This window comes from Spermophilus citellus (genome assembly GCF_964194105.1).
Source record: "Spermophilus citellus genome assembly, chromosome: 2".
Classification (NCBI taxonomy): Eukaryota; Metazoa; Chordata; class Mammalia; order Rodentia; family Sciuridae; genus Spermophilus; species Spermophilus citellus.
In genome coordinates this window covers 174,708,074-174,993,849 of record NC_138183.1, presented here as the reverse complement: position 1 = coordinate 174,993,849, position 285,776 = coordinate 174,708,074, and the positions used below count along the sequence as shown (strand labels likewise).

The 285,776-nt window shown below is 39.3% G+C and overlaps 2 protein-coding genes and 2 pseudogenes across 5 annotated transcripts; all 4 read left to right on the top strand.

Moving 5' to 3' along the window:
• Positions 1-34,267: 34,267 nt before the first annotated feature.
• On the top strand, positions 34,268-35,059 carry LOC308642371 (large ribosomal subunit protein uL30-like; annotated as a pseudogene). The gene has a single exon. The product of its transcript is annotated as a large ribosomal subunit protein uL30-like (transcript).
• Positions 35,060-131,644: 96,585 nt separating this feature from the next.
• On the top strand, positions 131,645-201,260 carry HEPHL1 (hephaestin like 1; the record flags this gene model as incomplete). The annotated part of the gene is made up of 20 exons (XM_081281205.1): positions 131,645-131,814; positions 147,528-147,772; positions 161,677-161,889; positions 163,261-163,440; positions 166,382-166,636; positions 169,300-169,468; positions 171,830-171,969; positions 172,119-172,250; positions 173,793-174,004; positions 175,916-176,066; positions 178,805-179,017; positions 182,037-182,250; positions 186,661-186,800; positions 188,810-188,950; positions 193,804-193,910; positions 195,394-195,616; positions 197,077-197,216; positions 200,276-200,438; positions 200,899-200,967; positions 201,067-201,260. 20 exons carry the CDS (start codon positions 131,645-131,647, stop codon positions 201,258-201,260), a joined length of 3,471 nt encoding a protein of 1,156 aa, XP_081137331.1.
• A 3,714-nt stretch (positions 201,261-204,974) lies between these two features.
• PANX1 (pannexin 1) lies at positions 204,975-241,728 on the top strand. Of its 2 annotated transcripts, none has more exons than XM_081274022.1 (5): positions 204,975-205,644; positions 225,971-226,110; positions 238,575-238,798; positions 239,869-240,518; positions 241,094-241,728. In XM_081274022.1, the coding sequence occupies exons 1-5, from the start codon at positions 205,464-205,466 to the stop codon at positions 241,171-241,173; spliced, it is 1,275 nt and encodes a 424-aa protein (XP_081130148.1). In that variant the 5' UTR covers positions 204,975-205,463; the 3' UTR covers positions 241,174-241,728. The 2 variants fall into 2 exon arrangements, with proteins under 2 accessions (XP_081130148.1, XP_081130149.1); XM_081274023.1 differs by having other exon boundaries at positions 204,976-205,644; positions 239,869-240,370.
• Positions 241,729-253,047: 11,319 nt separating this feature from the next.
• LOC308642302 (cyclin-dependent kinases regulatory subunit 2-like) lies at positions 253,048-253,287 on the top strand (annotated as a pseudogene). The gene has a single exon. The product of its transcript is annotated as a cyclin-dependent kinases regulatory subunit 2-like (transcript).
• The last annotated feature ends 32,489 nt before the right edge of the window (positions 253,288-285,776 follow it).

Below are 285,776 nucleotides of genomic sequence, written 5' to 3'. Positions count from 1 at the left end.
AACAAATAATTGCAAGTGCTTCCTGAAGCCCTCCTACATGGAATAAGGAAAACAGAAGTGTCAAAACCACTTGTTTGACATTCTCAGTTAGTTAGATGGAGTCAGATTTTCTGGGAGTGGGGGCAAAACATCAGTGATTTTAGAAAGCTCCCTGAGTGATTTCATTAGCAGTTACACAGGAAAGTGACTGCTCTAGACTGGATGCTTGTCACAGTTATGTGCCATGACTCCTAGGCCCAAGATATTAGATGTTTTCTTTAGTGTAAAATTTCAAGGAAGGGAGGAGGGAGACAGCATGAGACTACTTAAAATGTAATTATCTTTATTATATTATTTATTACAAATATATATTATAGATATAATTATTAATATTAATTTATTATATTCATTCAACACATATGAACTGTCTACAAGGTTCCCAGGCATGCAGTAGGTGGTTTGAGGCATATGGGGATGAATGGGGAGGACAAGCTAGAAAAATATTGAGACTAAGGTCTGTATACTGGTACTGAGGATGCCTGTTTTTGCTAAAAGGACATAACTCAGAATTCCCACTGAGTATGAAATATTGGCTGCTTCTTTGCAATCTTTGGTATACTCCATTGTGAACATCTAGAGCGTTCGGGTCCGTGGGTAAGGGTCGCGAAATAACCGGGACACAGGGGATGCAGAGCAAAGGCAGCAGTTGCAACTGCATGCTGAGATTTATTTGCAAGTTCCTTTTATATTCTTCTTCTAACAAAGCAAGCAATTAACACTTTACCCACATTGCCCAAATATCATGCCTCAGCGGGTACACAGAGCTAAATTCAGATTGTTCCTGTTCATTTGATAAGTACGCTCCCAAAATTCTTTGTAGACATTATCTAATCCCCGAATGTACTGTTCCCAGGTCCAGTATGCAGGAAGCTTCTTCCTCTTGGCCAAACCTTGCAGAACTTGTGACTTGCGATAAGGGGAAGAGAACTTTTCCTCCTCCTAACTGAGGTTTGCCTCAGCTGACCTAAATCACAGCCACAGCTCTTGCAACCTGTCAGGCCTGAGGGAGCTAAACTCTGCACACTTGAACCCCAACACTCCATAGCCCTCAGGTGTTTGGTAACTCTTATCATCAGGCAACCACTTTGGAAAAACAACTAGTGTTTATTTTCTCAGAATCTTACAAGCCATCTTTCACTTCCAAGTAAATGGTGTGTACCTGTGGTGATATAGCTTCATGACAGCCACATATCCTCAGGCATTTCTCATTTTTGAAGAAAGTCTTGCTTTTAAATATGCTCTTCCATTGTTCCCATAAGTACATTGGAATTTGTAAGACCATATATCCTGCAAAACTGACCATAATATTCAGATACCTGCAAATTCTTACTTCTTTTGTCTTTCTTGAAAATATGCTTATTTATTATAGGATATATGTTATGGTAATAGTTGGGTGGCTGAACTGGGAAGGGATTGTATTGTATGTTACAATATGAAAAGCCTCTATGAATTTTATCAAGGTTGGTTTCTTTGAGCTGGGCTTCTGTGGTACCATATTGTACTCTAAGACTCTGTGAGATGGGCTGGTTTGGGTTCCCAATGTTACTCTGGGACCACATGGAGACCAAGCTCACTAAATGGAAGAACTATAAAGGGCTGTCTTTTTAGCCTTTGAACTCTTAGGTCGAAACTGCCCATACCATGTTGCCTGCTTTTAGCCTTTCAAGTCAGAAGCAGTGATTAATATGCACAAGGTTTAGTTCCCCTATTAGATTACTGGTACCTTAATGAGTTTCAACATTAGACTGTATTTGAAATATCCCTGAACTTTAAACCAGTTATGGACAGGACACAATAGCACATGCCTGTAATCCCAGTGACTAGGGAAGCTAAGGCAGGAGGATCCCAAGTTTGAGACCATTCTTGGCAGTTTAATGAGACCCTATCTCAAAATAAAATGAATAAATAAAAAGGGGCTGGGATGGAGTTCAGTGATAGAGCACCCTTGAGTTAAATCCCCATTAGCACAAACAACAAACAAACAAACCCCCTTGCTATGGTACTATTAGCTTTGTGATTGTGAGCAAATTTCTTTACCTCCAAACTACAGTTACATCATCTGTGAAATGACTGTAACCATACTATTTCGCAAGGTTGTAGTGAAGATGAAGGTAGAACATTGAAAATGGAGAGCTGGTACTGTCCTAAATACCTTATCTGTAATAATCGTTTAATCATCTACAGTTGATCCACTCTGGGGAGACTCGGGATCCAGACCCAGCCTTTATTACTCAGGAGGACCAGGGAAGCCATTTCACATGGCCATGCCTCATTTTCCTCATCTAACAATGGGAGCAGTGATTTGTGTTCAATGCTTCCTATCTGAGCCACTTGCCTGTTTATTTAATCACTGCAGGTTGGGCCAGAGTCAGTCAATACTGGGTGCTCATATCCCACTGTGACGGTTGAATTTATGCGTCAACTTGCCTAGGCTAAGGCACCGAGTTGTTGGCTCAAACACCAATCTAGATGTTGCTGTGAAGGTACGTGTAAATGTGATTAACATTTACTATCAGTTGGCTTTCAGTGAAGCAGATTACCTTCCATAACACGAGTGTGTCTCACCCCCACTGTTTGAAATTCTAGGAATAAAGACTGAATTTTCCCGAAGAAGCAATTCTTCTGCAAGAATATAGCAAAGAAACCTGCATGAGTATCCAGCGTGCAGACGCAGACTGCAGCATCCACCATCGGCTCTCACCTGACTGATTTCCAGCCAGCTTGTCTGCCCCACATATTTCAAAGTTGCCAGCCCCCACAACCACAGGGACCAACTCCTTAAAAATAAATCTCTCATTCTCACTCCCTCCCACCATTTCTCCTTCACTCTTCACACCTGCCCCTGTGCTGCCTCTGCCAGTGGCTTTTCTAGCTCCTCCATCATCTGTGTCTGGTGGAACCTGTGGTAGTGACTCTGCCATCTCAACCCCTGTTGGCCCCAGAAGAATTGGGGAGCCTTCTCTTCAACCACGGCTGCTTCTAACCAGGCTCCCCCTTCTGGTTTTCACAACCCCACCGCCTTTGAAGCCCACACTTTTGGACAATACCAGCCCCTCCTTGTTCTTAGGGGTACCATCCTGCATCCTCCAACCCCCATCCCATGCATTTTGAGCATTATGTCATCTGCCCCAGTTTTCTCTTAAACTCTTTGCGCATCCCCATCTTTGCTGGCTCCAGCTGATGGCCCCTCCAGACAACACAGGCAGAAAAGTGCAATAAACATGAGCCTACAATGTGAGAAGTAACAAATGTCAAAAAGCATGAAAACAAACAAATCATAAACACAGAAGTTACATAATTATAAAGCAAGCACCTATGTCCAGGTAAAAAAATCAGATTTTTTTAATATTGCTATCTCTACAGAGGTTGCCTGTTTCATACAAATGGAATAATGCTTTTGTGATTTTTAAAAATTTGATGTTTGCACATGTGATTTGTATAAATTTGTGTTTTTGTGTCTTACTTCTAAGATTCTTCCATGATGTTGTAAGCAGTTCTTTCATTTTTTTTCTTTTTTTAGTTCCTTCATTTTCAATTACAGTCTTTGTCTATATTAATGTTTGGTGAGCTATGGCTTATGGACTATTGGTAGTATGTTTAATATAGCCCGTGATCTAAGAACAATTTTTAAATTTATTAAGTTGTAATAAAAAAGAGTATGAGATTATGTGTGACCCAAAAGCCTAAAATGTTTACTATTTATTTCTTCATGGTAAAAGCTTTCCAACCCTCCTTCTATGTGAATACACCAACAATTTACTTATCTGTTACCTTCTTAATGGGAGTTTTAGTGGTCTGCCAGGTTTCTGTTCTCTCGACTAAAAGGCTCAGGGGTCACTCCAGATAAACTGGGCTAACAGGGCTGCACGAAATAACCACACAAGAGACACAAATACCTTTTTCTTTGGGGTCGCTGTGACTGCTCCTCTGACCCTAAGGGTCTATAGAAAGAGAGCAAGAGCACGCACTGACCCTTCTTATTGAGAAGAAGTTATTTAAATGAGGCAAGGGGTCAGGTTTCAGGGGGCTGAGTCCATCTTCATGATGTCCACTGTCAGCAGGTTGACTGACACCTGGGTAGGCCATACCCAAGGGCACAGTAAGAGGAGGGGACACACACAAGGCACGTTCATGGAAGATTCTATCCTAAACAGGGCAAGGGGTTATATTACAAAGGAACAGGTGAGCATAGTTTCACCCATGGGGCTGTAGCAAGACACACTCACGCAGGAGACACCCAAGAAGGGTGGGGAAAGCTCTGCCACACTTCTGCGACTGAGCGCCTCAGCACCCAGCCGGGGAATATAACTCAGTAACGTGTAAGGTTGGTCTCCCACATGGTCTGAAGTTTTTTGGCTGCTGAGGAATATTGCTATGAACATTCTTTTAAAAATTAAAAAAAAAATTGGTATTGAGGATAGAACCCAGGATGCTTAACCACTGAGCCACATCTCCAGTCATTTTTATTTTGAGACAGGATCTCACTTAGTTGCTTAGGGCCTTGCTGAGTTGCTGAGATTGGCTTTGAATTTGTGATCCTCCTGCCTCAGCCTCCCAAAATGCAGGGATTACAGGAGTGTACCACTATTGCTGGCTATGAACATTCTTGTATTTAATTTTTTTTTTAGTTGTAGTTGGACACAATATCTTTATTTTTATTTATTTATTTTTATGTGGTTCTGAGGATCAAACCTAGGGCCTCATGTGTGTAAGACAAGTGCTCTACCACTGAGCTACAACCCCAGCCCTCTTGTATTATTTTTTAATTTTTAAATTTGTTTTAATTAGTTATATATGACAGTAGAATGCATTTATGCATTTTGATATATCATACATAGTTGGGATATAATTTCTCATTTTTCTTTGTGTACATGTTGTGGAATCATATTGGTCATGCAGTAACAAATATACATAAAGTGATAATGTCTCTTTCATTCTACTACCCTTCCCATCTCCACATCTCCTCCCCTCCCCTCCCCTCACTTCACTCTACCTAATCTAAGGTAACACTATTCTTCTCTAGTGCCCCTGGCCCATTGTGAATTAGCATCCACATATTAGAGAAAATATTCAGCTTTTGGTTTTTTGGGATTGGCTTATTTTGCTTAGCATGATATTTTCCAACTCCATCCATTTACTGGCAAGTGCCATATTCATTAGTCTTTAAAGCTGAGTAATATTCATTGAAGTTATATATATACATATCACATTTTCTTTATCCATTCATCTATTGAAGAACACCTAGGTTGGTTCTACAGTTTAGCTATTGTGAATTGAGCTGCTATAAGCTTTGACATAGCTGCATTACTATAGTATGTTGATTTTAAGTCCTTTGGGTATAAATTGAGGAGTGGGATAGCTGGATTAAATTGTGGTTCCATTGCAAGTTTTTGGTGGAATCTCCATACTGTTTTTCATACTGGTTGTACCAATTTGCAGTTCCACCAGCAATGTATGAGTATACCTTTTTCCCCACATTCTCACCAACATTTATTTTTGCCTGTATTCTTGATGATTGCCATTCTGACAGGAGTGAGATGAAATGTTAGTGTAGTTTTGATTTGCATTTCTCTAATTGCTAGAGATGTTGAACACTTTTTCATATATTTGTTGATTGATTGTATTTCTTCTTCTGTGAAGTGTCTGTTCAGTTCCTTAGCCCATTTATTAATTGGGTTATTTGTTTTTTGGTGTTAAGGTTTTTGAGTGCTTTATATATTCTAGAGATTAGTGTTCTAGCTGATGTGCATGTGATAAAAATTTGCTCCCAATCTGTAGGCTGTCTCCTCACATTATTGATTGTTTCCTTTGCTGAGAAGAAGCTTTTTAATTTGAATTTATTTGAATTTATTGATTCTTGATTTTACTTTTTGTGCTTTAGGAGTCTTGTTAAGAAAGTCAGATCCTAGGATGACATAGTGAAGCTTTGGACCTACTTTTTTTTCTATTAGGCACAGGGTCTCTGTTCTAGTGCCTAAGTCTTTGATCCACTTTGAGTTGATTTTTGTGCAGGGTGATAGGTAGAGGTTTAATTTCATTTTGCTACATATAGATTTCCAGTTTTGCCAGCATCATTTGTTGAATAGGTTATCTTTTCTCTCGTGAATATTTTTGGCACCATTGTCTAGTATGACATAACCGTATTTATGTAGTTTTGTCTCTATGTCCTCTATTCTGTACCATTGGGCTACAAGACTTTTTTTTGGTGCCAATACCATGTTGTTTTTGTTACTATAGCTCTGTAGTATAGTTTAAGTTCTGGTATTGTGATGCCTCCTGCTTCACTTTTCTTGCTAAGGATTGCTTTAGTTATTCTGGGTCTCTTAATTTTCCAAGTAAATTTTATGATTACTTTTTCTATTTCAGTGAAGAATGTCATTGGGATTTTAATAGGAACTGCATTAAATTTGTATAATGCTTTTAGTAGTATGGTAATTTTGACAATATTAAATCTGCCTATCCAGGAGCATGGGAGATCTTTCCATCTTCTGAGGTTTTCATCAATTTCTGTTCTGTAGTTTTCATTGTAGAGGTCTTCTACATCTTTTGTTAGATTGATTCCCAAATATTTTTTTTGAATGGGGTAGTTTTCCTAATTTATCTTTCAGTAGATTCATTGCTGATATATAGGAATGAATTTGATTTATGGATATTGATTTTATATCCTAAAATATATATATATAATTTTTTTTCTTGTTAAGGAAGTCAGATCCTAGGATGACATAGTGAAGCTTTGGGCCTACTTTTTTTTCCTATTACTTATTAGGCACAGTATCTCTGTTCTAGTGTCTAAGTCTCTGATCCACTTTGAGTTGATTTTTGTGCAGGGTGATAGAGGTTTAATTTCATTTTGCTACATATGGATTTCCAGTTTTTCCAGTACCATTTGTTGAACAGGCTATCTTTTCTCTAGTGAATGTTTATGTATGTGTATATATATATATATATACATCCTGCTGAATTCATTTATTAGTTCTAGAAGTTTTCTTTTTTTTCAATTGCTTTTATTTTTTAAATACACGACAGCAGAATGCATCACAATTCTTATTACACATATAGAACACAATTTTTCATATCTCTGTTTGTATATAAAATATGCTCACACCAATTCATGATATGCTCACACCAATTCATGTAGAAGTTTTCTGATGGAAGAATTTTTTTGGATCTTCTAGATATAGAATCATGTCATCAGCAAATAGTGATAATTTGAATTCTTCTTTACCTATTTGTATCCCTTTAATTTATTTCTTCTGTCTAATTGCTCTGGCTAGAGTTTCAAGGATGTTGTTGAATAGAAGCGGTGAAAGAGGACATCCTTGTCTTGTTTCAGTTTTTAGAGAAAATTCTTTCAGTTTTTCTCCATTTAGAATGATGCTGGCCTTGGGTAACATATATAGCTTTTACAATGTTGAGGTATATTCCTACTCTCCCTAGTTTTTCTAATGTTTTGAACATGAAGGGTGTGCTTTATTTTGTCAAATGCTTTTTCTGCATCTATTGAGATCATCATATAATTCTTGTTTTTAAGTATATTCTATTAATATGATGATTTATGTTTATTAATTTTCATATGTTGAACCAACCCTGCATCTCTGGGATTAACCACACTTGATTGTGATGCACTGTCTTTTTAATATGTTTTTGTATTTGATTTGCCAGAATTTTATTGAGTATTTTTGCATCTGTGTTCATTAGGGATCTTGGTCTTAAGTTTTCTTTTCTTGATGTGTCTTTATCTGGTTTTGGTATCAGGGTGATACTAGCTTCATAGAACGAGTCTGGAAGGGTTCCCTCCTTTTCTATTTCATGGAATACTTTGAGAAGTATTGGTGTTAATTTCTTCTTTGAAAGTCTTGTAGAACTCAGCTGAGTATCCATCTGGTCCTGGGCTTTTCTTAGTTGCTAGGCTTTTAATGGTGTTTTCTATTTTATTACTTGAAATTGATCTGTTTAAATCATGTGTGACTTCCTCATTGCATAGGTCATATGTCTCTAGAAATTTGTTAATGTCTTTGATATTTTCTATTTTATTGGAGTATAAATTTTCAAAATAGTTTCTAATTATCTTCTGTATTTCAGACATCTGTTGTGATATTTCCTTCTTCATCTTGTATTTTAGTAATTTGAGTTTTCTCTTCATTAGTGTGGCCAGGGGTTTATTTATTTTATTTTTTCAAAGAACCAACTTTTGTCAATTTTTTTCTATTGTTTCTTTTGTTTTGATTTCATTGATTTCAGCTCTGGTTTTAATTATTTCCTGTCTTCCACTCCTTTTGGTGTTGATTTGTTCTTCTTTTTCTGGGGCTTTGAGATATAGTGCTAGATCATTTATTTGTTGACTGTTTATTTTTTTGATGAATGTGCTCAATGCAATAAACTTTCCTCTTAGAACTGCCTTCATAGTGCCCCAGAGATTTTGATATGTTGTATCAGTGTTCTCATTTACTTCTAAGAATTTTTAAAATTTCATCCTTGATTTCTTCTACTATCCATTCATCATTCAATAGTGTGTTATTTAGTCTCTATTTGTTACACTGCTTCTATTTTTTATTTTATCATTGATTTCTAATTTTATTCCATTGTGATCTGACAGAATGTAGGGTATTTTTTTTTGTATTTATTAAGAGTTGCTTTGTGGCATAAGATATGATCTATTTTAGAGAAGGAGGTATGTGCTGCTGAAAGAAAGTATATTTGCTCATTGATGGATAAAATATTCTAAATATGTCTGTTAAGTCTAAGTTATTGATTGTATTATTTAGTTCCATAGTTTCTTTATTTAGTTTTTGTTTGGATGATCATCTGTCCAGTAGTGAGAGAGGTGTGTTAAAGGAATCCAATATTATTGTGTTGTGGTCTATTTGACTCTTTTTTTTTTCTTCTCTATTTGATTCTTGAAATTGAGAAGGATTTGTTTGATGCACATAGATGCTCCATTGTTTGGGGAATAAATATTTGTAATTGTTATGTCTTGCTTATGTATACTTCCCTTAAGAAGTATGAAATGTCTTTTTTTTGTCTCTCCTGATTAACTTTGGTTTGAAGTCTACTTTATCTGAGATGATAATGGAAACCCCTGCTTGTTTTAGCAATCCATATGAGTGATAAGTTTTTCCCCATCTATTTACCTTCAGCCTTTTGCCCATGAGATGAGTCTTTTGAAGACCGAATATTGTTGGGTTTTTCTTTTTAATCCAATCTGCCAATCTGTGTCTTTTGATTGATGAGTTTAGGCTGTTAACATTCAAGTTTATTGTTGAAATAAGATTTATATTTCTTGTCATTTTGATTTATTTCTGGCTTTTAATTTTACTTAGTTTCTTCTTTGGTTGAATATTCTTTTAGTGTAGATCCTCCCTTCACTGGTTTTCACTTTTTTTTTTTCACTTCATCCTCATGGAATATTTTGTTGAGAATGTTCTGTAGTGTAGGCTTTCTAGTTGTGAATTATTTTAATTTTTGTTTATCATGGAAGGTTTTAATTTCATCTTCAAATCTGAAACTAAATTTTGCTGGATATAAAATTCTTGGTTGGCATCTGTTTTCTTTCAGAACTAGAAATATATTATTCCAGGAACTCCTACTTTTGAGGGTTTGGGTTGAGAAATCAGTTGAGATCCAAATTGCTTTCCCCCTATACGTAATTGGATTTTTTTTCTCTCATGGCCTTTAAGATTTTATCTTTATTCTCTGTTAGTCATTATCATTATAATATGTCTTGGTGTGGGTCTGCTGTAATTTTGTATATCTGGGGTCCTGTAAGCCTCTTGTATGTGAGTTTCCATTCCATTCTTTAGGTTTGGGAAATTTTCTGCTATTATATTATTGAAAAGATTGTGCATTCCTTTGGTTTGTATCTCTGTTCCTTCATGTATTCTGATAACTCTTAAATTTGGTCTTTTCATTTTATACCATAATTCTTGGATGTTCTGTTCATGGTTTCTTACCATATTCTCTGCATGGTCAACTCTACTTTCCGAGATTATATATTTTGTTCTTCATTGCCTGAAGTTCTGTCTTCCAAGTGGTCTAGTTTGTTGGTGATGCTTTCTATTGAATTTATAATTCGTTTTACTTATTCCTTCATTTTGAGGATTTCTGCTTGTTTTATTTTCCCATAATCTCTAACTCTTTATTGAAGTGATCTTTCAATTTCTGTATTTTTTTCTTTGATTTCACTTCTTATACTATCCTTTACTTCACAGATCAATTGAACTAAGTACATTCTGAACTCCTTCTTGGACATTTCTTCTACTGTGTTATCAGTGGCTTCTGTCATTGAAGCATCTTGGTTTGTTTGGGACATTTTACTCCCTTGTTTTTTCATGTTGTTTGTGTGTTTTTCCATGTAGAAGTATGGCTCTAAGGCTACCCTGTAGACTTATAGTGTCCCTGAAGGTTTCTAGAACTTCGCCTTTAATGGTGCGACCAATATCAACAGCACCCAGTATGAACAATATATAGCCTTAAACCTAATAGCTCCCACTAAGGCATCTACTGCTTTCTCACATTAAAACAAAATGATGAGTTCAATATCTAACTACAGTATAAACAGAAAATTTGCTAAAACAATTTACAATTTCAAGTGGTGAGTGAGAGAACAGAAGTAGTGTAGTATGTGATGTTCACGGAACAAGAGAAGCTAGAAGCAAAAATTCACAGGAAGAGTAGAAGAAGAATCAACAGAGATTGGCTGTTGGTTGGAGAAAATTGAAAAAAAAAAATCCAAGAAAACAGAGAAGTGAAAAGAATAGGAACAAAGAGAAAAAAATTAAAGACATAAGAATACAACAAAAATGCAAAACGCCATTCAAATATCATTGTCCTCCACACACTGATGCATAAAAACCACCCTGTTCCAAATATGGTAGATATGTTATTGAATAGAAAAACAAAATAAAATAAAATAAATCTTGATGGAAAGTCGAACTGTCTCCATCAGTGTTCAAAAGTTTCTCAGCCCTGTCTCTGACGTCTCTCGGGATCACCAGCCTCAGATCAGCCCTGGCAGGCCCAGTCCCTATACTATCCTATTCATCCAGACTTCAGATACCTCAGGCTCATCCATGCTGTAGTCCCATGATCTCAATGCTGCTCCTACTTGCAGAAAGACACCACCAGGGATACCCTCTTGCAAAGGAGCAGCCCTGAGATGCAGCAGCAAGACAAGGGCCACCAGCATTCCCAGCAGGAGGATCCCAGGTGCCTCCAAACCTGCAGGCACCCCCATACTGGATCTGCAGGTCCTGGCTGAAGTCCCCAGACAGAGGGTTTTGTGGTGATAAACATGCTAGCACCTGGGCCCCAGGCCGTGGCTGGTGTCCCAAAATGGCTGTGGTTATGTGCAACCAAACGTGGAGTCTCCCCCAAAGCAGACCTCTAGGCAGTGGTAGCAGTGGTAGTGGTGGTGGTTGGTGGCATCAGGCAGCGGGTCAGCAGCTGTTGTAGTGAAACAATGTCAGCGGTGGCTGCAGTGGTAGCTGGGGCAGTGTCACCAGGGGATCTACAGGGAGCAGCACAGCAACAGTTACATGGAGGGGGGAGGGTGCAGGGCAGCCGTGTCTTCAGTGGCAGCAGCAGGTGGCTGCAGCTGCATGGGCAGCAGCATCCAGAAAGAAGACCTCCAGGTGACCTGTGGATGGTAGCAGTGATATCAGAGGCAGCAGCAATGGTGACAGCGGTGTAGGCAGCCACATATTGGAGAAGAGACCTCCTGGCATCAGTGGCCAGGACCTCAGAGGTAGAGTTGGGAAGAGCAGTGGTTGTGCCCAGAGAAAAGACCTCCGGTGGCGTCTGTGATAATGTTGTCTTCACTTCATATATATATATATATATATATATATATATATATATATATATATATAGATGCACATTGATGTTTGTTTCTCTAATGTATGCACACAGGACTGAAAATTCTGGATTACTCAATATGCATATATTCAAATTTAGTAGATAATCCCAAATAGTTTTCCGAGGCATTGTACTGTACCAATTGCACTTCCAACTCAGTGTATGAGTTTCAGTTGCTCTACATCTCCACTCACAATAATAATATTAACTTGAAACGTTTTTGTTTATTGCTGTAGTGTTATATCATTGTAGCTATAATTTATCATGTCTTTGTAACTAAGGTTTACAGGACATGTATATTTCTTCCTTTCTATTTCTTTTTTGTACTGGTTCAGTTCCAGTATTTTCCCCATTTTCTATTGGAATGTCTACTTTTTCTTACTTAGTTGAAGAAGATATATATATTGGATATGAGTTCTTCATCAGTAATATGTGGCATTTTTGATGAACAGAATTTTTTAATTTTAATCTAGTCAAAATTTGTCAGTGCTCTTTTTAGTAGTTCATTTCTCACTGTTGAAGAAAACTCTGAGGTCATAGAGATATTCTCCCATTTTATCTTCTGAAAGCTGTACAGCTTTGTCTTTCACATTAAGGTCTTGAATACACCTAGAATCAATATCTGTTAACCTGTCTGTATAGTTCTTTCCCCATGGCTTTGCAGTGCTGCTTCTATCACATATCAAGTGTTTGTATAATGCAGTTTTCTTTCTGGACTCTATTGTATTGGTTTATTTGTTGATATATGTACAATCAATATAGTTTTAAATATTTGAAATTGTACATATATAACAAGTTTTTGTACATATATAACAAGTTTTTCCCATATTTTTATTGGTACACTATAATTATACATAATGGTGGGATCCATTGTTACATATTTGTACATGCACACAACATAATTTGGTCAATATCATTCCCTGCTATTTCTTTTTCCTTTCCCTCCCCCCTCTCCCTGGTCCTTTTCCTCCACTCTATTAATCTCCCTTTGATTTTCATGAGATTCCCCCCCACCACGTTTTTTTTTTTCCTTTTTCTTCTCTAGTTTCCACATAAGAGAAAACATATAACCCCTGACTTTCTGAGTTTGGCTTATTTTGCCCAATATAGCATTCTCAAGTTCCCTTCGTTGTCCTGCAAAAGGCTTACTTTCATTCTTCTTTATGACTGCATAAAACTCCATTGTGTATCTATACCACATTTTCTTTATCAATTCATCCATTGACAGATACCATGACTGGTTTCATAGTTTGGCTATTGTGAATTGTACTGCTATAAACATAGCTATGCATGTATCACTGCAGTGTGATGACTTTAATTCTTTTGGGTAAACACTGAGGAGTGTATAGCTGGGTGGTTTGGTGGTACCATTCCTAGTCTTTCAAGGAAACTCAATACTGATTTATATAGTAGTTATACTAATTTACAGTCCCACCAACAGTGTATACATGTTCCTTTTTCTCCACATTCTCTCCCACATTTATTATCATTTGTATTCTTGAAGGCTGCCATTCTGATTGGAGTGAGATGAAATCTCAATGGGGTTTTTAATTTATATTTCCCTAATTGCTAATGATGTTAAACATTTTTTTTTCATATATCTGTTGGCTATTTGTATTTCTCCTTTTCAGAAGTGTCTGTTTAATTTAACATTCTCCCATTTGTTACTTGAGTTTTTTTGAGTTCTTCACGTAGTCTATGACCTCTTTTTTTTTTTAAGAGAGAGAGAGAGAGAGAGAGAGAGAGAGAGAGAGAGAGAGAGAGAGAATTTTTAAATATTTATTTATTTTTTTCGGTGGACACAACATCTTTGTTTGTATGTGGTGCTGAGAATCGAACCCGGGCCGCACGCATGCCAGGCGAGCGCGCTACAGCTTGAGCCACATCCCCAGCCCCCTTCATGTAGTCTAGATACTAATCCTCTATCAGAAGAGTAGCTATCAAACATTTTCTCCCATTTTGTAGGTTCTTTATTCACATTCTGGTTTCCTTTGCTGTGCAGAAGTTTTTTAATTTCACGCCATCCCATTCATTAACTCTTGGCCATTATTTCCTGAGCTTCAAGAGTCTTATTGAGAAAGTTATTGCCTGTGCCTATATGCTGGAATGTCAACCCTGTGTTTCCTTCTAGGAGTTGCATAGCTTCTGGTCTAATTCCTAGGTCTTTGATCCATTTTGAGTTGATTTTTGTGAAGAGTAAGAGTTGAGTCTGGTCTCATTCTACATGTGGATAACCTGTTCTCCAAGCACCATTTGTTTCAAAGACTGTCTTTTCTTCAGAGTATGTTTTATGCACCTTTGTGAAAGATCAGATATGACTGTATCTGTGTGAGTGTATCTCTTTGTCTTCATCCTGTTATCTTTGATCTTTGTGTCTGTTTTATGCCAGTAAAAGGCAGTTTTTTGTTACTATAGCTCGGTACTCTAATTTGGAGTCAGGTATTGTGATGCCTCCAGCATTGCTTTTTTGGATTAACATTGCTTTGGCTATTCTGGGTCTTTTATTCTTCTGAATAAATTTTAGGACTTTTTTTTTTTGAAGAATGTCATTGGTATTTTGATGGGGCTTACATTGAATCTGTAAGTTTCTTTTGGTAACAAGACCATTAAAAAAAAAACCAAAACATTGTTTCTGCCTATCCAAGAACATGGGAGGTCTTTCCATCTTCTTGTGTCTTCTTCAATTTCTTTCCTCAGTGTTCTATAGTTTTCATTATTGAGGTCTTTCAGCTCTTCGGTAAGGTTTATTTCTAGGTATATATTTTTAGGGTATTGTGAATGGGATTGTTTTCCTGAATTCATTTTCAGCAGATTCATTATTGGCATATAGGAAAGCTATTTAATTTTTGTATGTCAATTTTGTAAACTGCTTTTTTGGTATTTGTTAATTAGCTCTAGTCATCCTCTGGTGGAGTTTTTGGATCTTCTACAATCAAGGACCATATTATCTGCAAATAGTGGTAATTTGACTTATTCCTTTTCTATTTTTATCCCTTTTGTTGTGCTCTTGCTTGATTGCTCTGACTAGAATTTCTAGTAATATGTTGAACAGGAATGGTGAGAGTAGACATTTTTGTCTTGTTCTGGGTTTTAAAAGAAATGCTTTCAGTTTTTCCCACTCACTATCATGTTGGGTTTGTCATATATAACCTTAATGATATTGTGGAAATTCCTTTCTATCCCTGGTTTCTTCAGTGTTTTTATCATGAATGGGTGCTGAATTTTGTTAAAGGTTTTCTCTGCATCTATTCAGATGACTATGTGATTTTTTCCCCTTAATTCTATTTGTGTGATCAATTACATTTATTGATTTGTGTATGTTAAACCATCCTTGCATCTCTGGAATAAAACCACATTGGTCACGATGTATAATCTTATTAATATGTTGTTGAATACGATTTGCTAATGTATTTTTGCATCTAAGTTCATCAGGGATATTTTCTGTAGTGTGTCCTTGTCTGGTTTTGATATCAAGGTGATACTGGCTTCACAGAATGAATTTGAAAGTGTTTCATCACTTTACATTTCATAGAATAATTTGAGAATCACTGGTGTTAGTTATTCTATGAAAGGCTGGTGGAATTCAGCTGAAAATCCATCTGGTCTTGGTCTTTCCTTGTTAAAGGGGTTTTATTACTGCTTTTATCATATTGCCAGTTGTTGGTCTGTTTAGGTTTTCTATGTCCTCTTGATTAAATTTTGGCAGGTCATGTCTCCAGAAATGCATCCATTTTTTCTAGGTTTTCCAACTTATTGGAGTATCAGTTTTTAAAATAGTTCTTTGGGCTGGGGATGTGGCTCAAGTGGTAGTGTGCTCGCCTGGCATGCATGGGGCACTGGGTTCAATCCTCAGCACCACATAAAAATAAAATAAAGATGTTGTGTCCACTGAAAACTAAAAAAAAAAAATTAAAAAATTCTCTCTCTCTATTTATATATAAAATAGTTCCTAATGTTTCTCTGGATTTCTGTGATGTCTGTAGTGATTTCTTTTTCAATTCTAATTTTATTAATTTGGGTCTTCATAATGTTTCTTTTGGTTAGTTTGGCTAAGGGTTCATTGATCTTGTTTATCTTTACAAAGAACAAACTCTGCATTTCATTGATCCATTGCATTTGTCTTTTTAAAAATTCTCTATTTCATTGATTTTTGGCTCTGATCTTAATTATTCCTTTCCTTCTACTGGATTTGTAATTGGTTTGTTCTTTTTTTTTAAGGGTCATGAGATGCATATTTAGGTTGCTTATTTGGGTTCTGTCCAGTTTTATTATGTAGGCACTCAGCTCTAAATTTTCCTCTTAGAACCATTTTTTTGGTGTCCCAGAGGTTCTGGTACATTGAATGGTTATTCTTATTTAAATCTAAGAGTTTCAAAATTTCTCCTCTATTTTTTTCTATTATCCATTTATCATTCAAAAATTTATTATTTAACCTCCATGTGTTTAATTTCTGTAGTTTTTTTTCATGTGTATTGACTTCTCATTCCATTCCATTATGACTGGACAAGCTGCAGTGAATCATCTTTTTTTTTTTTTTTTGTATTTGATAAGAGTTGCTTTGTAGCCTAAAATGTGTTCTATTTTGGAAAAAAGTTCATGAGCAGCTGAGAAGAAAGTGAATTTGGCTATTGTTGGATGAAATATTTTATAGATGTCTGTTAAGTCCATTTGATTTTTATTTTTTAGGTTTGAAGACTCTTTATGAGTTTATGTCTAGATGACCTATCTTTTGATAAGAGAGGTATGTTGAGATAACCCAGTATTATTGTGATGGGGTCTATCTAAGTCTTTAAGTGAAGTAGTGTCTGTTCATTTAACAGCAATTGGGGGGGGTATAAATATTTGCTATCATTATATCTTCTTGTTGAATTGTTCCTCTTACCAGTAAGAAGTGACTTCCCTTGTATATTATGATAAATTTTGATTTTAAGTCTGCTTTGTCAAATATGCTTGTTTGCAGGCTCCATTTGCACGATATACCAATTTCTATCCTTTCACTTTTTCCTGTAGCTATCTTTGCTTGTAAGGTGAGTATCTTACAAACAAACAAAACTACAACAGGTTTTGGGGTCTTATTTTTTAAGCCATTCTGCCATCCTATGTTTTCTTCAGTCAGAGAGTACTCAGCTTCAGTATACAGAGCTGTTTATGTTTATTCAATTTATTTCTAATGTTTAATTTGGTCCTATTTCTCATTAGTTTAGTTACTTTTTAAATTAAATTTGTCCTTTTGAAAGCTCTGTGGTTTGTTTTTGGTTTCTTCTGCGTGTAGCATTAAAATATTTTCTGTAGTGCCTGCTTAGTAGTCATGCATTCTTTAAGTTTCTTGAAAGTTTTTTATTTCGTCTTTGATTCTGAAAGGTATTTTTGCTGAATATAGCAATCTTGGTTGGCAGTTATTTTCTCTAAAAGCCTCCTGGCTTTTAGAGTGTTTGCTAAGAAATTGAACATGATTCTGATTGGCTTGCCTCTAAATGTGATCAGATGTTTTTCTCTTGAGGTTTTTAAAATTTCTATCCTTTTTCCTTTTTCTTTTTTGGTACCAAGGATTGAATCTAGGGGCACTTAACCATTGAGCCACATACTCAGCCCATTTTATGTTTTATTTTGAGACAGGATCTCACTAAGTTATTTAAGGGCCTCACTAAGATGCTGAGGCTGGCTTTAAACTTGCAATCCTCCTGCCTCAGCCTCCTGAGCTGCTGAGATTACAGGTGTGCAGTGCCATGTCTGGCTCTATCCTTTTTCTGTATGTTAGTCATTAAAAAATTTTTTTTTGTAGTTTTAGATGGACAGCGTGCCTTTATTTTATTTGTTTGTTTATTTATTTATTTTTTATGTGGTGCTAAGGATCAAACCCAGTGCCTCACACATGCTAGGCAAGCACTCTGCCACTGAGCTACAGCCCCAGCTCTGTATATTAGGCATTTTAATTATAATGCCATGGAGAGGTTCTCTTTTGAACTTGTCTATTTGAGATTTTGAATGTCTCTTATATTTGGATATCCATCTCATTTTCAAGGTTTGGAAAATTTTCTGTTATCATTCCCCTGAAGAGATTTTTCATGTCATTAGCCTGTATCTCACAACCCTCATTGATACCATTGATTCTTTATTATTAATTAATTAATTATTTTTAACGAGTTATATATGACAGCAGAATGCATTTTGATTAATTGTACACAATTGCAGCACAATTTATCATTTGTCTGGTTGTACACGATGTAGTGTCGCATCATATGTGCAGTCATACGTGTACCTAGGGTAATAATGTCCACTTCATTCCACCATCTTTCCTGTCCCCATGCCCCCTCCCTCTCCTTTGCCCAATCAAATTTCCTCCATTTCCCCCATCCTCCCATTATGGATCAGCATCCACTTATCAAAGAGAACATTCGGCTTTCCTTTTTTTGAGATTGGCTTACTTCACTCGGCATGATATTCTCCAACTCCATCATTTACCTGAAAATGTCATAATTTTATTCTTTTTTAATGCTGAGTAATATTCCATTGTGTATATATACCACAGTTTCTTTATCCATTCATCTATTGAAGGTCATCTAGGTTGCTTCCACAGTTGAGCTATTGTGAATTGAGCTGCTGTAAACATTGACGTGGCTGTGTCACTATAGTATGATGATTTTAAGTCCTTTGGGTATAGACTGAGGAGTGGGATAGCAGGGTAAAATGGTGGTTCCATTCCAAGTTTTCTAAGGAGTCTCCATACTGCTTTCCAGAGTGGTTGTACCAATTTGCAGTCTCACCAGCAATGTATGAGTGTGCCTTTCCCTCCACATCCTTGGCAACATTTATTGTTGTCTGTATTTTGATAATTGCCATTATGACTGGCATGAGATGAAATCTTAGAATAGTTTTGATTTGCATTTTTTTAATTACTAGAGATGTTGAACATATTTTCATATATTTGTTGATTGAATGTATATCTTTTTCTGAGAAATGTCTGTTAAGCTGCTTAGCCCATTTATTGATTGATAATGTTTTTTTTTTTGTTAAGTTTTTTGTGTTCTTTATATATCCTGGAGATTAATTCTCTATCTGATGTGGATGTGGCAAAAATTTGTTCCCAAAATGTAGGCTCTCTCTTCACCTCATTGGTTTTTTTCTTTTACTGAGAAGAGGCTTTTTAGTTTGAGTTCATCCCATTTATTAATTCTTGATTTTATGTCTTGAGCCTTAGGAGTATTGTTAAGGAAGTTGGGGCCTAATCTAACATGATTAAGATTTGTGCCTATATTTACCTTTATTAGGCACAAGGTCTCTGGTCTAATTCTTAGGTCTTTGATCCACTTCGAGTTGAGTTTTGAGCATGGTGAGAGATAGGGATTTATTTTCATTTTGCTGCATATGAATTTCTAGTTCTCCCAGCACCATTTGTTGAAGAGGCTGTCTTTTCTCCAATGTATGATTTCGGCACCTTTGTCTAGTATGAGATAACTGTATTTATGGTGCTAGGCTACTCCCCAGGGACCAAGTAAATTTAATACCTAGAACTTCCACCAGGTGGTGCTGCAAGACTGCCTAGTGGAGGTTAAGAACCACAGGGGAACAAGGAGTCTATACGGGTGAATTTTCGTTTAAAAGAAGTCAAAGGGAGAGGAAGAAGGAAAAAAAAATTGTGGCATTCATTTGCAATTGAGCAGTAGTGTGAAACAGCCTATGATGTTTCATTTAGACATTTAAATGTCTAAAACTGAAACGGTTCCATTAAATAGCAACTCATTCCTCCTTCCCCAGCTCTTGGCAACCACATTCTGTTTTCTCTTCTATGAATTTGTGGCCACCCAAACTGGAAACTCTTAAAGGGGCTAAGATACAACTGTGATTTCATGTTAGTTTTATTTTGCCACAATTAGAAAAAAGAATTTTAGACTGAAGTTACCTGAAAAAATAGTACAATGGGCACTTACATGTTCTGCACTTAGATTCACCAATTATTTTGCTTCATCTGCCCCAAATATTTATTTATGTTTAGAAAATGCTGGAAAGTAAGTTGTAGACACCATGACACTTCCACTTTACAGCTTCAAGCCAGTATCTCCTAAAAAAAACAAAGGATCTTCTACATGACATTATATTCAAGAAATATACTGGCATATGTATAATAAAATAGTAATATTACCACATCTATAATCTATATTCAGAATTTCCAAATTATTCCAATAATGACCCTTATACTTTGGGGCAGACCAATTTTATCTAGCTAAGATGGCCATCCCAAGATGGCCGAATGAGGGGAGGGGGCTAGAGTGGAGGGACCCTGTCAAGTATAGTTAGCTGCTGGCTCTGGCTTGCACTCAGAGTGTAGGGTTTGTAGGAAGGACCTCCGAGAGGGGCTGATGCATGCGTTAACAGGATCACTCTGGGAGCCCATTGAGCACAGGCCGAAGGGTACAAGGATGAAATCTGGGGAACATTAGGAAACTATGGCAAAAATCCAGGGGATAGATGGTGGTGGCTAGCACAGCAGAGGTGGGGAGGCAGTCAGATACCAGATGGGTTTTAAACTTAGAGCTAATATAGGAGTTGTTGGTTTGATTATGTGTGTCGGGGAGGGAAGGAAAGTGATATGGAATATGGAGCCCAGGGTGTCTCCAAGACTTTTGGGCTGAGCAAGTGGAAGCTTGGAGTTGACAGGTCATGAGATGGGCTAGACTGGAAAAAGCAGGTTTGTCTTAACTCATTTAATCCTCACAACAACCTCAGGAGGTAGGCATGATCATTACCCACACTTTACTGATGAGGGAAATGAAGCACAAAGAGATTAAGTAACTTGCTTGAAACCACATGGCTAGTAAGTGGCAGAGTTGGGATTAAACCCAGGTCATCTGGTTCTCTTAACCACTGTGTAGTTTGCCTCTTGGATATTTAGCTCTTTATAAGGAACTATGTAGAAACTATTCTTTTTCTTCTTTTCCCTTCCTCCCTCCCTCCTTTCCCTCTCTCCCTCCTTTCCCTCTTTCCCTTCCCCTCTCCTTTCCCTCCCTCCCTTTCCGTCCCCCCTCCTTTCCCTCCCTCCCGCCTTTCCCTCACCCCCACCTTTCCGTCCCCACTCCTTTCTTTCCCTCCCTCCTTTTCCTCCCTCCCTCCCTTCTTTCCCTCCCCCCTTCCTTGCTTCCTTCCTTCTATCCTTTTTCCTCTTTCCATTCTTAACCTTTGCACACAAGGTCCAGTATGAGCCTTATGCCAAGAACACAGTTTTCACAGCCCTCTAAGGAAACCTGCTTTCTCCTGTGGTGGTCATCCTCAGGCTTCATCTTCATTCCTGTCCATTTTTCACTTTGACATTCTCCCTTGGCAATCCCACCCTCACTGGGGGATCACCTATAGCTATCCACCCCTAAATTTCCATTTATATTCCAGAGTCTGACCTCTGGACACCCATCCCCAAAGCTTATTATGCATCTTTACTTGGGTGCTCTGTGAGCATGTCTAAGGTAACAGTTAGTCCAGCGGCTAAGTCTAGCAGCTCTTCGCCCTACACCTTCCTGTTCTGAAAATACAGACGTGATTATATTTTCCTACAGCCCACAGTTCTCTAATGGTGCTCTCCTATAAAATTCCTTATTTTGGCTCAGGCCTCTCACTCCTCTTTGCTGGGCATTATCCATACAGAACTCCTTGTAGTTTCGTACACTTAGGGTCTCCCACTTCTGGGTCCATTGCATGCTGTTAGCCGTAGCTAAAAGGAGAGATAAGGGCATTAAGGGCATGACTTACTTGTGCTTTTCTTCCCACATCCCATAACTAGGTTAGATATCCCCACCATGTGCTCTGTGGTATGGGTGATGGGCAACAGGACAAGAGGCAAGGGGGAGAGATTTGGGAAAGATAGGGCCCTGGTCACAAGGAGAAGCTACTGTGTAGAACCTTGGTGGGAACCTAGGGAATCTGGGTTCTAAGATAACCTAAGACGGGCCCCCAACATCTCATCCACCATTGGCCACCCTTAGCCTAAGAAACAACGTGCAAATTGGGAAGCTGTTTTACTTTTATGTCTTTCATAAATAGGTTAGTTTCTTTTTTAAACAGAGTCTGGGCCGAGAGGATCAATTCCATTGGCCCTTAAAAGTGGCCCACAAAAGCAACGTTAGCTTTCTCCTAGAACCTGCTCCTTTAGAGAAAACAAACTGGAATACAGAAGCCTCCATCCTGACTGGCAGGGATGTTGGGTGAGAGGACAGGAATTGCTTGCTCTACCATTGACTTACATGTAGCCCCAATAATTCACTCCTACTCCCCTAGGAGTCCTTCATTCACCTGTAAAATGGGTATAATGATTTTTACCTACCTCAGAGATGTGTTGGGACATATAATTAATGTTGGTTAAAGTACTTTGAGAGGCACAGATGAAAGGCCTTGTATAAATGCACATCGTTATTAAGATCACTAGTATTTTTCTTTAAACACACCAGGAGATTGCCCTTTTGACTTAGGTCCCCCATCAGACGAGATTTTACAGCCTCTAGGCTGACCACACGAGAAACCTTTAAAGACTTGGAAATCTGCTGCTGTCCTAAAAGTGATTTAATCTCTGTTATCCACCTCTTTTGTTCCTCCCTACACCTACCAAATTATCTGACTTGAAAAGTGTCTGTTTTATATACTATGGATAATCTGTTTAATCCAAATCATTTCAACTGGTGTGAAGGAAAGGGAGAATCTTGCTCTTCATCTTTAATCAACAAACCCTTGCTTTTTCCAGACATGGAGAAATCCAAGACATCAATGTACCACTGAGGAATCAATTTCCTAAGGTGGGACCAGAGGGACTCATTTTGGGGTAGTGCTAAGTCCCTGTTGGACCTGGGGCCTTGGTTTCTGAGAAGAGACCTGCTTTGGGTTCCCACCCAGACCTCTCTGCTTCATCTGCTGAGCATGGTGTTTAGTGCTGGCTGTGAATCGGCTGCCTGGCTTCCTGGTGGGGCCTTTCAGAAGGATAAGTTGGCCTGGGCAGCCCAGCCTGGATGCTTATTCTCACTCGCTTCTTTTTAGCTGCACAGCTTTGGGCAGGTTACACACCACTCTGTGCTCCCTGAGGACTATACATGTCCCTTATAAAATTGTGAGAGGAGTTAAAACAGAAAAGTTGCCCCACACACAGTAGGTACATTTTCTTTTCTCTTCCCCTCAGTGGACTGGAAGAAAGCTGAATCTACTTTTGTAAAGCAGCTGGATGAAGGTCCAGAATGTCTGGTCACAAGACAGAATTCCAGGAGGGGCTGCATCCTATTGCTGTTGCCTCTGTGCAGAAATGGGACTATGGACAGAGAAGCGGGGCAGGTCCTACATCCACAACCCAGTAACACAGTGGGGAGAACCTAAAGTGCTCCTGTAGTGGCCTGCAGACCTCCAGTTCCAGAACCTTCCAATTAACTGTGGCAATGTTCATAACAGTAATAGAAATTAAAGTTATAGAGAAGTCTGGGAGGGGTGAGGACCATTAATGTGTTTTGAAATTGTTTGAAGTTATCTTTTGAGCATTTATAAATGCTTTTTTTACTATTTAACAGACTCGTAGGTGCCTGGAGTTTATGGGCATGTATTATTAGTCTATGTATAAATAGACTCCATTCTCTGTCTATGAAGACACGTCACAGGGGTGTTAGCTAGATTTATATGCTAATACACTATTCAAAGGGACTCACTTTGTTCCTCTTTTCCTTGATCAGAGTGTGCCCTGGAGTACGGGGTTCAGTTCTGGTGATCATACTCTGAGGGGATATGGACAAAGTCAGAGTGGAGTTGATGCTTAACTGGTAAAAGGTACCTCAGAGCCAAGGCTTTGAGAAGGAAGACTTGAGGAGGATGCCATCATTGTCCTCATGAATCTGAAGGTAAAGTAAGAGATTAGGCTGATGGGGCTGGGGTTGTGGCTCAGTGGTAGAACGCTCGTCTAGCATGTGTGAGGCTCTGGGTTCAATCCTCAGCACCACACAAAAAAAAAATAAGTAAATAAAATAAAGGCATTGTGTCCACCTACACCTAAAATATATATATATATATATATATATATATATATATATATATATATATATATATATATATATATATATAAGATTAGGCTGAGGAACCAAATCATGAGGCTGTAGAGAGATGTAGAGAGAGAGGTCTTGGCTCATTAGAAGAAAGGGTTGCCTGACACCGAGTGGGGTGGATTTGGGGATGGATTTCTATCACCTAATGTCTGTCCAATCAAATGACAGGGACTGTGATCAGGGGATCTGAGCATTGGGAATGTCTGTTGATTAAATAGTAGGACTCTTTTAACTCTACAAAATTATAATTCATGATTCTGGAATTTGTTTAAATTAACAAGCCATATATAGGATGTATGGCATCTTCCTACTAATCAGAATATTTGCCTAATGGGACAGTCTTTGGCACTATTTATAATATAAAGCTTACTGTACTTGTTTAAGTTCTGAGAATGTAGGCTTCTGCTGTGTGATAAATACTGCTAAATGTGTAAGCACAGCTTTGGCACTAAGCAAATCTTCCAGGCCCCAAGACAGGGAAATGGGCCATTGGAGCAAACTCTTCTTGGCAATCCTGAAATCCCATTGATCATCTGGGTCAGTATAACTGGGAGTCGCTGAAATATATGGATCAAATTACTTGGTTCAATGATGCTGGCAACACATCTCTGAGGGGGGTTACAGGCCCTTGGGAAAATGCTCTGAAGCAAGTATACATAGGAAGCCACATTTTCAGTAGAGGCCCATGGGTAGATACAGATACTCACATCCACCTTGGTATAATGTGGGGTCTTATCAGCCGTCAGGGTCAAGATACAAGCAGCTCAGAACCTAAAAGAAAGGTTCCACTCCAGGCAACATGGTAGGGATGTGACTCTGCAGCCAAATTCCTTAGTATACAACTTGACTTCTTTACATCCCAGTTTCCTGATCTGTGAAATGAATAACATTAGGTACTTATTCTCTGGGATTGTTTTGAGGGTTAAAAGAATTACTAGAGGTTGTTCCATTGTCTTAGTACAACCTTAAGCTATTTTGACTTTGGGAGGGTAAATACTTAAAGTTAGAAACAATTGTGATTTAAAAGTGATATGTAATAACTGTGATTTACTCTTTGGAAAGCTGGTCTTCTGAGAAACCAGGCCTGAAATCTCAGAGGGAATGTGTTCAGAGATTTGAGGAAGGAGAAAAGAATGTTGGTGGCCCAGGAGTTTCTCTCCTGCAGCATCTGTTGGGCTTCTTCTCTCTTAAGCCAGTGGTCTTCAAGCCTGAGCCCACATTTGAGTCTCCTGGAGGATTTATTAAAACCAGACTGCGGGGCCCCACCAAGGTCATCTGATTCAGTAGGGTTGGGGAGGCCCTGAATTTACTCTTCCAACAAGATTCCAGGCAATGTGGATGTCACTGGTGTGGGGACTACACTTTGAGAAATGGTTTTGGGGGACTGTTGGAAAAGCTGGGCTTCAACTGACCCTGTCTTCCCTGGTAGGGAGAAGATCAGAAGGCCAGGCTGAGGCACGTGGGCAGGCTGTGGGTGAGTGACACCAAAGAGACTCCTCAGGGCGTGACACACACACATTGGAGGCTGAGGAGCAGCAAGCAAGCCCTGAGACCAGGAGGTGGACCAAGCAGGGAAAATAGTGACCATTTAGGGCAAGTTGTAGAAACATATTCATAGGGCATGTTTAATGATGGTTAATTTTATGAGTCAGCTTGGCTAGGCTATTAACCCAGATGTTTTTTCAAACATTGTTATAGATGCTTTTGTGAAGGTCTTTTTTTTTTTTTTTAAGATGAGGTTAATATTTAAATCAGCAGACTTTCTGTAAGGATGATCATTCTCCATAATGTGAATGAGCCACCTCTAATCAGCCAACTCCCCTGGAAGAAGAGGAAATTCTGCCAGCAGACTACCTCAGACTCCAACTGCAACTCTTCCCAGGACTCAGGCCTGCTGGCCTATCTCATCAAGTTGTGGACACAACACACTTCCACAGTGGCCCTAGTCAATTCCTTACTGTAAACCTGCTATATATAAACATCCTTTTGATTCTACTTCTCTAATACAACACTCGTCAGGATGTGGCCAATGGCATGTTAGCAATATACATTTATTTTGTTATTATTGTAAAAACTGATAATGGTTTTCTTCTAATACATAGTCTTTTTATTTTTTTTCTTTGGAATATTTAGTACTTTCAGCTTCAAGGAGACCTGTAAGAAGTCATAAGCATACTCACAACAGTGCTAGAAGGCAATGGGTGGGTGATATTCCCATCTTCAATCTGGTAGGACTGAGGTTATGACACGTTCCAAGATGTTGATAGAAACCTGACTCGAGACTCCCTGACACTCAAAACTGTGTCTTCTATCAGAATTTCTTCCTGAAGAAATCTACAGTTGGGGAATGAATATTATTTTATTAACATTAACAGCTCCCATATCTCTCCTACCTCCCTATAAAATTATTTTCATGAATAACGAAGTTCTTCCACCAACTCAGGTAGATATGAGATTATTCCCTCTGCATCATAGGTAAGACCCAGAGAAGCTGATTCTTACTCAAGGTAGCACAACTGGGAAATGAGAGCTGAGATTTGAACTCATTCGCTCCAAATCCCATGCCTGTACCACTGCACTCTAATGCCTTATATGGATCTACTGAGGATCTACTGGAGAATAAGAGTTTTTGAAGCCAGTGGTTCAGGGTATCAGAGATTTTGAGCACTATTGGATCCTAAGCAACTTATGGAAAAAGACCTGGATTGGTTTGTTTACTTCTCCAGCTTGTGGGTGCTCTGATACCCAAGGGGCACTCAGTAAATATGTGTTGAATAAATGAATGAAAAGTATGGGGCCGGGTTGTGGGTAAGTGGTAAGAGTGCTTGCCTAGCATGTGTGGGGCACTGGGTTCAATCCCTGGCATCACATAAAAAAAAAATAAAGTTATTGTGTCCATCTACAACTGAAACACACACACACACACACACACACACACACACACACACAAATGAATGGAATGTAGACTGCTTTTGGAATTTCTGGAGAAATACATAAAAAAAAGAGTTTCCTTTAGTTGTTTAAAAAGTTGTTAATATCACTTTAGTGCTCCAAGAATGAGGGGAACCCCAGAGGCATCTATTGAGGAAAGGTGCGGTCCACAAGGATGTATGTTAACTGGCTCTAGGAATTTTTATGCAGGCTATTTCGATCCTCCTCTGGCCCATCTACACGCTTTAACCCAAGTAGTCTCAAACTGAATACCAGTTTTTAAAAGGCTGAGGACATTTATTGGGGGTACGAACAAAGGAGAAATTGGCTACTCTATTTGCCCAACCTTTTAATCACCCCAAACTGAAACTCTGTACCCATTAAAAAATAACTCCTATAAGAGCATGCTACAGGGACACTGCTACATCGATGTTCATAGCAGCACAATTCACGATAGCAAGATTGTGGAACCAACCTAGATGCCCTTCAATAGATGAATGGATAAAAAAAAATGTGGCATTTATACACAATGGAGTATTACTCTGCTTTAAAAAATGACAAAATCATAGAATTTGGAGGGAAATGGATGGCATTAGAGCAGATTATGCTAAGTGAAGCTAGCCAATCCTTAAAAAACAAATGCCAAATGACTGCTTTGATATAAGGGGAGTAACCAAGGACAGGGTAGGGACGAAGAGCTTGAGAAGAAGATTAACATTAAACAGGGATGAGAGGTGGGAGGGAAAGGGAGTGAGAAGGGAAATCGCATGGAAATGGAAGGTGATCCTCAGGGTTATACAAAATTACATATAAGAGGAAAGGAGGGGTAAGAGAAAAATAATACAAGTGGAAGAAATGATTTACAGTAGAGGGGGTAGAGAGAGAAAAGGGGAGGGGAGGGGAGGGGAGGGGAAGGGGGATAATAGAGAATAGGATAGACAGCAGAATACATCAGTCACAGAATGGCAATATGTAAATCAATGGAAGTGTAACTGATGTGATACAGCAATCTGTATACGGGGTAAAAATGGGAGTTCATAACCCACTTGAATCAAACTGTGAAATATGATATATTAAGAACTATGTAATGTTTTGAACGACCAACAATAAAAAAAAAACTGAAAAAAAAGAAGCAACATCTTGCTGTTTGTTTAAAAGTTTTGTATTTTTGTAGTTGTTAATTTTCAGATATATCGAAACACCTTTTCTCATTAATGGTAGCTATTTGTAAAACAAATGACACAAACATAGAAAGTCCATTGCCTTGCTTTAAAAGAAAAAATAGTAATACCACACATTGTATAGGATCCATAAACTGGGTCCTATAGTCAAAAAGAATGCCTGCAAGATCCACAGAAACCTTGTAACACTTAATACAAAAATAAACACAGGCTTTGGAACTCCACTAAAGAAACCCTTTTCTACATGGTCTTGGTTCCAGTTCTTGAACTTCATGGACAATAAGACCACACAATCAACAGATCAGGTTCTTCTTTTCTGCTGGTTCATTTGGTGATTAAAAGTAACTTTGTCCGGGAAGCATCATCTTTTAGTCATAAAGTTTTCGGTATAATCATTATTATTTGATTATAGCATGCTTTATCACTGAAGAGTGAGCTGACTGTGAAAATGGCTCTCATTTATCAATCTATTTCCACCTTACTACTTATTCATTGACTAAGCATAACAATTAAACATTAGCTAAAACTCTTTCTATAGGGATGCATATATAAATTTCACATCTATATTCCCTTGAAGTTCTTCAAATGCTTTTTTTTATCACAAAGAAATGATAAATGTCAGAGGAGACAGATATGCTTTTTCTGATTACAACATTACACAAAGTAGACATGTATTAAAATATCACATGGTACCCTATATAAATATATAAGCATCCTTTATAATGTGTCTATGTATATGTTGAACTATATATAAAGAGATTCTTCATGATTAAAAAAAAATAACTCCTTATTCCTTCCTCCCCCTAGTCCTTGGTAACCACTATTATATTTTCTGTATATAGAAATGTCTATTCAAATCCTTTGCATATTTTATTTTATTTTTTTATTATTTTTTTATTGGTTGTTCAAAACATTACATAGTTCTTGATATATCATATTTCACACTTTGATTCAAGTGGGTTATGAACTCCCATTTTTACCCCGTATACAGATTGCAGAGTCACATCAGTTACACTTCCACTGATTTACATATTGACATACTCATGTCTGTTGTATTATGCTGCCTTTCCTATCCTTTACTATCCCCCTCCCCTCCCCTCCCCTCCCCTCTTCTCTCTCTACCCCCTCTACTGTAATTCATTTCTCCCCCTTGTATTCTTTTTCCCTTTCCCCTCACTTCCTCTTGTATGTAATTTTGTATAACCCTAAGGGTCTCCTTCCATTTCCAAGCAATTTCCCTTCTCTCTCCCTGTCCCTCCCACCTCTCATCCCTGTTTAATGTTAGTCATCTTCTCATGCTCTTCTTCCCTACTCTGTTCTTAGTTACTTTCCTTATATCAAAGAAGACATTTGGCATTTGTTTTTTAGGGATTGGCTAGCTTCACTTAGCATAATCTGCTCTAATGCCATCCATTTCCCTCCAAATTCTATAATTTTGTCATTTCTTAATGCAGAGTAATACTCCATTGTGTATAAATGCCACATTTTTTTTATCCATTCGTCTATTGAAGGGCATCTAGGTTGCTTCCACAGTCTTGCTATTGTGAATTGTACTGCTATGAACATCGATGTAGCAGTGTCCCTAAAGCTGTTTTTAGGCCTTTAGGGAATAGACCCAGAAGGGGAATAGCTGGATCAAATGGTGGTTCCATTCCCAGCTTTCCAAGAAATCTCCATACTGCTTTCCAAATTGGTTGCACCAATTTGCAGTCCCACCAACAATGTACAAGTGTACCCTTTTCCCCACATCCTCGCCAGCACTTGTTGTTGTTTGACTTCATAATGGCTGCCAATCTTACTGGAGTGAGATGATATCTTAGGGTGGTTTTGATTTGCATTTCTCTGACTGCTAGCGATGGTGAGCATTTTTTCATGTACTTGTTGATTGATTGTATGTCCTCCTCTGAGAAGTGTCTGTTTAGGTCCTTGGCCCATTTGTTGATTGGGTTATTTGTTATCTTATTGTCTAATTTTTTGAGTTCTTTATATACTCTGGATATTAGGGCTCTATCTGAAGTGTGAGGAGTAAAGATTTGTTCCCATGATGTAGGCTCCCTATTTACCTCTCTTATTGTTTCTTTTGCTGAGAAAAAACTTTTTAGTTTGAGCAAGTCCCATTTGTTGATTCTAGATATTAATTCTTGTGCTATGGGTGTCCTATTGAGGAATTTGGAGCCCGACCCCACAGTGTGTAGGTCGTAGCTAACTTTTTCTTCTATCAGATGCCTTGTCTCTGGTTTGATATCAAGCTCTTTGATCCATTTTGAGTTAACTTTTGTGCATGGCGAGAGAAAGGGATTCAGTTTCATTTTGTTGCATATGGATTTCCAGTTTTCCCAGCACCATTTGTTGAAGATGCTATCCTTCCTCCATTGCATGCTTTTAGCCCCTTTATCAAATATAAGAAACTTGTAGTTTTGTGGGTTGGTTTCTGTGTCCTCTATTCTGTACCATTGGTCCACCCGCCTGTTTTGGTACCTTTGCATATTTTAAAATTGAATTATTTTTCTTTTGATTGTTGTCTTGTAAGAGTTAAAGAATATTGCATTTGGTTTCTGGATACAAATTCCTTATCAGACATATGGTTTGCAAATATTTTTTTTTACATCCCATGAATTTCATCACAATGTCCTTTGAAGCACAAAAGTTTTACATTTTGATAAAGTCCAATTTACCTATTTTTTCTTTCTATTTTTTTTGTGTGTATTTGGTGTCTTATCTAAGAAAATTGTTGCCTAACCTTAGGTTATAAAAATTTGATTCCATTTTCTTCTAAAAGTTTCTAGCTTTAGCTTTAAATTTAAGTCTGTAATCCATTCTGACTTATTTATTTATTTATTTTTGGTACCAGGAATTGAACTCAAGGGCACTTAATCACTGAGCCACATCCCTAGCCCTATTTTATATTTTATTTAGAGACAGTGTCTCACTGAATTGCTTAGCACCTCACTTTTGCTGAAGCTATGAACTCATGATCCTCCTGTCTCAGCTTCAAGAGCCGCTGGGATTATAGTTGTGTGTCAGTGCCTGGGCAGGCTTATTTTTATATATGGTGTGAGGTAGGGTTCCAACTTTATTCTTTTGCATGTGGCTATCCAGTTTCCCCAGACCATTTATTGAAAAGAATATTCTTTCCTCATCAAATTATATGGGTATTGTTGAAAATCAATTGACTATAAATGTAAGAGGACTATATATGTAAAATGACTCTATTTGGATTCTCAATTTTATGCCATGTATCTATATTTCTATTCTAATGTCAGCAGCATAGTGTCTTGATTATTACAATTTCATAGTAAGTTTTGAAAGTGTGAATCTTCCATCTTATTTTTCCATTTTAAAATTCTTTTGGCAGTTCTGAGTTCCTTGCATTTCCACATGAATTTTAGGACCGGAGAGAGTTGCACTGGATCTGTAAATCAATTTGGGTAGTAGTGCCATATTAACAATATTAAGACTTTCAATCCATGAATATGGGATGTCATTTTATTTTTTTAGGCTTTTAATTTCTTTTTTTTTCAATTTCTTTTTTATTGTTTAGTATATTATAGGTATATATAATAGTGGGATTCTTTTTGACATTCATAAATGCATGTAACATAGTTTTCTCTATTTCAATCCCCAGTACTATCCCTTCTCTACCCTCCTCCCTCTCCCTGATCCCCTTCTTCTAATCTACTGTTTATTTATTTTTAAATTAGTGCCTTATAGTTATATACAAAATTGGATTCCATTATTATGTATTTATACATACACATAGGACAATTTGGTCAACTTCATTCCTCATGTTCTTCCCCCTTTCCTCCCTTTCTCCTTTCCTCTTGGTACTCCACTTCTACACTGCTGATTTCCCTTCTATTTATGTGAGATCCTCCCCTTTTATTCCCTTTTTTTTTCTTTCTAGATTCTGCATCTGAGAGAAAATATTTGACCCTGGACTTTCTGAATCTGGCTTATTTCACTTAGCATGATTTCTTCATTCCCATTCATTTACCAGCAAATTACATAATTTCATTCTAAGAAGAAATATTGGAGTAGAATTCCATTGTGTATATATACCACATTTTGTTTATCCATTTGTCTATTGTTAGGAACCTAGGTTGGTTCCATGACTTGGCTATTGTGGATTGTGCTGCTACAGATACTGGTATGCACATATACCTGTAGCATGCTGATTTTAGTTCTTTCGATAAATACCAAGGAGAGGGGTATGTTAATTCCATCCTTTGTCTCTTGAGGGGTTTCCATACTGTTTTCTTAAGTGGTTGTGTCAATTTGCAGTCCCATCAAAAATGTGTAAGTATACCTCATTCCCCACATTTATGCTACCAATTATCATTATGTGTATTCTTTATGATTGCCATTATAACTGGGGTTTAATGAAATCTCAGTGTAGTTTTGATTTACATTTCCCTGATTTCTAGGAATGTTGAGCATTTTTCATATATTTGTTGGCCAATATCTCTTTAGATCTTTTGTCCATTAATTAAATGGATTATTAGTTTGGAGAGTGTTAAGTTTTTTTGAGTTCTTTATGTATTCTGGTTCTTAATCCCATGTTAGAGGGTAGCTGGCAAATATTTTCTCCCATTCTGCAGGCTCTATCTTCATGATCTTAATTATTTCAATTGCTGTTTAGAGGCTTTTTAATCTGATGCCATCCCACTTATTGATTCTGGATTTTCATTCTTGAGCTTTAGGAATCTTTTAAAGGAACTCAGTGCCTAATTAGAACATATTGGAGTGTTGTTCCCATGTTTTCTTTTAGCAGTTTCACGATTTCTGGTCTAATTTCTAGGACTTTGATCCATTTTGAGTTGATTTTTGTGCAAGGTGAGAGGTAGAGATATAGTTTCATTCTTCTACATATGTACATCCAGTTTTTCTAGCACCATTTATTAAAAAGGATATACTTTTTTCCAACATATACTTTTGGCACCTTTGCCAAGGATCAGATGACTTTATTTGTGTGGATTTATCTCTGAGACTTCTTGTCTATTTCATTCATCTTCACATTTGTTTTTATGCCAGTACCATTCTGTTTTTTTTTTTACTATATCTCTGTAGTATAATTTGAAGTCAGTTATTATAAAGCCTCCAGCATCACTTTTTTTTTAAACTTAGAATCGCTTTGGCTCTTCTGGGTCTTTTATTCCTCCATATGAATTTTAGAACTGCTTTCCCCCCCTAGTACTGTAAAGAATATCATTGGCATTTTGATGGGAATTGCATTGAATCTGTAGATTGCTCTTAGTAATATGGCCATTTTGATGATATTAATTCTACTTATTCAGGAACATGGTAGGTCTTTCTATCTAAGGATTTCTTCAATTTCTTTCTTCAGTGTATTAAAATATTTTTGTAGAGGTCTTTCATCTCCTTAGTTGGACTTATTCCTAAGAATTTTTTTTTACTTTTGAGGTTATTGTGAATGGAATAGTTTTTTAAATTTATTTCTAGGCAGATTCACTATTGGAATGTAAGAAAGCTATTAATATTTTTTGTTCATTGTTGATCTTGAATCCTGATACTTTGCTAAATTTAAACAACTCTAGAAGTCTTCTGGTGAAATTTTTTTGGGTCTTCTAGGTATAGAATCATGTCCTGAGCAGACAGAGTGAGTTTGACTTATTCTTTTCCTATTTGTATCTCCTTAATTTATTTCTCTTGCCTGATTGCTCTGACTAGAGTTTCAAGAACTATATTGAATAAGAATGGTGAAAGTTAGGCTTTTAATTTCTTTTAACAATGTTTAGCAGTTCTCTTATACTTAGTCAAATTTATTCCTAAGTGTTTTATTCTTTTTAATGATATTGTGAATAAAATTGTTTTCTTATTTTTGATTGTTCATGCTAGTGTATAGAAATGTAGCTGACTTTTGCTTATTGATCTTGTATCCTGGGATATCACTGAATTCACTTTCTAGTTCTTATTGTTCATTAGTAGATTCCTTAGGATTCTCAATATACAAAACCATGCCATCTGGAAGTTATTTATTTGCTTTTTTTTTTTTGACTAATTGCCTTGGCTAGAACACCTAGTATAAAGTTGAATAAAAGAGGTGAACATGGCTATTCCTGTTCCTGACCTAAGGAGAAAGCATTCAATCCTTTACTGTTAAATATGATGTTATTCTTTTTTTTGTAAATGGTCTTTATCAGGTTGAAGAAATTTTTCCTTTTTATAAATTGGTGCATTATACCTCTTTTTCCGGCTGGAAACATGGAGGGTGCCAAAGAGAAGAAAAAGAAGGTTCCTGCTGTGCCATAAACTCTTAAGAAAAAGCGAAGGAATTATGCAGAGCTGAAGGTAAAGTGCCTGAGGAAGAAGTTTGCCCAAAAGATGCTTTGAAAGGCAAGGAAGAAGTTAATCTATGAAAAAGCCAAGCATTACCACAAGGAATATAGACAAATGTACAGAACAGAGATTCGATGGCTAGAATGGCAAGAAAACCTGGCAACTTCTATGTACCTGCAGAACCCAAATTGGCATTTGTTATCAGGATCAGAGGTAACAATGGTGTGAGCCCAAAGGTTCATAAGGTGTTACAACTTCTTCACCTTTGCCAGATCTTCAATGACACCTTTGTTAAGCTCAACAAGGCTTCAATTAACTTGCTGAGGATCGTGGAACCTTACATTGCATGGGGGTACCCAAACCTGAAATCAGGGAATGAACTGATCTACAAGCGTGGATATGGCAAAAGCAACAAGAAACTAATTGCCTTGACAGATAACGCTTTGATTGCTCGATCTCTTGGTAAATATGGCATCATCTGCATGGAAGATCTGATTCATGAGATCTACACTGTTGGAAAACGCTTCAAAGAAGCAAATAACTTCATGTGGCCTTTCAAATTATCTTCTACAAGAGGTGGAATGAAGAAAAAGACCACCTATTTTGTAGAAGGTGGAGATGCTGGCAACAGGGAAGACCAGATCAACAGGCTTATTAGAAGGATGAACTAAGGTATCTGCTGTGGTATTTTTGTAATCTGGTCAGTTAATAAAACAGTACCTGCTCTCAAAAAAAAATTGGTGCATTATAATCATACATAAGAAGTTTTTGCTACATATTCATACATGCACACCACTATAATAATATAATTTGGTCAATATCATTCCCCAGTACCTCCCCTTTCCTTCCCTGCCTCCTTCCTCTGGTGCCTTCCTCTACTCTACTAGTATCTCTTCTATTTTCATGAGATCTACTCCCTTCTACTCCCTACTACTCCCCTATTTTTTTCCTCTATAGATTCCACATATGAGATAAAAAATATGACCCGTGACTTTCTGAGTTTGACTTATTTTGCTTAACATAATATTCTCAATTTCCATCCATTTTCTTGCAAATGACATAATTTCATTGTTCTTTATAGCTGAATAAAACTATATTGTATATATACATTTTCTTTATTCTTTCATCTATTGATGGATGTCTAGGCTCTTTCCTGAGGAAGTTCCTTCTATTCTTAGTTCATGAAATATTTTATAACTGGAATGTGTTGTATTTTGTCAAATACTTTTTATCTATTTGAGATGATCATGATTTTTCCCATTTATTTTATTAATATGGTTTATCGCCATGATTGGTCTTTGGATGTTAAGCCAATCCTGTACTCCTGGGATAAGCCTTATGTGACTTTGGTGTGTAATCCTTTTCATGTGTCTCTAGATTTGATCTGCTATAGTTGCATCTCACAACTGCTGTGGCAGTCATATCTCTGATCTGTAACACTGATGAATGGCAAAGGTTAACCTATATGCTAAATACCACTTATCTGGATTACTCAGGAGATCCTGAGAGCTTGATAAGATCAGCCACTAAAAGAGGCACAGGGCCTGTTGTTGCTATTTCTATTCTAGTATGTGGAAGAAGCATGCTGATGAGTTGAATTTGAGTTTAGTGAGCTGATGTACAAGATCTCCTATGACGTCTTATTTTTAAATGTGTTATAGTTTGGCATTAGACTACCTATCCTGACTTTTTGCCTAGAATATATGGCCTTTATTTGCCATTGTAGCCATGCCATTCAGATCTCAAGCCCAAGCTATAGGAGCATTCTGTAATGTGGACAATTTGGAGAAGGGCCTAGATCAAGGTAGATGTTTACCCATTTCAGACTCTGTTTCCCTAGTTGGTTCTGGTGCTTGTTGTGTTTGCTTGTTAAATACTACAAATGATCGATACAAAAGACTCTGAAATCCAAAGGATGAAAGTTATTATAGTCAGATCCTGATGACATATTAATGACTCCAATTATAGTCCAGAAACCCAAATATGCTTGCAGTAAAGGAAAATTAGTCAGAAAGTTGTCTTGGAGCAAAATGCCAGATGTAATCACAGGAGAAAGGTAGCTTTAGGTTTGGAACCAAATCAAACTGAGTGAGTCCTCTGACTTTATGACTTTCTGCACTAAGCAATATCATTATATATTAATGTTATTTGCTAGACAAAGGCAGGATGATAAAAATCCCGAGTCTTACATGGAGTTTATGGGTCTAAAGCCTGTCACCCTACCCTAGACACCTCTTTACTTCTCATGGATTGTCTGCAAGGCTGGTTTTAGGCAGCAGGCTTAATCCATCATCCTTTATACACTTTAAAGATAGTTTCATATTCCAGTGTAAAGTGGTATTTTGAATATATTTCTCCTCTCAACTATCAGCTGATCCTGCTCTTGCGGTGCCCTTGGGAAATTTACTTTAATTGAATATTGAATCTCTGTTTCCTTCTCTGTAAAATTGAACTTCCCTTCCTGTGTTTTTATGATAATTAAATGAACATCTGCAAGGCATTTAGCAAGGAGTTGGGCATACAGGAGGTGCCTAGTAAAAGTTATTGCTTCCTTTTCTTCCTTCAGGTAAGGCAAGAATATGCTCTGCAGCTACGAACCCAGAAAAGAGTTAACAGTGTGTGATGGCTTAGAGATCACAGCCATGAAACCAGGTAAAGCTGTGCTGTAGAGTTAAGAGTATGAACTCTAGAACCGGAAAGCCTGGGAGTTAGTCCTGGCTGTGCCATTTTCTAGCCATATGGCTTAACGGATCAGGCCATCCAACCTCTCTGATCCTCATTTTAATGAAAGAAATGATAACAGTGTTTCAGGAAGAGGCACTTTACTTGCTGTTCCTTTAGTTCTTATATAAGAAGGTTCCTGATTCCTGCCTGGGCTGTCCTAATCTCCAATCTTTTGCCTTCCCCACCTCTATGTTGCTCTTATGCTCCTTGCACTCCTCTTTGGGGCTAACTGGGCCACAGCCAGGTTGGGATGGTAACTGCAAGCCCCCTCAGATGTGCACAGTTATCCATTCTGTACACAGGGTGTGTACCTGTGTATAATTTGGGTCAGTCACACCTCCAATGAGTCTGGGCTTGGCACACCTTGGTAAATGGCTTTATATTTGAGTCTTTATTTCCTTGTCTGCAAAAGGGCCTAATGATACCTCACACTTGCTTCATGGAGTTGTGGTGAACTTAAATATCTGTTATTATTTATTAAATACTTAACCTGTGCATTATGTTAAATACTTCACAGGAGTTTCCTCATTGAATTCTTACAACTCTGTATGATTGATGCTACTATTATTATTTTACAGATTAGGAAACTGAGGCTTCAAGGGTAATTAATCTTGTCCAAGGTCACATAGTTATTATACGACAAAGATAGATCTATGCCCACAATTTTTTTTTAAAAAATTGCAGTGCTGGGAATTGAATCCAGAGCCTCAAAACATACTAGACAAACATTCTACCACTAATCTACATTCCCAGCACACCAACCACATCTTTCTGACCCCAGCAGTAATTTAGGAAATGCAATGAGATGACATGGATAAGCACTGATGATGGCAGGCACTCATGATAAGATATCAACCTCAGAGGGTAGTGAGATTGATATTTCAATATTTCTTAAGTTTTGGGACATGACCAAATGTCTTGAGGATGGAAATCAGATACCCTGGCTTTAATCCCTTCCACTCTTTCTTGCTGAGCCAACTCTCCTAGTGATCATCTTTTATCCTTGGAAAATTACCAAGGGAGAAGTCCACTTTTTAGCCTTATAGATGTATACTCATAAAGAACATACCTGGCTATTTCCCTAAGGGTTGAATAAAAGAAGTGAATGAGTAAATAAAACGATTACTTAATCAGACCCTACTGGAAAGAAGTTATGGAGCAAGGTTGGATTGGAAGATAGAGGTAAAGGGTCTGGGGATGTGGCTCAAGCGGTAGCTAGCACGCTTGCCTGGCATGCACGCGGCGCTGGGTTTGATCCTCAGCACCACACACAAATAAAGATGTTGTGTCCGCCGAAAACTAAAAAATAAATATTAAAAAATTCTCTCTCTCTCTAATATATATATATATATATATATATATATATATATATATATATATATATATAAAATTAGCACCTATTCCAAAAAATATTTAAAAAAAGGAAGGTAGAAGTAAAGACCATTTTATGGCCAAAGTTGGGATTTCCACCCACTGACTATGGAATGGGGTTGGGTCTAATGAGTGTTTGTGAAAGATCTTTGAAATTTCTGAGATGAAAGGCTATACTCTGTTTCTCAAGGAGCTTTGCTTGTTCTCATTGATCTGTTTGACTGAAATTGGGGATGGAGGGCCATGAAATAATTCATGCACATTAAAGATAAATTATACCCCTTTGTATCCTCCCCACCTAACTCAGTTTAATGGAGCAATATAAATGTCTGTTTTCATTGACAGAAGTAGGGGTTTGACATGATTTCCCTTCTTGGGTCTGGTTTTCTTCATTCAAACAATCCTGTCTTGTGCCTCTTGTGTTTATTAGATATGCAGTTATGAGGTGCCATGCATATTTATGTGGGGAGTGGTAGAGAGATGGAGGAGTGAAAGAGAGATGAAAGGTACACTCTTTTTTTTTCTTCTTTTGCATGCCAATCAAAGTATATACTGGCCAATGCACAAGTGTTCATAGCATTGGGGATATGTGTGTATTTGGGGGGTTAGTATGTAAAATAGTGAGGGGGATACACCACACACATACATACACACACACACCACAGTCTAATCTGAAAACCAATTATAGCAAAAACAAAATTCCCAACTCCAAGGAAATTAGAATTTTACTGTTACAGTAAAAGTTTTTTTTACAGTGAAAGTTTTCCATGTAAAATGAATCAAAATGCATTCTGCTGTCATATATACCTAATTAAAATTAATAAATAAATTTAAAAAAAAAGCTTTCCTGATGGGTCTGTGAAGCTGAGATTGGTTTTGGGCTAGAGTTGTAGTCTTAGGAAACCAGTTATGGAAATTGTCACTGTATCTCTGAAGGCATTTGTAGAGTCTTCTGTGCACCTCTCAGAAAGTCATGGCACTTACTCATCCAAGATAAGTTTCCGATTAGACTGTGGTGTGTGTGTGTGTGTGTGTGTGTGTGTGTCCCCTCACTATTTGCATTGGCTGAGAATTATCCTTCTAATAGAAAGGATCTTGTGTGTGTTCCAGGTTATTATTTCTGTAAGTCCTCATATTTTATTATTAAGAGCCCTGATCATCAGTGAGTCTCTCTACTGTCCTTAGTTTGCCTTTTAGGTTTCAGGCAGCCCCAGCATTCTCTCCATCTTATGTCAGGTGAGATGCCATCTGTGTTCAGTCAAGTGAGGTAGCTGAGCTGGTTGAGTGTAATGATGTGGGCTACAGGTGATTTGTTTGCCTGTTGTGGGGAGAGTATAGAATAATTTTTGAGTTTTCCCCAGAAGGACTGCGCCACCAGCCAATCTGATAAGCTAATATATGCAGGGGACATTCTGTTGTGGATTTTGAATGGGAAGGTTTGGTGTACGGACTGACTCAGCTGCATATATGACTATGTGTAAACTCACAATCTCTCTGAGCTTTGCTCTTTTTACTTCATGATATGAGTATATTAATTTCTCCCTAGTTTTTCCACAAGTTATTCTGACGATTCATGAGAAAGTGCATGTGAATGGTAAGAGGCTATATAGAGTAAGGGATTTATGAATACTGTTGTGAGAGGGCTAGAAGTCAGGCCAACATGCCCAACTAATGTCTGCATTTTAGTTAGGTTTGTTTTGGAGAAGAAAGTCTTTCCTTCATTGTCTTATTCAGAGGAATAGGTTACTCTCAACCACATAACTAAGAATCCTAGAATAACAGGTGGCATACAGTAGGCACTCAAATATTAGTTGATTGGATGACAGAATTATTGGGTGTGTGATGGAATGTGATAAGTAGATACTTGCTGTGTATTATGGTGGGGCACAGTAGTTACTGGGTTTATAAGCACACCTATAGGTATAGGAATTCTGATGTGGAAAAGAATAAATAAAGGAGTGTTTATGATGCTCAAAGGAAAATTTTAGAAAATACTGATTATGTGTTACTGACCAAAAACTCAGTATCGTCTCTAGTAATTTCAAAGTAACCAACTATGTCAATCACTAAATTATTTTCTTCCAGCTTCAGATCAGTCTTTCTATACTAGGCTCTGGCCTTGGGACTCTACAATGCAATCACCTTACTCCTTTGCCAGCTGCTCCCTGGTAGTCTCTGCCAGAAGGTGGTGCTACAGGAAGGCTGGAAGCTGTTAGATTCCTGGGCCTTCCAGCATTCCCCCAGCAATGTGTCTCCACCTTGTCAGGGTAAGAGCATTCTTGTAGTAGCAGGTGATTCCAATGAGCAGTTTTTGCTTTATTTGCAGAATCAGTCAAATGGCAACACTTCTCTCTGCCTAACCTGGGCCATCAGCTGTAGTGCTCAGTATCTCTTAGAGGTGCTTCTCCTCAGAGGATCTTAGCTCCACTGAATTTGTCCTCCAGGCTGGTAGTTTTTAGCATTTCAACCTCTTTCTTTTATTTTCCAAGTTCTAGGGGTAGGAACTGAGTTTTTCACTTGTTATCTCTTTGATACCTTAGATTTTTCTCTCTTTTTTTTTCTTTTCAGCTCTTTCAAACCTAGTTAGCCATTCTTTGTATTAAGTTTTCTCTGTTAAAATAACTGGAGACTTCTGTGTTATAGTCTGGCATGTAAAGAGCTTAAAAATTGCCACTCCATCCTAACAAGGGAAAAAACAGAACAAACTGTAAGATCAATATCTAGTCTTAGTTTCGTAAGAGAAGTGAGGTCACTAGGAAAATTGTGCCCCACAAAATGGAGAGATGGAAAGGCAAATATAGAGAATCACAATGTACAGAGCCGAAACCTCCAGTGAATCTTCACCAAAGAAAAAAAACATGAATTGTAATTGACAAATTGCTGGACTTAAAGTGGACAAGACTGAGGAATTTAAAATTCCAGGAAACTCAGTTTTATTGGGTCCCACACCTTTGAGAATTCCATCTCTTGGCATTCTACTCACAGTGAAAATGAAAGAAAAACCTCCTTGTGCTTCCATCAGGAGGAGGGGGAAGGGACCCTTTTGAAATACACAAGAGCATTCTGTTCTTCTTAACAAGTTCTGCCTGAGGAGAAACTATTTAACTGGGGTTTTGTCAAAGCCTAATTGACTTGAGAGAAGGGAAACACACAACTCTAGTCCACTCTATAATCCTGTTCCACCTAAGTAGAGGGGGAACTGAGAAGCACAAGTAAGGGTCACAGTCCAGAGGCACAGGCTCATTTAAGGACTAAGACCTAATCATAGGACTACAGTACACTTCCTTTTCCCCTCTTCTCCACACCACATTACTATTAAAGGCCTAGTTACAACACTTCCTTTTACCCAGAACATCATGTCTGGCAATCAAGAGAAAATTACAAGGCAAACTAAAAGGCAAAACACATACTTTGAAGTGAAAGAAGCATCAAAACCAGACTTAGCAATGGCAGGGATGTTGGAATTAGTCAGCCCTCCTTATTTGTAGGTTGCGTATCTGTGGATTCAACCAACTGCAGATCAAAAATACTTTTAAAAATTTATATGTGCTGAACATGAACAGACTTTTTTCTTGGCATTATTCTCTAAACAATATATCATAACAACCAATTTTTTACATAGCATTTAAATTATATTATTATAAGTAAAAAATATTATTATAAGTAATTTAGAGATAATTTGAGGTATATGGGGGGAATATGTGCAGGTTATGTGCAAATACCAAATGCTAAAAATATCATTTTATGTAAGGAACTGAGAACGAATGGATTTTGGTATCTATAGAGTTCCTGGAACCAATACTCCGTAGATATTGAGAGATGATAGTACATATATACATATATATTCACACATACATAATATGTATATTATTATGTAGGCTTATGTATAAGTAAAATCAGACAGCAATGAAACAAAGGATGGGAGAGAGTAATTAGGATTATTTTGCTACCATAAGCTATTATACTTTTGAAATGAAACTAATGTAATAGTTATCTAATATACACATGCCACTATACATTTATCTAAATTCATAAAATGCACAATACTGAAAGTGAAGTATAAAACTCTGTGCTCTGAGTGATAGTGATGTGTCAATTATATGTGTCAGTTATAACAAATGGAGCACTCTGGTGGGGGTAGCTGTTAAAGGGGTAGAAGGATATATGGGAAACCTCTGTACCTTCCACTCAATTTTGCTGTGAACTTAAAATTGCTCTAAAAATACTGTCTAATAAAAAAAACTAGTGTGGTAGCTGGTGTGAGGTGGACTTCACTCTGGCTAATACTCTGAGTATTAGAAAATCCCAAGAGTTCTAATAAGTAGTTGGCAGCTTCTCTCTGGGTAATTGCCTAACTAGAAGAAAGGTAGAACAGTTTGATATTTGCATAGAACAGTTTGATATTTGAACGAGTGCTGCTAGTTCCAGAATATCTGAAAAAGTTTCCTCATGGGTAAGACACAGATCTTTCAGTAGAGGATGGAATTACAAATATCTACTTCCTAATCTTTAGAATTACTTATCTATGGCTTTAAAAAAGTTTAATTGATGCTGGGAATTGATCCTAGAGCCCAGCACATGCTAAGCAAGGTTCTACCACTAAGTTGTATCTCCAGCCCCTCTCCAGAATTTTTAATATCAAAGGACAGAAGAGAATTTTAAGTTTCTCTTAGTTCAATATTTTCATTTTGTGGGTGAAGAAACCAAAGACCAGAGAGATTATGTCTGCTTTGAGTTCATACAATTAATTAAAGCTATTTTCAAGACTAAAATTCATGTTTCTTGATACTTGTTCCTGAAAGTACTATAATTTAGTTATATCACTGTGCCTGTGCACAGGCTGATTTCAAAAGAGATAGGTCTCAAACACAATCTTATCTTCTGGTGGCATGGGCCAAGGGAAGGTGGTTGGACTTTCCTGGGTTGGCAGGCATAGAATAAGACTCTTCAGGATTGCATTGTGACATGTACTTTGTATTTTTCCTAGAAATTTCATATTCTAGATACTGCTGAGAAATGACATTATAACCACATTGAGGATATAAAAGTTGACATTGGCTATTTACTTTCTAAATGCTAAAGTTGCTTAAACCCCAGAACTTGAACATTTTCTTCCTTTAGAAACACTCTCCAGGTGAGTTCATCTAATTATGACTAAATTCATTCTATAGTCTAGATTTGTATCTTTAATCCTGACATTTATTTTATGTCAGACACATGTAACCAACTGCCTATGTTTCATCTTTCCATGGATACAATAGGAAGCTCAGACTTAATGCATCAAAATCTAACTTTTCATGATTCTCTCAATCTCTAAGCCTGCTTTTCCTTCAGTGTTCACCATCCCTATAAATGGTGCCATGATTTATATAGCTGCTCATGCAAAGATCCTTGGAACAATCTTTGCCATTTCCTCCATTTCTCACATCTAATTCATTTGCAAATCCATGAATGTACCTTCAAAGTATATCCAGGATCTAACTTCTTCTCACTTCCATGGCTTCACCTGACTCTTATGTGGACTATTTGGCCTTTTATTTCAACTCTTGCCATTCTTCATTCTATTCTCCATTTAAGAGCTACACTGGACTTTAAAAACTATAACTAGAAGCACATATGGCGAGCACTAATATTGCCCTCAGATTGCTGCCTGAAAGTGCTTTCTGGACTATAATGCTGGGAGAGAGCATCCAAACAGTCTTGGTAGCTAAGGAGAGATTGAAGTTTGGGGAGGCCAAGGCATCTGATATTTGCAAGGCAGAGTAATGCGAGGAAGAAACAAACCACACAGAGAAATAAATCACACAATGGTCCCCTGGACTCTGTTGCTAAATGCTGAATTATGCATGCACAGAGTAAAACTTGAAGAGGCTAGGTGAAGGATAACTGGAAAGTCCTAGAAATGGAAAAATTCTCAGAGCTTACACAGGAAGTTGGAAGATGTTTGTGTTCTCATCAGCCAATAATGGGCAAGTACTATTGAATTCCTGGGGAATTCAGTAAAGACTTCAAAAGGGTAATGCCTTAGTTCTAGGGCCATACTAGCACTATAGTAAAGGCTACTTTAAAATCTCACTACTAAAACTTAAAAACTAGACCCCAAAAAAGCAAGTTGAATTTCAAATAACTTTCCTTCCTAATAAGAAAAAATGGAACACTTTTTATAGAATGAAATTCATTATTTAATATGAAATTGGCAATGTCTAGCTTCCAAACAAAAATTCTAGACATTAAAAGAAATATAAAAATGTGACATATAGCTGTTTAAGAGTCTTTGAATTTGCTATGGTCTCAGACTAGAACTCTAAACAGATGTCTGCATAACACTTCTGTTGATTTTGTATCTGTTCAAAACTTACCTTCTTAATTAAAGACTTAGGAATTAGACCAGAAATCTTGCAACTGCTAGAGGAAGACATAGGGTCGATACTTCATTATACAGGTGTAGGCACCCACTTCAATAACAAGACCCCTAAAACTTAAGGAATAAAACCAAGAAACAATAAATGGTGCCATCAAATTAAAAAACTTGTGAATAACAAAGGAAATTATTAAAAGGGCGAAGAGAGAGATTAATATCAAGAATATATAAATAACTCAAACTCAATGCCCCTCCAAAAATCCAATCAATAAACAGGCAAAAAAATTAAATAGAAATTTCTCAAAAGAAGAAATACAATTGGCCAACAAATATATGAAACAATGTTCAACATCTCTAGTAATCAGGGAAATTCAAAAGAAAACTATACTAAGATTCCATCTCACTCTAGTCAGCATTGACAATTATAAACAACACAAATAATAATTAATGGTGGTGAGGATGTGGGAAAAAGGTAAACTCATGCATTATTGGTGTGACTGTAAATTAGTACAACCACTCTGGAAAGCAGTGTGTAGAGACCTCAAAAAACTAGCAATAGAACCACCAGATGAGCCAACCATCCCACTCTTCAGTTTTTATCCGAAAGATCTAAAATAAGCATACTATAATGATACAGCCACTTTAATGTTTAAGCAGCACAATTCACAATAGCCAAATCAAGGAAACATCCAAGACGCCCATTAATAGATGAATGGATCAAGAAAATGTGGTATATATACACACAATGAAGGTTTACTTGATCATAAAGAAGAATGAAATAATGGCATTTTCTGGTAAGTGAATAGAAATGGAGAAAATCATGGTAAGTGAAATAAGCCAAGCTCAGGAAATCAACAGTCAATTTTTTTTTTTCTCATGTGGAAGCTAGAGCAAAATAAGGGAATGGTTGGGGGAAGGGTTCAGATATAAAAAATATAGGGAAGATTAGTGGAGTAGAAAAAGGAGAATGAGAGGGAGGGAGGAGGGAAGGGAAAGGAGAGAAAATATAAAATGAATCCAGCATGTTGTATACATACATAAAGGTATCAAAGGGAATTTCACCTTTATGTATATGTAGAAAGTACTGATCAAAAATAAATAAATAAAAGAGTTAAGAGAAGAGCAGTAGAATAGAGGAGGAAAAACAGGGGGAGGGATGAGGGGAGGAAAAGGTGTGTCAATGGAGATTGAAATCAAAATTCCTTGCATGTATGATTTTGTCAAACCCAAATACTAAGTATAGTTATAGGTCTAATTAAAAAAACTTAACTCTTTAGAGAAGGCTTTTTTATATATAAAATTGTCACTATCTGTCAATCTCAATTCCTTCAGGCTGTTATTTTTTTATTCATAGCATTTAGTCAGTAGATTATATGGCTTTCTGATATATCATTGTCTTTAAGTATATATTATATGCATAATATATACTTAAAAATACTTATTAAATAATTGAATGAGTGAATATAGTAAAATATTTTAGTTCCCTTTGGGTAAAGCTAAACATAGTTAACTAAATATTCAGTAAATGCCACCAGCATGATACATAGAGTCAGGCATCAAGAATGCATGTATATTTGATTATGGTCCATAAGATTATAAAGGAGCTGAAAAATTCCTATCACCTGGTAATTTCAGAGCCATAATAACATCACAGCACTGCACATTACTTAAATGTTTGGAGTGATGCTAGTGTAAACACACCTACTATGCTGCCAGTTGTATAAAGTATAGCACATACAATTAAGTATGGTGCATAATACTTGATAATGATAATAAACAACTGTTATTGGTTCATGTATTTGCCATACTTTTATTGTTATTTTAGAGTATACTCCTTCTACTTATTAAAAAAAATTAATTGTACTACAGCCCCATGTCCTTCAGGAGGTGTTCCAGAAGAAGGCATTGTTGTGGTAGGTAACAGCCCCATGCATGTCATTGCCTAAACCTTCCAGTGGGACAGAAGTGAAAATGGAACACTGATATTCATGATCCTGACCCAGTGTAGGCCCAGGTTAGTGTCTGTGCTTGTGCCTTATTATTATTATTATTTTTAACAAAACAGTTTAAAAATTAATAAAAAGCTACCAGAAGGGTCATTGAAGAAGGATATAAAAATATTTTTGTATAGCTGTACAATGTGTTTGTATTTCAAGCTAAATATTATTTCAAAGAAATTAAAAAGTTAAAAAATTAGCTTATAAAATAAGAAAGTTGTAGTAAACTAAGAACAGTTTATTATTGAAGAAAGAATACTTTTAAAAATTAGGAGCAGCCTCAGTGTTCAGTGTTTGTAGTGTAGTAGTGCACCGTCTGTCCCTGGCCTTCACATTCACTCACTACTCACTCCGTGACTCACCTAAAGCAACTTTTAGTCCTGTAGGTTCCATTCATGGTAAGTGAATGGAATTTTTTAAAATGTTATACCTGTATAGGTACTTACTACATTTTTTATATTTAAACATGGATATAAATACAAATATTATCATTATATTATAATTTCTATCAGAAATCAGTGAAGTACTATACAGGTTTGTAGTCTAGGAACAATAGGCTATACTATATATGGATAGTCTCTATCAGAAAAATATGTCCGTGTGGCAAGCCTAAGTCAGGCCTCCTACAGATTGAGTATCTCCTTCTGAAAATTTGAAATCCCAAATGCTCTAAAATCAAAAACTTTTTGAGCACTGACAAACAGAAGATTCTATATCTGACCTCATGTGATGGTTTTCAGTCAAAATGCAGGCACAGTAAAAATATTATATAAAGTTATCTCTATAATATGTGTGCAAGGTGTATATGAAACACATGAATTTTGTGTTTAGATTTTTGGTTCCATTCTCAAGACATCTCTGTGTGCATATGGATGCAAATACTCCAAAATCCAAAACATATCTGAAATCTGAAATACTTCTAGTCCCAGGCATTCAGCTCAACCTGACACACCTCACATTTGTGTGAGTAAATGACTTGTGTAACTGTGGGCTGTAAGATAGTGTAACTCAACATCCAGATATTAGGATCTTATATAGCTCTTAGGCTTATCCTAAAATTGTGTGAAATGTAGCAAGCCCTCACTTCTGGGCTTTCTTTCTTTCTTTTTCTTTTTTCATTTTCTCTCTTTTCTTTTAACACAATGCATTTTTTATTTTTTGTTATGTGGTGCTGAGGATCGAACCCGGGTCCTGCCGGTGCTAGGCAAGCGCTCTACCACTGAACCACAATCCTAGCCCTCATTTTCTCTTTTTAGTATATTTGTTCCTTTTAGGTATACATGACAGTAGAATGTATTTTTAATCTAGCAAATCCCCTCCTCCCTGCAGTCTGCTGATATCCTGAACTTTGGTAATCTCTGTAGGAATCAGAGAGTGCACTGTCCACTTGCATCATTACATACTCTTGAATGCAGGGTGTGTGTGTGTGTGTGTGTGTGTGTGTGTGTGTGTGTATGTGTGTGTGCCAGTTCTTTGTTAACATCTCTAAAATCTTTCATTTCTCTCCAATTTGATGGAGAGAGACTGCCCTAGTCTAGATTATCTTCTCTAGCCTGAGCAGCCGCTTACTCCTCTAACTCAGCTCCTATCTTTACTCTTGCTCCTTACAATTAGTTCTTGGTCATCCAGCTAGTCTGAGCAAAACCAACCATTTCATTCCTGCCTTACAACCGTTCTGTCCTCAGAATGAAGTCTAAAGTCCTTCATGCCACATAGCATAGGATAGCATTGCATCGTGTGTATTGTCTGAATTACAAGTTTGCTGAAGTGTTGGAAAACTTGAGGAAAGTCATCCCCGCTGAGTCCAGGTTGTCACTGTCTGTAGTCCATGGACCTGGCCTCACTCCTGTGGCTAAACTCATCAGTCTAGAAAGAAGCAGCCAGGCAAACAATGACAGCACAAGGCACCAAGTGCCATCAGAGAGTCACCCCTGGGCGTGCTGTAGGAAATGAACAGAAGGATGCTTGACTCTGCTTGGAGTGGCAGGGTGAGGCAGGAGGAAGTGATGCTTATGTTGAATCTTAAGGGAGGAGCAGAAGTTTTGCAGGAGTCAGTATGAGAAAAGACACTCTGGATTGAGCAAATGGCATGGGGCTGGCATGGAGATGACACATGATAAATGGTTTTATGTGTCACACACGTGAATCTGGAAATGTTCTGAGTATAGCAAGGAACCCCTGGAGGATTTTAGAACCAGATTTGTGGGCTGAAATGTCACTTTGGCCACAGTGTGTGGGACAGCTTTAGAGGAGTACTGGAGGCAGGAACCTAGTTAAGGGGCTACGGCAATAGTCCAAGCATGAGGTGACGAGGGACAGAAATAAAACTACTATCTAACATTGAGTCTGAACTTAATATATTCTAGCCACAGAGTAGTTTCTCACATTTTATTTCGTTTTGTCCTAATAACATTGCTACAAAGTGGAAAAACTGAGACAGTCTGCTGAAGGCCACACAATAGGCAGTGAAGCTGAGACTGAAATCCATGTGGTTGCCCCAGAACTTGCACTTTAACAGTTGAGATCATATAGTCCTTTAGATTGTGAAGTAATTGTGAGATGAGACCCCATTACCTTCCCAGAACAGTCTGGCTCAGAGTCTGTAATTGGGCTTGTGGGAGGGTCACCAGAGGCCAGCTCTGCTTCCCCTGAGCACAGAGGATGTGAGTCAGGCCATCAGAGCTGGGGCTTGACTAGTTTGTGTTTCCTCTGACCTTTGCTTGCTTTGCTTCTTCCTCATCACACGATGCTGTTGGATATAAATTATGAGAGTTTTTGTGCAGGCTGGTGCCAGCATGATGCCTGACACACACACACTCTTCATATTGGAAGACATTTTCCCTGTGAGCTGAGTTCTGGGAACATGCTACTTCTCAGAAAGTCCTGAAAATCCCAGAATTCAGAGACATTACCAGTATTATTAAAGCAAAGTAGATTTCTCTGTTTTCTGTAGAGTTAAATGAAAAGGAAATGAATTCCCATTACTCACCTGCTTCCACCAAAAGGTGGGCTTTGAAGGACAAAATGACAAAGGGGCTAATTTTACGTTTTCCAGATGATTTCTACCTACTAAAAAAAGCTGTTAAACTTTAAAATCAGACATATTCATTGCCTATTAGGGGTGACTATTTTATTGTATTAGTCAGCTTTCTATTACTGTAACAAAATACCTGAAACAGACAACTTATAAAGGGAAAAATTATGTTAGCACACGGTTTTGAAGGTTCCAGTCCATGATCATCTGGCCTCATTGCTTTTAGAGGCCTGTGGAACAATAGATAGCACATCATGGTAGAAAGGGTGTAGTAGAGAAAGCTGAGAGAGAGAGAGAGAGAGAGAGAGAGAGAGAGAGAGAGAGAAAAGTAAAAGATCCCACAATTTTTTTTGAGGACACACCTCCAGTGACTTGAAACCTCCCACTAGATCCCACCTCCTAATGGTCCCACCATCTCCCACCTCTCAGGCTGCCAACCACACCTTTAACACATGGACACATGGGCAATGTGGTTTCAGGGGACATTCTGAAAGATCTAAACTATAGCATTTATTACACACACTAGTCCAAGGTAGACCCATTTCTGCTCATATGGTAGCTGGATGAGGCAGAAGGAAAGCAAACAGGTAGTCTTGCTCCTTGAGAATTCCCTAAAGTGACTGAAAAAGCTTCTGCAAATCTGGTGTCCACACGACCAGCTCACAGGTCTCTTTGAGGGGACAACATTCACAGGCCCTACCTACTGGAAACTGCTGGACTCTGTGTTTTAGAGCTTAAGTTCATTGCCCCCCCCCCTCTGCATTATATAAACAAAATGTTGTAACATTTTAAACAAAAACCAAATAGCTAAGACTTGTAAGAGCCTTCATTGTGTTTAAACCCATAGATGGGGCTCAGGATTGAACCCAGGACCTCATGCATGCAAGGCAAGCACTCTACCCACTGAGCCATTCCTCCAACCCCAAACCTATAGGTCTTAGAAGACTCTCTTCTGCATGTTTTTAGATCTTTGGTCAAAGCCATGTTATTTGAGAGGTTTTCCTGACTTCTGAACACAAACACCAACATTCCGTGACTCTGCTCTTGCCTGTTCTCTCTCACGTAGTCTCCCTGATTGGTTTTGTCTATGACACTTTCTAGTACCTAATAATACATTATTTATCATCCATGTCTCTGTACTAAAATAAAATGCCTAATTTTGTTCACTGCTTTGTGCTCAGTATCTAGATCTGTTGTTGTCATATAGCAGATGCTCAATAAATATTTATGGAATGATTGAATAAACTCTTAGCCCAATTCTAATCTCCAATAGTCTAATGCTTATTTGGAGTTTATGCTGATTATTTGAGATGCAAACTCAAAATACTTTAATTTCATTCATCCCTTTTGTTCATATCTGTGGATTGCTACACATTTACAAAGTAAATGGCAGAATTTTTTTGATTTTGAGAATCATTTCTATTGTCCAATGCTTCTGACATTAGAGTACAAAATATGTATCCTTTCCTTTCAACTTCCTTTTTAAAATTTCTATTATTGTTTCCACTGTAAAGATGTTTCCCTTTTTTTTTAAAAAATTTTTTGTTCTAATTAGTTATATATAACAGTAGTCTAATTTCTCATTCTTCTGGTTGTATATGATGTAGAATTGCACCAGTCATGTAGTCATTTATGTACACAGGGTAATAATGTCTGATTCATTCTACTATCCTTCCTATCTCCATACCCCGTTCCCTCTCTTCACTCCACTCTACCTAATTCATAGTAACTCTATTCTTCCCTAGCCCCCACCTTTATGTGAATTAGCATCCACATATCAGAGAAAACATTCAGCTTTTGTTTTTTGGGGATTACTTTATTTCACTTAGCATGATAGTCTCCAACTCCATCCATTTGCTGACAAATGCCATGATTTCATTCTTATTTAAGGCTGAGTAATATTACATTGTGTTTATATACTACATTTTATTTTTCCATTCATCTGTTGTAGGGTACCTAGGTTAGTTCCATAGTTTAGCTACAGTGAATTGAGCTGCTATAAACATTGATGTAGCTGTGTCACTGTAGTATGCTATCTTAAGTCCTTTGGGTATAAACCAAGGAGTAGGATAACTGGGTCAAATGGTGGTTCCATTTCAAGTTTTCTGAGGAATCTCCATACTGCTTTCCATAAAGGTTGTGCTAATTTGCAGTCTCACCAGCAACGTATGAATGTACCTTTTCTCCCATATCCTTTCCAACATTTATTGTTGCCTGTTTTCTTGATAATTGCCATTCTGACTGGAATGAGATGAAATCTTTGCATAGTTTTGATTTGCATTTCTCTAATTGCTAGAGATGTTGAATATTACATGCACCTCAGATAGAACACTAATCTTCAAGATACATAAATAACTCAAAAAACTTTAACATAAAAAAATAGCTCAAGAAATACAATTTACCAACAAATATATGAAAAAGTGTTCCCTTCTTAATAATCCAAGCAAGTCCTTAGAATTGTCTGATCATAGAAAATGTGCCCTAACAATACAGCAGAGGGAAAAGTGACTGCTAATATCATTGTTCAAGGGAACTTTGGCCTCAGAGTTCAGCTTTGCTGGTGTGATGGTTGATACATCCCAAGTTCATCAGTGGAAGAGAGGCTCTCCTTGCAGGCTTGCCTATCATTACACCACTACCGCAATCACCAGGTCCCTTTACCATGCCCTGACACCTCTTCCTCCCTTTGCTCCTGCTGTTCCCTCTGCCTGGGACAGCCTTTTTGTCCAGCTCAATGCCCCCTTCTCTGGAGACTTCCCTGACTGCGCTAGCTCACACGTGGTGTCCTCTTGTTCTTTTCTCTGCACTGATCTTATTGCTTCAATTCAGTTATAAGTAGTGAGATTCTGTGGAAGGAACCCTTTGATTTGGAGTCAAAAGGTTAGCTCTGACCCTCATATCTGCTTCACCTTGGACAGCTATCTCTGACCCTTAGTTTCCTCCTCAGTAAAATGGTAGCAAGCATTGGTATTTGGGTCATGTGACAAGACCAAAGGTCAGATGTGATCATGTAGGAAAAGAACTTTGGAAATGAGTCAAAGATGCAAACATCCCAGACGACGACGACATCATCATCATCATCATCATCATCATCATCATCATCATCATTGTGTGTGTTATGTTACATCTAGGACTTACTAGGAACTTCATATAAATCCCAGCTGATGGCTGGTGGCTAATGACAGTACATTTAATCAAAATAAAATCCTGCTTAGAATTAGCTTTGTTCCCTTTTGGGAACGCCCACATTGGGTCAGGGTGATCCAAAAAAAGGAAGAGAAAGAGGAGACTGACTTTTTTTTAAAAAAATTATTTATTTATTTTTTAGATTTAGGTGGACACAATATCTTTATTTTACATTTATGTAGTGCTGAGGATTGAACCCAATGCCTCATGCATGCTGGGTGAGTGCTCTACCACTGAGTCTCAGCCCCAGCCCCAGCCCGGAGGAGACTGACTTTAAAGAGCTATGCGTTCAGCTTGGATAATCACATTTCTTGGTCCTCTCTGCAGGCTTGAACGTTCACTGATTCATTCTTTCATTTACTCATCCAGTGAACAAACATTTATTGAGAACTTATTTTGCCCTGGGTACTGCAGGTACAGAGATGAATAAGGTAATAGAGCTAGGTTAAAACTGCTGGCGTGTGAACAATGAGACGGGTACAGTGATTAAGATCTATCTGGGGAATGGAGGGGCACATGGCTCAAACCTGGGAGTTACTAATTATTCCCAGAGCATCATTTGGTGGGGTATGAGGAAGAAGATACAGTGGCATGTGAATGTACATGGCAGGGCAAGGAAATGTCCACTAGACTATAGCGCTGTGTTCTGAACCCATGTCTTCAGGCACTTCAGGGCTGAACTGCTGGACTATCAGGGGTCAGATGCATGGTACATGTCTCCATGATGTCAGGTAATTTTTTTCTAGTGATACACTCTTGAAGGAAGAGGAGAGATCAATGTCCCTTGCATAAAGAGCCCTGTGTTTTTCCACTGTGTCTTACTACTTCAGCCATCTGTGAGTTAGGCAAGACACAGGAAAGCTGGTTGGGTCTCTCTCCAGAGCTAGTCTCTTTCTCCAATTCTGGATGATTTTAGGTTTCCTAGACTGCTGCTTGGGTAGGTTGGGAAGCTTAAAGTCTGCTAGGGAAACCTGTTCTTTCTTTTCTTTTTAAACCAACTTTAAATTTAGAATTGTGGAAAAGTTTCAAAGATGGGATAGAGAGTTTCCATACACTCCTCGCTCAGTTGCCCCAGTTGTGAACGTCTGACATTACCATGCCCATTTGTCACAGCTAAGAAATCAGTTTTAGTACATTTCTATTAATTAAATTTTATATTTTATTGGAATTTCACTGATTTTCCCATTAATGTCCTTTTCTAGTTCAGGATCCCATCAGGGATGGGATTAATTGTCAGTCTCCTTGGGTTCCTTTTGACTATGAGACACCTTCTTGGATTTTCCTTGATTTTAATGACTTTGACAGTTTTGAGGAGCACTGCTCAGATACTTTGTAGAATGTCCCTCAGTTTGGGATTGTCTGATGTTCTTCTCATAGTTACCTGGACCTATGGGTTTGGGGGTGCAAGTCCATTTTTGAAGTACCCCTTGTGTCCCTTCTTTTCAGGGCTGAATGCCATCAACATGATTTACTGCTGATGATGTTCATCTTCATCACCTGACCCTGGTGGTGTTTTCTAGTGACCCTCCCCACTTCCCATATTCTAGTCTTCCGAAGTAAGTCATTAAACACAGTCCATACTAAAGGTGGAGTGGGGAGATTAAGCTCCATTTCTTAGAGAGGGAGTTATATCTCTAAATTATTTGTACAACCTCCTACCCAATTTACTTATTTATTTAATTAGTCATTTCCTTGTATCAGTATGAACTCATGCATTTTTATCTTATACCTGGGTATAATAAAGTATCACATTATTTATCTTGTTGCTCCATTTGTTGCGACTGGTCATTGCGAGCTCTTCCGGATTGGCTCCTGCATTCTTTTAGCTTGTCGCTACTCTGTTGTGTTTTGAGTACTTTTATACTTTCTTGCACAATGAGATGTCCACTCTCATTTTTGCATTTTCCATCCCCATCTACAAAGATCTGTTATTTACTTTGACAATACTCCAAGCACCCAAGGTGTGGAGTTTTCTTTTTTTTCCTCCCCATTTTGACCAGTTCTCTGACAGCAGTTGAGCATTTGACCATTCAATTTAATTCTGGTGCTGTCTGCCTGGGGTTAGAGTCTGACCATGTATGTTAAGGGCTCAGCCTCGGAAGACAGCCCCTACTTCAGACATGGATCCCAAATGTAGGCCTCCCGTACTTCTAACTATAAATCAAGGGTTTCTACTACCCTGTCCTTAGTGATAACTTGCTAACGTGGCTCACAGAACTTAAGGAGAACTATTTACTTACTGTTATCAGTTTATTACAAGAGGTACAACTTAGAAACAGCCAGCCAGATGAGAGGCATAGGGTGAGACACAGAGGTGGGATGTGGAGCATCCATGTTATTTTTAGGATGCCACTCTCTTGCATCTGTCTGTGTTCACCAACTCAGAAACCCTCTGAACCTTGTCCTTTAGGGTTTTTATGGAGGCTCTATTATGTCAACATGATTGAACAGATCGTTTGTTACTGGTGATTAACTCAATCAAAAGCCCCTACCCCTACCCTAGATGTGGGGGGGGGGAGAACTGAAAATGTTAACCCTTTAATCCCATGGTTGTTCCCTCTGACAACCAGTCCCCATTGTAAAGCTGTCTGGGGGTCCACTGAGAGTCACTTCATTAGCATAAACTCAGAAAGGGGCTTATGATGAATAAGAAGAAATGTTTTTTTATCACCCTGTCCCTCAGGCGATCCCAAGGGGTTTAGAAGCTCTTGTGTCAGGAATCAGAATCAAACCAAACATTATAACAAAAGGTACTCTTCTTACTCCTATCACTCAGGTAACTAAAAAATGTTTAGGAGCTCTGTGCCAAGAACAAGCAGGAAGGCCAAATGTGTATTTCTTCTTGCATTACAATGTTGCACCATCTCTAGAATGAGCCATTTGTTCAAGGAACTCTGGTGACTTTTATTAGAGAATGGCATTGGAAACCATGACCTTGGCATGAGGTGTGTTCATTACTACTGGGTGTCACCACTTCCAGCTTTCTTAGCACATGAAACTAAAAAATATATGTATCTAGGTATAATCCATGCAATGTATATACTTCTGTATACATTTACATACTTCTATCCATCTATATATTAAGCTAAATGTGAATTTTAACTTATATTTCTGACTAATCTATTGCCACATGGACTCATTCTAACCCTCCCTCTTTTTGATCTGCAACTTCACACATGCCTGGCTCCCACCATCCACCATTTGGACCCCGTATATGTGCATAGCAACTCACAATTCTTAAATATGTACCCCTTGTAAGAAACAACTTTAGAATACAATGTTTATGTGTAATTATTTTTCTCAAGCCTATGATTGCCAACTTTTCTAAATTTTCAAAGTTAAACATCATTTTCCAAACTTTCTAAGCTACTTAGGTTAGCTTTGTTTGTTTTTCCCATTCCCTATAGAACATTCACCTCTTTTAAAATTATTTTCTGTCAACTTGACTTGGGAGAAGTACTGTATGTGGGTTTGTCAATGAACCTTTGAACCATGAAGCTTCTCTAAAATTCATCAGGACTGCAGGAGCATTTCCCCAGACATGGCACTCAGATGAGTCTTAGATGGTTTTGGCAAAATGACGAAATCATTTATTTCACATGTATTTATAATTATGAATGTTATCCTTACATATTCTGGAAAACATGGAAATTACTATACTATAGTACAGTGTCAAGAAGAAGATGGGAAGAATATATAAACTCACCATGGAGAAACATCAAAAACAATTAAAAATGTCTAGATTATGAGCGGAGAAAAAAAAATATCAGTCAACTCTGGCTTGGAAAATGTGTGGCTTCTCTTGAGAGGGCGTGGAATTTAGGAAGATGAGGTGTGCTTACAGACCTAGAGGTTAAAGTGAAAACCTGCCACCTCCCCATCGCTGCCCCCCCATCCAGATGGGTGCACATTGGGCTTTTCCCTCCTCTCAGCCCTTTCTTTCAGAACTGAGCACCCCCCCACACACCTTCTCCAGGTGCTTCGCTATGCACGTGGTAGGAACTCAGGAAGGACTTGTACAGTCGATGAAGCACTCCCCAGTCAGCCTTGAGAGTCAGCCGTTCCTGCTTGTCTTCAGAGACCTCTTTTCTATTTGGCAACACCACTTTTTAGTGGTTTTATCATGAATTGGTTTCACATTTAAAACGTTGGTGTGCTCTTGCCGCCCTCCAGAGCCCTTTGTGGAGTGCCATAACAGAACCCTGCCAGCGTTTATGAGCTGGGACCCTGCCCAAGGGCGTCTCCATGTCCCCTCCACACATTTTATTGGCTGCACAATGCTTGTGCTTTGCCCTCAACAATGAGTTCCTTTTACTCACCCAAAGAAAAACCACAAGAGAAAACTTGTCCAGAAAGCAGAAAACCTTTCTCCTCCCTTGTTTCAAACACATCACTTTATAAAGAGGGTTTTAAAAAAATCTTTACTGGTGAATTATAATTATACATAATAGTAGGCTTCATTATGATGTATTCATACCTGTAGATAGCAATAATTTTGTCTAATTCATTTCCTAGTATCACCCCTTCCTCCCCTCCTCTGTCCCCCTGATCCCTGATCCTATGTTATATTGGTATCCCTTCTATTTTCATGAAATCCCCTCCCTCTTTTTCCCCCCCAAAGATGGTATTTAAATGAGAAAAAGTTCACAGAAATTTATTCTCTGGATTTTTTTTAAATGGTAATGGGGATTGAACCCAGGGGTGCTTAATAACTGAGCCACATCCCAAGCCTTTTAAAACATTTTTTTTTTTTTATTTTGAGACAGGGTCTTGCCAAGTTGCTTAGGGCCTTATGAAGTTGCTGAGGCTGGCTTTGAACTTTCAATCCTCCTGCCTCAGCCTCCATGGCTGCTGGGATTACAGGCATGCACCACCGTGCCCTACTAGATGTTTTGTGTCTTCCCAGGGAACAGTGTTTGGTTCATACAGAGCCATTCTATTTGGTGGGCTTCCTCTCCTAAGCCAGGTTTTCTCCTTGGAGAGAAAAGCCCCACAATACTGTTAGTGCTTACTGGGACAATCTCAGGTAAGCATAGCAGGGCACATTACAGGATGCTGGGTTCATCTCTTGGCAGTTTTGTGTCTGGCTTCATGTAGGTAGAAGAAGCAGCCTGGTTGGCAGGGTTGTGGGGTACTTGTGGTTCAGAGGGTTACCCTGTTTGGATGAACAGGTTTTTTCTGTGCAAGGCAGAGGTTGCCCAGAGGCTAAGGGTGGAAGTTCTGTGTATTAACTTCCTGTGGGTACTGTAACAAACTACCACCAACTAGATGGCTTAAAACAAGAGGTGTCTATTCTCTCCTAGTTCTAGAAGCTGGAAGTCTGATATCAAGACGTTGGCCAGTTCCAGGGCTCAGAGGGGAAATGTGCTCCTGATCTCTGAAGGTTGCTAACAATCTGGCCTTCATTGGGTTGTGGCAGCATGATTTCAGTCTCTGTCACTGCTTTCTCATGACTCTCTTTTCTTTGTGCGTGTCTCTTCTCCTCCTCTTATAAGCACACTAGTCATATTTGATTTAGGCTTACCCCAATCCAGTATGACCTCATTTTATATGATAACATCTATTAAGATCCTAATCCAAATAAGATCACATATTGAGAGTCTGGTGGAACTTTAGAGGACAGTATTCAACTTTGTATATGTTGCATCAACTTGAAAGAGAAGGTGACTTTAAAAAATTTGTCAGTGGCTCTGTGCACTTGCAAAGTTGTGTCCTTTGCTTCTCTAATTTGAACGAATGTGCTAGCAGGGGCCCAGATAATTGCTACGGAGGCTGTCAGCTATGTGAGCTCCGTTAGTTTACAAGTTTCCCTGGCTAATGCCTCTTTGGGAATTGCTGTAACTTCTATCCATCGTTGGAGTTCTTAAAAATGTTTGTTTCAGTAACAGTAAATGATTACTGAATAGGCCCTTTTAATTCCAGCTAGAGAGGTGATTACTCCCTATTTCATCCCATGATTCTCTACTGGTGGTTTAGAAATGTCTGTTGGATTTTCACAGGTTAGATGTGATATAGTCTACTTCATCTCTGTGAGTCATGCAATATTTGTACTCCATGGATCATAAGCCCCATTAAAAAATAGTTCCAGGGGAGAACAGGGTTTTGTGATCAAGTAAGACTTGGGAATTATGTATTTGCTATGCTCTTCCTAAAGATTATCAATGTGCACTTGTCTTTATAAAAGTTTTGACAAGTTCTGTAGTAAAGAGACCTATTAAACTTTGTTTTAATTTGGGGTATGTCAAATTAATTTGACTACAGATCATTCTCAATTTTTTTTGTAAATGAAAAATATCTATTACAATCCATGAAAATAGTATCTAAGCAAAATCTTCAAGAATTATGCAAGAGTGGTCACGAATATAAATGTTGCAATGAGGTTCAAGTCCAAAACATTAATTTGTTTACTTAAATTTTTTTTAAGTTGTTGATTTATTTCTTTATATGCAGTGCTGAGAATCAAACCCAGTGCCTCACACATGTGAGGTGCTACACCATGGGTGCTACTCTCTCCAGGGTGTCATTCTTGAAAAGGTAGGTGTAGTTTTCACTGCCAGTGTCACAGAAAGGGCTGCTGAGCAACCGGATGAAGAGATGACCACACAGTACATGGCCCCTATAGTAATAGGATAATCCTATAGGATTATAAGGAATAGCATCTGCAATGGAACAGAACCAGAAATTCAGTGCACAATGGTGAGCGAAGTGATGGAAACTCTGCTTTTTAAGGATGCATCCTCTGAGAGTCCTGGTAAATCTGATGAAGATCCAAATCTTCCCTGTAGATGCCAGACCAGGTCAATGACCCCATTTTTCTCCTCAAGTGCACAAAAAGGGGGTGCTGGGACTGAGAAGCCTTCTGTTCATTCCTCTGCCCCAGTTTCAATTTTAAAGAATTAAATCATCTGCTGTGCAGCTGTGAGCAGGAATGAAGCTTGTCTACCTTCAGATGAGTGTCTATACTGCTTGGTAAGCAGCGTATTGCCAGTGCCCTTGTCTGCACTCATGGTGGATGACAGCCATTGATCTCAGCCACCTTCCCCACCAAGCCTGACAGGGCCTCTTGGTCCTCAGAAAACAGTGACTGATCAATTGATTTTGGCACTCTGAAGAAGCCTACTTGCCATCCTCGTGGTGGGCAGTTAGTAAATGATTATTGTATGATCAGGTGAGTAAATGAATAATTATTTTCCTAATGCCTGAGTCAGTGACCAGCACAGGGCCTTGGGCTGCATACAAGCATCATAAATGCTTGTTGAGTGGATTGGCAAGTGAGTATAAGGCAGAGTCATGGGAGGCTGGGACCCAGCCTATGGTACATCATGGAATTGGGCCAAGTGAGGGGCTTGTTTGCTTCAAAGCATGAGCTTTTATTCCTGACCCATCTACACTGTGTCTTTTTTTTATAACCCCAGGGAGGGATGGGGGAGCTGAATGGAACAACTTGGGGAGCTCTTTAGGGACAGTCAGGTGACAGCATGCCAGGTCGCTGGGGAGGCTCTGGCTGGTGACTGAAAGAGTTGGGACAGGGACTTTTGGAGCAGGACAGTCTTTGGTTATTTGAATTTTTTTCAGTGCTTAAGCAGAAGAAAGAGGTGTATGAACTAGAAGCATATGAACAGCGGACAGCTAACTGTGGTTAGGGACTCTGGTAAGCAGTTTAGTACATGGGAAAGACCATAGTCCTGGGTCTCCTAACCTAGGAGGAAATAGTCCCTCAGAAGAGAGAGCACACAGATGAGGAAATGGACCCTTTTGGGGGTGGGTCAGGTGGGGCCTATAGTCCTGGGGACCCCATGGACTCACCCTGCATCTGTGAGTGCAGGGTACCTCTCCTCTTCTCTGCAGCATGAGAGCTGGTACCAGGACCTGTACAAAGACAAGGCTCTTGTAATGAAGGCAATATTGGTTTTTGAAAACAAAGTTTTGATTGTGTCTCTTGTCTCTTCCTATTTAAAAGTTTTAAGCCATTCCTCATTGCCTATAGGACAAAACTCAGGTCCTGGACCTGCTACACATGCCCTTCCTGTCCTGGTCTTGCTTGTAGTCAGAGCCTCCTTTCCCCTCCTTAGTCAGGACTGCTCCACTCTCAAGCTTATCATCGCCCAGGACTTTCCTGCCTCTGGACCTTGAATCTGCCCTTCATCTTTTGTCACTAGGTTCAGTTCAGATGTTATCCACTGTGCTAGAATGAAAAACTATTCCCCTCCCAAGGTATACTTGCCTCTTGAGCCCCAAACCTGTGAATTTACGTTGTATGGCAAGAGGGGATTAAGTTAAAGATCTTGATAGAAGTTGCTTGGATTGGATTATCTGGTAGGGCCCTAAATGTAATCACTGTCCCACGCCCATACAAAGATGGAGGCAGGCAGTGAAGGAATGCCGATAGCTACCCAGTGCCAGGAGAGGTTAGGAAAAGATACTGGAGCTTGCATAGGAAGTGTGGCCCTGTGGCCACCTTGAATTTGGACTTCTGGTCACCAGAATTATGAGGCAATAAATTTCCAATGTTTTAAGCCACCAAATTTGTGGTAATGTATTACAGTAGTCCTAAGAAACTGATTGATCTCCTCTTTGTAGCTTTCAGTGATCCCCAATGAATTGTTCTCATCCTGCACTCATTTTTCCACCTTGAGCACACAACATTCTCCATTGCTCTTCTGGGCTCCAAGTTCTGGGGCCCAACACAGAAACTTCTAGCAGTGTGGGGCAGAAGAAACAGCATTAGCTTGATAAAGCCATAAGCCAAAATCAAGAAATTGCTACACAATGATTGAACTTAACTTTATGAAAAAAATCACTGCCCTTTTCTCCCTAAGGTGATCAAGATGCGTCCCAGGGAATGTAGGATTGGTGTGTGATGGATGCTAATGATGTCCATTATCTACTCAGATATGTTCTTCCCCTCAGTAGTCTGAGGCAGGGGTGTAAACTCAGATGACTTTATAGGATAGGTAGATAAAGGAGAACTATCTGCCCTGGTATAACCTTTAGGGAGTGGTGAAGACTGTGGGGACCTGGAGGTGCACAACCTACTAATGGCATTCTGTTCACTGTAAAGCAAAAACAGACATTGTGCCAAGCAAACTCAACCAACTCTCTGCTGGTTCTCAAACTCTATGGAGTCTTACTGCAGATTGGGTGGGAATTACATGGCATCTGGTGAAAGGAGAACCACAGTTCTAGGATTTGGCAATGTGAGTCTTCTGGGCTAGGGGAAGAGTATGCTGGGTTTTCCTTGGGATAGTATTGTCTTTGGTGCAAGTGGGTGCGCCTGATCATCTCAACTCTATGACTCTAGATATAAATATTGTTCAGCCTGATTCCCTTACAGCTGCCATTGCATGAACACTATCCACACACCAGTATGGTACAAGTCATTCTGTATGTGATTTCAGACAATGCTCATCATAACTCAAGGTGCTGACCATTGTCAATATCTCCATTTTACCGAAGGGAAAACTGAGACTTAGAGAGGGTAAGTGCTTGACCTAAGATCTCCCAGTTGGCATGCTGTGGAGTGTGGCTTCCAACCTAGCTCTGTCTGGCTCCCTTTAGCTTGCATGCCACTTCCTATAAATACAGAGAAGGGAGGGCTGGGTTTGTTTTACCCCTCTTTCTGGCATGAATATTTCTCTTTGAGATAAATAAATGGATATTTGGTTTGTCAAGTTTTTTCAGTCAAGTTTTGGTGGGCTTAGTGTTATACAGGGTCCCTGAGAAATTTTACATCGTGCCCAGACAAAATTCAGGTCCTCATCTGTGATGCAGCACATTAGATCATGGTTATAACTAACCCAACCACGGCATGGCCCATCTGAGCTGCCACCATCTGTCTTGGACTTCTATTAGGCTTCAACAGATGAAGAGTCCAAGACCTCCTCTGATCCCTTGCTATGTCATAAACTAGCTCTAGGCCATAACCTGACCCTATTGACTTATATCTAACTGAGCCTTTTTTAGGTCTCAGTTTTAAATCTCTAAATAAAGGATAAAATATATAACATTGCAGATTTTTTCTGGTTCAAGCAGTCTGTTCCAAGAGTCATATACAGCATAATTTTCTTTTTCACTCTGTGTGAGTTTGCTGTGTGGGAGGGCTGAGGAGGTGAGAGGAGGGGAAGAGAGTCTTTAGGGACTGAGAATCCACTTTTTCCTTTTCTCTTGCTTGTCTTCTTGTCACATGGCTGAGATTTTAATGCCAGAGAAGAAGACTGGGAAGATGATGGAAACTGTGTATGATAAGAGTGAAAGTTTGTGGAGGACAAATAAGAGCTGTTGGAACCATTTGGAAGAGATGAATGCTAATGATTTCTCCAAGCCCAGCTTGGGGCCTTGCTTGGTGCTAATAGCATGCCGGGATCCAAGGCGAGATGTCCAGAATGCAGCAATGATCTCAGGACAGGACTGACAAGGCTTCATGCCAACTGGTCATGCTGCTCTACTGCTTATGAAGTTCTGGTGACTATTATTTCTCTCTCTGACCTCATTTCCTGTCGATTCTCCCAAACATTTTCCACACAGCCTGGCTACACAGGTTTCTTTACTGTCTTGGAGTCATCAAATATGTTGCCAACTCAGGACCTTAAAAACACACCATTCTCTCTGTTGGAAGTATTCTTCCCTAAATATCAACATGGCTCATTCTTTCACATTATGTAAGTGGCTGTTCAAACACTGCCTTCTCAGATAGCATTTGACCACCTGCCTCTTCCCTTACTCTATTTTTGTTCCTCATAGTATTCACACCTGATGTGATAAGGTACAATGGCTCATCTATGGTCTTGCTCTTTCCCACTAGAATGTATGTCTGGTGAGAGAAGGAATTTTGTCTGTTTTGTTCACTGCTGAGTCCCCTTAGCCAGGAAGAGTACTCGCACATAGTACATGCTCAATACTCGAGGGTTGAACTCCTCAAGGATAAGAACCCGGCTCAGCGATGTGGCACACGGCTTTGCTGCAATCTGTGTTTCAATACTATTCCCTACCTCTTCTTCACATGAGCAGCTCATGCTCCAGCCATACCCAGCTACAGGTTTTCCCTGAGCACATCTTGCTCTGGATGCTCCTGTGCCTTTGCAGAACTGCTTCCTCTTCCTGAACACCCTCCTTTCTTCTCTGCTCGGTGAACTCCTACCAGTTCTATATATTCCAGCTCAAATACCTTCTTATCTGGGTTTGCCTCTCTTGGTTTCTGAAGGTAAATCCAGTTCTTTTCTCTTCTGCAGCCCCCAGGGCCTCTGCTGCATCAGAAACACTTCCAACTGGACTAGGATTATTTGTGTGTCTGTCCTTTGGTCTAAAGGAGCATAGATACCTCTGATAAGTTAGACATACCTCCACCTATTGCAGTCCTTCCATCCCAAATCAGACCCACATTTAAGTTGGGTCTTAAGTTGTCTTCCCTGATGGGTTTGCTGAATTTGCAGATAATATTGATGGAAAAGAACCATTGGTTATATATTAAAAAAAAGTTGTTGCTCTTGTTCTCAGTCTATAGGGTACCCATTTCAACTTATTGCAATTCTGGTTTGGCTTGTGGCTCCAGAAAAATAGCATTGGCATTGGCTAGGCTGAGATATCCACCTTGCTGATGTCACAGGCTGCCATCCAAAAATAATAGAGGGAGGCTACAGGGGACTTCCCTACTGAGATGATGTCCTACTAGACATGTCTCTACACACCATGGTTGTGACTGATGAAGGGCTCACCCCCAGTGACTGTCCACCCAGATGGGAGGAGTTGGGAGTGGTGGCTCAAGTCTCATCTGAAAGCAGAGCAGTGTCTGGAGCTGCCTTCTCATGCACCACTATGCCCTGTCTCTCTGAGTCATGGATATGCAACAGGGCTTCTGCTGACATGTGCTTCTCATGCATCAGATGGTGGAGAAATGGAGAGAGAACAGGGTTTGGAGTCAGAAAGGCAGTGGAGTCCCAGTTCTGCTCTGAAATGCCTATGTGACCATGGCCAAATGACTTAACTTGCCTGGACCTCACTGCTACACTCAAAAGATAGAGGTAATGACACCTACCACATAAATATGGGGAACAAATGAAATAATATGTGTGTGAAGATATAATACATTATAAATATTTGTGCAAATATTCATTATTATTAATACTACTCACAACAACTTTATATCTTACATCTTTTTTTTTAATCAAGGATTGAACACAGGGGTGCTTAACCACTGAGCAACATCCCCAATCCTTTTTTTTTTTTAAATTTTGAAACAGCATCTTACTAAATTGCTTAGGGCCTTGCTAAGTTGCTGAGGCTGGCTTTGAACTCACAATCCTCTGTGATCCTGAGCCACTGGAATGATAGGTGTGTGCCACTGCACCCAACTTTTATTTCTTATATCCTTAAATAGTGGTAAGCAGGGAACTGATACTAAATATTGGAGCTGATGTGTGTTATATTGTTTTTGGAGCATTACCCCTGGCTTTTGAAATCTTGCTCAGGCCTTCCTTAAGTCAACCCACTGCCCTTTCTTCCTTCATTTAGAGTTGGACTCTGTGGAGATGGATGTCACACCTTGCCCCCAGCACCATGCCTCCATTCACTCCTCAGTGCAGCCTGGGGCCATTCCCCCAGGGCACATCCAGTTGGGACGCTGGGCATCTTGCTATGCATTGGAAGTTTTTTTTATTTTATTTTATTTTTTATTTTTTTATTGGTTGTTCACAACATTACAAAGCTCTTGACATATCATATTTCATACATTAGATTGAAGTGGGTTATGAACCCCCAATTTTACCCCAAATGCAGATTGCAGAATTACGACGGTTACACATCCACATTTTACATAATGCCCTATTAGTAATTGTTGTATTCTGCTACCTTTCCTATCCCCTACTATCCCCCCTCCCCTCCCCTCCCATCTTCTCTCTCTACCCCATCTACTGTAATTCATTTCTCTCCTTGTTTATTTTCCCATTCCCCTCACAACCTCTTATATGTAATTTTGTATAGCAATGAGGGTCTCCCTTCATTTCCATGCAATTTCCCTTTTCTCTCCCTTTCCCTCCCATCTCATGTCTCTGTTTAATGTTACTCTTTTCTTTCTACTCTTCCTCCCTGCTCTGTTCATAGTTGCTCTCATTATATCAAAGAAGACATTTGGTATTTGTTTTTTAGGGATTGGCTAGCTTCACTAAGCATAATCTGCTCTAGTGCCATCCATTTCCCTGCAAATTCTATGATTTTGTCATTTTTTATTGCTGCATAGTAGTCCATTGTGTATAGATGCCACTTTTTTTATCCATTCATCTATTGAAGGGCATCTGGGTTGGTTCCACAGTCTAGCTATTGTGAATTGTGCTGCTATGAACATCGATGTGGCAGTATCCCTGTAGCATGCTCTTTTAAGGTCTTCAGGGAATAGTCCGAGAAGGGCAATAGCAGAGTCAAATGGTGGTTCCATTCCCAGCTTTCCCAGAAATCTCCAAACTGCTTTCCAAATTGGCCGCACCAATTTGCAGTTCCACCAGCAATGTACAAGTGTACCCTTTTCTCCACATCCTCGCCAGCACTTGTTGTTGTTTGACTTCATAGTGGCTGCCAATCTTATTGGGGTGAGATGGTATCTTAGGGTGGTTTTGATTTGCATTTCTCTGACTGCTAGCGATGGTGAGCATTTTTTCATGTACTTGTTGATTGATTGTATGTCCTCCTCTGAGAAGTGTCTGTTCAGGTCCTTGTCCCATTTGTTGATTGGGTTATTTGTTATCTTATTGTCTAATTTTTTGAGTTCTTTGTATACTCTGGATATTAGGGCTCTATCTGAAGTGTGAGGAGTAAAAATTTGTTCCCAGGATGTAGGCTCCCTATTTACCTCTCTTATTGTTTCTTTTGCTGAGAAAAACTTTTTAGTTTGAGTAAGTCCAATTTGTTGATTCTAATTATTAACTCTTGTGCTATGGGTGTCCTATTAAGGAATTTGGAGCCCGACCCCACAATATGTAGATCGGAGCCAACTTTTTCTTCTATCAGACGCTGTGTCTCTGATTTGATATCAAGCTCCTTGATCCATTTTGAGTTAACTTTTGTGCATGGCGAGAGAAAGGGATTCAGTTTCATTTTGTTGCATATGGATTTCCAGTTTTCCCAACACCATTTGTTGAAGATGCTATCCTTCCTCCATTGCATGCTTTTAGCCCCTTTATCAAATATAAGATAGTTGTAACTTTGTGGATTAGTCTCTGTGTCCTCTATTCTGTACCATTGGTCCACCCGCCTGTTTTGGTACCAGTACCATGCTGTTTTTGTCACTATTGCTCTGTAATATAGTTTGAAATCTGGTATCGCTATACCGCCTGATTCACACTGCATTGGAAGCTTTTAAAGCCCCAGTTTCTGTCCCTCTCCTCTTACAACCAACATTACAATTCCTCACTCTCTCTTGAAACCTGCTTTTTCAGGTTTTGTTTCATGGAGCTCTGGGCTCTTTCTTTCTGGCTCTGGCTTATCTCCTGCCTCCCTCAGCCCTTTTTTTTTTTGAAATAGGGCTCACTAAGTTTCTGAGACTGGCCTTGAACTTATGATCCTTCTATCTCAGCCTCCCGAGTGACTGGGATTACAGTGTGCTGCCATGCCCGGCAGAGACTCCCTTACTTTTTGGCCATCATCCCCCAACCTCCTCCCAGGGTTCCCTGCTCAGACAACAGTTTCATTTAGTGTGTTCATTGATGAGGCTTGGGACCAGTGGCAGCAAGAAGGAGTGGGCAGTAATGGTGACAAGGAGGAAGTGAACTTTCAGTCTTTGGGTCACTGTGGTTGTGATTGCTAATGTGGAGTACATCTGCATGTTGTATGTGGGCATGGTTTTGCCAACAGAATCTCTGAATTTTTTCTCAGTCTTAACTGGAGATCTTTCCTCTATCAGTGTCCTTTATCAAACTGTCACCATTTGTTCAGTAAATCATGGGCACCTGCTAATGCAAAACTGCTGTGCTAGGTGCTTTCACTGTGTTATTTTACTCCTCCTGATTGCAGTTTGTCTATGTAATAGAAACAACCACACTGCTTACCTACTAGTAACAATAATTTTTTAAGAGGTTATTAGTTATTTGGTCCCCTAAGCCCTTGACAGGTCTAAATAGTCTTTGATGGGGAGGCAAGGGCCCCTCAGCTAGTCTGTGCTCCTCTTCTGCTTGAGGATTCTGCCCTGTCTTCCTGCAGCTTCTCCTTCCCTGGAAGTAATTTTGAAGAAGCACAGAGCCAGCTGTCAATATGGGGACTTTTTTCATCCTGGTACATTAGAGTGTGAACACATCAGATTGCCTGCCCTTTGAATAAGGCTTATATTTGGTGGCTTTGAACCTGATGCCCACAACTAAGACCCTGTGATCTGTTCTTTGGTGACTGATGGGCCAAATATCTCTTTGTACTATTTGATGGCTCCCCTCAAGAGCTCACAGTTTATAAGGATCAAAAAGAATGGAAATTTCCTCCAAAGAGTAGCGTTAACACCCTTCCCCAAGAACCTACCAGGAGAGATGGAGAAATCTCACTCTCCATTTGTGAAACATGGACAGAGGTAACAAGACAAAATTTCAAACAGGTCATTTACATAGGTGTTTTATACATAGATACATATGCATAAGACGATTTACATTTTTAATCAAATTTTCTGATCTATAGGAAGAGATTTCAAATATGTTTAATATAGAATCCAGTGAGTATATTATTCTTTTACAGAAGAGAAACATGAGCTTACAATGAATAGATGGAATATATGGAGCTTTAACCCAACTGTGTATTTTTTTTTGCACTAAATTAGGAGTATTACACATGCACATGTTCATCTGCTATCATGTTTATATATGTTGGCATGTGAAACATAAGGCACATCCACAAATTTTCAACTTGTTAGAACATCATGGGGGACAATGTGCTCGTCAGGTTTGCCCCTGCCTGACTTCAGTGATCCAGGTCCTTTGTGTCCAGATGCTGATCTCAATATGTGGAGGGACCTTAGAGAGGTAACAGTTAGCTGATAGAATTATTAGCACAAACACCAACATATGTAGAGCTTTACCTGAGTTCTATAGAGGTCTCTCACATTTCCAGTTCCACCTCTCTCAAGAAGTGGAACAAATGCATAGTCAGGGAAATGGTTTCACTGGAGTCCAGTCTATTTTTCTTCTTTCAGGACTTCTTGATGCTCTTCTACATTTTCCATGCTGTGCATGTTTTATGCGCCAAATGATATATATTTAGATAGTACAGCTTTGCTCTGCCAATTACTAGCTGTATGATTTTGGATGTTACTACACTTCTCTGAGCCACAGTTTCCTTATCTCTAAAATGGGAATCATAATAATGTCAGGATTACCTCATAACTCATAGGATGGTGGTGAGGATTAAGGCTTCCCTTCCTGATACACATAAATTGTATTTATCAACAGAAAGGTGCTAGTCACAAAGCATGGGGTGCAGATAAATGCTCAATAAATGCTACTACCCACTTATATCATGCTTGGTAGTGCTGACGACTAAGTCCTTAATAGTGCTTTCTGAGGAATGGTTTACGATCATCCATAGCATTGACAAGGGTTGACAAGGGGGCTGGCTTTCCCCAGTGTGCCCTGAATACTGCTGGAGCCTGACCATGGCTCTAGGAAGGTAGCTCTTTAATCAGAGTGATTGGCATCATGATAGCATTCATTGCTATTGTGGAAGGAATGTTAAAGCTTTATGGACAGAGAAGAAACTTCCTGGTTAAGATTCAAACAGAAAATGCCTACTGCACCATCTAGAGCCATGAATACCAGCACAGCTCTCAAGAAACATACTAAATACCCTGCTTCCTCCTTACTTGAGACAACTTAGGAGGCATTTCTATGCCTCCTGTATAGGGTCAGTTTTGGGTGGTGGAATTTAGGTTGAGCATGAACTCTGAAACTGTGGATGGGTGATTTTGCATCTCAGGTTGGCCACTTAGTTGCTATGTGATCAGGATTAGTTAGCCTCTCTGGGCCTCAGTTTTCTCATCTGTAAAATGAGGATGATAATAATATCTACAGGGTTATTGTGAGAATTAAGTGAGATTACATATGTGAAGCAATTAAAACCATGCCTGACACAAACACTATAGGATATTAAGATTAAACATCCATAATAAGTTCTCCAAGGGGTGGTGTTTTATGCTTCTAGAGCACTCCCTGTTAGAGCATTGAGAAGGAATAGTGAATATGTGCAAGTGATGTATTCATTGCCTAGAATTTATGATTCCTTTTCTGTCTCCCTTGCAGGAAGGCACAGCCATGGGATTAAATTCTGGCCTGGAGGACGCAGGCTGATGTGATGTATGCTCCCTCCAGGCCAGACCCATAGCAGTTCCTTACATGTGATTCTTCACCCTCCTCTTTTTTTTTCCCCCTTGTCTGCCATCTAGGAGAACCACAGAAGTTCTCAGCTCTATCCTTGGTCCTACCTTTCAAACAGAATCACTCTAGTTCATAAGCCTTTCCAAGGTGTGTGGGTGGACTCATGACATTCACATTGGTTCCTCCTCTGCAGGCATTTAGAGTTAAGGTCTTGGAATGGGGATACAGCTCAGTTGATAGAATGCTTGTCTTGCATGCACAAGGCCCAAGGTTTGAATCCCCTGCACCAAAAGAAAAAAAAAAGGAGTTTAGTTCTTTCCCTGCTGATTGCCGCCCACATTTCCATTTGCTTTCCATCTTCCCTAAATGTATTTATATCATTATAATCTGTGATCTCATCTCCTCTTCTTTTATCTTTAAAAATTATTTTCTGCATTTTCAGAGGGAGTTCCCAGGAAGCAGCTGAGACAAAAATGTACAGTTCTTCATGTTTAAACAACAGTCCTGTTGGATCATTTTCAGAACCAGTGCTGGAGATGCAATACTTCAGAAATAGCAACTTTTCTTTTATTAGTTACTCTTGGATTTTTAAAACAATAAAGTGGCAGGTTATTTTATTTTGATAAAACTATTGCTCAGAAATATTACATTGTGAATGTGACATTATGATTTAATCTTATTTTTAAAAGAAAGGTTTTCTAAGGAAATGGTTTGGAGCCTACCACATTTATCAGATATTTTTCATTATTGCAATTCTGTATCCAAATTGCATAGCCCATTTTGGCAGAAGAGCAGAGATTATAAGACCAAGACCCACAGCTGCAAGATACAAAATTAGTTTTTCCATCAGTTCCATAGGTTAAACTCCAGTTTGCCTTTTCCCAAACTGGTAGGGAATTTAGAAAAGGAGACAACATTTTCAAACAGGAAAGTAAATCTTATTTCTTTTCCATGATTAGCAATAATTTCCAACACAACCAAGGTTTCTAGAAGAAATTCAACCCAATTCCATTGCTATTTCTTTATTGAATCCTTCAAGTCCAGGTGTCTGAAAGCAGATGTGATGATGAGAGTGACCTGAAAGTTGTTCATCTGCACCGATCCAGTGAGAATAACCTTTCTCACTGCTCTGATACGATTTCACTTCATCCTGGGTTACTAACCAACCACTTCCTCTAGAAGCAAACCAGACTGCAAGTGATTTATTTGAGTTCTTGAGAAATGTTAATTTCAGCAAAACTTCTAATTTGAGAAGGATTTACAGATTGCAGTTCCTTTAGTCCTGTTCTTCCTGTGACACTATCTGGTACATTATCTTTAGGATTATCAACAGTAGCAGCAGCAAGAATCTTAGAGAATTCTTCAGAAGGTATTCCACAGCGATTTTTCTGTTCATTTCTTTTTTTCTTTCTTTTATTTTTTTATTAAAGCTAGTTGGTAAGGCCTTATCTTTACTCATGAACACTACATTAAGACGGTTGATTGTTTCACCTAAAGGAATATGATGATCAGTAAGGATTGCAATCATCATGGAATTGATACCTCCGGAAAATAGGATTGCAACATTTGTTTTCCAAGTTTTCGAAACTTCACTTGGTGCCAGGTTTTTGTTTCCAGGTAAATACAAGACACATCTCATGACTGCAAGACATCAATGAACTACTGTACTACCTTTTTCATGTAACCATCTCTAAGGAAGACCTGGGGGCTGGGGTTGTGGCTCAGTGGTAGAGCACTCGCCTAGCATGTGCACACCCTAGGTTCGATCCTCAGCACCACATAAAAAGAAATAAAGGTTTTGTGTCCAACTACAACTAAAAAATAAATATTAAAAAAGAAAGACCTAGAATGTCTCTTTTGAAGGTGGTATGCTGGAAAAGCTTCTGCACGGTTTCCGATGGAGCTTGTGGCAACATCATATCTAAAGGAACAATAAGTTTCTCCAGATAGAGTTTGACTTCATTGTACTCCTTCTAACACAAATGTTGGTAAGTTGCTAACATTTGAGTCAGACTATTAACACATTATTCAGTAGCATTCTCCTTAGAAACACATTTCCAAAGATGCAGTTATCTTTTCCAAAGATCCAATTATCTCACTCTTCAGTATATATCTGAAGGACTTAAAAGCAGGATACTACAGTGACATAGCCACAGCAATATTTATAGCAGCTCAATTCACAGTAGCTAAGCTATGGAGCCAACCTAGGTACCCTTCAATAGATGAATGGATAAAGAAATGTGATATATATATATACACAATGGAATTATTACTTAGCCATTAAGAAGAAGATATTATGACATTTGCTGGTAAATGGATGGACACTGAGACTCTCATGCTAAGTGAAATAAGCCAATCCCTCCAAAAACAAAGGTTGAATGTTTTCTCTGATATTTGAAAGCTAACACACAATTAGGGGTGGGGGAGAATAGAAGTCCATTAGAGTAGACAAAGGGGAATAAAGGGAAGGGAGTGGAGAGGAAAAGGACAGACAGTGGAATGAATCTTACATAACTTTCCTATGTTCATGTACACCACAGTGAATCTCACCATCATGTACATCCACAAGAAACTAATAAAAAAATCAACTATGGGAAACTAGCAGAAAGATAATAGAGGAAAGGGAGCAGAGGGAGGGGGAAGAGAACAGGAAGGAGTGGTATTTGGGTCTGAATTAGAATAAGATTATATTTCATGTTTGTATAATTCTGCCCAAGTGGATTCTATTATTATGTATAACTAAAAGAACTGATAAAAAAAGAATGTATGGTAAAAAGAAGAAAGACACTAGAATCAGTAAAATGTGTGCAAATTTGTCATTTAGATGGGCAAACTAACCCACGTACCCTCTCTGACCTCAATTTTATCATCTGTAAAATGGGAGTAATCATGGTTATCTTGATGATTACTGTGACAATAAATGATACAAGGAAAGAAGGTAAAGCAATTATTATGGTGCCTGATGCACAGTCTTTACTCAATAAGCATCAGTTACTATTAAGTAATTATTTTTGCTAATCCCAATGACTCAGGAGGCTAAGGCAGGAAGATCACAAGTTCAGTGCCAGCCTCAGCAACTTGATGAGGCTCTGAGATACTTAGTGAGACCTTGACTCAAAATAAAAAATAAAGAAGGCTAGGAATGTGGCTCAGTGTTTGAGTGCCCCTGGGTTCAATCCTTGGTACCAAATAAATAAACAAACAACAATAACTACAATAATTTACTTTTGCTTCTTTTTAAAGATCAGTAAAGACAAATTTAGAGTGAATTTGACCTTTTTAAGTCTAGTACTCCCGAGTAAAAGAAGATACCATGACTGAGAGGCCACATCCCATTCAAGTCCTTGATTTCTGGGTGATTGAGACCGTAAGAGGGAGCCTAGGTCTTAGAGAACAAAGAACTCTGGAAAGGTGACGAGAATGTCTGACAAGCTCAGCAGAGCAAATATTTTAAATTTTACTAATACGGAAATATTATGCCCAAGAGACCACCACATTTCTATTTCCAGAGGGCTCATGGACAAATCCATTACCTCATAGGGTTCTTATGAAGCAATTAGTCAAGTTTATTATCATTTGCTTTCACTGTTATATAAGTATTTATGATGATTTGGTAGTATTAATTATAACTAATAAAATATTTACTATTAATGACTTATTAGTAATCATATCTATCAACCATCTGTTTTTAGGAGAGCAGAGAGACATGTGTAACAAGGCTATGTAGAGTTGATAAGAGGGGACCCTGAGCCATCCTGTTAGATCTGTGGGAGGGTGGTGGCTGGCTCCAGCACTCAGCAGGAACTCTGCATGGATGGGATCTGCTTAATTTGCTTAGTCAGTTTGGTCTTGAGTGAGGAGTTTGGATCTTTACACTTATATGAATGAGTAGAGCAGATTAGTAGAGGGAGGGCACAGAAAATCTGGGGAAGTCTAAAGCTTTCAGGATGGGTGCAGCACACAGAAAACACTGCACTGTGCTCTCACATGTGCCTCCTATTGTTCTTCCAGAAAAAAGAAACTAGGGGCCCATTTCTTTTGATGTGTGAAGAAGGTAGGTCGTAGTGATGACATGCATTAATCCCTGTGATTTCTTTTGATCTGGCCCAGACTTCTAGTTGGAGGCCAGTCAGGGAATGTTCCTCCTTGGTTCTCAAGCTGAGTCATAGCACTAGCCATCTGTCTCGTGCTTCCTCCATGGGCTCCAAGAGGGCTGAGACATAACACTCTCCCTGCCTGGGAAATCCAAGGCCTCATGGATTTTTGCTGTCTGGGATCACCTTGTTGCTCTACTCCTTCACAGTCAGGTTGGCTGCAATTCCATCTGGATCCATCTGTTGACTTACACATTCAAGATGTAACTTTATGGTGCTAGAAGCAGTTCATGTGCAAAAATGTAAATATTTTTAGCAAAAAAATTGTAAAAAAAATACTGAAAAAATATTGAAAGATGGGCAGGAGATTTGGGGAGCAATAGGCACACTCTGGGTGCCATTGTTAAAGGTAGGGAACGCAAGAGGAAGAAAGAGAAGTTGGAAAAAGACCCATTCAAGCCCTTGCTCACCGTGCTTTCTCCTAAAATCTCATTTTACTCTCTTCTCTGTGTCTACCTTCCACCACACATACTGACAAATGACAGTAATTATATTGTTCCTTGTATTCTCCCTGGCATTGAGTATAGAACTGAAAATTGACAGGGGCCTTTATAAAAACTGTCTGATCTATTAGTGAATGTGTAAGAATCCGCCCATGTTGACTATGCTTTTTTTTCTTCATGCCCACTATCCTTACCCATTGACTTACTCCCTTCTCCCATGGCTCTTCCCCTGGCCCTGGATCACTCAGCTAAGACGGGGGAAAAGATGATGCCATTAATTAAGTCCACTCAGAAAGAATCCTCTTTATGACTTACAAAACAAACCAGGTTAAATCTCCTAGAATTTGCTCTTCCTCTCCTGGTCTCAACTGCTCTGGGAGCAGCAGCTTATTGTGCATACGTGGCCAAGTTCAAAAACCACACCGTGCACAACCAGTCCTGAAAATGGTTCAGAGATGGCATCAAGAGACCCTGATCACAAAGAAATGAATCTTTTAATAGGGTAGACTGAAAGTTCCTGAGAAATATGCATTTTTCTAAGAAGCACAACAAGAAGGGCCTAAAACAGATGCAGGCAAACAACAAGGCCACGAGTGCACATGCTGAGGCTATCAAGGCCTTCGTAAAGCCTCAGGAGGTAAAGCCCAATGTGCCAAAGGGTGGCAGGCTCTGCCAGCCAAAGGCCAAAGCCCAAGCCCAATCTCAAGGCAAGACCCAGGCTGCAACTCTAGCTCCAGTATTGGCTCCAGCTCTGGCTCCTGCTCCTGCTCCCAAAGGTGCCCAGGACCTTGTAAAGGCTTCACAGCAAAAGCCTCTGTCTACAAATGTGAGGACAGAGGGACAGGTGTGGCCCCGGGCTCCTATCTGAAAGGCACTGGTGTCCTCCTGTGCTATTTGAACAAATAAATTTGAGGCAAGAAAAAAAAAATCTCCCAGACTCCCTTACAAGGGTCCTGAGGCCCCATAGTTATCCCCTTAATTCTGAGTGATAGAACCAACCGAGCAGGCTGGTTATGAGATCCCTTTTTCCTCAGTCTTCCCATATGCATAATGGGGTTAATGGCACCTGTCTCCTACCTTCCCCATAGGAACATGGTGAAATAATGTTGTAACGTGCTTTGCAGTCTTCAGATGAAAGCTACCATATAAATATCAACTGTTATTAAAGGCCCTTGACCTACAGAAGACCATGGAAACTTCATGCTTGTGGTGTTCACAGCAAGATGGATAAAAAAACTCAGGTTGTGCCCAAGGACTCCTTGTTGCTGGGGCCTAGCAGCAGCTCATGAGAATTAGGATCTGTACATGAAATAAGAGCCTAAAGAAAATTTGGCAGTGGGCCCAGATGAATCTTCAGAATCTTTAAAAACAAATTTATAAAATAACTTACCCTGCTAATAAGTCAATGGTACAGAGCTCTCTCAGTGAGGGACTGTGGTTTCTGACGTCATCCTATCCTCACTCCCATCCTTTTCCCCAGGGAAGCTGCTTTTCATATTTTTTATTGTTTCTTTTGATGTTAATTCTCATATCTCTAAATAAAATGTTTATGCTTCTGGTTTTTGATGGATCCATTTTAGATATTAGCTATTTGATTTCTGCATTGATAGATTTATTTACCACTCTACCTCCTTATTCTCTCTACTTTTCAATTTAATTACATTTCTCTTTCATTTATTAGCTTCCTTTGAAGTGTTGCACCATAAACTTACCACTTTCTTTTTTTCTTTCTTTCTTTTTATTTTGTACTGGGGATTGAGTTCAGGGGCACTCAAACATCCCCAGCCTTTTTTTTTTTTTTTGTATTTTATTTAGATACAGGGTCTCATTGAGTTGCTTAGTGCTTTGCTGTTGTTGAGGGCTGACTTTGAACTTGTGATCCTCCTGCCTCAGCCTCCTGAGCCCCTGGGATTACAGGTGTGTGCCACCATGCTTGGCTGCCACTTTATTTCTTCTTAAACAATAGACATTATTTTTTGACTACCCACCTTGCCAGATGGGAACGTGTATCTCTACACTCGCTCCCATCTCTCCTTCCCACCTTTCACCTCTTGACTGACATCATTTGAACTTCTATATTGCCAAGATTGATAATATTTACATTCTGCTCTGAAATCTTAATTCTATTCTTTACTTTGTCTGTGGGGTTAATCTAAGAGCCAGAGATCATTTTAACTTTTTAGGACAGAGCTCAGTTTTTCACTATGATTACATTTTCTCTCTTGCAGGGCTTTAGAGTTTTCCTACCACTTCACATTCCTTTTTATTCTGGCCTTTTAAAAATTATGTTCTTTTAAAATATGCATGGCAATAGAGTGTATTTTGATATATCACACATACATGGGGTATAACTTCCCATTCTTGTGGTTGTACATGATGAGGAGTTATGTTTGTTTTTATTACATTCTTAACTCACATTTGAAGACTTGGTCCACAAAGGCATTCTGTTAAATGTCCTTCCCTGACACAGCCATTGTTCTAGAACTTCCTCACTGCTTCAGGATTTTAGGGTTTTGTATCTTCCTTGTTTTGGGGGTTTCTCCTTCATTTTGCTGAACTTCCAAAAAAAATATGTGAGTTTTTAACACTTGGACATGTTTTTGTTCTGTGTTCAACTTACATGATAGTTTGGGTAGAGAATTCATAATTGAACATATTTTTCCCCTTAGACTGATGATTCCAGTGTCTTTTGCATTCAGTGTTGTTGGCAGGAAGACTTGTGAGAGTATGATCGGTTCCTTTGTGGGTGATCAATTTTTTCTTCTTCTCCTCTTTAAAATACTTTAGGTCATTTTCCTTATTATTTGAAACTTCACAACCATGTATCTAGGAAGACTGTTTTATTGTTCTGCAGGCTTAGTAGGCCCTTTCAGTTTAGAAATGCCTATCTTTGATCTCTAGCAAATTTTTTTCATTTAAGTTCTTTGATGATTTTCTTTCCTTTGTGTTTCTGAACTCTCCTTTTAACTCTTACTGGTTATTATGGGCTGAATTGTGTCCTTGAAAAATTCATTTGTTGGCTCCCCAACTCCTGATACCCCAGAATGGATGGTATTTGGAAGTAGGGCCTTTAATGTGGCGACTAGGTTAAAATCAGGCTGTTAGGGTGGGACTTAATCCAATCTGGGAGGAAATTTATACTCATAGAAATGCCAAGTATATACATATAGAAAAATGACCCTGAGGATGCAGCAGGAAGGTAGTCTTTGGTAAGCCAAGGAGGGTGGCCTCAGGAGAAACCAAACCGACTAACACCTTGACTTTGGAATTCCAGAACTCTAAGAAAATACATTTATACTGCTTAAGCCACCCAGTCTGTATTTTGTTATGGCAATCTTAAAAAAAAATTTACCACACTGGTCAAGTTCAAGTGTTAAATATACAAATAAATAAACTCAGATTGATTCCTTTTAATAATTAGAACTTATTGGCCCACAGAACTAATAACTCAAGGGTGGAAGGGCCAGCTTTGGCCATTGCTAATTTTAGGGAGCCAAGCAACATCACTGGGTTGATCTTTCTTTTGGTCTTCTGTTTTGTCATTATTCATAGGCTCTAGGATGGGGTCATGTGCTCTGATGTTTAAGTCCAGTGGTAATGAATCCCTACTTCTTTTTCTATAGCTGCATTTTTTAAAAAGTCTTCTTTTTTTTTCATTGTTCCCATTTGAGGCATATGTTCTTAGCCAATGACTGAGATAGAAATGTACTCTGATGATCTTGTTTGATATCATATACTCCCATTTTGAGCTGGGAGTGGAGACAACACCATGGGTGAGGGATGATTGTTTCACAAGAGAATAAATACCAGAGAGCTAAATAACATCAAAGGTTATCATGCTAGGTTAAAATGTGAGTTTTGATTTTAAATGCATACAGTAATAGGAGCATAGTTTCATTAAATTAAAACAATTCTAGGAGTTTAATAGTGAGAGAATGGTGCTGGATGGAATAAATTTAATTAAATTAGTATTTAGTGATCATCTACTGTTTAGTTTAAAGGTAAGTGAGGATGAGGACAGAGCATATTAAAAAAAAGACTTCAGTGAATATGTGTGTGGTCAGTGATTATTACAGTTTCCATGTGTGACCAACTGGATCATCATATATGGCACTAGCCCATGACCACCACTACCTTTGTAATGGGGTAGGGAGTTAAGGCCCAACTTATTATTATTATTATTATTTGGGTTTGAACCAAGGGCCTCATGCTTGTGCTTTACTAGTGAGGCCTCAACTTATTCAATCTATACTCCAGTGATCCATGAGAGCAATCTGGGAAGATAAATATTATTTTAATAAGCTTATTCTTGCAAGTTGTCATAATGTTAAATTTTTGTTTTATTCTAATCCTTCTGTAACCAGTGGGCATGCCCATGGACCTTTTTTTTTGGTCAATGACCTTCAAACTGATGTCAGGATAGAGAAAGTGGGACACTTTCTTGCTAGGAAGCCTCATAAGACTTAAGATTCTAATAACCTTTGTAACTATCCTCAAGAACTCCATTTCTTGGCTTGGTTCCAGGTTCTACTACTTACTCACTGGGTGACCTTTGGTCTGCAATCTCATAGCTTGTTGCCTCAGTTTCTCCACTTGAAAACAAGTTTCAACAAGACCTGTTTTTTTCCTCTGTGATGTTGTGATATATAATTAGAGTTTTACTATTCTTCCTCTCCTAAATTTGCTTCTTCCTACAAGCTATTCTCACTGTTGACTGATCTCAGGTGGAAGGGAGATGGTAATAACAATAATTAATAATAATAATAATAATAATAATCTATCAACAATAATAGTAGCTTATATTTATTGAGTACTTTTTGCATATTAAGAACCCTGCTAAGTGATAATTTTTAATACTCACAACATTCTGTGGCAAGTGGTTTCCTTTTTTTTTCTATTTTTTTATTGGTTGTTCAAAACATTACAAAGCTCTTGACATATCATATTTCATACATTAGATTCAAGTGGGTTATGAACTCCCATTTTTACCCCAAATACAGATTGCAGAATCACGTCGGTTACACATCCACAATTTTACATAATGCCCTATTAGTAACTGTTGTATTCTGCTACCTTTCCTATCCTCTACTATCCCCCCTCCCCTCCTCTACCATCTTCTCTCTCTACCCCATCTACTGTAATTCATTTCTCTCCTTGTTTATTTTCCCATTCCCCTCACAACCTCTTATATGTAATTTTGTATAACAACGAGGGTCTCCTTCCATTTCCATGCAATTTCCCTTTTCTCTCCCTTTCCCTCCCACCTCATGTCTCTGTTCAATGTTAATCTTTTCTTCCTGCTCTTCCTCCCTGCTCTGTTCTTAGTTGCTCTCATTATATCAAAGAAGACATTTGGTATTTATTTTTTAGGGATTGGCTAGCTTCACTAAGCATAATCTGTTCTAGTGCCATCAATTTCCCTGCAAATTCCATAATTTTGTCATTTTTTAGTGCTGCGTAATACTCCATGGTGTATAAATGCCACATTTTTTTTTATCCATTCATCTATTGAAGGGCATCTTGGTTGGTTCCACAGTCTAGCAATTGTGAATTGTGCTGCTATGAACATCAATGTGGCAGTATCCCTGTAGCATGCTCTTTTAAGGTCTTCAGGGAATAGTCCAAGAAGGGCAATAGCAGGGTCAAATGGTGGTTTCATTCCCAGCTTTCCCAGGAATCTCCATACTGCTTTCCAAATTGGCCGCACCAGTTTGCAGTCCCACCAGCAATGTACAAGAGTACCTTTTTCCCCACATCCTCACCAGCACTTGTTGTTTGACTTCATAATGGCTGCCAATCTTACTGAAGTGAGATGGTATCTTAGGGTGGTTTTGATTTGCATTTCTCTGACTGCTAGAGATGGTGAGCATTTTTTCATGTACTTGTTGATTGATTGTATGTCCTCCTCTGAGAAGTGTCTGTTCAGGTCCTTGGCCCATTTGTTGATTGGGTAATTTGTTATCTTATTGTCTAATTTTTTGAGTTCTTTGTATACTCTGGATATTAGGGCTCTATCTGAAGTGTGAGGAGTAAAAATTTGTTCCCATGACGTAGGCTCCCTATTTACCTCTCTTATTGTTTCTCTTGCTGAGAAAAAACTTTTCAGTTTAAGTGAGTCCCATTTGTTGATTCTTGTTATTAACTCTTGTGCTATGAGTGTCCTATTAAGGAATTTGGAGCCCGACCCCACAATCTGTAGATCGGAGCCAACTTTTTCTTCTATCAGACGCAGAGTCTCTGATTTGATATCTAGCTCCTTGATCCACTTTGAGTTAACTTTTGTGCATGGCGAAAGGAGGGGATTCAGTTTCATTTTGTTGCATATGGATTTCCAGTTTTCCCAACACCATTTGTTGAAGATGCTATCCTTCCTCCATTGCATGCTTTTAGCTCCTTTATCAAATATAAGATAGTTGTAGCTTTGTGGATTAGTCTCTGTGTCCTCTATTCTGTACCATTGGTCCACCCACCTGTTTTGGTACCAGTACCATGCTGTTTTTGTTACTATTGCTCTGTAATATAGTTTGAAATCTGGTATCGCTATACCGCCTGATTCACACTTCCTGCTTAGAATTGCTTTTGCTATTCTGGGTCTTTTATTTTTCCATATGAATTTCATGATTGCTTCATCTATTTCTACAAGAAATGCCATTGGGATTTTGATTGGCATTGCATTAAACCTATAGAGAGCTTTTGGTAATATCGCCATTTTGATGATGTTAGTTCTGCCTATCCATGAACAGGGTATATTTTTCCATCTTCTAAGATCTTCTTCTACTTCTCTTTTTAGGGTTCTGTAGTTTTCATTGTATAAATCTTTCACCTCTTTTGTTAGGTTGATTCCCAAGTATTTTATTTTCTTTGAGGATATTGTGAATGGAGTGTTTTTCCTCATTTCCGTTTCAGAAGTTTTGTCGCTGATATACAGAAATGCCTTTGATTTATGCGTGTTGATTTTATATCCTGCCACTTTGCTGAATTCATTTATTAGTTCTAGTAGTTTCTTTGTAGACCCTTTTGGGTCTTCTAGGTATAAAATCATGTCGTCTGCAAATAGTGATAATTTAAGTTCTTCTTTTCCAATTTTTATGCCTTTAATTTCTTTCGTCTGTCTAATTGCTCTGGCCAGTGTTTCGAGAACTATATTGAATAGAAGTGGTGATAGAGGGCATCCCTGTCTTGTTCCAGATTTTAGAGGGAATGCCTTCAATTTTTCTCCATTCAGAATGATGCTAGCCTGAGGCTTAGCATAGATAGCTTTTACAATGTCAAGGTAAGTTCCTGTTATCCCTAGTTTTTCTAATGTTTTGAACATAAAGGGATGCTGTACTTTGTTGAAAGCTTTTTCTGCATCTATCAAGATGATCATATGGTTCTTAATTTTAAGTCTATTGATGTGGTGAATAACATTTATTGATTTCCGTATATTGAAACATCCTTGCATCCCAGGGATGAATCCTACTTGATCATGGTGCACAATTTTTTGATGTGCCTTTGTATCCGATTTGCCAGAATTTAATTGAGGATTTTTGCATCTAGGTTCATCAGAGATATTGGTCTGTAGTTTTCTTTCTTTGAGGTGTCTTTGTCTGGTTTCAGAATCAGGGTGATGTTGGCCTCATAGAATGAATTTGGAAGAGCTCCCTCTTTTTCTATTTCCTGAAATAACTTGAAAAGTATTGGTATTAATTCTTCTTTAAAGGCTTTGTAAAACTCTGCTGTATACCCATCCAGTCCTGGGCTTTTCTTGGTTGGTAGTCTTTTGATGGCTTCTTCTATTTCATCCATTGATATTGGTCTGTTTAAATTGTGTGTATCCTCCTGACTCAGTCTGGGCAAATCATATGACTTAAGAAATTTATCGATGTCTTCACTATCTTCTATTTTATTGGAATATAGGTTTTCAAAATAATTTCTAATTGTCTTCTGTATTTCTGTAGCATCTGTTGTGATATTGCCTTTTTCATCCCGTATGTTAGTAATTTGAGTTCTCTCTCTTCTTCTCTTCGTTAGCATGGCTAAGGGTTTGTCAATCTTATTTATTTTTTCGAAGAACCAACTTTTAGTTTTGTTAATTTTTTCAATAGTTTCTTTTGTTTAAATTTCGTTGATTTCCGCTCTGATTTTAATTATTTCTTGCCTTCTGCTACATTTGCTGTTGTTTTGCTCTTCCTTTTCTAGGGCTTTGAGATGAAGTGTGAGCTCATTTATTTGTTGGTTTTTCCTTTTTTTGAGGAATGACCTCCAGGCGATGAATTTCCCTCTTAAAACTGCTTTCATTGTGTCCCATAGATTCCGATATGTTGTGTCTGTATTTTCATTTATCTCTAAGAATTTTTTGATTTCCTCCTTTATGTCTTCTGTAACCCATTGATCATTCAGTAACATATTGTTCATTTTCCATGTGATGTAGGATTTTTCCTTCCTTCTTTTATCATTGATTTCCAGTTTCATTCCATTATGATCAGATAAAATTCATGGTATTATCTCCACCCCTTTATATTTACTGAGGGTGTGGCAAGTGGTTTCACTGCATTATCTCCATTTAAAATATTGGGAAATTGAGGCATAGAGAGGCTTATTTGAGTCTGTGCTGCTCTGACCTTAACTATTGTACATTGCCATCTTACTAAATGGCATTAAGTCAAAGGACTCGTGGATTAACACCCTCCTGCTAATCAGCATGTTCAAATTTAGTGGACAGAAAACTAGAACTATTTGGGGAATTTGGAAAGAAACTTTATGGTCATGGGGCCCAACACTCAGTTCACGGTGAGGAAATTGAAGGAAAGAGATTGAGTAACTTACTCAAGCTTATATATATCAGGACTCCCTGTCAACAATTATTTCAAAATGCCTTTTATAGTCAATAGAGCTCATACATTAATTGTTAATTAGCAAAGGGTTTTGCTTCTCTAATATGGGTTTTCAGTCACAAATAGAAATATTGCAAGTACTTCTTTTTGATACGGGTACTTTCCATTTCAAGAGCTGAAGCCTGCTTTTCATATCAGTATCTGTCATCCATCTCTTAATCAAATTTGCTAGTGTGAACATGGGCTTCTCATTGTTCTTCCAGAGTATATGTGGATGATGTCATCTGATACCAACAATGTCATCCGATATAGGAACTTTGTCATGATCTCTTCTGCTTTTTCTTTAAACATCATGTTGTTTTTCTGAACTTTTGGACCAGTTTATAAACTGTTGGAAGTATTTGATTGATTATTTTTGCTATGAGGAATACAAATTTAAATCACACCTGTATAGATTTTTTAAATCTTCTTCAATGATTAATAAATTTCTTTAAAACCAAGGTCACTGCATTTTGAATATGGAACAAGAGCATGGAAAGCCTTTGTATTTGAAAAGTTTCATAATAGACAGTGCACCATGTACTGGAGTTGGGTGAATTGCCTTGCCAGGAGGTTGACTTCTCAGATAGCAATGATGGGATTTCATGTCCATTACTTCTTCTTTCACCTCTTGTGGAAAGTCATCACATTCAGAGACTCACCCATGAACCATAGCCTATATTTATACTAGCATCTTTTCCATCATTTATATTTATGACTTTATTTGAATAATAACTTTTGTTATTATTTTAATCATGACTTTTATAATTCTGTGAGCCACATTTGAGGCTTTTAAAAAAATATGAACTTTTTTATTGTGGAAACTATAACATAAAATTTACCATTTCCATCACATTTCAGTGTTACAGTTCAGACATGTCAAGTTCATTGACATTGTTCTGAAACTGATCTTAGACCTTTTTCATTTTGCAAATGTAAAATTTTATATCCATTAAATAATGACTTTCCTTTTGTCCTTAGCTCCGTACCTGGTAGCCACCATTCTACCTTCCATCTCTATGGATTTGATGACACTGGAGACCTCAGATAATCATACAGCATTTGTCTTTCATATTTGAGGTCTTGATCCAATTTTAAAATTATGAATATGATACCATAATTAAAGTAAGCTAATTTGGCAAATATTAAGTGTAGCATGCAAATTATGTACAATACTTTATCTGTGATAACCACTTTCTGTTGAACTAATTAAATCCTGGTTAGAACAGGTCAATAGTCCTTGTAGACGATGAACAATCTTGAAAAATCTAACTTTTATTGGAGATGTTATGAGGTTTCTATGACAATAATAGTCAATCCTTCATTCACCAAACTTCAAAATAAAAAAAAAACCAAATAAATAAAATCCATTGCTTTCCTCTTCAAATGACCAAATCATCTTCAGTCAACTTGACAGAATGCTGTCTGACACCTGTGTCTGGAGGGACCCACTTTAAGACACTGTGAGTGAGGGGTTTGTTCTGGAAAGTTCTAATTTTCTTCTGAGAATTCAATCATACATTTTTTGCATTTATAATTTTTTATTAGCTCTAATGAGTTCTAGATGACAATAAGATGTATTTCGACACAGCATACATAAATGGGATATAGCTTCTCATTCTTCTAGTTGTACATGATGTAGGATTACAGTAATGAAATTATGGCATTTTCCAGTAAATGGATGGAGCTGGAAAATATCTTGCCAAGCGAAATAAGCCAATCCCAAAGAACCAAAGGCTGAATGTTTTCTCTGATATGCAGATGCTAATTCACAATGGAGGGTGGAAGTCTAAGGAGGAATAGAGTTGCTTTGGATCAACCATGTGTTCATACACCTCAAACATCCTGGGGTTTTTCACAATGTCATTTTAATTTGTCTCAGAGAGAAGTTTTATTCCTGTGTTTTTATTCCTTTAAATCTGTGACTAATATATAGGTGCAGGTGGGAGATTCAAGTAAAAACTGTAATAATCCCGAAACTGCAAATAGTACTAAACTGTATACCATGCCTATATTCTTCCGGTGAAAAAACAAAAACCAAATCAAAACAAACATAATCCAAACTAGTTTCACTTAAAAAATCCTGAATATTGATTACTAATTTTGTTAAATCATAACCTTTCACTATTCATCATCTTCATTTTCTGTGTGATAGAATAGGACATATGCATACAGTATTTAGGCTGTATATCACATTACAATGGTTGACTCAAAGAAAAACACCTGTATTATTATTTGAGGTGCAATTTGAATTAGCTTCTTTATTTCATAGACTAACTTTTTCCCCCCACTGGGGGTTTAATCCAGGGGTGCTTTACTACTGTAGAGTTATATCCCCAGTCCTTTTTATTTTTATGTTTTATTTTGAAACAGAGTGTCACTAGGTTGCTGAGGGCCTTGCTAAATTACTGAGACTGACCTTGAACTTGCAATTCTCCTGTTTCAGCCTCCTGAATAGCCGGGATTACAGGCATGTGCCAGTATGCCTGGATAGGGAATACAATTTTTTAAAAAAATTTGGTACCAGGGGTTGAATCCAGGGTTGCTTAACCACTGAGCCAATCCCCATCCCTTTTTTTTGTATTTTATTTTGAAACGGGGGTCTTGCTAAGTTGCTTAGGGCCTGCTAACTTGCTGAGGCTGGCTTTGAACTTGAGATCCTCCTGCTTCAGCCTCCTGAGACACAGGGATTACAGGCATGGAAGGCCTGGCTTGAAATACCTTTCATACATGAAAGAATTACTGATAGTCAAAGTATAATTATGCTGACTTTGAGACATAGCAGGCATTTTCTTTAAAATGATCAAAGTAAGTTTGTTACTTCAAGAAAAACAAGAGTAATTTTTTTTTCACCAATGGTAAAATTCACTTTGTACTGAAAATTGAAATTTTGGAAAACTGATAGTGATCATCATGAGTTTCACAACTTTATAAAACTTAAAAGATTCTTAAAAAATGAGATTAGTTATATTAGTAAATGTGTATTTTTTAAAAATTTTTTAAGAGAGAGAGAGAGAGAGAGAGAGAGAATTTTTTAATATTTATTTTTCAGTTTTCGGCGGACACAACATCTTTGTTTGTATGTGGTGCTGAGGATCGAACCTGGGCGGCACGCATGCCAGGCGAGCGCGCTACCGCTTGAGCCACATCCCCAGCCCCTAAATGTGTATTTTTGATATCACATGGAGTATGTCAAAATTTAGAACATCATCATAACTTATTGAACCAATGATTTCCAAGTGATTAAACATGTATGGGTAAAAGATTCATTCAAAGTTAAGCTAGATTAGTGGATATGAAAAGTTCAATAATACAGTTTCAGATTCTACACTGAAATTAACCTTTAAGAAATTATCCCTTCCCCAGTTTTGATTGTCAAAGAATATCCAAAATTCTCCAGAGATTAGAATAGTGATTACCAATGACTGGGGGAGATAGCCACAGGGTTATGCTATTCAATAGGTTTAGTTTCAGTTATGCAAGATGAATAAGTTCTAGAGATCTACTCTCCAAATTATGCCTGTAGTTAACAATACTGAATTGTGCACCTATAAATTTAAGAGGGTACATCTCAAGTGTTCTTACTCTAATACAAAAGTAACTTAAAAAAAATAGAAAACACAGGAATTGGTGTGGATTTACTTTATATACAACCAGAGGTATGAAAAATTGTGCCCTATATGTGTAATAAGAATTGTAATACATTCTGCTATCATATATAAATAAAAATAAAAAGAGATAAACTATTATCCAAGTAAAAAAAAAGACAAGAAAAATTTTACAAGAGTGGAATTATTTGAGAGGCAATTGAAACACTTCATGACATATTTTCTTCTTTTTTTTCAAATAAAAACATATGGCTGGTGAGGTGGTACACATGTGTAATCCCAGATGCTTAGGTTGAGACAAGTGGATCACAAGCTTGAGGCCAGCCTTCGCAATTTAGTGAGACCCTATCTCAAAAAATATAAATTTAAAAGGGCCGGAGGTGTAGCTTGGTGATAGAGTGCCCCTGGGTTCACTCTCCAGTATAAGAGGGGTGGGGAAGGCATGTCACAATGAAGTGTTGTTATGTACAGTATTTCTAATATCAAATGTGTATGGTTTTTTTTTTTTGTCACACACTAAAAACCAGTTCTCCAACTTTTGTACACTAGCTGGGTGTCCTACAATTCAAGTCAGTTCTGACATTAACTGACCAGAGTTAGTGCCAGACTCCTCAAGTTTAATGACTTAATCCCACAAGACAACCCTCACTTTAGATTCTAGTTACAAGTATTGGGTGCCCAAGTTATCAAATTTCAAGTTGGTTATAATTTTGGGGTTCCCATAATCCCCTTCTCAAGTTTGACAAGTGTTTGGCATGACTCACAAAACTCAGGAAAGCATTTTGCTATGGTTATTGGCTTATTATAAAAGATACAACGCATAAATAGCCAGATGGAAGAGGCAAGGACTGGGTGAAGTCTGGACACACCACCTCCCAGCACCATGATGTGTTCACCAATTTGGAAGTTCTCCAGCCCTCTTTGAGGGTTTTTAAAGGAGGTTTCACTATGTCCATAATCATTGGCGATTGGTGATCAACTCAATCTCAGTCTCTTTCTGGTGTGGGATTGGAAGCTTCAACCCTCTAACCATGCCTTGGTCTTTCTATGACCAGCTTCCATCCTGAAGCTCCCCAGGGCCCCCGTTACCAGTCATGTCATTGACATATAAAAGACATTCATTACTCTGAAGATTCCAAGGATCTTAGGAGCTGTGTGTCAGGGACTAGGAACAAAGACCAAATATATATTTTCTATTGTCCTATACAAAACAAATGGAATTCATTCATTATCTATCACATCAGACTTTAAAGAGACTTATACAAATACAAAATACTACTCATTAATTTTGTTTAGAAATTATAGTCATTTTCATTAAACATATGCTATTATATTAGCATGTATGAGTTTATGATTTTTATTTTCAATGGATTTTAAATGTCTCAGTTTTAATTTTAATAGAATAATAGTAATAGATTTAAACTGCATAAACAAAAACTCTTTAGGGTCATCAGTACTTTTTAAGAGTGTAAAGGGGTTTTGAGACCAAATTGTTGGACATCCTTGCTTTCAGGGATGGTTCTTATGCCCAGGGAGTGGGCTTCCTACTGTTTCAGGTGGATCCTCAAGGTGTTAACTAGATACTATGGAGGTCACCACTGAGATCACTGGTAGGACACTGAATATTCTACTTACTTCAAATTGCTTGACTTCCGATCTACCTGTTCCTTTCTCAGACTGATCAAACCGCTCTCTGGTAAGCCTTGTGTAGCGTTGCTCTGCACACACCCTCTTCAAAGCATGATAACTCGTGAGTTGGATTCAGAACAGTCCTGTCTTCAGTCAACTTCTATGCACTAGAGTTTGTTTTGTAGTGGGGCTTCACAGTTAGTCCCAGGAGGTGTCCTGGATGTTCAGAAAACTTTCTGGTGCTGAGTTGCCTGATATCAGGAAATAACCCAGGAAAGCAGGCACTTGAGGCTTGGTGTCTTTGTTCATGAGGCCTCCTTACCCCCAAGAATTCTTTATTTTTCTTATTAATATGCTTATCAAACTGTATGTGATAAGGGATGGTTTTTATTCATTTTTAAAATTCTCCACTAGACTATGAGATCCAGGAGGGTGGGGTCATATCGAGTTCCCTGTTCCCTCTGTCATTAGCACAGAACCTGCCATATTGTTAGGACTTTTTAGTCTCTTTTTGACTAAATGAAAAAAAAAAAAAAAGAAAAAGTGTGTGTGTGTATGTGTGTGTATTAGAGGTTGAGAGAAATATTTTTTGGACTGAAATTTATAAGGAAACTTGTTCTAAAACCATATTAGCTCAGCACATCCATTAAAAAGAAGGTGAACACAGAAATTCCAGTGGTGAAGACTGATGTTCTGAGAGTGCTAATGGCATCTAGTGAAGGCTTGCTTGGACATGGAGAAATGCTAAGTCATCTTTTAGATAGAATGCTGACAGCCCTGCCTATATAAATAGCTGCTTTAAAAACAAGAGACCTTTATTGTAAAATGCTTTTAGGTAAATGAATCCTTTGATGAAGGTGTGTCCTTTCCACAAACGACATGGAAGATGACATGCCAGATGTGGTCTCACACCACATGAAAAACATCTGGAGGGAGAAGTATCAATATACGAACACCCTATTCTCATCTCTACGTCTCTTTCATGAGGGTTTATTATAGTATTGACTGCTCGTTCACAAGCATTTATGAAGCACAGCAGAGGTGTTGTTGGGAGACATAAAATACTGAGCAGGTTCAGCCCCTATTCCATGGGAGCTGGTTGGATAGTGGGCACTCAAGTCCTGGGCCCAGAGCAGCTTACACAGAATTATGGCTCTACAGTGAGCATCGATGAGGGCAGAATCCCATGGCAGGGACTGAAATCTCAAGTCATTTGGGGTCTGGGAGGCAGGGCTGATATTACTGTGGAAATATTTCTGGAAGAGCGAGATGTGGCTATGTAACTTGAAGAGGTAGATGCTGTGACTAGAGAAAAGAAATCATGGGACTCAAGGAAAGGAGTGTTGGGGACAGGAATAAAAATATAAAAGCACCCAAGTGGAACTGACCAAACATTTGTGTGATTAGAACATGGGCAGGATGGTAGAAGACAGATAAGAGAATGGCTGAGGTGTGGGTTGCTGACAGGTAGGGGCTGCATGGGCCAAGATAGGGTTGGGAGTCCTGACTACAGACTGGGAAGGTTAGACTGCATATGACAGGTGCCTGGAAGGTACTAAGTGGAAAACTGCTATATGAAAAATAGAGTTTAAGAAGGGTCTTGAGAAGGGATAGAGAAAAGCTTGGAGTCTCTGGAGTTAAATAACAACTTGGAAGTTATAGTCACTGTAGGGCAGTACTGCCTATTAATAGAAATAGAGTGCAAGCCCACATATTTAAAAAGTAATAAAAAATGTGAAATTAATTTAAATAATGTATCATTATATCCCAATTTTATCCCAATTTATACAAATATGATAAACATTCAACCCACATATAAATTATTAATAAAACACTTAACAGGTTTTTCATACTAAGTTTTTAATTCCAGTGTGTTATTACACTTATGGCACATCTTAATTTGAATGTTAAATTTTCATTAGAAATACTTGATCTGTATTTAGATTTTATAAAATTTTCATTTAAAAATATATTCACATACTCAATCCAAACATACTTAAATGTTTCACAATAACTGAATTGAATATTAGTTATTAATATCAGTTGTTAAGTTAAATTAATTAAAATTCAAAAATTAATTTTCTACACTATACTAGCCATATTTTAAGAGTTCCATAGCTTATGGAGCTAGCAGCTACCACATTGGACAACTCAGGTGTAGAAAGAAGCTTGTCCTGGTGCTGTAGCCGGAAATAAGAGCATGAGTGGAGGAAGTTTTAAATTAGAATTGTATTTATCTCGATACACTGAAGAGCAGAGTTTCTTCACATGGCCTGGATGGGGAGGGATTAGGTAACCATTGAAAGTATGGGCCGGTTGAAAATAAAAGCTAGAAAGGTAATATTAAGAAATAATCAGAAAAGACCAGGAATATATTAAAAGTGAGGGCATGACGGGTGGAAGAAACCTGATGGGTTTGATCCTAACAAAGGGAAAAGCTTGCAAATGCTTTATTTATGGTGGAAAACACCAGAGGGATTCAGTAAGGAGCTTCTTCAAGAAAACAGGATAAGAGTGGGGAAAATAAGTTGTTTGAGGCTTGGCAGGTTACGCCTATCTCCAGGCTGCTGCATTTCAACCCAAGCCTGTGAGCAAAGGCAGGGCACCAGCGTGATCTGGGAAATTTCACCCAGTAGTTCCCAGAAAAGCAGCTTCCCTGTCTAATGATGGCTCAAACAAAATCCCTAGCTCATACACGGCTCCCAACAGCAGAGGGAGTAAGTTTTTCCTTTGTACAGAGAGAAAGAGAAAGAATAAAGGAGAATAAAGATTTGTCTTTTTATATCTAAAAAGGTTACTTCATAAGTTCCCTGAGACAAGGGGAAGGTTCTGCTCCTTTTTATTTTTTTTTAAATCCTTACCCAGCACGGTGCCTGATATATGGTGTTTATAGTTAGGTACTAACTGAGCTGAGGAAATTATGTCGACTCAACTCTTGAATTATTTTTTTCCAATTTTTATTGGTGAATTGTAATTTTACATAGTAGTAGGATTTACTGTATTCAATATAACGATATAATTTGGTTGTTCCCTTTTCCCTCCTTCCTCCCTCTCCCTGGTCTATTTCTTCTATTCTAATGGTCTCTCTTCTATTTTATTATTATTATTTTTATTTGTTCTTATTAGTTATACATGATAGTAGAATGTATTTTGAATATATATATATATATATATATATATATAGAGAGAGAGAGAGAGAGAGAGAGAGAGAATTACATTGGTTGTGTAATCATATATGCATGTAGGATAGTAATGTCAGATTCATTCTTTGCTATTCCTACCCCTCCCTTCCCTTCATTCCCCTTTGCTAATCCACAGTACTTCTCTTCTCCCACCACCCTCCAACCCCTTTGTAAGTTAGCATTTCATATCAGAGAAAACATTTGGCCTTTGGTTTTGGGGGATGGTTTATTTCACTTAGCATGATAGACTCAAGTTCCATGCATTTACCAGCAAATGTCATAATTTCATTCTTCTTTAAAGCTGAGTAATATCACATTGTGTATGTATACCACAGTTTCTTTATTCATTCATCTGTTGAAGTCACCAAGTATTATTGTGTTGTGATCTACTTGATTCTTGAAATCGAGAAGGATTTGTTTGATGAACATAGATGCTCCATTGTTTGGGGCATGAATATTTATGATTATGCCTTGTTGACATATAATTCTCTTAAACAGTATGCAATGTCCCTTCTGATTAATTTTGGCTTGAAGTTCACTTATCTGATATGAGGATAGAAACCCCTGCTTGTTTACTTGATCCATGTGAGTGGAGATGTTTTTTCCCATCCTTTCACCTTCAGTTTGTGGGTGTCTTTGCCTATGAGGTGAATCTTTTGGAGACAGCAAAAGATTCCAAGTGGCTTGGTGTGGGTCTGTTGTAATTTTGTATATTTAGGGTCCAGTAAGTCTCCCCCATTTGATTTTCCATTTCATTCTTTAGGTTTGGGAATTTTTCTGATATTATTTCATTGAAAAGATTGTACATTCCTTTGGTTTGTATTTCCATGCCTTCATCTATCCCAATAAATTTTATTTTCAAAATTATATAATTGTCTTCATTGTCTGAAACTCTCTCTTTCAAGTGGTCTAGTCTGTTGGTGATGCTTTCCATTGAATTTTAAATTTGAAGATTTCTGATTGATTTCTTTTCAGAATCTCTATTTCTTTATTGAAGTTATCTTTCCCCTCCTGAATTTTATCTTGGTTTCACTCCTTGCATTTACCTCATGAATTAGTTTAACTGTGTACATTCTAACCTTTTTCTTTTACATTTTTTCCTCCGTGGTGTCAATGGATTCTACTATTGGTTTGTGTGGGGTGATTTGTTCCCTTGTTTTTTCATGTTGTTTGTGTGTCTAACCATCTAGTGGTGTGGATCTGAGGCAGTACAGTTTCTACCCTGTAGACTTATAGTGTCCCTGGAGGTTTCCATTACTTCACCATTAAGGAGGAGACAAATAATGACAGTGACCAATGCAGACAATACACCACCTTAAACCAAATAGCTCCTACTAAGATGTCAACTGTTTTGTCACAATAAACAAAAATAATGTATTCAGTTATTGCTTACAATAAAAGTAGTAAGTTTGCAAAAGGGCTTACAATTTCAAATGGTGGACAAAGTGAGAGGAGAAGTAGTATATGATGTGATGTTTTTGAGGAAGGAGGAGAGAGAATCGATGTAAAAAAATTAAAGGAAGAGTGAAAGATGGAATAATAGAGCTTGGCTGTTATCAGGAGATAAGAGAAAGAACCAAGGGAAACAGATAAGTTAGAGAAAATGTATACATAAAGTAAAATTTTAAAAAACATTAAAAATAGAAAGAAAAAAGTAAAAATAAAAGAATATAAAACAAAACTGAAATATCCTATTCAGACTTCTCAGTCCTCAATAAACTGATGCATGAAAAATAATTGGTTTCAAAAAAATGATAGAAATGTGAGTTAAGAAAGAAAAAGAAAAGAAAAGAAAAAATCTCAGTGAAAAATTGAACAATTGTTACCATTAGAGTTCAAAAATTTCTCAGCTTCCCTTCTCAGCAGTTAGTTGGGAATTGTCTGGTGTATGATCCTGGCTCCAACCTCAGGGTGCATTGCTAGGTTGAGAGGGTTAATCCTGGAGGTAGAACTCCTGGAGGTGGGTGGGGCTCAGTCTTAGGTAAGCTCCAGTCTCTTTGCTGAATGCCAATTGGTCTGGAGATTTTAAGTCAGCATATCTCCAGGACCCAGCAATTGTCTGTCCACACTGGAAGACTGCACCCCAGGACTCTCCTTTGGATTCCACTTATGTGGTGTAGGAGACAATTCTTAGCCCACTACATCGCCTGTGGACCCCACCCCTATCTTTGATTCAGTCTCCAAACTCAGTCTGACTTGTCACTGCCCTTTTGTATTCCCAGTCAGGTGCTTCTTTCTCAGCTGGTCCTGAAAGCAGCTGGATTAGAAGGGGAGGAGAAAGCCAGAGGGGTTTCCATGATCAGCATTACCCTGGGTAAAACCTCTGTCTATGCTTGTTTGACTTTCTCCTAGTCACTTAGGCACACTCCCTGTCATGCAGCATGTGTTTCCCTGAACTTGTTTTTTGAGCCAGACTTGGCTCTGTCAGAAATCAACTCTCCACACTTCAGCTGCAAAATGGTTCCTTCCATTGTCCACAACACACAGCAGCGGGAGATGGTGGCTTCTTTCCTGTACAAGGATATTGTGCAGTGCAGCTTATTGTTTATTCAGGCAGTGACTCTCATCTCTAAACTCTCCATGCCCTACACACCTCAGTCCTCCTTAGAAGGGGGTTCCTTTAATTCCCTTATTGCTTTACTGCTTTCATGGAGGGACCAATCTGGCTTGTGCCTCCAGCAGCTACTGTGGCTATGGTGCTAAGGATTTCTTCCTTATTATATTCAATCTCCTAAGTTCCTCATCTGTTTTAATGTTTACAGCATTAAATCCCGGTAAAGTTTCCCCAATTCTTGTTCATTCACCCATCTTGCCAAAAAGCTGCCTGTTTGCTTTTGTTGGTTTCACAACGGAACCTCCATGGAAGGGACTTCTCTATTCTTCTGTCTTCCTTGCTGGCCCAGTCTCCCTTCTATTTTCATGAGATTCCCACTCTGCACCCCCCCTCCTTTTTCTCTCTAGCTTCCACATATGAGAGAAAACATGTAATGCTTGATGTGTATGGCTTTGTTGCTTAACATAGTGGTCTCAAATTCCATACATTTTCCTGTAAATGACATAATTTTATTTTTTTCTAATGGCTTAACAACTCTCGAGTGCTTCAGGGATTTTTCAGAGCACAGTGATTTGTCTGCACTTACAAAACCACATCTACCTTATAGTCATTACCAGCCTCTAATCATACTGAGGACATGGAAGTATATCTGAGTTCAGACCTTTTAGGTCTCAGAGAACATGGAGCAGAGATTCAGAAAAGCAGGCTGAGCTGACGTGGGTATTCCCAGTTTTCTTCTTGTGGCCCTTTGTTCCCTCCTACCCTGTTTCTTCCTTGTGTTATGACTAATCTTTGCAATGAATGTGGAAGATTGCTCCACAACTTTATAAAACTGAGATGTCAGATCTCATCCAATTACATCTTCAGAAAGCCTTGGCTCCTGCTCTGTGAGAGGACAATGATAGGATCAGGACCCTTCAGAAGGTTCCTCTGTCTTCTCAGTGACTACAGAATGTGAGAAAGTGTCCTTTACATTAATGCCAGGCTATTACAATCACTGTTGCATCCAATTAAATGACTGTACTACCTGTGGTCTGCTGTTGGAATTCACTGAGTGGTTTTCAAAGAAACCTTCAGGGTAAATATTGTACTTTTTTGAGGCTTTAAGTACAGTTTCTGATTTACAGAATAAACAGGTAGTTTTAGTACACATCTCTCCCACTCCATCACCCCTAGCACAGTTTCCCGCTCTTAACATCTTGCATTAGTGTGATACATTTGTTAAAAATAATAAGCCAACCTTAGCACATTATTATGAAAGTCTGTAGTTTTCATTCGGGTTCACTTTTTGTGTCACATAGTTCTATGAGTTGTGACAAATGCATAATGATATGTTTCCACCTTTATAGTTTCATACAGAATAGTCTCACCACTCTAAAATCCCCTGCGCTTAACTTATTCAAGAAATTGAAAGGATGAAAATATTCCATGACATGAAAATTACATGAAATTCAATTTATAGTGTCCACAGATAAAATTTTATTGGGACACAGTCAGCTCCTCTCTTTACACCTTGTCTATGGATGATTTCACTCTACAAAAGAATTGAGTATTGTCACCAGAACCTCTGGCCTGTCAAGTTGCAAATATTTACTCTCCGACCCTTTTCAAAAAAAGTTTGCTGATCCCCTAATCTAGTTCTGAAAAGTTCTAGTTGTCTCTTAGCACTTGTTGAGGGCATTTGAACATAGAAGATGTTTACTATAGCTCAATTGACTTAAGATACAAAATGTCCTCTCTAAAATGTTAACCATTAACTGGGGATCCTAGAATTCCTTTTACCATTTTGCTGATGAATTTTTATCACTTATCTCTTGACAAAAAGAAAAGTGAATCTTTGACAAAAGGATGCATTTTATATGTTCATAAATAATAAAATTACAGACTAAGGAATTCCTTCATTTGTTTATACATTGTCCTTCCATCTCTAAGACATTCTTTTTGTTGTGCGCAGTGCTGGGTAGCAGAGATGAAAAAAGCAGCCCTAGTCTTTAAGGAGGTCAGAAACAAGGGTGGCGGACAGACAGATAAAACAACTAGAATGCAATGTGGTAAGCACTTTAATAAGGCTCTTGCCTTATTAATAGAATCACAGACCCTCCAATCATCCATTTACAAGTATTTAGTAGGTACCTGTTAACTTCCAGGTATTGTGCTGGGTGTTGGGAATATGATGCTGGACAAGAAAGATCTTAAAGAGCTAAGTATAGCTTGTACTTATCATAAATACAGGAGGGATTTTGGAGGTCATCTGATGCAATTTTCTTATCTGCTGGCAGAATTCTTGCTATAGCACTCTTGAAAAGTGCCATTTACATTAAGGGGATATCCCTTTGGTGATATGAAACTCATGAATTAATTTATGTCTAATGTTGGATGATCATAATTGTTGGTTGTTATACTTTGAGTGAAACTTAAGTAGAAATTATGCATTTCAGGGCTGAAAATTGCCTGCTAGAAAACCTCAACCCTTTTTTTTTCACATATGGAAAAAACATACTATCAATTACTAAAATAAAAGCTCTAGGAGTATAAGGATTTTGTCTTTTGTTTGCTGTTTTACTCACAAAATCTACCTTAGAGTTTGGCACATATATTAGGATTAATTCTTGTATTAAGGTTAATTTCTGAAATGAACACAGAAAGTTGTTTCAAAGGTTTAGAAAACTCTAAAAACTTCTGATCTTTTCCTATTATTTCTGTAGAGGGCCATAAATAATAGATTAATTATTTCCATTAATAAATAATGAAGCACGTGTGTGAATGAGTAATATTAACTATCATATACTGAGCACAGAAGATATGTCAGGCTCTTTACATAATCTCTCTCATTTCTCATGATAAGATGAGTGCATGTGTTAATTTCCACCTAAGTGGTGGGTTGGCTCATGTTTATGTGACTTGCTGAGGCTAATGAACTTGGTACATGGTAAAGCTTAGGCGGAGGCTTTCTTTTTCTTTTCTTTGGTACCAGGAATTAAACCCAAGGGTGTTTAACCACTGAGCTTCATTCCCCAGCCAGCCTTTTTAAAAATATTTTATTTTAGACAGGGTCTCGATAAGTTGTTCAGGGCCTCACTAAGTTGCTGAGGCTGGCCATGAACTTGTGATTCATCTGCTTCAGCCTCCAGAGCCAATGGGATTGCAGGCTGCACCACTGCACCCAGTGGTGGACTTTCTTTGCACTGTGTTGTGGCCAGTTGTCCTTCTTGCCTATACTCTGGAAACTTTAATACCCTGGCATAGGAGGGAACTGGACAAGGGCAGGCAAAGGAACAGTAAGGAAACAGTGAAGCACCCGTTGAACGATCTTTGTGGTACCACTGAGCCTAGATGTGCTCTGTGGAGATCATTTGTAAGCATGCCATATACACTAAGGGCAGTAGTGTACCTGTGGTAAGAGACCACGGAGGCCACTTCTCAGGTTGCTCCCAAATCCATCTTCTGCCTTTTGCCTGGCATTTTTCATATGACAGAGAATTACCTGTCACAGTATTCCTTGTCAACTGCTCCTGGGTGGGGAGGCCAATAGGATGCACAGGCAGAGGAGAGCAGAAGTCAAGATATTTCTGCCTTTCTTGATCTCCCTTTGGTACCATTTTGGCAGTTGCTGTCTTCTCTGAGCCCTGGCATTTGCAAGACTGCTGTTGTGATCCCAGATCACTGGTAACTTTCACTGTGGTTCTTGCTTCAGCCAGACCATTCCAGCATTCAGGTTCTGATGACACCACCCTCTAGTATCCTCTGACAGGCGGAGATGCAGCAGTCTCTGCTGTTGATAATCGCAGGGTTGCTTCACTGCCTCCTGTTCAGCTTCTAGTTCTTGTATTAAATTCCCTCTTTTATGAGATTTAAGAGTTATTTCTTTTCCCTGACTGGATCAACTTGACTGACTGATACACAGTTAAGTCCCTAAGTTTCAAGGGCTTAGTGCAACACAGACTTATGTTTTATGGGCTTAAAGTCCAATCAGTGCTCTGCAAAATTCAGGGCCCATGACCATTCTTCCCTGTGGCTCTGCCTTTCCCTGGGGCATTGCATCCTTTTCATGGATACTTTAACAATATAGGAAAAAGTGTGAAATCATATGTGGAGGGATTTTATGGATCAATCCTGGAAATAATGAACACTTCTGAAATTTGAGGGATGTTGGCTGATAAACGTAGTCTTGCCATGGGTTCAGGAGGAGGAAACAAGTCGCACGATCAGCTAGTCAGTCTCTACTCTGTTGGGGAAGACTGTCTGGATACCCATTCAAGTTGGTCTGTATGTGTATAGATTGCTCTCCACTCCTTACCCCTCCCATTTTCCTTTCTTATCTTGCTGTGTTCATACATAGCTCAGTTGGAAGACAAGCTGATATCTAGTACAAGGGGATGCCTACTTTTAAAAGGTCAGGATGAGGTATATATATTAACACTTTCTGAAACAACTTGTCAGACTAAAACATGCCTCATGCTGTCTGAGAAACTGGTACTTGGAAGTAGCCATAGGCAGACTGGCAATATCTAGAAGATCCTTTCATATACTTCACCAAAAAGGGTAAGCATTGCTCCCCTGTGCACTGGTATGGTGTGTGCTTTGTTACTCAAAGATGGGATCCCATCAACCATGGACATCAGCAATATCTGGGTGCTTCTGGAAATGCAGAAAATCAAGCTCCAGCTCAGCTTTACTGAGTCAGAACCTTTCATTTAACAGGATCCAGGTGATTTGTATGCACATTAAAGTTTGGAAGCACTAAGATAATTCATAGTTAAGAGTTTGCTCAGCTGAAATCACAGACTTTCCAGGTGGAACTTCTGCATGTGGGACATACTGCATTGCTTCTTGGCTTAGGGAAATCTTGTTGAGTTCCCAGGGGGTGAATACATCTTGCTTTACCTCTTTTTTTAAAAAATAATTTTTAAAATATTTATTTCTTAGTTATAGGTGGCCACAATATCTTTATTTTATTTTATTTTATTTTTTTATTTTTTTATTTTTTTTTATTATTTTATTGTTGGTTGTTCAAAACATTACATAGTTCTTATTATACCATATTTCACAGATTGATTCAAGTTGATGAGGATCGAACCCTGTGCCTCACACATGCTAGGTGAGCACTCTATCTCTGAGCCACAACCTCAGCCCTTGCTTTAACTCTTAAACTAAGAAATTGGACTTCTAGAACATGCTTTTGGTATATCTAACAACAGAAAGAAGGAGGAGGATGAGGGGGTAAGGAAGAGGAGATGAAGGAGGAGGAGAAGGAAAAAGGAGAAGAGAAGGAATCAGAATTACACACATACACGCGCGCACACACACACACACACACACACACACACACACACAGAGGAAGGAGGCAGGCAGGCAAGCCAAATTCATCAAACTAGATTGGACTCCAGGTCTGGCATTTCCAGACTGTCAAGAGTTGGAACTTTCTGAGAGAAACCCTTCCTATGAAGTCAGTGACTTTATGCATAAGGTAATATGCATAACTACCTATCTCTTGCTGTCAGATTTGGGTTGTGAGCAATTGGCTAATTACTAGCAATCTCTGAAACACCTAAACTCTGATTTTTATTTATTTCTGCCTTTTCCGCTTATATGCAAATTCATATTTATTCTTAAGCTCAGCTGAAATGCCAACTCTCCTGTCATTTCCTGAATCCAAAGCTCACCTCAGGTCTCAGTATACTCCAAGGTCTTAAGCTCTTTAGCTCTTCCAATGTCTGCCTTTTCTGCACCCTTTCACAATCTAGGTTGGCCCTCTTTGTAGGAAGGAAAGAGCCACCTAAATCAGATTGACCTTAATTAATGTGGTTGTCCTTTACCTGTGTGCCTCAAGGGTGAGAAGGATCCCTGAAAACTGTAGCTCTCAACTCAGAGTATGGGGGTAGTGAAACAGGTATGTGTTCTTAGTCTTATGGACTCAAGCAAAAGGACTAGTAGGTTTATGTGTTTTGAGAAAAATTCCTTGGTGTTTCTAATCTACTTACCTGTTGATAATTGCCTTAACATATCACAGGATCAGTTTCTCTCACATTTCATCTACTCTTTCATTTATACAGCAGATAGAGTGCAGTGTGCTGTACATACAGAGATCACAAAACAGTCCTAACCCTGTAAGTACTTACAGTCCTGCTTGTTTTAGCCTCAACCATTTTTAAATTTGTCCAATTCTTGCCTATACTGCTTCTACCCTACTCCTACACTGGGAGGATTCTGCAAACTCCTCTTCTTTTTTAAATTAATAGACTTCATCTTTTTTTTAAAAAAAAAAAAACAACAACAGTTTGAGTCACAGAAAAATTGAGCAGAAAAGCACAGAGTTTCCATATATTCCCTCACTCCCCACCTGGTTTCCTCTATTTTTAACATCTCGCATTAGTGTGGTACGTTTGTTACAAGTCATCAATCAACACTAATATATTATTATTAATTAAAGTTCATAATTGAAATTAGGGTTCTCTGTATTTTGTATTCTGTGAGTTTTCATAAATATATAACATAGCCATCATTAGGGTAGCACACAGAATGTTTCCCTGGCTAAAATTCCTCTGCTGGTGCACTCTCTGGCTTTGCCCTCATGCCTCCTAGGCCCATGCAATAATAAAGGTCACACTCACTTGGGTTGAAATCAAGGTGGAACATATATTTAGGTTACCTTACCCCACCCCAGGATCTTAGCCAATTTAGATACAACTAAATCATTACCAAACTTGACAAGAAATCCACACTGCTTACCCTCTGGAAAGATCCAAAAGATGAGGGGAATGTGTCTGTAGGTTCAGAAAATTACAAAGAATCCAGCCCACCAACAAAGCAAGTTAATTTGCTGCTCAGCTGCCTCGGGGAATTTCCCAAGAAATGCAGGGATTTTAGAAATGACTTTTCTTTAATCTTCATGACTCATTCCTCCTGAAGGAGCCGGGGCCCTTTAATGGAGCATTTTGGGGATATAATTTTAGTGGTGCTACAGTGTGTCTAATGAAGTGATAATTTATGGATGCGTAGGGTATATGAGGCAACAGTGAGGGCCAGTTTGGTGAGCTCCAAAGCAAAGCCAAAACATCAACCTGATTTAGAAGCTGCCCATTTCTTAGGCCCCACACGCTGTTGTATGCTGGTGCTGGGGAATCTATGGCTGGGAAAGAACTTAACAATATATTATATTTCATTTTTGTTATCTTTAAAATCATTATTTCAAGAAGGTAACAGGATCGACATCCATCAAAATTTATAAGATTTTTATATGAATTTGCTGACAACAGGTTCTACCCAGGTCCCAGCTGGGCAATCCCTCCTTAGATGGGCACTGGTTTTTGGGAGGTAATGACAAAGTCCCCTGGATGCTTCTCCTTCATATCTGCCCTGCCATCATAGAGTTCATATACTTGTTTCACTTGTCTTCTCATCTGTCCCAGGGCTCCACTGAGCTTTAAGCTCCTTACTCACTGAGGGCTCTCTAGCTCCTACAACACTAGGCACAGGGTACAAGTTAGGTGAATGGTGAATGGATGGGGGTGACTCTTGGTTGCCACCAAGAGCGCCTCCATTTTAAAACAGAGTCTCACTCCATTTGGTTACTAAGTCCTATTAATTTTAATCCTAAAATATGTCTGGAATCCTCTTTATGTCTTTGTACCTAGGTTGAGTTGCTGAGTATTTCCTTTCAGAATTGTCAGATAAAATACAAGATGCCCAGTTACATTGAATTTGAGGAAAGCAACAAGTGTTGTTGTTGTTGTTGTTTTTAATTTAAGTCTGTCCAAATATTTTTCATGGAATATACTTAAGCTAAAATTATTTGTTGTTTTCTTGAAGTTCAGATGTAATTGCATGATTCTGCCTTCCCCGCCACCCCCACCCCCAACTCTTCTCTTTCTTTCTTCCTTCCAGTACTGGGATGGAACTCAGAGCCTTGCACATACTAGGTAAGTGCTATATCCCTGAGCCACATACATCCCCAGCCACAAATATTTTATTGTGGTAGAATACATAAAACATACAATTTTCTGTTTAAACCCCTCAAGTGTATAAGTCACTGACATTAAATATGTTGTTGTGCAACCATCACCACTATCCACTTGCAGAATTTTTCAATCATCCCCCAAAGAAATTCTGTACCCATTAAAAAATAACATCTGTCTCCACCTTCCATGAATTTTCCCAGTAACAGCAGGATATATCCTCTCAAGCAGTGGTTCTCAAATTGTGGTCACTGGCTCATTATCACCAGCAGTATCTGGGAGTTTCAATTCCTAGGTTAGAATATGGATAATCTGGCCTCACCTAGATCTACTGTGTCCGAAGCTCTGGGATGGAGCTCAGCAGTCTGTTTGAACAAACTCTCCAAGTTTCATGATGCAGCAGAAATTTGAGAACTACTGCTTCATAGCAATCCTGATGGTCTTTTTTCTTAGACATGTCAGGCATGGCAGTTCAACATAATATTATTCATTTAGTTTTCATATAATTTTAATTGTTGGAGAGTTGCTACTTATAATTACTAACCTCTTATCCATGAGGGATAACTTCCAAGTTCCCTAGTAGATGTCTGAAGTGTAGAATAGTACTGTAGATATATATATATATATATATATATATATATATATATATATATATATATATATATATATCGCATATACTTATATATATGTGTGTGTGTGTGTATATATATATACATATATATAATATTTCCCTCTATATACTCATGATAAAGTTTCATACATAAATCAGGCCTAGTAAAGAAATAACAAGAATTTAGAAAGAATCATTATAACAGAAACTCTAATAAAAGTTATGTGAAAAAATGATCTGTCTTTCCATATATTGTACTGTAGTTACATTTCTTGGGATGAAGTGAGATGATATAATGTCTATGTGATGAGATGAAGTTCAGTGAAAGACAGCCATTGTGTGTGAGGCTACTGTTGACCTGCTGCTTACTTGAGCATAAGCACTGTGATATTGCAGTGGTCCACTTGAGAGCCAAGAGGGCTCTTAAGTGACCAGCAGGCAGTAGTTTTTGTAGTGTTAATACACTGGACAAAGGGATGACTAATGTACTGGGCTTTATAGAGTGGGATGGTATGAGATTTTATTGTGTACTTGGAATGAAACACAATTTACAACCTAATGAATTTGTTTATTTATGAAAATTTTCATTTAATATTTTCAAATCATGATTGACCACTGGTAATTGAAACTGCACATAAGGGAAATGAATGTGTGTTAGACCAAAATCTGTAGCCATTCCTATCTATTGACCTACGTCTGAATTCTGGGGCTAGACAGAATAAAACCAGAATTCTCTATGTATTGATGAGGCTAAGTTTTATTTATGAATATATATATATGTGTATGTGTGCATATATCTGTATATATACATTGTACTTTTGAGTATTTAAAAATATGAATAAATGGCATAATCTTGCAATATTCTTTTACCTCTCTTTTGTTTCATTCAACATTATGTTTTCAGACTTTTCCTTATTCATATACATAGTCTGTTAATTTTAACTGCTGTATAATACTAAATTAGATTTTAAATGTTCTGTAATTCTCTTTTAACTGACAAATTTTACATTTATTTACTTTTATTATTGATTGTATATAAATTTCTATTATCTTGTTTTGCTCTTTCTATTTTCTATGGGAGTTTCTTTTTTTTTGCTCCTTTCCTGCCTCTTCTTAGATTAATCAAACTTTATTTATTTCTGTTCCTATAGTTCCTCTGATTCTGCTTGTATTATTTTTACAATTGCGATTAAAATTTCCTATGTATTCAATATCTCTTCTTTTCACTTTAACAGTACAAGGACCACTTTACCTTATTCTTCCTTTCCATTTATACTAATATTTGGAAGCATTTTTGTTCCATATTAAAAATATATCCCAAAATAGTCTTATTATTATTATTTCATTCACATAATCCTTGTTCAGTGTTTTCCTTTTATTCATTTTAATTTTGATCATTATGTATCATTCCTTCCATTTGGATTCACTTTCTCTACTACTCAAGTACATACATTCAAAGTTCTTTAAATACTGCTCTCCATTCATCTGAAAATGTCTTAACTTTAATCTTCATATGATAGTTTAGCTGGGGATACTCTAATTTGACAGTTTTTAAAAATATATACTTTGTTTGTTTTGAGATGGGATCTTCCTATGTTGGCCAGGCTGACCTTGAACTAATTCTTTTGCCCCAGTCTCATAAATAGCTGGGTTTACAGGCCTGCACCACTGGGTTCCCTGTGTATTTTCAAGATATTTTTTAGCTTATGTTATTACTGTTTGGAAGTGTACTGTCAGGCTAATACCATTCCTTTTTAGTGATTTGTTATTTCTGATTTCTTTAAATATTTTCTTCACATCTTTGATGTCTTATGCTCTCGATATAATATTCCAAGATATGAATTTTTAAAAATATATTTGGATATGTCATATTCTTTGTGGATTTATGTCCTTTTTATTTCTGGAAAATTTCAACCTTTATAATGCAAACATTTTTATTTCCTTTTAGCTGGGACTTCTACTAGATATATGTTAGGCCTTGTGTTTCTGTCTCAATCACTCTTTCATATTGATCATTTTTAAAATCTCTTTTTGCTGCATTTTGTTATCTATTTTTATTTCCAACTATTTTATTTCTTTAACATCTTTTTAAAAAGATTCTCAAGAATTTAAGGACCATTGATAAACATAGTTTCTCATTATTTACATATCACATGAGTATAGGTAGCAATAATATTATAAACATTGCTATTTAATTTTTTAGGATTGGCTTATTTCACTTGGCATGATATTCTCCAACTCCATACATTTACTGGTAAATGCCATAATTTCATTCTTCTTTAAAGCTGAGTAATATTCCACTGTGTGTGTGTGTGTGTGTGTGTGTGTGTGTGTGTATAATTTTCTTTATTCATTTATCTATTGAAGGACACCTAGGTTAGTTCCATAGTTTAGCTATTGTGAATTGAGCTTCTATAAACATTGACGTGACTGCATCACTGCAGTATGCTGATTTTAAGTCCTTTGGGTATAAACCGAGGAGTGGGATACCTAGGTCAAATTGTGGTTTCATTTCAAGTTTTCTGAGGAATCTCCATACTGCTCTCCATAGTGGTTGCACAATTTGCAGTCCCACCAGCAATGCATGAGTGTACCTTTTCCCCCACATCCTCGCCAACATTTATTGTTGCTTATATTCTTGATGATTGCCATTCTGACTGGAGTGAGATGATATGTGGATGCTAATTCACAATAAAGGGGAGCACTAGGGAAGAATAGAGTTCCTTTAGATTAGGTAGAAGGGAGTGAGGGGAGGGGAGAGGAGGGGATATGGGGATAGGAAGGTTAGTAGAACGAAACAGACATTATTACCTTATGTACATAGATGACTGCATGACTGTTGTGATTCTACAACATGTACAATCAGAAAAATGAGAAATTATACCCCATTTGTGTATGATATATCAAAGTGCATAAATGCATTCTACTGTCATGTATACAATTAAAACAAATTAAAAAAATAAAAAATAAACATTGCTATTTAAGAAACAGGATCAAAGCATTATGTCAATAATTGCCTCTTAAACATCAAAGGATAATGGACATGCTCTCATATTCCAATTCTCCGTGTTACTTGTTATGCTAATAAACAATATAGGCATCTGAGAGATTGGAAGACTTTACTAATCACAAATTCTAACACTTTCTATTTTATGTTTGATCTTACTTATTGTTTTCAAATTTTTCCATATTAAAAATTTCTTTGTAACTTCATTCATAGCTAAACAACATTTGTACTGTTGTTATTATAAGCCATCAAACATAAACCATGTGAGGTGCTAACGTCCACAGTCTAAAACACAAACAAAACTGTCAAGACTAATAGTACAGGATATCTATTTAAATCCACAAAATTTCTCAATGGCTCATGAGTAATCTAAGTTTTATTTAATGAAGATGTGAATTCTTTAATTTTCATGCTCTGGACACTTGTTTTTTTGGAAAAGTGTATGAAAAAATGACTAACAAAAGTTGGAGTAATTGATAACTTGTAAATTAATTAAGAATTATAGATAAAAATTTTAAATTATAATTTTATTTGTATTTGAAAATACATTGGAAATTCTACATATGCTCATGATCAAGCTCATTTTCAACAGACATTACTTCCATTTTGATGCTGTTGTTTGTTTTACATGTACATTTTCAAGTTGACCACCAAAATGGGAAACTCCCATAGATTTCCAATTGGCCTTGACACCAGTGATTCATTACTGCTTCCTTGCTAATAATGAGGGATAGCTTTCCTCAGCCTATTGTCTCCTGTACAGCTTTCTGAGCACAATAGCACCTTACAAGATGATGCAGTGTAAACATGTTTGTATCTGAAGATAAACACTACCCACATAATTGAAAATCAGAGCTTCCAAATAAATTGCTACCAAGATGAACTGACGTTATGTTTACCTTATGGATAAATGTTGGCTTTAATTTAGTGGTGGCAGAGCAAGGATTGAAATACTTAGCATGTGTTCTTGGTGTTGGAAGGGTTCAATGTCTGACATAAAAATGGCAGCAATCAGCTTTACATCTTTTGAAATTATCATATAATTGAGTGAATGTGGAATAAGATCTGCATAAGTCAAGGTGACATGTGGTACCGATAGGTATTTTATCATCAAGTAGATAAAGAACACTTCTCAAAGCTTATATTTGATTGGCCTGATTCTGAGCAACAAATGTAACCAACAAATCAGCTCACCCAGCTAAAGGAAAACTTATAGTGTAATAGTAAGGTCTCTAATAATTAAATATCCTAAACTGAGGCCAAGAAAATCCTACTCAAAGGCAAGATATTTGGAGCTCTCTATGGGTTTTCATGTAGACTTGGTGGTACTCCCTGGGTCCTTAGCAGGGTAAGGGGACTACCTTCCCTGTGATTGGGTTGTGGTCCCTCCCAATTAAAATTTTAAGGGTTATTTTCTTTGTACCAAGGATTGAACCCAGTAACCCCATATATATGTGTGAGTGTGTGTGTGTATGTGTGTGTGTGTCTTTATATATATGTATAAAGACTTCTCTATGTAAGTATTATTTGTTTAGCCTGAAGCATTTTAGCAGCATTACCTCAGGCTATGAGGTAAATCTTGTCATCTCAGCCTTCTCAAAATAAATATAGATAGAGCTTGACAGCTCTTGGTAATTCCAGTGACCTGTATTTACCTGTAATTTAAAAAGCAGAGCTTTTTATAAATTAGATCCTTATCTGAAGAAGAGTTCTGTCTATCTGAGTGGGAAAAGCAGGTATTGGAGCTAAGAGTACTAAATACAGGTGTCTTTGTAAATTAAGTCTGACTTACAGCAGAAACCAATTAAGGGAGAGTATTAGCATGGCTAGCAATTCAACAGACCCCAAACAAACCCTTGATCAATGACAAGGGACCTGCCAGGAATGTGGCCAGCATTTGGCGTATGGTAAGCTGGAGTGTGGGCCCTATTAAAGTGGGGCCTAAGGTACAACTTGGACTCTGGGCTCTTGACATGCATGCCACCATACTCCCAGCATTCTATTTTCTCTAACAATAGTTTTGAAAGCACAGATTTGCTATTGGTAATAGAAATCACAGTAGATTTTTTTTTTATTGATTATTTATCGCATTACATAGTTCATGATATATCATCTTTCATACATTAGACTCAAATTGTGCTTTGAACTCCCATTTTCACCCCAAATACAGATTGCAGAATCACATCTGTTACATATTCGCATTTTTACATAATGGCATATTAGTGACTGTTGTATTCTGCTACCTTTCCTATCCCCTACTATCCCCCCTCCCCTCCCCTCCCCTCCCATCTTCCCTCTCTACCTCCCCTGCTATTGTTCAATTCTCTCCCTTTTTTTTTCCCTCCCCCTTGCCCCTCATAACCTCTTATAATTTTATGTATCCTTGAAGGTCTCCTACCATTTCCATATGCTTTCCCCTGCCTTGTGCCAGGCTCTGTGCAATGGGGTGGGAATGAAAAGACCAAAATAAGCTCCCCTGCCCACAAAGAGCCTGAAATATCAAAGGCTTCCCTCAGGGACAAAGGTTCCAGGTAATCCTTTCAACAATCTGATGAGATACAGTATGAAAGATTGAGTATCTCTTATCCAAAATGCTTGGGGTCAGAATTGTTTCAGATTTTAGAATATCTGCATATATGTAATGAGATATCTTGGGGATACTAAGATATATTAAGGAGAACTAAGTCTAAATATGAAATTTATGGTTCATATACTCCTTATACAGTCTGAAGGTAATTCTATACAATATTTTTAGGCACTTACATTTTGAATATGACCTGTCATGTGATGGTGAGATGTGGAATTTTGAGTGTTTTATGTCATCATTCAAGAGAGTTCCAGATTTTAGAGCATTTCAGATTTCACATTTTCAGATTAGGGATAATCGACCTATTTCCTAGTTAACAACTAAAGAAACACCAAGTCAGTTGTGCCATGGGCTGCAAGGTCACATAACTCCTGGTATTAGGCCAGTAAGAAAACTGAGATAAGTAGACCAGATGAAAGACCACAGGAATTGATGAGCTTGTAGAAGGTGTGAGCATGCATGCTTTACCTGAAGACATTCAAGTTCAATGCAGATCAAAATAAAAGTAGCCTTCTAGTATCCACAAAGCAAGACTGCAGGTCAGATCAGGGGGCCAATTTCTAATGTCACAGCCAAATGCTGAAGATGGGAAAGAACATTAAGATCCCTGACCACTGTAGCTCTCATTGTTCTCATGAGAAATGGGAATAAACATATCAAAATCATTTTAGATGAGTAATAATATTTTATCACTCTAATAAATTGTAAGATGTTTTTAAAGTAACAAAGATTGAAACCATATAGCTTGTAAATTAAAAATTCATTGATGCAATAGAACAGAACTTGTAGAATTTCAAAATTCTATTAGAACTCTGTAACATGCTAGAAATGGCATTGAAATAGGGAAAGAATCACTATTCAATCAGCATTTTGAAGAAACTAGGTATCAGTCAGATATTAGGAAGAGAATTAGCTCAGACAATAACTCAGACCTAGGCTCTTAAATAGATTCTTGATGTGTCAAGAAAATGAGCTATTTAAAATAATTGTCAAGAAGAAACTTGAAGAAAATAGATTATCATAATCAAATATGACTTACGACTGTCATAAGGCAGCTTAAACATTAGAATCTCCAGGGGCATTATTCATACACAGAAATCTGTGGTAGCAGAGAATGCTGTAAAATATGTATTAAAAATAAAATGAATATATTGTGAAATGTGAGTTTTTGTTTGTTTTTGTTATTGGGAATCTAACCTAGGGCTTCACACATGATAGGCAAGCACTCTACCACTGAGCTATATGCCTAACTCTAGATCTTAGAAATTTATATCTGAAGAAGTGTTAAGACTTGGTAGAAATGTATAATATTATTATTTGGTTTCTACTTTATAGTAAAAAATGAATAGATGTTTTGTTCTTGGTGAAAAATGATAGTGTATCATCATATGATAAAATGTTGATCTTTGCTAGTAACTAAAGACAGGTGAATGAATAAAAACAATTCAGGGATAACATATCCCCATTAAACAACAAAACCGATAAAATCTGATTAGGACACATTTTGTAAGAAATGAATTCATGTGGGCTGGGGCTGTAGCTCAGTATTAGAGTGCTTGCCTAGCATGTGTGAGGCACTGGGTTTGATCCTCAGCAGTGCATAAAATAAGTAAAATAAAGGTATTGTGTCCATCAACAACAATAAAAAATATTTAGAAAAAAAATGGATTCATGAGAAATTGTGTATCAACCCTGTTTTTTTGGAGAATAGTGAAAGAATCTCTCTCAAGGGTTGAAAAGGTGTGTGTTTTGACCAAAAAATTTCTGCTGCCATAAGGAGACACTTTTTTATTAAATTCAAAATGTTGTCATTGTTTTTTAACAAAATCAATTATAAAAGTATAAAGAGAATTGAATAAACCTGCGTATGGTTGTTAAAAATAAAACTGTGGATTATGTAAAATGAAAGATCAGAATATGCGATGATGTTCCTTGCTGACTACTATGGCGAGTAACCTGTGTATGTGCACTGACATATAATAGAATTTTGAGTGATATAAAGGGTTAATTCAATTTTTAGAGCACTTGCTAGTGACCAGGAAGTCTGCCAGGTTCTTGGAGACAGAGAGAAAAAAAAAAGATGTAATCAAACATACATAGGTTGGTGCCCAATAATTTTTTGGTTGTAAGTGCTACAAAAATAAATAAATGGCTAGAATGTAGGAAGTGATTAATATGTGACAGGTACTATTTAAGTAATATATCTATATATAGACATAGACTTATCTATATATCTTGAGCAGTTACCCTGATATTCTGTGTGTATGAAACTGTCATCATTCTGCTACAGATGAGGACTCTAAGGTAAGAGAGGTCAGGTCCTGTGCCCAAGGACATATGGCTGTGGTACAGGTAGGCCTGGGTTCCGTGGGAGCTCCAAGGTGTAACAGGTAAACCAACCTGGAAGGAATGGAGATGTTTCCAGAGGAGGTCTCACCTAGTCTGTGTCTGACAGAACAGGAAGCAGGTAGAGGGGCCAGGGACTTCCCAACAAATGTATGGGGTGAGTAAAAGCAAAGAAATATGAAACAGCATGGTACTGTGAATGCAGGAAACCAGACTGTATTGCTGGAATAAAAAGTCTCAAAGAAAGAGTGGCAAAATTCAGATGAGGGCAGGAATCACATCAGTAGGGACCAACATGCTGTGCTGAAAACACTGGACTTGTTGAAATTGACATTAATGATAGAAGGCAGAATAACTAGCATTTATTGTTCATGCCCACGTGATAAATCCTGTTTGAGGTGCTCAACTTAGATTATTTCAATATATTTTCTTCTTCCTGTGAATTTTTCTTTATTATTAAGAAGTAGGGATCACAGAATATTTACTCAGACAAGGCTCTGTAGACATGCTGTCCTATTTCATGTTGACACTATTAAAGAGATGCTACCAGAATTAATATTACAAAGGAGTACTGTTTCCAATGATAAAGTGATGAGAATAATATCCTTGTATTATTTATATTAGATAGAAGCTTTATTAATATTATGTTGTTAACCTCAAAGTGGCAGAGCCAAATCCTACTCTATGATTCTGTTTTAAAGGAGAAATAAACAGAAGATAAATGGCAGTTATTTTAAAGATATTCTAAGAGAAATATAACTTCAAGATCAAATCCTGAGATTAATGAGCATTCATCCCAGGTCAAGGTCTCTACCCTTCAGAGCAGAGTGAGACCTGGCATCTGGTTGAAGACCACTGGCAGGACTGCGATCCTCGGTGGTGTTCATTATGCTATACTAATAAGGCAGATATATTTAATAGGCAGCATAGAATGATTTTTTTTTCAAATAAGGGAGTCATTCATTTATTTAACAAACACTTACTGTATGCTGAACTCTGTCCCAGGCCTTTCCAGGAGCTGAGGTTTCCTCATGAAAAAGGAAGTTCTTCACTGAAACAGTGTGGAGTTGTTAGGTAGCAAGAGGAAGGAATGCATTCCAGGCTGGGAGAACTCCAAACCTCTGCTGCAGAGCCTCTGAGCCCCACTGTGAAGGCTGGGTTTGGAGACATACAAGGAGCTCTCCATAGTGGAGGACAAAGTTGGAAAGAGGTGTGTGAGTCGGTGAGGCAGGATAGGTGCTCAGGGAATGGAGCTCGAAGGGCCTTTTATGCCAAATAGCAGGTTGAGTGGGATAGATCATGGTGAGATTGCATAATAGAAATATTACTCTGGGGACAGAGCAGAACCATGATGGAGGGCACAAGAGGGGCTGTGAGATGAGTGAAGAAATGATGATCATCAATGAAGGCCTGTTGCAGAGAAGAGTGGTTAGGTAAACATGCCAGAAAGCAAATGGAGAGGGTGTAAGAGGAATTGAGATTCTGTCCTGGGCTCCCCGTGGTGGTACCTATCACTAGGACGGATGCAGGAGGAGCAGGTTTGGGAGTTGAGATATAAATCCAGATAACATCAGTTCCAAAGTCACAGAGATGCAGTTCCTGTTCCCAGTGCTTTTTGGTGGGTGATTCAAGTCCACCTGATCCTCCGTGTAATGTAAAGGACTCACAGGACCCTTCACACTCCCTGGCCCACTTTCTGTTCCTCTCCAAGGAGCAAAAATGGAGTCCATTAAAAAAAAAATTATATATATATATATATATATATATAATTATACAACTTATAGAAGACTATACACATGTTGCTCAAGTAATATAATTTATCTTTTCTAGGTTTACTAGATCAGTAGTTCTCAAACTTGTACATTCAAGACCTCTTTATACTCTAAAAAAAGAGCTTTAGTTTATGCCAAATTGTACCTATTGATATTTACCACATTAGAAATTAAAACTGAGGAGTTTATAAAACAATTCATTTAAAAATAATATAAACATTAACATTAAACCTATTAAACATTGACCTCAATAGCTCGGTTTTTAAATAAAACATTCCCCACCCCACCCCCACCCCCGCAAATATTTAACTGCATAGATAGACAGCTATATTGATCTGTTCAAGAGAGGATTACTTGTAACTGCTTCTGCTTTCAGTCCCTGTAATCTCACATATCACTTACCTCTGGAAAACCTCAGTGAACCCTGGTGAGAGAATGAGAATGGAAAGCAAATCATAGCTTTTTATCAAATTATAAAAATAAGTTTAATCTCACAGATCTCTGGAAGAATCTTGTGGAGCCAGAGGCCCCCAGGCTGAAGTTTGAGAGCCATTGAACTAGTTCCATTAGGAGAGTGACATAGTCACAGTGTTACAGAATTTGGATGAGATTCTGGGCAGGCTCAAGTGGGTCCTCCAAGTCTGGCCACCTGCATTCCACTGACTGCAGCTGTGCCTTGGAGCAGCTCTCTGGGCCACAGTAACACCATCTGTGAAATGAAGTGGCAAGACCAGAACATGCCCAAGCACTCATCCTCCTCTCATATTGTGTGTTTATGCCTCTGCCTATAGTGGGTGCTCTGTATGTACTTTAAAAATAATGTATGAATAAACGAATAAGTAAATAATGCATGATATCATCAAAGGGACTTTTGCATTGACTGGAAAAATGTCCTAGAATTCAGGGGTCACAAATATAAATACCTGCATGCCAGGTATACTGAACAGGTGAAGCAAAACTGCAGGGAGCGGTAGGGGCCTATGGACTGGATGAATCATATTGAATTCAGATTTTTATTAGACATTATTTTAGACTGAAAGAGCAGGGTGGAGTTATTCTGTGGGCTGTGGATTGGGACTTCTGAACTAGATGGTTGTCTGGGTTCCTTCTGACATGAAGCAGAGTCTTAATTGTTCTGCTTCCCGAAATGCCAGGTGCCTCATGCTTCCTCTGTTCTCCCTCTCAGTCTAAACCTATTCATGGGAAAAGACCTAATAAACTCATCCATTGAAGGCAACTGCAACCAGTGAGACCAATGAGATACTTTAATTTTTACAGGGTAAGTTTTAAGTCAAAGTAGGGATGCTCTGATTGTGGAATTTAGGCATCAGTGATCAGACCAGACAGGAATCCTTGGCTGTGATCCAGAATCCATACCACATGTGTCTACCTGCCCACACCTGGGAGACAAGAGCTGAAGCCCTACCTACAAAGCCCTCTCTATAGAAGGGCTGGGTACTTTGATCATCTGTTGTGCTTCTCTTGGGAATCCATGTGCCTGGGAAGTGTCTGCTAAAACAGCTCCCACCTGGAGCTAGGACCTCCTTTCTAACAGAAATTCACTTCCTATAGCCACCCACACCTGGAAGTTGGCCACAGCTAACCAGCATCTCTGATGCCACCCAATAGGTTTCCCAAAGAGCTCTGCTACTCAGGTGGCATTTTTAAGAAGTGCTGAGATAAGAAACCTGGTATGTTCCCAGAAAACAGATGGGGGAGTCTGTAAGCCCCTTTCTGAGTGTGCTGCCCAGTCCCTCTGAATCCCACAGGCCTACGTCAGGAGGTGTACTAAGAGCAGCTCTATGGATCCATCGCTGGAAGAACATGGCCAGGTAGGAGAAAGGAGAGCTCCTCCTTCTCCTAAGAAGAAGGATCTAAATCTGGGTTGAATTCAGTTGATTAAGTCTAGGTAGTGTTGATTTACATTTATAGAGACATTTCTCTGAATTCTGGGACCTCAGACAAAAAAATAAAGAACTCTTTCTAACTCTTTAACACTTCTTCTCTGGTCACTAATGATAAAGGTTGAGATTTCTGTACTAGTATGAATTAATGAGATTAAAAGCAAGATCATTATAAAACAAGCTCTGAGGACCCAGGACTATCCATCTATTTAAAAGGGGGTATTGAGGAATTAAGTGGCTGCGACACGGTGGTATCCCACCAGCCAAGCCCAAGCCCGCACTGACCCCCGGGCTGAGTTCGAGATTGTTGGCGGGGACGGAAGCGGTACAGCCCCACCCCCCACAAGGGACACTCCACTAAGGTAACCAGCGGCCACCATCTTGGACAGCTGAAGTATCCACCCCCACTCTCCGACAGATTGCAACAACAAACAGGTGTGTGTCACCCAGCTCAGCCCCCATACATAGGGGGATTTCACTTAAAATCTCTCCTAGACTTTCAGGGGGAGGGACTATCAGAGTGAGCCTGCATAAAGACTAAAGGAGAGCTAGAGGCACCTGACCCCCAACCCCCCCCTCCCATCAGCGGCCAAAACAAAACCTGTCTAGCCAGCGCTGGGGGAGGGGCAAGCAGAAAAAATCAAAACCATAGAGTGCCGGGGATCCCAAAAGCTGTAAACTGCAAGCCCGCCGGCGACAGTTCACCCACTGCCCGCGTAACTGGGCGGTAGGAGAACGCCCTCCCGTTGGTGACGGATCACCTGCCCGCGGCCTGTGATACTGGGCGGCTGGAGTCTACCCGCCTGCCACGACCGGGAGCTGAAACCACACAGAGACAGTCCAGTCACACCCCCCCATTAGGGCACCCCGGCAAGGAGACTGGGGCCCGTCATAGCAGAGTAGTGTCGTCACTGGAGCTCGAACGTCGGAATTCCTTCCCAGCGGAATCCACGTTAGCAGTCATACTTCAACAACACAAAGGAGAGACATCAGAGTAATACAGAAACAAAACAAATCTATAGAGGAGAGCAGAAACACGACAATCAAAAAGAGCTGGAAAGTAACGTGGACAACATGAGAAAACAAGGGAAAAAAGGATTACAAACAATGCAAGACTACTCAATTCTACAGGAGGACATAGAAACTTCAGAAACAGGTATAGGGAAAGAACTCAAGGCATACCTAACTCGAATGGAAAGGAATATTAGAGAAGACATGAGACAGCAAGTCCAAGAAATAAAAATATATTTTGAAAATGAATTAAACAAACAAATTCAAATGGCAAAGAACGAGTTCTACCAGGAGATAGAGATATTAAAAAAAAATCAAACAATAATCCTAGAATTACAGGAAACTATAAACCAAATTAAAAACTCAAACGAGAACATTACAAATAGACTTGATCAAGTAGAAGTCAGAACATCAGATAATGAAGACAAGGTTTATCAACTTGAAAAGAATATAGTCAACACAGAAAAGATGCTTAATTCCCACGAGCAATCTATTCAAGAGATATGGGATGTCATAAAAAAACCAAATCTGAGAGTCATAGGGATAGAAGAAGGCACAGAGATTCAAACCAAAGGAATGGACAGCATATTAAATGAAATAATTCTAGAAAACTTCCCAGAGATGAAAGATGGAATGGATTGCCAAATCCTGGAAGCCTACAGGACCCCAAACATTCAAAACTATAATAGACCAACCCCAAGACATATAATTATGAAGATAGCCAACGTACAGAACAAGGAGAAAATATTAAAAGCTACGAGAGAAAAGAGGCAGATTACTTTCAGGGGTAAACCAATTAGGTTAACGACAGATTTCTCATCACAAACTTTGAAAGCGAGAAGATCCTGGAATAACGTATTTCAAACGCTGAAAAATAATGGATTCCAACCAAGAATACTATATCCAGCAAAATTGAGCTTCAAATTTGACAATGAAATTAAAATCTTTCACGATAAACAAAAGCTAAAAGAATTTGCAGCAAGAAAACCAGCTCTGCAAAGCATTTTGAACAAAACACTACAAGAAGAGGATGTGAAAAATAGTGCCCAAAACTAACAGCAGGAAGTATCTCAGTAAAGGGGGAGGAAAATAACCAAAAAGCAAAACTAACCAAACTAAAATAAATAAATAAAGAAGCATGACTGGAAATACAAATCATATCTCAATTGTAACCTTAAATGTTAATGGCCTAAACTCACCAATCAAGAGACATAGGCTAGTAAACTGGATCAAAAAAACAAATCCAACAATATGCTGCCTTCAGGAGACTCATATGATAGGAAAAGACATACACAGGCTGAAGGTAAAAGGTTGGGAAAAATCATACCACTCACATGGCCCTCGGAAGCAAGCAGGAGTGGCCATACTCATATCGAATAAAATCAACTTCAAACCTAAGTTAATCAAGAAGGACAAAGAAGGTCACTATATACCGTTAAAAGGAACCATCCACCAACAAGACATAACAATCATCAATTTGTATGCACCCAACAATGGAGCTGCAACGTTCATAAAACAAACTCTCCTCAAGTTCAAGAGTCAAATAGACCACAACACAATAATTATGGGTGACTTCAACACACCGCTCTCGCCATTAGACAGATCCTCTAGACAAAAACTGAATAAAGAAACTATAAAACTCAACAGCACAATCAATAATCTAGACTTAACTGACATATATAGAATATATCAACCATCATCAAGTGGATACACGTTCTTCTCAGCAGCACATGGATCCTACTCAAAGATAGACCATATATTATGCCATAAGACAACTCTTAGTAAATATAAAGGCGTGGAGATAATACCATGCACCATATCTGACCATAATGGAATGAAATTGGAAATCAATGATAAAAGAAGGAAGGAAAAATCCTACATCACATGGAAAATGAACAATATGTTATTGAATGATCAATGGGTTATAGAAGACATAAAGGAGGAGATGAAAAAATTCTTAGAGTCAAATGATAACACAGACACAACATACCGGAATTTATGGGACACAATGAAAGCAGTTTTAAGAGGGAAATTCATTTCTTGGAGTTCTTACCTCAAAAAAAGAAAAAACCAACAAATAAATGAACTCACACAACACCTCAAAAATCTAGAAAAGGAAGAGCAAAACAACAGCAAATGTAGTAGAAGACAAGAAATAATTAAAATTAGAGCAGAAATCAATGAAATTGAAACAAAAGAAACCATTGAAAAAATAGATAAAACTAAAAGTTGGTTCTTTGAAAAAATAAATAAGATAGACAAGCCCTTAGCCACGCTAACGAAAAGAAGAAGAGAGAGAACTCAAATTACTAACATACGGGATGAAAAAGGCAATATCACAACAGACACTACAGAAATACAGAAGATAATTAGAAAGTATTTTGAAACCCTATATTCCAATAAAATAGAAGATAACGAAGATATCGATAAATTTCTTAAGGCATATGAATTGCCCAGATTGAGACAGGAAGACACACACAATTTAAACAGACCAATAACAAAAGAAGAAATAGAAGAAGCCATCAAAAGACTACCAACTAAGAAAAGCCCTGGACCAGATGGGTATACAGCGGAGTTCTACAAAACCTTCAAAGAAGAATTAATACCAATACTTTTCAAGCTATTTCAAGAAATAGAAAAAGAAGGAGCGCTTCCAAATTCATTCTATGAGGCCAACATCACTTTGATCCCAAAACCAGACAAAGATACTTCAAAGAAAGAAAACTACAGACCAATATCTCTAATGAACTTGGATGCAAAAATTCTCAATAAAATTCTGGCGAATCGAATACAAAAACATATCAGAAAACTTGTGCACCATGATCAAGTAGGATTCATTCCTGGGATGCAAGGATGGTTCAATATACGGAAATCAATAAATGCTATCCACCACATCAATAGACTTAAAGACAAGAACCACATGATCATCTCGATGGATGCAGAAAAAGCATTTGACAAAGTACAGCATCCCTTTATGTTCAAAACACTAGAAAAACTAGGGATAACAGGAACTTACCTCAACATTGTAAAAGCTATCTATGCTAAGCCTCAGGCTAGCATCATTCTGAATGGAGAAAAATTGAAGGCATTCCCTCTAAAATCTGGAACAAGACAGGGATGCCCTCTATCACCACTTCTATTCAATTTAGTTCTCGAAGTACTAGCCAGAGCAATTAGACAGACAAAAGAAATTAAAGGCATAAAAATAGGAAAAGAAGAAATTAAACTATCGCTATTTGCGGATGACATGATAATATACTTAACAGACCCAAAAGAGTCTACAAAGAAGCTGCTAGAGTTAATAAATGAATTCAGCAAAGTGGCAGGTTATAAAATCAACACGCATAAATCAAAGGCATTCCTATATATCAGCAAAAAAACTTCTGAAATGGAAATAAGGAAAACCACTCCATTCACAATATCCTCAAAGAAAATAAGATACTTGGGTATCAACCTAACAAAAGAGGTGAAAGATTTATACAATGAAAACTACAGAACCCTAAAGAGAGAGATAGAAGAAGATCTCAGAAGATGGAAAAATGTACCCTGTTCATGGATAGGCAGAACTAACATCATCAAAATGGCGATATTACCCAAAGTTCTCTATAGGTTTAATGCGATGCCAATCAAAATACCAACGGCATTTCTTGTAGAAATAGACAAAGCAATCATGAAATTCATATGGAAAAACAAAAGACCCAGAATAGCAAAAGCAATTCTAAGCAGGAAGTGTGAATCTGGAGGTATAGCGATACCAGAGGTCAAACTGTACTACAAAGCAATAGTAACAAAAACAGCATGGTACTGGTACCAAAACAGGCGGGTGGACCAATGGTACAGAATAGAAGACACAGAGACTAATCCACAAAGTTACAACTGTCTTATATTTGATAAAGGGGCTAAAAGCATGCAATGGAGGAAGGATAGCATCTTCAACAAATGGTGCTGGGAAAATTGGAAATCCATATGCAACAAAATGAAATTGAATCCCTTTCTCTCGCCATCCACAAAAATTAACTCAAAATGGATCAGGGAGCTAGATATCAAATCAGAGACACTGCGTCTGATAGAAGAAAAAGTTGGCTACGATCTACAAATTGTGGGGTCGGGCTCCAAATTCCTTAATAGGACACCCATAGCCCAAGAGTTAACAACCAGAATAAACAAATGGGACTTACTTAAACTAAAAAGTTTTTTCTCAGCAAGAGAAACAATAAAAGAGGTAAATAGAGAGCCTACATCCTGGGAACAAATCTTTACCCCCCACACCTCCGATAGAGCCCTAATATCCAGAATGTACAAAGAACTCAAAAAATTAAACAATAAGATAACAAATAACCCAATTAACAAATGGGCCAAGGACCTCAACAGACACTTCTCAGAGGAGGACATACAATCAATCAACAAGTTCATGAAAAAATGCTCACCATCTCTAGCAATCAGAGAAATGCAAATCAAAACCACCCTAAGATACCATCTCACTCCAGTAAGATTGGCAGCCATTATGAAGTCAAACAACAACAAGTGTTGGCGGGGATGTGGGGAAAAAGGTACACTTGTACACTGCTGGTGGGGCTGCAAAATGGTGAGGCCAATTTGGAAAGCAGTATGGAGATTCCTGGGAAAGCTGGGAATGGAACCACCATTTGACCCAGCTATTGCACTTCTCGGACTATTCCCTGAGGACCTTAAAAGAGCGCACTATAGGGATACGGCTGCATCAATGATTATAGCGGCACAATTCACAATAACTAGACTGTGGAACCAACCTAGATGCCCTTCAATAGATGAATGGATAAAAAAAATGTGGCATCTATACACAATGGAATATTATGCAGCACTAAGAAATGACAAAATCATAGAATTTGCAGGGAAATGGATGGCATTAGAGCAGATTATGCTAAGTGAAGCTAGCCAAGCCCTAAAAAACAAATGCCAAATGTCTGCTTTGATATAAAGAGAACAACTAAGAACAGAACAGGAAGGAAGAGCATGTGGAAAAGACTACAGTAAACAAAGATGAATGGGGGGAGAGAAACGGAGAGAGAAGGGAAAGCATATGGAAATGGTAGGAGACCTTCAAGGATACATAAAATTATAAGAGGCTATGAGGGGCAAGGGGGAGGGAAAAAAAGGGAGAGAATTGAACAACAGCAGGGGAGATAGAGAGGGAAGATGGGAGGGGAGGGGAGGGGAGGGGGGATAGTAGGGGTTAGGAAAGGTAGCAGAATACAACAGACACTAATATGGCATTATGTAAAAATGTGAATATGTAACAGATGTGATTCTGCAATCTATATTTGGGGTGAAAATGGGAGTTCAAAACACAATTTGAGTCTAATGTATGAAAGATGATATATCATGAGCTATGTAATGCTTTAAATAATCAATAAAAAATTAAAACTTAAAAAAAAAAGGGGGTATTAAATTCACACACAAAAGAATTCCAACAAAAAATTCCAAGAGTTCTGTTGCAATGAAATGGAGGTAGTTATTTCTGAACTGTGAAAAATAGGAAGCCTCAAGAGCTCTTGGTGACAGGGTTTAGAACAAGGTATGACCACATGTGTGCACACAAGTTAAAACACAGCTGGTTGTGAGATTTGAGCTGAGAGCTAGCAAGTCATAGTTAATATATCAGAAGACTTTGAAGGATAACCCTGTCCCATAGAGGACTGAATGAATGCCTGACCTTTCCATCATATAAAGAGACTCTAGATCTTTCCAGTTCTTTATTTTATGTTTTCTCTTTGATAAGAAGCATATAGTCCTAATGGCTCCAGAAGTATTACCCATGAAATGCCATGGAAAATCTCATGTCTAGACCTTAGGGAGCAGGTTGGGCTTGCCACACCTGCCCTCTCCTCCTCTTAAACAACAACTCCAAGCCCTGGACCAGTGAGGAGAGCTGGATGGCTAGATGCCTGAACCCAGTCTTGCCATTAGGTCAAGACAATGAAGTCTCTGTGGCAAGCTGCAGCCCTTGGTGGGTCTCTTTCTCTGAGTGCCTCCCTCAAAGGAGTCCTTCTGGTGGAATTGTCTGGGCCTAGAAAGGTCAAGTGGGCAGGTTGCTCTAGCCCAGACAGGATGTCTAGATAGGCCTTGGTCTCCATTCTCGTTTTTTCCTTGGGGGAACTCTGCTCCTCTAGCTTGTGCACGGGGTTGACCAGGGGCTCTGCAGCTATATTATGGGCTTGGCTCAGGGTCTTCTAGGAGACATAGGTTGGTTTTGTAAGTGGATTGTTCTGATCAGCAGACATGATGTTCCTTTTATGGGGTTGTGTATGACTGGATTATCAGAGTGGTACTGATACTCAGATTTAAGGCTCCCTCTGGGTATATATGGGCCAGAGGAGGCCTTAACCTACCAGGATCCACATTTAAATATCAGTGGGGGCTGGGTGCAGTCCTGAAATTCCAGATACTTGGGAGGCTGAGGCAGGAGGATTTCAGCTTTGAGGTCAGTCTGGGAAGCTTAGCAAGACCCTGCCTCAAAATAAACACTAAAAGGGCTAGAGATGTAGCTCAGTAGTAGAGCACCCCTGAGTTCAATTTCTGTACCACAAAACAAAAACAAGAACAAAACAAAAGCAACTCCCTCCCTCTGTATGCTGTGTGTGTTTATGTGGAAGGAGGGGGAAGATGGGGAAAGGGAGCCAGTTCTCTCTGCTTTTCTTTTCCCTATATGCATAACTGAAGACTGGCTTTTTTTTAAAAAAAATGATTCATTTAACATTAGAATACATTTTGACATAATCACAAAAGCAAAGAATATATTTACTCTAATTCAGACCCTAGCACTTTCTTTCTCCTCCCCTTCTCCCTCACCTGATGCTCTCCCTTTACTCCACTGATCTTTCTGCAATTTACTAATCTTTTTTTTTAAATACAGTGTCTTGTGGATATACTTGATGTTGAGATTCACTATGCTCTATTCATGTATGTACATAGGAAACGTTTGGTCAGATTCATTCCACTATTCTTCCCTTATCCCATTTCTCTCTCCTTCCCCGTATTCCCCTTGTCTACTGATAGTTCCTCTATTTTGATGGAATTACCTCCCCAGTTTCTTCCCCTCCTTCCTTTATTCAAACCACCACCCCCTGCCCCTATTTTGGATTAGCTTCTATATATCAGAGAAGACATTTGACCTTTGACTTTTGGGGACTGGCTTATGTCAGTTAGCACGGTAGTTTCCAGTTCCATCCATTTACCAGCAAATGCCATGATTTAATTCTTTTTATGGCTGGATAATACTTAATTTTCTTTATCCATCCATCTATTGAAGGGCATCTAAGTTGATTCCATAGCTTGGCTATTCTGAATAGTGCTGTTAGAAACAATGATGTGGCTGTATCCCTGTAGTATGCTGATTTTAAATCTTTTAGATATATACCAAGGAATGAGACAGCTGGGTCATATGGTGGTTCCATTCCTAGTTTTTTGAGGAATCTCTATATTACTTTCCAGAGTAGTTGTGCTAATTTACACTCATACAGTCTGTGAGTGCACCTTTTCCCCCACATCCTCACCAACACTTATTATTATTTGTATTCTTGATACTTGATTGCCATTCTAATTGGAGTGAAATGAAATCTCAGTGTAGTTTTGATTTGCATTTCTTTAATTGCTGGAGATGTTAAACTTTTTTTCCATGTATTTTATGACCATTATATTTCTTCTTTTGAGAAATTACTTTTTAGTTCTTTTACCCATTTGTTGATTGGGCTATTGGGTTTTTTGGTGTTAGTTTTTTATTTTTAGTTCTTTGTATATTCTGGATATTAATGCCTTGAGGATCAAGTGGCAAAGATCTTTTTCCATTTTGTAGACTCTTCAGGCTTACACTCTTGTTTCCTTTGCTGTGCAGAAACTTTTAAATTTGATGCTATCCCACTTATTGTTTTTTCATTTTATTTATTACACTTTAATAGTCTTCGTAAGGAAGTAGATTTCTGGGCTATATGCTGGAATGTTGGGCCTACATTTTTTTTTCTAGAGATTGCAAAGTTTTGGGCCTAATTCCTTGGTTTTTGATCCACTTTGAGTTAACTTTTGTGCAGGGTGTGAGATAGGAGTCAAATTTTATTATTCTACATATGGATTTCCAGTTTGCCAAGCAACATTTGTTGAAAAGGCTGTCTTTTCTCCAACATATATTTTTGGTGCCTTAGTCTAATATCAGAAAACTGTGTTTATGTGGTTTTGTCTCTGTGTCTTCTATGCTATTCCACTGGTCTTTGTTTTATTTTGGTGCCAGTACCATGCTCATTGTGTTACTGTAGCTCTGTAGTATAATTTGAGGTCCAGTATTGTGAGGTTCCCCAGCATCATTCTTTTTGTTCAAGATTGCTTTAACTATTTGGGGTCTCTTATTTTTCCAAATGTATTTCAGAACTGCTTTTTATAGTTCTGTGAAGAATGTCATTGGTATTTTGATGGGTATTGCATTGCATACCCATCAAAATAGCACTTTTGGTAGAGTGATCACTTTGGCAATATTAATTCTGCCTATCCTAAAACATGGGTGGTCTTTCCATTTCCTAAGGCTTTCTTCAATTTCTTTCTTTAGTGTTCTATATTTTACATTGTAGAGGTAGTTCACCTCTTTTGTTAGATTGATTCCCAAGTATTTTTTGAGGTTATTATTGAATGGAATAGTTTTCCTAATTTCTTTTTCAGTCTATTAATTATTGGAGTATAGGAACTCAATTGATTTTTGTATGTTGATCTTGTATCCTGCCACTTTGCTGAATTCATTTATCAGCTTTAAAAGTCTACTGTGGAATTTTTTGTGTCTTCTAAATATAGGATCATGTCATCAGCAAACAGATAATTTGAGCTCTTTCCCCCCCTATTTATATACCTTTAATTTCTTTATCTTGCCTGGTTGCTTTGGCTAGAGTTTCAAGGACTATGTTGCATAGGAGTGGTAAAAGCTAGCATCCTTGTCTTGTTCCTATCTTTAGAGGAAATAATTTCAGTTTTTGTCTATTCAGTATAATGCTGACCTTGGGTTTGTCATATATAACATTTACAATGTTGAGATAATTTTCTCAATCCCTGGTTTTTCAAGTGTTTTAAGCATGAATGGATGCTATACTTTATCAAGTGTTTTTCTTGCATCTATTGAGATAATCATGTGATTTGTTTGTCTTTAAGTCGATTTATGTGGTGAATTACATTTATTGATTTCTTACAACCCTGGGTTGAATCCCACTTGATCATGATGCACTATTTTTAATGTGTTTTTGTATGTGTTTTCCAATATTTTATTAAGAATATTTGCATTTATATTCATTAAGTATATTGGCCTGAAGTTTTTCTTCCTTGATGTGTCTTTGTCCAGTTTTGGTATCAGGGTAATATTGGCTTCATAGAATGAATTTGGGAGAGTTCCCTCTTTTTGTTTTTTAAATAGAATCATTTGAGTAAGACTGGTATTAGCTCTTCTTTTAAGATCTGATAGAACTCAGTTTTCTGTATACTCTTGGTTCAATTTGGGTAGATCATATGTTGATAGAAATTTCTTCAAGATTTTCTAGCTTATTGAAGTATAAATTTTCAAAATAGTTTTTGATGATCCTTTGGATTTCAGTAGTGTCTGTGATATTTCCCTTTCATCTCTAATTTTGTTAATTTGAGGGTTCTCTTTATTTTGGTTAGTTTGACTCAGGGTTCATCAATCTTGTTTATACTTTCAAAAATCAACTCTTTGTTTTGTTGATCTTTTGTATTTTTTTAATTCTCAATTTCATTGATTTTGGCACTGAGCTTAATTATTTACTGTATTCTACTGAATTTTGTTGTTGGTTTATTCTTCTTTATCTAGGGCCTTGAGGTGTAATGTTAGATTATTTTTTAGTATCTTTTTATTTTTTTGGATGTATGAAATCAATACTCTAATCTTTCCTCCTAGAACTGTCTTATGGCTGGCTCTCTTGAGTCTTGGATACCAGAGTTTGCCTTAGGCATGTGGGATGTAGGATATCATCAGGAATTTCCCTAATGAGGATCAAACCATTGCTAAAAATGGACATTCCCACCAGAGAGGGAGTGGCCCATTAACTTTACTCACAAGGTGTCTCTCAGGGCTCTCTCTCTCTCTCTCTCTCTCTCTCTCTCTCGATAACAGTGGGTGGGGATTTTAGGGCTAAGACTTCTATATGCTTTATTCCACTCTATAAAATATAAATGTGCTTTAGAACACTGCTGGGTAACCTCCCCAAGCTCCTTGATACTCCCTGGGCAAGGTCCTGAGGTTCTCCCTAGACCATTCACTGAATGGTGAATTCACTGAATGTATCACAACATTTAATTAACATTTAAAATTTGTCTGTTGCTTACTATTTATTTCCTTCACTAGAAGGAAGGACTCTTTGAGGACAAGGCTGTCTGTCTCATTCCCAGAAGACCAGCCCAGTATTTGGCACAGGATGAGTTCAGCACAGAGCTTTCATTTGGTGGAGTGTCTGATCAGCTGTTTTCTTCAGTCTGTTCCTTTAAGATTCTTAGATTTTGTTTCTGTTTGAGGAAACCTCTTGAATACTACTAACATTTCTTTCCTTGAAAGCATCTCTGGACCTGGCATTGGCTTTCAGTTCCGTCCAATTCTGCTACTATCTATTGAGTGTGATTATCTGGAGTGTAGGCTTTGGGGTCAGACAGGAGAGTCTGTGGCTCAGCTATTTTCAGGGCATGTGACCTTGGGTAAGTTATTAACCTCCTGAAAACTGAGTGTATAATATCTCCCTTGCAGGGTATTTTGGTTGCGAGGGTAAAGGAGTTGACATATATAAAATAGTATACTACCTGACACACACTAAATGCCACAGTTGTTAATATTTATTTCCTGTATGCTTGGTTTCATGCTAACCACTGAAGATATGGAGATGAATAAGATGCCTTTTCAATCTCCTGGTCAAGATAAGAAGTATCCCAAGCACCAGCCCTGGGCATGAGGATGAAGTATGGTTGACTCTCAGATATCAGCTTGGAGTTGAGGCTTGCATGACATATAGCATTGTGGGAGCATGGGTGAGGCTAACTCCCCCCAAAGTGCAACCCCCCTTTTTGCACTTTTTGGGGGTTAAAAGGGTAAAAAATCTTGTTAAGAGCAAGAGTACAGAGCCTGGGGACCCACAGCTGAGAAAAGGAGGCTGAAGCAGCCCCTGAATTTCAGATTCTTTTAATAAAACTATTAGACTGCAGGTGAGGTAGGAAGCAGATATGGCAGGCTGGTGGGTCACGATTTTCAAGGAGTTTACAGTTCATAAGAGAGAGTAACATGGAAGTCATCAATAACATAAACAGGGATGAACCTGTGCCAAAGAGTGATTAACTACTGGGGAGGGGGAGGGAGGGTGTGGTGGGTGTGGCATTAACCAAGGAGAGAAAGAGCATAGGAGGATTTGGGAGGATGAAAAGGAATTGGTGTAGGTGGAAGGTGGGGTGGGAGGAGGGGTGGAACATAAAGTGAAGGAATGAAACAGAAAGTATGTTTGGGCGTTTGTAAGATTCTGTGATGATGAGAGTTTATCTGAATGGTTATTGAGGGTGTTGCTGGGCTGAAGGGGCATTTGCGCTCCTCCTTCAATAGATAGTTCTTGAACAGCCTGAGCCCATGTTTCTTTATAGAGGTGCGTCCCAGCAGTGATATGGAGCAGGCAACCATAGTCCCTGGTGCCCAGTCTCCCTCACTGGGTGGCCTGTTGGAATACTGACTTTGGAGATGCACAGAACTTCTTTGTTTATCAGTTTGGGGGCACTAAGAAAAATCACCAACCTTTCCAAACCGGAGCTTCTTCATCCATAAAACAGGAATCATCAGGCTGTTATAGTAAATAAATTAGATAACACCTATGTGAATGTCATCAGAATCAAAATGGCGTCACTTATGTTAACGCCCCTTCCCCCAAATAAAGTCAGGAGGTTCAGAAGGGAAGTCCCTCATGCATTATTTATTTATCTGATAACAAGACCTATCATAAGAGACTCTGCCAGAACCATAACTTAGCACACAGGCTTTCCTTACACAGAGAATACATCTACATAGACATCTACCTTGGGTTGATGACACCCTTGTGATTAAGTCTTATAGACTTAATTTTGTTTCAAAAAATTTATGTAATCCTCATATTTGTCTTTAAGAGTGTACCCTTAGTAGTAGAACCCATTTTTAGTCTTGGTTTTGTCCCTAGAACATACCCCAGAAAAAAGATAAAAGATGTCCCTTGCTTCAATCTTAAACTCATACAGGATATGCTTATGAACAGTCATAGCATGCATATCCCAGAATTGCAAATCCCTGGCTATTTCTAATTACATTATTTTTTGTTCAGAGATCCGCTCTCTGCATTTGTTATTTAGGTTGACAAATATAAAGGACTTGGTACAGAAACTGCTACCAAACACGTAGTTGGTGCATAGCAGTAAGGACCTAGTGTTCACGTGTTCGTCCGTTAACTCATTCAGACATGCATTATTTTACCAGTGCATATTAGTCAAACACTAGGATACTGAGAAGAACAAGACCCAGTCCCTGCCATAGAGGCCTGTGTTGAGTTGTGTGTCATGGGTGTGGGAGGGCAGGCAAATAAACAGGTGGTTAATGTACTCCGTGATAAGTGCATCCAAAGGCGTGCACAGCACTGATGGGAGCACACCCCAGTTGCCATGAGGATGATGATGATGATGATGATGATGATGATGATAGGAAGGTGAACAGTCAAGGAGAAGCCCCCAGACCCCAGGAGCCAGTCAGGATAAGCCTTGAGAGTGAATTAAGGCCATCTGCACTTATTCTGAAAGCTACTTGGAGCCACTGAAAAACCTCAAGCAGAGAGTTCTGGTTCTGCCTGCATTCAGGAAGGTCACTCTGTCCCCAGTGAGAGCAGTTAGAAAGCTGCAGGGCTTCAGGTGAGAGATCATGAAGTACCATCAACAACTGGGGGGCTTGACGAGGTCCAATGAAGTTTGAAAGCCATGATCTACTGGAGCAAGGGAGTGAGAGGGTTGGGGCTGATGGAAGTTTATAGCTAGAATTTTGGATGTCAAGAGTCTTTTAAGGATTATTTAATACATATCTCAAAAAATGCAAAGTCTCAAGATGGGTCAGTCAATTTTGTCACTCATATTTTAAATTGTTCTTTAAAATGACAAAGAGGCTAAGGCTACCTAGAATATTATCTGTCTGATTTGGCTTCTTCTATTGAAAGCTTTATTTAAATGTCCTGCACTACATTTCAGAGAAATATCATTTGATCCAGGTTTATCTTTCTTTTCTATTAATGCATGATATCATATTATCATAGCTCAAACTGGGTGAGTGTATTGAGAAAATCATGGACTGGATACCTGTGTAGGACTGGATACCTCACAGAGTAGGTCCTCCCTAGTGGTGCGTTTCTCTGCTTTATTTTGGTCCAAAAGAGACGGAGGAGTCCAATGGAATTGACAGTATTTGTTAACATTATTATTCACAGGTTTCCTAATCAACTTCTAGACATTCCCAATCACATCTTGTGTGGTCAATCACACCACGTTTTCTGATGAGTGCTCTTGAAATGTTGCATTCTCTTAGACCTCTCTTTGCTTTGCTCTTATATAATTTAGGAGGTGATCTTTGAGTAGCACCTCTACTGTCTAGAGTAGGAAAGACTCTAAGAGGGTTTTCCAGTGATCCCATTTCATTGTTTATATTAAACACTTTCCCTGACTTTTTTGCCTTTCAGTAACGAATTTCTCTGCTGCAAATTCGTTAAATGTATTGATTTCATCTTCTATAGCAACTCTGATTTTTTTTTCTAATTGTCTATGTTTCTAAAGATCAAGTTTTGAGTCAGGAGTTAGTTGATCCCTCTCCAGTACTGTCATGATAGGCCTTTAGTATCCTGAGCAGGAAAGTTAACTCTTTTTTTTTCTTTTTGATTCTGTATAATTTATGCTTCTTGTTTCTCCTATCTAAAAGAATTTGGGTAGAATATATCCTCATAAAGTTTTTGATAAGCCAAAGTAACCTGCTCTCCTGGGTTATAAACCAAAAGTTATTTGGTTGGGGATGTTTCCAGATTCCAAACAGTCTAAGTCTCTACTTCTTTTTGAGGTCATACTCAGAGATCATTATGTGAGTTCTCTACAGTGGATGTTGATGTGCCAAACTCACATAAAGCTGCCAAGCTCATAGACTGAAAAGCAGATTTGAGTTAAAGGAAAACATGCTAGGGCAATTATTCTACCACTGTCCTTGACAGAAAAACAAATCAATAAAGCAAAGACATTAAGAGTCTGGCAATGAAACAGAGTACTCATGTATATTTTATTTAGAGAGATTACTTCAAAATCTGTGCTATGGAACATCTATAGGTTATCTACAATTTAAAGAAAAAAGAACTCCCTTACCTGAAACTGGTGGAAGGCATGGTGGATGGGACTTTGGGAAAGAGAATTGAAAAGAAAGAAGAAGGTTGGTGGAAAGGCAAGTCAACAGACACACAGGATATGTGGTCTTCCTCCTAGAGGGTGTGGGTGGAGATGAGGACTTTAACATCTACTGAGCCCCACTCTGTGCTTAGAGGCTGTGCTTGGTGCTTTGCAGCAGGCATCATCTTTTAGATCTTAAGAATCCCTCGATTTCAGAGAGATTAAGTGATTTCTCAATGCCATGACATTGGTAAGTGGTGGGACTTAGAATTAAATCTAAGTCTGTCCAACCTTAAAGCCCATGAGGCTGTTTCCGTCACTCTGTGACTGCTGCCTCAAGAGCAATCTGCCTGAGGATCAGACTGGCTCTCATCCAAGGTTGAACCAGGTCTCTTTCAACACTGAGATTCTAGGTCACGGATCAGAACACATGGAAGCATGGCACACCCTTCACCTCTTTACCCAAGGACCTGCTGGTGCATCTTGTCTTCATGTGCCCGAGGGGGACTCCTCCTCTGTCATTGTCACTCATCCTGAGAGAGGCAGCTCATTATTTGGGGATGACGGCTTCTAAGATTTTGGCTGAACTGGGTAGTTAAGCCCCTGGGTTTTGTTAGTGGGGTTGGAGAGGATTTGGGGGACATGGTGCATGAGCTAATGTAGCAGTAGTGGGGTTTTACAGTGTTGTTATGAACTTTATGATGTGGCTTGATCGTTTCATGTAGCCTCATAAAACAAGCTGCAGGGTGAATACAATATTCCCTCTGCTTTCCCGACAGAGATGAGACCTTCTTTAGTGCTCAGAATATTTCCTGATGCTCCCACTCAGGTCAGCCCACTTTTCAGATAGTAATAAGGTTCTGTAATAGTGGGGAAAAATAAAAGAGGTAGGGGGAAACCCATCAGCTCAAGTTGTTACACTACCATTTCTGGCAGAGATGAATGACTCATGTCAGAGCAGAGTACCAAAACTCACAGAAACAGGCCTGTTTAGGTTGGGCAGTAAATAAATAAGTCAGTTACACATTTCTTGGATGGTTGGCAAAAATATTGTCATCATAGCAACTCTCTCTTCAGGCTCACTCTGCTTACACAAGTTTATCAGCCTCTGTTCCAACTCTGAACTACCTCAGGAGGAGGAGCTGGGCCTGGTCCATTCCTCATTTATAACTAGGTCTGAGGGAGGGGGAGGGACCAACAGGGTTGTCTCCTGTGCAGGCTGTTGCCTGAGTTACATCCACCAATGCCTCGGGAGCAGCCGGCTGGCTGCATCCTTCTCCTCGCATTCCTGGGTCTGTCTGGGCTGGTTGGTGCAGTTACCAGAACGTACCACATTGGGATTCTGGAAGAATACTGGAACTATGTACCCCAAGGGAAGAACGTTATTACGGACACAAGTTTTTCAGAAGACAAGTGAGTGAATTTGGGGTCCCCACAACCTAGATTTGGCCTCTTTTTGTCTCTCTGTGGGGAAGTTTGTATTCCTTGGGTGGTTATAATGGAGGTGGGCTGATTAAGACTAATAGGATGGTTTCATTTTTGCTTGAAGAACCATAGTATGGGTAGACCTTCAATTTGTAAGAGAAGTTCTTAGCTCCACATATTTGTTGAGCCCTCTATTAATGTTGTCTGTGAAGAGACAAAATTTACCAAGTGTTTTGAATAATAGCTTATTCTATAAAAGGATAATTTTCACTAACAACTTCTAGGGGGTTCAGGACTTAGTTTGTTTTTTTTAAAAAAGGCAACATAATGGCAAACTTGGAATGAAAATCTGAGAATTTTCATGAATTATTTAGTGTTAAAACAGGTAGTGCTCTCTTAGTTTTTATTTTTAGAATGAAACATCATAATTGGAAACAACTATGCTGTAAGTCGTTATGTTCAGGTTTTATTTTGCAATATTTAAAATAGGGGGAAGTTACAATAGCTATGACTGGTATTTTAAGAGTTTCCTAGAATCTACTTAGAAATGGCTCTGGTGAAAGGTTTAGTCCATCTTGGATTCAGTTACAACAGTGGTTCAGAAGATGTTCTGAGAACCACAACATCCTGAGGGCAATTCTGAGGGCAATATCCTATCAGAGCCTATCACATAGCTGGAGAAGATAGTACTGGAATATTCTATGCCCCCAATTTTTAATTTTTCCATAAAGTTCCCTTCCTTCACCCTCCCTGCAGAGTCTAGCATCTTCAATGTCTTATTTGTTTCATGGATCTCCCTCTGAGGTTACCTTCTGCCTCTAGAAACCAGCATGTACATTTTCAGGTTTGTGGTTCTCAGAACATCTTCTGAACCACTGTTATGTAATTGAATGCTTGCTTCTTTCTCGATAGGCAGAGCACATTACATCAACATTCACATTCTGTTTCCTAAAGGTGAGCTTAGTTGATAAGATTCAGAACGACCTGGTTCTGCCAATAAGACTTTAAGAATCGTTCCCCCTCCTCTGGAAGAAAGAGCTAAGATCCATTTGGCTTGGATACACAACTTCTGGTTTTTCTAACCACACAATGGTGGCATAGTCATGTTACATTTATAAAAGAACAATGATGCTCCTGTCAACCAGGTTGCCAAGAGCTTTTCCTTGAGCTTTGTACTGGGAAACTTAATGTCTATAGGGTTATTTCTGAAGAAAGCTCTCAAGTTCTTTCGACCTCACATCTGCTGACCTTGTAGTCTTTACTGTAACAAGTGGATATGGCACTAAAAAGTTATCCTAATTGCCAGCAGCTGTCTCTAAAAATAGAACTCTGTGGCCTCATACAGGGGTCACTAGAAAATGCTCAGCATGAGCAGCTATAGGACAGAAGAATGTTTAAAATGTGTACATTGAGTGTAGTGAATTCAGTCTTCAAGCTAAATGTGATGGTGGGCTGTCTCTCCATATAATAAGTAAAAAGCACAGATATTGTACCTTTCTACAAAAATGTCCATGTCAGTATTGCTGTTGTGGGAATTTATTCTGACCCAAGAATTCCACTAGGGACTTTCAGTCCACTACCACTTGTAAGTGTTATTATTCCCATTTCACAAACCAAGAACGGAGGCTCTCAGGTTAAATTCTTGCCAGAATTTACTGAGAAAATGGACACACCAAACTAATATTGCTTTGGTCCCAAAGCTTATATTTCTTCTTGCCATGCAACCTGTTTCTTGGTAAAGGTGACCTTTTCCCACTGAATTAAACCTAGCTTTGAGGGAAGCCAGAGATCCCAGTAGTAAGAATCTTCTAGAAAGTCCCAATTCTTACCAAAGTCACATTTAGCCTCTCTTCCCTGAGAGTTGTTGAAAATAATCACTAACGATCTTTGACCAAACCAGCTACTTGGTTTATTCAAAATCCCAAAGCACTTAAAATACTCCTATGCTAGAATATTATTTTCACAAAGGTGGGTACAGGAAAAAACTGAGGGGCTCTCTGATGATCATTTCAACCAGAAGGTGGTGCTTTGAAGAAAGTACAACAAAACATATGAAAATTCTTGGGGTGAAAAAGAAAATAGGCATGATGAAAACAATTAGGTATCCTAATAGAATGAGGGGGCTTGGAATGCCTTGGTTCCATATGAATAAATCTCTGTCCTTGGGAGCAGCTGGCATGCTAAGATGTCACACTTATAGTGGTAAAGTTCCCAAATGTATCCTTTTTGGAGTATAGAGGGACAGTATTTGTGTGGTGCTGACTATTGACTCTTGAAGAGGGAGTCTCAGTGAGCAACAATATATGCTGGATTTTATCAGTGACCACATCAGGAAGGTTCTAGTCATTGTGGCAGGTGATTCAGGGAAGGTCCCTAGAAAGTATGGTTGTTATAGGCTGCTGACCTTGCTTGTAGACCACAGGATACACAAGCCAGTTGCACATGAAGATGCCCTGATGGAGGGATTCACGTGGAGCTCGGCAAGTGTACTATGTACTGTGCCACTTTCCCCAGAGCAGGAAGGAGCCGTCTTGGGTGATTCATCGTCCTTAGCTTCCTGCAGTTTGGGTAGACTGCTTCGTGACAGTCTGCTGTTTTGGATATTGAGACCCAGACAAATGCTATGATACAAAGAGGACAGACAGACAGGTGCCCAGTATTCCGCGGAGAGTGAAAAGACCCTGAAATAGAGATCTGGAGGACTGCCTTCTAGTCTGACTTTGCTCTAACTTGCTGTGTCATCTTGAACATGTGACATTATCTACCTGAATATCACTCACCTTAATTTGTGTAGCATAGGAACTGAAATATAGCCACTAAAATCACTTGAGAAGTATAATTTCAAATGCAGTTTTGAAACTGAATGAAAAACATCTTATCCAATCAGAAAGATTTTTGCAATGTTGAATAAAAGGAAAATGATTTACAAATGTTCAGTCCTAGGAATGGAAGTTGGAGAAAGCCTGGGATGGTAGTGGTGATACGTGACAATTTTTTAAGTATTCTGTACTTTACATTCTTTTCTCGTTTTTTAAGACCCTCGTCCCCTGTCATTTATGCATAAAACTTTTCTGCAACTCTGGCTTGTTCTAAACTATTTCCTGACATTTTTTTTTAAATTATGTACTTGGTCTTTATCATTTTTCTGATCTCTGCATTACTCTCTAAGTGATTTATATCTCTTGCCTCTCAGCTGGAATAAAAACACTGTGGTGATAGGGAAGAAGATCCAAATATATTGAATAACCTCCTTTCTCTACAGAGAGCTTTGTCACTGAGAGTATCCCATGGAGGACAGAGCAAAAGCCAGGCATTTTGAATCACTAAAGCAAAGACTAATCATTTTATCACTTTAATTGTTTTGATTGTTTTATCTTTGAATAAGGGGAACAGGGAAAATTTGGGAAAATAAGAGAGTAGGTGCCAGTGTTTCAATTATGTAAAAACATCTGGAAACAGAATTTGGCAGTATCAAGGGCCTAAGAGAATCTGATGCATAAGAGCGAAATGGGAAATAAATCATTCTACCAAGACTCTGTAACAAAGAGATGGTGTGATTTCACTTTTTAACTTGGTACCTTTGCTTGATCTCAAGGTTCAAAAATATGATTGAGACATGAGTCACTCATATTTCCCAAAGAGTGCAGTGTTTTGGAGTTATATGCTATTTAGAAGTATGTTTCTCTACCTAAATATCTTCCTCCTCCTCCTCGCTGGGCTTAATGGGAACACCAGGTTCCTTTGATTTGCCTGGGGATGGTGTCAGCATTTTGATCCACTCATGCCCGTCCTGCTTGGGCTCATAAAGTACTTAATTAGAGTGTGACTATGCTTCAGTAGTAAAACCTGGTCTCTATTGGGTCTAGAGTGGGGTCACCTTAGTTAAAGCCACAGTTTTTACCATAGATCTCATTAAGAAACCAACACAAACACAGATAATTTTTCCCTTTAATGAAATGCAGGGTTCCCATGGATGCTAGCTGCTGGGCAGGACTGGCCTTGGACATAGTGAGACTGACCCTTGCTCAAACCCATGGTTGCAGGACCTGTTAGAGTTTACCTAGCGAGATCACCACATCAACCCAGTTGGTGGGAAGGGATTTTGAGCACTCCCTAGGAGCAGGCTCTGTAAGGAGTGTGAGGGAGAGACCCACATGTCTCTGAAAAAAGGGCCAATTGAGGGACGCAAGTAAGTGAGATAGAGTGGCTTTTGTAAGCTTTAAAGTGAGGAGAGGATATCATCTGACTAGACTTTAGTCTTAGACTTTCTAATCTGAACTTCTATCTGACCAGCATCAAAAATCATGTGTGGATCTAATGCTGTGTGACTCTCTTGGAGCTGCTGTCATGCCCTATATCAGTAAGCAATTGCTTTTAGCTGACAGGAGAGTATGAAATGTAGCAACTTAAACAAATTAGGATTTTGAATTTGCTTGATAAGAAGCCCAGAAGTGGGTAGCCCACAGCTGGTGGATAGATGATATGATAGGGTACTCGGAACTTTTTATGTCTCTGACTCAGCCATCTTGGCATGTGGTTTCCTTCCTTAAAGATATGCATAATCACAAGATGGCTTTTGGTACTCCAGCCATTATATCGATGTTCCAGAAAGAAAGAGAAGAAAAAGTAAGAGGGGCATAATTCTTGCTGTTTCATCCCTTTAAAGGGCTTTCATGGAAACCCTGCCCAACTAGTTCAGCTCATACCTCATTGGATGCTCATAGCTGCAAAGGGGCCTGAAAAATCTGCTGTGTGTTTGTCTATAAAAAAAGGGGGGGGGGATTCAATTCTGTCACTAAGAATAAATGGGAGTGTGAGTGTTGCAAGGTGGTTCTAGCCCTCTCCCATGTTCTTCCTTCTCTCCTGCTTACCATTACTCACAAACATCTTCTTAGTCTCCCTCTTCCTTTTTTCACCTCCACATAGAAGGGCCCCCAAGCCTGCTTGGTGGGGTCTGGTGAGCTCACAGACACTGTCACAGCATCCTTACTGTGCTCCATACATTGTTCTAAAAGCTTTACATGCCATGCAGAAGGGTGACTGATCTGTCCCTGGTCAAGGGGATGAAGAGGTGGGAACAAGGAGGGCTTCCTCTGCCAAGTGTGGTCCGGCAATGGTCTAGCAGAGACTCCAAGGAAGCCCAGTTTTCTGATGAAGTCTGGAGCTCTGCCATCAATTGAGAAATTCAGAATTCTTGCTCTGCTTTCTAGACAACTGACCAAATCTCTCTTTGCTTCTGTTTTCTCCTCAGTAAAATGGAAATAGTGATATATTGGGTTCGTGGGTACATCAGTATCCTGCTGGCTGCTGTAGCAAATGCCTAAAAACTGTGGCTTAAAATAATAACGATTATAAAATAAAAACAAACAATTTATTCTCTCCTGGTTTGGGATACAGCAGTCTGAAATGAAGGTGTTGGCACAGCACACACTCTGGAGGCTCTGAGCGAAAAGCTGTTCCTTGCCTCTTGTGGCTGCTGATGGCTTCCAGCATACCTTGGCCACTCTGATCCCATTTATTTTCATTTATAATTCCCTTTCATCATAAATGGCAGTTCTCCCACCTCAGAGAGTTCTAGAGAGCAGGAGCTTTGTGGAAAGAGATGCCAAGTGGTCACTTTTTTGCTAAGAGAGCTTCATCAGAAACAATCGCGACTGGCATGGACCGAGCACCAGGCTCCCCGAGGCTGAGTGTGGGCTGCACACCTCCTCTCACTTAATCCCCATGACAGCTCTATCCTCTATCCTGGCTACTGGTTTGCAAAGAGGCAACTGGAGTTCGGAGAATGCAGATCACTTCTCCAGGTGGAAAACTGGGATTCAGGCTCATTTCTCCTTCACAACGTGGATGTGTTTTCTGACACAAGTTGCCTGTGTTCAGCTGGGCGTTGGTGGTAATGAAGGGCGAGAGTGAAGGACCCAAGGCTTAGGTGGTGCTGGGCAAATCAGGATGAAAGAGCTGTATAGGAGTACATCACCTGGATGGCTTGGAAAATTATTAATCTAATTAGGGAAGGTGTGGCTACACTGAGTTATAATGTGTAATCTCCATCTCCACCCTTTTTGTCAAATGGCATTTGTCCTGGATCTGGTCTTGTTTCCTCCTCAATGAGCACCATCTCCTCTCAAGCTCAGGCAATGCCGCAGCTTGCTCTTGCTGTAACTGTAATGATGTCACACATTTGTTTCCACCACTCCTCCTGCTGACGTTCCTTCTTTCCTGGCTCCTCTTCACTCCATGTCTCCCCACCCCAGACATTCAGGCTCTTTATAGCACAGTTGGCAATTAACATATAAAACTGTGTGTTGCTATTTATCCTCCAACGAGTATGTTTGGATTTCCCAACCAGATGGGAAAAAGTCTCTTGAGTTCAGGGACTGAAATTAATATATCTTGCTCATCTATTTCTAGTTTCATGTCCCATCAATACTAGATGTCCAACAGTTGTTCCATAGTGAGCAACGGGGAACATAATCCTACTGAAAGATCTTGGGGAAAGGATTGCTGGTGAGATGCACACCTTGTGTATCTAGGAACCCCTCAGGATCTAGTCTGGAATTCCATTTGTAATGTTGGGATGATTCCCACAGGCTGGTTCTTTCAGATACTGGTTCGCCTCACCTGCTTTTGGAAGGTATCTGACATCATGGTGTTGTCCCTTGATGATGCCAGTGTGGTAGTAAATCCCCACCTGTCATTAAGGCTGTTGCTAGTGGGAAACTTCCCCTCTTCAATGGATTCCTTCACAGCAGGAAATAGACACCTCCTTAGCTTAAGTCAATGTGAGACTGAAGGTTGGGGATGTTCTATTCAGTGCCTCTTATGGCTACTGGGTAACAAAGTTCACCTGGGCAGGCATTCTAAGAGTGCTCTCTAAGTGAATTGGAGGTTGCTTCTTATGAATAGCTCTTTGGAAGTGACCCCTTGCTCTGTTTCTTGGGCAAGATTTGCATCTTCTAGAAGCTGGGGATTCTCAGCTACTATTTCAAATGTATCATGTGTTCTCAGAGGTAGTTTGCTTGAATAGACACTAAAAACTGCTTTCTCTTTCTTTTGACCTCCCATTTTTAAATTTTGTATTATTTTTATTAGTTCTTTGCAGTTACTTACAGCATTAGCATCAATTTGGACATAATTATAATAGTATGGAATATAATTTGTTCTAATTCAGTCCCCAGTCCTTCCCCTTTTCCTCCACTCCATCCTCCCCTGTTCCTTTTTCTTTATTATCTTCTGTTTTTACTTACAGTTTTTTTTTTTAATTAGTGACTTCTGGATGTACATGATGGTGAGATTCACTGTGGTGTATTCATATATGTACATAGGAAAGTTAGTTGACATAGCTAACTATGTTCTTTATTTTGTGCTATATATTCTAGAAATGTGATCCCCAAACTTGGGTAAACACCAGAATTGTGTTAATCCGAATAGGCCAAGTTTATGTGGGAGCAACAACAATCCCCAAATTTCAGGGACTCGACATCAGAAAGGTTTATTTCTTGCCTACTGGAGTTCATAGAGGGAACTAACTGTCTTCCAGGGCACTCAGAAGTCCTGGCAGCTTTGGTCCTGACACTTCACCATCTTAACAGGAGGTTTTCATTGCAGCAGAGGCACAGAGGGTCTTGCAGTGACAGATAAAGGCCCTGACATACTTCCACTCCAAACCTTCGGCAGGGAACCTTGAAGCTCCAACTAACTCAAAGGACAGGTTATTTGCATTCTCTTTATGCTGGGAAGAAAGAAGGATCAGAACCAACAAGCCCTGGACAGCTCTACTATAAGAATTACTTGTGAGCTTAGAAAAAATACAGATTCTAGGTCTTGCCACCAGGAAGTGTGATTCATTGGCCCTGAAATGGGGCCTCGGAACCTAAACATTTGGCAAATATCCCTAATGATTCTAGTGCAGGTGGGACTTGGGTGGACATTTGAGGAAAACCAGTTTAGAAAACCTAGTCCCCTCTTGGGACAACCATTGACAGTTGGGGCAATGAGATTGACACATCTCCAGGAATGTGCAAAACAAGATGTTTAACTCAGAGATAAAATATGCAGCATGTATAATAAGTGCTGTGGGAAGTCAGTGAGCACTTCACCTCCCTCAGATGCTCCGTTTCGCCTCTTGTTTGGGTGGCTTTGCCAGACAAGTCATAGTAACACCTGGAGGTGATGGAGAAAGGTCTCAGACAGGGGTGGGGTCAGGACATTTCAGAAGTTTAAAGGCAGCAGTAAGTGTGTGTGTTCACATGTGTGTATGTGTGCATGCTTGAGTATGTGTTTTCATGTGTGCTCACGTGTGTGTGCGTGCTTACGAATGTGCTGGGAGAACAAGGTAGAAAAGTTCAGAGGGTCTTCCCTGTAAAGGGAAGCTGGGGTGAGGAGGACCTATAAAAATAAATTACAGATTTTGATTCATCAGGCTGAGCCCAGAGAGCACATCAGGGGTTCTGAGTCTAATACTTGCTCTGTCACTATCTTATTGGGTGGCCCAGTGTCACCCATAAAACTAGACAACTGTGCCTATGCTGGTGCTAATTAGGTAGCTTGTGGATGATTCATTTCTTCCTCTTGCTTTTTTCTTCTCCTTTTCCTTCTGAACAATCTGTTCCATCAGGAGTTGTACTCATCTACTAGTTAATTAACAGAAGCCTAAAGACAAGTGGTTTAAATACACTGGAGATCTTCCTTCTTTCTTTCCTTCCTTCCTTCCTTCCTTCCTTCCTTCCTTCCTTCCTTCCTTCCTTCCTTCCTTCCTTCCCTCCCTCCCTCCCTCCTCTCTCCCTCTCCCTGTCCCTTTCCCTCTCATTCTTCCTTTCCTTACACAAAAGAGACCCAAATGCTGGCAATCACCTGGTCCCAGATTCCTTCCCACTTGACTGTCTGTAGGGTGTGACCCTCTTCCTCATTATCTTGAAATAGTTCCTGGAACTCTAGTCATCATATCTTCATTTCACATACGAATAAGAGTAAGAGCAAAGGACAAAAGTATCTCTGCCAGCTACATCTGAAGAAATGCCACCAAATGGTGTCTGCTTATATCTCATTGGTCTTATGTTGCATGACTAACCTAAGCTATAAGTTAGACTGACGAATACAACAGACTCTATTATAAAGCCCCAGGATCAGGCACCCAGACTTTTTTTTAAAAAATCACATTCTCGTGCACATGGAAATATAAACCTCTGCATCATAGAGCAGAAGAGGGCCAGCTCCTGCTGCTGGGAAGACCCCATGATCCTATGACCCAGAGGCTACACTTTTATGGCTTCTCTGGTCACTTTTCAGTTATTTACTTTTCATATGCTTATACGGATGTTGCCTTAAAACCCACACAAATGGGTCATACTTTGCATGCTATTCTACAATTTGGTTTTTCCAAATCATGCTGTACTGGTGCCTATGTGGTGTGAATATGCCATCATTTATCCACCCAGTCACCAGTTGAAAACCACTTCTATCTTTCCAAACTTTTGCTATCACAACCATTCTTTTTCCTTTTTCACATGATTCCTGTCTCCAGATGGGAGAACCCAGGAAGTTGGGAGGGAGGAGAGTTTCATAGCCTCTGTGAGGTCTGGCCTTGGATTTCCTGGGTTGCCAACCTTCTCCAGGCACATATACCCTTGGCAACTCCATGAGCAGCCTGAGCCCATAGCTCCCCACTTCATCCCAGGAACCCCCACCCCCCATACTGATCACATCACAAGGAGGTCATGGTTGATGCATGGTGAGTAGCCTGAACAAGTTAATAAGCTGGTGTTCCAGGACATAAGTGATACAGGGCTCATTCAGCTGATTATGTGAATACTTCTTCAGCTCCTACTTGGCTCAGAACAGTGGAGAGAAGAAGGTGGTGACAGCTTTCAACCTCCCTTTGGATACAGTAGAAAAGAGCCCACCTTACAGTCTACTGGACCAACCCACCCTCCTTGGGAAAGGTTTTAGTGACCACCTACTATTACTGAAGCACAACCCTGGGTTCTCCACCTGTCTCCTAAACCCCACATCAGGCAGCTAATCCAATCTCACACAACACCCACCTTGAAAAAGTTCTAGAAGTTGTAATTTTCTCTGCCTTCAAAGTCATTTCCAGTGAATTTTATTCACTGCCTCTGTGATGCTTCTGGCTTCTCAGTGATGTTTCAGGGCCCTTTAGAAGTGAAATCCAGCTGCTTCACCATCTGGCTCAGTTGGGGACTCCTGAAGGTTCTCCAGCCTCTGAGCCCAAGGCCAGCTTTGTTAAAAAGTATTTAGTTGCTGGTGAGTTTGACTGGCCTGTGATCATATCAGGTGGTCTGGTGCATGCCAGATGGCTCAGCTGATTAGAGAGGAAGTGATGATCACTTTTTTAAAGCTTGACCTTGAAACTGTGCTATGCTCTGTTTATATGCTTTTCTTTTTAAATTTTGTGGTTCGGTAAGCTTCCATTTATAAATTACAAAAAGGCAAGGTGGCTATAGCCCTTCTTGCCAGTGGGTCCCTGGGAAGAAGTGAACAGTCTTTGAAAGACAAGTCCAGCACAGCCAGGCTCATAAGGGCACATGCTGGAGTTCTGAGACATGATCACCACATTTTTTTCCTGATAACTACAAACTATACCCTGGGGTCAGATATCACTGGGTAAATGCCTTGATTAGATTGATTATAAGGGGGGCCTAGTAAATAAACATGGGTGGATTATTCCATGTGAGAAAAAGTGTGTGTTCTGCCAGTGCTAAGGTGCTATGTCACCCCGCTGCGTCAAGGGTCACTTCCTAGAGTGTTGTGATGCCTGACTGTCTGCATTGAGTGAGAGGGGCAGCTGGGTGTCAGGTGTGCTCAGTGCCACCTGCACAGAAGATGTCCCCATCCACTTGAATTCAATGCGACTCCTTTTCCAAGTAGCCACTACCAATCCGTCAGATTTGGTGCATAAAATGAAGCCTATTTGCTATCCTAGGCCTAGAGAATACTTAAAGTCAAACATGGGAACAAGTGATTTTCTGAAAATACAGTTTGCAAAATGATACCAGCTTTAAGTCACCAATATGGGGGCAAGTTCAAAGCTTTTAAAATGTGTTTTCTTTAGATTCCAAAGCCATTGAGTTCCACATCTTTCAGGCAATTGGAGTAGGAAATTAGGCTCTAGGAAATTAGGAAGTTAGGTAAGGCATTAGGAATAAGAAAGACACTTGAAAGAGTTTTGTCTTCAACAAGCTTCCAAACCAGAGACTTACACATCTCCCCTTAACACAGTTTGGCAAGTGCCGTTGCTAGTACACAACAGAGTATCATGTTTATAGAGAAGAGGAGAAGAGGGAGTTTGAACTGACTTTGAAGGATGCTTGGTAGGTGGACAATGAGAAAGACAGCTGAGGCATGGGGGAAAGAGTCTGTGGAAGTCCTGGAATGCTGACAGGACCTGGGAGTGGGACAAAGAGGAAGGCGATGAGTCTGGAAAGGAAAGCAAGCAAGGTCTGGTTGCTCTGAAGAGGACTTCTCTGCTTTAATTTGAACCTCTGAATCCTTTCCCCCAGCTTAACTCAGGTACTCCTCCGCCTTGGGCCTAAATGGTTCTTCTACAATTGAGAAGGCATCCCATGATCTGTATTCACTGCAGGATGGATTCTGGGCAATCTGACACATTGGCCATCTTCAAAGTCCACCTAAAAATTGGGAAGGGTGGGCATCATTCATATCTGAGACTGCTGGGGAGCTTCATAGTAGGAACTGCTCAGGTGCCTGAGTCTGAGTTGCTTAGGTGTTTGTGTCTGAGTTGCTTTGGTGCTTGTGTCTGAGTCGCTGATGTACCAACAGGTCTGTATCATGCTTCTTTGAGGAAATGAAGATAAAACCCTGAAAATCTCTCTCTACTTGTTGGATCTATAGTGCTTTTCCCAATCTTAATGGTTTGGGAAATGAAAATCCATTAGTTAACACCAAGACCGTCAGACCTAGTGCGACTCCATCAACAAAAGAATGTCTCTGCTTGTATAGGACCCAGAAAGAGGGGAGAGGAATTGGGAATAGATGACATTGAAATGAAAGGAGATAGTGAAATTTTCCAAGTTGCCAAAATCAAACCAAACCAAAAAGCAAATCCAAACAAAGAACAAAACAAAACAAAGCAAACCCCAGAACACCCAGGCTAGATGATGCAAGTGGAAATTACATCTGGGCCACTGGGAGTGGGAGATTCAGCTGAATCAGTTGCCAAATAATAGAATTCCCCAAGTCAGGCATGGAGTTAGATGGGGCTTTAGTCAGCTGTACAGTTGTAGTGACTCAGCACGCAGAAGTAGAAGGTTGGGAAAGGGATTGGTCTGATGAGCAGAAAGCAGATGGAAAAAAAAAATCACATGAGCAGATATGACAAAAGAGGCCCAGACTGGGATTCTGCCAAAATTTTCTTTTCCAAACACAGATCCAAATTTCCCTGCTCATGAATCTTCAGAGACGTTTAATTGCAGGTATAGTTCCCCCCCCAATCCCATAATGCAGCTCTCAGATTTCTCCACAACTCCAAGTGTTCTGGCCATATAAAGCTGCTTGTGATTCCCTCGCTGACCTCCAATTCCCTCACCTTGGCACCTTGTTCAAGCTGCTCCTTCCACTTGGAGTGTTCATTGTCTCTTCCTGACTCCAAAATTTCCCAGAGCATGTTATTCTGTTCTTATATTCTTAACAGTCTCTTAACAGTGTAAATACTATTGACTCTTCCTCTTGATCATAAACATACTTATTCAGGGCTTGTATCTTGTTCATTTTCGTGTCTGACACACCTATCCCAGCACCTTGCATGCTATGAATCCTTGGTGTGTATTTGTTGGAAGTCATCAGAATGGTTTTCAAGCTCATCCCAGGATTGAAATAGGGAAATGTGTGTGGAATCTGCTGGGAGAGTTCTCAGAGGACTTCTGTGTGCTGATGGAGGCAGAGCCTAGCACAAGGCAAAGCTTCACTGGTCCCCATCCAGAGTGGTCAGGTATCTTTACATTTGTCCCAGTGTGGTGACTCAGTCACACAGATGTATAAACTTTATATATTTTGGTCTAAGAAATACATCTACTTCAGGAGGAGCACTGTCCTTGGTTCTATCTTTGAGCAGAAGGGGAATGTGTCTGGGTCTAGCTTCAAGCTCCACCTATTAATGTCTGAGTCTGGGGCCTGGGACAGCAAGTGCTTGGATCTGCTTAGGATTCTGACTCAGAGAGAAGAGGGAGGAGTCAAAGGGTATCATCGTGCCCTGTGCTGAGAGAAATGAGGTGGAGGAAGAACTGATGCAGGACATTCTGGGAGACTTGGGTCATTGCATTAGGCTTCTGGCTGACATTTCATAGGGCAGATCTTTTAGGGTCTTCTAGATGCCACTGGTCTACCACTTCTAGAATCACTGGACACTCATTGCAAACCTGAAGTGATCAGAACTGCATGAAGTGCTCATCCTTGTCCAGAGTGGACTGCCTAATTGTTCCTTTAAAGACACAGGGGCATATCCTTTAGGAAAGGTTGGGACATATTTCACTGAAGGAAAAATGAATCATAAATGATTTGGGGAAGCAGAGAAATACAAAATAAATGTTGGATATCACCTGCTAAGCACTTGTCACATTTAAAAAAATGAATTAGATGAATGATTAAATTCTTAAAAGTGAGTAAAATAGAATAGGAGATATAAGAAATGGGAAAGGTAAAAATAAAGAAAATAGTCATGATAATGGAAGCAATTAGAGGATATGAGAAGAGATAAAGCAAATTTAAGTGATTAAAGAAACACCCACCTCTCAGGTAGATTCCCTTTGGGCCTGGCCAATTGGTGCCCCAAGCTCTAGAGCCACATCCTCCAGCATGAAATAAGGAGATCCTTCACAATTTCTAGATCCCCTAGATTGGAACCAGCAGCCACTCTGTGCTGTCCCTGAACTAATCAGTATGGTCCAGGGTGGGCTGGAGAGGGGATGATGGCACTGATTGGCCAGGTCAGGATCACAAGTCCTGCTCTAACAATGATGTTTTAGGGGAACATGGGGTTCATGAGTTAGGCCTGGTCACCTGCTCCATCACAGGAGCTGGAGCTGGAGTTCCATCCAAGCACACAGGATGAGAATGGGGAGGGTGTGCTCTTAGACCACAGAATGGAGTATAGGTACTGCATTTCCAGAACTCCATAAGGCACACTACTTCAGACTTTTCCATCTTTTCTGTATATTTAATCCATCTTTGTTATTTGAGAGTACATTTAGGCATTGCTTCCTCTAGGAAAACTCCCATGACCTGTCTTTCATTCTAGAGTGGATGCCCAGAACATAATCTGTGCATCTACTCTGGAGTGGACTTATAATTCTTTGTTCCAGAATGGGAGCTCCTTCAAGACAAGGACTTTGCTTCTTTTCTCTGAGTCCCTAATACTGAGTACAGGGTTCAACATAATCAATGTTTGTTGAATGACTGAGAAGGAATGCATGCATGGATGCTTGCATCCATGTAGCCCACTGTGTGCTGTGGCCTCTCATTCCCAGAGCGTACAAAGCTACACCAGGATAACTGCACTGAGGAGCAATAGAATGCTTGCTCAAGCAGAAGCTGGCACTTCTAGGGTTGCAACTGCAGGCTGAGTGAAGACTGAATGAAGACTGAGTGGGAAAGGAGGTTCACCACCCTCATGGCATGGTCACTCTGAAGTGTGTCACCAGTGCTGCTTCTGTCTTGGACTGCTAGACCCCAAGCACTTAGTCTCCTCCCACTCTGAGGCCCCAGGAGGGCATCTGGTCACATCAAGTCATAGGATTGTGTTTTCATTTTTCCACAGCCATTCCTTTCTTTCTATTGCACCGCTCTCTTCTAGACTCCTAATAGTCTCTCTGCACCTCATCTTTGCTCTCCCCTTTGCCTGGCATAAGAATGGTCCTTAAATCCCAATTATTATGTCTCCCATTTCATGAGAAACCTCTGTGCTTCCAAGGTCAGTTCTAAGTTCTTGAACTTGAAATTAACATTCATTCTCAGTGCATCTCTAGAATTCACATGCATGCACATGTCCTGCTCTTCCCCTTCTCTGGCCTGTGCTCAGCCTCTAACCCCCTTTCTCCTGCTAAGTGCATGTTTGTCTTATGCTGCTGGTCCTCTGTGTCTCAGTATCCTCACTTTCTCCTGTTGTTATCCAAGCCTACTCCTTAATACCTACATTTGTTATTGAGTATTTTCTTATCTCTTCTACTCCCACTGATATTTTCCTTCTTTGAACTATTTTATCTCTAGAAAAGTTGAGCCTGTATCTGTTGTATCAATCTATCAATCACTCAATTAGCACTTAATCATACACTGCTTTTTACAGGTATTTAGTCTCTCCATTATTAGATTAAAAACTCTTTTATTTCCCTCCACAGCACTTAGCAAAGTGCTGGGAATGCAGTAAATGCACAATAATTGTTAAATGAAAAATTTAAGGGAAGGCTGTTGAATGAAAAAGGACCAAATGAGTAGAATGACTTTAGAATTCTTTGATTTTAGTTTGGTTGTGAATTCTATTTGTACCCTTTGTCACTTAACTGAACCTCATTTCCACATTGGTAAATTACAGATAATCTTACCAATTCTACACAGGGTAGATTATGTTGAACACTAAATGAGAAGTCATACATGCAATCTCTAAAGGTAAGTGCTTAGTGTTTCTCTTTAATAAAATCTTAATTTTAAAATATTTTTCTTCTTACTTTTAGACTTGCAACCTTGTTTCTTGAAAGAGGGCCCAACAGGATAGGCAATATTTACAAAAAGGCTGTTTACAGACACTTTACAGATGGGACCTATTCCACGGAGATCCCCAAGCCCTCCTGGCTTGGGTTCCTGGGCCCCATCTTGAGGGCTGAAGTGGGTGATGTGATTGTCATTCATCTGAAGAACTTTGCTTCTCGACCTTACTCTTTGCATCCACATGGTGTTTTCTACAATAAAGACTCAGAAGGTAAGTACCAGTTCTCTGTTACTGAGGTCCTGTTTCCATTTCAGAGCAAAGGGATTCTAAGAGCACAATGATTACACACATTAATTTGCCTTCCTCTCCCTCCTTCCATCTCTCCCTATCTCCATCCATCTGTTCCCCTTTCTTTCCTTCCTTCCTTCTTTCTTGCTCTTCTTTATGTTGACACAGAGCAGGTAGGTTGGGTGCAGACACATGTTCCAGGGCAGCCAAGCTTGTCTGGCTGCTGGACTCCCTTGGCATATGCTCATTCCACTATGCCCCCAGAAACACAGCTTTCTTCTTTCTAATGCCCCTCAGCTGCACCTAAATGGCAAACAGAAAAGCAGCCCGCTGCTGTCACTAGTTGCATCCTTGGCTGAGGGGTGGTGTCTCAATATGTTGATCTCCACTGCTCAGCTAGGCAGTTGTCTTGGTGCTTGCTTTGTGAAACAGGCCTGTCTTCTTGAGTTTTGAGGGGGTAGTTTCTGGATTCCTCCCTAATTAAAAAAATTCTTTAATACTCTTAGACTTTTGAGATAGAAGCACTTCTTAGACATCAGAAGTATTTTCTGCCTGTGTTATTTAGTTTTCCATCATTATAACAAATACCTGAGATAAATAAACTTAACAAAGAGAAAAGGTTTATTTTGGCTCACAGTTTTGATGTTTTAGTCCATGATCAATCAAGCCTATTGCTTTTGGAGCCATGGTAAGGCAGCAAGCCCATCATGACAGGATTGTGTGGCTCAGCAAAAGTGATAAGAGAAAAAGAAGGAGATTGGACATCTCTAACTAGTGCTGCCCTGGGGAACAAGTCATTAACATTTGGGAGACATTTTGGATTTAAATGACAGCAGCACCCCTTGGAGCAGTCTTGCTCATAACCAGGTGGAATGGGTTGAATGATGCTGCACCTGCTGGGTCACTGTATCTGGGAATGTGTCGACACAGTACCATTAACTCTGATTCCACCCACCTTATCGTCAAGGAGGAGTTTGGGTGCAGACACATGTCCCAGGGCAGCCAAGCTTGTCTGGCTGCTGTCCCCTCCAGGTCTGGCTGCTTATACCCTACCAGGTATACACAGCTAGAGGAGAGAACTCTGGCAGTGAACATGGCTTTCCCTTTGTTCTCAATCCTTTGCTAACAACTGACCTGTAGCAAGGACTTGGTAGTTCTTAGTTATTAAGGATGAACACATCAATTTTTTTTCTTTTATTTTTTTCTTTTATTTTTTTAATTTTTATTATTGGTTGTTCAAAACATTACATAGTTCTTGACATATCATACTTCATACATTTGATTCAAGTGGGTTATGCCAGGTAAATTTTAAGAAGTTTTGCAAATATAAGGGATACTTTTATGACTTTTCTTTAATTTTTTAAAAGTATTATTTTTGTTGCAGGTTGAAAATAAGATAGCTGTGACTGTTTTTGTTTTTTAATATGGAGGAAATAGGGCATCTTTGAATCTTTGTCTTCATCACTCCATGTTTCTGGAAAGCATACCTTTATAGAGCTGATGGTATTCTAAGATCCACTAGTCCACTGCCACAGATCCTTTAAAAAGTTGTGGTTAAGGCAGACATAAGAAACAACTTACCATTTTAACCATTTTCACAGGTACAGTTTGGTGGCATTAAGTACATTAAATGTTATTCAACATTCAATACTATCCACTTCCAGAACTTTTCACTACCCCCAACAGAAACTCTCTATCCATTATGCAAGACCTCCCTTTTTTCCCTCTCCTTCCTTGGTAATTTCTATAGACATCTGTCCAAGAATTTCTAGGGACCTCCTGTAAGTGAAATTATTCAATATTTGTCCTTTTGTGTCTGGCTTATTTCACTCAGCATACTACTTTCAAGATTCATCTATACTTAAGCATGTCAGAATTTTATTCCTTTTTAAGGCAGAAAGTATTGCATTCTATGTATATACTTCATTTTGTTCATCTTCTCATCTCTTGGTGGATGCCTAGGCCGTTTCCACCTCTTATCTGTTGTGAATAATGCTGCTATGAACACTGATGTGCTACTGATCCTTAAGAACATCTGTGAAAGTCTGGAGCCTTTGCATTGGAAAATATGTATGTGCACAAAATCTGGAACTCAAAGTTTAGGGATTCTTAGAGTCCCTGAAATCAGCCATGGATCCCTAAATTAAGGACACTTACATATTGTTTACCCAAAAAAAGCCTTCTCTACACCCTATTTCAAGAACATTTCTCCCATGTTGAGGAGCCTGTTGGTTTATCCAATAGCACTTATCAAAATGGCATAGCAAAAGGAAACTTTTTTCTTTGCTTCTTTGTTAGTGTCTGTCTCTACATTAGACCATAGATTTCCAGGGAGCAGATATTATCCTGGGATGTGTTGGACACTGTCCCCAGTGCCTGGCCTAGGTCATGGCATGTACTAAGTGCTCTCTCAATACTGTAGTACCTCCCAGATATATGATGTTGGAATCATAAAGGTAAGAAGTCAAGAGCCAGAGAGGGAAAGTGCCTCCACAAGTTCTTCCAACTGGTTAGGTGCTGAGTTGTGATAGACATAGGCTACTTGTCACCCATTCTCTCTTCCATTCTGGGGCTCTCCCTACCACTCCATACTGATCTTTTGCCCTCCCTTTACTATGTACAAATCTCAGTAGGCCACCATGAGACCTTGACCCTTAACCTTACTGGATCTGCCAGAGGGGTGATTGTTAAAATTCAGAGCAATGGCCAGGTCCTTACCTCATGTGACACAGGGGCTCTAGATTCACTTTTACTTGCTACCAATACCAATACACATTGTTAAAAAGGTTTGCATTCAATCATAAGTCTTCCATGAAATACCCAGTAGGTGTTAGAGATTGACACTGGGTCTTGGCAATAAAAGATGACTGAATCTTAGATTACCATAAAAATTAATGATAAGTGTAGGGGATTTATTTTAGGGCCTGAGTTCTATCCCACTGATCTATATATTTATCTTTGCACTGATGCCACATTTGGTTTATCCAATAGTACTTGATTAATGTGGATTTATAGAAAGTTTCCAAGTTGAGAACATAAATCCTCCATCATTGTTCTTCTTTTTAGGACTTTTGTCTCTTCTAGCCCCTCTGCATTTCCATATACATTTTAGATCATCTTATTAATTTTTACCCCCCAAATAATTTTTTAAACATTTATTTTTTTAGAAGTAGTTGGGAACAATACCTTTATTTTATTTATTTATTTTTATGTGGTGCTGAGGATTGAACCCAGGGCCTCACATGTCCCAGGCGAGCGCTCTACCTCTGAGCCACAACACCAGAAACTCGTATCTTGATGAGGATTGCATTGAGTGTATTGATCAATTGTGGAGAAATTTCTGTCTGCATTTTAAAAATGAATTGACATACTAACAATATTGAGTCTTTCAATCCATGAAATGAACATGAAATTTGGATTTTTAATATTTATCAAAAATGTTTTAGATTTTAGTGTCCATAATTTGCGTTTTTTTGTTAAAATTATTCCAAGGTATCTTATTTTTTTCTGATTCTCTTATGAATGGAATAATCTTCTTAATTTCATTTTTGGAGTGTTTTTACCAATGCATAAAAATACAACTCATTTTTGTGTGTTGATCTTATATCAGCTTGTTAAACTTGTTTATTAATATATGTTAGTAGGTTCCTTGGGATTTTCTCTATGTAGGTCATCATGAATAAAGACAGTTTTGCTTTTTCTTACCAATCCATATACCTTTAATTTTTTTCTTTACCTAATAGGCTAGTACCTGTGGAGCATTACTTAATAATAGTGACAAGAGCAGACATTCTTGCCTTTTTCTCAATTTTAAGTAGAAAGCACTTCTTAAAAGTTTTTCCCCCTATTGAGCATGATACCAGCTGTGGATTTTTCTTGGTTACCTTTTATCACGTTGAGGAAATTGCCTTTAGTCCTAGTTTGTTGAGAGTTTTTAACTTAAGTTCTAGATTTTGTTGAATGAGTTTCTGCCTCTGTGAACCATGTAATATTTTTCCTTGATTTTCTTTCTATTCGTTGATTTGCAACTTTAAAATCTGATTTCGTCATGTTATAAATCTTAAAATGTTGCTGGATTTGATTTGCTCATATTTTGTAGAGGATTTTCATGCCTGCCTTCATGTGGAATGCTGGTCTGTAGTCTTCTTGTGATGTCATCATCTGTCTTTGGTATCAAGGGAACAAACACATCATAATAAATCAGGAAGTCTGCCTTCTTCTATTTTCCAAAAGACTTTGTAAAGAATTTGCATTATTTCTTCTTTTTATCTTTTTGTAATCAGGGATTGAACCCAGGAACACTTAACCACTGAGCCACATCCCTAGCCCCTTTTTATTTTTTATTTAGAGACAGGGTTTTGCTAGGTTGCTGATGCTGGTTAAGAACTTGTGATTGTTCTGCCTCAGCCTCCTCAGCTGCTGGGATTACAGGAATGCACCACAACCCCTGGCTTCTTTTTTCTAGTTTTCTAAGGTGAAAGCTGAGGTTATTGATTTGAGGCGACTCTTCTAACATAGGTGCTTAAATATCTAAATTTACTTTTTAAGCTTTTCCTGAATCCCATAAATTTTAATATACTTTGTTCCCATTTTATTTCAGTTCCATTTTTTGTACCATATCTTTTCTGATTTTTCTTTGACTCGTGGTTATTTAGATATGTATTGTTTTATTTCCAGATATTTGGGTGATTTCCAGGATTTCTCTCTGTAGATGATCTCTAATTCAATTCCATTATGATTGAAGAACATTTTTTTGTGTGATATCAATGCTTTTAAATTTACTGAGACATGCTTGGAATATCATCTTTCTGTGAGAATGTTCTGTGTACTCTTGTAAAGAGTATGTTCTCCAATAGCTGGGTAGAATGTTATATAGATGTCATTTAGAGTTGTTTTATAGTATTGTTTGATCTTCTGTATACTTGCTGACTTTCTACCTAGTTGTTTTATCACTTATTGTGAGTGGAGTATTGAAATCTACAAAAAGTATGTTTGAGTTGTCTATTAATCTTTTCAGTTGTGTCAGGTTTTGCTTCATATATTTGGAGCTGTTTTACTAGGTGTAAATACATTTACAATTGGTATTTTTTTTCTTGATACATCAATCTTAACAAAATAGCTATCATTTTCTTTAATAATATTTCTTGCAATAAAATATATTTTGTTTGTTATCAGAATAGTCCCTTATTGCTTCTATTTGAATTACTTTACTTTCAACACATTCATGTCTCTGAGTCTAAGACACAAATATAGACAGCATAAAGTTGGATCTTGCTTTTTCCTTCAGTTTGATAATTTCTGAATTTTAATTGAGCTGTTTAGACCATTAACATTAAATGTGATTGTTGACTGGTTTGATTTATATTTGTCATTTTACTAATTGTTTTTATATGTTTTTTGTCTTTTTGTTCTTCTAGCTCTTCTTTAATGTCCTCTTTTGTGTTTAATACATTTTAGAATATATTATTTTATTTCTTCTGCTGATTTTTATTTTTTTATTTGTTCTTTTTAATGAAAGTAGAGTATATTATGTGTACATGGAATATAATCTTCTGTTGAATTTTAAAAACTATATTATTAAGTAATTTTCTTATTGGTTGTTCTGGGAATTGTAATATGCACCTTAACTTATCACAATGTATATCATATTTTTACCAATTAAATTTTGAAAAAATAACTCAAAAAATTAAACAATAAGATAACAAACAACCCTATCAACAAATGGGCCAAGGACCTGAACAGACACTTCTCAGAGGAGGACATACAATCAATCAATAAGTATATGAAAAAATGCTCACCATCTCTAGCAGTCAGAGAAATGCAAATCAAAACCACCCTAAGATACCATCTCACTTCAGTAAGATTGGCAGCCATTATGAAGTCAAGTAACAATAAGTGCTGGCGAGGATGTGGGGAAAAAGGTATACTTGTACATTGCTGGTGGGACTGCAAATTGGTGCGGCCAATATGGAAAGCAGTATGGAGATTCCTAGGAAAGCTGGGAATGGAACCACCATTTGACCCAGCTATCGCCCTTCTCGGTCTATTCCCTGAGGACCTTAAAAGAGCATACTATAGGGATACTGCCACATCAATGATCATAGCAGCACAATTCACAATAGCTAGACTTTGGAATCAACCTAGATGCCCTTCAATAGATGAATGGATTAAAAAACTGGCATTTATACACAATGGAGTATTATGCAGCACTAAAAATGACAAAATCGTGGATTTTGCAGGGAAATGGATGGCATTAGAGCAGATAATGCTAAGTGAAGCTAGCCAATCCTTAAAAAACAAATGCCAAATGTCTTCTTTGATATAAAGAGAGCAACTAAGATCAGAACACGGAAGAAGAGCATGAGGAAAAGACTAACATTAAACAGAGACAAGTGGGGTGGGAGAAAGGGAGAGAGAAGGGAAACTGTATGGAAATGGAAGGAGAACCTCATTGTTGCACAAAATTACATATAAGAGTTTGTGAGGGGAAAAGGGAAAAAAAACAAGGGAGAGAATTAAACAACAGCAGATGGGGTAGAGAGGGAAAATGAGAGGGAAGGGGAGGGGGGATAGTAGGGGATAGGAAAGGTAGCAAAATACAACAGTCATTAATATGGTATTATGCAAAAATGTGGATGTGTAACCGATGTGATTCTGCAACTTGTATTTGGGGTAAAAAATGGGAGTTCATAATCCACTTGAATCAAATGTATGGAAGATGATATGTCATGAGCTTTGTAATGTTTTGAACAACCAATAAAAAAAAATTTAAAAAAAGAAAAAAAAAGAAAAAAAATTTTGAAAAAATATATAAGCTTTGACTCAATAAAGTTTTTTTCCTCTCCTGTGAGATTTATATTTTTAAGATATGTATTTTTGATATATATATATATATATCCTATGAGATATATATTTATTATGTACATATAATATATTTTACTTCATACTTTGTATTACTTATGACTTTTAAGGAAGTTAAGAAATGGAAAATGTGCTATGTAATTTTTTATATTAACTCACATATTTCCCATTTCTATTGCTTTTTAATTCTTATCTTGAATACAAATTATTTTCTCTAATGACATTTTCTTTTATTCCGAAGTGCTTTTTTAAAAATATTCCTTGGAAGGCAATTTTGGTAGCAACAAACTCAGTCTTTGCTTTTTATAATATCTGTATTTTGCCTCTATTTTTGAGGAATGGATTTCTGGATTATAGTGTTGTCTGCTGGTTTCTCTTTCCCAGTACTTGAGTAGTCCCCAGTGTGCAAATGACAAATCAGCCATTAACTGTGTTGATTCTCCTTGTGTGTAATGAGTCTGGTTTCAATATTATTTGTCTTCTTTGGGCAACTTGACAATGATGTATCTATGTTCGGATCTCTTTGTATTTATCAAATTCCCCACTCTATTAAAAATAAGATAATTTCTATTGATCTGTCATCAAGGTCACTGATTCTTTTGTCATTTTGAATTTGTTAGTAAGCTCCTTAATGAGTATTTTATTTCATTTATAGTACTTTTCAATGCCATAAGTCTAATATGCTTATTTTTTTAAATAATTTCTGTGTCCTTACTGAGATTCACCATTTACTGAATCATTTTGTCTGACTTTCCTTTAATTCTTTAAATATAATTCCTTTTAGATGTTTGTATGTACTTTTTAATAGCTGCTTTGAAGTCTTTATCTGCTGTATTCTACCTTTGTGGCAGTTAGGAATAGTTTCTGCTCACTCTTTTTTTTCTCCTGACTATGAGTCACACTTTTCTGTTTCTTGATGTCTCTGCTAAATCCAACCTAGTATTTACTGTGAACCAGACACTGCTGAAAAATTGGGTTGCAAAGATGAGTAAATACACTGTTGCTGCCTCCAAGATATTTGTCCAGGGAGGGGTAGAGAACGGAAATTAGAAGTGGATGAGTGAATGGAACTAATGCTGATTGAGCAGCTACTGTATGTCAGCACTTGCACTACAGTTCTTATATACAGTTTTTCATTTAATGATAGAATGAAATACTATTTTCTTGATCTTCTTGTAAAATTTGTTTAAGTATCAGGACTATTCTACTATTTTAAAACAAATTTTATTGTTTTTTAAAAAATGCGTGACACTATAAGGGGGATGTGTAACACAATCTGATTCTTAATTAGTTCAAAATTTAAACAAAATTGAAGAAAAAAATTGCATAAAAAGATAGTTAAAAATTCTTGAGAGTACAGATATATATATATATATATATATATATATATATATATATTAAAAAGTCATTTCAACCAAAGATTGTGAAGTACAATCTTTGTATTTCGAGTATTTATATTTTCCTTCCCCTAAGGAGAACAAATATCTTCACATACTCAGAGGTCTGGTTCAAATTGGCCTGCAGAAAGTTTCATTTTTTCTTTTAGTTTTCTATTGTGTATTTGAAAATCATATAGATTTTGCACTCTGTAACATGCTGCTGTAGTATGGATTGGTTTGAGTGTGTCACCTATGGTTTCATGTGTGGGAGGCTTGGGCCCCAATGAGGTGGTGTTAAGAGGTGGTTGGATCTTTAAGAGGTGGAGCCTAGGAGGAGTTTTCAAGATTATCCCCTTCCCCTCATTTTGTGTTCCTTTCTTAACATGTGATCTCTCCCTCTCTCATATACTCCAGCCATTGTTGTGTCCTCTGTCACAATGTGGCACAGTAAAGGGGTCTTTTGCTAGAGACAGTGCTATGTTGTTTGTTGTTTGTATTGTTAGCCTCCACAAAAGAAAGAAAGAAAGAAAGAAAGAAAGAAAGAAAGAAAGAAAGAAAGAAAGAAAGAAAGAAAGAAAGAAAAGCAATCTCCAGTCTTTTCTCTCTTCTCCTACCCAAAAAGCAATCACCTTAACAGGTGCTTATAGTTTTTTATGAAGAAATTTATATACATATTTTTGCATGTGTGTATGCCTATGTGTATGCATGATCATATCTTAATTAAGTTATACATAATGGCTTAATCTATAATACTATGTTCTTTCTGTTTTTCACTTTTTACTTTCTTAGAGATTTTCTCACATTAGTACATTTAATAGTTGTGCTGTATTTCACTCTATGAATATGTAATTATTTGAGATGTTTCCAGTTTTTATATTTTGAAAACATTTTCAAGTATGTTTTTAGGATAAATTCTTAGGAGTGAAATTTCTGCGCATATATATATATATATATATATATATATATATATATATATATATTTTTTTTTTTTTTTTTTTTTTTTTGATGGGGTGGATAGGAGTTTACAAGTTGTCCTTCAAGAAATCACATTTTGTACTCTTCCACAATTTATGAACAAGCATTTCTTCCCAAATGTCACTAACCCTCAAAATTCCCAGATTTCATGGGTGGAAAATTATAATTTTTAAAAGCCCACATATCCTAGAAGATACTTAACTAAATGTATAGTTTATTTATTCTCTTTTATGGTTAATGTTATCAAACACTGTTTTGGGGAATGACTTTCAGAACAACTTAATATACTATCCATCCCAAATCACTTTGCTACTTTATATATATACTTTATTTTGGATCCCAAATGATGTTCTTCATCTTGAAAAGTGACATTGAGGATTTGCATGGAACTCTAGCTCCTCATTTCAGTAACAGCCATCAGCAACTCCCAATAATAATAACAGTAATAAGAGTAATAAACAGTATTACTAGTAATTTATTCAGTAAATTATAAATAATTTCTAGAAAAATTAATGTTTGTATTGATTTGTATCATACAATCAAAACAAAATTAATGGTCTCAATTGAAGTTTCAAGTCAAGTCGTCTGCCCATCCAATTTCCCCCAATTCTCTACCCTCAGCCTCTCCATAATGAAATTCAGATTATTCCAAACCATGCATTTCATTCATAAGATTTTTGAAAAAGAGAGTATAAGATAATGCCACTTATTTATTATTTTATTCAACAGGTATGTATTGAGCACCCTTCATACCAGACACTGGGGAAGATCCTGTGGATACAGGTCATGATAAAAGGAAAGCTGGAACTTGCTTTCATGGAACTTGTTGTAATGGTTTAGATAGATTTTAGGTGTCCCCCAAAAACTTATGTGTGAGACAATGCAAGAAGATTTAGAGGTGAAATAATTGAGTCGTGAGAGCCTTAACATAATTAGTGCATTAATCCCCTGATAGAGATTAACTGAGTGGTTACTGTAGGCAGGTAGGAGCTGGGTTGATGATGGTGTGCCTTTGGGGTATATATTTTGTCCTTGTTGAGTGGAATCTCTCTGCTTCCTTATCATCATGTCCTGAGCCACTTTCCTCCATCATACACCTCTGCCGTGATGTTCTGCCTCATCTCAGGCCCCAAGGAATGGAGTCAGCCATCTATGAACTGAGAGCTCTGAAACTATGAGCTGCCAAATAAATCTTTCCTCCTCTAAAATTGTTCTTGGCTGGTCTTTGGTCATAGCAGTGAAAAAGCTGACTAAAACACTTAAGAGTTTGACATGAGAAATTAATCAAGCCATTACACACACATATGTGTATAAGAAGTACATATATAAGTAAACACTTAAGCAAATACTAGGAATAAATGATGACCAGTGTTTATTGAATGGGTGCTATTTGTCAGGCACTTTGATAAGTGCTTTGTAGATATTGTATCATGGCCTCAACAACCCTGTGAAGTAGGTGTTAAAATTATCACTGTCTTCTAGATAAGAAGCTAAGACTCATGGAAAAGAAGTGAATTCCCAGATCATATAACTAACAAGTCATGGAGATAGGATTTGCTTCTAGTCAATCCAACTAATTTCAGTGGCTGTGAGGTTAACTACTGACTATCAGCTAGCTGCCCTCTCTCTGTATGAACGCACTTTAGAAAACTGACCTAGTCCAGAGAATTCAGGATTGCTTGAGTCAGACCAATCTGTAACTTGAAATCCATGGCACACATATTTGACCTTAATCCCAATACTACGGGGAGCCATAGAATGAATGACTAAGTAGGGAACAACATAATTGGACTTGAGATTTGAAAGATCACTCTTGCTATAGCTTGGAGAATGGATCAAGAAGCAAGAGATGAATGGAAACCAGCAAAGAAGTTACTTCAGAAGCACAGGTGAGAGATGATGGCAGTTTGGGTGAGAGTTGTGATGGTGGAGATGGACAGACATCGATGAATTTGAGAAGCAGCAGGAACAAGGTCTGGTGGTGGTTTGGAAGTCAGAGGGAGGAGGAGAAGGATGACAAGAAAGTTCCCTTTGCTTTGGCTTGTGGCATTGAGTACTGATGGTGACTTCCCCTGAGAGAGGAGGCAGTGACTGAGGAACAGGCTTGGTAAAGGAGAAGTAAAACTCTCAGAGAAAAGCTATGTTTGAGATCTTTTGAGATTTACAAGTGGAGATGTCAAATAGACAGGTATCAATGCAAAGATGCTCTTAGATAATGTCCAGGCTGGAGATTTAAGTTGAAGCCACTTGCGTGTGTGGCTGATTTGGTGGAACTATGTGAATAGGTGCCCCAAGGAGGAGGAACCAGGCAGGGAAGGAAGGAGCCAGCATTGTAGCTTGACATTAGTTTCATTTTGAATAAAAATTGTTTTTCCAATATGTTAATCAGTGTTATACTCTTAGCTCGTATGGAGAGAAAAATGTAAGAAATTATTTTAAAAAGAATATTTTTGTATCTTTTGGAAGCCATTCTTGAAAACACTGAAGACCTAATTCATTACATTATTCAATAATGTATATATAAGGTTTTCTTGAAAATATTCTTCCACAAATCAGTACTAGCAAAATGTCCCCTCTCTCTTAAGATATGGTTAAGTTTCCTTTAATGCACAAAGAAATAATGAAACTTAATTATATTAACCTAATATACATTAAACATATCTAACAATGTAACCTAAATATAACCAGAAATTTAGAGCTATACTTTATACTTTATTTCCTACTTTGTCTGTACAGGTTTTTTTCTGAGTTTATCAATATAGGTGTCTCTGACTTAATTTTTAAATATAATTTAAAATTAGTAAGTATTAAAAATACTTAATTTGTAAAATGATTCATATTCTTTTTAGAATAAAAGTCATTAAGAGCTAATATGTGAAAGAAAGTGAAGTGAATAAATAAGTTTTAAAAATAAGTCTGTACACTCTATTCTCAATAATTTGGATGGGGGCTGGGGATGTGGCTCAAGCGGTAGCGCGCTCGCCTGGCATGCGTGCGGCCCGGGTTCGATCCTCAGCACCACATACCAACAAAGATGTTGTGTCCGCCGAGAACTAAAAAATAAATATTAAAAATTCTCTCTCTCTCTCTCTCTCTCTCTCTCTCTCTCTCTCTCACTCTCTCTTTAAAAAAAAATAATAATTTGGATGGGAAGTCAAACACAAATAGATCTGAATGTGCCTCAGCCACATGTTAGCATTGTTAACTTAATCTATACAGTGGATATGAATACCTACCAAATCGAGTGGCTTTGAAAAGTAAATGTGATAATACAGAGTACCCTGTACAATCAACACATAGTAGGGGCTTAACAGCTGTTGTTTTCTTGTGGCATCCCTCTCCAAACAGAAAGTTATGTTTCCATGGTGGATTGTGCTGACAGATCACATTAGATTTCTGTTTGTGTCTTTTCTTGGACTTTCCTTGGCTACACTGATGCTTGCTGTCTTATTCGAATTTTCATTCTTGATGCCTTACATTTATTAGCATGTGGTTTATGCCTAATTCATGGTGTGGAAAGAATAAATTGGAAGAGTGAGTAAGTGGTGAACAGATCAGAAGTGCATCCAGTCCTCTCCGTCCCTCACCCTCAACCTTCTTTTTAATAACAGTCCAGTTGCTCCCAGTCCTTTGAGGCCCCTCAAATGCCACCTCCACAGGGAAGCTTGTGATAATTATAATGTGCACAGAGTGCTCACCAGCCTTCTACCCAAGTGGTTTTTGCACTATTTTTAGCAGTGCAGTTTCCTAATTGAAAAATCATGCCAGGCAAGCAAGATGGCTCACACCTATAATCCCAGTGGTTCAGGAGGCTGAGACAGGAGTTCAAATCCAGCCTCAGCAATAGCAAGGCACTAAGCAACTCAGTGAGACCCTGTTTCTAAATAAAAAATACAAAAATAGGGCTGTGGATGTGGCTCAGTGGTTGAGGGCTCCCGAGTTCAATTCCTGGTACCCAAAAGAAAAAGGAAAAAAAAAATCACATGTGATCCTAGTTTATAAGACAGAACAAGGGACTTCCCCGTCTACCTGTCCTAATCACTCTGTGAAGGCCCTTTACCTTGTTACAGGTCTCCTCCATCTTGCTACAGGTCTTCTCTGAGGTACTCTTTAATTTGACCCAAAATTACATTCCACACATGAGCATGCTTTTTTCGCCAGTGGTCCCGTGAGTTCATAACGTACTTTCTGGTCTGCCCCACAGAACTGTAAGATCCCTAGAAGCAGAAAGAGATCATACCCTTGCTTTCTATCTCTTGTGAGACCTACACAGGTGCAGAATGTAAAATAAGTCTTTAAGAACTGTTCATTATTTCTTCCTGTGGCTACTTCTCCTTCCTTCTCCAGTTAATACCAAGTAAGGTAGATGGAAATCTTTCTGTCTGGTGCAGTAGGCCTAGCAGAAAATCTTTATCATGAGCATTTATTAAGTTCCTATTTCTGGGTAAAGCACTGTGTACACATTGCATCATTCAGTTTTCTTCACTGTGGGTAGATACTAATATTTTAGTCTCACTGATGAACAACAGAGGCGTTGAGAACTGAAGTGACTTGCCCCAGGTCCCTTTGAAATACTTTTTAAATTGGTCATGTTTGATTCCAAAGCTCTGGTCCTGTCCACTACAGCAAGGGAGCTCTGTGTTCTAACTATGCTTTCTCTTCCCTTGGAAGGAGCCTTATACCCAGATGGAACATCCGGAAGGAACAAGGATGATGACATGGTTCCTCCTGGCAAAAACTATACCTATGTCTGGCCAGTGAGAGAAGAATATGCACCTACTTCTGCAGATGCCAACTGCCTGACCTGGGTGTACCATTCACACATTGATGCCCCTAAGGACATTTGCTCTGGGCTGATTGGCCCCCTACTGGTGTGTAAGGAAGGTGAGGATCCCCCAACCCCAGGAGCCTGTGCCTACCTGGTGTGTTCAAAGTGTGAACAAGATTCAGGCCTTGGTTCACTTTCTTTTTTTTTCTTTTCTTTTCTTTTCTTTTTTTTCCCCAAAATGCACTATTTAGTTTATTTTATGATATCTTGCTATTTCCCATCCACTTTAGGTTATTTATTGTGTTTTATTGTTTTTAAAGTACTTCTCTCGTTTAGTACAAAAAACATATCTATCTATCTATTTATTTTTTTTCTTTTTCTTTTTTTTTAAATTTTTATTATTGGTTGTTCAAACATTACGTAGTTCTTGACATATTTCATACATTTGATTCAAGTGGGTTATGAACTCCCATTTTTACCCCGTATACAGATTGCAGGATCACATCGGTTACACATCCACTGTTTTACATATTGCCATACTAGTGTCTGATGTGTTCTGCTGTCCTTCCTATCCTCTACTATCCCCCCTCCCCTCCCCTCCCATCTTCTCTCTCTACCCCATCTACTGTAATTCATTTCTCCCCCTTGTTTTTTTTCCCTTTCCCCTCACTTCCTCTTATAGTAATTTTGTATAACAATGAGGGTCTCCTTCCATTTCCATGCAATTTCCTTTCTCTCTCCCTTTCCCTCCCACCTCTTGTCCCTGTTTAATGTTAATCTTCTTCTCATGTTCTTCCGCCCTGCTCTGTTCTTAGTTGTTCTCCTTATATCAAAGAAGACATTTGGCATTTGTTTTTCACTTTCTTTTCTTGTTTTACACAGGATGTGCTTCTTCTTCTGAACTTCCTTTAAGACTTAAACAATTATTCTAAAACAGAAAAATCAATCTGACACTGTAGCAAAGGGCAATACTTCAGATTCTAAGACTCATCACATTCTTCAGCATTCTGAAGCAGATGGTTTTGTTTAAAAAAAAAGATAGAGAGAAATGAGCTGGGTCTGTTGGCACATGCCTGGAGTCCTAGATACTTAGGAGGCTAAGGCAGGAGGATTGCAAGTTGGAGCTAGCCTGGGTGGTTCAGTGAGACCCTGTCTCAAAAAAAAAAAAAAAAGAAAATTAAAAGGGCTTGGGATGTAGCCCAATGGTAGAGCATCTCTGGGTTTAATCCTTAGTACCACAAAATAAAGTCTACCTTCTTGAGAGATGGCCAGGTTTCTAAGACCATGACTGTGAAGAGTTCTGTTGTATGATTTTTTGTCTTCTATGTTCGTCATTTCCACCAAAGTCTTAGATCACTTTATATTGTGGTCTATCCTTGGGTATTTAGGTCTTTGGCAAGCTTCAGACCTCCCTGATAGGAAGGAAGGAAAGCTCACTTTGATTTCATTCACCTTGAACTCTTTACTCTCTTGAATGTACTCAACAGGTATTCTGAACAGGTACTCAGGGACAAGGACTGATGTGGATCGAGAGTTTGTTATAATGTTTACACTTGTGGATGAGAACCAAAGCTGGTACCTTGATGAAAATATCCAGCATTTCTGCACTAAACCCAGTTCAGTGGACAAAGATGATGCTGTTTTCCAGAGAAGCAACAAAATGCACGGTGAGTATCTTGTGTCCTCAAACACACGCCAGGGACCCTTGTGTTGCAAGGTACTACACAGGAGGCAAGATGCATGGGAATGCCAAACCTGGCTTGGCAAGATGTATAACTCAGTGATGGCAGTGATATGGGACATGATATACACTGGAGCCTGCACAATCGGAGGGAAGACAGGCAATAGATATGAGCTAATTTGTGTATGAAGAATGGACAAGGCTGTGGGAGAGATAATGGAGAATCTATGTTAAACTCAGGAAAGAATCAGTGCCTGAGGTGAGACCAGAGGATTGACAGAAAGGAGAATAAAATCTTTACCACATAATAATCCAACCTCTTGCCTTGTCCATCAAGCATTTTATGAGTGGCTGCTAAATTTTAAGATCTTTCCTGTACATGGGGTTTAAGTACACACTTGCGAATTTGTTATGTGTCCCAGGCATTCTTTGAAAGTGCAAGATTTATCAAGCATTCATTGTCTACCAGACTTTTTATTTGTTCAAAATAGTGAATTTCTGTAGTTACGCTGTCAGGTGAAACAGAAAAATTTCCCATGTCTCTTTTGCAGAGCAGTGGGTTAATGAATCATCTTAAGATGTTGGGGATCCAGTTATATTTTTCAGTCTTTTCCTAGAGAGTGCTAGTGAGCATAAGGGAAATCTTCAACAGAAACATTTCACTTTATTTGTTGCTAATGATCCCCATCTTCTGCTTGCCTGTCTCTCAGAATCATCCTAGCAGAGGCAGCCTCAATGTAGTCCTAAAATCATAAAAGAAAGGGAAGGAACTGAAGATCATCGGATCCCCCCACAACAGAACATCAATGACTTGTATAAAGTCAAAATGACAATTAGTGATAGATTGTTGCCTGGGAGAACCTGAGAGAATTCTCATAGCAAATAAAGTTTAATTTGGCTATGCTTGAGTCTAAAGCTGGTTGAGACATGATCGTGGGTACTCTATTTCCATTGTACAACATACCCTTTGTGGTGTTTGGAAACCATTTTTGGATGAATGAAAGTGAGGGAGAGGAGAAAGGGGAGGGAAACAGAGAAACATTGAAGATTGAAGTTAACAAAGACCTAAATTCAAATCATTGCATGATCAGCTTTATTCCTGTTCTTTACAAAATGGGAGTGAAGGTCTCAAATGTTGCTGGAAACTACTAGGGTAACATGATGGCTTCAGACTTGGTTACTCACATAATCCTTCCATAGTGTTTATTTTTTGAAGTGAGAATGCACCCCCTCCCAAAAAAAGAATGAATTACATAACCAGATATAGACCATACTTTAAATAAAAACCAGCCTGTGTGCAAAGAGGTGTTGGAAAACAATCAATCCTTCTTCAAGACTGGCCAAGGAGATTTGATCAAGTATATTTAAGAAACAAAACAAAACAAAAAACCTAATCCATGTAAGATGTTCAATTAATACAAGATTTATCAGTCAATTTATTTAAATTTACTAAAATGACTTAGAATTAAGTGTGCAGCCTAAGTCATTATTATCTTAGTAACAATACCTTTTTATCTCAGTTTGAATTTAAAAAAAGAAGGGATGCAGTGACTTTTCCTAAGATCTGAATTAAGTTCTTTACTGCACTGGTCAAGTCCTGGCTAGCATTTAGATGTTTTAAAAGCATTCAGGGCTGGCCTAATGGCATAAGCTCAACTGATAAGATTCTGCCCCACTATCATCTAATAAAAGCTGCCTTTTCCTCTCTGCTTTTTAAAGTAATAAAATATAAACATCTCATAGTGTCCTCTAACCATTTCCTTTCCTTTTTTATCTTAGCATGCTTTTGTCATTTAATTAATTATCATCATAGAAAAGTGGGGGAGCTAAAATGCCAAAACTCGATTCTTGTGTTCTGAAAAGAGAAAATTTTAAAGTCAGACACTAAAAGCCATGCAAAAGGAACGCAAAGTAAAAGCAAAGTGAGGCTTAAGCAGAGAGCAATCTCTAGGGAGAATCTCTCAGCAGAGACAAAGGAGACAATGCTGTCTCCAAATCTATTACTGTTTGGTGTTTACCAGAAGAACTGGGGACAACTTTCTGTACTCTTTGCCAATCAGGTGTTTAACTCCTCCTTCGTGTTGGGCAGTGGAGTTTTTGACATTAGTTGGTCCTGTCTGGAACCCTTATGGTGGCCATCCTATTTAGGGGGCTGTTGTCTACAAGTCAATCCCATGTTAATGTGGGCACTGGGCTCAAAAGCTGATCAGAAGTTACTTTAGTACACCTGCATTACTAAAAGACTCTTCCTTCCCAGACAGATGGAGACACCCATAGCCATAATTCCTAGCTTCACACCAATCTCAATGGACCCTGTCAAGAATTAATCCCATTAATTCTTTTCTTTGATGTATTTTTCCCATTAGCTCCTTTGATTCTGTTTTCTACAAATAAACAAGCACCCTTTGCTTTCTCAGCTGCTTTGAAAGTAGCTTAGAGAAGATCCTAAAGTGATTTAAAGTACACTTGTGACCTTGCTGTCCATTTCACTGCTCATTGCTAGCTATACCTAACAACACTATGTGCCAGTATTTCCTGCTTGGTTGCATAAGCCGTAAGATGAGCAAGACAGGTTTCTTGAGTAATGGAGAATCAGGCTAAATGGTGACTGGGCCATCCTGGAAGTGTGAGCAGGGCTGGCTTTATGCTTGAGCACATGACTACTCAAACAGAAGCTCCAAGGCTATTTTTAATGTGTGCTGATTTTCATCTTATGAGGTACTTTTCTCTAAAAAAAAAAAAAGACCAATACAAAGATTTTCGTTCCTTTCTAAGGCATTTTTTTTAAGATCCAGAATTTCTGCATGAAAACATTAGAAATGATCTGCACTGATTTCCCAGCTGTGCTAGAGTACATATTACCAACATCTCTGGTCCTGCTTGCCTCTGCAGGGGAGTCTCTTCCACTAGTGTGTTTTTGTTTTCAGCCCTCAATGGATACCTCTTTGGAAACTTCCCCGAGCCAGAAATGTGTGTTGGTGAATCCGTGTCCTGGCACCTATTTGGAATGGGGAATGAAATAGACATCCATTCTATCTACTTTTATGGAAACACCTTCATCAGCAGAGGGCATCGGACTGATACTGTCAACCTGTTCCCAGCCACCTTCCTTACGACAGAAATGATAGTCAAGAACCCTGGGAAATGGATGATAACCTGCCAAGTCAGTGATCACCTACAAGGTAACAGAGATGGAGACCTGTGAGAAGATGCTTAGAATGGTGTGGTGGAACCGCACAGCCGCTGGTACCTGTCTAAAGGCTTGCTGTTATGTAGGTTCCTATAGGTATTGTGTCTACTTAAACATTAAACATAGGAAAATACAGTGTGTATTGAGTTGGCATTATGTCAACAGATATTTATTAATCACCTCCCTAATAACAGGATGAAGGTGATGATGGAAAAAATGGTCAGAACTTCAAGGAACCTTCTAGTAGTTAGACATGGTTGGATATTTATGAAATGAGTAAAATGTGAAGCAGAATGAGAGAACACTCTTTGGGTGCTATAGTCACTATTTTGGATCAATTGCAGGACTTCTGAAGGGCCAAGCCTTGAAATGTGGGTGGTAATTGAGTAGATGAGCAAGAAAAGAAAAATTTTTCCAAGAATAAGAAACATGAACTGAGAAAAGCACATGTTCTCTTTCAGCGACAGTGAATAGAATGATGATTTTTTTTTTTTCAGCCCTGGAAAGTCCTTTCTAGATAATCAGGATCAATTCCCCATCCAATTCTTGAATTTCCTTTATAACAGTTCTTTTAAGTAATTATATCAGTTCATCTCATCTCCAGGCTACTTTATAAGTACATTCTTCCTAAACAGAGAAATTGACACACAGCATTCTCCAGGGCCAACCATAGGTGGATGAAAAACATTTGTTGATTAAATGCCTGTTGAAAGACTTGGTCCTGGTTCATTGGGACAACATAGAAGAGGTCCTTAGTTAGCTGGACCATGAGGTCCACACTAGATAGAGAACCATAAGTGAGAAAGCTAGGGAGGCAGGTTGTGCCCTGGTGGGAAGGGCACTGAATGATCAAGTGAAGGAGGTGGCACTGTGTCTGGAAAGGTAATTGTGATTCTCCTAGATCCTCAGGCACACTAGGCAACATACTGTGATCATTGCAGCAGTTTGGGAAAGTTGATATGATGTGTATGTGCAGAAAGGATTCTATGTGTAAATTTAGGCCACTAAAAGCTAATTAAGAAGCACCAATAACATTAGAATTATGACACAAAGGGTCTGGCCTAACATAGTAAAAATAGGAAGAGAAAAACGTGTTAGCTCAGAAATAATGTCTGATTAAATTTAGATACTACTGACTACACACAGTCACTTAGGTACAGAAATCCAACTGTTCAAGGCTGCTTTGATAGCACATTCTTTTTCCTGTTAACTGTATGCAACTAATCTTAGCATTAGTCAGCTGGGTTATTCGAGTGAAATTCAACTCAAGAGGTGATCAGTAGGTGTGTACCAGATACTGGTCTGGGAAGACAAGGATGAATAGGACAAGGTTTCTATCCTGAAAAGGCTTCATGCTGCTAAATCTGGGAAGGAACTCTCTGACCTAGGAATTCCAAATCTAGATATAACATCAAGAAAATAGGGAATGTTTGAGACTAGTGAGATTGCTAAATTTGACCAGTAGTTGTGGACATAAGCTGGCACTTGTGATATAGAATATTTCCTAAAATGTCCATTCCTTCAGAAAATAATTGTAAAAAATTAGAAAATAAACCAGGTGCAGTGTCGCATACCTGTAATCCCAGAGGCTTGGGAGGCTGAGGCAGGAGGATCACAAGTTCAAAAGCAGCCTCAGCAAAAGTGAAGCATTAAGCAACTCAGTAAGACCCTGTCTCTAAATAAAATACAAAATAGGGCTGGGGATGTGGCTCAGTGGCTGACTGCCCCTGGGTTTAATACCTAGTACTCTTCCCCCCAAAATTAGAAAATAAATACCACTCAATTTTAAAAATCAGTAATCAAACCCAGCAATATTGATAAACTTGTTCCCTCACTATTTTCTGTATCCTTATATATAAATACACAGGTCATTTAGAAAATAAAATTAGTCTGCTAATTATCTGTTGGTACTGCTTTATAACTTACTTTTCCCAAATATTGTATCATAACAATATTTCCATGTCAGTTAATACAGAGCTACTTCATAATTGCCAATACTTCCAGTGTCCATAATGAGGTGATTGCAATGTACTTAACCACCACTTTATTGCTCAACACTTGTATTTTTCTTCAACGTTTTTGCTATTATAAACAATTTGCATGTATGTTTGCAATTTTGTCTAAATATTTCTTTAGGAAAACATCCAGATTTGGAATTCCTGCCTCAGAATTTGATTTTTTTTTCAAAAAAATCTATATTTCTGAATTCCCTTTTAAAAATTGTTAATGTTCCACCCAGAGTGTTAGCAGATCTCGCCTCTACTCATCTGTCAACACTTTGAATTATTAGAACTATTAGTCTTTTTAATCTTTACCATGAACAATGGTGATGTTTGATTGCTATTAAGGTTAAGTTATTTTTTAATTAGTTTATTGCTGACATTATTTCTTTAATGAATAATCCATTTAAGCCCTTTGCTTATTTTCTATTGGAGATTTACTTTTTTCTTCTTTATTTTAAGAATGTTTTATATATGAATCTTTTATCATATATATTTCAGATATTTTACTCCTTATAATTTACCCTTTGTTTTAAATTTTGTTTATAGTCCAATTTTCTCCATAAAATTTTTAATGTTCCTGAAGTCAAATCTACCAATCTCTTACTATATGATTTCATCTGTACCTTAGCTGTGGTTTCCTTCTGTTCTGCAGCTGGTATGCTGGGACAATACAACGTTGGTAACTGCAAAAGTGGTGTTTCTCACCCCAAGATGAAGGGTCAACAGAGGCGCTATTTTATAGCAGCAGAAAAAGTTCTTTGGGATTATGGTCCCCTAGGATATGACAAATTCACTGGTCTCCAGCTAAATGCCTCTGAAAGGTAAGCACTCTTTACTGATGTTTCTAAGCTCCTCTCCCTAGAGGCATGTGCTAGGTTCTCCCTGTGATCTCATTTGTATTCCAAGTGCTGCTCTGATGACAAACAGCAGAGATGGCATAATGTTACTGCTGAGAGTGGGTGGAGGATTTGGTGCTTTATGAAATGCTGGCTAACTTAGAGCATGAGATTCTTTCATCAAACATTTCTTGAGTAGCTCCCATGCACAAATTACAATGCTACATGCTACAAGAACTACTAAACTGACAGAATGAATAAAGCCTTTCCACAGATGAAACAGACCAGTCTTGAAGAGGGAATGACACAGGACATTTTTCCAATGGAGAAGAGTTCCTCTCTTCCTGCTTTCTTTTTCCTTTTTTTTTTTAAGGTGAGCTCTTTGCTTTAGGGTGACCTACCATAAGTTATGCCCCCCTCTGTAGGCTGTAAATGCCCTTTTCTTCCCTGTGCAGTAAAATGCCATTTTTCCTGAAAGCCTGACTCTAATGTTGCCTCTTAAGTGAAGCCTCCCCTGACTTCTAAGTCATAATTAATTGTTCTCTAGGCACTCATAGCACATACTATTTTTCAAATTGGATCTGGAAATTCATTAAGTTGATGGGGACTCTGTGACTTACACAATCATGTGCAATGATGTCTGTGAAAGCACTAAAAATGTGCAATGTGATATTAAGAATGATTGCTATTACCCTATGATATATTTTCCCATTTGAGAGAATATTTAAGAAATTTGCTTTGTGATCAATGAGAGAACACCATGTGTTTTAAAATTGCATATTTCATTCATTCAAACATATGTACATACATTCTTCCATCAAACTGAAGCACTTGAACCTTGCCTAAAGAATTTATGGGAACCGGATATGAAAAACTCTTTAATATTAACATTCTCTATTTGCCAGTATTTTTCCAAACAAAATAATGAAAATTAGCATTAAAATTGTGTTTTAGCACCCTTCCAGAATCCTGGCATACTTTCTAAAATATGAAAGATTAGATTATATTCAGTCAATATTTAACATGATAGATGAAAGCTCAATGTACTAAATGGCATGCAGGATGCAAAGATGTCTAAGTGTTCTCACTTTATGTGGAGGAAGTAGCTGTGTACACAGGGCAAGAGAAGTAACTTTGCAAATTACAAATAAGAGTAAGTGAGTTTTTTGGGTGTCCAGAAAGAACAAAGATAGCCAAAGAACACTTCACAGAGGAAGTGTGATTTAAACAGAATCTTCAAGAGTGACAGAATTGATTTAAGTGAATAATGAAGAGGGGGGAATTTTAGATGCAATGGTAAGGGCAAAGCACCTACTGTACAGGAGAGAGTAAATACATCGGAATAACCAGTGGACAGGGGAATGAGCATTTGCCTAGAGCATTAGGGAGAGAGTTGGAATAAGCTGAATATAAAATGCAGAGGCCCTTTAATAATTTTGAACATTATTTGATTGGCAACTGACAGCAGTTGAATATTTGGGGGCAGGTATATGACATTGAAAATTACCATTTTGGAAATTAATGTTGCAGGAGTGTGCACACTGAGAAAAAAAAAATGAATGAGCCAGTGTACGATAGAGGATGCCGAGTGTGTAGTTAGGAGGTTCATATCACGTTCCAAACCCAAGATGATGAGGGCATGAACTGGGAAAAAAGGCAAAAAGGAGGTGCAAAAAGAGTGTTGAAAAGAAAGGCTATAACATTTTTACAAAATAAGAATGCATGAGATAAGGGTATGAGGCATTAAAAAAAAGAGAAAAGAAAAGCAATTTATATGACTGTAAGAATGATACTACCATTGATGGAAATAAGATAGCAGAGATGTAGTATTAGTCAGAGGTTATATTATTATATTTCACAACTTCAAAAAGTGTTATTTTATGTGTATAGTTTCTAAAATAATCCTCCATTAATTAAGTAATTGGATTAACTAGGCATCCCATTCCTTAATCATGCCAGATATCAAAGAGCTTACAATATGCAGAGACTATTCATATTGACATCAGCAAGAGGTGGAGGAATGCTTACTCTGCAGAGAACCCAGTTAGCTCTTTATTACTTTGTAGGAAATCATTTTGGGACTCCAATATTGGTAAGGAGTTTACCTGTGACTTCGTTTATTACTGGACCTCTGGGGAAGAAAGTGTAATGACTAAGAGAAAAATGAGCATGAGCACCATTCAGGCTGGTCAGCTCTTCCTAGGAATTTTGTTGTAACTTGTGCCATTTTTTTTTTTCTGGGGAGACAGGTGGGTGAGTGAGATGGATAACAACGTGAAACTCCATAATTAAGGACTTTGGTGGATATGTTGAGAAACTCAGCTAGATTCCTATGTCTTTCCACAGTAACTCTGCAACGTACTTCACACAAGGGGAAAAAAGAATAGGAGGAAAATATTGGAAGGCTCAGTATATAGAATATGCTGATGCAACTTTTACTGAGAGAAAGAGACCTTCTGGGACAGAAGCCCATCTTGGAATTCTTGGTACAGTAAAACCATCCTTTTGACTGGTTTTGAAGTGGGAGATGTTTCTGCTGGGAGTATACACCCACACAGAATGACCCTCCTGCTCCTATTCACTTCTTTCTATCCCTTCTCCTCCTCTTCTCTTTCTTCCTCTTGATATTTCCCAGGTCCAGTCATCAAAGCAGAGGTGGGTGATACCCTGCTCGTGACCTTTGCTAACAAAGCTGACAAAGTCTACAGCATTTTGCCCCATGGGGTGCTCTATGACAAAGCATCTGATGCAGGCCCAAATGTAGATGGTAAGTCTCAGCCTGGACTTAGGAAATAAACAGAATGAGTGAGCAAAGGATCAGGAGCTAGGCAGACCTGGTCCAGATCCTTCTCCCTTCCCTTACCAGTCCTGAGAGTGTGGACAATTATTGAAACTTTCTGAACTGTATTCTTCTCGTCTATCAAATGCAGATAATAACACTCACCTCATAGGGCTTTGGAAAGGAATGGAGGGAACAGAGCACAGGGTATAGCCCACCTTAGGTTCTTATGAAATGTTACATTCTTTTCTTTCCTGTCAACAATGCAATAAATCCAAAGTGAGCTATTTTCACAATCACTTTCCCTACTCTACGATGGAGAGTGTTCCTGCTACCTGTTGCATGGGATTCTGCTGACAAAAGCTGAAGGGAAAGTCTGATTTCCACTGTTTTGTTAACATCAAAATCTTAGAGCTTTGCTCTACCAGCAAACCTTTATTTCAAATCAGCATGGTATGTTGACCATCCCACATGGCCTCCCTCCCTTGGAGGGCAGGCAACACAGGCTCTCTGCACATACAAGGGGTAGCTTTTTTCCTTTGTCTTCAGGAATTGTTCTTGCACTCATGGTGCTACTTTGGGGAATCTCCTGGTTTCTCCATAGCTGTCTCCATCACTGCACCAGACATCACGGCTGCCCAGGATATTTCCTCATACCTGAGTGTGAGGCCAGGCCCAGTGGAGAGCAGACTTTGTGGTGATAGAGAAGGGATGGAGAAGGAAGGAATGGAGGGAGAATTCCCTCTTCCAGACCCATCTTCATCCTCTCCTGCCTCAGCAGTATCTCCTGCGCCTGTACTCTCTTCCTTGGTCAAAATGTTCAGAATGACTTTTTGTGTGTGGATACAGACGGAACAGCAGGGACAATAAAAATGGTTTTATTTTCCATTTTTTAACTCAGCAAATATGCTGGACACGTATTTGAACAGCACAGGACAAGATGAAAAATGAGTCTGTGGCTTTGTCTAGCAGAAGAGATTTGCTGTGTTCTTTGGCAATAGAATGTGAGAATCAAATGCACAGGCTTTGGAATCAGACAAACCTTAGTATGAATCCTGGATTTGCCATTTATTAACTTAGACTTGGATATTCACATACTTTCTCTATCTTGTAGTTTTCTGGGTTATTTCCTAGTTCAGTCTCCCATATTTCAAACTCTTTGAATGAAGTTCTCTTTCTTACCTTTCTTTGGGTATCTTCTATCATACCAAGTATATTTTATATAGAAGACACTCACGATATTTTATGGATTTGCATTTAATTGTCGAATAGCCTATTATCACTCTTTTCATATTTGCTAAACTGATATTTGAGTACAAAATAGAATACAATCTACAAAGATAATTCTTGGATTTAAGCTTCTGTCTTATAAAACAGCAGAGGATGACAGTGATCTCTCCTGGTAGAGAAAACAACCGACCTACAAAATACGTCATCACCAATGAGAGATGCTCAAGGATGAAGACCCAGTCTGACAAGTTTAATGTTCTTGGCTGTTGCTTTGAGTAACTGTTTGATTTGTATCCTCAGGATTTCTGAAACCAGGGGCACATGTTAAGCCAGGTGAAACCTTCACATACAGGTGGACGGTGCCAGAAAGCGTAAGCCCAACTGATGATGATCCCCCCTGCCTGACCTATGTATACTTCTCAGCAGTTGACGCAATCAAGGACACCAGTTCTGGCCTTGTAGGGCCTTTGCTAGTCTGTAAAAAGGGTGTTCTCAATGCTGATGGGACACAGGTAGGTCATCAAATGTCCCCAGGTTTTCAGAGTTGCATAAGGGAAGGATCAGTGATATGGCCAGAGATTAGATAAGTGATGCAGGGTCAGTTGCAAAAACAATTTCTCTTGAAATTCATGTCTACATAATGAGGGTTATTTTATTTTATTTTTTTTTTTGTAAATTTAATTTCTAAATATCCAAAGTTACCAGTGCCCACCCAGGAAGCTAGCAGTTATTGTATTGGAATTCTGTGGAACTCACACTCTCTGTCTTGCTTCAATTGTGGAATCTTCAAAGATCTACATGTAATGCAGCTGAGATCCTTCTTTGTGGACAAGGTTTCCCACACTGGCCATCTCCTGTGATCTTTTGAGAATTCAGTGTGCAGGCAACACTGAAAACACTGTAATTACCTGCTGGAAACTAGAAGTTACTGTCTGTGGGTGAAGGAACAAAAGAAAAAAATTGTAGATAACTTGTTGTCTCAATTTAGAGGCCTGGATGGTCTCACTGAGTAGTGGGGGAAACCATAACACTTCAAGCTACATCTACATGTTATTAAACACATATGAAAAGAGGAAATTCTAGTCATTTCACTATTTACTTCACCAATTACATCACCATTCACAAACTGCAAGGCATTTTATTTAAATAGTATGTTTTATAATATTGGGCATTGTGTGGAATTCCTTCTGGGATCAAAGGAATTTCTAGGTTTAGGGAACACAAAGTATCTTGCTCTATCTAAGATTTTTATTTCTCTGAATGAAGGAATGATCCTGGAAATGTATATTGCACATATAATAAACAGAGTCTTTGTATTGTGCCTCAACAAGAATATGACGTAAAGCAGAATGATTATTCACATTATAAAGCTGAACAACCTGAGGCTCAGAGACATTGAGTAATAGTCCAGGAAATACACCTAGAAAGTAGTGAAAGTTGGCAGAATTCAGGACTTTGAGCATATAATTGTCCTTTTCCCAGAACATCAACTTGCTTCCTACCAGTTAAATACTCGAGTCAATGAGACTAAGTGCCAGAAAATATTTGTAAGATAATTCTGATTTTCCCCCTGTTGTATACATTCAATGGTAACTTCAAGGTTTGCTAGAAGTATCTTACAGTTTGTGGAAGTTGTTGCCCAAGTCAGATACTACTTCTGATGAGACCACTTGCATAAGATTCATGGGAAAAAAGTAATCTGAAGCACTTCATACCTAGAATTTGGTTGAGAGAGAAATCCATTTGGCCAGATAGAAAGTTATGTTTCAATGCAAGAACTACTTAAGAAACATATCCAGATGTGGTAAAACAGCTTAAAAACATAACTTCAGCAACTTGGGAGGCTGGAGCAGGAGGACCACAAGTTTTAAGCCAACCTCAGCAATATGAAAAGGACCTAAGCAACCTAGCAAGACCCTGTCTCAAATAAAAAAATAAAGAGGACTGGGGATGTAGCTCTGAGTTCAATCCCCAGAACCAAAACAAAACAAACAAAAAAAGATGTGTCAGTTTCTGTAGGCAAGTGGAAAGATGAACATGGAAAGAGATGTTTGCATCTCCATGCATCTCTATTCTAAAGATGTCATAGCATAAGGCCAGGTGCTATAAGACCATATTTTAATAATCATAAAAATAACCCTGACAATGGGGGCATAGTGCAGAAAGTTTTCTGAGCAGGGACATAGTTTCTTGCAAGAAGTCACATGGAGAGAGGAGAGGATAAAATGAGACAGACGATTTTCTGGGTGTCAAGTGAACTTGTTAGAGTCATGCCCAGGATCCTGTTTTACAAATTGATCTGGTGGATCTATGGTTAATGTTAATTAGCCATACCCCACTTTGTGTGAACTTTAAAAGGGAATCAGTGCTCTGAATTCCTGCAAGCTGTACTTTTTATGAATTCATTTCTTTCTTTTCTATAGAAAGGAATAGACAAGGAATTTTACCTACTACTCACAGTGTTTGATGAGAATCTGAGCAGGTATCTTGATGAAAACATTCAGAAGTTTACCTGGAGTCCCTTCAGTGTTGACAAGGAAGACAAAGAGTTTGTGAAATCCAACCGAATGCATGGTATGATGGATGGTTTTCCCTCCTGTAAATGAAAGGTTTAGTTGCATTTGAAGTGAGTGTATTTGGAATGTTTTAACTATGTGAATTTTGGTCTCTTGAGTATTGCTCTTGGTCATGAAGTAAATTATTCTATGCTTTGCAAGTTATCTTTTGGAGATAATGATCCTTAATTATAACTTTTAAAACACTTTATCAGTCTTAGATCAAGAAATACAGAATTTGAATTAGCAAAGATCACAGTACATCAGAAATGAAGAAAATCGCTGACAAAATTCCTTTGTGTTCACAATAACATCCAGTCTGATAACCCAAGATATAATAGGAGGTAAACTTACACAGCAACGTATCCTAATCAAATAATATAAATGACTGCTGAAAGGGCTCATTTGTAAAAGACTAGCAGTTCCTATCCAAGATCTTCATCTGGGAGGAATGACCTAATTCTCTCTCCCTGTCTCTCTTTATGCCAAGTGTTATAATAGCAAACCACCTGGTAATTGGTTATGACCAACAAGATTCTCATTAGTCTTGAGCATATTACCTAAGGTGGCAGAGTAATAAGCTAGGGTCCAAACTCAGTGCCTGCAAGAGTGTGCAGCTGACCAAGTGCTAAAGTAAGTGCTGTAAGATAAGAGATGCTGAATTGTTCATTTTAAGACCAAGAATAATATCTAGGCTATAACATGGCCTTTGAAAATATTATGGAAGAATTTAAAAATAGCCCTGAGCCTCCCTCCCAGCTGAGGAATCCCCAAAAGTCAGGTTAACAAGTGACCCACAGCAACCAGGTCCTAGACTCCCAGGGTCCCTGATGTTCAGTTCCAATAGAGTCCCCTCTTGGACCAATGAAAAGCATGGACCAATACATTTTCAAGACCATCTCTGAAAACTTTTGCTACAATTAAATATGATTTCCTTTCTGAACTTCTTAGTAATATAAAAAAGGAAACTAAATTGAAAATAAGGAAACATAGTAATTCCTAATGGAGAATTCAAATTATAAAATGAATTCATCATCAGAAGGTGATTATATAGAAAATATAAAACAACTGAATGGACCATGTTGAATTCAGCTCCAATCTGGTTTGATAATACAAAACTCATTTTCAAATATTTTGGAAATGCAGGACATGTTATTCTTAAAGCAAAGTCCAAGAAAATAACATATCTCAGTATGATCAACTATAAACCAATGTCTAGTTCCAATCTTGCTTGACTGCAGTGGGAGGAATAAAGCAACAAAGTTAACCTGCCCCTCACATGGGACAATGCTTTGAGTTGCATCTATTATGTAGGCTGTATTCAAAATGTGTTTGCTGAACAAGTGAATGTCCTAGAAAGAAAAGCTTTAAACAAGAGTGCTAAGTCAAGAGAAGAGTCTCTACCAAACCAGTCAAGTACTAAACTTTATTAGCACCATGGCTTACACAAATATTCTTTAATATTTGAAAGACAAGATTTAGATTATTTATTTGCAAAAGCAGTATCAAGGGTTCCTTCCCCCGCCCGAGAATATGTGATCTCAGGAGCCCCAGAGCTTCTTGAAATTTCTACTAATAATCCAAGATTTAAAGTATGGTTACCAAGCACCACTGGTTCTGCAGACACAGGAACCAAAAGTAATTTTATTTATTTGACAGCAAGATTATATCAGGAAGCCATTTGTGGCCTTGTTGTTCTTTCTAACCCCAGGCATTTAGTAGGAAGTAGGAAGGAAGAGGACAGAATATTCATCTCTCTAGGGGACATCAAGTATGAGACATAAGTATGTGCACTCACCCATCAGACACTGCTATTAGATCATGATATTTATCCTCATAGAGTGAGAATGTCATTTCTAAATTCTTCTCAAGACACTGGTCCAGAGAGCTACTGTCAATGGATTGAGGTTGAATGTAAAAGATAAAATCAGTTTGTTACTCTGGAAGCATAGAAGGTCTTCATTCATATCTAAAAAACTGTTAAATATGCTTCAATTATTTTATTGGGGCAAGGAAGTAAACGTTACTATAAAACAAACTTATTTATTTCAGAGCTAATTTTTTATGAATTTAATGTTCCCTTACTCCCCCTCCCAAAACTCCTTCCCACTGATTAGACATGCAAACCATGTCAATTCATTGAAAGTATTTTAATTTATGCAGAATTCATGAAAAAAGTAAAGGGATGTCTGGTAACTTCTAGAATTGAATGCAAAGCCATTGCAAAGAAGGTCTAGCAGAGCTAAAGGAATTAACAACCAAAGGAAGAGATATTTAACAGAGGACATGACAGCATAAGAATCACAAAAGAAAACTATTTTTATGTCAAGAAAATTTGGAGAGAACAGTGAAGTCAAATATTTTTACTAAGAATGATGATCTTTGTGGTTGGTAAAAGTAAAATGTAAAGTTGAGTGGTATTATATCATGCCATTAAACAATTTTGTCAGAAATATTATGCAAGAAAAAAACCTTATTTATTCCTTATTGATTCTTAGAATTAGTGTCCTTGTGTATGTTTGTTAAATTTTTTAATAATTTCAGTGTATTTTTATTACTCATTGTTAAATTTGGTCTCTATTTTAAATTGATTCCACATGTGGCTTCTTCCTTAGTACTATTTATTCTTTGATAATCAGGGTCTTCTGTACTCTTCACTAACTTGAAACATCCTGATAATTGTTCATTAAAGTAGTGTGGTTTCAGTATGTGGACATAATTATTGTGGGCTCTGACTGTCCTCTCCCTTCCATTTAGCTATCAATGGCTATATGTATGGCAACCAGCCAGGCCTAAGTATGTGCAAAAAGGACAGAGTTTCCTGGCATTTGATTGGAATGGGCACTGACACAGACATGCATGGAGTTTATTTTCAAGGCAACACTATCCACCTACGAGGGACTCATCGCGATTCCCTGACCCTGTTTCCCCACGTGTCCACAACGGTATTCATGCAGCCAGACCGTGCAGGTAAATTTGGCAGGTCCATCTCAGGTAACCAGATTCCTACTCAGTCTCAGAGCTTCCTCCCCCAGAAGCAATTGTAGATGTTAGGCACTTTGAAAGATATAGAAATAATTTTTATTCAAGTCAGAGAATACTGGCTATTTTAATCTGAACACATAGTGTAAAGGACAGAGGCATCTACAAAGCAGAAGTGAGTGTCTTCTAAATGACTTTGCCACACAAATCCCTAGTGAATGCTCCTAATTCATATGTGTGAAAATTCATCCCTCAGAAAAGACATATTTTGCTTTCATGAAGCACGAACATCATTCTAGCTGCTGCCCTGAAACACCTCCAGGCTTGGATAGCCCAGTAGATGACTTTAGTTTCTGTAGGTATAAATGTAGTCATAACTTTAGCTTGGTATCCTATCCCTAGGGACTTTTAGTGGCCTTTGTATGAGTTATTTGGGGACCTTTCTATTTTTATTCATTTGGGCACTCTTGGTTTTCCCAGAGGGAAAGCTGCATTGTGTCTGTAGTCCAGGGAGGTCCCTGTGAAATGCCAATGTGAAATGAAACTTCTTCCTTTAAAGATTTCAAGCTATTTAGATAACTGGAACATTTTTACTAAAAATGTAGAGCAACACATGGGAGCATATGCTAGCTGCCACGTTAAAAGTGAGGACAGCAAGTGCTCTGGGCATTCAATATGTTTTTTCCAATCCAACTTTTCATCAGTCTTAACAAGAAACAAATATGCTACCCCAAATGAGTAACTGCTGACTCTCATTTATTAATGGACCTCTTACTTCTTTACTGGAACTGCAGTTTAGATGCCTATGTGTCATCAATTAATAACCTGAGGCTTGAATTTCAAAACCTTTGCCCAAGGACTGCAGACACTAGGAGTGCTACAATCTTTTTTCAGGGAGTAGGGGAGTGGAGTGGGTGGGTCCTGGGAATTGAACTCAGGGGCACTCAATCACTGAGCCACATCCCCAGCTATATTTTGTATTTTATTTAGAGACAAGGTCTCACTGAGTTGCTTAGCACCTTATTGTTGCTGAAGCTGGCTTTGAACACACAATCCTCCTGCCTCAGCCTCCTGAGCTGCTGGGATTATAGGTGTGCACTATAGTACCTGGCGAGTGCTACAATCTTTGCCTTGTAAACTTGTAAATTTCCTGTAGTGTTCAACCTCTCTACATTACTATAGGTGATCAATTATGAGTCACCCAATCCAAACCAAACCAAAGGATTCCTTGAACAACACAATGTTTTTGTTTCTTTTTTTTTTTTTTTTTTTTTTTTTTGGTACCAGGGATTGAACTCAGGGGCACTTGACCATTGAGCCAATTACTCATATGCCCCACAGGCTTCTAAAAAGCTTCATAACAATGTTTTCTGGTTTAGTTTGGTATTGAACATAAATCTGTAACTGCCTAAAAGCTCAGTCATTTCATTAATTCCTGTTCCTCATCTGTAAATTGGGAAGAGTGTTCAAAGAGTGGGTAGAGCAGACAGTAGCCTGCAACTCAAATGCTTTCTCTTTGCTCTTACAGAAGATAATCCCTTGACTATGGGCTGCTTAGGAAAAGCACATGCAGAGGGAGGTCTTTCCAAGTTTGCCTTCAGAGGTGTCTTCTCTGTGTTTTTGCAAAGACCCTTCTTTATGAGGATCCTGTGCAATGGGGTGTTTGAATACCCTTTGAAACAACTGTTGTTACTTATCTAGAAGGGATAATAATATAGCAATATTTGGAATTACATGTATAGCAAGATTGAAGCTCTCTTTGTGTTTTAAAGATGTTTAAGGATAGGAATTCTAATCATCACTAAGAGCAGTCCATTAAAGAAAAGGAAGATCTATTGATCCAATAATTTCTTTGGGAATTAATAATTTCAATAATTTTGTTCCCAATATATCATGGTGAGTTCAGTTAGGATATATCTATCTGATACCAATGCCTAAAAAACTCAGCTTAAAAAAATTACTTACCTTCACTCAGACATATTGCTGATTTTATTTATTTTTTAAATATATATATATGTTAAAAATAAAATTGTGTGTGTGTGTGTATATATATATATATATATATATATATATATATATATATATATATATATATTAGTTAGTTAGCTAGCAATGGGGCTTTATTTTCTTTTATTTACATGCAAAGCTGAGAATTGAACCCAGTGCCTTACACATGCTAGGCAAGCACTCTACCACTGAGCTATGACCCCAGACCATAATTGTTGATTTTAAATAGAGAAATTTAGTTGATTTTTTTCCTTTTCATCCAGAAAAATGTAAATACTACCATTGGACATGAGAACCTCCTTTGCTCAAGATCTTAATGAAGTAATACTTTTGGCTTTAATAATAATAATACCTTACAGTTTTATTGTGCTTTATAATTTATGAAATCCTTGAGGGCAAAATCCATGACTTCAGAAATGTGGCCTAATTTGAGCTTTGTCTGGGATATTCATCTTATGGTAATTAGTTTTTATAAACTGGGCTGGACTAAGATAGTCAGTCATACTTGTCAGTGATTTTCCTGGAATAGCTGATTTCTTGGTAACACTGTGGGTTTTATTTTTACATTAAAATTAATTTCAAATGGTATTTTTCCTCCATAAATAAATATCATCAAAGCATTTTATTACCTTTGAGTCTGGTTTTAAAGTATTTAGAGCTGATACTTTAAAAGTCCACCTTACTTCTGGGTGGTGCAAACTAGTAATCCCAGTGGCTTGGGAGGCTGAGGCAGGAAGATTTCGAGTTCAAAGCCAGCCTCAGCAACTTAGCGAGGCCCTAAGCAACTTTACAAGATCCTGTCTAAAATAAAAATATATATATGTATGTATATAAAATGAAAATTAAAAAAAGGGCTAGGGTTGTAGCTCAGTGATTAAGCGCCCCTGGGTTCTACCTTACTTATGACTGATTTTGGAATAAGATATGTAGGTTTGTTGAGAGCAGACCAACAATAACAAAACCGAGCGCTGCGCACAATGCCAAGCCCTTTCTCTTTCAGGTATTTTCAAGGTGTTTTGCTCCACCTTGCATCACTTCAACAGAGGCATGGGTCAGATATATGAGGTCAACAGCTGTGGCAACAGGGACCCTTCTGAGCAACCGTACGGGATGATAAGAACCTTTTACATCGCTGCTGAAGAGGTAGAATGGGATTATGCCCCTAACAAAAACTGGGAGTTCGAAAAGCAGCACTTGGACGCAGGAGGGGAAAGGTACCGCTGGCGAAGCCGCCAAGTCTCTTCGTGGGAATGCGCATGCTCTGTAGGCGTTTATCACTGGTGGAACCCTGAAAGGGCCCGGGTTTTTTTTTTTTTCCGTCAGACAGAAGCTTTTACTTAGGAGCACAGATTAGGGAAGCTGCCAGCCTCCACCCCTGGAAGGGAACCCGAGGTCGTCCTGAGGACACTCTGCGACAGGCTCATACACCTTCCCAAGTGGTGACCGGTCTGCTATGACCCCTGAGTAGATGCGCAAGCAGAGGGGAAAGGCTGGGGGAAGAGGTGGACTGGGGGAAGAGGTGGATCCCACAGCGATAAAGTGTCTGGGAAGACAGAAGGGGCCCGAGGAGGCAGAGAAAGTGTATAGATTCCAGGTGAGGGGCCGGGCTGCTGAAGATTGAGAAGCGCAGGGAAGGGTAAGAAAGGATAAGCCATTGTCTGAGCCGATCCAGGTGGGGGAAGCCAAGGAGGGGTGGGAGGCCTGTCTTGGGAGAGGTCTCTGAGTCAGGATGGGAAGAACAGATCTCTCTACTGGGTCCTGTACCCAGAATGTCTCCATGATTGACCCTTCTTGATAAGTGATGTCAGCCATTGCTACAAGACACAGAATCAGCAACGCTCCAGCCACATGCAGGCTTGTGAGTATTGGTCCTCTATTGCCCTCCTAGAGTCCTGTGGCCAAGCTCCCCAGGGTATCCTGGGATGGAGTGAAATAAGGAGGAAGTCAGGCACAGACTGCAGATCTCCTCCCCCGAAGTTAATACCCTCCACTTTGCAACAACCAGCTGCTTGGATATTAATCTCACATGCAGATGAGGAAACTTGGGTGCAGAGTTAAGTTGTCGAGCTGGTCTTTGGCAGAGTTGGAATTGAACATAGATCTTTTAAAAAGCAAATTCATTTTCTGCAACATACTATGTTCTTTTGTGGCCCCATTTTACCACCTACCCCCAACTGCTCCCCACCGTAGTCCCTATGGACACCTCATATAATCCTTCTCTGACTGTGATGCACCCAAACAACTCTACACACTGCTATTCCAAATCTTAACTCATTTGTTTCCTGTCTTGTTAGCCTTTGTTTTGAGGTTTCATATTCCTGGAAAAGAGAGTATAACAGTGCCACCTTATGGATAAGTGAAAACAAAACAAACAAAAAAAATTAAAATGACTGTTGAAGATTTGCCTGGGGGATAGAAGGATTTCAAACACCCTCCATTATTTGATTACTTGTTAGTTAAACCAAATACCCATTCTCCAAGAAACTAGTGGTGCTAGTACATGGAAAAATAGAGGGTGCTGAGGGAAGGAGGGGTGAAAAGAAATAATCGGACCCCTTCTCTGCCACTCTGGTTATTCCTCATAGATGATAAGGCAAAGTGAGATAAGGCACATGTTTCACATATTCAAAGTACAAGTTCTATGGATAAACACTTAGCAAAGAATTGAAATGGTAAGTTCTCCTAGTGGCACATTTGTAGCACCTCTTTAAGTAGAATCCCAGTGACAAATGCCCCTCTGTACTTGATTTCTATGCCTCTGTATTTTGCCCCGAGACCATGGTGGGATCATATTTATTTTCTGAACCACCTCTTGATACAGGTTATTTCTAAAACATTTATTGTCCTAACCAGTACAGACCCTCTTCCCCACCTTAGGACCTGAAAATCTTTCTTTGAGATTTCCTAAAAACACACTGGGAAGGTTTTAGGAACCCAGAAAGGACTAATGGGCCAATCAGCACAATTCCAAGAGGGAAGTTTGTGAAGTGGAAAGGAATTTGAAAATGGAAATTAAGTTGCTGGTGCTAATATGTGGACTGATATGTGTCTACTTGAACCATACTGGGATTCACCACAATAATAATCAGCTATTAGTATATGATGAACTCAGCATTTTGTTAAGGTTTTTACAAACCATATATTTTGGGATCTTTACAACACACTTGACCCATTTAATTAGCTTTTGCCCAGCATCCCATTCAACATCCTCATGAAATGATAATGAGATGCTTATATAGCACTTAAGTTGTGGCCAACACAGTTTTTACAGATACTAACTCACATGATCTGTGCATTAATCCTATGGTAGGTACATCATTACCACCCTACTCTGCAGGGGAGGAAAGCTGGAAACCCATAGAGCATGGCTTCAGGATGTGTTCGGGTCACCATGCAAGCATTACTAGACTCATGGAAAATAAAACTAGAAGAAAAATTCTCTACATTTTGCAAAGTATACAGTCTAGGGTAGAAGATGTATATGTATTTATTGAATACCTACTATGTGCTAGGCATTGTGCTTCACTTTTGGAGGTGAAACAATGTGGAGGACAGACAAGTTCCCTTCTTAAATCAAATTCATGGTCCATGAGAAAGATACAGAACAAACATCTAGAGTGAAGCAATTTTAAGAGAAGGGAACTGCAGGGTGCAATGGGAGATCACAACACAGCCTGTTTGGGAAAAGGTGGGGAGAGGGCAGGTGGCCAGGGAGTTTTCTGGAGGAAGTAGTCCTGGAGCTGGGATGTGAAGAGGGCACCAATTGAGGAGGTGGGAAGGATTTCTTGATGAAGGATCAACATGTATGAAAGCCTGGATGGAAGAGAGGGCACATCATGTTCAAGAGAGTGTATGTTTAGAATAAGCAGAGCAAGTCGGGGGGTGGGCAGTGATGGGGAATTAGGATCAGGAGGCTGCAAAGCAGATAATGAAGGGCTTAAGAGCCAAACCAAGGAGTTTTGCAGTGGGAAGCCATAAAACTATTTTCCATGAGGAGTGACTTGGTCAAATTCATAGCTTAGGGCTACTCTCCCTGCAGTGGAGAGCATAGAGGAAAGGGAGCTGCATGGGAGGCAGGAAGTGATGAAGAATGATTCCAATTAATTCAGGTAAGTGGGGCAGGTGGCTCTGTTTAGAATACAGCCAGTTAATGGGGTTGTGGGGATGAAACTCATCATATTTGGAAACAAAATTGATATATTTCTCTTTTTCTCCCCTCTCTCCTTCCCTTCTTTCCTTCCTTCCTTCCCTCTTTCTTTTTTGAGACAAGATCTCACTCTGTTGCCCAGGCTGATCTCAAACTTGACACCCTCCTGCCTCAGCCACCTGAGTAACTGGAATTACAGGTGTGAGCCACCACAACCAGCTCTTTTAGATTTTTTTTGAATCAATCATTAGTGACAGTCTACCTTGGTGATAGATTAAATACACATGTAAATGTACAGTTGATCCTCATCATGGATTCCATATTTGTAAACTTGCCTATTTGCTAAAATTTATTTTTAACACCTCAATCAATTCTGGCTTTTGTTCTGGTTATTCAAAGATATTCACAGGGTGGTGAAAAAATACTGATGCACACATTTCCAGAGGCAATCAACCAGAACATTCCTGCTTTCCTGTTTCAGCTCTCCTACTGTAAAGAAGTGCCTTTTCTTTCTTTCCTTCCTTCCTTTCTTTCTCTTCTTTCTTTCCTTCTTTTGCTTCTCCCTCCTCCTCCTCTTCTCCTTTTTCTAATTATTCTCCCCTACCCTTCCCCTTCCCCTCTCCCTGTTCCTCTCCCTCTTCCTCTTCACCTCCCCTCTCTTACCCCTTGCCTCTTCCTTCCCCCTCCCCTCTCCCTTCCTCTTTTAATTTAGTGCCATATCTTCTGCATTTGTGTTCTTCATTTTGGCTATTTAGCTGTTTAAGATGGTCCCCTTAAGAGTAGCACTGAAGCACTGTCCAGAATTTCTAAGATCAAGAAAATTGTGATGTGACTTGTGGAGAAAATACATGTATTAGCAAAGCTTCATTTGGGTATGAGTTATAGTGCAGTTAACTATGAGCTCAATATTAACAAATCACCAACAACTATTAAATAAAGTGTCCTCAAACAGGAACACACTTGAAACAAGATAATTCAGTGTTCACCATGACTATCTAGAACATAAGAGCCATGAATAAGAAGAATCAGCTGTAACTATATTTGCATATAGGTACATACACAAAATATAACCTGCAAAGATCTTTACAAGTAAAAAAAGAATGAGGTATGGAATGATATATATGAAACCTGGAGGAATTCAGGATGGTGAAAATGTGTGCACACTCATATATATGTGTGTGAGGTTAGGTAGTGCCACAAAGAGAAGACTATCTCAAGGGGACCTTAAGAATCTCTGAGGTTGACCCCACTCAACACCTGGCAACAGTGGATAGCAATTGTTTCAAGGGTGGACCATGGGCCATACTGGGGTGAACTTATCAGAACCTGAAGACCTTAGAAGTGCCAATTCCTAGCCCTACTCCCAGAGGCCAGTTCCCTAGAGAGACCCTGGTTACAGCCAGGTTTGGGGAGCATTGATCCAGAGTACCCCCAAATCACTCTGAAAAACTTAATTTTTGATGCTTCCGATTTGCAGACATGGAGATATATTTATGAACCACACTGAAAACTGGATTGGCTCTCAGTACAAGAAAGTGGTTTACAGGGAATATACCAATGGAGAATTTGTGGAGATCAAAGCTCGACCACCGCGAGAGGAGCACTTAGAACTCCTGGGTATGGTACAGATTTCAGCCATGCACCATCAGCCCCAGGCGTGTGCACATGTCTGAAGACACACACACACACACACACACACACACACACACACACACACCCCTTTCCTGTAAGACTGAGAAGGGACCGAGTACCATGACTGCATTCATGCGTGACTGAATTCATTCGGTGCAATATCTTCCTTATCAGGGAGTGTCCTGGGTCCTCAGCTCACACAAAGAATAGCATAATAAGATTACCAGATAACACTCAAACAGGAGTCCATTCCATCAGGGCAGTCTACTCAGTGTCTAATAATACTGAGCTTCTTTCCCATTCCTTTACTGAGCTAGGGAATTTTAATTTAAAACAAGTTGATGTCTCACAACACCAGGCAGTGTGTTTGTATAAGTTCTCCGAAGTCCTAGATTATCCATGCACAGTGCCATACTAATGCACCATAAAAATATTTATGACAAAGGAGGAACTCCCATGGGAGATGGGTGCCAAGGGTGAAAGGTCTAGTTTCAGTTCGGGAGGCCCCAACCCATGCCCTCCGAACATACTGGGTCTGCCTGCAGCCTCTGCACTACCTGATGCCCAGCTGCCTGGCCTGGCCCTCAGATAAGCTCCCCCTGCTTTCTATCCCCACATTCCTGCACCTGGGAGACCTGACCCCATCTTAAAGACAGGATTTTAAAACAGAGGGCTAATCTAGAGGACTTCTTGAAATCCTTTGCTGCTTTAAAATATACAAGTTAACATATAAACAATATGACTTTCCACAGAACCATGACTCCCAGCTTGATGAATTATTAAATGCTCCACCCCCCTCCCCCTCACCTATTAACATTGGCACGCAAGCTTGTTTGTCATATCAAATGAATGAGTCATTCCCAGTGGAATCATTCATTTAGGCCCCATGTATCCAAAAACCTCTTAAGGAGAGGTGCTGGTCCTCCTGAGGCATTTGGGTTATGCTTGCAAAGAGCCCAGTTTGATTCCACTCAGTAAAATGAAAGACTTCATCAGAGGCAATGCCAGCAGCCTTCAGCTAGGGGTGGGTGAGGCTCGTCCACTTATTTTCTTCAGTTCAGGGAGAGTCCTGGGATTCTGAAATACTTAGAGGGCACATAAAATGCACTAAATGCCCAAGAGAGAACCATAGGGATCTGATCTGAGGTGCTTCCTTATGGCAGTCTACTTACCTGTAAGCTGTGTAAGATCTCATGAAGACTTTTTTGAGTGCTATACTCTGCCATTGTGGGGTGTCATGTTCTGAGCATCTTGAGGTGACAGGCATCTGGCATGGTGAGGGTCATGGCATCGTAAGGCTAGCAGAGTCTCTCTCTAGAGGGTTGTGGGCTCATCTTCTTGGACATGCAGGCTAGTTGCTTCCAACAGAAAATCGCACAACTTAATGGAATCACTGTGTTGATCATAAATCAATGCATAACTTCTTATTCCACTCATCTTATTCCACTCATTCCAAATATTTTAATATACATTATTTCATGAGATCCTCTTCATTATTATTGTATTCATTAGCCAGAAAATAAGCAGTTTCAGACGCACCAAAGGTTACACACAAGGTGACAACTGAAAGTCACCATATCATATGAATATGCCTTTTCTTAGAAATTATTTTTTAGTAGTAATACAAAGTTAAGCATATTGATCCTTACCTGTTCAATGCAGTGAAACAAGCATTTTACATATGTTATTTTATTTCACCCTTACTATAACCCCATGAGAAAGGTATTATTAAGCCCATTTTATTGATGAAAATTTGAAACTCAGATTACATGACTTGCATAAGGTCCCTCTAGTAAGTGGCAGAATTTGAACCTAGGTTGGTCCCATTACTATACACTTCATGATATTTAATTCTGTACAATATTGTCCTCTAAAGGAAGTGCACTAATGAAGAAGCTAACCCTTGTTTTATTCTCTAATACTACCTACATTTAAATTACTTTGATGTTGGAAAGATCAATGATAATGCACACAGACCTGTGTTTTGCCTTTAGGTCCAATGATTCATGCTGAGGTGGGTGACACCATCCTGATCATATTTAAGAACAAAGCCAGCCGGCCCTACTCCATCTCAGCCCAGGGTATAGAGGATATGGACAGTGGGAAGCGACTCGATGTGCCCATCACAAAGCCAGGTATGAAATGCCAGAGATCTGCTTCATCCTAATGGGGCCACAAGACCTCACTCTTTTGTGATCTATGAAGAGTCTTGAAGAACTCATCTTAATGTCAGTGTCCTGGCCCCTCCTGGTATGAAATCTTCTTTCATCCATTGACCAAGTATTTAAAAAATGTCTAGGGCCCATTAGGAAGCTCGCAGGCTAGTAAGAAATAATAATGGCTAACACATACTGAGTGTTAAACTTGTGTCAAATGCTATGCTTTATGTTTAAGCCAAAAAAAGCAACAAATGAAAAACCCTTCATTTATCTTTACAACAGCCTGGCAAGGTAGGTGCTAACTTATTTAATCAATTCTGACACCATAATTACCCATCATTATTTTATCTATTATAGAAAACCATGATGCCAATTAAAACTTAACATGCTACAGATTGAACAACACATTTGAACTTCAGATTGAACAATACTTTTGGACTTCAGACAAGTTAAAATGTAAAAAATTTGCATCCTGTAACAGATGAAATATGGTATTATTATGTCCATTTAAAAAATAACTAAAGAACAGGAGGGTCAAGAACTTGGCCAGGTCCCTTTTTTGTAATGGTAGAATTTAAGTGTGCTTGACTCTAGGACCTGAGCTATTAATCACACATTTCTCTCAAGGTGTTAAAAGTGAGGTTTTTTTTTGTTGTTGTTGTTTGTTTTTTTTTGTTTTTTTTTTTTGGAAAAAGACAAGATGAATCATTTCAGTTGTAATGCAGATTATACATGATAAGGTTCTAAGTGGTGAATAATTTCAGGGATATTCCTAAAAATATTTGTAAAAGTTTCAGAGAAGGAAAATTCATGAAGCCTAATTGATTAATTCATAGAAATTAAGGAAAGAAGTAATTGAGAAAAACTTTTTAAAGGACACAAACTTCTGGTTGGTTTTGTTTCGGTCATCATTATACAAAATTCATGTATGAAGATGTGAATTTGGTGTCAATATACCATATATTAAAAAAGAGATTTGATAAATTGTGGTATAACGGTGTATTAAGACTTGTAATGCAAAAAATTATGAATGTAATGCACTCCACTATTGTCATGTATGTAAGAAATAATTAAAAAAAGAAAAAAAGTGAAATCCTCTTGTTACATAAGGAGGTCAATAGATCATATCTAAGAAACAACTAGAAACTTTAAGCATATTAGTTAGAAATATCAAGGTAGCTACCATAAAAAGTAGCTAAAGGAGTTGGAAATGTTTGCTGCTGAAAAGTTATTTTTATATGACTTTAGAATTAGTTTCACTTTTAAACTTATAACTTTGAAGAAAATAAGCTTTTTTAAAAAAATTTTAAAAAGAAATTAATAAACATTATTTTGTAGGAAAGTCTTAGATTCACAGAAAAACTGAGCAGAAGGTACAGAGATTTCCCATATACCTCCCACCCCACACATGCATAGACTCCCTAACAACAGTTTCCCCATCAGAGTGCTACCACTAGAGGTAGCTACAGTTGATGAGCCTGTACTGACACATCATTGTTATACAAAGTCTGTAATTTACATCAGGGTCCATGCTTGGTATGTGAACTCTATGGGTTAAAAAAAAAAAAAAAAAAAAAAAGTACAATGGCATGTATTTTCCACTGTGGTACCACACAGAAAAATTTTACTGTCCTAAAAATTCTCTGTGTACTGACTGTTTATCCTGCTTTGCCCCTGAACCTCCAGAAACTACAGATATTTGCACCATCTCCAAGCTTTCATGGATGTCCTATATGTGACCTGAACATCCAGTATGTGACCTTTTCACTTGATGATGTGCACTTAAACTTCCTCCATGTCTTTCTCTTTTCATGGTTCAATAGCTTGCTTCCTTTTAGCATTGAATAATATTCCATTTTGTGGTTTGTATAATTTATTCACTCACCCACCAAAGAACATCTTTGTTGCTTTCATGTTTTGGCAATTGTGATTAGAGCTGCTACAAAATCCATGTATATCTTTTTTGCCTGGATGTAAATTTTGAGCTCCTTTGGGTGAATATAAGGACAACATTTACTGAGATCATATAGTAATAGTATGTATAGTTTTTAAAGAAATTGCCAAATTGTCTTCCAAAATGTCTGAAACAATTTGCATTCCCGTAAGCAATGAATGAGAGTTCCCATTGCTCCACACTTTTTCAGTACTGATGTTTTAGATTTTGGCCATTCTAATAGGTGCATAGTATATGTAGTTATTTTAATTTGTAATTCCATAGATGACCTATGATGTTGAACATCTTTTTATATATTTACTTGCCATCAAGTAAGCTGTGGCGAGGTATCTCTTAGGTCTTTGCTTTTCTGTTTTTTAAAGTAACTTTGTTTGCTTTCTTATTGTTGAGTTTTGACAGTTCTTTGTATGTTTTGGATGACAGGTCTTCATCAGATGTGTCTTGCAAATATTTTTTCCCGTCTGTGGCTTGTATCCTAATTTTATTGACATTGTCTTTCACAGAGCAGAGGTTTCTATTTTTAATGAAGTTCAGCTTATCAATTGTTCCTTTCATGTATTGTGCCTTCGGTGTTGTATCTAAAAATCATGATTATACCAAGGATTTTCTTATATTATCTTCTAGGAATTTTATGGCTTTGCATTTTCATTTAGGTCTATGACTCATTTTGAGTTAATTTCTCTAAAGGGTGCAAAGTTTTTTTATATTATTATTGGCATGTGGATGTTCCAGTACCATTTATTGAAAAGACTATTTTGTTGCCATTGATTGTCTTTACTACTTTATCAAAGATCAGTTGATTGAATTTATGTGGTTCTATTCTGAGCTTTCTATTTTTTCCACTGTCTGCATTTTCTTTAACCAATACCACAAATGTCGTGATTACTGTGGCTTTCTAGCTTGTTTTAGTTTTGATTAACAATAATTTTACTTATGTATAGGGTACAATACAATGTTTCAGTACATGTATATATTGTGTAATGACCAAACCAGGGTAATTATATCTATCACATTGAAAATTTATCATTTCTTTATGGTGTGGACATTCAAAATCCTCTCTTTTGTCTTGAAATATATAATGCATTAATGTTAACTATAGTCACTCTACTGTGCAATGGAACACCAGAACTTCTTTCTCTCACCTGGCTGTAACAGTGCACACCTTGACCAGCTCTCCCCCTCCCCCTCCCACCAGTAAGCCCTGAAGTTGAGAAGTGCCAGTCCTCCCACTTCGTTCCTCTTTGGTATTGAGTTGGCTACTATGGTACTTTTTGTCTCTCAAAATTGGTGGGTTGATATTCACAAAATAACTTGCTCAGATATTTTTATTAGATTGACTTTAATTTAGGGATCAATTTAAGAAGAACAGAGAGCTTGACAACATTGAACCTTCTTATCCATGGATACAGAACATCTCTTATTTTCTGGTATCTTTCATCATAGTTTTGTAGTTTGTCTCATAATGGTTCTTATAATTTTGTTTAGATTTTGTATTTACTTATTTTTTCAGTGCTAATGTAAGTGGCATTGTGTTTTTAATTTAAATTTCTGCTTGTTAATTGTTAGTATGCTGCAAAATGATTGATTTTTGTATATTAACCTTGCATTTTGCCATGTTATATGATGGCTTATTAATTCCAGGAAGATTTTTTTGGCCAATTCTTTCAGATTTTCTACATAGATGATCATGTAATATTAAAACAAAGACTGTTTGATTTCTTCCTTCTCAACTATGTATAGCTTTTATTTCCTCTCCTTGTCTATTACATTAGTTAGGACTTTCAGCAAGATGTTGAAAGTCCTGGGGAGAGATCCTTGCCTTGTTCCTTTCTTGATCTTAGTGGGAAAACTTCAAGTTTCTCATTATTAAGTCATCAAGTAAAGTCACTAATTTTTAATGGTCAAAAGGTAACTACAAAGCTGGGCGCAGTGTTGCATGCCTGTAATCCCAGAGGCTCAGGTGGCTGAGGCAAGAGGATCATGAACAAGTTCAAAGCCAGCCTCAGCAAAAGCAAGGCCCTAAGCAACTCAGTGACACCCTGTCTCTAAATAAAATACAACAAAGGGCTGGGGATGTGACTCAGTGGTGAAGTGCCCCTCAGTTAATCCCCAGTACCCACCCCCCAAGAAAAAAGCAACTACAGAGGGAGGAAGAAAGGTGTCCATTGGGCATTGGTGGAGACTCTGGTAGGGGTGTGGGCAAGCTGTCATGACCACTGACAGGCTAATGATAATGGATGACTAAAGTGATGATGATGGGTGACTAACCCAGTTCACAGGTAAGGAAACTAAATGTCAGTGAGGTTAAGTAGCTTATCAAATGTTGGTTGAATAGAAATTCCCATAAGGTTGGGATTCGGAAAGAAGTTTCTCTGATTTTCTCTGGCTCTAAAGGGATCTCTCTACCCACCTGAAAACTTTCAAAACATACTGGTGTTCTAATCCTAGATTCAAAATTTTCTGATTCCATTGGTCTGAGGTGAGGCCCAAGCCAAGAGAACTTACAAAGATAACTGGTGATTCTCAAAAGAGTTGAAGACTGAGACCCTTGATGACTGAGGTGTGCTCAAGGATAGTTTTTGGGACAAGGACACAAATTTTGAGGAGGAAAAGCAGTGTAATGTAAAACAAATCATTATTTCCTGAACACATTGTAGTTGACAGTAGAAGAAGGCACACTGGAAGGAAGTCTGCAGTTGCCATTTCATTTTGAAACCATAGAAACCAAGATGTAAGTTGAATAATGAATGGGCACTACCTCCATCAATAAATCATCACCAAAACATATAAAGACCCTCTCGCATTTCTGCAGGTTAATCATCTGCAGCAGAAGCAGCTGTAAAAATTTCTTTCAATTTCTTCTCATTCATTTCAGGAGAAGTAAAAACTTATAGATGGAATGTCCCAAAAAGATCAGGGCCAGGGCCCTCTGATCCCAATTGTATTCCATGGGTTTACTATTCAACAGCAAACTTTGTGAAGGTAAGGTGAAGAGAGCAACCAAGATGCTTAATGTAACACAGCTGCCATGTAAACTCTGAGTCATCACAACTCTGGTGGGTATCTGTGGAGTGGGTATGATTTATAGCAGGGAATAATAATGTATGGCCCATTGGTTAAATCCAGCCACCCCTACTCATTGACATTGTCTTATGGAGATGACAAAGACAGTATGGGTCACAAACTAAAAGAAAAATTTACCATCTGATACTTTCCCACAAAAAAGTTTGCTAACCCTTGATTTCAAGTAAGAAGTAAAAACATAGCCCCAATATTTCAATTATCAGATTTAGAATTTACATAGTAACTTGAAACAAAAGAAAATATATCGATAGGTAACAAAAGAGTATCACAATATACTTTATTCATGGTTTTGGCTGTGTAAAAATCTATTAATTTTAAAGGCATTATCTTGTCTTATAGACAAGCCTTTATAGGGCTCCGGGAAAGAAAGCACATCTCAAACATAGTAACTGAAACTATAAAACTATGAATGATAGATAACTGAGAAATGAAAAGCAAAGATTCAATACTGATTTGAGTCAGGTGTATGTAAAATTACTTTGGTCTTTAATTATATGTCATAAACTAAAGTCCAAACTAAAATCATATCTGATATGAAATATAAGTATCATCATTTATTTTTAAAAAGTGAGGAATTATCTTAACCTTCCTTTTAGAATAGATGACTTGAATTGATGCCCTGGAGATTACAACAATTCAGGAAATAGACACATATAAAACACTTTAAAAAATACATTTACAAATTCTAATTATAGAAAAAATATTTGTTTATTCATGCATCCAAATACATTTATTGAGTACTTGTAACATGCAATGATGCTACTCAAAACTAAGACAATGCAAGTATCCTTGTCTTAAAGAAACATAACTTGGTGGTAAAAATATTACATGTCCACACCATGACTCTGAATCTGGTAAATTCTTTAGCTATTAAAAGTACTACCCACTTGAATCAATCTATGAAATATGGTATATTAAGAACTATGTAATGTTTTGAACAACCAACAATAAAATAAAAAAAAAGTACTAGAGGAGACCTTGGAAAGAAGGTTTAAAAAGAACAATATGAACATAGCTGAACATAGGAAAGTGGAAGGTGTGTGGGAAAAGTGTTGAGTCCCGTTTATCTATCATACAGGGTCCAAAAGGAAAGCAACAGGGGAACCTAACCCAGAAAGTTCACTGGAGGAGCAGATAGGAGCTTAAACACCTATCAGGGATTTGTATTTTATTCTGAAGGCCATGGAAGATCACTGAAGACTTATAAATAAGGAAGTGAGGAGATTAATCAGATGGTGGTCAATAGCATGAGCTGAAGGTGAGGTGAGACAGACCAGAGAGGAACTAGTTTCAGGATCCTACACTAGAATGGTGGCCGATGGAATGAAATGTTATTAAATTATTTAATGGCTTAGCTGATTTGGTTTGCTTTTTCTTTCAGGACACATATAGTGGTCTGATGGGTCCTTTGATTACATGCCGAGAAGGAGTATTGAATGAAAAGGGTAGAAGAAGTGATGTTGATTATGAATTTGCTCTCCTGTTTTTGGTATTTAATGAGAATGAATCTTGGTATCTGGATGATAATATCAAGAAGTATCTCAATAAAGATCCACGGGATGTTAAGCGCACTGATGATTTTGAAGAGAGCAACAAAATGCATGGTATATTGGAATTCAAAGAGAACGTTGTTGAGATAGGCTCATAGAAATTCCCCTCACTGTAGGAAGCATCCAACCTCTTTCTCTGTGCCTTTCCCTCTTCCCAGTGGCACCTGAACCGAAGAAGTTCCTCTAAAGGTTTTTTCAGCAAGTACCAGCCTAGCCAGTGGGGACTGGTAGCAAAGTCTTTGAGGCTTTGGACCAGTTATTTAGGGTCATCTCTCTGAATGCTGAGATATCTTAAGCTATAAAGAAGTAATTTTAAAAATATGTCACTACTTATTGGTATGTTTTTTGTATGAGTCACCATAAAGTTCCATTTGATCAATTTAGGGATTTGTGTAATTTACTGTGGAATAAAACACCATCACCAAGTTTCTGTTTTAATGTTTTATTTAACTCAGTGTAATTTCAGGTAGGTTTTTTTTTTTTTTTTTTTGTAGGAGTAATGTTTGAAATAGACCCTCTGGCTAAGATCTACTTTTGAAGATGGCCACAAAGTTCATTATTAATATGGATTAGAATATTGTGGCCTGATTCCCAGTTCAGCTGTTCTTTCCCTTAGTAACTTTGCTCTTTTTTTTTCAAAAGCTTCTCAGAGTGCTCTTTCTTTCTTTCTTTTTTTGAGAGCTCATCCTTCCTTTCTTTTTCCTTCTTTCCTTCCTTCCTGTACCAGGGATTGAACTCAGGAGTGCTCGACCACTGAGCCACATCCCCAGCCCTATTCTGTACTTTATTTAGAAATACAGTCTCACTGAGTTGCTTAGCACCTCACTTTTGCTGAGGCTGGCTTTGAAATCTTGATCCTCCTGCCTCAGCCTCCCCAGCTGCTGAGATTGAAGGCCTACATCACTATGCCCAGCTGAGAGCATTTTCTTTTTAATGCACACACTTATTTGGTTATACCACAGTGCATAAAATAAAAAGTTAGTGGAGGACTAAGAGTCACCCTCTCATCAATTCAGTGTGTTTTGGTCATTGTTGGGTTATTGGTTCAGCCCTAGGAAACTATCCTTTTGGAGAACCAGCCAGGCTTAAACTTGTTCTCAGAAAGTGAAATATTAAGAAAATATCTTCTAATTAATTCAGTGTTTATCTAAGTAAATTTGATTTTTTTGTGTGGCTGAGGCCACTCATTTGCAGAAAGGTATAAATCAGGATTCTCACCAAAGAGCCTGTAATCCAATTCACAAGAAGGATATGCTGAATAAGCAAACAGTGCCACTCAAGATGCAGCTTTGAAAAACAAGCTATTTCTCTTTCCTGCCTCTCTTTATATAAAGATTCCTGGTAATCTGAATTTGGGATCTAGAATGGCAGGGTTGTTTTAAGTGTAAGTGAGACTCTTACCTGTTTCACAGGTAGCTAAGAAGGGTGACCTAAAGATTTTGGACCATTTCTAAACTCAAATTAAGTAGTGTCTTCTCACTGACCAAAGACTATTTTCTTTTTTGCCTTCTTAGCCATTAATGGAAAGATTTTTGGAAATCTCCATGGCCTCATAATGAATGAAGACACAATGACAAATTGGTACTTGTTAGGAATAGGAAGTGAAGTGGACATACATACCATCCATTATCATGCGGAGAGCTATATTTTCAAAGTAAGTATAAGGAAAATGTTTGTTCGTGAGTTCAAAAAGATTTTTTGAACTAAAGGATTCCATGCATTTCAATTGGGAAATAAGGGAATTCCTTGGCATGTGATGCTTGTGAGGGGTGGTAGTTCATATTACAAGTGGAGCAAAGAAATGCGATTGTACCTTCTCCTTGAAGATATTTCCTAACAGGTATGTGCATATTACTGTGTTTGTAAAAAAAACTCTCTCAGTCTCAGAGGAACATTTTCTCATCAGTTATATCGCCATGGTTATGATCACCCTGGATTATTCTGTTAATATTGCATATGGAAGCACCCAAAGGGTTGGTCTTTTTTCCCTTCCCATCCTTTTTCATCCCATTTGTCTTTTCTTCTCACCCCTCCTTTCTTTTCTTTGTGATTAGTTAACATTTTAGCCCTATCCAATAAAGGAGGCATTTTGAGCTCTGGCGTGGGCCCCTCAACTTTACCTTGACTTTTGCCCTGAAGAACTGGTCTGGACCATGTGTGACCTCCTGCTCTCTGGCATCAAATTATACCGTATGGGTGGTGCTGTCTGTACAGCAGAATCACCTGGAGAACTGTTTAAAGAATAGACTGCCTCTGTTCTGCCCCACCTCAGACCTGCTGAATCAGGTCTCCAGGGATAAAGTCCAAATAGCCTGTCATCTCAAGTTCTCAGTGCCATCTACCAGGAAGCAGGGTAGAGAATGATAATCATACCTAATCTGTAAGGTAAACTACTAGAATTGTTTCCAGTTTGTTAGAATTATATTCTAATTAAACTGCAATAAGCAGTAATTTAATAAAATGTTTACTATCTTTTCCCCTCTGTGTATTTCAAAGGATACCAAATATTAGCCTACAGTGATTAGCATTTCATGTGTTAAATGACTATGCTACTTTTCAGATTTTGACTTTATCAATAGACATTTAAAAAATTAAATTAAAAATTTATGAAATTATCAAAGGTTATACATACATATATAAATGTTAAACATTAAAATGTGATTCACATTGCATACAAGTCACCCTATTTATTGTACAATTTTGTTTTGTAAGCACAAATAGTGATGTAAACAACAAACAAACACAGGATACAGAATTTAAAAAAAAAAAAACAGAACACTTCCATCACCTCTCAAAGTTTCCCAGTTGCACCCTCTGGTATCAATTATTTCCCTCTGCTTAACACTTAGCAACTGATGATCTGTTTTCTGTCTCTGCTATGATTTGAATGTGTTTCCTCAAATTGATGTGTTGGAGACTTAGTCCCCCTTCCAGCAGTGAGGAGATGAGGCCTAGTGGGGGATGTTTAAGTCATCAGGACCCCTCTTCTATGAATGGATTCATGCAGATTATAAATAGGCTGCACTCTACAAATTTGATCTCTTGATCTCTGGCATGAGCACTCTTGCTCTTCCACCTTTATGCCATAGGATCATGCAGCAAGAAGCCCTCGCTTATATTATTTGTATTCTCAATAATTGACATTCTGACTGGAGTGAGATGAAATCTTAGTGTTGTTTTGATTTACATTTCCCTGATTGGTAAAGATTTTTATTTTTTTTCGTAGATTTGTTGGCCATTTGTATTTCTTTTTTTTTTTTTGAGAAGAGTCTGTTTAGTTCTTTTGTCCATTTATTAATTGGATTGTTTTATGTTAAGTGTTTTGAGTTCTTTATATATTCTGATATTTTTAAAAGGTGGAATGGGAGATCCCATGAAAATAGAAGAAAAAAAACAGTGAAGTCGAAGAAGAAGGAGATTGAGAGGGAGAGAGGAGGGATGGAAAAAGTGAATAACAATGGAATGTGACTGACCAAACTTTCCTATCTACATATATGAATATACCAGTAAATTTTACCTTTATGTATATCTATAAAGCACTAATTTAAAAACCTATAAATAAATAGAAGACTGGTAGAATAGATGAAAGGGATCAGGGAGATAGAAGAAGGGAGGAAAAGGGGAGACTGAATTAGAACAAATTATTTTTCATGTTTGTATAATTATGTAAAAATGCACCCCAATATTAAATACAACTATAATACACTAATAAAAATCTTTTAAAATGTTTGGTAGAATTTGCTAATGAAGCCATCTGGATCTGTTGGAAGGTTTAAATAAAATTTTAGTTTATCAGATATAGTCCTATTCAGATTATCTATTTCTTATATTCTTTCTCTTGGCAGTTTATGTCTTTTTAAGAATTTGTTCCTACCTATAAATTGAAGAATTTATGGGGACAGAACTATTGTACAATATTCCTTTACTATCCTCTTTAATGTCTATAAGGTCTTAGTGACTTTTTCCTTTCTTTTTCTTTTTCTTGGTCAGATTTGCATTACTGAACTATTGCTGCTTAACAAATTACTATAAAACTCAATGGACTAACACAATAAACACTTATTATCTAATATTCTCTCTGAGTCAGGAATCTGGGGGTAGCTTGTTAGTTTAGATTTGGCATCTCTCATGAGACTGCAATCAAGATAGCTGGGCTGCAGTTATCAAAGGTTTGACTGGAACCAGAGGATTCACTTTCAAGCTCACTCATGTGGCTGTTGACTGAATGCATCTGATCATTATCATACAGGTATGGCATGGGAGCTGCTGGCTTCACCCAGAATGACTGATTCAAGAGGAGAAAGTACAAGAGGGACTAAAGCAAATGTCATAGTCTTTTATAGACTACTTTTTACAAGTGGAATGCCATTTCTTCTGCCATATACTATTGGTCGTACAGAACAACCCTCATGTAACATAGGTGGGAATTACGAAGGTTATGAATATTAGAAAATGGGGATCATTAGGAACCATCATGGAAATTGGCTGCTACAAGGTTTCTCAATTTTATCCATCTGTTGAAAGAACCAGCTTTCAGTTTCTTTGATTTATCTCCATTGTGTTTCTGTTCTTGATTTTATTTGATTTCTGCTCTTTATTATTTCATTCCTTCTGCTTACTGTGTTTCTTTGCCTGTCTTTTCCTACTTGTTGTGCTGAGAAAGAAAGCCCCAAGCTGTTTTTTTTTGTTTTGTTTTGTTTTTAATTTCTGCAGATAGATAGATCTTACCGAGAAGATGTTTATGATCTCTTTCCCGGGACATTCCAAACCATTGAACTCTTTGCGGATCACCCAGGGACATGGCTGCTACACTGTCATGTGTCTGATCACATTCATGCTGGCATGGAGACAACCTACACAGTCCTCCGGAACATAGGTAGTGTTGCCTGTCAATGATGCCAGATGATGGCACCAAGTTTCCTGTAGACCTAGAAAATAGGAGGCCTGAAGAAAACCCAGATAAGCCCCCAAGGAGCTTGAAGTCAAGTAAGAGAGACAGATATGTAAATATGTAGCCATAATGGAGTATGGTGTGTCATAAATGAGGGCACAGTATAGGCATCAGTGGCAGTAATGGGAGGGCTAACAGTTTAGGGGTGAGACCCAAGGTTTCTGAGGCCAGGATGATCAAGATGGATGTCAGTGGGTGAGTGGGACCTGGGAAGTGGGAGGAGTAGAATACATGTGCATTGGTATGAAGCTGCCTGGTGAGAATCCAAGAAAGATGGCAGATACTGGTGGGGTAAAGTCCTTGCTGGAAAAATGATATAGCTTATATCATGAAAATAATCTCTTTCTCTTGTTCATAAAACAATCAACTTACTTTCCCTGTCCAGACAACAGGATTCCATACTCCACCAAGTCTCCTGGAGGGGCATCCCATCCGGCCACAGTGCCCTCCAACGGTAATGATATTCTCTCCTGCATCCTACATGTGAATGCCTCAGTGTTTCACTCCTCAGAGAGAGGCAGGTGCCTGACACCTCACTTTTCTTTTTTCACAGGTAGGGAAGAGCTGTATTTCTTTGGCAAGAATCTGGGTCCGAGAGGAGCCAAGGCTACTTTGGTCATCCTTTTCATCATGGGACTCCTCTTCCTGGTTACCACGGTGATTCTCTCCATCAGACTGCGCTCCGCAAGGAGGCAGAGGCCTTATCAGGAAGTCCAGTCTTGTGCGCTCCCCACGGATGCTTTGTGAATCATTTGGTTTTCCTCAGCAGGAATAGATGAGGTTCCTGGCTGGATGGCGGTCAACAGGAAAACTGGACCAAGGCATCGTTCACCAAAGAAGGCTGACAACCGAGTCCTGTGTCAGACTTCCGATCCTCTGGAACATTATCCAAAGCAATTTGCTTTTATTTATTTATTTCTAAATGGGCTGTGAATAATCCTCAGGTATAAAATGCCAAAAAAGGAGAATATGTGGGACCAAGGAAAGCCAACACTGCGTCTGTTCTCTGAACAAATTTGCTGAAGTGGGAGACTCTGTGAAAGATATTTTCATATTCCATCTTCCATAATTTTTAGATTAAACAGTGCTTCCTTGGTTAATTGCCAAAGTTTCTAGACAAATAACTTCTAGAAAAAGCTATAGTGCCTTAGACATTTTTCTAACTGGAATAGCACTGATTTTTCAACACTGTTACATAAGATGCATCCCTTAGTTGTCACAGGGAAAACAAGTTTCTAAGAAGTTCATGGAAGTGTCTAAGTTAGTATCTGCCGATTGCATTTTTTGGAGTCTTTAATCAACTCTCCTGGCCTTTCTCCCCTTAATATAAATAACCTGTGCGTTGTTTGCTAGACAAGGCAAAGTGATAAGGTTTGTTTTTTTTTTAAATTGCTGCTGTTTTATGCAAACCTGTAGAAATACTTGAATGTTTACAATTCACTTCATTTTATATGTTTTTACAATATGTTTCCCTGGCAATGTCTGCATTTTTAAAAATCAACTAGAGAATTTCTGTTTCTGTTCCAGACTGCAGGAAGGCTGGAATCTGTGAAGGAGCAGGCTGGGTTTTCTCACTGTGAGTCAGAGTTTAGTGTGAGCTCTCAGCAACAGGGAGAACTTCAAGTCTGGGCTTGAATCTTCAGTCTCATCTTTTCATTCAGTTAGGGGGGCTCTTCCCAGGTCTCCATCTTCTATGAAAGAAGAACATCCTCAGTATTTGAGAAGCACCAGGAGGAATTCATCAATGCAGCTTAGTGGTTGGGAGAAGAGATCTTTCAAAATCCTAGACAGGTTGCCTCTTCAACATATAGTCCTTGAGAGGAGGAGAAAAAAGGAAAAGGAAAGGCGAGAAAAAGAGTCTCAGTGGCAGTTTTTTAAACCATTAAGTTAGCTTTGAAGATAATTTTACAGTTTTCAAGGCTCACATACAAAAATAAAATATTGAGCAACTAAACTCAACCCATTATGAGGCAATCCACCCTTTCTGAAGGCATGCCTGGACGTTAGTATAAGATTGATAAAAGCAAGTTGTTTATTGCTAGACTGAGAAATTGCCCTTAGCTCAGAGCAAGCTGCCCTGGGATGCCAATGCCAAATGAGTGATACTAGAACATCTGCCTTAGCAGTGGATCCTTGAATATCCAGGTGAACGAGTAGGACTAATAAATACTCTGGTGGTGGGACCTTTCACACTTTCTCAACTTCATCTTGGTGAGGGGAAATGGGTAATTTGATAGAAGCTATAGTCTTACATAAGACAGGATGCAAATGCTAAAAATTCTGTTTGTAGTTTACTTGAATGTCACATCAACACAGTATCCAAAAGATTTTGAATTCCAGCCTACCAATGTGATTTTGTAGTATATGCACTATGGTTTTCATATGTGTGTGGGCTGTATAATTATATAATAATAATTATGATAAATGCCTTATTTATTGCTCACCTTTCATAAAACAACAAATTATTTAGTTTTTTTCCTTTTCACTTAGTTGATTTTTTAAATGAGTTTGCACTATTTCTCTTTTTAATAAAGTTTCACATATCATAAAATGGCTAGTTGCATGGTTTTTTTTTCCATTCAAAATTACCTTTTGTTAAACTGGGAGGGAGAGAGGTTAAAAGAAAATTATCCTTTACATATTTAAGGAGTTTTGACTAATTAATTTTTGGTACTGGGGGTTTAATCCAGGGGCACCTAAACACTGAGTCACATCCCCAACCCTTTTAATATTTTATTTATATACACCATCTTGCTAAGTTGCATAGGGCCTCACTAAGTTTCTGAGGTTGGCTTTGAACAAAAGATCCTCCTGTCTCAGCCTCTCAAGTTGCTGGGATTCTAGGTATGCGCCACTAGGCCAGGCTGTGATTATTCTGAAGAAGAAAAAATAGAAAGCAATGAAAGCTTTTATACAATGCTCATCAGTTGTCCAGCACCGTGATGGCATTTTACATGTGTTAACTCACTGGATCCTTGCCACAATCACAAGAGGTATGTATAACCATATTACACATGAGAAAGTGGAGTCACAGGAGGGTCAAGTAACTTCCTCCAAGACCCACAGCTAGTAACCTGTGGTGACAGTATGCCAAAACTATTTAACAAAGGGACCTAACCTAATGCAGTCTACTGAGGAAGGCCTTTCTGGGCACTGAGCTGAGAACAGGAGTTGTGAGAGTGAGACAGGCAAAGTTGCCACTGTGGGTAGTGTTTTGGACTGGGGAAGGCCTGAAGAAGGCCAAGCAAGGGGACTAAATAACTTGAAGAACTGAAAGAGGAGTAGTGAAAATAGTGGATAGGTAGTGAGTGGTCCTGCTATGGAATTTGAAAAGAAGAAAAATTTTTAAAGTACTAAGGATTGAACCCAGAGCCTCCCACATGCTAGGCAAGCTGTCTACCACTGGGCTATATCCCCAATCTTTTATTTTATTTTTATTCACTTATTTTTGAGATTGGGACTTGCTAAATTGCCCAAGCTGGCCTAGAACTTGGGATCCTCCTGTCTCAGTTTCTGGAGTAGCTGGAATTATAGACATGAGTCACAACACCCAGGCAGAATTTTGGATTTTAACCTAAAAGAAAATGTACTTTTAAGTAGAGGAGTAATATGATGAGATTAGAGCTTTAAAAATCTCCCTCTGGCAGCCCTTGGGGAGAATGACTTGGTGGGTTTGGGGAGACATTTTTGTATGTAGTTAGGAGAAAGGATGATGGGCTGTGTAGGCCCTTGGATGTGTGTTTAGAGGACACCAGGGTGGAGAGGAACATGTGAGAGTTTTGAGAATTACATTCATGGATGTGTGAGTACACAAAGAACAAAGAAGGCAGATGAGCCTCATCTCAAGAATCCCTCAGGTTTAAAAGCCCTGCCTGGTCCCAGTGTTGGTGGTCAGAGTATTTCCTTTCTTCTTTCTCATCATCCACTCCCTGTTAGGGGTTCAGAAGCAGCTTTATGTAGCCCCCCACGCACCGGTAGACACTTCTCTGCTGGCTCCCAGACTGCGGCTTTGACTTGGAAGGAAAGGATACAGGCTAACCCTGGTCTAAGACACAGTCACACAGCGCTTACTCCTAATTCAAGTCTCCCTCTCAAGCGGGGCTCCTGGAAGGGTCCAGCGCCGGCTCGTTCAATTTGCCTTATTTTGGCATCGCTGTATGATGAAGTCGTTACAGTCTCCTTTAACCTGATTTCACCATGTAGACATGTTGGGGATGGAGCACAAAAGGGGGCTACCTGTGCACAAAGGAAGGGGCCACTTGCAGAAATGATTTGAAAAATCTCAAATGCCAGGAAGTGGATGGAAGGGAAGGAGATTTTTCCAGAGGGGCCACGACGGGGGATGAACCCTTTGCTTATTCCCCAGGACTCTGGCAGGGGGCGGGATGCAGCCGCGCCCACTCCGCTGCGCGTCAGCGCGTCTTCCGGAAACTCCACGCCCCTGGGTACTCGGTTTCCCTCTAGGTTCCGGAAGAGCGCGGCGCCGCGGGTTGACGGCGTAGGGCCTCCGGGAGGCAGCTTAGGCGGCTGGGGCGCGCGGAGGGGCGGGGAAGTGAGGGAAGTGCTTTGTTCCCGAGTTGGTTGTAGTGCCTGCGGGCGGCGTGCGCGAGTGGCGCGGAGCCCGAGTGTCGTCCGCCCCCAGGGAGAAGCGCAGGCTGAGCGCGCGGGGGCGGGACTGCAGCACCTGGGAGAGCTTTGGATCCAGACCCCCTGGCCGCAGTGGTGCCTGGCCAGGCGCTGATCCCAGGCAACTGTGGCTCCAGCCGGATCGCTGGGAGCCAGACACACCAAGGCGCAAAGGCTGGAAGGATGCGGGAGCCAGCAAAGGGAAAGCGAAAGCCTCCCACCAGGCCAGTGACGGGGTGAAGGCGTCGTGCGGCCCACCAGACGCCGCCGGTACCCGGACCTGCCCCAATTAGCCTGCTTGGACAAACCCAGCGCGCCGTAGCCATGGCTATTGCCCACCTGGCCACGGAGTACGTGTTCTCAGACTTCTTGCTGAAGGAGCCCACCGAGCCCAAGTTTAAGGGGCTACGGCTGGAGCTGGCGGTGGACAAGATGGTCACATGCATCGCTGTGGGGCTGCCGCTGTTGCTAATCTCTTTGGCCTTCGCGCAGGAGATCTCGATTGGTAAGGCCCCTGACGGGAGAGGCCGCCCCAGGCTGGGCCGACGTTATCTAGGTCTGCCCGGGTCTGGTGAGATGTGATTTGATTTCACAACCGCCTGAATCTCAACAGGCCTCTGAAACGGCTTCTAGCATCAATGGACTTGAAAGTTGGGAATAAAGGTGGCCCTAGTTTTATGGTCCGAAGCGTTCTTTGCCCGCCTGCATTTTTATCCGCCTTGACCCTGTTTGCATCCCCACTGATCGGACTGTGGCATCCTTTTGACTGAGGCCCTTGCCACCAGATTTGCCCCAGGACAACTGTTTCCCCCTTTTAAACCTCTCCCCTCAGTATTTGTTCAGTCACCTGTAATTTTGTGCCAGAGAGGTTCCTGAGTGGCCAAAAGTAGGATGTGAAGACGAAGTGTTTCATTAAAAGCCTGTTCTCCTTTTTATTGTTTTACATTTAATTGATACTTATTTTAGTTCTGTAGAGTTGTGAATGATGGAAAATACTGCACTAGGCTGGTGTTAGATCCTTCACTTGGAGGGCCTTCATATATAGAGAGCGAGATGAACAAATGCCCCTTATGTCAATTCTCATTTTGTCTTAACAGCCCTATGAGATTCAAAAGTCTGGAAGTTTGGACAAGGTCACCTGAGTGGTCTTCCTTGGCAGCTGTCCTAACTTTCAGCACAGAAGAGGTTGTCAATGAATCAACTGGGAAGTAGTGTAGGAGGGCTAAAGACTGTTCTAGGGGTGGGCTGGAGGACAGTGGAGCTGGACTTTGGGGAAAATTTATGTCAGAGGATGGATGAAATTTGTATAAGCAGAGGTTGAGACTGTTGCAAAGTTTTGAAATGGCAGAGCATGTTACATGTTCCTGGAAGGGATACAGCAACTGTCCTAGCCAAGGCAGGAGGATTAGTCTGAGTTCCGGGAATCTCAGAGTGAGGATGGGCTTGTGTCACATTGTAACAGAAGAGCACAGACTGACAGTCTCAGGAGTGGGAAGTATTGAGCAGAGGACAGACTGGTTGAAAATAGCACTTAATAAACAATAGCCTGATGATGGCATGCAGGATCTGGATGTGAAGGAGGAGAGATGTTGGAGTTAGGAAGGCCAGATGCCTTATGGTGAAGCTTCAGTTGAGGTCTTGTGCATGGATGGTTTGAAGAGTGAAAGGGAAACGAAGTATTACTTCTGAGAGATCAAGGGACAGTAAGAAGTACTTGGGAACCTGGATTTTTAATAGGCCAGGAAGGGCAGAGACTTGTTCAGCTTGTTGTAGGTCTGGATAAATGGATGTGTTGTTCATAGAAGTAGTGAAGTTGAAGCAGGGGTTTAGAAAAAAGGTGGTAATGAGTTTAATTTTGTGATCTGCAGCACTAAGTTGTTTAGTTTGGCAGGTAGTTGCCAAGTTCCATGTTGAAATTAAGTTTTTAGTTTCACTAGTCTTTGGGCTGGACATAGTTACTCTTCGGGATTTCCTTTTGCCTTCTAGATGACAGGGAATTTAGCCTAAAGGAAAACCACTGAGTTGCATGGGTCTTGGAGATAATTTCTCCATTTAGTGACTGCTCCTTGAGTGCCAGCTGTGTGCTGAACCAAATGCCAGAGACCAAGGAACCAGGAATAAATGAGGCATGGTCCGAGTGCTGAAATAGTAAGTCTTGGGCCCCTCGTCTGGGCAGAGTCAGGAGGGAGATCTTGGTCACTCTGACCAAATCTACCTTCAGCTCTAGTCCCATCTACTAGAGGAACTCTTAAGACATCTGTGCCAGAAGTGCATTAGATACTTCCAAATTCCAAAGAGATGGCTTGTCTGAGAGGCATTTGCAGGGAGGTTGGGAATGGGTTTACCCAGCAAGGGTTTAAGCTCATGCTGTGTGTATAGCACTGCTGTACTTTGAGGAGGATATGAAAGGATTTTTGAGACAGGGTCCTTTCCCTGTTTTTGGATATTTATAAACCCCCTGGGCACTAGAATGAAGCTGCTATTAAGTAACATCATTCAGCAGTGTGTGGTTCAGTAACAAGACAAGTATTGAATTCAGTTCCCAAAGAGTGAAGGTTGGCAGGTAGTTTGGTATAGAACTTTCAAGCAAATTCCCATATCTTCTAAACGCTTCAGGAATTGCAAGGGAAGGACAGGCATGTGGGATGCAGCCAACAGGATCAGGGAAGTCGTATCAGATATATCTGAGTGTTCATGTACATGGAATGATGAGGGCTTTAGAGAAGAGAAAAGGTACATAAATTAATATGTGAAATTTGTACACTGGGATCATGTCATGCAATATTTAGTTTTGTGCAGTTTAGCTGTACTCAGACAAGAACAAAACAAAGAAACAAAAGAGAACAATCACAACAATACAGAGTGGAGTAATTTAAATGGAGCAAGCACTTTGCCCCACTACATTTGGTCCACGAGCACAGACCTAGAAGAAGCATGAGATAGCCCCTGCAAACTCCAAACATGGCTTTGCCTTCCCGCTCCTAATAATCATTCCTTCCCTCTTGGGTGTCCAGGACACTCTCATTGATACACTTTACACTTTACATTATACATCACCATGTGGCTGCCTCCCCTACAAGATACTTAATCTTCTATTGATCCTTAGAACCTGGTGTCCTACGTTGCACATGGAAGTCACTTCACAAACACTGGTGAGAGAGTGAAAGGTGAGAGCTTTTAGCATCATTAACTGTTTATTTAGCCAGGTGTGCATGGTGTTGTTCCTTGATATTGGCAGGGTCAGACACATGAGATATAGAATCTGCCTCTTAGAAGCATCATCTAGCTTCTAAGCATCATCTTCTAATACAAGATTCGTTGGATGTGGGAAATGTCAGGTGTATACTAAAGCCTATGCAGTGGGAGGGCAGAAGGAGGGGTTTCTGATGACTCACTGGAACAGTGAGGTCTTCAGGGCAGAGAAGAGCTCTGAGGCTGGATTCCAAATATATGGAGCAGTGTGAGCTAAAGCAAGGAGGTGTAAGGTGGCTTGAGCTTGAGAGAATTAGTCTCACCTTAGATGGGAGGTGAAACTAGTGTATGGCGGCTCTATGTGAAAGGGGGTACAGAAATGTTCCTTGTTTTCTTCTTTGCATTGGGGTGTATACAAAATTAGAAATGAGAAGATCATCTTTAATGATTCATGTCAGTTTTCCTTTTGTATTGATAAACTACTGCATGTAGTAGTAAATTGATTATGATTAAAAGCACTGCTCTCCAGGGCTCTGGCCCTTTTACATCTATAGCTCACATGGGCCCAGCATGGTGGGTGCTGACATGGGGCTGCCTGAGAGGTGAGGATTACAGCAGGGACAGAGAGCAGAGGGGACTCTGCTTATTCTTTCACTAAATCTTGCTCTCCTGTGAGTTGTAGGTCATCACAGAAGTGATGTGGTCCAGAGGGGCAGAGTGGAGTTGGTGCCACCGTCAAGGTGGAGGGAACTTCTGGTAGCTTTTGAAGCAGCCTGGGGCCACAGCCACTCATTGGTTTTGCTATGCCCTTTGACGGTAAGAATTGGAAGCAGAAACACTCTGGAGGAAGTGGCTAGGAGACTCTTAACTTCTGAGTTGTGGCTTGTGTTTTGAAGCCTATGGGACAGTGGAATACTAACTGTTGAGTTGCATTTAATAACACAAGTGGGTACTTGCTTTGCAAGGCCTGATATTTCTACTTTTCCTTTCCAAAATTCTATGCAAGATCCAGTTGGGGGTGTGTGTGGCAGAGGGTAGAGAGGATCTCATCACACATAACTGGCATACCACAGAAGACAATTTGAATTCGATTGTGACTCTGGACTAGGGAGAAATGAGAATTGGCATTTCCCAACCCTCTCCTTTTCCTCCTCTCACCCTGCATTGCATCTTGCATGCGGCAAGATGAATTCAGTAGAAACTTAGTGGAGATACTAGAGCACGTTAGAGATCCATCCTGGGGTCCTTCCTGGAAGAACAGCTGGGCTGAGGGAAAGGAGGGGATGTATATCCTCCTAAAGTCTCAGTTGCTTGGAAGTGCTCCCACTTCATGCCCTTTGGTAATACCATTCTGTCCTGTGTCAGGCCAGGCATGCTTCCTCATAGACATTTGCATCTGATAAGGATCATAAAGGATGAATGTCATTATGGGAGGGAGGTAAGTTGTACCATTGGATCTAGAAGCTTAGATTATATGGCTCATCCCCTTTTGTGTTATTTTTGTAACAAGGGAGGGATCTGTGTGCAAAATGCTAGAGGATTGCGCTGTGGAAGAAGGAAGGGTGTCATTCTGTGTGGTACAGACACCACACACCTACCACACATCTGTCGTTGTTGTGGAGACTGCAGGAGGCAAAGTTATACCATCGGCATGCCCCCTCAAATACCTCTAGAAGTGTAGGACATTTTACCCATAGAGAGTGGGAAAAGAGGTCCAGGAAATAGCTGGGTGACCACTTGTTGTAGAATATGAGCATGATTGTATTAAATGGCCTTCAAACTCTGAAATTCTAGAGGAATATATCTAAACTATTAAAGAAATGAACTCTCTTAAGTTTGCTACTATTATGGCCTAAATGTTTGCTAAAGCCCTAATTCCCACTGTGATGATATTTGGAGATGGGGCCCTCAGGAAGTAATTAAATTTAGAAGAGGTCATGAGAATGGATCCCCATGATGGGTTTAGTGCCCTAATAAGAAGAGGACAGATCTATCCATAAGTGTGACTGATAGGAAAGGCTTATGAGCACACAGCAAGAAGTTAGCCCTCTGCAAACAAGGAAGAGAGCTCTGACCAGACACAGATTCTGCTGGTACCTTGATCTGGTACTCCAGATCTTAGACTCCAGAACTGTAAGAAAATAAATGTGTGTTGTTTGAACTACCCAGTCTGTGATATTTTGTTATTGCAGCTGGAGCAGACTAAGACAAAATTTTCAGACTCTGAATGGGACTTATGTTCTTGGGTCTTCTGACAAACAGAATCTATAGTGCTCTGGTTTAGGGCTATGCAAAGCCCAGTGCCTCAGAGACTGCTTTGATCCTTTAATATCCTAATCTGGCATGTAGCTCCAGGAGGGGAGTGCCCCAGATTCCTGCCAGGATGTTTCTTGACCTGAGCCAGGCTGGCTGGACCACTGTGGAAAAGGGCATCTAATCTGTTAGGGATCCTTCTCTCCTGTTGCCCTTCTACACTGCCCTCCCAGTGGGCAGCCTCATTTCTGGACAGAAAGGGATATGGGTCTTCAAAGTTAGCTAGCACTGCTTTTTTTGCTATCATTAAAGGCATTGGGCCAGGCCCAGTTAGCCAAAGGGCAGATAAAATGGCAGCTGCTTCCAGAACCATAGTTCTTGTGTTTCCTGTAACTGAGTCAGCAGCTGGGAAGTCATCCACTGCCTTGTGGCTGAATTTATGCACATCTTTGGGAATATCTTCGGATTGCTTTTCAGCTTGTACCGACTGGTAAAGCTGGTTGCTTCATTTAGTGGTGTCTGTAAGAGTGGGCTAGTATTTAAGGTCTCATGGCATAGATCCCGTAGAAAAGCACATGCCTACTCATGCTCAGAACCAAAGAGCCAAGAGAAGGATGCATGCTGTCCAGAGAGGCTGCTGTTGCACAGATATTGCCTTGCTAGTGTTTTGTAGTGTTTTTAGTATACAAGTAGTACATAAATATGTTCTCATGGTAAAGGATTCTTCAACTTCCTTCACCCTGTGCTAGGGGTAACCATTATGCCATGAATAGCCTTGTCGTTGCCTTTCTCTACATTCATATAACATGTATATATCTTATTTTAATTTTTAAATAATTGAGTCACGATGTCATAGTTTATGTTTCCTGCTTAGTATGTTTTGAGGAGCTTTCTGTGTCAGTACACAGGCCTTACAGTTTTATGAAGGGCAGAACAGCATTCCATGGCACATTGTATTCTCATAGCTCATCTAAGCAGGCCCCTGATAATGGGTGGTTACATTCTTTTAAATTACTACTCTCACACATACAGCTTGTTTGTATAAAATCTTTGCAAATGCTTTTTTACTCCTAATTTTGAAAGTAAAAGAGATTAGAACATTATCAGTTTCTAGAAGATGAAATCATTTTCCAGGATGGCTTTGCATTCTTGATTCCCTCTTTCAAGTAAGTAAAGGAAAACAACAACACTGCCTTGTGTTTTTAAAGGGAGTCCCGCTGACTCCCTCTAAATGTAACCTTTGGAAGTCTGGAAGGGGCATTGACGTGCTCTTGGTTTTAAGAAAGAAATTAACCATTTTAGGGTAAAATTGCAATTTTAAGTTGACCTCTTTTAAAAAAAAACTTTATTTTCTTTATTTAGTTTTTTATGTGGTTCTGAGAATTGAACCCAGTACCTCACATGTACTAGGAAAGCGCTCTACCACTGAGCCACAACCCCAGCCCCCTGAGTTGAACTTCTTGATACAGGTTCTCATTGCATTTGCCCTGTAAGTTTCCCTTCTATAATTAATTGTTGAATTCTATCTCCCCACCCTATAATAAACTCACTAAGGGCAAAGGTCACTTGTAGGCATTCAGTAAAGTGTGTGTAAACATCAAAATGAACAGGGATGTCAGTAGGATTTTACCATTTTTAGATACTGTGTGTTAGTATTATGTTGTCTCTAAAAGGAATTTTATGTGTCTTGATAGAATCAGTTTTAAAAAAAATCTCCATTAAAATTACTTGAAAACTCTGTAGTACCATTGGAGTTGACTAGAATAACAGTAATAGAGCAGGAGGTAGGACAAGACAGACAATAAGCAAACATTTTAGTAATTGTGAGAGCAAATAAAAACAATACTAGAACCACTGAAAAAAGAAAAAATATCTGCAATACCAGAATTTAATTACTTTTGAATTTTGTTTCTGGTGAGGGTTGTTTTGTTTGTTTGTTTGTTTGTTTGGTCTGGTAATTTTGATGAGAGATTTGTGGGTTTTTTGTCAAAACTGTGCATGCATTAATTTTTTTTTCAATTTCATTATGGTTAGACACAGCCCATCCTTGGAGCAGATAAAATTCATTATTTTTTTCTGATTATCTTTAATAATTATATTTAAACCTTTACCACTTTAGTCTGTTTCTTCTTTTGATGGGACATCAAAACTGTAGCCAATAATTTCCCCATTGTTATGTATTGGAAAACCCAGTCTTAATTCATTGGTTTTTGATTTCCTCTTAGAAAAATAAGCCCATTTTAGGACTGTTTCTGTTGTTCTGCATGTAAATCTGTTGATTCACATAAAAACATCTGATCATTCTTGGCAGAATAGCTTATACTGGATTGTTTCCAGAAGTGAGGAGGTACCTGGTAAGTTAAATGAACTTTATCATTCAACATCAAATGTCATTCTCTAGAGCAGTGGTTTCAATTTTTTTGGCCCAAGAGCCTTTCACACTTAAAATTTCTTAAGGATTCCAAAAATCTTTTGTTTGAGGGTTTTATCTTTGGTATTTACCATATTAGAAATTAAAATTGAGAATTTTTTTTTTAAAGAGAGAGTGTGAGAGAGAGGGGGACAGAGAGAGAGAGAGAGAGAGAATTTTAATATTTATTTATTTTTTCTTAGTTCTCGGCGGGCACAACATCTTTGTTTGTATGTGGTGCTGAGGATCGAACCCTGGCTGCACGCACGCCAGGCGAGCACGCTACCGCTTGAGCCACATCCCCAGCCCCTAAAATTGAGAAATTTTTAAAAATATTTTAAAATTTAAAATAGTAAGCTCATTGCATGTTGACATATGTAATATATAGAAATGTACAGTGTGTGTATATATATAATTTTTTTTCTATATTGGGGATTGAACCAGAGCATGTTAAGCAAGCTCTCTACCACTGAGCTATACCCCAGTCTTATAATAAATTTTTATGAAAGGCAGATAACAATGTGATATTATTGTGAATTAATGATTTAGACCTCCTTCTGCAAAGTGGTCTCAGATTCTAAAGTTGCCACACTGCACTTTAAGATCAAAAGCTCTGGAGTCAAGATCCAAGGTGGAGTTCAAAGTCAGCAGGTCAAATGATGTGCACCATTTAAATTTAAAAAGTACTTTCAGAGGCCCTTCAGAATATAGTTTATACTTCTCTATCTACAAGGTGGGGAATGCCCCTTTGTCCACTTCTTTACTGACACTTAAAATCTTCAGTTTCTAATTTGCCATTCTTACTTGAACTGGCATCTCGAGGTCTTGGTTTGTAGTTTCTTATTTACACTGGGATTTCACAAGACATATTTTTGGGCTCTCACAGCCACCCTTAGCCAAGTTTGGAAGCTGCTCATTCTGTTGGGCTATTTATTCTTTCCTGTTGGGTGTGTGGTCCTGGAGAGATTGACACTTCTTACTTGGCTTATAAAATCCTTTTTCTCACCTCTCTGAAATCCATCTTAACTACTTCTCTTTGACTTTCTTTTTAAGCAAAAAGGTTAATAACATTTTATTTCTGAGCCCTGTTTCCTGTTTAAATTTAGTCAAAGCATAAAACTTTCAAATATCATTTATTATGAAATGTGAAAATACCTTTAAAACGTTTCTTATAAGTATTAATATATTCTTCACACTTGAAGATTTAGTATGAGAGTTCCTGAAGTTCCCAGAAAGCACAGCACTTTCCCATGGGAAGGCTGCTTTTCAGAAGGAGAAACACTCTCTCAGTTTTTCTTTTGCCAGGGGAAGATTCCCTGTCCTCTCTGACAGCCCCAGGTGTTCATTTGAAAGGCAGGCAGTACCCATTAAATGACATAATACATAGAGGCCTGACACATGGTTGATATTCAGTAAATGTTGGTTGACTTAGTACTGAGGATGAATTAAGCTAATACAGTCTGAAGGTACTTTGCAAAATTATCAGCCTCCAGCAGACCTGAGACAGTCTCAGGCTTGTCTCCAGCTCCCTTTCAGATTCAGGGCCATTCAACAGGCTCTGGAGGCTTAGCTGGAATAAGTCTTGAATGGTGATGACTGTGACTTGCCTCCCTTCCTTTCCCCAGTGTTCTTGGCAGGAGGAGAGCCCAGAGACTGATGGTCATAACATTCTTCTTCTTAAGAAGGCCTCATTTTTTTTCTAAAAAGCAATCTAAGCCCTGCGTTCTCAGTTTGTTTTCCTTATTGAGCTATTGAGGTGAATAATGGAACAGAAAGATGATCCCTTTATTAATAGCAAGGAACAGCTGTGTGGCCCATGTGTGGGCAGAAGGCATCTCCCCTGAGATCAGTCTCACCCTGTAACATGAGGGCACCAGATAAAGTTAGATATTGCATGCACTCCCGTGGCCGTCTGATTCAGGAACTGTGGTTTGTGCCTGCCTTAAGGTGCTGATTCTTTTTCTTCTTTCATTCTTTTTCTTCTCTCCATTCATGTACTCCTTTGTTGGACACATATCTGTTGAGCACTGTGGTTCACCCTAGGATCTATCAGTGAGAAAGCAGACATGGTCCCAGGAGCTTGCCACCTCCCTAGTCATTTCAGAATTCTGGCTGATCAGTGCATTGGAACAAGAGAGGTAGTGGAGGACCTCATCTAGTATGGGGCCTCAGGAATGGCTTTACTGAGGAAGAAACACTGCAACCAAGTGACACATCAGCATGGTTGAGACCTCTTAGGAAGAATGGATGTGCTTTTTTTGAGAAACTGAAAGAAAATTAGTGTTATTGGTACCTATTGAGGAAGGGGTAAGAGGAAGTGGTGTAAAAAGAATGCACAAGTGAACAGGAGTCTGGTTATTGAGGGCCTTGTGGGATTTGGATCTCAGAATTTATTTGGATCTCAGAGGGTTTTTAACTGGGAGCATTTTATTTTTTTATTGGTTTTATTTTTTAAAAGTATGTTCACACCAATTTATGTCTTCATACATGTACTTTGGATAATGAGGTCCATCACATTCCACCATCATTGCTGACCCCCTGCCCCCTCCCTTCCCCTCCTATCCCTCTGCCCTATCTAGAGTTCCTCTATTCCTTCCATGCTCCTCCTCCTTACCCCACTATGAGTCAGCCTCCTTATATCAGAGAAAACATTAAACATTTGGTTTTTTGGGATTGGCTAATTTCACTCAGCATTATCTTCTCTAACTCCATCTATTTATCTTCAAATGCCATGATTTTATTCCCTTTTATTGCTGAGTAATATCCATTGTGCATATATGCCACATTTTTAATCCATTCATCTACTGAAGGGCATCTAGGTTGGTTCCATAGTTCAGCTATTGTGAATTGTGCTGCTATAAACATTGATGTAACTGTGTGTCCCTGTAGTATGCTGTTTTTGAGTCCTTTGAGTATAGACCGAGGAAAGGGATAGCTGGGTCATATGGTGGTTCCGTTCCCAGTTTTCCAAGGAATCTCCATACTGCTTTTTATAATAGCTGCTCCAATTTATAGTCCCACCAGCAATTTATGAGTGTGCCTTTTCCCCCACATCTTTGCCAACACTTGTTGTTTGTCTTCATAATAGCTGCCATTCTGACAGTAGTGAGATGGAATCTTAGAGTGGTGTTGATTTGCATTTCTTTAATTGCTAGAGATGATGAACATTTTTTCATGTATTTGTTGATTAATTGTGTATCCTCTTCTGAGAACTAAGAGCATTTTAAAATCATACCCGAGATACTTTGGGGAGAGACTAATTAGGAGCATTGCAGGAAGTTTCAGCTTACTAACTTGATGCACTTTAAGTACTAGCAGTATCATATATATCTTGGAAATGCTGTGATACATTATATGGGGTAAAAATTTTTCAGGAACCATTGCTGGAGCTCTGCAGGCATGCCTCTCTATTGTCCTGGGGATGCTGGAATTGATTCAGAAAGAACTCAAACTGGTCACATTCAGTGAGTGTGCTTTGAAACTTTGTGATCACTTATGAAGCTCGGCCAGTACAGTGGACAGTGTGGAATAAGACTGTGGCTGGCAGGGGTGGACCAGGTGTGGTGTGATGGGGTCCCAAATGGCTCCAGCACTTGGCTCTCACGATCTGGCAAAACAGAAAGTCCTGTCTGCTAAGGGCCTAGCTAGGGCCACAACTAAGTGGGGATGTCCCAATGGGACATGTTCCTCATGCCTTCCTCTGTCCTTATTGATAATATTAACAGCCACTGTGTATGTGCTACATTCATTAGGCCTGATATTTTTCTCAGCAGCAATTCTTCAAAACATTTATATTTTTCTACTTTTGAGAGATTGCGTGGAATATGTAGTGGTTTAAGGCTTGAGGTTTGGAGTCAGCATGCATGGGATCTAGTCTAGTCACAACACACTTTCAGTGTGAGGCCTTGGACAGGTTATGTAATTTCTCTGTGCCCCAGCTTCCTCCTTAGTGAAAGGAGTCATAGAAGAACCTATCTCATGGGGTGGAGAGAATTAAATTAATTAATACACAGGAAGCACCAGAACATACTGTGGAACATAGGGCGCATTCAGTGCATGTTAGGTACTCAAATGCCCCTAATCCTGTTATGACCCATTGACAGAAGATGAATGGGCCGACAGGGGTCAGGAACTGAGCCCAGGCACACAGAGCAGGGCAGGAGTGCAGCTCTCATTCCAAGGCCTGGGTGTTGGCCAGTGTTGTGTGCTTTCTACCCTTTGGTTGTACATATGACAGGGCAGTACACTTGATGGCGGGAGCTTGCTCTCAGCTCAGAAGGCTGCTGATTTGCATTAGGTCTCTTACTCTGCTTCTATGGGATCTTCTCTCCTACTCTTTGCATTCCTGCTGGGAAGGGTGCTGATTCTGTTAGAGTCCCAGCCAATCTTACCCCAGCTCAACACTGTAGCCCCAGCTGGTCACCAGAAATACTTGTGCATGGATTACAGCACCGAAAATGTGGAGACATCATGTTCCTCCACGCCACAGTGCCGAACCTCCTTGCCACTATTCAGAATCAAGTCTGTGCTTTCCAGCGTGTGGTCCCAGCATGTCCTTGCCCTGATCCCCAGCTGGACTCTGTTCTTCAGACACAGTAGTCTGCTCCCTGACCTCAACACACTTTCAACTCCACAGACTCAAGGTATTTCGTGTGTTGTTTCCCCAGTCTGGGTTCTCTCCTCTCCTCGCTTTAAGTGTGAATATCTGGTGAGTATCATGGTTCAGCCCTTACCCTCATGCAATGTTTTTTTTTTTTTTTTAATCTGTTATCATTAGTAGTTTATTCTTGGCCTCTTCCACTGGACTGGAAGCCCTGGAAGGGTAGGGACTGTGCCTACTTTATCTTTGAATCCTCTGCATCACATACAGTACCACATACATAGTAGGTGCCCTGTGAATGCTTTTTGAGTTAAGCTCTGCCTTTGGGAAACGTCCTTCCCATCTGTTGCCTCTTGTAGAGATAGGAAGGATGGAGCCCTTGGGAGGCCTGAACCCTTGGCTCTCAGTGGTTTGCTGCAGGCACAAAGACCATGGGGTAGTAAATACCCCACTCTAATGGACAGCTTGAAGTCCCTTTTCTATTTGACGTTCCTTGAGAAAAGAGCTTTTGCCACTTCAGCATCTGCCTCTGTCACGTGAAACTCATGATGGTCTATTTAGATTGCCCTTGTTTTCGAAGCGGTCTCATGACCAGTTGTCTACATAATAGTAACAGTCATTAAGAGTTCTTCTCATTTTGTGTAGTAACTAATGTTTGATTCAGAACTGAATTTAGATGCCCAAGGCCTTCTAAATAAAAAGGTTTCTTTGTTTCAGGAGCTACAAAAGCTAGCTTTTAAAAGTCATCTTTGAGGGAGAGATGATACAAAAAGACTTCATGAAGTTGAATCTAGTTTTAGGCTGTAGACTTTTAAAAATTCAAGGTTAGCTTTTATGGTACATTTTAGAAAATAAACAAAGTAAATAAATGAGAAATTAAAATAATTATAAATGCACAGAAGAAACAATACATGGTATGACAAAGGGACCTTCCATCCATATATCTCCTGGGCTTACCATGGCACCTAACACCTAGAAATAAACATCTTAGCTACCATTTATTGAGCTCTCACTGTGTTCTAGCACTGTGGCAGACATTTCCTTTGATATTTATAGGAATTTTATGAAGTCTTACAAATGAGAAAAATTAGGTTTAGAGAGAGCAAGTAACTTGCTAGGAAGTAAAAGAAAACCCAATGCTTATTGAATACAATGAGATTTTTTGTTTTTCTTTTGGTTCCAAGGATTGAACTCAGAGGCACTTAATCACTGAGCCACATCCCCAGCCCTTTTTTATATTTTATTTTGAGATAGAGTCTCACTGAGTTTCTTAGGGCCTCACTAAGTTGCTGAGGCTGGCTTTGAACTTGTAATCCTCCTGCCTCAGCCTCCCGAGCTGCTGGGATTACAGGCATGTGCTACTGCACCTGGCTTGGCTCTGTGGTTTTTGATGACACATTTTGGTGAACTTGGGTGTAGAGCTTAGGACCAGGTTGCTGGGAGAGGATGTTGTTGATTCCTATGTATTGGCCAGCCTTGTGTTCTGCAGTGTCCAGTCATCTCCACTCTGCCCAGCTCCAGGTCTGTCTCTACTTTCCTTTCAGGGTATCATGTATGTCCCACACTTGGGGGTGAATCCTAGCTTGGCCAAGTGTTTGTTGAGTCACCTAACCCTCCCAGTCTCTATTTCCTCAACTATAAAATGGGTATAATGATAGCTAGTTGAGAGGTTTCTTTTGTTGAATTGAATGAGAGTGTCAAACTCCTGTCTCAGTTGAATTCAGTAAAAACTTTCTCTCTCAAAGAGGTGATTCTGTGCTGGTAAGAAACTCAGAGGTGATCAGTACTTAAGAGAACATCAGAATGATGTAGAAGTCACGTTGGCTCACATGTGATTTTTTTTTTTTTTCCCATGGAGTGGATGATTTGTGTCATCAACTAACATTGGATGAAGCATGCTGAAGAGGAAGGAATATGAAGTATACATGATGAAATATTTACATGGTCTCCCAGGGTCTCCTCTTATTCACAGGGAAAAGATGCTTGTGCAGTGGAGAGAGTCCTGGTGGAGGCACTTTAGCCAAATGACTATGGTGATAGATGAGATCAGCAGTCATGGAGGAAACTGTTATCCACTCAGTGACTCCCAAGGTAGTGTCCTGAGGAGGACCCACAGCCTGCCCTTGGGATTATTGCCATTCCAGAAAAGGTAACTAAAAAGACATGACAACTAAATGCAGTGTGGATTCTGATTGAAGAAAAAATAAGTTTCTATTAAGAATAGTTTGGCAAATCTAAATATAGGTTTAGCATCTTTAATCTGAAATCTGAAACTCTTTGAGTACCAAGATGAAGCTCAAAAGTTTTAGGTTTTAGAGCATTTTAGATTTTGGATTTTTGGATTACGATAATCAACCAATAAAGTCCATGCAAATATTCCAAAATCTAAAACACTTGATCTCTAGTGTTTTGAATAAGTGACATTCAAACTTTGCAGATAGCAAACTGTACCACGTATGCTATTTTCAGTTCAGTCTTTGCACTGGATTAAGAGAATGTCCTTGTTCTTAGAAGACCATTCCTTCAGGATTCACAATTCTGATACTAAAAGGTCATGAGGTAGGCAGCATTTTCAAGTGGTTCAGAAAAATAAAAATAGAATGTATATATCATATATACATAGAGAGGATGTGTGGCAGAATGTTGACGTGGGTTGAAGCTAAACCTTGAATATACATGATGTTGTAATATTCTTGTAACTTTTTGGTAGGTCTGAAAACTTTCGAAAATAAATGTTAATTTTAAAAAAAAAGATGAGGTAAACGGGGAATGGGTGTGTGCCCCTATAGTCCTAACTATTTGGTGGGGAGTTGGGAAGATTACTCGCACCTAGGAGTTCAAATCCAGCCTGGGTAACATTGTGAGACCCCATCTAAAAATAAAAAAAGATGAGGTAAATGCAGCATTGTGTTAATATCAATATGGCTTTATAAAACTAAAACTTTTTGAGCTTTATGTTAATATCAAGATGGCAAATTTTTAAAAAAAAATTTTTTTAATATTTATTTTTTAGTTTTCGGCGGACACAAGATGGCAAAATTTTTTAAAAATTTAAATACATTTAATCCTCTTTTGCATCTTTAATGTATTGTTGGGTCCTTCTGATGCCTAACTTCACACCGTGGTAGTCATGGAAATATTACTTGTGGAATGGTTGTCAGGTTTTACTAGATTTATTCAAGTTCTTCTTTTGTGTGGTTTAGACCTTCCTAGTATGCTAAGGAACTGAACTTGCTACCACAGGAAGAAATCCCTCAGACTAGCCCTTTGTTCCCCAGTCTGTCTGTTCCCTAGATATAAACCAGGTCTCGTGGTGACTTGTGGCTGTCACCACAGTCTAGTTTCCTCTTCTTCTCTGGCACTTAGCAAGCCATGCTCTCCCACCATTGTTCATAGGATTAAGGGGTTCTGGTCAGCTCCCTGCTGAGGCTTACCACCTTGTGTCTTCTTCTCTGGCTGTGGGGCCATGTGGTCACACATCCTGGTCTGTGTAGTTGGTAGGTACAAAGGGAGTTGCTATACTAATAGGGCCTTGTCTAATCCATGAGGGAAGACCTTCTATTCTAAGATGGGGAACAGCTATTTATTGCTCTGTACAATAGGTGATGGGTAGTGAAGTATCAGGACTCCTTGGAACTCTAGAAAATAGCATCAATGTGTCCATCTTAGCAAAGGCACAGGTGTTAGCTCTGGTGTGTTCTCTTGACAAGTCAGCTCAGCTATGAAAAAAAGGGACCTAGTGAATCAGCTTGGCTTAAAGGGAAAGAAAATTATTTCAATTCTGTTTTTAGTTTGGGCTGTAAAGAGTACTTGTATTTCCTCACTATTTTGAAATACATCTGAGCCTTGGAGTCATTTTCTGCAAAGGAGAAGTAGAGGCAGTCATGGATAAATCGGGACTTCAAGGATATATAAATTTTTTTGTATTTAGAGTTGGAAGATGGGTTTAGGTTGAAGTCTGCTGGGAAAGCAAAAAGAGAGGAATGGGGTTCTTTTTTTAGGAAGAAAAGTTATCATGGGATTCTTGTAATTTTACTGTATTTTGTGATGGTTGGGATCTATGAGTATTTGGCAGGAAAGAACCTTCTCGGGCAAATGTCATTTGGTCTTCCTGTGTTGGAGTCAAAGGTACTTTAAGCAGACTCAGGCCTGCTTCATTGTCCTAATAAGGCTTGTTGCTGTTCTGTTGATTTTTAAGAGCCAAACATTACTCATCCCTTCTCTTTACAGCACAAATTCATGATCTTTTTTATGTAATTGTTGTCACTGAACTTAGAGTTTATAGTAGAGCAATTTTCAAATTTTCCTGGCAGCCTTTAAATAGCGACAACCCTTTCAAGTTCAGTGCTTTGTAGGTTGTTTTATGATGTACCTGGATCCCATATGTATGAGGGGTGTGTGTGTGTAATTTACATTGACGTGTACAGATTTGTTTTAAAAAATGAGATGTTTTGTAGACCCTTAAAATATCATGTAGATATTAATGACTGTTATTGATATAAACATTATTATATTCTCTGTTTTGCCTCTGTGCCTCCCAGAACAGCCACCCCAGAATTGATTTTTTTCCCCCTCCAAAAAATTCCCTTGCTTTGTTTCTTCTCATTTCCCCCTGTCTGACCCAATTTTCTTCAATTACTTGTGCCTTTTGGCTCATCTTTCTTGAGTTTGGAAGTAAAGCTGGAGACCCAAGTGGATTTCCCAGCTGTCTCTCACCAGCCAGGGGATCTCAGTGCCTCAGTTTCCTGTCTCTCACATGAGGGTGAAAGTACACAGCATGGGTCCATCCCATTAGCAACCATGTGCTGCTCCCTGCATTCTCATTAGCTTAGAATAGCTTACATTTGCAAGTTCCTCTGAAGTTTTCCCAGCTAGTTTACTGTAGCTCACCATTCCTGTTCTTATATTTGTTAGACTTGTGATTTTGTTGGTTTCATTAACTCTGAGGAGGCCTGCTTTCTGTGCTATCCCACAGCACTCTCATGTGGAAGCAACGCAGAAAACTTGCTCTGGGTCCTGGGAGGCAGGGTGGACATAATTGTCAGAGGGCAGCTGAGGTCTTGCTCAGCCCTCAAGATCTTCAGTGCCCTTCTGACCAGCCCAGGACTACAGCAAAAGTAGGCCAGAATCCCTCCTATTGCAGCTAGATAAGAGTGGAGAGGCCCTGGACTGGTGTTGGTGGCATTGGGAAGCCTCTGTCTGGCTCTCTGCTCTCTCTTCCCTGGGTCTTGCTTCTCCTCAGGCATTGTTGCTGTCTGCTTCTCTACCAGCTGCTGTGGGACAGCCACAGTTACAGGTCTAGGCTACATGAAGGGCTACCTGGGCTGCCACTCAGAAAGGTGTGACCATGCCCTGGGCTACAGGTGGAGGTACCTAGAGGGTGTTTGGGAAAGACCTGTGGTCCAGGCCACTCAGCAGATGTTGTGACTACCTCCACAGGACCCAGTGAACACCCATTTCTACTGCAAGGTCTTTTGTTATATTTAGCCAGATGAATGAGTGTAAAGCCCACAACTGCCTCAACACTTCAGCCAAGTAGGAGTGTTCTTTGTCCTTTAGGGTGTAAACCTGAAACTCACAACTTCTGTGCATTGTGAAAAGCAGTGCGTATCTCATTGAAGCTGTTCCTGGAAACCCTGGAGTGCTCATTCAGCTGCTGCATGGCCTCGCAAAGCCCAGGAGTCTGGCTGAAGGCTCTCATGGGGCTGCTTCCCCAAATGCCCAATGGGATGGTGAACACTTGCATGTTAATTGAGACTTTACTTCTGGTAGTACTTTGAAACTTTTCAAGCACTAGACAGATTTTGTTTGGCACAGGATGGTGTGGAAGTTGAGAGAGATGGGGATGTGTCCTGCCTGTGAAGACTTCTAAAACTAGAGGAAATAAGATACGTGTGGGTGTTTAAAGATGATTTTCTGCACATCTCTTATGGCTTCAAAGTTCTGGGGAAGGTCAGTGGGGAGGAAACTTGTGGAGCAGGTGATGTCTGAGCTGGGATTGGAAAGATGGCTCCTTGAGGTAGCCAGTGTGGATGGGGCATTGACAGATGATTTTGAAGGTCAAGCCCTCCAGGCCAAGGCAGTAGAGTGAGAAAAGGCACAGGTTTGGAAACATGTCAGACAGTATATGCCAACCAGGGAGCTGGATTGGAGCATTGGTTTGGATTTGTACCCTGGGTTGGGAGGACCTGTGGGCAATGTTGAGCCAAGGGAGTGCCAAGGTCAGAATGGAGTTTTAGGGTGAGTCATCTGGCAGCAGTTTAAATGGGTGGAGTTACAAAAGACTGGAAACTCTCTTTAGTGGAAGACAACTAGAAAACTATGTAAACACCAAGTTTGTTTATCTTCCAATTATTATTTTAAGAGTAAATGGGATAGAAGTATGTACTTATACATAGAAGTACATTTGGAGGCACCAGTCAGGGTGGTACAGGTCCCAGGCTTCCCAGTCCAGTAGCAGCAGCAGCCACTCTGAAACAATGCCTATTCATCAGGCAGACTGTCATGAGTGAAGGCATAGTGCTGCTCAAGCAGCATGTGCAGGTCCCTTGCACCCTCTAAATGTGTCCTCCCTTTGCTCTTGCTTTTTACTATTCTCTTGGATTCTGCCCGTGCCTGGACTTGACTTCCTTGACTTAGTTTCCCATTCAGTACTCAGTACTGGGGCTTAATCTGTTTCTTTTCCTAGCTTGTCCTTGACCCTCTCCAGGAAGCTCTCCCCTTCCTGGTGATTTGGAGAAAACACCTTCTGAGACCACCCCATTCCACCAAGACTAAGTCCAGGGACCTTCTCTGTTGTAGCCTTGCGGAAGGGACCAGCCTAGAGACAAGTGTTGAGATTACTGACTACTCTTGAGATTTGGTCCCCTCCAAGGAAAAAGGGAGACAGGTTTATCTCTCCCCGTTAGTCTGGGAAGCTTTAATGTGGTAATGATGGAAAGGACTGGCTGTATCCAGTGAATATTGGTTGCCTCCAGATTTTTGTTTGTTTGTTTGTTTGTTTTTCCTGATCTATTCCAGATGAAAAACATTTCCTGAGCAGCTCAACATGTCCTCAATCTCTCTTTTTCTCTCTCTCTATATATATCTTCTTCCTTCTTTGCAAAAACTTTGGTATAAAATGTTTAGCATTTTTTATTTTCTACTCCAAAAGCTTGTACCATTGTCTTGAGGAAGGCCCCTGAGATCCCATGATAGAACTGGAAGCATCATTACTTACAGAAAGAATTTTACTTAATTCACTATGAGAACTTTACTTTAAGAACATTTTGGTCTGCACAGGCTTTTAGGAAATTCTAACAGCATTGTTCATTTTCATGAATAAGTATTTGGACAGATGTTCCCAAGCTGGCAGCTTATCAACAATTTTACCAGAAGCTATCTATTTGTAACCCGAGAACTTGCCATCCCCTGTTGTGTTACTGTTATACTCCTAAGCTTGGTGGTGAATGATACATAGGAAGCATTGATAGTCACACTGATACAAAAGCAGTGTGAGGTTAGCCTTGTGCCTTCCTGATTGCTAAAAATGCAGGATCTCAAGTTCTTAAAGTCTATGGCATGGAGGTCTCTGCCAAGGAAGAAGAGGTGCTCAGAGCTTTTCCCATGCACCTCCTCCTACTATAAGCATCTGCTCTCCTGATGACCTACCCTTCACTTCCCTCTTTTGCCATAAGTGTGTAGGCCACACTTCCCCAGAGGAGGTGACCTATTAAGACCTTTTATGTGCCAAAGTCTGGGGAAGTCTAGTCCCTGCCCCTCCATGGGGTGGGAAGGCAGAATGGCAGGCATGCTCTAGTCTTTAAAGGAATACCAAGAACTACTCATTACTTTACCGAGAAAAGTATGACACCAAGCACCTAGTGGGAATCAGACGCTGTAATAAGTGCTGTCAAAACTGCCCTCCTTTTTTGGTCACCATAGCGAATCTATAATGTAGATGTTAATATCAATCTCATTTTTTTAGATTCAGGCTTTAGAAGTCTAAGTGACTTAACAGCTATGAGTCACCCAGTTATGAATGGCAGAGTCAGGTTTAAATACAACTTATGTCAAAGCCCAGGCACTTAGCACTCTCCATGCTGCATAGGTTGTGGGAGAGACTGTGCCTACAAGGGACCCAGCAGCTGGTCCCTATGCCTGTGACACATCCACTCCATGCATGCTTGATGTGGACCAGGGAGCATGCTGGACCAGTGGCTGCAAGTGGAGGCTCAGTGCCAGGCCCTGTGCCTGCTATGAGACACAGCTCTGCCCTGGCCCCCAAGGTCCTGTTGGCTAATTTTCTGCCATAGTCTTGCAGGGAGTGGGTAGTGTGGGGGAGGGTCCAGGCTCTTGCATTTTAATTCATTCCAAACAATCTGTTTTGCTTCTCAGGTACCCAAATAAGCTGTTTCTCCCCAAGTTCTTTCTCCTGGCGTCAGGCTGCCTTTGTGGATTCTTATTGCTGGGCTGCTGTTCAACAGAAGAACTCTCTGCAGAGTGAGTCTGGAAACCTTCCACTGTGGCTACATAAGGTATTAGAGAAACTTTCCAATCTGTCCTACTCATTTTATAGATGAGCAAGTGGAAGCCTAGAGAGATTGTGCCTGTCCACAGCCTTGTGGATAGGTATGGCCAACAGGACTGTTTCTCAGATTATAAAGCCACAGCACTTTCAATTCAAAAGCTTCCTTGGTCCTGCAGCTTTGCATAGCAGATAGGGACACAGGTGCTTTGGATTTTCAGCTCTATAACAGAAGCACCTTGTTGGTCTCTATTACTTTCCATTAATACCCAACAGAATGTCTGGTTCCTAGGAGGTTCTCAGTACATTCTGAATGTTTGAAAGAGCAGGGCTGAGAGTAGCAGAGTCAGGATTTAGCAAAACTCCTTCACCAGTGACTTTTCTGTCACATACAGGGTATCTTGGAAAAAGTAAGGACCAACGTAGAATTTGGCTTCTTCTAGCATTATTGGGGCATTCAGAAGCCCAAAAGTGTGACTCCTTCTGGGAGTGCTAGGTGCAGCACGGCATTTGGAGTAGATTCCTTTGCTTTCTGATGGGTCCAGGCCTTGCAAGGAAGGAGAGATACTACAAAAGAGACATCAATATTAGGTTCTGTGTCCTATAGAGAAGAGGGGCAGGTCAGGAGCTCTGTGGTGAGGGGAGTGCTATGGAGCAGGAGCACATAGAGATTGGAAGCTAAGAACCTGGGCTGGAGTTAGCAAGTTTGTGAAGAACATTTTGCGTAATAAAGTAACTACATTAGGTTTTCTCTGTGCATAGGAAAGGAGCACTTTGTCTTCCTTTCCGCCTGTCATTGTTTCAACCCCTGGTTCTTTTGTCATTCATGAAATGAGAAGATGTTTGTATATCTTCTGGTATTCTCATCTACTGAGGAAAGCAAAAAATTCTAGCTCTGAAAACCGAAAGACTGAAGTTCTGTTTGACTCTCTCTTGCTTTAAGCTACTGCTGGATGACCAGTCACTATCCTCCCTTTTGAAAAGAATAATTGCAGTTTGCTGTAACTCAGGCCTGTTTTCCATCATATTTGTTTATTGAATGTAGTTTGGCATTGTGGTGCCCTACAGTGACTCCTGTTTGTATTTGGGTTGGGCTTTTCTCTTTGATGTTCAGCCGAGCCATTGGATGGATCCTTGCCAGCCTTGCCTGGCTTTGTAGCCAAGGCAACATAACATAAGGATCTGTGGCACAAATAGACACAGGTCCTGAAGTTGGACAGCTTTGTAAATCTCAGTCTATGCTGTGGAAATTTACATCCATGTATTAAAAGCAGTTTTGGAAATGTAGAGTTGTAACCAGCTACTGTGTTGGGCATTAAGGCAGCCACTGAAGAAGATTGTATAACTGGGATTGTCTAGTTTAAGAGCTTGCAGCAATATTTGTGATTTTGAAACTTTTGGAACAAGAAAAAACTCAAAAGGTTTTTGTCCAGATGCATTTCACATGTTAGAGAACCTTGAGAGATCAGGCCCAAGAGTCAGGACTAGTTGCCAGCTGTACAGATAAGAACTCAGGCCTGCAGACTCCCAGCCCATTTTCCTAACATCAAGGAAGTGGGGGTATGGGAACAGTCAGTGGGTAGTCAAGCTTTGGATTACCTTACATCCAGGAGAGACTAAGAAGTTCTTTCTCAGTAGATTAGCTTGTTTGGACAGATGAGCAGAGTTCTTGCCAGATTCACAGGGCTGGGAACAGAAATTGAAGTCAGGATCTGCTGCATTCGGAGGTTGGGACCCTGAAATGCCATTCCTTGGGAGTAAGGGGTGATGCAGAATTAAACTAGCTCTCACAGGAACTGGAGTCCTGGTTTGCATTATTCAGTGCCATTGGAATGAAGGAGGTCTTCTACCTGCCTGCTAGAAGAAAAAATAAGTCCTCTCTGGAGGAAGGTGTCACTGACTACAGCCTCAGATTTGTGCTCTGGTTTTTCATATAAGGTATTTAGAACTTAACTCAGAGATTCAGATGTGCAGGAAAACCAAGGGAAAAAAAATCAGAATGGAAACAGACCTATAGGAAATCCACTTCGGACCCCCATTTTAAATCATTGCTAATGAGTTCAAAGAGTTATGAAAATGTGGAGAATTTCACAGAACTGGAAACTTCATAAAAGAGTTAAACAAATTCTCAAACAGCAGGTGCAAAAAATTTTTTTTTCAGCTGACGTTCATTGAAGGCCCTCAGTAAGCTAGGACGTGGGCTTGATAGCAGAGAGCTACCAAGGGACATGGTCCCTTCCTCATGGATCTCACTCCTTGGTGGCAAAGCAAACACATAAGATGATACTGAGGATCAAACCCAGGGCGTCACACACTCTAGGCAAGTGCTCTACCACTGGGCCACAACCCCAGTCCTTAGGTTTTATTTTGAGACAGGGTCTCATCAAATTGCTGAGGCTGGCCTTGAACTTGCTGTCCCCCAGCTTCAGCTTCCCCAGTCACTGTAATTACAGGCATGCATCTGGCTATACTGAAATTTTTAAACCTGTATCTGGGGGTATTTTTTTTGGTGGTGGTGGATTTTGTTGTTTTTATTCTAATTTGTTATATATGACAGCAGAATGCATTACAATTCATATTACATATATAGAGCACAATTTTTCATCTCTGTTTGTATACAAAGTATATTCACACCATTCGTGTCTTCTTCATACATGTACTTAGAGTAGTTATGTCTTTCTCATTGTGCTGTTTTTTTAACCCCCTTGCCCCCTCCCTCCCCTTCCCTCCCCTTTGCCCTATCTGACATGTGTGAGGCCCTGGGTTTGATCCTCAGCACCACATATAAACAAATAAATAAATAAAAATAAAAGATTCATTGACAACTTTAAAAATAAATAAATAAGACCTAAAATGAGCTGGGAATGTAGCTCAGTGGGAAAGTGCCCCTGAGTTCAATCCCTAGTATAGGAAAGAACAATTTCTGTTCTCACTTAATCTCACCAGACATATATGATCTGTGCAGCATGGCCCATAGCCATTGAGATAACTGGAGTCACCTGATACAGTTTATTACCCTAGGGTGAACAAAGTAAAATTGTTATTTTATCTTTGAAGGAATAATAAACATTTGGTTGAGTATGGCTTTTTTTTTTTTTTTGGTTTATGTGTTCATCTGATATTTTATCATTTGACTTTGTCCCTCAGCACTGTGTGTCAACTCTAACGGTGTCTGTTTTAGAGCCAATACCTCTTAAGTTAATGAAAAAAAAAAAAAAAAGATGATACTGAGAGGGAGTAATCAGAAAGCTAGATAGGAAAGCAAGAGTGTGGTTATTCTAGAAACCAAGGAAGGTGTTTCCAGATGGAGCAATAAGCTCTGTTATTCTCTGCCACTATGATTAGGGTGGATCAGAGCTTACTGGATTTAATTAAACCACGGGTGATCGTGGCAGGAGGAATTTTATTGCAGAAGTAGGAGCCAGATGGCTGTGGGTGAAGAGTGAATGGGAGGTGAGGAAAGGAAATGATGCAAGTAGACAATTTCTTCAATTTTTTTTTTCCTTTTCAGAAAAATCTCTCTTCCCAATAAGTGGAAGAATGAGTAACAATCTATGTAGTAACTGTAGGGAAGGTTGAGGTCCAGAGAGATTTTGGAATAGGACAGTTCTGAACAAACTTAAATGCTGATGGAGTAAGAAGGTAGAGAGGAGGCTGGGGTGTGGAGTCCAGCCAGCTCAAAGCACTGCCTGGGGAAGGTACAGAGGTCTGGGAGAGGCCTGTCCTGTCGGGAAGCAGTGGGGCCTTGACTGACTGGAAGGTGGGCTAGGTTGTAGAGGATCTGTGAGAGCTAATGAGGTATGTAGGCTAAATGCTGGAACATGGGAGCCATTGCAGGTGCCTGAGCAGGGTGAACCTGGTGGTTCCAAGAGTTCATCCTTAGGGTGGTGTGTTGGCGAGAGTAGAGGCAGGGAGAGAACCATTAGCTGGGCACAGAGAGAGGGTTCTGATCAGGGAACAGAAGGGAAGAGAAGCCGGTATTTCTGAGAAGGCACAGAACAAATAAAAAGCAGCACTTTTTGATTAGAAGATTACCCTAAAGGATGGTGAAAGGTGATATCAAGTGCTTAGGTCAGGGGTCAGCAGACTTTCCTGTGGAGGGCGAGATAGCAGAGTCTTTCTGTCTTTGTAGGTTACACAGTCCCTATTGTGGCTACTCAGCTCTGCCAAATTAAACAATATGTACAAGATGGGTTGTGAACAGATTTGACTCAGGGGCAGCAGTTGGCCTACCCCTGGGCTAACACAGTAACGGTGGAGGTGTTAAGAAGTAGGTAGGTTCTTAGTGTCTTAGAAGGTAGAACCAACAAAATGTTCCGATTGGATGTGGAAGAATAAGGGAAAGATTAGAATCCAGGACATAAACAAGGTTGGTTGCAAGCGGTGGGTGGAGGTGAGGCCATGCACTGCTTTGATGAAGCCTAATGAAGGAGCAGGTTTTGAATGACAACCAGATAGTCCTGCTTGACCATGTTAAATCGGAGGTGCTCTATGGCTCACAGGATGTGCCAAGTATATAGTGGGTATGGTATCTGGAGATCGCAGGGTGAGTTGGAGCTATAAATATTGTGATCTTTCAAGAGACAGATGGCGTGGAAAGCTGCAGGACTGGAGGGGTTTCCAAGGGAGTGAGTTTTAGTGGGGCAAAGTCTACAAGGGGACTCAACATGGAGAATAGAAGAGAGAGAGCTGGGGGTGGAGAGAAGGAAAAGGGTGTGCTACATGAATGAAGGGCAGGGGATCCTGTAAAGCAGTCCTGTGTCAATATAATAACCTGTGTTAAATGTTGCCAAAAGGGCAAGTGAGGTTAGGATTGAGACTTAGATAAACCCTACAGTTGGGGTGTCATAGTTGGGGTGTCATAGTGTCCCCTAAAAACTGCTGAACTCTTTACCCCCTGGACCCTAGAACAAGACCTTATTTGGAGATAGAATTGTTGAAGATGTAATAAGTTAACATGAATTCATTCTGGAGTAGCATGGACCCCTGATCCAGTACAACTGGTGTCCTCCTACAAAGAAAAAAATGTGAACAGACATGTGCAGAGAGACTACACTCGGGGAGAAGATGGCCACATGGCCACAGAGGCTGAGCTTGGAGCTGCCACAGGGAACTCTGTAAGAGACAAGGAAGGGTTTGGGAGGGAGCAGGACTCTGGCAACACCTTGACTTTGAAATTCTAGCCTCCAGAACTGTGAGAGAAAATATTTCTGTTGTTTTAAACTATCTAGTTTGTGGGATTTGGTTGCCACAACTCTAAGAAACTAATTCAGGTGTATAGAGATAAATCAAGATTCAACCTAATTAGAAGAATAAACCTCTTCCAGGTGTGAACATTAATGTGGTTTTCTTAGCCAGGCCAGAGTTGGTAATCATAGCTCCTTTATTCCTACATTGATCTTTTTCAGAGTTTCTCTTTTTTTCTTGTAAAATATACACAACATAAAATTCTACCTTTTAAACCATTTTTAGGCATGTAGTTTTCTGTGACATTAGTACATTAAGTTCATGTTGCTCTACAAGCCACCATTATCCATCTTCTGAACTCTTTCATCTTCCCAAACTGAAACTCCAAACCCTATGCCCATTAAACAACTGCTCCTTCCCCAGCTCCTGGGAGCTGCCATTTCCTGTCTCTAAGAATTTGTCAATTTTTAGCCAGGTGCAGTGGTGTACATCTGTAATCCCAATTACTTGGGAGACTAAAGCAGGAGGATTATAAGTTTAAAGCCAGCCTGCACAACTTAAGTTGTGAGATCCTGTTGCAAAATAAAAAGTACTGGTGGTATAGCTCAATGGTAGAACACCCCTGGATTCAATCCTAGTACAAAAAAAAAAAAAAAAGGCATTTATCTACTCTGGATAGATCACATAGTTAATCATACATTTGTCTTTTGTGTTTGGCTTATTTCTCTTAGCATAATGTTTTTAAGGTCCATTTATATTGTAGCTTATTTTAAGATTTCATTCCTTTTTAAGGCTGAATAGCATTCTCTTATAAGTTTATGCCATGTTTTATTTATACATTCATCCATCAAGGGACACTTGAGTTGGCCCTTGTGAATATTGCTACTGTGAACATCTGTACAAGTCCCTGCTTTCAGTTCTCCTGGGCATATACCTGGAAGTGGAATTGCTAGATTCTTTTCCAAGTTGAAAAAGATTTTCCCTTTGGTCTTCTTTTGGCCTCTCTACCTTCAGCAGACTTAAGGCTGTTGAGCTGGTTTGGGGTCATCTCTCTTCAGGCTCTTCATCGCACAGAGGTGAGGCCAAAGCAGTGAATGCCTTATCTGAGGTCCCACAGCCACTTAATGGAGGGCACAGCATCTCCCTCAGATTTAAGATGTTTTTCACATGTGAAAAGATACAGGTTTAATTTCTGTGGCTTCAGAAACCTGGACCCACCTGTGGGTGAAAGTTGCCAGTTGGTAAGCTTTAGCTGTACCCAGGGAGGGAGCCCAAAGTTGACCAGGAGGCCCTTAGTTCAGGATGATCATGGAGGTTTGTATTTTCTTCCCATGTCCTTGTTTCTTACCCTGATTGCTTTTCCTTCAATAGAAGCCCAGCTCCTTGGATGTTCTGAAATGCTGACTGCACCTTTCTCAGTCCTCCTCATATTGTCATCCTCCCAATCACCCCTTTATCATTTGTGCAGGAGTTTGGTAGTGACGCTTCCTTCCCCACCCTGAGGTGACTTCTGTGTCCTCCCGCATGGCACCCTGACGCCCATTCTCTGCATCATCTCCAAGGACTTGCACCTCCTCTCACTTCATCCATGTACTTCGACTGCCTCCTCCTTCCAAACTGGTTATCTGGAACTACAGTTGAACAGCCTAGTCCCTGCCTCCGCCGTCTACCCTCAGAAGACCTCCCCCACTGCTTTCAGGGAAAATGAAAGCTTGTCATGAGAACATTCTCAGCTTCCTGTCATCAGACCTACCAGATGTCCCCGTGGCAGGACCAGCTTTTTCCCCTTTCCCTTTCTACTTTGTGAATTCTTTAGAGGTCTATAAGTCCCATGCAGATAGCCCATGCCCAGATCTTGTTCATCATATGCCCTGGGATAAAGCATAGCATGCGCATAGTGAGTGCTCAGAATGCTCATGCAGAAAGGAGGAATGGGGTGGCTTGTGTGTCATTGTGCAGAACCAGACTTAGTTCTCCAGGGCAGTCTAAGGACGGGGAATTAAAGGCACAGTTTTTATTTAAACACTCCTCAGTTCAGTTCTGATGTGGAAGTTAAAACCTGGAGACTCAAATTCTACCAAAGACATTATTCATTGTAAAATAGAAGTGAGAATCAGTGTAGAGAGCTTATGGCACTGGTATAGTCAGTGGCACAATTTCTCTCCACCTCCGTTGTTTTTCTTTTTTTTTTTTTTTTTTTTATTTTTTTTTTTTTTTTATTAATTTTTTTTTATTGATTATTTATCGCATTACATAGTTCATGATATATCATCTTTCATACATTAGACTCAAATTGTGCTTTGAACTCCCATTTTCACCCCAAATACAGATTGCAGAATCACATCTGTTACATATTCGCATTTTTACATAATGCCATATTAGTGACTGTTGTATCTGTTTTTCTTTTCTCCTTTTTCTGCCCTCCCCCCCTTCTCCATTCAGTGCTGATGGCCTTCGGTAGAGCGGGAGAGAGATCTTGGCTGGAGGTGTGGGTGCATTCAGAAACACCAGCAGGTGGTGCTCTGGGACTGCTTTATTACTAGCCTTTTTTTTTTTTTTTTTTTTTAATGTTCTGTTCTTGAAGTTTAGAGTGTAGACAAGCAACTGTTGGCAAGATTTCCGCCTGAAACAGAAAACGAAAAATAAAACCAACAAGAATAAAAAATGTTAAACAAAGTGGGCAAATCTTCCTTTATTTCTCGTAAGTAGTTTCACAGAAACTTAGTTAGAAGAGTCCTTGAAGCTGCCAGACAGGTTTCCTTAGCATTACCTGAGGGGGCTTGTGAAAATACAAGGTCCTGAGTCCCACCGAGACCATTAGATTGGAATCTCTGGAAATTTCATCAGCTTCACAGGAGATTCTGCTTCTTCCGGCCTGGAATGGAGACCAACATGGGCACCATTCTTGCAGATTGCTGTTTCTCAAATTCTGTGTTCATGCAGATCAGCTGGGCATCTTGTGAAAATGTAGACTCCAATTCAGTAGGCCTGATGGGGGCCTCCAATTCTGCATTTCTAACAGCCTCCCAGGAGATAACTGAAGTTACTGTTTTGTGGACCAAACCAATCTTTGAGAAGCAAGAATCCAGAGCCAGGGTTGGCAAACCATGATACCTATGCTCAGGCCAAACCTATTCTTTTTATGTAAATAAAGCTTTTTTGGACACAGCTTTCCTCATTTATTTATACTTTATCTGTGACTGCTTTTATACCATAATGGCAGAGTTGAATAGTTGTAATAGAAACTGTATGGCTCACAAAGCCTCTAGTATTTACTCTTCAACTCTTTAAAGGAAAACCTTTGCAGACCCCTGATCTAGAATCCTAAAGACACTCACCACCACTAGTTGACAAGACTCCATGGAGGGAACTCCCTGCCTTAATTTCTGTTTTCATGCAGACCTGAGTGAAGTCTCTTCCTTGGCTGCCCTGTGGGAATCCATCCTCCCCTGCTCAGAAGCCTTTCTCCTCTGAATTCTCAGCCATCTAAGACATCAAAATAAACAAACAAGCTCACAAATGAGAAAGTAGAAAGAACTGAGGCTGGAAGAGTGTTCTGGGTTGAATGGTGTCCCCTAAAAATTCATGTCATTCTGGAACCTCAGAATATGATATTATTTGGAAATGGGGTTATTGTGTACGTAATTAATATGACAATCTCATAGCAATTAGAGTGGTTTCTAATCCAATGACTGAGTCTTAACACAGTAAGATTTTGTTTTATTTTATTTTTGTTTTAATTTTTATTACCTACCTATACTTTAAGACATACTTCAGGTATTGGTTACCTCTTTTATGAAGTTTTTGTGGCCTTCTCAGAAATTTTTTATTCCCTCAGTGTTTAGTACCTACATATTCTAGGGCCATTAGCTCTATGCTTTGGCTATTTAATTCTTCATGCTCTGTGATCTTGGGACAGATCTTGTACTTGGTCTGAGAGGGCATGTGTTCTGTCTGCTTCATGGTGCAAAGCAGGTCCCTGGAAGTTGTTTCTGAGTAAATTCATCTATCTGTGTTTAAACCCATAAGACAAGACCATGTGCATTCTAGAGATGAGTGACTCATCCTACTTGGATGGTTCTCTGCCTTAGATAGAGTGGCAGGGATTTACCATGGAGGGAGGGTATACTGGATCACCTTTAAGGATTCTTCCACCTGGAGGTTCTTTTATTCTAACTACAGCCCCTTCCAGAAGCAACAGAAATTTTTAAGCAAATAGACTGAAAATTGTTGGAACAACTGCTTAGTGTCTCACTGTCTTAGAAGAGCTCAATACTAACTGATACATCCTACAAAATAGTACAATCACAGTTTTAAGAGATGCTGAGCATCTCAGACCTAACATGGAGTAGACGGAGCCTATGAACAAATCACTCTCAAAGCACTGCATGTCTTCTGTGTTCCTTATTTGGATGAAAGGATTCTAAAGACTATGATTTAATGCTTTCTGGATTTCTATTTCAGTTGAATTGATGTTACTACCTTGTTAAAGACTCACTGAAAGTTGGCCGTCTTATTTTTGACAGGCAGCAAAGCAGTTTAGCTTGGGGAAAATCAGGAAATGGAGTATTCAACTACATTCCTACAGAGGTGATCAGGGTACAAGATAATTTAGGAAAAAGGAAAATACTCAATATGTAATACCTTTAAATATTTGTTTTTCTAATTACAGTAAATTTTTCTGAACTGTTCATTGGTACTAATAATCATTGCATAGCTTGGGCATGTTAGAAAAATTGCCACAGACCATAAACAGTCACTTTTTAATTTAGGAGAACAGTTTGAGGTAAAATGCTGTTGTTCAAATAGCTTTGAAACAAAAGTGACATACAAAACATTTCACAAGCCCAAGTTAGAAATAATTTTCCCTGTGGTTCCCAGAGGAAATGCCAGGCTTTCTTAGTTGTGAAAGCAGCACAGTCATGCAGTTCCATTTTTATACTAATGGACAACCATCAGAGTAGGCGGGGATTGAATGAGCATTGTTTCTCTTTAGAGCCAACTCTGAATTATGCAGCCAAAATTCAACTAGCCTGCCACACATGACTTGGTGTACCCTTTGCAAATTGGGTTAATAATTTTGAGAAACCCTATTCCATGCCAGAACCCAAAGTAACACTGCCTTGGTGAGAGGGCTTTATAAAGTTTCAGGGTCGTTTTGTTCATTTCCCCCTTTTTAGGGATTCCTAATGTGGGTCCTAATAGCACTGGGCGTCCATGAACGGGAACAGGAAAATAAATAACAGCTTTATTTTTCATTCACTTCTCACTAAAATTTAACATTAAAAAAATTGTATGTAGGTAACAACATATAGTAGTGTCACCACCAAAATCGCAGGTACCCTGGAATATTGTTTATTCTTCACTACTTCAAAAGTATGATAGTTATTAGACCATCTAGTGGATCCTTCATGTGTTTTTAAAATGTCTCGATAACTTTACATGAATGTAATCCCATTTTCCCTGTGAATATAGGTGTATTGTTTATACACTTAGAACATTTTAATTAACTTTTTAATTGGTGCATTATAATTATATATAATAGTAGAATTCATCCTAACATATTCCTACATATACATAACATAATTTGGTCAGTTCCGTTCCCCAGCACCTCCCCTATCTCTCCTTGCCTCCCTCCCCCTGGTCTTCCTCCTGTAATCTACTGATCTCCTTTCTGTTTAAAAAAAAAAAAAATGTTTCCATGAAACAATGACTGAGGAACTTTCACAAAACTAAGGACAGCCAGGAGACAGGACAACTAACTACATTGGGTGCTGGCACTGTGTCTTGGAACAGAAAGAGGACAATGATGGAAAAACTGTGAAATCCAGATGAAAGTCAGGAGCATGGTTCACAGTGGTATGCCAATATCCGATTCTTACAGGGGGAATGGTGATGAGGTCATGGGAACTATACTGTCTTCTGTGCAGCTGCAGTTAGTGAGAGCTGTGGAGTGGGCTCTGATGGCCACTCCCACAGATGCTGGGGTCAGGGTTTGCATCATCTCAAGGCCATTGTGGCCTCTTCCAGGTACCACTCCAAAAAACTGTGGAGTCAGGCCACTCCAAAGGTAAGGAGAGTTTTTCCAGAGAAGTAAATTGAAGTAGAGTATATTGGGATGCAAAAGGCATGGTTCTAGGGTGAAAGGTATTACCAGCTTACCAGCTTTGTGATCTGGGGCCAGAAACTTCTCTGAGCTTCTTCTCTTCCTTTGGGCAATGGAGCAATCCATATAGCTCTGCTAGGGTCATTGTGAGAGCTAAAAATAACCACCCACCTGGCTAGCCCTTCTATTGGTTTTGGCATATTTTAGTGCCTATTACATGCCAGGTACCATGCGAAGCATTTTTCATTTGTGATCTGATCTGATCTTCCCCACACCCATATTCATGTCCATTTCATGAGGAGTGACACTGAGAGTTAGAGGCTTAGTGACCTCACTGTTCCTGAACACAAAGCTGAGTTTCAATCAAGCTCAATGCTAGCTGTGGTCAGATCTTCCTTAGCCTTCCTTCCCTGGCGGGCCAAGCTCCAAGTCGCCTCTGACATTTGTTGACTCCAAATCCCCTCTCCTCTGTTTTATGTGTACCTCACATCCAAGAGCCCTCTTCTCGATTCTGTTGCCTGTGGTGGTTGGCTTCTCTGGACTTCAGGTTGTTCAACTGTAAAATGAGGGGGCTGGATTGTTGACTCTTCCTGGTTTGTTCTAGTACTAATGGTTCCTTCCATTTCTGTGAATTTGCACTGCTTTTTCCAGCTGTCTTATTGAGATAATCACTGAAGCCAGAATTTTTCTCATTTGTTTTGGGTGAAGTTACGTGTTTCTTTGACATTTTACCAGATTCAAGAGAGTAAAGAAAATCAGAGTTTTAATCCTTAGTTGCTTCTTAAACCTTTAATAAATAAATGATTTTTCAAAAAAACCCAGTAGTCTGTTATGACATTCACTTGTTTTTTTAATTGGAATTTTTTTCAGAGATTGATCTTTAGGACATGAGAGTGATTTTATTTATTTTTTTCTTTTATGATTAGAAAGAAAATACTGTGTCACATTGTTGTTGACTATTTCAAATTAATATCTGTCAAATTAAGTTTTGGTTACGTTTTGCCTGGACAGGTGCATTTAGCCATAAGCAATTGTCACTAAGTAATAAGCCCAGTTTCCATAAGTGCAGGGGCATGCACATTTGTCTCAAAATAAGAAGTGAGCCACACATAGCAGATTAGGTGACTGTTACTACCAGGCAGGAGCCTGTTAAGCCCATGTTTTGCCCTCTTGTTTTTCAGTTTTTCCCCTACATCCTGTTACTATTTGCCATCCTCCTGTACCTGCCCACGTTGTTCTGGCGTTTCACAGCTGCTCCTCATCTTTGCTCAGACTTGAAGTTTATCATGGAAGAACTTGACAAAGTTTACAACCGAGCAATTAAGGCTGCAAGGAGTGCACGTGATCTGGATCTCAGAGATGGTGCCTGCCCGGTTCCAGGTGTTAATGAGAACATAGGGCAAAGGTAACTTAGCCCCTAGCAGGTAGCTCAACAGGTTCGGTAGTACTCATTCTCTGCCTTTCTCCTGCCAGTCTGCCCTTAGAGTGCCCACTGCTTGTTAATGGAAGGGGAGAGGCGTCATCCACCCAGTGACAGTTTATGGGAGCCAGAAACACCCACTCTCCCCAAAGTGTATCCATCCATATGTTCCCAACATCTATCCTATCAAGACACCATCCTTGTTAGGTAAAATGTCAGCATCTCCTTTTTATATGTAGTTCTCACAGGGGCAGCAGATGAAGGTACTGTATACAGCTTCCTCTTTGGAAAAGCACAGAGGATTTTGAGAATCAAACTTAGAAAAAGAATTATGAAAGAAATGGAAAAAAAAGTTGGTAGTGCCTTGTCTTCTTGTATTCTTCCTCTAGTTCTTGTTATTAACAGTAATGAAAATAGCTGTACTTTTTTTTTCTTAATACTTAGTATATTCCAGACACTGTGTTGTGGTCTTTGAGTACATTATCTCATTTAACTCTCAGAACAACATTTTTAACTAAGTGCATTTATTTACCTCCACTTACCTGTTTTTTCCAGGTAAAAGCACTGTCCCAATAGCTGTAAGTGAGACAGCTGGGCTCAGAACCATCTCAGTTGGGCCCCATAGGCCTGTGCCCATGAGTGTCTCCATACCTTCTTTGCTTAATGCTTATGTGTTGCAATTGAGCTGAATATTTCTTTAGCTTATTCTGCGGAATAATGTATTCTGTGAAAAAATTGTAGCTAACCAAAGCAGTAGTTCCTACTTAGGAACTGATTATTTAACAGACAATTAAGTTCCAGTATTATTCTAAGAATTTCTGAGTACTAACTCATTTAATTAACTAGACTTTCTTTAAAATATTAAGAGGAAAAGTATTTTGTTATTTCTTTTCTTATTCCCACTTTTTCAACTTGAATGTTATTCCTTTCTACCCTAATAAAGTTATAGGTAGAGAAATATGGGTGTTTGAAATTTTTAGTGACATTGTTGGATGTTTTTATGTCTTTAATATTTGATATCTAAATTATTTTCATTTGTTTCCTTTTCTTTTTAGTTCGTGGGAGATATCTGAAAGCCACTTCAAGTACCCAATTGTGGAACAGTACTTGAAGACAAAGAAAAACTCCAGTAATTTGATTGTCAAGTACATTGGCTGCCGGCTGATAACACTCACTGTCATACTGTTAGCATGCATGTACCTGGGGTATTACTTCAGCCTGTCCTCACTCTCAGATGAGTTTGTGTGCAGCATCAAATCAGGGATCCTGAGAAACGACAGCACTGTCCCTGATCAGTTTCAGTGCAAGCTCATTGCAGTCGGCATCTTCCAGTTGCTCAGCTTCATTAACCTCATGGTGTATGTGCTGCTGGCCCCTGTGGTTATCTATACACTGTTTGTTCCATTGCGACAGAAGACAGATGTTCTCAAAGTGTACGAAATTCTGCCCACGTTTGATGTTCTGCATTTCAAGTCTGAAGGGTACAATGACTTGAGCCTCTACAATCTTTTCTTGGAGGAGAATATAAGTGAACTCAAGTCATACAAGTGTCTTAAGGTACTGGAGAATATTAAAAGCAGTGGTCAGGGGATCGACCCAATGCTACTGCTGACTAACCTTGGCATGATCAAGATGGATATTGTGGATGGCAAATCTCCCATGTCGGCAGAGACCAAGGGAGAAGCCCAGATGGCAGAGCTCAAAGGTAGGGTTGGCTCTCAGGGCAGAGGCTGTGGAGCCACAGCGTACTCTGCAGCAGCCCGTTATGAATATTGACCATCTTTATCCCATCTGTCATCTGAACCATCATTGTCCTATTATGGTCCCTGGGGAGTCCAGGACTGGAAGGGAGAAGGAATGAATTGGTGCCACCCCAAATTTCCAAAGATGAGCACTTTGTGCTTTTCCTAGTTTTTCTGTCTTCCTTCTCTGACACTCTCTCTCTCTCTCTCTCTCTCTCTCTCTCTCTCTGTGTGTGTGTCTCATATTCTGCCTGCTGCCTCAGCACCCCTCCTTATTGTCTTTCTTGCTTTTATTTGTCTTGTCTTACTGGCTTTTCTCTCTGTACCTCTGACCCATTTATTGTTCTCCAACTTTTTCTTTTAAAAGGAACCAAGAGAGTTATTGATTTAATTGTTGCCTTGACCTAACTCACTGCTTTGAAATTAGGCTAAGGAGTAAAGCAAAGTAGATAAAAAGGATCTTTTAGAAGAGAAGTTACTTAGTATTGATACTTCTTGCTACATGCCTTTCATAAATATTTGTTTTCAATTTTGACAGATTTGGACATACACAATGAAACTAAAACAAGTAATGGAGAGAAGAATGCTCGACAGAGACTTCTAAATTCTTCTTGCTGATGATTTTGTTCTTGAATTACCAATCTGTGACTTCTGTGACATGAATTCATTTTGGCTCAAGCACCCTGGTTGGGTTCACAGCTGATCTGTGGTAAATGAATGGGTCTTGGAAGAGAGATTAAGCTTGTCTTACCAAGGAACATAATGGGCAGCAAGATATTTTGAAGAATGGTTTGTGACTTTCTTATGAGAAGCAACATGAAGATTACAAACTCTAGCAATATACATGTGTTAAGTCTTCATCAGTGAAAAGAGGAAGGATTAGTAAGAGCAGTGAAGAGCCATTCAGAGCTTCGGAAAAACAGCTTTCAGTACCCATGCTACCACAAGACCAAGAGCTACTAGAAAGCAGGCACTTTGGGAGGTTTGTTTTATGAAATAATAATAAACATGTCAGAATATAAGTTAATATGAATCTTCTTATATGCCCTTACTGACTTGGACAAGAAAAGCCTTCACTGGCTAATTGAGGACCACTAGATTGACCTGAGCCTGGCAGGGTCCTCAGCTGGGTTTAGGTCTGGTGTCTTGGCTCTCCTCCACTTGATCTGTCTCCACAGTTCTTCGTCAGCCTTGGCCAGTTGTGGCCCTCTCACCACTGTGTGTTTCACTCCGCTGTGAAGGGCAGCGGGCCCAAGTGCTCATCTGGCTGAAAACTTAGTTAATGAGATAGATTATAAAGGGTGCTCAGTTAATACCACAGTGACCTCAGTTCAAGAAAAAAAGGCTTTGGAAGAGAGCCCAAAGGACAAATCTGAGATTATAGAAGAAGCAAATTCAGTCACTTTCAAAGAGGTTATCTACAGGGCGTTGTCAAACACATCTAAAACAGAATTCTACTCAAATATTATCAGAACACAGGAATGTTTACAGTCAAGGACACTTGGCCTAATATGATTAAAGCACATAAATGACATTTGCCACATGGTGTTCTTGGAGCCAGCTTCTAAAAATGTATTTTCACTCATACTGTGTCAGAATTGAGACTTTTTGAGAAGAACATCCTAGTATTGATGGAAAATTGTAACATAAATGTTACAAATGGTTGAATAAGAATGGACACACTATTTCATAAATATTTAAGGCTGACTCATGTTTAAAAAACTTCACATTTCTGCCATGTAAATATATTGTTTGTTCCCATTTTATACACAAAAATCTCTAATCTTTGGTTCTTCCAATTTAATTCTTACAAAGTTAATACATTGCTTACACGAGTAATCCTCAGGAAGCTCAGAGTTCACTTTTGGCCCTCGAGGAGAGTTGTTTACCTAATCCGATAGCATTCTGGTGAAGAACAGAAGTTGTATAAGCTGCTATCTGCCTTTCAGAATATACAGAAAAGCAGATTTTATTTGTACTTCTGTGACAGTTTCTGAAGAGGACGGCTAATGACAAAATATCAAGGATGCAATCAGTGCTTTAAATTATTGTCCATTGCATGATATTTATTACTCTTGAATTATAGTGTGACTTAGAAATGGCAGTAACCTAAGTCACTGATTTTGCTACTTTTATATTGTTGTGTCTGAGATAATCTACCACAATTCTCTGCTTTCTTTACTGAAAATTTGAAAAGATTTTTAAAATATATTTTTCTAAGTTATGATTTTTTTTTTCAGAAGCTGCATCTTCCCTGTGGACTACCCCTAATTTGTATTTTGAAATGGTAAAAATGGATATTTTGGGAAACTAGGAACTCTCCAAGTCCTACCACATATAATCCTTTCATCAGAGTTCAAATAATTGGGGGCCTTGACCTCTGCTTCACTTAATTTTCCCAGTCTCACTTTCTGAATTCCAGTAGGACCTGCAGTATCCCAGGAATCAACTAGACAGATTAGCCATGCAGATACAAATGGGAAGGACCCATGTTGGAAGACTTGAGAATCTCGTAAAAGGCATAGACGAGGCAGGTACTAAAAAGAGAAATATCACCCACAATAAAAGCCCTGCTAGAAAATTATCAAACGTTCCATGTTCTTGGGAGACACCATATTGTCTCTCCCCCAACCCCATCTGCCCCCACATAGCTGATTTTAAGAATATAGTTATAATTTTTCCTAGAGGCAGATGAACCTCTTAATAGTCACAAAACCTCTAGGTTGACGTTTGGGCAAAACAATATCATAGATTGTGATTTTGAACAATTACCCTCTCTACCTTCCTTCAGGGGAGCAGGGAGAAAAGCTGTGGAGTAGGTGATGATGAGCAATAGCCATAGCTCTAAAAAGTTGGTGTGGATACCTGGCGACATATCTTGGCCTTGAGAGTTAATTCTTCCAACCACTGAATTGTTGGCTTAGCGGACCGCTTTTGGGAGCCCATCTCTGAGGGTGAGGAGGAATGCTTTCATCAGCACTCGCTGCTTTATGAAGGACACACACACAGACCCTTAATGGCCACTCCGGGACTGCTGACTTGGTTTCTGGCTCATTTCTCCCTCGGGAACTACTGTGAAGCTGCTGAACCGACTCACAACAATAGTGTGGCAGCTGGGAGCAGCACAGATATTCCTAAAACAGTGTTCCAGCACACCTTTAATTTTATCAAGCAACAGGCAGAGGCCTCTAATATAGAGGTTCTTAAACTATGGGGGGCTATAAACCCCTTTGCAAATATTTTTAAAGCTACAGACCCTCTCATACAGACACCAAAAATTCTATATATGCTTCTACATCATTTGAAACATAACTCCAAGAGGATCTTACCTGTATATCTGAGGAGAAGCAGCTGTGGCCTAATGGAAGAGCCAGCCCCTCGTAGAGAATAGGGCTCCTCTGCTCTTGAGGATACTATTTCTGAATCAGGCCTCAGATTTAATTATCTTATTTGTGTATTTTTAAGTAACTGCCTTCATTTACTAGAGTTAGTCCAAAACAAGTCAGTAAAAGAGTGAATGGAGCAGCAGCGGGCCTGGAGTGAGCAGGCAGCTCTGTTGACTGCTGTTTTTTCCAAGTCACGAGGCTAATGCCTTGTTGTCTTCTTTAAGTCATTGTCCCATCCAGCTTCACCCAGGTGTGGAGAGGGTGGACATAGCATGGATAAAATGTGTTGTCCTTCTTCAGAGATGTGCTGTGAGAAAGCTAGAAACTTCCATCTGTGTGGTGTGTCTGGTTTTCACATTTATGCTTTGATGTTTTAGTCCATGATCAATCAAGCCTATTGCTTTTGGAGCCATGGTAAGGCAGCAAGCCCATCATGACAGGATTGTGTGGCTCAGCAAAAGTGATAAGAGAAGAAGAAGGAGATTGGACATCTCTAACTAGTGCTGCCCTGGGGAACAAGTCTTTAACATTTGGGAGACATTTTGGATTTAAATGACAGCAGCACCCCTTGGAGCAGTCTTGCTCATAACCAGGTGGAATGGGTTGAATGATGCTGCACCTGCTGGGTCACTGTATCTGGGAATGTGTCGACACAGTACCATTAACTCTGATTCCACCCACCTTATCGTCAAGGAGGAGTTTGGGTGCAGACACACCCTTTCCCATCCAGAGTGAGCTGAGGTGGCCTTTGTTCCTGTGAAAGTCTGAGAAACAGATTGTTACACACCTTTCCTTTCTAAAAGCCTTTGGGTTTGGTTTATTTTGCTTATGTCTAGGTTAAATAGGAGATCTATGGGGGTGTGGGGATTATCTACTGCTGTATCACCACAAGTTCCTGAAATAGTGACTCATACATAATAGGTATCCTATAAATACTTGTTGAATAAATGAGCAAACTAACTGTGAGAACCAACCCTAGTTTGTTGATGACTAGTAATGTATTTTTAAAGGCATATGGTCCTCTGCAAGAGACAGGAGGGAGGGGAGGCTCTTTTAACCTCTTGGTAAAGAGAAGTATTTCTGCAAATGACTAGCTCTCCACTGTAAGCACTGATAGTTCTAGCTTATTATTGTGGAGTGAGTCATGACCACTTTCCAAGTTCAGTACAAGTTTGATATTATCTTGCAGTGATTAGAGAAAATTAAGTTTTAAAAGTCCTGGTCTGAGTCCCCAGAATAAGTCTCTTAAAAGGAGATGTGGATTGAAATTTGCAATTACCAGTAATAGAGGTTTTATCTGAGGGTGTTTTATCTGAGGGTGAGGTTTTATCTGGGCAATCGCTGGCATTTGACCCTATTTCTCATAGGAACAGTGAACCCTTTTTAAAAGATTGACAAAGATGTTAGTATGTTGTGGAATGTGATAGATGATAATTCGTGATTGGTTTTCCTACCTGCTTATTAAATGTATTGTGTTTCTGGGTCCCCCTTAGCTGTAAAAATACTTCATCATTAAAGCATGCAATTTGAGCAGTCATTATTCTTCAGGTTCCATAAAGTTATAGAAGTTTCTCATGTCTTGAAGTGTTTTCCTTTTCCCCTTGCCCATCAGAGGAGAAAAATCCTTGTAGGATTCTACAGTGTTATTAGTGTCCCCTACACAAACTGAAACAATCAGCTCCTCTTTCACAAGTTGACGTCTTTAAATCACCATAATTACAATTTAATGGCTTTCAGTAGAGTGATGCTGATTGTGCAAGTTAAATTCTTTTCAGTGGCTGAATTTCTTCAGATCTTCTGAAGAAAAAAATATGCACTTTTGCTGTGTCATTTGGTAAGAATGCTGCCAACTGATGAAGAACAATTTTAAAAATTAAGATCATGAATTTTATTCCATGAAGATCTGAAGATGAGAACAAATGATGTGTTAGAAAATGATTATTCTTGAAAACACAGGAATTTTGAAAGTGGTGCATTTTGGTGGCTGTCCCTGTTATATTTCATATCTCCATGTAAGTCACTCAGCCAAGCTCTGCATCTGACCAGGCTGACTTTCATGTAAAGAGGGTTGGAAGCCAAGAGCTTAGGCTGGTGTGAGACAAAGGTGAAACAATGTTTTAATTCTGCACTGTGGTGTCCCCCAAAATAAAACTTCTCTAAGTAATAAAAAGTGTCTTAATGTTTCTTGCCTTATTCCCCCCAAAAAACCAAAGGCAGAATATTCTCTCTTATATGTGGATGCTAATACAATAAGGGGGGCAGGGCGGGGGAGAATAGAAATTCATTGGATTAGACAAAGGAGAATGAAGGCAAAGGAGGGGGGATGGTAATAGGAGAGACAGTAGAATGAATTGGACATAACTTTCCTATGTTCATATATGAATACACAACCAGTGTAACTCCACATCACGTACAACCACAAGAATGGGAAGTTATACTCCATGTGTGTATAACATGTCAAAAAATGCACTCTACTGTCTAAAAAGAACAAATAAAAAAATTTAAAAATGAATAAACAAAATTCTTGCCTTCCCTTTACTTCATGGGAGGTATAACAGGACATCAGTTCTGAAATGTCTTGAAGCTCCCTCCCCGCTGGCTGGATGCATAAAATTGAGTAGGCTCCATGGAATTTGTTAAAATCCAGCTGGCAATAACTAAAGGAAGGAAATGCTTGATTAAAAGCCTATAGACTCTGGGATATCTAAAGCAGAAATCACATGCTTTCTGAGAGTTATTTGCCTGAGCTTGGGAAGGAAGGAACAGGGATCATATGCGGATAGACGCGTAATCCTGCCCACCTTTTACTGTAATAAACCAGAACCATGCCATGTACCAGAGCATAGTACAATGCCTCACATATACTAAGCACTCCATAAATACTACTAGCTTCGGTTATCCTCAGTGCTCCCTGCTCCCCAGCTGTTCCTCAGGGGGCCATCCCCAGGAACCTTGGATGTTGTATTCATTTTCTATTGCTTCATAATAAATTGCTGCAAACTAAGTAGCTCAAAGCAACACATGCTTATTGTGGTATTCTGAGTTAAGAGTTTGGACAGGAGCTGGGGATGTGGCTCAAGCGGTAGCGCGCTCGCCTCGCATGTGTGCGGCCCGGGTTCGATCCTCAGCACCACATACCAACAAAGATGTTGTGTCCGCCGAGAAATAAAAAATAAATATTAAAAATTCTCTCTCTCTCTCTCTCTCTCTCTCTCTCTCTCTCTCTCTCTCTCTCTCTCTCTCTCTCCCCCCCCCACTCTCTCTCTTAAAAAAAAAAAAAAGTGGACAAAGCCTAGCTGGTCTTTTACTCAGGGTCTCACGGGTCACAATCAAGATGTGGACAGGTTGTAGTCTCATCAGGAGGTTCAAGTTGGGAAGCTGCTTCTTGTAAGCTACTTTGCGTTGTCAGCAGAATTCAGTTTGATTAACTTAAAATCAACTGATTTGGGACCTTAATATGACATCTGCAAAATTTCTCCTTCCATATTCTGTTGGCTAGAAATAAGTCTCAGGTCCTACCCAAACTCAGAGGAGATTGTATAGGGTAATAACTTCAGGAGAAGCATGATCCATCTGCCTAGATGATCCATACTGTCTCTGAAACTAGTTCCTATGCCTCCTCGTTCATCTGAGGCTGCTCCATTCCTAGTGCTGTCTTCCAGGCCCTTGTCTCTTCCTTAGTGACTGCCTCAAAAGGTCTTATGGGTCTAACCCATCTTCTATATGCCTGTTATTAGGCTTGCTAGAATGCAAATCTGATGATGCCAACCTGTCCTACCACATCCTCCATCACCACTTCTAAAGCCCTCGGGACTCTGGGTTTCAGGATAATGAGCATTTTTTTGTGGTCTAGTCCATATCAGGGGCCATGGGCCACCCCTGCGCACCTCTTCAGGATCACCCCCTACCTCCCTCTTCTCATGCAGTCACACACACTGGTCCTTAAAGGCCTCTGCTTTCTCACTCTTCTTACTGTTCCCACTTCTCCATACCTTCTGTTCAAAAACCAGCACCAGCATCTCCTTCAGGACATTCCCAAGCTCTCCTTCTTCCTCTGGCCTGGTTTTGGATGGTCCTCCTGTGCTCACCATCGCTCACTGCCTCAATGCTTAGAACTGCTGCATTTTTATGCCTTCTCCTCTGTCCCTCCCCCAAGACTGGGAGGTCAGGAAGCAGGCTTCCTCCTTCCTGTACGCCCAGCACCCAGACACTAAGGAATTACTTATGCCTCCACTCCCTGTGAGTACCTTCTGACAATGCCCCTGTGTTAGGGACAGCATCAGATTAGAAGTGAACTCTACCCTGGGCCAGTCTTCCATCTCCACCACACTCCTTGCATTTGGTCTGGTTTGAGGGGGCCAAGTATACCTCATCTTCCAGTTCCTTCTCCCACTTTAGGCACTGAGGATTTAACCCAGGGCTTTCTTTCTGGTGCATTTCTAAGTAACTTTCCTTGGCAGTGTTTTCTCCCATGCACATCCACACCAGCTGACCCTGAGTAGCCAGCTCATTTCATTTTCAGTGGTTTCTCACATACACCACCTTGTTTGAGTGCAGCTGGGTGTACTGTTGACTTAAGGTACTGATGGTCATTATAGTCAGAACAGCAATAGAGTTTTTGTTTATAAGAGGTTTATTCTGTGATCCCCCTATCTAGGCAGGGGAAGAGAGAGATGTTGAGCTGGAGGCTTCAGGCCCTTCCAGATGAAACTGGTTACGGTATCCAAACAGAAGAACAATTGAGAATTTGCAGATTCAAATCCTACCTCCTCCCCCCTCCAATAACATCAGTGTGCTAGGATCCCCTCTTTGAAAACAACAGAAAAAGAGAGAATATTGTGGGTTTTTTGTTATAACAGAGCCAGGGCAGGTCCCTCAGGGAAAGAAATAAGAGGACCCTCTGAATGAAGAGAACTAAGAATACATTTTCCAAGAAACCTGTATCAATATGTCTTTTCTCAGACACAGGAAATGAAAAACAAGAGAAACTAAAGTGTTACCAAAAATCACTTCCAAATCCCCAGAAATGAAATTTGCATTACCACAGGAAGCAAAGATTGTCTAGTACAACTTGAGCTTCCATGGAAACTTCAGGAAAATAAAAGGTAATGTTCTAACAGTAATTTCAGAGGTAAAGAGACTCGAAGATTTTAACATTCATCTCGTTTGTTCACTTTGAATATCAAGACTGCCTGCTAACAAAGGAAGCATTGTTAAGTACAGAGGCCCTTGAGGCTCCTTACCATCTTGCTAAGTACTTTATAAATAATATCCCCCCCTTGAGAGAAGGAAAGCTTCATTTCAGAAAGAAGAAATTGTACAAAATGATGGCTTCTGCAAAGAGGAGCAAAAGAAAGCCTAATCTGTAGATAGAGTCAGAATGGTCTGGACCATCTGGCCAACAGAATATAATGCAAGACATGTAAGTAATTTTTAAACTTTGTAGCCACATATAAAAAAAGGAATGATTGAAATTAAAATTAATAATTATTTAACCTCTCCAAAGTATTATTTCACCATGTTATCAATATAAGAAATATTTCATACCAAATTTTGAAAATATATATACTTTTTACTTATAGTACATCTCACTTAAAATACCCAGAAGTCACGTTTGTTTAGTGGCAGCCATATCGACGCATGTCTACTCCCACCTAATGGTATGTACTTTAGTGTCCCTGCATCCTTATCAGTGCCTTTCTTTTAGTATGGGATTTTCTGTCCATAAAGTATACCACCTTTCTGAAAGATTATCTGTCCTTCTACAGATAATCTTTAATTCTACACAGAATTAATTGACTGGGTGCTTATTCTCTGTTGTTTTGAAACTCAACAAATCTGTGAGTGCTTACCATCAGCTCACAGCAAGTTGCACATTAACCCATTAAGTCCCAAGTTTTCAATTCTGTAAATATTTCAATGAAATTGACACCGATGCATTAAAATATGTTGGAAATAACAATCTAGAGCTTATTGTGTAATTTGTTGCCATTAGTAACATTAAATACATTAATATTATCATGAATCATTCACCTATTGCTTTTATCAAAACCACAGAACTCTAAAACATAAATATTTCAAAGTTACAATTAGTATTATATTTGTTGCTCTATTTATTTTTTTTAAGTGTTCCATAAATGAAACAAAAATGGAATGATGGGCCGGGCGCAGATGGCACATGCCTGTAATCCAAGCAGTTTGGGTGGCTGAGGCAGGAAGACCATGAATTCAAAGCCAGCCTCAGCAATGGTGAGATGCTAAGCAATAATCAGTGAGACCTGTTTCTAAATAAAATACAAAATAGGGCTGGGAATGTAGCTCAGTGGTCGAGTGCTTCTGAGTTCAATCCCTGGTACCAAAATAAATAAATAAAATAAAAATTGAATGATGGGCTTCCTAGCTTTGAAGCAGCTTTGGTCTAGAGTGAGAGCTGGTGGTTGCTTCCCCAGCCCCTACACAGTTTTGTCTTAAGTGTTGTTGTCTTGTTTGCTACGTATCCTTGTTCTCTTCAAACAGGCTTGTGAACTCTGAAAAATTCAGGCATCTTGTGTTAATGTCTTCTTAGTAGACTTTGTTACAAAACTGTTCAATGACAATTGGTAAAGCATGGTAAAACATACTGTTCAAGACCATCTCAATAGGTATAGGAGGCATTTCAATGGGATTATTGCAGTAGAAGACTGGGCTCAACTCCAAGTACAGAGTAACTGGAAATATATAAACAAGAAGAATGGGCATCAGTGGTAGAAAGTAACTAAGGTGAATCATCGGAGGTTAGGGGGATTCTGGGTCCCTGGACCTGACAGGGTTCTTGCTAAAGACAGGCCAGGGTGATTGGACATCACCTGGGGGATAGTGGAGGATGAGGAACCTGATCAGATATGGAGATTAGGTATTGACAGTAGAGGGTTCTTGCTAAACTGATTTAGCAGGGTTCTTACTAACAACTGTATAGGGAAGTTCCCAGATGAATGTAGGAGAAGACTCAGGAGACTGACTACAGTGTGTTCAAGTGAAGAATCTTTGTAAATCATACCACCCCCAACCTCAGTCTACCACTTGCTAAGCACATAGCAAGTTGAAGGGAGATGGGAGAGGACCTAGGGAAAATCAACACGTGGCTGATGAATGTGTTTCACTCCTTGAGATCAAACTGCAGATGCTCAGTCATTCTTTATTCTTTAACCAGAGCTTTGATGGATAGGCCTAGGGTTAAATGTGTAATAAAAGGGTATGGTAGAAGAGTCCCTCTGAAATGAACTGGCTGTCATAGACTCCCACTGCCAAGGTGGGAAAAAAAAGTCACACCTATGTGCTCTCTTGAAGAAGAGGAGATTTTGAGACTGTGTAGGCCAGCTTCTGGCAATTCCTTTTCATACCCAAAGCCCTGAGATGGAGAAAGAAGCTCACGGCTTTTGGGTCAGAGAAATTAAATTAAATCCTTACTCTACTATTTAGAGCTATATGACCCTATAGGCCCTCTGCGATTTTCAGATCTTTCATTTATAGAATGGGATAACAATATCTCAAACACGTTTTTTTGTTGTTGTTTTTCTTTACTTTTAATATTGAAGTAATTGTGGACAAATAAAAAGTTGCAAAAATAGCGAAAAAGGAACAGATATCCCTCTATCCTAACCCAGCTTTCCTCAATGGTAACACCTTGCATAATGAGAGTACAATTGGTCCAAACTACAAACTTTATTCAGATCTGACTAGTTTTACATGCACTCATGTGTGTGTGCATGCACACATGTGTGTATAGTTCTATGCAATTTCACCACATTTATTGATTTGTATGACAATCACAGCAATCAAGGTAAAGAACATCATCATAGTTAAAAAAAAAAAAACTCCCTCAAGCTGCTCCTTTATAGCCATGCCCCAACCCATAACCTATTCCTCATCCCTGGCAACCACTAATCTCCACTAATCTGTTCTCCATCTCTATAATTTTGTAATTTTGAAAAGCTATAAAATGTAATCATAAAACATAATGTGAGATTTACTTTTTTTTTTTTTACTCAGGATAATTTTTCCAAGAATATATATGTAGTTTGTTCCTTTTTATTGCTGAATAGTGTTCTATAAAACTTGTTTTGGGGGACTCCACAAAAAGTGTATAAAGGTAAGTCACTAACACAATACTTAGTAAATGTCCAGTCTTCTTTCCTGGCCTCTAATTCTGAGCTCTTGCTGAAGATAGAGAACAGTTAGGGCAGCAGTTGTCAGTGGCTATGAACTCACCCTCCTCCTTCCCCCATTGCTCTGTCTTTTCTGTAAAGCCCTGTGGTGTGATCACAGTCCTGTCTCTTCCTTTTAGAGTCAAGGATAGGAAGGTCCAAGGAGGTGTGGCCAGGAGTATCAGACCCTGGGTCCCTGACTCTCAGCCCAGAGCTCTTTTCACTATACTGTGCCTACTTCCTGCCCACAGTCTATGCCAGCTGGCGAATTCTGCACTTAGCCTGGGATAGTCTTTGGGTAGCATGTCAGCTGGGAAACTGGGCTCCTAACCAAGCTGGTGAATCATCCCTGAGCACAGATCAAGTTGGCACAGGGAGCCAAGGATGCTTGTTTTCTCCCAAGATACAAATCTCCTGTGCAGAAAAACCCTTCAGGACTTCAACTTCTGCCCAGTTGAGGTGAGATTGGCATGCATCTGTCAAACAGAGGTTCTTCAAACCCCTCCTGGGTCAGGTGGTAGCATATGGAGAGAACATGCAGCAGGCTTCTAGGCTTGTGGAGTTTCCTAGGAATGATGGTGGCAAAAAGGAAGGGGAAGGTCAGGGAGAGGAAAGCTTTGTTTCCAACTATAACATCACCACTGACTCACTGGCCCAATTAGAGTCTTGGACTAAATAACCTCTAAAGTGTAACAGTCTGTACTTCTCGGGTCTCCTTCTTCTCCCAGAGTGTCCTACACTAGCTCCCCGGAACCCAGACAGAAGGAAAAAAAAGAATTAATAATTCTTGAGCACTTACGTGCTAGTCACTTAAAAATACACCTCAGGAGTCGTTGCCCTGGCCTGAAATGGACGTGTGTTCTGCTTCGCCCATTCTGCAGTCAGGTTTCCGCCTCGTTTCTGCCCCGCTGCGTGCCGGCAGTATGGCCCCTAAGCAGATCTACTACTCAGACAAGTAGTTTGACAAGCACTATGAGTACCAGCATGTCATGTTACCCAGAGAACCTTCCAGTCAAGTACCCAAAACTCATCTAATATCTGAAGAGGAGTGGAGGAGACTTGGTGTTCAACAGAGTCTAGGCTGCGTTCATTACATGATTCACAAGCCAGAACCACATATTCTTCTCTTTAGACAACCTCTTCCAAAAGCACACCACAAATGAAGTCTATCTGGGATCATCAATTAAATCTTTTGCAAATTTAATGTACATGTGTATATAAGGTAGTATTCAGTGAATACTTAAAAAATGTACAAATCATTCATCCAGACCTGTGCATGAGCTGTAATCTTCACAGCAACAGGGCTCAGTTAAATGCAACTGCAAGTAGGTTATTGTACGGTGTTTAAGATAAAATTTCTTCTCATCAGTTTTTCTCTTAATGTAAGTGCCTGTTTGACATTACCTATTACTTTTGTTAAATAAAGTTTGTATGTTGCATTTACCATTGCTTGAAGTTAACAGGGTTTATTTTCTTATATTTAATTCGTGACTATTGAGATCAATTTTCATTTTATAATTTTATCCCTGAGGAAATAAACTTACATGAAAGAAAGAAAAAGAAAAAAGAATACACCTCAGCTCACAAATCTTCAGAATGCAGGAAGGATGCTCCCTTAGTTGTGGGGTGAGGGGCACCTAAGGAATGGCTTCTCAAGACAAGCTGCCTGGATTCTGATGTCAGGCTGCCCCCGACTGACCTTGACTCCTGACACTGCTAAGTTTTGCTTTCCTGGCCTGTGACAGATGAGTTGTGGGGTTTGGGTAAATATTAAATTTGATTAAAGGCACTAAACACAGTGTCCGGATATGATAAATAGCCTTTTTTATTTGTTTTTAAAGTCTAGTAGTATTTTCTTTGCTCACAATGTAAATCATACTTGATAAGTTAAAATCCCAAACTATGGGAGCTTAAGAGAAAGGCAGCGGGGTGCACTGAAAAAAAGGTTCAGTTTGGGTTTTGATGTCAGAAAATCTGGTGTGGAGTCTTAGCTCTGATCCTCACACGGCATGCCCTGGGGGTTACTTATAGTGTTTTTCTCTGTACCAATCTCTTCCTTTCAGGGTTGTTCCTAGGATTCAATTAGATAATACACCTGACACTCAACGGGAGCTCAGAAGATAGTAGCTCTTTTTCTTACCTCAAATAGAAACACTCAACAGCTAAGTGAAAGTGAAGTCATTTAGCCGTGCTTCTTGGAACTCAAAGGTGAGAATTCAGCCGGGAGCATCCTGGAAAGAGCAGTTGCTAAAATAGGAAAACCCCATGTTTTTCAAGGGTAACCCTCTGCCCCGCTCTTCCACCCCAGGTTTTGTCCTTGGACCCTGTGGAGTGGCATCAAAGATTGGGCAGAGCTGTGAGGGTGAGGGAGGTATTTTCAAAACTATTCAGAAATGGGAGTAGGAAAGATAGTGGAGTAAGATGGACATCATCACCCTAGGTACTTGTATAATTGCACGAATGGTGCTTCTCTACACGGTGTACAACCAGGGAACTGAAATGTTTGCCCTCTATTCGTGTACGAAGAATTGAAATGCATTCTGCTGCCATGTACAACTACGTAGAAAGAAAGCGGGGAGGGGGAACCCTACTCAGGAATATTTTTGACTCAGAGAGCCCCCAGATGATGAGCCAGATGGGCACAGTGGGCGTGAACCTCCCCAGCATATGGAGCAGAGGCTGGAGAAGCTACCCCGGGAACCCCAGCCCACAGGCCACTGCGCAAGATCGCGTGGGCTCTGCAGACGCACACGCGCTCCCCAGGCGTCAGCGCTCTATTCCTGGGCCGGGGGCACCAGCTCATCCTCCCCACCTGGCAGCCGCAGGTGCCAAAACTGGCTGTGGCTCTTCTGTTTCTATTCCCCCCTTTCTCTTTTGTCATTTATTCATGTTATTTTTAATTTTAAGAAATGAAGCAGGCTATTCATAAGAGAGAGAGAGAGAGAGAGAGAGAGAGAGAGAGAGAGAGAGAGAGAGAGAGAGAGAGAGAGAGAAGAGAGAGAGAGAAATTTAGAGAGTACAGATATATATGGAATAAAAATCCACCATCCATTGCTGCCTCTACCCGACAGAGTCGCAGTGGTGGCTGAGTGACCAGTCTCTTACTTCTTGCTGATCTTGGGTTCCTACTCCCCATGTCAAGCTACATCTCCAGACATCTGCCTTGTTCTCCTGCTTAATGATTTAGGTCTGAATTGTTCCAAAAGGGAAAGGGCACCATAGTTTTCTAACACATATATTTAAGAACATCTGTCTTTCTTTCTTTTTTTTTCAAGACACTAGTTGTTTGTTCTTTTTAAAAAATTCTTTTTTCTTAATTGATGCATTGGAGTTGTCATAATGCTGGGATTTGTCTTAACATATTTGTACATGGACACAATATAAAAATACGATTTGTCCAATATCACTCCCAGAATTTCCCCTTTCCCTTCGTCTTCCTCCTTCTCATGGTGCCTTTCCCTGAGATCTGCCTATCCCCACCCATCTCCACTTTCTTTTCCTTTTTCTTCTCTAGCTACTACATACAAGAGAAACAGGACCTTTGACCTTCTGAATTCGGCTTATTTCACTTAACATAATGTTCTCAAGTTCTAACAATTTTCCTGTAAATGACATGATTTCATTTTTATTTGTGGCTGAATAAATAAAATGTATGTATATTTTACGCATATATGCTACATTATGTGTATATACCACATTTTCTATATCAATTCATCCCTTGATGGACACCTAGGCTAAGCCATAGTTGGGCTGTTGTGAATTGTGCTGCTGTAAACATGAACAGCTATGTATCACAGTAGTGTGATGACTTTAATACTTTAGGATAAATACTGAGGAGCGGTATAGCTGGGTCATAGGGTGGTTACATCCCTAGTCTTTCTAGGAATCTCCAGCTGATTTCCATAATTATTATACTAATTTATAAAACCCCCAACAATGTGCAAGTGTTCCTTTTTCCCCATATCCTCTCCAACATTTTTATTACTCGTATTCTGGTTGTCTGCCATTCTGGCTAGAGTGAGATGAAATCTCTATAGTTTTGGTTTATATTTCCCTAATTGCTAACAATGTTGAACATTTTTTCATAAATTTGTTGATCATTTGCATTTCTTTTTTTGAGAAGTATCTGTTTAGTTCATTTGCCCATTTATTAATTGGATTATTTGGGTTTTTAATGTAAAGGTTTTTGAGTTTATTATATATTCTAGATATTAATCTTCTACTAGAAGAGTAGCTATCAGAGATTTTCTCCCATTTTGTGGGTCTTTTCTTTGCCTTAATTGTTTCCTTTGCTGTGCAGAAGCTTTTTAATTTGATGTCATCGCATTCATTAACTCTTGGCATTATTTCCTGAGCTTTAGGGATCCTATCAAGAAAGCCTTTGCCTGTGCCTATGTACTGGAGTGTCGACCCTATGTTTTCTTCTAGGAATTGCAGTTTCTGGTCTAATTCCTAAGGTTTTTTTTATTGATTTTTGAGTTAGTTTTTGTGCAGAGTGAGAGATAAGAGTCTGGTCTCATTCTTCTACAGATAGATAACCTGTTCTCATAGCCCCATTTGTTTAAAAAGTTGTCTTTTTTCCAGTTTTGTTTTTGGCACCTTTATAAAGGATCAGATGAATTGTATCTGTGTGGGTTTGTCTCTGTGTCTTCTATTTTTTTTTTTTACCATTGCTCTATGTATTTGTTTTTAATGCCATTACCATACAGCTCTTGTTACTATAGCTCTGTGGTATAGTTGATTTTAAGTCAAATGCACTGCTTTGAGAGGAATTCTGTGGGTGGAGAGTTAAGAAGCTTTTAAGTCAGCAGACCGGCTCCTGTTTGTGGGTTGGCTGCATGACTTGAAATTGCTCAATCTCCATAGAAATTGACTGAAAATGGGGAGAAGGTCACTGACCTCAAAAGACTGTGGTGAAGATGAAAGGAAGGGGCAGATGTGAAGAGTTATAGTGAGTGGCACAGGTGGAGCCTGATGTCAGTTTTTATTTTATCAGAATCTGTTGTGTTTGCCTTGTAATTTTGCTCTTGGACAGTAATCTTTCAGTGCATTTTCAGCTTCTTGCTGGTCATTCACAAAAATAATTCCATCCAACAAGGAGCATGATACACTTAGGCTTCTGATGGCGTATAATTCAAGTCCAAGGAGTCAGTTCTGCAGGGCAGGGATGAACAGCAAGTAAATGCATATTTTTCTGGGTTAGACTAGTCTGTTAGTGATTTTTTTGTTTGTTTTTTGTTTTGTTTTGTGGCTGTGGCTGTGGCAAATAACTGAGAAAAACAAATTAGAGGAGGAAAATTTCATTTGACTAACGGTTTCTGTCCATGGTTGGCTGGCTCCAAGGTAGAAACACCATGGCAGAAAAACTTGGAAAGCTGCTCAGCTCATGGCAGCTGGGAAGGAGAGGGATAAAGGGAAAGGGACCAAGCACAAGCTCAAGATACACTACCCAAAGACAAGCGCCTAGTGACCTACTTCCTCTAACCATGCCCCACCTGCCTACAGTTTCCACCACCTCCCAATAGTCCATTCAGCTATCAATGGGTTAATCCACTGAGGAGGTCAGAGCCCTCATGATCCAATCACTTCCCCCAAAACCCACCTCTGAACGCTGCTGCATTAGAAACCAAACCTTCAATACAAGAGTCTTTGAGAGACACTTTATATGCAAAAATAACAAGTAGTAATATACGTTAATATGGGAGAATCTAGAATGTACACATCAGAAAAAAGTAATAATAAAATTTCTGTGGTGTGTATGGCTTGATTAGGGCTTGGTGAGTGTCATGCTGGGGAGTTGTTGGGTACTCATTATGTGTCAGACACAATGCTGAATACTTTACAGGCATTGATTCATTTGAAAACCAGATAAGATAGATACTTTCATTGAGATGGATCCCGTCAATCCCAATAGTACATATGTACAAAGTGAAGCTTATAGAGATTAACTCACCCCAAATTAAGCAACTTAATAAAATAAGAAAAATCTGGATTCTAAACCCTGTGCAGTTAACCCCTGTGTCAGGCTGATGCTCTTCTTTGAAATGTAAGGACTGAGGCTCTTGCAACAAAATCAACTCAGCGTCATCCATTCACTCGTTTATTAAACAAATATGTTATATGCTTCATCTTTGTAGCCAGTGGTGTGACAGACACTGGGGATGATTCAGACCTAATCACTGCCCTTGAGGGCTTACAGTCTAGAAGTAAAGGAACAAAGGGAGAATGAAATCCCAACACAATTTGTTGTCAGAGGGTATGTGTAAAACACCACTGAAATATTGCTTTGGAACAGAGAGAGCAGAAACAAAGAAGAGGTCACTTTGGGGTTGAGCCTAGAAACATTAAAGAGCTGGGACAGTGGTGACAATTTAGGAAGGGAACTACAAAAGCACATACATATGAAAGGTGAGAGATGCAGCCTGTAGTTCAGAGAAAGATTAGAGGCCTTTGGGTGAAAAGGAATGAGGGACAAGGCAGGGCTGAGCTGAGGGCTCTCTTTTTCCTCAATTTAACTCCATTCTAGGATCATTCTATCTCCCTCTTCCTACAGCCCTCATAACAAGCCAGGCCTGCCTTCAGAGAACCCACCCCCATGAATTCATCAGAAGAGACATGTGCTCAGGTGGTGGTGCACAGGCCTGGGAGATAGGAAGGAAGTCTTGCCCAAAGAAAAGAGTTGCCTTCATTAAGCACCTGCTTAGATGCTGAAGTTCTGCATTAGTCTGTTTTCCATTACTATAATAAAATACATGTAGCTGTGAAACTTAGTAGAGAAAAGAGTTTACTTAGCTCACAGGTTATAGGGCATGGTACTGGCATCTACTTAGTTCTGATGAAGACCTCATGGCGAGAACATGAGAGAGATCACATGGCAAGGCAGGAAGACAGAGAGCAATCCAGGGGTCAGGCTCAAAAACTTAGTCTTGTGAGAACTAACTCAGGGGTCCCTCAAGAAGTACCTAATTCTTTTAGAGGGCAGCACCCCAATGACCCATGTACCTCCCCCCATACCCCACCTCTTACGAATCCCACCACCTCCCACATCACTGCACTGGGGACCAGGTTTCTGGCACATGAACTTTTGAAGAACAGACCATGTCCAAACATAGCAAGCACTTAAGTTGTCTAGTTTACTCCTCACTACACACTAAATTCCATCACCCTCCCCAGATGAGGCAACAGGCCTGCCTATACCATGCTGTCAAGATCTCAACCTGGGCCAGCTAGACCCCCAAAACCCAGGGTATGTCAGTATCAATATGGCCTGAGTACCATCTCCATCAGAACTCACAGACGTGCTTGTTAAAAGGCAGATTTCTGGGCCTCTTCACAAATTCACTGATCAGAACCCTCGGGGCCTGGGGATGTGCATTTGTTGTTCCTTCCTGGTGACTCAAGTGTCCACTGTTTGAGAATTCCTGTGCTGCCCTGCTTCTTCTGTAGTCAACCAGGAGGACAAGGGGGAAACAGCTGGAAGAAGGGGCAACTGTTCCAGCCGAGAGAGCACAGTCTGGTGACACTGGCTGATAAAGAAGACCATGGAGTTTTTAGGAGCTGCAGGAACAATCAAGGTCCCAGGGAACACCTCCACTTCAGGCCTCCATGTTCCCTTATGCAAACATCACTAACTTCCTTCACCAGTCCCAAGGAAAGACAAATCCCCAGTGCTCTCCAGAACCACTTGCATTCAAAGAGACAGCAGGGCAGCACCAGTTTTGGTCCACTTCTCATTCTCAGCTGACCACTTTGACCCAAGGGACAAGTATCCCTGATGACCCTCTGTGCCACACCTCTAATCTGAGAGTAGCCTGCTCTGAACTCTGGCAAGTGCTACTACCAATGTGGTTGGCCATCCTTAGTTGGAAGTGGGAGAAAAGGTTCAGAACATCCTTTATGTGTAGGAAGCACTTGACAAAGTTGTCTATGTCACTTTGGGCTGCTAAAGCAAAAACACTGTAGTCTGGGTGGCTTAAACAACAGGAACATTTTCCTCATGGTAGGGAAAATCTTGGTAAGGAAAATTTTGGATTCCACTGGGGAAATCCAAGGTCAAGGTATTGGCGATTCAGTTCTTGGTGAGGACCCTACCTCCTGGTTTGCAGAGGGACATCTCTTCCTGGTTTGCAGAAGGGAATCTTCTCACACTGTGCTTGCCTGACTAAAAGAGAGCTAACTCACTCTCTTACCTCTTCTTTTAAGGGTACTCATCTGATTCATGAGTACCTCATGACCTAAACACCTTCCAAAGGCCCCACTCCTAAATGCCACCATATTGGGGATTGGGGTCTCAACATAGAAAATAGAGTAGGGGCATATACATTCAATTCATAACTCTGGTATGATATCATTTTTCTCTTAAACAGCAGGAGAAAGAGAGTTGAATATGTCCATTTTACAGAGAGGAAGATGAGGACTGAGACAGAAAGTGTGGAGGTAGAGTAGAAAGGTGTTGGGCAAAGGGAGTCATATCTCTGGACCTGTCTTTTGATAGGGAGGAGGAGAGCTGGTAGCCATCAAATAAGTGGCCACTGTATGAAAAAAAGACCATGGCTCATCTCCAGCAGTTCAGGTCTCAGAAGCACTAGCAGAAGGCCTGGCCAGAGATGGGACTAAACTTCATAAATTATCCCCCTGTAATTACTTTCTGATCAACCTTTTTTTGGACATTTCTTGAGTACCTCCTCTCTGGGCCATGCACTTCTCATATGTCCTCATGACCAATGCACCCCAACTTGGCCTGTGAAAGCTAGAGACCTGGAAAGGGGTCATACTGCAGCCTCTAGATGTCTTCTGGAATACAGGCCAAGCAAGCTTTAGGGTCAATAAAGTTGAGTGCAAGTCTGCTCTGCTACTTGTGAGCTGCAGTGCCACTCAGTAGCCACCTGGCAAGGTGCTCTTTTCCCCACTTTAAAATTGAGAGGATGGGACTTGAGAGATGAAGCACAGACTTTCCTGACCACCGTGCACCTTAGTGTTTCCCAGGGTGGCTTCCTACAGGCTTCGGACTCTTCTGGAGTGTTTGGAGAAGGCAGATTCCTGGCACCACCTCCAACTCACAGATTGAATCTCCATGATGAAGCCCTGGAAACTGAGTTCTTCAGAAGCTCTGCAGATGATTCTAAGTACATCAAAGATCAAGAATCATCTCTCCCTTCTCTCAGTGCCAGTCTTTTAATAGGCGTGCACACAGCAGCAGGCAGCAGCAGGAGCTGATACTCTGGCAATACAGTTGGCAAAGGCTCAGTCTCCTAAAGCTAATGGGGAGCAAGCTACCTCCATGGCTGGAGGTATGACATCTGTGATCAAACCACCAAGAACAACTGTGCATCAGCAGGAGTGAGATGACTGGCCTTTCCTGCTGAGAGTTTTCCTCTTGGCCTCATCAAAAGGAGCTGGAGAATGGCAGCAGAGCTGCCCTGTAGTTATTCTGGAGTATTTCAATTTAACAATTTATATTTAAGTAATGAGTGCATTAAATTCACCATTTCTTAGAGTGTATTCAATTCTTCTCAGTTTTTGTCCTACTTATAAAATCCCCAGTGAAAAAGCACAGTGATAGATACTTTAAAAGTCTTTGATAAGGGCTGGGGATGTGGCTCAAGCGGTAGCACGCTCGCCTGGCATGCGTGCGGCCTGGGTTCGATCCTCAGCGCCACATACAAACAAAGATATTGTGTCTACCTAAAAATAAATAAATAAATATTTAAAAAAGTCTTTGATAAATACTTGTTGTCAAGGGCAGGGTTGGTGGCTTATTCCCCAGTAATTTTCATCAGATCCACCTTCCTGCAGGTCCAAATCATCATGCAACTTAAGTAAAAGTCAGTATGCTTTCTATATAAATGCTGTTTCTCAACAAAACCTTTAGTCCATGCCCAACTAACTCAACAACTATCCCTAATTCCTCTTCTTTGGACATTCAGGAGCAGCCAGGGGTTCTGTTAAAATGCTTAAATACAATGAACGAACCAGCAGTTGCTACAGGGGACAGAGTGGCAAGCAATGGCTGAGAATGATGTCTGTCTGTCTGAATCACAGCCAAATTCAGCCTCTCAGTGCAGATTTGATGCAGGAAACCAACCAAACACACACACACACACACACACACACACACACACACACACACATACACACACGGCACCCCATTGTTGCCCTCACCTCTGTTGCTGCTCCCACCTCTGTTGCTGCTCCCACCCTCTGCCTATTTCCCCACCTCTCAGGTGTAACACCAGGTTGAGTTTATAAGGAGCACTCAATAAGTTCATGTGGACTGATTGATTGATTGATTCTGTTGCTAAGGGAACCACCAGACTCTGGTGTAACTGTGAGATCCTTTCCTGACCTTATGCTTGACAAAAAATCTGATTCTCTGGGCTTGCTTCTCCATCTGAGGCAGGAGGAGCAATTGAAAGCAGAAGTTCCAAGAAAGGTGAGGATAGTGGTAGACTGGAAAAAAAGCAAAGAGGAAGGTGCAAGTCCCCTGAGATATGGAAAATTCCATCAGAAGCAGCTTATGCAGTGGTTATGGGTATTAAAACTTTAAGTTCACGACAGGCCTGGGCACAAATCTCCTTTTCTTCACCAATTTAAGTTTCCTCCTTTGTAAAATCAGATAACATTACCTTTGCCTTTTGTTTGCCGTGAAGAAATAAATGAAATGATGCAAGTAAGATGGAAAGTAGAGTGCCTAGAACCTGTGGAAGCCCTGCCCAGGAGGGACTCAGGGCATCCCACTTTTTAAGGCTTTAGGTAGAAAATGAAAAACAAACAAAATTACTTAATTTGGGGAAGAGCTTAAATGTGTGCATTAATGAATTGTCACTTTTAGTATTAAAAATACAGTGCAAGGTGATTACAGGAATTCTAGAAAATACTAATTCAGAGTCCTCATGGACTCTGTCCAGAAGTTAGATGCAAGCATGTGTGATGAATAGCCTCTTTCTCAGGAAATCTCTGTGAATTTCTCTATAATCTTTTTGAACATGACACAGTAGTCTAAATTCATGGTCCATTGTGAATAAGCTACTCAGGTGAACTGTCTGTCCCCAGGTTTTCCTGGGCACAGAGAAGGTACTCATGATGTCTCTAGTGAAGCTGTAGATTCTAACAAACCCAAACTGCTAACTACTGCAGGTGGAGTTATGCCCAGGGGAGTACCTTCAGACAGCACAAAGGTGACTGAGCCACCAGCTGACTGGCCTCCTCTGTACTAGTGTTGGACTTCATGACTCAGTTCAAGTGGCAGCTCCTTTGTGAACAGGACTCTAGCTACCTACTCAGAGCAATGCCTTTGTTGATGCTCCCAGTATAATTCACTCATACCTCTCTGCAATAACCATAATAGTGTTCACCAGATGTTTTGTACTCTTCCTCTGTATGCTTGAAGTTAAATTACTCCCTGTCCCCTTGGAATTAGATATGTTCATGTTACTTTGATGAATCAAATGTGAGAAAAATGACATTCTCTTAAGGAGCCAATGAATAGTATGCCAGGCTCCCCGTCTCTGCCATAGCAACAAGCAATGGCTGCTTAAGTCAGCCTGGGCCTTAGTGTCAGAATAATGTGAGTGGAGATTAGGGAGATGAACATGAGCTTTATCAATTAAAAACACTGAAAGTTGGGGATGTTTGTAACTGTAGCATTAAGTGACTTATCTTGCTTGATACATTGCATTTTAAAATCCTTATATTGTAATAACTCTGTTTATACATTTGTCTGTCTTCCTAATCAAGAGCGTTTTAAGGGAAAAGATTGTTACTAATTTCTGATTCTGAAGGTCTCACCAAAGTTCTAGAATGCGCGCGCACACACACACACACACACACACACACACACACAAATATAATGGGTCCTGAAGGTGGTCTATTTAAGGAATTGCTGAATCCATCAATAGCTTCATGACATCAATACATCTATATCTTTACCAGAATAAGGTATTTATAGTGCATTTCTGTGGGACGAATTATTTGAGCTTATTTGAGCATCTTCACTCAGCCTTGATCTAGGGAGATTTAGGTTTGGCACTGGCAAACTATTCTGTGGCTCCTCCCATTCAATGGATTGCACATGCACGTGACCTCTGTCTTCGCTCTGCTAGGGAGACCACTCTTGTAGCTCTGGAATGGGCACAACCTGTTGGAAACTGGACAGCCCACCTCCTACCTTATTTGACAAAAGAACATTCCATGGAAATCCTTTGATGCTTCCCCCCATATAAATAAAGCAAGTGCAGGCTCTTGCTCTCTCTTTCCAGTATGGAAGCTTGATCCCTAAGATTGGAGAGCTGTCCTACTCCCCCACTTTATAAAATTACTTCCTGTGTCCTGTAGTTTCTTCACCGTTTTCTCTTTCTTAGCTTTATTGCACAGCCAGCCCATTACATGTGGAGGAACCCCAAATTTCATCACCCGCGTGGGTCATGGGCAAAGCATTTCTTTTTCTCTTCTCATGGTCCTTTAGATCAAGAAGTTATCCAATACCCCAATATAGATTAGTCCTACAATTTTAGCAACTCTTCTGATTGTTTCAGACATCTATCCATTCTTTCACTCATTTATACATTGATTTATTTATTAATCAAATATCGTCCAAATGTTTACTGTGTGCCAAGTACTATGTTACAGTGTGGGAAGATGAATATGTATAAAACTCTCTCTGTCTTTGTCTCTTTCGTTGTTCTCTGTCTCTGTCTTTCTCTTTTTCCCGTGAGAGAACATAGCAAGAAAGTGGTTGTCTATAAGCTAGGGAGGGGCCTTCATCATACACTGAATACTGCAACTCCTGGTGCCTTAATTTTGGGCTTCCTAGCATCTAGAACTGTGAGAAATCATTTTTTATTCTTTAATCCATCCAATCTATGGTATTTTTGTTATAGCATCCCAAATTGACTAAGATTGGGGGGGGGGGAACAAGCAAATAGATGTGAAAATGCATGAATAAAATGTACCGGATGCAGTGGCACATACCTGTGATCCCAGAGGCTCAGGAGGCTAAGACAGGAGGATCACAAATTCAAAGCTAGGCTTAGCAACTTAGCAAGGCCCTAAGCAACTCGGTGAGACCCTGCCTCTAAATAAAAGACAAAATAGGGCTGGGGATGTAGCTCAGTGGTTGAGTGCCCATGAGTTCAATCCCTGGTATGTATGTATGTATGTATATATGTATGTTGTATAAATAAATAAATAAATAAATGTAATTTCTAGGAGTCTAATGTTTTTTCTTATGAAAAAGTCTCTAGGCTTGAAAAACTACTTCTCTTGTCTAATCCTCTTATTTTTTGGACAAAGAAACAGGACTTACTGGGCCAGGGAAGCAACAACCTTTTGCCTAGTTCCCAGCTAGGTGGCCTACATGCTTGAAAAACATGATGGTCTGACCTCATCCAAGAAAGACCAGCAGTGAGAGCTAGATCTCAGCCTGAGCTTCTCAGTCTGGTTCTCTAGATCCCCTTCCCTGAGAGAGGACAGAGGGTTTCTGGGAAATTAAAAGCAAGGGCCAAGTTGCTAACTGAGTAAGTTCACATCTATTAACAGACCACATAGTGTCTCTAATTGAGCAATTCTGGGGACCTGACATTGTTCTCCCTGTGTATGAATCAGCTGATAGGAACTCTGACTCTCAGAGGGCCATGATGCATGTGGCTGAGTGCCTTCACCTAGTGTATTGAGGTGGCAGAGGGTATTAGAGCTGGACATGCTGTAATCTTCCCTTTGAGGAAGTCAAAGTGGCCTAATGGATAGAGGTTTGGGCTGGGCCTTCACATGAACAGGCTGAGATTCAAATTCAGGTTCAGTCACTTAAAAGGTGTGTGCTGAGTTCCCAGAGTAAAATGGGAACATAGAGTAGTTGAGAAGATCCATTGAGTAAATGACATAAAACATGGAGGCTAGCCCATGAAATCCACACGCAAGGCAGATGTTATTGTTCCCAACATCAGATAACATATACAAAGTTCCTAGGTCAGAGGCTGCTCAATAAAAGTTATCTACAGTAATCTATTAGAATTTTATTATCATTATATACAAAGCATATATTCTTAGAAACCAATTTTGGGATGTCAGAAATTGGCAGAGTAGGCTATTTTTTACTGTTATTCCCGCCACATATATGCACACACATACAGAAGCTTCAATTTAACAACTGCTTACAAAAAGAGCACCTTTGTGTGTGTTTAGGAGTCCGGTGGAGAAGCACACCATTGGGAAAAAAATCTGAGAATAGATAGATACATTGCTGTGAGTAAGATGAAAGTTTCATTCGGTCCACATCAGTCTTCCCCCAAGGTGTCACAGCTCAATACCAAGAGGAACTACCCCTCAGCCTGCATTTTCTGAGAGCTCAGTGAGTACCCAGCTACCTCAGTCATGCAGGGTGCTGTCCAAGAGACTTACTTCTTTCTTAACTCAGCTCCAGAATTGGGGGTTTTTTAAAAATTATTTTTATCCCTATCAAACTTCTAATTTTGTTCATGTATTATTTTCCTGATATCATTGTGTTGACAAAATTCTCTTATAGCTTACAACCTCCCTTAAAACAATAATTTCTGAATTCTTTGTCAGGCAATTTGTAGATATCCATTTCCTTGAAGTCTCTTATGATATATTCTTGTGTTCCTTTGGTGTACCATATTTTCTTAATTTTTTCATGTTCCTCTAAGTGGTGCATTATTGTCTATGCATTTAAAGAAATAGCTACTTCGTGCTGTCTTTATTGACCTTCATCAGTAGAGAATCACCCATATTAGTCAGCCTAACAAGATATTCTGAGACTCTCTCAAACATTTTGTATGGATGTGCCTAGTCCACATCTCTTGTTCCTCTTGGGAAGGAATTCTTATGTTTGCATTTCTCTCTTGATTCCAAAAAGCCAAACAGAGAGCTAAGACTTTCCCATTTATCTTTCCTAAGGTGGTGCCCTGGAATGTTCAAGTGTATATTTTCTCCTGCAAAATTGAACCGGCTATTGCATAAGATCCATTCACCACTCATAGAAGCACATTTGAGGAGATGCTGCCCTGGGGGAGGGAAGGTGAAATGTACAGAGCATTTTGGTGCCTGTGGGTCATTTCTTTGGGGGAGGCTCCACAGGTGTCTTCTCTTTCTTGCTCCCAGAACTCAGCACAGTTGAATTCATAGAAACATGAAGTAAAATGGTTGTAATCATGGGCTGAAATGGAGAGATGGCTGGAGAGACATTAAACAAAAGATACAAAATTTCAGTTAGATAGGAGGAATAAGTTTAACAGATATACTGCACAACATGGTAACTACAATTACTAATAACAAAGTGTTATATTCTCGAAAATCATTAGGTGGATTTTAAGTGATCTCATCACAAAAAAAGTAAGTATGTGAAATTAATGTGTATGTTAATTGGCTTGATTTAGCCATTCCACAATGTATGCATATTTCAAAACTCATAGATAAAAATACTCAATTTCTATTAAAAATGGTAACTATATGAGGTGATGGATATCAATTAGCTTGATTGTGGTATTGTTTATACTGTATATCAGAATATTATTGCTATGATTTGAGTATGTCCCCCTAAATTAAAAGATTGGAAATTTAATGTCCAATCATATTAATGACATTTGAAGGTGGTACTTTTAGGAGGTAATTAGGATTAGCTGAGGTCAGGAGGGTGAGGCCCCATGAGGGTATTAGTGACTTTATAAGAAGTGGACTAGGACTAGCATGCCTGACCTGTCTCACAATGTCATGCCCTCCCACATGTTCTCAAGCAGCGAGAAGACCCTCACTAGATGCTGGTACCGCGCTCCTGGGCTTCACAGCCTCCAGAACCATAAACTAAATAAACCCCTAGTCTTCATAGTTCCCAGCAATAGAAAATGGACTAAGAGAGAAAATATATCTCATATATACATAATTTATGTTTATCAATTTTACCTTAAAAAGTTGGGGTGAAAGGAAACCAATTTGGGGTTTGAGTATGCCCAAATTAATGGCCAAACCAGATTTTTTTGTGGACAGCTTTGTGTAAAATTCTTTCTTTGTATATATATTTGAAGCTACTAAGGAGGTAGAGTGGTTTTCTCAAAGCTCATTGCAGATCTAGCACATCTTGTATGGATGAACAGCTTGCCTTCAGAAAGAGACATGAATTGTAGCCAGGGATCCCCTGGGCAGAGTTCACAGAACCCATTAAGGTAGTGAAATACTAAAATCAAATATAAAAGGTCTGCTCTACTTCTCCCAGAGTTTTATGGGGCTCTGAATCCCAAAATGCCTGCAGAAACCACATCTTGCAGCCCAAATGTGACCCATCAAAAGGAAATGATGAAGATAAAGATTGGGCAGTTCTGAACCAGAACCAGGGGAGACTAGGTGGCAGAAGTCCTCTCTCAGCTTTTAAGACATATGCAGCATAAAATAGATATAACATCCAGAAACAATCTAGCCAGAACTTGGAAATTATCTTCAGGGGAAAAGATCATCTTCTTGATTCTTCCAACTGGTAGATGCCAGTTTCCATAGTATCAGGAGCAGGAGAGGTAGAAACTATTGGTGAAGGGAGAACTCAAGTGAGTGTTCTGGTGATAGCCTAGATCCAGAGGTGCTCCTGATTGGAAAGTTGAGAATCAGGATGAGGAATGAAGAAAACAATCAGGAGAACCCACTCTCCAAAGGCAGTCAGAACCAAGACCCAACCAAGATGACAAGGGCAACTTCTCACCTAGGCAGTTTCCTAGAGCCATTAATTTCCTCTCAGTCTTTCTCCATGTTTCATGTTTCTCAGAGAAACATGTGATCATTCTGGCAAATATTCTGCTATGAGTTGAGAATAGCTCCCATTTGTAGTTCTAAAGGGTCTCGTGGCGTTATTAATTCTCATGATCTGAAAGCCATTGAACTCATAGAATGAAAAAGGCTCTGGATTTGCCCCATTCTAAGTCCTTTCAACAACTTCTAATGTGATGCTGTTTAATTATACATTGAGTGTCATTCACTTGTTATCAAATATGCATTGCCACTAAAATGCTTTCCTTCTTGAAATGTCACAAACATATCTTCCATCCCATATGTGATGCATTCTTCTGCTATTCCTGAAGTTCCTCCTCCTTTCCTACCCAGTGGTTTTCCTTAAGTCCAGCATTATATTCTAATTTGTGAAATGTCTATTGATCTGTGTGGTGGGTTATGTAATTTTATTTATATCAACATGTCCTTTCATGGGATATGATTAATGAATATTACATGGAGGAAAAAAAAGACTTGAACATGAAGAATTGGTAATTCTGCATGCTGCATACAAATAACCTAGTCCCAGACCCTAGATATTGGATTCTGTAAGCCGATAAATCATGCTTCTCTCTCATCCACTTCCTCCACTCCAGTCTTCCTCACTGACTCCCCAGTGGGTATCATCTTTGCTGCTATTAAATTAAATCCCTTGTCCACCTGGAGTTCTTGGCCTTAAACATAAACACTTAACATTTTTATGCTGTCTCTCTAGGGTAAAGAGGGATAGGACTACCTCTAGAATAATCTTTTAATGATTTAATTTAGATCATGTGACTTACCCTCTTAAGATCTTTCAGTGGCTTCTCATTGCTTTAGGAATAAATAGATTTCTTTGCCTGACATACCAGGGAAGGTGGACCCTCCCTTTCTCTCCAGCATCCCTCTACTGACTGACACAAACTCTGTCTCTTTTCCCCTCTTATTTTTCTTGTTCTGAAAGCAGAGAATGGAAAAATGTGCATTGTTGAACTGATGTTTGTCAAAGTGTAGTCTGTGCACCAACAGCACAGGATCAGCATTATCTGACAGCTTCTTAAAAGTGTAAAGCCATGGTCTCCCTTACTGAGTCAGAAGTCTGGAGGATGAGGCCAGCTATCTGAACCATCTTTTTCTTTTTCAGTGCTAAGGATTGAACCCAGAGCTTTGCAATGGTAGACAAGTGCTCGACCTCTGAGATATATTCCCAGTCCCTTGAACCAACTGCTTTAACAACCATCTAGGTGATTCTGAAGCTCAAGAACAACAACTATTCTGTGGTTGACATTACTACACAGAACAGTAGGCACCAACTTTTGGTAATAAAATAAACACACATATCAAATGTCTGTTTAGCCTAGTCTAAATTGGTAAAGATCAGAAAAGCATAATTTCCCCAAGATCTCCCCCAGCAGTTATTGCTACCTTTTTCTTACATGTCATTTTCAGAGGCTCCCAAAAGGGAGAAGTCCTATCGTCCATGTTGTCTCCCTTCCCATTTCCCAATGTCCTTAGAGACACCAACAACCTGTGCACTCTGCTTCTCTCCCCACCCCCATGTGTTCCTATATCTGTGGGGAAAGGAAAATAAGCTGCTTTCTGCAAAAAGATATTGATTTTCTTTACATTAAAAGTAAAGTCTGGTGTAGTCAGCTTTCCACTGCCATGACCAAAAAATCCAACAAGAACAACTTAGAGGAGAAAAAGTTCAGTTCTGAGCTCAAAGTTTCAGAGGTCTCGGTCCATGATAACCACAACTCCATAGTTCTGGGTTCAAGGTGAACATCATGGTGGAAGGGCATGGCAAAGGAAAACTGCTCAGATCATGGCAGCTGGGAAGGAGAGGGAGAGTGTGAGGATCCAGGGACAGAATATATAATCCCCAAGGTATGTCCCTAGTGACCAACTTCTTCAGCCATGTTCCCACCTGCCTACAGATACCAATCAGTAATCCATTCAAATTAACCCATCAAATAAATAATCCATTGATTAGGTTATACTCTCATAGTCTCATCATTTTACTTCCTACATTAACACATGAGCTTTTCAGGTGACACTTCATATCCAAACCATAACATCTGCTTTTGAGTGATTGCATTATAAATTAACTGAGGGGAAGGGAAAGGAAAGAGGCATCATCATTCATGAATGTAAATCAGGTAAAAAGTTTAATATATGCCCACCTGTGTCTGCAGGGTCCACTGCCTCTTGGAAGGAGATTTCAAAGATCAGTCAAGGTTCCCTTACATGGCTCTGCTTGTCTAACTTTCTCCTGCTTGTGATTTCAGAAGCATAACAGGGTCAGAAGTAAGGGCTATGAGGTGTGTCTGATGGACAGTGACCACTGGAGAGTTAACCAAAATGGCAACCCTGGAAGTGATGCAGATCTTACCTCCTCTGCTGTAACGGAAACCATTTCCAAAGAAATGCCAAAGACGACACAGGGGTTGTTTACCTCTCCCGTTCTTCCATTTAAATATTATAAAAATAGCACAGTGATTTTTTAAATGTCAAAAGAGAAATAAAGTTATAATTTCAAAAGTCTAACTTATTGGTTACTGATGACTTTTGCAGGAGCTTTTCAGGTTTGGCTGATGTGCACTCTGTACTGATTTGTGTATTGGGCTTTACAGTTGGCCAATTCTCAGAACATTATCATTTGTACAGTTTCCCTAGGTTGTTGCCAGAAAAATCCTGCAGTATAACCATAAGTCTGCCCTAGAGTGATAAAACATCAAATATATGAAGAATTTTGGAGACCATCTTCTAAAAGAATCCTTAGGAGCTCTTCAGAGATGGGCTTTATACAGTTCATGTCACCCCTGAAATTATTAGCAAAACTCTACTATGAGCATATACAACGTCTAGACATAGAGATATCCCAGTATTTTATTAAATATTCAGAGCAGTTCACACCCTCAAAAGGCTACCCATTCTTTTTATATAGGATCACCTCACATAGTCATTTAAATGGTGCTTACTGAACTTGGTGGGTTGGGGAGTGGGTTAATTGGGACGGGAGTAACACATAGACTATAGAATCCTCTAGACTTGTGTAGTGCACAACCCATACAGCCATGCATGGTGGGTCTGCATCCTAATGTATACTCGCTTTGATACCACAGATCTGTCCTTTCCCTGCTTCTGTGGCTCTCAGCAGATACTTATATTATGCTGAAATGATTTGAAGGACTATATCTAATTCTAGGATAAAGTATTAACAAATCCACTGTTGTGTACACTAATGTCGTGTTTTCCCATATGCCAGCTAAATTACAACAAAATGGTATTTTATTTTCCCTTTGCTTGACTCATTTTAACTTTTCAGTTGGTTCCAAACTCAGGTAGAGTAAAGGGATGCTATTTATTGTCCCTTAAATCTTAAACATGTACTTGAAAGTCAATCAACAATTCACGGATGGGTGAACAATAATAGCCATACAAGGCACTGAAGATGAAGGAGAAAATGAAGCTTAATCCCTTCTCTAATCCTAGCAGCTAGAAATATTTCCCCTGAGGGTATTTTTGTACTTTTTTGTTTCTCTATTTAGAAGCCTCAGCACCCTCTTGTACTAAATTTTGTGAAGATTTCTAATAATTTTAGCAATTAATAACTAATACTTACAGTTCTCAAAACACTTGCAAGCAGCCAGGCGCAGTGTAATGCCTGTAATCCCAGTGGCTCCGGTGGCTGAGGCAGGAGGATCACAAGTACACAGCCAGCCTCAGCAAAAGTGAGGCACTAAGCAATTCAGTGAGACCCTGTCTCTAAATAAAATACAAAAGAAAAGGAGGGGCTGGGGATGTGGCTCAGTGGTTGAGTGCCCCTGAGTGCAATCCCTGGTACAAAAATAAAAAACAACAACAATAGCAACAACAACAAAAATTTGCAAGAACATTAGTTTACTTGAGTCTCAACAGTAAGAACAGATATCATCTCCATTATACAAGGAAACTAAACTCTGGGAGATTGAATGTCTTGTCCTTAAGAATGGCAGGACTAGGACTCAGGGTGTGTTTGACCTAAATTCATTGCATCAAGTTGCTATGTCAGGCAGTGTTCTAGATGACACAAAAGATATCAATATCTGATTCTCCTCTACTTTCAGGTAAATGCAATGTCCTTTCCAGGACTTTTGAAAGTGGGCATGGTGTGTGACCAGATGTGGCTAATAAAATGAGAACAAAAGGGATGTGTGCCACCAAACCACTTAATTCTTGGTGGCAACTCACCAGTTCACTCTCTTCCAATACATAAAGCACTTTTGGAGACTGAAGTTCTATAAGGAAAAAGTAGCCTGGAATTGTGAGCCAACACATGAAGGATGTTTACTCTGGGGACTCATCTGGTCCTGCAGCAGACTTTGCTTGGGAAAGAACTTACTATGGCCAGCCAAGAAGATTGTGCTGGTTACCACAGCTTAACCAAACCTATCCTAATTAATACTGACAGATTCCATACATGCCTGGGCTTCTCTCCCTTAGAACTCAAACTGAAATCTTTCGGTAATCAAAACATGTTTCATCATGCCAAGTTGATCTTCTCTCCCCCGATTTAGCAACTCTTTTGGCTCTTTTTCCCTTAAACCTTTAGTTACCACATTTTTAGCCATTAATCTGTAGGAGATAGAGTCCAGAGGAGGAGAATTGGGGAGGAGCATATTCCTATATGGCTGAGGCAGACACCCTCATATGTGATGAATGTTGCCAGCCCAATGAATGTTCTGGACTAGGTCACATATGAATTTGCCATGATTGATTGCAGTGGGCTGATAAGATGAGGTTAAGTTTATCATTCTAAGACCAGTTTGAAAAGGAAAAATAAAAAAGAAAGAAAGGAAGAAAGAAAGAAACATTAAAATAACAAGTTGGGATCAAGTAAGAAAAGATGGGCTCAACCTGGCTGGGAGATGATTCAGCACCATAGATAGATCCCATTCCCCCATTTCCCCCTCCTTACACCTCCCCTAGCACACACTGATTTTTTTTTCTTGGGCAGCTCAATTTTCTCAGGTTAGCTCTGTACTAGAAGTATCCTTGCAGGCCTTCAATTGCTCAGTGTCTTATAAATCAATCCTCATAATAACTTAGGCCAGGGACCATCTCTTTGTTCATCCAGTACTTCCCAACTTCTTATTCTCCACAGTATGTCATGCATGATGATATTTACCTGGCACCCAGGTATAATGCTTGAAACTGCTTCTGGATGCAGGTAACAAACCTGTGATTTCCAGCTATCCTGGGCTCTGCTAAAGGTCTTATGGGATCAATCTCACACACTTATAACCTGCTCTTGAGAAGCTCTGATTGAGTGATCTTTTCATTACCCCTTCCTTGTCAGATCATAGGTGGTCATACCATAAGACTTATTGGGTGACCTGGAAACCAAACTGCATCTGAATCTTCCAGAAATTTATTATGGCTCTTTTGGATGTTCTTCCCAAAATTTCTTATGTAGGTAATGTAATGGTTAATTTGAATTATCAACCTGATTGAATTAAGAGGAGTCAGGGATTAAGATGGTTATGGGTTTGTCATTGAAGTGTGTCTATGAATGATTGGTATGTGGGACAGCCAACTGAAATGGAGACCCTCTCTAAGCATAGGCAACACCAACTAATAGGATTATGGGTTGTTTGGAATAAAAGTTGGAAGAACAAAGAAACAGCAGCAGATGCAAGCTCTTCTGTTCAAGGTTCTTGACTGCTGCTGTGATCATCTTAGGATATCAGATTCTTACTTCTTCACTCTTCCAAAGCAGACCCTGACAGTGATCTCAGAAGGTGTAGGTCTCAGAGTAGGGTAGCACCATTGATTCCTCCTTGTTCTGGGGCTTCAGCCTCTTGGAATGTGTAGCTACTGGTTCTCCCAGCTCTCTATCTTGCAGTCAGCCATTGTGAAATATCCAGCTTCAGGTCGCTTAAGCCAACCTAATAAACTTAAGCCAACCTAATAAGTCCCCTTCTTATAATACTTCCAGTTGATTCTATTCCTCTAGATAACCCTGACTAATACATATAGGCCAACAATCTAGAGGACCTAGGGGTGCTGACTCTCCCATACTCTTTCCTCTGACAAATATTGAGCACCTATTCTGTGTTTAGCCTATATACATCCACAAACATATTGAGGAGCAAGACAAATATGGTCCCTGCTCTCATGGAGCTTTTAATCAGGAAAGCTCAATGTCATTTAACCAGCAACTACAAGGAAGTATGATTAGTATTATGCCAGGGTATTATTATAGGATGCTATGGGAGTACCTAGTTGAAAAAACTAATTTATTCAGGAGCTTGGGGATGAGTTCAGGGAAGACTTTTCATAGCTTTTAGCCCCTTCTGAATGTTTCTTTTGTGTATATCTAACTATGTGTTTGAAGAGTTGGGAAGAGCACACAGTAAATTTTCTGATTTTAGAATCAGGTGTTATATTGGTTTTTTGTCCCTGAATTACCTCCAATAGCCCTTGCAATGATCCTAGGAGGCCCCACAGCTGGTGTGCAATGGACTCAGGTACTGTCTTCTTTCCCATGCTGCACTGAACTGGGGGTACCCCCACTCTGTCTTTGTTTTGCTTCTGGATACATACCCTTCCAAGTTCTGGGAGCTCAGGGATTGATGCCCTTGAAGTCCTCTACGTAGAAGACTTCTGTGTATTCAAGACAATTGAAATTTACTCAGGCTGATTGGTGCTTTAGGAAAGTATTCATTGCAGTGGAACTTCCTTCACTGCCTCCCTGTGCCAGAAGTGGCAAATATCACTCCACTTCACCTCTAAAGACTTTCTTTCTGCCAGTGATGTGTTCCATGGGAAAAGCCTAGTGATACTCCAATCCTCAGACCATTCTAACCACAGGGCCAGACAATGCCTAAGACAAAGGGAAGCTCTCAGGGACACACCTCTACCCTGTCCTGCTGTAGAGAAGACTTGGCTCTACCTTATCCCGAACAGGAGAGAATGGTGTGATTTTGCTTCAGATTGATGAGTCTGGCTGAGTTGCCCACTTTTTCTCTGATTTTTTTTTCTCCTTTTCCCCATAACTTTATTGAGGTAAAATTGAAGTACAATAAAAATGCACATATTTGAAGTATGCAACTTAATCAGTTTTGATGTGTATGTAACCAGTACAATTAATACAAAAAGCACTTCTCTTACTTTTTAAAAATTGGAATCATGCAGACTGTGTTTCCTGCATGATTTGTTACATTAGAAATTAATCACCTTAAGATATATAGAACCATACCCCCACATGACAATGATTTCAAAATTAGATAGCATGCTTATAAATATCTCAGAGGTCAAGGAAGAAAGCACAAGAATAGTTAAAAAAAAAAAACTGCTTTGAACCAAGTGCAAAAGCTTAAAATATCAGGATCTCAGTATGAACATCACAGTACTCAGATGAACATTTATAACTTTAAGCACTTGTATCAGAAAGAATCGAGAATAACAATTAAATTATTTTCAAATTATGCAGTAGGAAGGGAAAAAGAGTAGGAGCAGAAAAATATAAAATACAGAAGCAATAATACATCTAAAATTTGATTAAAATCAAACAAGTCTCATCAAGAAAAAATCAAGAACACAAAAATTAATATCAGTGAAAAGGAAGCTATCAGATAGCCCTTCAGATGCTAAAAATATATTAAAGTAACATTAAATTTGTATACCTGCCACCACCGACTTATGCAGGCAGCTGAACTTAAGGTCACCTGTGTGAACTTGTAGGGACACCAAATAAAACACAGACACACTTTACCTTTAAACAAGCTTCAGGACAGCTTCTCCGCTCTCAGCCTCAGGCTCCCCAAAAGGAAGAGCAAAAAAAAAGTCACGAGAGGCAGTGAGAGAGAGCCAGTATGTTCAAAAGTGGGCTTTTATTGGGGGAACTCTTGTTCTTAGAAACTTCTATCCAAAAAAGGACAGAAGGGGCAGGGTTATAAGAGACACGTTAGTGTAACTCAACCCTGGCAGGTAACGCCTACAACTGAAGACATGCCTTTGCTTTGCCAGCTGGGACAATGCCCAAGTCACCACAAATGTAGTGATTGGTCAGAGCCTCTTGCTTCAGGACTGGAAGGCCTGGGTCATTCAGAGTGACTCCCCACAGTATGCCAACATATGTTATAGCTTACATAACATGGTCTATATTAGAGAAGAATCCCTATGCTGCAGAGAAGAAAGTGTAGTCAGTCATCATGGATGAAATAGTCTATATATGACTATTAAGCCTAAATTATCAGTTGTATTTTTTACTTCTATAGCTTCTTTATTTATTTTATGTTTTTGTTTGGAGGATCTATCCAGTGGTGACAGAGGCATGTTAGAGTCACCAATAGTCTGTGTTGGATTCTATTTGATTCTTGAAATTGAGAAGGGTTTGTTTGATGTACATAGATGCTCCCTTGTTTGGGACATAAACATTTATAATTTTTATGTCTCATAGATGTATAATTCCCTTAAGCAATATGAAATGTCTTTCTTTGTCCCTTCTGATTAACTTTGTCTTGCAGTCCACTTTATCTGATATAAGGATAGAAACCCCTGCTTGTTTATGTAATCCATGTAAGTGATATGATTGGTTTTTTTTTTCATCCTTTCACTTTAAGTCTGCAGATGTCTTTGCCTATGAGGTGAGTCTTTTGGAGACAGCATATTGTTGAGTTTTGTCTTTTAATCCAGTCTATCTTCTTTTGATTGGTGAGTTTAGGCCATTAATGTTCAAGGTTATTACTGAGACATGATTTGTATTCCTGGTGATTTGAGTTTATTTTACTTTTTAATTTGAATTAGTTTCTCCTTTGATTGACTATTCCTTTAGTGTAGTCCCTCTTTTTGCTGGTTTTCTTTTTCTTTGATTTCATCTTCATGGAAAGTTTTGTTGAGAAGGTTCTGTAGTGTAGGCTTTCTAGTTGCAAATTCTTTTAACTTCTATGTTTATCATAGAAGGTTTTTATTTCATGTTCAAATCTGAAGCTTAATTTTGCTGGATTCTTAGTTGGCATTCATTTTTTTTTCAAGCTTGGCATATGTTATTCCAGGACCCCCTAGCTTTGAGGGTCTGGGTTGAGAAATCAGCTGAGATCCAAAGTGGTTTCCCCTATACATAATCTGATATTTTTCTCTCACAGCCTTTAAAATTCTATCCTTATTCTATATGTCAGGCATTTTCATTATATTGTGCCTTGGTGTTGGTCTGTTGTAATTTTGTACATTTGGGTTCTATAAGCCTCTTGTATTTGATTTTCCATTCTTTAGCTTTGGGAAATTTTCTGATATTATTTCATTGAAAAATTGTTCATTCCTTTTGTTTATATCTCCATGCCTTCATCTATTCCAATAAATGTTAAATTTGGTCTTTTCATGTTACCCCATAGTTCTTGGAAGTTCTGTTCATGGTTTCTTAACATCTCTCTGTGGTCAACTCTATTTTCAAAATAACATATTTTGTCTTCATTGCCTGAGGTTCTGTCTTCCAAGTAGTCTAAGTCTGTTGGTGATGCTTTCTATTGGATTTTTAATTTGGTTTATTGTTTTCTTCATTTCCAGGGTTTCTGCTTGTTTTTTCCCCCCAGAATTTCTGCTTCTTTATTGAAGTGATTTTTCACTTCCTGTATTTTCTCTCTGATTTCATTTCTTATACTGTGCTTTAGTTCATAGATCAGTTTAACTATGTACATTCTAAACTCCTTCTCTGACATTTCTTCCACTGTGGTGTCAATTGATTCTGTTATTGTATCTTGGTTTGTTTGGGGCAATTTGTTCCCTTGCTTTTCCATGTTGTTTGTGTGTCTACCCATCTGATAGTATGGATCTGAGGCAATAGAGTTTCTACCCTGTGGACTTCTAGTGTCCCTGAAGGTTTTCAATACCTTACTGTCTAGGGGGAGACACATAATAACAACAATGCAATGCAAACAATATGCAGCACTAAACCAAATAGTACCTACTATGACATCTACAATGTTAATTATAACAATAAACAAATTATATCACAATAAAATGATACAATCAGTTATTGTCTACAATAAAAACAGCAAGTTTGAAAAAGAGTTTATAATTTCAAATGGTGGATAGGGAGAGAACAATGTGATACAGGATGTGATGATTATGAGGTAGGAGGAGAGAAGAAGTAAAAAATTAAAGGAAGAATGAAAGGGAGAACAATAGAGATTGGCTATTAGCAGAAGAAAAGAGAGAATCAAAGGAAACAGGTAGGAGAAAATATATATATAAAGTAAAAATTTAAAAAGAATTTAAAAAATAGAGTAATACAAAACTAAACTAAAATATACTGATCAAACATCCTAGCTCACAAAAAACTAATCCATGAAAACTAATTGGCTTCAAAAATGCTAGAAATGAGAAAAAAAATATGGATATATATGTAAATGTCCACATACCACTAAGGTCACTATTAAACAGAGAAAAAAAATTCTGAAAAGAAATCTTAATAAAGAGTTTAAGAATTCTTTCCATTGGAGTTCAAAAGATTCTCAGTTTCTCTTCTTAGATGTTTTAGATGGGGTCATCTGGAGTGTGAAGCACCACCCTCTGGATTGCTGGAGTGAGAGAGGTAATCCCGTAGGTGGAATTCCTGGAGGCAGGATCTGGGCTTAGGTGGGCTTCAGGGTTTTTGCTGAATGCCAGTTGGTCTGGAGATTTTAATTCAGCTCACCCCAGTACTTGCGGGTTCAAGCTGGAAGACTGTACCCCAGGGATCTCCCTTGGGTTCCACTCATGTGGTGGAGTGGGGTAGCCAATTCTAAGTCCCCTATGTCACCTTCAGACCCCATGTTTCCTGGTCTTGGGTTCAGTCTCCAAGCAATCTCTCCCACTGCCGCCCTCTCAGTTCTGGGCCAGATGCATCTCTCTCCCAGCTGGTCCTGCAAGCAGTCAGATTGGAGGGGGAGGGATAGAGCTGTGTGGGTTTCCATAACCACTGTCCCCTCTGTAAACCTCTCTCCATGTTTGATTTTCTCCTGGTCACTTAAGCACACTCTATGTCGTGCAGTATGTGTTTACTGGGCCTGTGTTTCAGGCCAAACTTGGGTTTGCCAGGAATGGATCCCCTCAGCTGCCAGCCCCCATTTAGCTGCTGTAAAATGGTTCCTTCCTTTGTTCTCCCCATGCCACCTGGAGAGATGGTGGCTTCTTTCCCCTCACACAGATCTTATGCAAGTGTCTTTCAGATTTTCCACGTAATGTTCCTGACCTTTAAACACTCCATACCCAGACATGCCTTGGGTCAGATTCCTTTTATTTCCTTATTTCTCTACTAGACTCACAGAGGAACCTCTCTGGCTGGTGCTTCGAGCCTGGCCACAGTAGTGACTGTGCCACTGGGGCTTTCTTTCTTACTTTATTATATCCAACCTCCTAAATCCTGATTTGATTTGATTGTCTAGTTTTAAATTGCAGTAAAGTGCTCCTGCTTTTTGTTGTTGTTGTTGTTGTTGTTCACCCACCTTGCTGAGAAGCTGCCTATCTACTTTCTTGATTTTACTTCATGTAGCAGCCAGGAAAGTGACCTCCTCTATTCTGCCATCTTGAGAACCCCTTGTTCTTCTGTGTTTAAAAGCTGAGGTGGGACTGTGGCTGTGGCTCAGTGGTAGAGCATTTGCCTTGCATGTGTGATGTACTGGAGTTGATCCTCAGCACCACATAATAATAAATGAAGATATTGTGTTCATCTACAACAACAACAAAGAGCTGAGGTGCCTCTTTTCTTTGGGTTAGTGAGAGGTAGTGGTTCTCAAGATAAAGTCAGGAACATGGGATCCAGAGGAGCTCCTATGTGTGGGCCTCCACTGCTTTTATTGCTTATATAGTAGTTCTCCTTATCCAAGGGATATAACTCTCAGTGGATACTGGAAAATGTGGGTAATATCAAATCCTATATATACACTATGCTTTCTTGTATACACATATACCTACAATAAATTTGTAATTTATGATTTAGGCACACTAAGAGGTTAACAGCAATAGCTAGGAGTAGAACAATTATAACAACGTGATGTAATGAAAGTTATGTGAATGTTTGCTCTCTCCCAGAATATCTTATGCCTTGGGACTGGGGTAGTGGCTCAGTGGTAGAACGCTTGCCTATCATGTGTGAGACACTGGGTTGGATTCTCCGCACCACATACACGTAAATAAAAGTCCATAACAACTAAGAAATATTTTTAAAAATATCTTATGCTTTCACATTTTCACTTAAAGAAAACCTTTGCAGCTTCTCTTTGGCATATCCTAGTTGGTAGCATTACTGCTTTAGTGTTTTGGGGCCATCATTAAGTAAAATAACTCTTACTTAAACTAGCATAATGAATGACTACTAGTTGACTAATACAGGGAGGGGGTAGTGCATACACTGTAGATACCGGATAAAGGGATGATTTATGTCCCAGGTGGGAGAGAGGGAGACAGAACCAGATTTCATCATGCTGCTCAGAATTTTCCATTTAACATTTTAGACCACAGTTGACTTCATGGAACTGAAACTATTTAAAGCACAACTCCAGATAAGGGGGAATTACCATATTATGAAAAGCTCTGTGCTTTCTGGAAGACAGATCTTCACTCAATCTTCTTTCTCTTCTCACCTCAAGTAGTTCTGCTTCAGGAATTTGCTCTCATCTCCTTTCTCAGGGATGCCTTTCTCTTGCTGACCACCTGACCAATATCAGCACATTTTCCAAATCTCATTTTCACTTCCCTCACAAGGCCCTTCCTGACCATGTTCCTCTATCGCACACTATATACACATGTATGACAACATGTATCACACTCCACATCGTATCTCCCATGCTCCACAGGTGCAGGATGGAAAGTCAGAAAATACTGTCCTGTGAAACCATTCATTTGGTGTTATGGAAAGAGCCCTGTGCTGGGGGCCAGGTAGCTTGTGTTTGAGTCCCTTCTTTGTCATTTATAAATATGTGAGCCTATATCATCTACACACTGAGCCCATATTTCCCCTCCTCTAAAATGTGGAAGCTAGAGTTGATGAGATAACTGTTCTAAATGTATATGTATTTGTGTGTGTGTGTGTGTGTGTGTGTGTGTGTGTATGTGTGGTGCTGGGATTGAACCCAGGGCCTTGTGCAGGGGAGGCAAGCACTCTACCAATTGAGCCATATCCCCAGTCTGTCTAAATGTATTATGTAGAATGCAAATTGGAAAGAACTTTGTGATGGACGTTTGGTGTGTCAACTTGTATATAGTCCCATATATTTAATTAAACACTAATCTAGATATTGCTGTGAAGCTACTTTGTGAATGTGATTAAATCTGTAATCAGTTGATTATTTTAGAAATCTGGGCAGGCCAGGTTCTCCTGAAACATTTTAAGAGCACAGCTGAGGCTTCCCTGTGGAAGAAATTCTGCCTGTAACAGCAACATCAGTCCATGCCAAAGAGTGTCCCCTACCTCCTAGTAGCCTGTTCTACACATTTCCAACTTGCCAGCCAGTCCCCACAATTTCATGAACCAAGTCCTTGCAATAAGTCTCTTAATACACGTCTCTCATTGATTTTGTTTCCTTGGTCAAACTCTGATACAAGTTCATGGACACCTTGGTTTAAAATGTAGTTCTATGACTCAATAAGCTATAAGATTAGGAAAGCTACTCACTGGCTCCAATCCACTGATTTCTTATTTATTAGAGGAGAGTAAAAACTTCTCCAGAGTTAATTATAAAAACTATTTTTATTTTATTTATTTGTTTTAGAGTACTTTTTGGGGGGGTATTTTCTATGTATCATTTTTGGTGCTAAGTTAGCACTTCACCTTTGCATGTATTCTCTCATTTATTCCTTTTTAAATCACTATGGTATTAAATGACATAATGCATATAATAAAAATTAATACCATCATGCCTGGAATGCTAAAGATATCTAATAAGAGTTAATTATGATGTTTTCTTTTAAAAAATATTTATTTCTTAGTTGTAGTTGGACACAAAGGTATTGTACCTTTATTTATTTATTTATTTTTATGTGGTGCTGAGGATCGAACCCATGTTAGGCTAGCACTCTACAGCTGAGCCACAACCCCATCCCCTAATTCTGACTTAAATGACAAGCTATTTTAAGGCAAATTTATCCAAGGCAATGGGATAAATTAAACTGTGCATGTAAATTAAGGGAAACATTTATGGATTAGAAGACAACTAATTTAGTTTGCCTACATTTGTCTCCAGGTTGGTTCACAGGTACACCCCTCCGAACACATTGCTCTAGAATCCCACAGTACCTTCTGTAGGAGGATTTATGGAAATAGTCTATATGAAGTATGGAGAAACAAATAGATGGAAAAAGTGAGGCACATGATAGAAAGAGAGGTAACTACAAATTTATGAAGTCAAATTAAAAAATATTAGTGTTGTAAAGAAACCATAGACTCATTTTGGAGTCAAATTTTTTAAAGTTATAGATGAAATATAAACTGAAATGAATAGATAAGTGTACAGAGGTAGGCTAGAACTCATATGGGAATATAGAAACGAAGTCCCTACTTTCCCATAAGGGAAATACTGAGTTCTGGGAACTGAATATCATCTAAATACAATCTACCACACTTCCTTATCCTTGAGCAGGCTTCCCCATCACCTCATGACTTTGTACTCACAGAGAAGAGAAGGAAACAGAGCAAGTGGTAAATGAGGAACTGATGAGAGGGAGGAGACAGCAATTGTACACATAGCTTGAGGCAGGTAGGTGTAAATTGGTAAGTAGGTACATAGGAAAACATGTGAAACAGAGAGGAGGCAAGAGACCCCAGGATGCAGGTCCCACACTTGGGACCCTAACCCCACATTGGCATGGCTCCTTCCCCAGCTCACACCCTGAATAGCTGGCCTCACCAACACCACCCTCCACAGCCTCTCAGACCCTTTTATCCTATGCAGTTCTAACCAAGGTAGGGATATACTCTTTAACTCTTTATTATAAAATTTTTAAAATGTTCAAAAGTAGAGAGAGTATACCTATACCCCAGTTCTAATAATTTTTGTCTTGTGTCCAGCCTTCTTTCAATTATGCTTTCAAGTACCTCTCTCTGTTACAGTTTAGATCTGAAATGTCCCACAGAAGCTCATACTTTGAAGGCTTGGTCCCAAGTGCACAGAGGTGGTGCCTTTGGGGAGTGGTTCGATCATGAGGGTGATTGATCCATCCACGGGTTCATAGCTTAATGGGCAATTGGGAGATGGTTGTAACTTTAGGAGATGAGCCTTAATTGGAGGAAGTATGTCACTGGGTGTGTGCCTTTGAAGGATTTATTTTGTCCCCAACATCTTCCTTCTCTCTTTTTGCTTCCCAACTGCCGTAAGGTGGGCAGCTTTCTTCCTCCACGTGTTTCCATCATGAGGGACTACCTCACTACAGCCCCAAAGAGACCAGAATCAAGTGACTATGGACTGAAGTCTCTAAAACTATGAATCAAAAAAAAAAATCTTTCTTCCTTTTAAGTTGTTGTCTCAAGTACTTTGTCACAGTGGTGAAAACTGATTAACTCTTGTGTTACCTTTTTGTCACTGTGACCAAAATATCCTACAAGAACAACTTAAGGAGGAATTTCTTTTTTATTTTGGCTCATGGTTTCAGAGGTTTAGTCCATGGTGGGTTGACTCCATTTCTCTGGGCCCAAGGTGAAGCAGACCATCATATGGAAGGGCATGGCGGAGGAAGGGGAAGGGCCTCAGGAAAGATGAACCTGCCAGAGCACACACCCAGTAACCCACCTCCTCCAGCCATGCCCCACTTGCCTGCAGTTACCACCCAGTTAGTCCATTCATACCGGGTTAGACTGATTAGGTTGTAGCTCTCATAATCCAGAAATTTCACCTCTGAATATTCCACAGGAGCTTTGGGGAGACACCACACATCCAAAGCATAACAACCCCCTTCAATAGATTATTTTTAAGGAATTCTCAGATACATAATTTCATCCATCATTATTCCAAAATGTCTCTCTAAAAGAAAGAACTCTAAAACTGATTGTAGTACATTCATTATACCAAATAATCATAATTTATTGACCATAAATATATTGCCTATGAATAGTCTCTTTTATAGAGATTGTTTGAATCAGGTTAAATTATAATCCATTCATTGTTATATGCTTATGTCTTTTTTGATCTAATAATACTCACTACATCTGTTTTTCTCCCCTTAAAATTATTTGTTGAGAAAACAAGCTGTTATTTCTTTAGGGTTTCCCACAGTCTTGATTTTGCTGATTCCATCTTTATGATGTCATTTAACATTTCTCTCTGTTCTTTTTATGTCCTGCCAATATGTGGTGTATCTAGAGACTTAGATTCATATTTGTGTGTGTGGGGGGGGGTCTATTTCACAGGTGGTGATGAGCACCTCCTTCAACAAGCACAAAGGTCCTGGCCTTCTCTCCTTTTGGGATGCCAGTAGTTGCTACTGACCATTATCTATATTCATGGATTCCTCCTCAGGGGTTACCAGTGGTGATACTTTAAATTTCTCATTCTTTATTTGCTTATAGAAAGAGAAACTTCCCCTTATTGACTATTTGCTACCCAAAAGAAAGAAAGGAAAAATGCTTGGTGGTTTCCTTTTACGCCAGTTATCAAATATTGAGTTGGGTTTAGAGAATCTGAAGATGATCAACAGTCAATTTTGTATTGTATATAGTAAATTATGGATTAAAGCATATTTTAGTTCCAGGGATGGTGGTGTACACCTATAATCCCAGCAACTCAGGAGGCTGAAGCATGAGGATCCCAAATTCGAGGCCAGTGGGGGCCTCCTCAGCTTCATGCCTGAGTTCTTTTGAAAAGCCCCTAGTTTCTTTTCATAGCTTCTTTGCTGGTGTGGCCACGTGATACAGACTGTATTAATTTTGAAGGACTGTCAAAACATAGTACCACAA

Coding starts and splice junctions, on each gene's coding strand:
- PANX1 (XM_081274022.1), top strand. CDS start 205,464: ATGGCTATTGCCCACCTGGCCACGGAGTACGTGTTCTCAGACTTCTTG. Junction 205,645..225,970: donor CGCGCAGGAGATCTCGATTG/GTAAGGCCCCTG, acceptor TTTGCTTCTCAG/GTACCCAAATAAGCTGTTTC. Junction 238,799..239,868: donor AATGAGAACATAGGGCAAAG/GTAACTTAGCCC, acceptor TTTTCTTTTTAG/TTCGTGGGAGATATCTGAAA.